This window comes from Stenella coeruleoalba (assembly GCF_951394435.1).
Source record: "Stenella coeruleoalba genome assembly, chromosome: 15".
NCBI classification, from domain to species: domain Eukaryota; kingdom Metazoa; phylum Chordata; class Mammalia; order Artiodactyla; family Delphinidae; genus Stenella; species Stenella coeruleoalba.
Genome location: NC_137161.1, coordinates 11,857,179 through 12,066,387, shown reverse-complemented (window position 1 = coordinate 12,066,387; position 209,209 = coordinate 11,857,179). Strand labels below are relative to the sequence as shown.

The following is a 209,209-nucleotide window of genomic DNA, read 5'->3' as shown; positions in this document are numbered from 1 at the left end:
CCGTTGAGGAGCACAGGCTCCAGACGCGCAGGCTCAGCGGCCATGGCTCACGGGCCCAGCCGCTCCGCGGTATGTGGGATCTTCCCGGGCCGGGGCACGAACCCGCGTCCCCTGCATCGGCAGGTGGACTCTCAACCACTGCGCCACCAGGGAAGCCCTAGTATTATACTCATTTTGCTGATGAGGAGACTGAGGCTCTGAAAGGACCAAGATCACTGAGATGTAAGAGGGGGAGCTGGAACCAGAATCTGGGCTTCTCTGGGGCTCTCCTCGCTGCTCTAGGCTACGCCAAAAGCAGCACTGGATGTTGGAAGAGAAGAGAAAAGGGAAGTTGTGTATTAAGTGTGTTACCTTCTCTCGATCACAAGCATTAATTAGTTCAACACCATATCTTTGATTCAGCCCCATCACTCAGAATGGGCAGGGGTAGGGACATCTTTGGGCTCTTTTTCCCCCTAAGGAATCACCAACCTCTCATGGACTGACCCTCAATTCTCCTGTGTTCTCCTCTGTCTGCTCCAGGAAGGAAGAGGCTTGGAAGTTGGCCCAACAAGATAATTTTATTAATTCATTTATCTGTCCATACCTCTGTCCCCCTTTTCTTCCATCCTTACATTTTCCCACCTATTCATTCATCTATGCATCTGGTTCTTTTATCCCTTCATCTATCCATCGACCTATCATGTCTTCATCCATCCTTCTTTCCATTCATCATCTCTGTCTCTCCTTTTTTCCATCCTCCCATCTTCCCATTTACTCATCACCCATCCATTCTTCCTTTCTTATATCATTTCAGCCACCCAATCATCCATTCAGTTATTAACTCATCTCTTTTTTTCTCACTCACTCACTTATTCATTCATCAAAATCATTCATTTGAAGAACTTTTTATTGAGACTCACTATACAACCCACTGTACTAGGCCCTGAATCTAAGAGATAAATATGATCCTGCCTCCATCATTGCATAAGGGGTACTTGTGGGGACTATCTACCCAGTCACAAGACCCCACAGTCTCCTTAGGGCTACCATAGACATGCCTCTGACACCAGGAGTACCTAATCGTGCTTCCTGTGGTGTCATAGCCTTGGGGGCGGTGGTGCTGGGCTACCTGACTCTGTTTTCTCCTTGGCCCACAGTCCCTGCTCTGATAACCACAGGCAGCTACGGGAAAGAACGAGAAAAGCGAGGTGTCCCCAAGAAGCAGGAGACAATAGGGTAAGTGGAAGCAAATGAACCCAAAGTCAAACTCAGATTTGTGAACATTTTTCCTTGGATTAGACTTTCATCATGTTTCTCTCTTCCTTTTTTTTTTTTTTTTTGCGGTACGCGGGCCTCTCACTGTTGTGGCCTCTCCCGTTGCGGAGCACAGCCTCTGGACGCACAGGCCCAGCGGCCATGGCTCACGGGCCCAGCCGCTCCGCGGCACATGGGATCTTCCCAGACCGGGGCACGAACCCGTGTCCCCTGCACTGGCAGGCAGACTCTCAGCCACTGCGCCACCAGGGAAGCCCTCTCTCTTCCTTTAACTTCTCCCCATTTCTTGTTCTGTTACATTTGTAAACCCATGAACATGAACTTTGAGTCCTTAATGCCTGGTCTCTATTCAGCTTCATTCACTTACTCATTCACTCAGTGTTTATTGTTTACACGACAGGTATGTTTATGTTGTTTATATGCGTTAGGCCTTGGGTCTACAGCAAGGAAGAGAAAAGGACAGAAATACTTGTCCTCATGGAGTCAGACAATAAACAAACACATAGCCTGTCAAATGGTGCTAAGTGCTATGGAGAAAAATGAAGCAGGGAAGAGGGTGGGTGCGCCAGGGACATCCTTGTTTAGAGGAACTAAGATATTGAAGAGGTTATCTGGGGGAAGAGCATGACTGGCAGAGGGACTAGCAAGTGCAAAAGTCCTGAGGCAGGACATGCCCGGTGTTCAGGGATCAGCAAGTAGTTCAGGCTGGAATTCAGGGAGAGTGAGAGAGAGTAGGAAATATGATATATTGGGGGGAGGGGGGTGGTCAGATCACACAGGGTCTACAGGCTATGGTGGGAAGTTGGGTACTTTCTCTGCATGAGTTGGAGTCATGGGAGGGTTTTGGGCAGAGGAATGACAGGATCTGACTTAGGTTTTCACAGGGTCCCTTTGGATACTATTTGGAGAATGGATCGTAGAGAGGCAAGGAGGGAACCAGGGAGACCAATGCGGGGCCTACAGCAATGGTCCACATGAGAAATGAAGGTGGTTTGGACCAGGGTGGTAGCCCTGTGCCTTTGAAGGGTGGATTTCAGGGACTGGAGTCAGACAGTGTGTTGCCAATGGTGGTGATGAGGTCAAGCATCTAGGACAGTGCCTGGCACATGACAGATACTCAACAAATATTAATTGAAAGAATAAGGTCTGAACTAAGGCAGTGCTAAGAGAGATGGAGAGGAGAGCTCTATTTGCTAGGATTCCTTTCACTGCAAGGCACAGAAACTCAGCTCAAACTGGCTCAGGTGAAAAGGAGAATTATTGGTTCCTATAACTGAGAGGGAAGTTTTGAAATAATATTACTTCAAGCATGAACTGGAGCCAAGAGGTCAAATATTATCAGGACTCCCTCTCCCCTTTCTGCCTTCATATACTGGCTTCATTCTCAAGCAGGCTCTCTCCCTGTAGTAGCCAAGATGCCCACGAGCAGCCCCACATCCTCCCAGCTTAGCAGCCCCAGCTGACGGGGTCCTTCCTCCCAGTCTCATTGTGTAATTTCTGGAGGAGGTTGATTGGTCCTGCTTGGATCCTAGGCCCATCCCTGAACCAATCACTGTGACCCAGATTATGGGACCTCTGATTGGTCAGCTTGAATCATCTGTCCACTCTAGGGGCAGGTATGGGGAGCCAGGACCAGGCATCCTGATTGATTGCCCCTCCAAGCCCACGTAGGGTGAGGACAAGAGTTCCCCAAATAAACCACCAAAAGGGCAAGAGAAAGAACGTTGGGAAGGCGAAAATTCCAATTATCACAGGCTTCTGGCAAGGACAGGTTCCTGAGGCGTTCTGGGGCAACTGAGAGGAAAGGGCTCTGGGCCGGCTTTGGGCTGTTCCTGGAAGAAAACTGTCCACTCCTTGGGCTTCCCAGAGGCTGCAGCCACCAGGGGGCAGCAGCCCCACACAATAACCTCCCGGGGTCCTTGACAAGCTGCATCTCTTGCAGCAGGGAGTGCCATTTACCACTACTTGTAGAAAAAGTTGGGTCGAAGTAAAATTTTAGCAAATTGGGTCTTAATTCAGATACTCCAGAATGGGACAGTTATTTAAATAATTCTTGCAGTGACTCTTTTTTGTAAAATAGGATCTTTTGCGAAATGTGGTGGAGTGCTTATTGAGGCTTTTGGGGTTAGGCGGTTCCATTTTAGGCACTACCACTTATTAGCTGTGTGACTCTGGGCAAGTTATCTTTCTGCTCCTCGGTTTCCTAATCTGTAAGCTGGGGCCAAGATCTACCTTGCAGGGTTTCCCTATTCTATTGAACCAAATGATTCGGCAAATTTTTGTCGAGCCAGGTCCTAGTCTAGGACTTGGACACAACAGTGAACAAAACAGATACAAATTCCTGCCTTTGTGGAGCTGACATTACTGCGGGGGAGAGAGATGAGAAGTAAACAATATAATCTTTTGGATAAGGTGCTTGAAGAACTGACCCATGGAAGCCCTCAATGATGTTAACTTGAAAAAGCAGGAGCCAAGTCTCATGGATGCAGATTGAGTTGCCCAAAACGTTTCTTCTGTAGCAGGGAGAAATTGTATCAACCTGAGCCTGCATAGGGCTAGGTACACAGTAGGTGCTCCACAAATGCTCACAGGTGTTTGGGGTGGTGTCTTCCTGTGTGGCTGCAGGTACTGTGTCCAGTTCCGGCTGGGGCCCGTTCCAGGGAGCTGCCAGCAGGTGAGGGCGCCCCATGCCCAGTGGACAAGGTATCTGACCCAGGGCCACACAGTTTGTGTGAGGTGTGAGTGGCCTGCCCAGGATGCCAGGAGCCGGCGCTGCTACGGGGATGGTGGAGGGGCCGGAGGGTAAGCCATGGGACTCGGGCATGGGGAAGTGCGACTGTAGAGCCTGGGGCCTCTCTGCAGCCTGAGAGATGAAGGTGCCCAGGGAGTGGGAGCCTGTTTCCTGGCCAGGGCAGGGCGCAGGAGGGTTCTGATCCCAGTGTCTGAGGAGAAGCAGCTCCTGCCATTTCCAGCTGTGTGACCTTGGGCGATCTCATAACCTCTCTGAACCTCAATTTCCTTATCTGAAAATGCAGATACTAAGAGGACCTCCTCATGGGGCAATGATGAAAGTGAAGTGAGATTGTGCAAGTTGAAGACTTAGCATAGCTCCTGACATCCAGAAAGTACTCAAGAAAAGGGAGCTGGTTTCATTGTTGAATCCTTACAATTCCCTTAAAAGCCAAGTTTGGTTACCCTCATTTTATAGATGGGGCAACAGAGGCTCAGAGAGGCATTGTGACTTAGTCAAGGTCACACAGGATTTGACCCAGATTTGGCTGTTATCATCCCCCTAGACTCCTCCCACAAGGGCAGATGTCTTGGAAAGCACTTAGCATTACAATAGTAGCTAAAGTTTATTGAGTGCCTACTATGTGCCAAGCATTATTCTAAGCTCTATATTCATTCATTCATTCAATACATATTTGTTGAGCACTTACCATGTGTCAGACAATGTTTTGGGTACTGGGGAGATGCAGTGAACAAAGGAGCTGTGGTCCTTCTCTTATGGAGACACATTCTGCTCTGAGGAGGCAGACATTAGGCAAGTAAATCTGTAATTTGTCAGATGGGAGATAAGTGTTAGGGAAAGAAAGCAGAATCAGGGAAGTTCTGGGGATTTTTTTTTTTTTTTTAAGGAAGGTGACACTAAGGAGGTAACATTTGAACAGAGTTCAGAAGGAAATGAGGGAGGTAGACATGTGGAGGTTTGGGGGAAGGGTATTCCAGGCAGAGGGAACAGCAAGTGCAAAAGCCTTGAGGCAGGAGCGTGCCACCATTGAGGCTGGCGTGGAATGAGCAAGGGGGAGCGTGGAAGGAGGTGAGGACACATTGACACACAGGATGCCCTTGAAACATTCCAAAAGCCCAAAGTGGATACTTTCGGGATCCTCTCCTTCTAGATGAGGAGACTGATTCACAAAGAGGTGCCCGAGGTCACACACCTAGCAAGTGGCAGAAACAGGCTTTGAACCTAAATTTCTCAGACTCCTTGGCCAAGCTCTAAAGACAAGTCTAGACTGTTTTCCACTGACTGTACTTTTCCATGCAGGGATTATTAGACTGTAGGAACAAGAGCTCTCTCTGGGGTCTCTCCAGGGAGTTCTCCCATTTCTAAGGATGTTAGTTTCCTGACTTTTAAAATTGAGCAGCCCTGCTCACTGTAAACCTAGAGCAGGGAATGCCAGTGCCTGTTGGGGTGTTAGGGACAGATGTATCTGAACGAGAGGCATTGGGACTGCACAGATCTGGGTTCAAACCCCACTTCTGGCCCTTACTAGGTATGTGACTCTGGGAAAACCCTTCTTACCCTGACAGTCCCCACCGCTCAGATGGTGGGAAGGATCCTGAGCCCTTTGCACAGCACCTGGCTCCTCATAGATGCTTAGTAGTGGAAGCTGCTCTTGTCATGTTTAACCTATAAAATGGGTATAATAATATATGTACTTTGTGAAAATGACATGTGATAAATGTGATGAACCTGGCACATAGTAGGTGCCCAATAAATAAATGGCAGACAATAGGGAGGCCCTCTCAACCAACCTTCCTCCAACCTCTCCCCTCCACCACTTACTCGTCCTAGACCTGAGATTCTACCATTAGAGATTCATTCTTTGGACTAGATGCTCACTTATTAGAGCCTCAGTTTACTTATCCATCTTTGAATAAGCCTTTCTAGCCCTAAAACTCTGATTAATCCCAAACTTCTCTTTTTGGATGCAAATACTCCAGGAACATGGCACTTTGGTGAGGCTGAGATGAGGGTCACAGGGACTGCTGCCTCTACCAGGCATGGGTAGAGATGGAAAGCAGAGCCAGGTCTGTGCCAGGCAGGGGCATCTTTCTCTGCTCCCACCCCAGCCAGGCCAGGCTCACAGAACAGGTGACGGAAGGTCTGATTGGGGGCATGAGCTCACCAGGCAGGACTGGGCAGAGGAGGAGGATCAAAGTGAGGATGGAGAATCGAGCTGCCAGCCAGATTCTTTCCGTGGGCAGCTGGTGAGGGCGGGCATGCAAAGGGCCCAGCCCCGGGGAGGGTGAGCCTGCCATTTGAGGATTTTAGGACGGTTTATTTAGCATGAGAAGTGTCTCTGAGTTTGGGACAAGCAGAAGGAACACCTGCTATAGTCATGCACCTACTGTGTGCTGGGCACCAAGTGGGTGCTTTAGATGTGAGCTCCCACTCAAGCCTCACAAGCCCTGTTGAGACAAGGGACATTCATTCCATTTCATACACTGAGGATGGCAATAACAATGGTAACTTTAAATGCTATCGTTTGTGAAGTGCCTATTAGGTGCGAGGCACTGTGCTTAGAAGCTTAGAACAGTGCCTGGCACATAAGACAATCTGTGTGTGTTATTATTGCCATTATTTGCATTTTTAAAAGATGTGAATTATACCTACAGAGATTGGCTCAAACACATATGAACAGGTTAATAAATGTTTGCAAAGAGGACACATCTGGGTAGTCACCACCCAGGCAAGGAACAGAACCTGGCTAGCCCCGCAGTCCCACCCCCAACCGCAGCCCCTCCCCTCCCCATAGAGGAGACCACCATCCCGACTTTTATGGTAATCCACTGTACAGTTTTCTTTATAGCTTTACTCAACTCGGTGCAGATCCCTAAACACTACAGTTTAAATTCCCCCCCCCCCAAACTTCACATATATAAAGTGGTACAGGATGTACCTTTTAGAATTCGACTTCCTTTGCTCGACATGCGGTTTGCAAGGTCCGTGCACGTGGCTGCCTTGTAGCACTGGATGGTTCATTCTTGTTGCTGAAATGGTTAGCTATTATTGTCATGATCATTTTTACTTTCTCTGCACACAGCATCTCATCAAACCCTCCCAACACTTCAGAGGGGTGGAGATTATAGTTATCTGTTATTCATTGAAGAGTCAGAGGCTCCTAGCAGCTGGGTCATGAACCTCCCCACCCCACCATTCCAAAACCTTTCTTAATCACTCCACTCTGTTGCCTCCCAACAGGAGGGAAAGGGGGGTGCAGGGAGGTTAAGGATGTCTTAGTGTCACCAGACCCTAAGAGCCAAGTCTGGATTGCCCCGGGTGGCCTCTAGGGTCAGCAGTTTTGCGGCCAGCCCAACTTCTTCATCAGACACAGTAGACACAGGGCCCAGTGCCCACACATGTTCAGGCTCCACAAAAATGCTTTAATTTTATCCTCTTAAAATCAGAAGAAATAAGATGTAATAGTAGTGAAGATCTGATACTGACTCCAGCCCGGATTATATTTATCTTTTTATAATGCAGTTGTAAACTTTGATTTAAAACATTTTTGCATGGAGAAGGGGCCCCCGAAAGCAAATAGCCCTGGCGCCCAGGGGAGTCATGACGCCGCTGAAGCAGCCCCATGTCTTGCAGGCACCAGCTGTCGCTGTGGCAAGCAGCCGGCCACCCCCGGTGCCGAGGGACCTGGGAGAGGCTTGGGCAGCTCCGTGACTGTTCCTGCCCCGAGGTCCACAGCCTCGTCTTCCTCTAGCAGCGATGACCCCCGTCTGTCCAGAGCCCTTCTTTCCAAAGCCTCCCTGGGTGGCAGGGAAACCCCCAGGGCTTGGGATCCTCCAGGACGAGGGAGTGGGGAGAAACCTGCACATTTGAGACTGAAGGAACAAGCCTTGTCCTTATGCTGACACTGAAAATAGCTTTATGTTTCCACTGGGTGCCAGCTGAGTCACAGCCTTACTGCCATCTCCCTCTAGTTCAGGGCTTCCCAAATTTCATCTCCTAAATACACCCTTCTCCATTTTGCCCTATTTTCCTTACCTGTACCTTTTTCTTTTTGACACCCCACCTCACTCATCCTTTTTTTTTTTTACTTAAATAGTTTTTTTAAAAGGAAGCTTATACTTACATATATGTGTATAAATAGGAAATGTTTTTTTAAAAAAATCACAACTAGAAATGAAAATAAATAACAGTAGCAAACATTTATTAAGGTACAAGTACTGTAGGTACAGTGTGCCAAGCCCTGTCCTGGCCCTTTACACGTACCGACTCACTGGATCCTGAGTTAGGTGCAGTTATTATCCCCATTTCACATGGGCCGAAACTGAGGCACAGAGAGGTTAAGTTACTCGCCCCAGGACACAAAGCTAGTGAGTGGCAGAGTGGGGATTTGAAACCCATGAGCTATACCTACTGCTAAGATTTTCTGCACTAGCAGTACATCAGCTCCAGGAGGGCAAGGTTTTTGGTCTGTCTTGTTCCCTGCTGTGTCCCCTGTGCCTAGAATAGTGTCTGGTACGCCATAATGCCCAATAAATATTTGCTGAATAAATGAAATGAATAGCTGAATGATCAGCTGCCATAATTAGAAGGCAATCAGAAAAACAAACACGATGGAAACCAGACAAGTCTGGTGAGGTATTGTTGCCCAAGGAGCCGAGCATGAAGCCTGCTCTCTCGTTATGCAAACAAGACATTAGCACGTGTGTGAGAGGGAGTGAGGGGACACTAGCATCTAATGGAGACTAGGTCCTTGACAACCTAGAGGAATTACAAGGGACTTGAAAGGGAGCAGATTTTCTCCCCTTGGGAGTCAACTGTAATTACTAAGCATTTTAACAGCTTTATTGAGATAGAATTCACAATACTTTACCATTCCCTCAAAGTGTACAATTCAGTCTTTTTTAGCATATTCGTAAGATCGTATAACTTGGTGTCATTTTAGAACTCTCTGTGCCCCCCTAGAAGAAGCCCTTGTACCCATTAGCCGTTCCTGCTCATTCATCAGACCCCTCCAGCCCTAAGCAACCACTAGTCTACTTTCCGTTTCTAGGGATTTGCCTGTTCCGGACATTTCATATAAATGGAATCATACAAATGGTCTTTTGTGTCTGGCTTCTTTCATGTAGCATAACGTTTTCAAGGTTCATTCATCCTGTAGTCAATTATTTAATGCCCTGTCCTGAATTCGTGTAAAACGATCTCATTTATTAGTCCCTCACTTTGGGAAGCACGGTGATAGTGAATAAAGAACTGTGGGGGAGTCCTGGCTCACTTCCTGTCCTCATGCGAGTGTGCTGGCCCAGCCTTCCCAGCCTTTGGACCCAGGAGCTCCGAGGATGGAGTTGGGGGAGGGGTGTATCTTTCCGCAGTCCTCGGGGCTGGGCAGGGACTGGCCCACATGTTCCTGCTACTCAATCCTCCTTCCTAAATCAGGACTCCGGGCACTCTTGGGAATCACTGTCTGTTCCCCGTCTCTGGGAGTGTGAATGAGTCACTGGGCAAGCATTTCAGCAGCACCTGTGTGTGTCTGTCTGTCTGTGAGGAGCTGGGGCAACGCAGGGGAAAGAGGTGCTGACTGGTCAGGAGGCCAGTGAGGGGGCTGCCCCGGTTCACATCCAGGCCAGGTTCCCTAGAAGCAGGCTTTCTCTGCCTCTGCCCCTACACTTGTTTTGGCCGCAGGAGGTCGTTTGACATGGAAATTATCTTATGTGTGTTTAACTGCTGTCTTCCCAAGCAGACTAAGTGTCTGAGATGCCCCGGCTCTGTAGTATAAACTTTCTGGAGTCCCTCATAGCTACCGTTGAAAAACCAGCCCCTAAGGAGTGATGCCTGTTTTAATCCCCTCAAGGATCCTGGAAGGCGGGTGATCTTTCTCCCATTTGCAGAAGGAAAGACTGAGGCTTAGGAAAGTCAAATGACCAGTACGAGTTCTCATTACCAGGAAATTCTGGAGCTGGGATTCGAACTGGGCTCCAAAGCCTGTGCTCTTGACCGAACAGGAAGGCAGGGGCTGTGGTGGGAAACACCGGGTTACGGGTACCATGAAACGGGACATTTACCTGGGGTACTCCTTCTGGAGCGTGTTGCTTTGTCACCGAACCAGCTTCATTTTGCCTGACTCACAGCAAGCCAAAACGCTGAGATACCGAGGTTTGCAAACCTCGTGGAAATAGGAGAACAAGTCTCAAATCTGCCTCCCAGAGGAGCTCAGGGTATTTATGGGAAAAACAATAAAGCAGCAGGGCGGTCTGAGGCATGGGGAGCGGAGGGAAAGGTGACTGGAAAAAGGTGCAGTCACTGTTGTTCTGCGCAGGTGCAACCAAGCTACAGGCCTCTGTATGTTAAAAACGAGGGCACTTAGCACCATCTGAGGGTGGAGTTTTCGACCCTCTGACGTCAAAAAGTCACCAAAGGAACACTCACTAATACCCAGTTGAAGGGTCAGTGGTCCTGTCCCATCTTAACAGGCTCAGCTAGAACTAGACACAGCCAACTCCAAATTCCTGGAAAACAACTGGGTCAAACGTCTTATTGTTTAGGCTAGGAGCTGCTTGGAGGACATGGAAGGCCTTGATTAGTGAAGCCAGGTGAAATGGATTTGACTCATTACGCCCAGTTTCAGCTGGAGTCTGTGCAGAGTCAGGGAATCTGCTAGGGGAAGGGGAGGTATTTCCATGCAGCCAATACCAAAAACCCCACAAAGTTCAGAAATGTGTTGGAGACAGAGGTGGGAAGCATGCAGTGTGATGTTCCTGGAGCCCTGCCCCACACCTAAGCACTTCAAGTCAAGGACCTTTGAGGGGTAAGGGACAGAACTCAACCAACTGTAGCAGAAATGGAAATTACATTACATGTAATTAATGTCAATAATTACATGTCAATAACACATGTAATTAACATATTCAGGATAGATCTCCTGGGTATGGCTAGATCCAGGGGTTTCAAGGTTGAAGCTGTCTTATCGCTATCTTTTGGCCCTGCTCTCCTCTGTTTGGCTTTTTTCTTAGCGGGCATCTTGTGGTGGCATAGATGGCCATCAGCATCTCTAGGTTTTCTTCCTCCCAGTTTAGTAACGCCAAGTGGAAGAGAGCTTCTCATTTCCAATGGCCGTAGCTCTGGCTAAAGTCCTGGGGTTGCTGCTTATTGACCCGGCTCATCGTACATGCTCATCCCTGAACCAGTAGGGCAGTGGGCTCTGATTGGCTGGGACTGGGTCAGTCCTGGGGGTAGGAGAGGGCTTAGTCCTACTTTAACCACATGGACCAAGGGGAAGGGATAGTTCCCCTAGGAAAACTCAGGGTGCTGCTATCAGAAGCAGCAGGAAGTGGGCTGGACAGGTCCCAGACGACATGGGGGGCGGAGGAATTACCATCCAGCTCTCTGGCTTTGCCACCAACTAGCTGTGTGAACTTGAGCAAGCCCCTTCCCCTCTCTGAGCCCCAGTTTCCCCATCTGCACAGTGATGATCTCCTTGGACTCATCCAGCTCTGAACTTCTGAGACCAAAAGATTTCATTTAGCCAGCGGCCCAGCATCCTAGCTTGACAGATCCAGGCTCTGTGGCTTAGGAATGCGTGGCCTTCACATACCCTGAGATTGAACTTGGGACCGGACATGCAGCCTCCTGTTCCTGCTCATCCCGGCAGGGTACAGCCTGTGTTGGTGGGAGGGAAGGGCTCCAAGGAGGTTTCTTTGCACATCCCCAGCGTTCTCCATCTATAATTGGCTCCAAATGAAATGATCTCATCCCTGAACACTGAGGAAGATGGATGGGGGTGGGGGTAGGGAAAATAGCTCACTGGCAGCATCTGACACTGTTGGTGACTAACCCGTTTCCCTCTGAGAGAGACAGTCCGCTCTCTCGAAGACGACATAAAAGTTTGGAAAAAAAAGTCTTGGTAATAGATTGAGGAAGGCTCCAGCTTTTGGGACTCTGAGAGGCCCAAGGCATCTCTTCACTCTGTCCACACCAGGTATCTTCTGACTGTTGCTCACAAGTCAACGTGACCACTTGTCATATCAACCCCCGGCCGGTGAGGAGGTGAAGCGTGGCCAGTCGTCGAGCGATTTGTCCTGTACGGATTCTCGATGGAGTTTTGTGGCTGACTGAAGCTCGTTTAAATGCCCATACATTAATTGTGAAAGATGAGCTCCTGATCAACTTTTAAAAAGCTTGTCACGGCACCATCTGTTTGGCGTTTGTCACTATTGCATTACATAAGAGGAAAGACATTTTTAAAGAATGCGGCTGCATTTAGTAATTGGATCGCTGGAGAGCAGCCAAGCTGGGGCGGATGGCACTGTGATCTGGGGTGCGGCGGCCTCCCCAAATTCCACTCGCTCTTGGCAGAGACCTGAGTGCAGCCCAGCTTGGGAGACAGGCCCGCCCGCGGTGGCTTCTTTTCCTCTTGCGTTTCTCTCTCTCTCTTACTTTTCCTTCCCCCCATGTGTTCTAACTCACCCTGCGACTGATCAAGCATTAACGATAACCAGAGGACTTCACCTCCCTAAGCCCCAATTTCCTCATCTGGAAAGCGGGAATAACAATATAGTGCTGCTGTGAGGTTTAAATGCATTAACACAGTGCCTGGCACGTAGTGACTGCTTGATAAGTGTGAGCTATTATATAAAGCTGCGTCTGATATATCAAGGGGCCAAATACATGTCTGTTTTCCTTCCTTTTCCCTTGTCTTCCATTTGATTCAACAAGTATTTAGGAAGTGCCTACCTTAGAGGCGGGGCTGGCTTCATAGATGTGCAACTTGGCCAGTTGTACAGGGCCCTGTACTTGGCTTATTGCTCTATCATTGCTGTCTTGAGATATTTATATATATTTATAATTTTAAAAAACATATATATATATATATATATTTTTTTTTTTTTTTGCGGTACACGGGCCTCTCACTGTTGTGGCCTCTCCCATTGTGGAGCACAGGCTCTGGACGCGCAGGCTCAGTGGCCATGGCTCACGGGCCCAGCCGCTCCGCGGCATGTGGGATCTTCCCGGACCGGGGCACGAACCCGTGTCCCCTACATCGGCAGGTGGACTCCAACCACTGTGCCACCAGGGAAGCTCCCCCAAAAATATATTTTTTAATTTATTTTTGTCTGTGTTGGGTCTTCGTTGCTGTGCATGGGCTTTCTCTAGTTGCAGTGAGCGTGGGCTACTCTTCGTTGCAGTGCACGGGCTTCTCATTGTGGTAGCTTCTCTTGTTGCGGAGCATGGGCTCTAGGCGTGCAGGCTTCAGTAGTTGTGGTGCGTGGGCTCAGTAGTTGTGGCTCACGGGCTCTAGAGTGCAGGCTCAGTAGTTGTGGCACACGGGCTTAGTTGCTCCGTGGCATGTGAGATCTTCCCAGACCAGGGCTTGAACCCATGTCCCCTGCACTGGCAGGTGGATTCTTAACCACTGCACCACCAGGGAAGTCCCTGTCTTGAGATTCTTAATCATTTTTGAACAAGGGGTCCTGCGTTATCATTTTGCACTGGTCCCTGCTGGTCCCACTTGGATATCTAGAGTGATGCTATGTTTTATTGGACTGCTTGATATTTAAAATAAACAATTCATGGGACTTCCCTGGTGGCACAGTGGTTAAGAATTCGCCTGCCAGTGCAGGGGACATGGGTTCGAGCCCTGGTCCGGGAAGATCCCATATGCCATGGAGCAACTAAGCCCGTGAGCCACAACTAATGAAGCCTGCGTGCCTAGAGCCCGTGCTCCGCAACAAGAGAAGCCACTGCAGTGAGAAACCCGCGCACCGCAACGAAGAGTAGCCCCCGCTTGCCGCAACTAGAGAAAGCCTGCGCATGCAGCAACAAAGACCCAACACGGCCATAAATAAATTAATTAGTTAATTAAAAAATAAAATAAATGGGTTCGTGCCCCGGTCCGGGAAGATCCCACATGCCGCGGAGTGGCTAGGCCCGTGAGCCGTGGCCGAAAAAAAAAAATAAATAAATAAAATAAACAATTCAGTCCACATTTTAAAATTTGGAAAGTTCACATAAAAATCTGATGTATTTTGGAAAATTAGAGCGTCTTGCCATAGTGAGTCTATATTCCCACATGCCTCCAAAGATGGGCTGGAGCTGGGTGGCAGTACCCTCTACAAAGGGCACATGCTTTAGTTCACCACTGTCCCCACCACTCCTGGAGGCTTTGAACTGAGTCCGTTTGCTCATTTACGGAGCATCTGGGATGGTGGTTGGGGTCATGGGCTTTGAAGCCAGGTATGTTTTCAGCTTTGCCAGTCAACAGCCATTGACCTTGGGCACGTAGCTCTTTGCCTTAGCTTTCCATCTATAAAATGGAGATGATGAGAACAGTAAACTCTCCCTTAGGGATGTGAAGAATAGACTAGTTAATACATGGAAAGCATCTAGAATATGTTGTATTGTTTCTGTTCTTTTACTCTTCTTACCTGGTGCAGAGGCTCAGACTCCAAGTCTGAGGGCTGCCCTCCAAGAGCTGGAAGCTGGACCTGCAGCACCTGGCTATGAGGTCATCTTCATCCTGCCACCGTGAGCAGCATGCCTTGTCAATGTTCACTTTCTCTCCCTCAACCTGCAGTGTTGGAGTTCATACCTCGGAGCTGCTTTCCTAGCGTTATAAGCATCATTCTGAGGGAAGGGCCTTCTGTTCCTTAAATAGTCCAGTTCATCCCTGCCTCAGGGCCTTTGTACATGCTGCACTCTCTTCCTGGAACACTCTTTCCCTATATATTTGCATGGCTATCTGCTTATTCTGGTCTAGCTCAAGTCTAGTCACCCGTGAGAGGGGCCTTTCCTGACCACCCTAAGTAGTCTCTGCCCTGATCCCTCCACTCATACACATTCAGCTATATTATCTCCTTCCCAGAACTTTTTTGTTGTCTGAATCCCAGAGGACCTGGTCTATCTTGGTCACTGCTGTACCCCCAATACCTACACCGTTGCCTGGCACATGGTAGGTGCTCAATAAGAATTGTTGCCTAAATGAATGAATGAGCTCATTAACTCTTCATGGCCACCCTGTAAAGCAGGCACAGGAGGGGAAGCGACAGCTTAAGGTCACGTAGCCAAGAAGGGGCAGGAAGGGAGGTGGGAACCAGGTGCCCTGCTTCTAAGCTTCCTGTGGCTCCCCGGTGGGAACAGGATAGACATGTGGACCTTCGGGCACACCCAGCCACCCAGAAGGGGTCAAGTATGAAGCAAGGCCCAGGGAACAGCTTCTAAGTATGGTAAGAGTAAGCCAGCCCAGCAGCCAGGCGGTAGGACTGTTTATAGGAGCTGGAGACCATCGCCATGACAACTGGACAGCCTACAGCTTCCAGCTGTCACCAGGGATGCAGATTTGCATTTGGCTGGGATGCAGTGAGGACAATGGGGATGGGACTGGCAGAGGGTGGGGACTCCACACAGCCAGTCTGGGGGAAGGAGGTTTCTTTTCTGAGAGTTGCCTAAAAACTGAAAGGACTTGGTGGCACAATATAATTGTGTGTGTGTGTGTGTGTGTGTGTGTGTGTGTGTAGGAGAGTCTGGGCTATGTGGAGCCAGGGTGCTGGGTTTGAATGCCAGCTTTGCCTACTTCTGCACTGTGACACCTTGTGCAAGTGATTTAACCTCTCAGTGCCTTGGTTCCTTCCAATGTAAACAGGGGATAGGCAATAGTATGGATACCTTATGGGGCTGCTGTGATAATTAAATGAAATAATACTCTTACATCACTTAGGATGTATCTTGCATTGTTACTAAGTTCTAGAAATCACCTTTTGATACATCTGACTTTTGATTGCCTTTCTGCTGGGGTAGTGGGAAATTTGGTCTCAGTCATTCTCAGGGATCCCCACTTCCCTGGCTTTATTCATTCATTTAACAAATATTTATTGAGCACCCAATCTGTGTGAGGCAATGTTTTAGAGGCTGGGAATACAACAGTGAACAAAGCAGACAAAAATCCCTGCCTGCGTAGAGCTGGCATTTTAGCAGGTAGACATTAAATAAGATAAAAAGGAAAAATATGTATTATGTCCGATGATTTTAAATGTTCAGGAGAAAAAATAAAGCAAGGTGATGGTGGGGGGGATATGGACTGTGGGTGAAGGTTTGCACTTTTAGACAGTGCTAGGGTGTCAGAGCCTCATTGAGAAAGTGACCTTTGAGCACAGGTTGAGGGAGGGAAGAGAGGGAGCTATGTGGTTATCTGGGGCAAGAACATCCCAGACAGAGCAAACAGCAAGTGCGAAGGCCCTGTTGCAGGAAAGTGAGCATGTATGAAACCATATTGTGCAGTTATATCTCTTGGCACGTGTGCACGTATGGTGTTAAGTGGCACACACTTAGTGGTAGATGGGTGGTTGTGCCGTGGATGCGGATGTGTACACATGGATGGAGATGTGCGTACATGTTTGTTCACACAAACGTGTGGCTGTGCTTGGCCACGGATGCTGTGCCCGCACAATGCAGGGGATGCCATCCATGCAGATTACAATGCGATGGGACCTCCTGGGGCTGTGCCGTGCAGTGGCCCTGTGCAGATTTATGAGTAAATATTGAAACATAAAAACATGTCTGTGAGAGTAAAGTCAGAAAGAGAAAAACAAATACCGTAGGCTAACACATATATATGGAATCTAAAAAAAGAAAAAGGTTCTGAAGAACCTAGGGGCAGGACAGGAATAAAGACGCAAACGTAGAGAATGGACTTGAGGACACAGGGAGGGGGAAGGGTAAGCTGGGACAAAGTGAGAGAGTGGCATGGACATATATACACTACCAAATGTAAAATAGATAGCTAGTGGGAAGCAGCTGCATAGCACAGGGAGATCAGCTCGGTGCTTTGTGACCACCTAGAGGGGTGGGATAGGGAGGGTGGGAGGGAGACGCAAGAGGGAGGAGATATGGGGATATGTGTATATGTATAGCTGATTCACTTTGTTACAAAGCAGAAACTAACACACCACTGTAAAGCAATTATACTCCAATAAAGATGTTAAAAAAAACAAAAAAGCAAAAAAACACGTCTGTGAAAATGTCCATATGTGCATGTGTCTGGACGCTTGCATATAAGTGATATGTAAATGTGTGCATATGGATATGTCTTTATTTAAAATGTTAATATTTTGAATATCATGGATTTTTACAATATTGACTTTTTAAAATATTATTTATCTTGATCATTGAGTTTTTTGGTCTCCCCTTACAATTTATGCCACACACTCCTTACCATAGTCCTGGCCCTGCTCTGCCCTGGGGATGTATATAAAATGAATGTGGGGGAGGCCTGGCTGAGGCAAGGGAAGCCTTTCCTTCTAGTTTCTTCCAGCATCTGTGCTCATCAGCACATGACCAGAATCCAAGCCCAATCTGAGCACCTCTTGTTCCTCTAAGACAAGATTTATTGAGTGCTTCTATGTGCCAGGGACTTGCATACATATTTTCATTTCATCATTACAACCATCCTCTGGGGGTAGATATTTGTTCATTCGATTGCACATGTATTTATTTATGGCCTACTATGTGCCAGGAGCACCATCTGGTATTCCTGCTGGCCCAGTATACAATGTTTCTGGTAACAGCACCCCAGTTTTTTTGGGGGAACCTAGCCTCTCCCCCTCACAGTCCAAATGTCTCAGACTTTGGAGCTAGGGGGAGGGCTTTCTGCACCCCTTCCCCTAGCTCCAGGGGCGGGCATGTGGCCCAATCAGCATAGTCCATTCCTCTGGCTATAAAGATTGGTTATAGAATGAGCATATGACCCAAGCTGGTCCAATCAGAGTGAATCCTAGGACTTTTGCTGCCCTGTTGGGAAAAAAGCTCTCTTTCAACCTAGATTTCTAGCTATAAGAAATCTGATATAATCCTGGAAGGAGGGTCCACTACATGGAAAAAGAGAAAGAAAATGAGCCCTTGGCATCTTTAGAGCCTCTGGATCCAACTGTACCTGAAGCTATTGCCTGAAGAATTTCCAGTTCTAAGAGTTTACAATTGGTTTTTAAAGTTAAATCGGTTTGAGAAGGCATCTGAAGTCCTGTGCTTGGCATCTTTATACATTATCTCCCTTAATTCAGAGATGAACTCGGTGAAGGGGCTAAGATTATAAAGGAACTGAGCCTCAGGGAAGGAAGCAGCTTGTCCAAGGTCACATAGCAGATCCGTAGTTGAAGCTTGGATTCGAACCCAGATCTCCCTGCCTCCTGAGCCTTTCTTCCATTTCACTTTGTCTGAGCTCTGGACAAGAGGGTCTGTGGGGATAATAGACAAAAGACCTGAGTCCCATTTTGGCCACTATTTTGCTGTGTGACCTTGATCGCATCATTTCTCCAACATGAGCCTCAGTTTTCCCATCTATAAAATGGGGAACATAGTAGTGCCTACACCATCTGGTTGTCATGAAGGTCAAATGAAATAACCCATGTAAGTAAAGCGCTTAGAACAGGGCTGGGAAGGTAGCAGTGAACATGAGCTATTATTATCATGGCTCTTTTTTGGAGGAAACGAAGGAGGTCTGGGGGCTTCGTCCTTGCCTGCAGCCAACATGCTCCCTGCCTCCCTGCTGGTCACAGGTTCCCTTGGATGGCGCCTTCATCCAACTCCTGCCAGATGAGCAAACCTGGCTCACTTACCCAGAAAGCAGGCACTTAAGGAGCTGCTTCCCCAGTTTCTCTTTTAATTTTCATTACATAAATTTCACATTTCCTGGAATAAAGATCTCGAGCGGCTGGACTCATTTGGAAATCAAGTCAGCAAAGACCTCATTTATTTTAATGGGGCTGCTAGGTGGCCGAGACAAGGATGGATGGTGGCGACTCCCGGCTGAGCTGCTCCTGGCTGAGCTCTCAGACGCTGCCTTGGAGGAGCAGATTCTTCTAGGTTCAGTGGGGACTGTTTTCATTATGTGAGAGGCTCCTGGATGCACAGACTGTGTTGTTCCCTGGCTTAAACCTCCTAATGGCTGCCCATTGTAGTCAGAGTTACCCTGCATAACAAGGTGTTGTGTGATGGACCCCTGCTGACCTCTCCCACCTCCTACCCACCACTCTTCTCCTCACTCATCCCTCTCCAGCCAAGCTGGCCTCCTGAGAGTGTTCCTACCTCAGTGCCTTTGCACTTGCTGTGCCTTCTACCTGAAAAGCTCTCCCAGCTCTTCTGGTGCCTAGCTCCTTCTGTCAATCAGATCTTGTCTCACAGTCACCACCTCTGGGCAGTCTTCCCTGACTGCCCAGTCATCCTATATCACCACCTGTTTCATTTTCTCCATAGCGCTGAGCAGTTTATATCTTTTTGTTTACTTATTTGCCTATTTGTTTATGGACTGTCTCCTCTATGAGAATACAAACCCCATGAGAGCACAGATGCCTACCTCGTTCACCTTTGTCTCCCTAGGACCTGGCACGGAGAAGGTGCTCAATAAATATTTGTGAAATGAATGCCTGAATTCATTTAGCAAACTTTTACTGAGTGCCTTCCCTGTGCCAGGCTCTGTGCTGCTGCTTGGAACAGAGATAAGACATGGCTGTTGCCTGCATGGGGCTTACAGTCTGGTGCAGAGAGGGACAAGCCACAGTAACTTTTATTGACTGTGACAAGGACTTTACAAGAGACAGCACACTTGATCCTCACTACAGCCCTGGGGACTAGCTGTTACAAGTTCATGAAGCACAGAGAGGTAAATTAACTTGCCCTAGATCACACAGCAAAGAAGCAGTGTAGGCAGAATTTGCACTCAGATGCTTCAGACCCCAACATTTCTTTTCTGAACCACTAGATTGAGCTGCAGCTTGAAATCCCACCCCCTCACCCCAAAGGCCCTCTTTCCCCTTCAGCAATTTCCTGTTTATTAGCACAGGGTTAATTGCCAACACATCTGACAGCCGATTCATTTGTTTCCTCATTTCCCATCTGCTGAGGGTCAAACCCCCTTCCCCTTGGGAAACCGAGAGTAGATTCCCTTAGAACTTTTGTTTTTCTGATTCCAATAACCTCTCCCTGACTCTCTTCTTTGATATCCAGGATGGGCAATAAGAAGAACACACACACATTTCAGAAAAGCACAAGAATATCTGCCCCGCCTTAGCTTTCTAGAGTGTTTCATCACAGGCTGTTTAATTAGCCCCAAACCTTTGCAGCCCGGCACCTCCAGACATGCTGCCAGCTGGCTCTTCACAAAGAGCTTGCCTAATATTTGCTGTGGGGACACGTGGCCATCAGGAGGGGCATGTCCCCAGGCAGACAATGAGCTCAGGACATGGGCATTGCCACACCTGCTCCTCTTTCTGAGGACGGGGGAAAGAGCTGTGCAGCCACTGACAACACAGTGTTTTTTGAGCTTGGGTCGTGTGTGTACACTTGTGTGGGGGCAGAAATGTAGACAGAGGCCAAACCCAGGTGGATGAGGGCCCAGAGGGAGGGACATGGAAGTGTGTACCTGCAGTGTGGCAGGGCCAGTGGCTGTGCTGGGCCTGCTTTCCCTTGTGCCATTGCTTCTCAGATATTTTTGACCATGAGTTGCAGGAAGAAGTATTTTTGCATCATGACCTGTATCACACACACACACACACACACACACACACACCAGTGAAATGAAAGTTTCATGAATCTGTACTCACTTTATTGTGAGCAATGCATGCTGATCTATTATGTTCTGTTCTAATCTGGTCTTGTCTATATCATTCTTTCATCAAAAAAGTGCTAGTTGTGACCCATGAGATAGATTTCAAAGTCCCCTAATGCAGGAATTTGTAATCTGGGTCTGTGAACTTGGATGGGACAAAACTCTATAGCTTAATTTTCACTGGCTTCTAGCTGAAATGTAGCACTTCCTTTAGTTAGAAATTTGGGCAAAAAAATCTTAGTCATAAGCAGTATTTGTGACATTGTCACTAACAAACACTATAGATGATTTTGCATCCCATTATAGCTGTTTCAGATGCCTTGAAACAGCCTATAAATGCTTCTCTACCTCAAAATTATGGTAGTTACTAGACCCACTGCTAGGTCCTGTTATTTGATTTGCTAAGAAGCACATGTATCATTGTATCATGTATTAAAAATATTTTGATAATTGCATTTCAACAGAATAGGTTTCTTTTGTAAACCTAGGTATTTTATTTTATGCAGTTAAAATGATTATTTGGGAAGGGGTCTGCGGGCTTCACTGGACTGCCTGGGGGTCCACAGCACACAAAGTTTAAGAACCCTGGCACCAAGGGGTCCCAGCTCACAGTTTATGAAACACTGCCCCAAGCTGTAAGCTCCGGGAGAGCAGAGCCCTGGAGTCTCTAACTGGTGTGCGGCCCCTGAGCCAGCCCTGAAATCACATTAACGGCCAGTGTTTGAGGAGCACTTACCATGTGCCTGCCTCTGTACTAGGCGCTCTATGTAGACCATTTGCTTTAATCTTTACACCAACCTTGTGAGATAGGTACTATTTTTTGCTGTGTCTCTTTCTGTCTCTTTACTCAAGTTCATTTTTCTTCTTAGCACCAGATGTGTCATACATTTTAACTCTGTTGATTGGCAGCCTTCCCCTCTAGAATATGGGTCTCTCTCTTTAAGGCAGGAATTTGCTTTGCAAATTCCGAGTGGGGGGCGGGGGTGGAAGGGCCGACATCAGGGTGAGGTGAGTGAGGAAGTCATCTCTCATGCGATATTTGAGGGTGTGCCCCAAACTCAGTAACCGAGATAAAGCGTATTTAAAAAATTAATACAAAAAATCCACAATGAACAAGATATCAACATTTCAAATAAAGACAGAATCCAACTCTGCACTGGTACAATTCTGCCTCTGTCATCTCATCCCATTCTTGGCCCTGAGGGACTTAATTAATATATAACCGTTGCTTAAGGGAATTAGCCTTATTCTGCAGATGGGAACACTGAGGCACAGAAGGTAGAGACCTCCCTGATGCCATGTAACTACTAAATGGAGGAGTCAGGATTTTGAACTCAGGCAGTCTGGCTCTGTACAAGCCCTCTCAAATCCTGCACTGCTCTGTCTGCTGAATTATTGTGCTTGATCCTTTTGGTAGAGGTAGTAACCTGCTAAAATTGACAGACCTGGGTTAAAATCTTGGCTTTGCCTCTTCCTAGCTAGGTTACCTTGGACAAGTCACCTTACTGACCTTTGCTTCAGTCCCCTTGGCTGCAAGATACAGGTAATAACAGTGTTTTCCTAGTAGTGCTTCGTGAGGTTTGGGGGAGATAACATATGGGAAGGGCTTAGCAAAGCATCTGGGACGATAGGAGATCTTGGGTCACATCCTGTTTCTTGCAGGCACCTGTGATCTGTGTGTATGCATGTGTGTGTGTGTGTGTGTGTGTGTGTGTGTGTGTTTTCGAAGCCCCCTTACCTGTTTCTAAGGTGAATGAGTGTGGGCTCCCTCTTTAGATTGTTACCTTCATGAGGGCAGGGACTCTGCCCAATCCAGCACCAAGCAGAGGGTCTACTACACAGTAAGTGCTCAATAAATGTTTATGGAAGGCAAGAAGGCCTGAAGGAGGGAGGAAAATAAAGAAGAGGAAGGAAGGAAGGGAGGAAGGAAGGAAGGAAGGAAGGAAGGAAGGAAGGAAGGAAAGGAGGGGGAGAGGGAGAGAAGAAGGAAAGAAGAAAGAAACAAAGGAGGGAAGGATGTCTTATTTTATCTCAGAATTGCAATGCTTATCCATAGCTGACATGTAGAAGATGCCAGTATATGTGTGTTGAGTGAATATTTATTATAGCTTTAAAATAAGTCTTGAAGTTGGGTCGTGTCAGTTCCCTAATATTTGTTCTTCTTCAATATTGTGTTTTCTACTCAGGATCTTTTACTTCTTCATATAAACTTTAGAATCTGTTTCTTGATATCCACAAAATAATTTGCTGGGATTTTGCTTGGCATTGCAGGGAATCTTTAGATGAAGTTGGGAAGAACTGGCATCTTGACAGTATTGAGTCTTCATATCTGTAAGATGGAATATCTCTCCATTTATTCAGTTCTTTGATTTCATTCATTATACTTTTATTGTTTTCCTTATATAGATTTTATACATATCTGTTGGATTTATAACCATTTCAGTTTTTTGGCTGCTAATGTAAACGGTATTGTGTTTTTAAAATTTCAAATTCTACTTGTATATTGGTGGTTTGTAGGAAAGTGATTGAATTTTGTATATTGAGCTTGTATTCTGCGACCTTGCTATAGTCACTTATTAGTTCAGGAATTTTTTTATGTCAGTTCTTTTGGATTTTCTACATAGATGATCATGTCATATGTGAACAAAGACAGTTTTATGTCTTCCTTCCCCATAGGTACACATTTTACTTAGTTATTTGAGTCTTATCTCTCTTTTTTCTTAGTCTAGCTGAAGGTTTGTCAGTTTTGTTTATCTTTTCAAAAAACCAGTTTAGTTTTGTTGATCTTTTCTGTTATTTTTCTGGTCTTCATTTCATTTATTTCTTTTCTGATCTTGGTCATTTCCTTCCTTTTGCTGACTTTGGCCTGACTTTGGTCTTCTTTTTCTGGTTTCTTGAGGTGTAAAGTTAGGTTGCTTTTTGAGATTTTTTGTTGTTGCGAATGTACGTGTTTATAGCTATAAAATTCCCTCTTAGAACTGCTTTTGATGCATTCCATAAGTTTTGGAATATTGTATTTCCATTATTGTTTATTTCAAGATACTTTTTGATTTCCTCTTTGACTCATTGGTTGTTTAGGAATGTGTTGTTTCATTTCCACATATTTGTGAATTTTCCAGTTATTAATTTCTAGTTTCATAGCATTGTGGTCAGAAAACATACTTGGTAAGGTAAAAATCTTCTTATATTTGTTAAAACTTGTTTTGTGAACTAACATGATCTATCCTGGAGAATGTTCCATGTGAATTTTGGGGTTGTCGGATGGAATGTTCTGTATATGTCTTTTAGGTCCATTTAGTCTAAAGTATAGTTCAAATCTAGGTTTCCACATTGATTTTCTGTCTGGGTGATCTATCCATAGTTGAAAGTGGTACTCTAATCCACTCAAATCCCTACTTAAATCTCCTACTATTATTGTATTGCTGTCTATTTGTCCCTTCAGATCTGTTAGTATTTGTTTAATATATTTAGGTTCTCTTATGTTAGGTGCCTATATATTTACAATTGCCATATCTACTTGATGAATTGACCCTTTTATCATTGTATGAAGTCTTTCTTTGTCTCTTACAGTTTTTGACTTAAAGTCTATTTTGTCTGATATAAGTATAGCTTACCTTTGCTCTCTTTTGGTTTCTATTTGCGTGGAATATCTTTTCCACCCTTTCATTTGCAGCCATTGTGTGTCTTTAAAGTTGAAATGAGTCTCTTGTAGGCATCATATACTTGGGTCTAGTTTTTTTTTTTTTCTTTATCCATTCAGCCACTCTGTCTTTTTTTTTTTTTTTTTTTTTTTTGCGGTATGTGGACCTCTCACTGTTGTGGCCTCTCCCATTGGGGAGCACAGGCTCCGGACGCGCAGGCTCAGCGGCCATGGCTCATGGGCCCAGCCGCTTCGCGGCATGTGGGATCTTCCCAGACCGGGGCACAAACCCATGTCCCCTGCATCGGCAGGCGGACTCTCAACCACTGCGCCACCAGGGAAGCCCTGGGACCAGATTCTTGATGGCAGACATTTCCATTTTTATTTGCCTGGACTATGATGACTCCATTATTGTCAGAACAATAGCAGATAAGGAAATATCTGGGTGAATAGGATAGACTATTATGTTTCTCTTGAGTTCTTTGAAGTATGTTTAATATTTGAGAGTGAAAGTTACAAACAAATAAAAAATAAAAACATTTCTTTCAAGGTAGGTATACTGGCCATAAATTTCTTCAGTTTTTGTTTGTCTGAGAAAAATCACTATTTCTCCTTCACTTTTTTTTTTTTTTTTGGACACGCTCTGCCGCTTGCAGGATTTTACTTCCCTGATCAGGGATTGAACCCATGCCCTGCGCAGTGAAAGCACTGAGTCCTAACCACTGGACTGTCAGGGAGTTCCCTCTCCTTCACTTTTTTTTTTTTTTTTTTTCCTCCTTCACTTTTGAAGAATAATTTTGGAGGGTCCAGAATTGTAGGCTTTTTTTTTTTTTCTTTCAACACTCTAAATATTTCATTCCACTCTCTTCTTGCTTTCATGGTTTCTGAGGAAAAGCTGGATGTAATTCTTATCTTTGTTCCTCTAAAGGAGAGGTGTTTTTTCCTTGGGCTTCTTTCAGGATTTTTTCTTTTTCCTTTCCTTTCCTCTTTCTCTCCCTCCCTCCCTCCCTCCCTTCCTTCCTTTCTTTTTCATTTTGGTCAGTTAGTTTAATAGACATTCCGAGGGAGGAGAGAGGGGAAGGAACACGTGGAATTTAAGGAATTTCAGTCTTCGGCATCCCAGTTCCCCCAGCCGGGCTCAGAAGGTCTTCCTATTAATGATCCCAGGACCGATAAGATAGGTCACAGTGGAGGTTTGGGGTACTTGGGTTCATCATGACAATAAGTGCCACCGTCTACTACCATGACGACGGGCCAAGCCTAATGCCATGCCCAGCACTTAGGTCTAAACTGACACCACGCTGCAAAATAGCTGCCACACTCGGCAGGCACAGGCGAGAATCAGAGACCTGAGGAGGGGACTCGCCCAAGGTCACACAGTAGTCGGGACTCACCCCTCTGCTCCTCTTTTCAGCAGCGCAAGGTCAGCGCTCAGTAGGACAACTGCTCTCGTGCATGCACTTCCCGGTGAAGACAGAAGCCTGGCAGGGGCTCAGCCTCTTCAGATTTTACCTCCCGCCTCGGTCAAATGAGCCAACATGCGCCTCCACGCATTCCACGACAACCCACCGCGCTCGCATCCCCGCCCCTTCCCCTCCCCCACCCCCTCCTGGGTGCTCACCTGCACCCAGCTGCAGCCCAGGACAGCCTTCTGAGCTTCCGGAGGGACGATGGTCGGGGGCGAGAGGCCCTGGTGCAAGAAGTGAACTGTGGTGACCCCCGCCTGCGAGGCGTCGAGGAGAGAGTGGCCATGGAGCAGGACCCAGATCCCTGGAGAGGTGGATTCGACCGCGCTGGAAAGCAGCTGAGCAGCAGCCGCTGGGTGGGCCAGCACTCAGCTCTCTCAGGACTTTTTCTTATCTTTGATTCTCTATAGTTTGGAAATCACATGCCTGGGTGTAGGGTGTTTTTTGTCTGTTTGTTTTTTGTGTTTTGTTTGCATGTATCCTACTTTGTGTTCTCCCAACTTCCTGGATCTGTGGTTTGGTGTCTGACATTACTTTGCAGAGATAGTCAATCATTATTTTTTCAAATATTTCGTTTGTTTGTCTTTTTCATCTCCTTCTGGTGTTCCCATTACATATATGTTAAACCTTTTGTAGTTACCTACAGTGCTTGTATATTCTCTTCTCTTTTTTTCAGTCTTTGTTCTCTTGGCTTTTCAGCTTTTGAGTTTCCCCTCTGCTGGAGGGAGGAATTTACATTCTATTGAAGGGAGTAAACAATAAGCAAAATGAACACATAAAATACAGTGTGTCAGAGGGTGTAATCGTTATGGAGAACAATAAAGCAGAAAAGGGGATGGATTGGGAGATGTGTGCATGTGAGGGGGGTCAGTGTGGGAGGCTGCTACTATAAATAGGGAGTGAGCCACTGTGACTAGCCTGGAGAAGATGTTCCAGGTAGAGGGGAGAGCCAGAGCAAAAGCCCTAGGGTGGAAGTGTGCTTGGTGTATTGGAAAATTGGCTGGTGGCTAATGTGCGTGATGGGGAGTGAAGGAAGTAAAGAGTAATAAGATAGGAGGTCAGAGAGGGTGGAAGGGTCTGAGAGGGGGTCCAGAAAGGAGCAGCATCACTAGATAAACCCATGGTGGGCATGTTTGAGGACAGCAATGAGGCCAGTGACAATGGAGTGAAGCATCCTTAGGGGAGAGCAGGGGGAGACGAAATCAGAGCGGCAGGCAGGGGCCAGGGGATGTATGGCCTTGTAGACAATGCCAAGGACTTTGGATTTTATTCAAAATGTGATGGGAAGCCTTTGGAAGGTTTTGACAGAGAAGTGACATGATCGAACTGACAGTTTGACAGGATCCCTCTGGCCACTGTGTTGAGAAGGGCCTGAAAGGGATCAAAGGCGGAAATAGGGAGCCTGGGCTGGAGGCTGCTGCAATCATTAGGCAACAGACGACGACAAGCTGGCCCAGAGCTATGGCAGCGGAGGGGTGAGAAGTGCAGATTCCAGATCTATTTTGAAGGCAGAGCCCACAGGAACCACTGAAAGGCCATTCATTTCAGAACTGTTTGTTACAGCAAAAGTTTGGAAGCAACTTGAATGTTCAGCTGTAGGAGTCTAGCAGTTACTGTGTACAATAGAATAGAACATAGGCTTGCAAAAGAATGAGGAAGCTCTTCGTGTGTCCATACAGCATGATTTTCAAGATATATTAAATGAAAAAAGCAAAGTGCAGAACAGTGTAAATGTTACTATTTGTGTGGGGTAAAACCAAACACACACACTTATACGTGTGTGTGTGTGTGTGTGTGTGTGTGTGTGTTTGCCAAGAATGTCTCTGGAAGTATATATGAGGAACTGGTAGCAGTAGTTGCTTCTGGAGACAGGGGGCCTGGGGTCTAGAGGTGTGAGGGAAATTTCACTTTTCAATATACTTTTTGGATTTTGAATTTTGTACCTCTTCCGGTGGTTCTCAACTGGAGGTGATTTTGTCCCTCAGGGGACATCTGGCCATGTCTAGAGACATTTTTGGTTGTCACAGCTGGGGAGAGGGTGTTCTTGGGATCTAGTGGGTGGAGGCCAGGGATGCTGCTAAACATACTATGGCGTGTAGGACAGCCCCCATCACAAAGAATGATCCAGCCCCAAATGTCAATAGTGCCGAGGCTGAGAAACCCTGATCTATGGAAAAAATAAAAGTTCCATTTTTTAAGGACAGTCTTTTATTCTGAGATAATATTTTTTGGGGGAGATTTGAAATATCTTTTGTTTTACTAGGAAATGGTGATAGTACATGGTCGTTACTTTGGCAAAAAAAACCCAAAACGCCAGCAAGGCTTATATACTTCCCCAAACTGAATTGGCAATTTAATTGGCCTATGAAATTCTAAAGTTGGAAACTACTCTTTCCAGGCTTTGAAATGTAGTGATTTTAAAATATGTCCACAAATTCTTCCATACTTTTGTCTTTATGAGGTGCAATTCCTCTTAACTTTTTTTTTTTTTTTTTTTTTTTGCCATGTAGCATGTGAGATCTTAGTTCCCCAGCTAGGGATCGAACCCATGCCCCCTGCATTGGAAGTGTGGAGTCTTAACCATTGGACTGCCAGGGAAGTCCCCAATTCCTCTTATCTTGAGTATGAGCTAATGAATAGAATTTGGTAGAAGTGATGCTGTCTGATTTCTGAGACTAGGTCACAAAAGGCATTGTGCTTCCTCCTCGCTTTCTCTGTCTTTGATCACTCACTCTGGAGGAAGCCATCTGTCATGCTGTAAGAACATTCAAGAAGTCCTGTGGAGCAGCTCACACGGTGAGGAACTGAGGCCTCCTGCCAACAGCCAGCAGGGACCTGAGGCCTCCTGAGCCATGTCAGAATCAGATCTTCCAGCCTCAGCCCAGCCTTCAGATGACTGCAGCTAATGTCTTGATTGCAGTGTCATGAGAAACTGCTCCCCACCCCACCAGCCAGAACTACTCAGCTAAAGACCCTCCTGAATACCTGACCCACAAAAACAACTATGAGATAATAAATGTTTCAAGCTACTAAGTTTGGGGGTAACTTGTTACACAGCAATGGATAACTAATATAGAAATCATCAAGCCCTGCCAATCAAGGTGATCACAAAAGGGCAACGTATGAGCAGAGTAGCCTGTCCACAGATTTTTTTTTTTTTTTTTTTTTTGCGGTATGCGGGTCCGTCACTGCTGTGGCCTCTCTCGTTGCGGAGCACAGGCTCCGGATGCGCAGGCTCAGCGGCCATGGCTCACGGGCCCAGCCGCTCCACGGCATGTGGGATCTTCCCGGACCGGGGCACGAACCCGTGTCCCCTGCATCGGCAGGCGGACTCTCAACCACTGCGCCACCAGGGAAGCCCCACAGATGTTTTTATTTGGCTACTACAGGACCAAAAGAAAAAAACAGAATTAGTTGTTAACACTAAAAAGTTGGGCTACTTCCCATAAAAATCAAGATTTCTGACTTGTCTGAAAGGGTCTGAGGACCAGGATCTGGCATTGCTGGGCCTGCATCTCTGTGTGGTGACTGAATAGAGTTCACCCCTTTAGACAGGGAATGTGATCTTCCGTTCGCCACACCCACCACTGCTCCCTATGTGTCTTAGCTGGGTTGCTTTACTCAGTTATGTTACCTGCTTAACTTCTGTAGGCATTTGAGCTTATAAGTTGTATTGGGAGACATTTTTATGAGGTATCAAGGCTAGGAATACCCAGGCATCGTTGACATGAGAGTCAAATGACCAGAATTGGGGTTCCATGGACACAGCATGGGTTAGGTGACCACTGCTTGCATATGGGGATGACAAGTCAGTCATGTTTCCATGCCTCCTCTCTTTCAGATGAAGAGAAACAGTCAGCGCTGCTTCTCCAGGTCCCCAGGCTCTCCAATTCAGCCTCCCTTACAGATCTTCACACCCTCACCTCCCTGTGCCCTCCAGAAAATAAACCACCAAGCTTGTTTTCTCCATACCTTTTTTTATTGAACTCTGCAGACTCATTAAGGGACCATTTGCTTAGCAACTCTTAAACATTTGGACGTATTTTACAAGACAGGACAGCAGCTGGAGGTCACAATGTCATCTCATCACATGCATAAAAAGACACTGGGTTTTGTGTGGTTTGGTTTCCTCGTGTGTGTGTGTGTGTGTGTGTGTGTGTGTGTGTGTGTGTGTGTGTATGATGCTCATCTTCACCTTTACAGGAAGGACTAGAGACATCAACTGACCAGAGATGAACAGAACCCATGAACGTGACCCCGAGAAAAGAGTGGCTAAGGACATTGGTCATTTATGGCTAATGTGATTGGCCCCCATTATGGGTGGGGCGATCAGAATGGCTTTGCTGGCAGAAAAGCCTCAACCTTACACCATGGTTCCTGGGAGAGACAGAGGGTCTTAGCTGATGGGACCAGGGAGCATGCTACCATGGGGGGGCGTTGGGCTCAGAAAAAAGGAAGACCATTGGCTCTCAAAGCTGGAGGACAGGGTGGCCCTGTTTTCCAGCTCAGCTCCCATGGCTCAGGGAATGCGATCCAGTTTCCAGATATCAGCTCCCACATCCCTGCCCCCAGCAAGTCCCAGACCAGGGGAAACTGTTACCTTGGACCCTTGGCCTAGCCTATTGGAAAACCACCTTGTAGTCCCCCGTGGGCTAGTGTGAGCTAAACTAGAGCGCGAGGCTGAAAATGCAGGATAGGAGGGTCAAAAAGAGGCTGGGGATGTCCCCGTAGCCCCCTGGAAGTGTAGCTCTGAGAAGACCCTTAGGGCAGAAAATTTGACCGTCATCTTGACCACCAATTGAGTCAAAGAACGGATGACACTGATGGGGCTTCCGGGCTTCAGTGGGAGGAGCCTCCCATTTCTCCTTCCTTCCCAGTTAGGAAAACCTCAAACCAGGTGAGAACGAATGAACGCCTCTCTCCACTCACACATTCACTCATTCATTCATTCACTCAGAAGTCACTCATTTACACAACCACTCAAAAAAAAAGCCAAACACGGGTTGGGTGACCACTATGTGCCAGAGTCATATGTTGGGAAATAACCCTGAGTTCCTTGACCTTGGACTGAAGCCAGGACAGGCCTGGAGGGCAAAGGGGCCACAGCTGCACAGCCCAGCAGCTCCTGATTGTCCTCTTCTCCACCCTGCAGGCATCCGGAGCTCAGATGTCAAGCTCATCAGAGAGAGACCCCAAAGCCCTGGTGAAGACCAGGGAGCCTGAGCCCCGCTGTGGAGAAGTCCAGATCTCAGGGGCATCTTCTTTTTTTTTAAATTTATTTTATTTATTTATTTTTTAGCTGCGTTGGGTCTTCATTGCTGCGCGTGGGCTTTCTCTAGTTGAGGCGAGCGGGGGCTACTCTTCACTGCAGTGCGCGGGCTTCTCATTGAGGTGGCTTCTCTTGTTGCGGAGCGTGGGCTCTAGGCACAGGGGCTTCAGTAGTCGTGGCATGCAGGCTCAGTAGTTGTGGCTCACAGGCTCTAGAGCGCAGGCTTAGTAGTTGTGGCACACGGCACACTTAGTTGCTCCGTGACATGTGGGATCTTCCTGGACCAGGGCTCGAACCCGTGTCCCCTGCATCGGCAGGTGGATTCTTAACCACTGCGCCACCAGGGAAGCCCCTCATGGGCATCTTCTTCTGCGCTTCCCTCCTTGTTTTCCAAACCTGGATTAGTTTAGGGAGGCAGGAAGTATGCAACAATCCACGCAGGGCTCTGGAGAGCATCCTAATGGGACAGAATTGGGAGTTTTCTTCATTTTCCAGAATCGTCATCTCATTGCAGCCAGCAACTTGAGCTATTTCTGTAGGGCAGAGCCTCAGAGGGGGATCTCGGAAACTGGGTTTTTGTTTAATTTTGGGAGGAAGGCAGCTGCTCAGACTATCCATCAAAACCTATGGCTTTGCCTCATCCTATAATGAAGCAACCTGAGACTTCCTGGACTTGGGGTCACCCTGAGGATGAAGCCTCACTTCCTCCAAGCCCACCATACACAGTTAGCTGGAACTTTAAAACCTCTTTCATCACATGCTGTCCTTGGAGCATGCGGTATCCAGACTCACTTGGGAAGGGGCTACAGAGGTGGGAAGAGCGAGCATTCAACCTGCAGGTAGCCGAAGCCTCGTTTAGTTGTCAAACTAGATTGCGGCTGTCTCTTTCTTTTGGCCCTTCTGGACTTACTTCATTGGGTGGGGACTCTCAAGGGTCTTGAATGGGATTTCCTGTTTAATTTGCCAAAAAAAAAAAAAAAAAAAAAAAAAAAAGCCCTTTAGGGATGGTACCATGTGCTATTGCCTGGCCAGTTTGTTCATTAGGCAGCCGGCGAGTGGGTAAAGGAAAATTGTATCTCATGTACAGAAAGCCTGAGGCCTACGAGGGCCCAGGGCCTGGGCAGAAGGGCTGAAGCACCGTGAGAAGGCCGCCCAAACAGGGGGGCTGCTCCTTGGCTGGCCTGGGGGAGGGGAGCTCGAGCCTCATCCCACACATGTGGTCCCTGTCGGGGAACTGGGGTGGATAAGCGACCAACAGAGTCACTAAAACTGTCCAAGATGGGGAGCACAGAGGATCAGGGTATCCTGCTGCCTCTTCCCTCCCTGACATTCCCCCAGAAAGCTCCACATTCTAGAATCTGAGTTTCTGCTAACTGTGCTCTCTGCCTGTGCCCCAGTTGCTTGAGCCTGTGCTCAGATGTTCAAACCACACACCCGCACACATGCATACATTGGAAGTGGGTGGGGCGGAGGTGCTGGAGAGAGAACTTCTCCAGACGTTCAGTTTGGTCAGCATGCAGTGCTAGCTTCCCTCAGCAACATCCGTTTTGTACATCAACTAGCCTGTCTTTAAACACCTGTGCTGTCAGAGAGCTCATTACCCAACATGGCATCGAGTTCCATGGTGAGGCAGGCCCACCTATTAGAAGTGCTTCCTTAATTTGAGCCGAAATTGACTGCCCTGTCCCTTTCATGCAGGAGAAACTTTCAGAGACTGGCATGCAGACATAATGTGGGCAGGTGGGCTCTCCCTCAGGTGAACTGCATCCCTTTCCCCGCCAACCTTTAGATCTTTCCAGGATCTTTGCAAGAAGGAATGGAGAGTGAGTTAGCAGTGAAGATGAGGGGTCACTCGATTAACAGAGTCCCTTCCAAATCCATGTCTTCAAGACGTCATTTTGGGGAGTTCAGGAGAAATTCCAGGTTAAGCCAATATCAAGGTCAGTGGATGGAAACCCAGACTACACAACTTCTAGATGAAAACGGCCATGGGCAAGGGTGTTTGCTTATCTGGGCATCAAACCTAGCAAATGACTGGGAGACAATTTTGTTGTTGTTGTTCTTCTTGTGCAGTAGTTTAAAAAAATCTTGTCTGTTTTAGTTGGCTCTGGTTCAAACCAGATTACCAGGAATTTGGGGGCGGTGGGAAAACGCTGATTAGAATCTCAGTCCAGAATTTGTACTTCGGATGGTTTCCTCTTGGGGTTGACCCAACAGGGATGGCTCACTGCCATCTGGGGGTCCTGATTTGGTTCAGATCTCTGACCTGGGCAGAGGCCAGAGCCCTGTAGCTGACAGTGAGGCAGGTGGGATATGAAAATCTATAGATGCAAATGGAGATGATCTGGGCTTACGTCATCTTCCTGCATGAGCTGATGGATCATTTCCTGCTGAAGATCCTGCTTCGTGAGATGTCCTCTGCCTACCCGAGGCCTGGAAACTGCCTGGTGGAATTAATTATCAAGATAGTCCAGACACTCCCCGAGGCCTGGATAGGAGGAAGCTGGAAAAATACCACTGCCCTTGCCATGAATGTCTGGCTCTATGGAGCCAGGCAACTGGAAAGGGAAGGGGAGATGAGATGGCAGATTCTGGGGACGCATCTTCTCAGGATTTGGCTGCAAGCTTGTCTGGCCACTGTTTTTTGGTAAGCCTGTTGGAAATGGATTGAAATGAAGAGCTGATAAAAAGTTGATGAGATCTGAGGCCCAGGATTTTCTCTAAGTTTCGCAAGAACCTGAAAGTGCCCTGACCTTCAGATCCAATTGATGTCACAGGAGAGCAGGGCGCTGGGCGTGGCAACAGGCCAGCCAAGAGGGGTTTAGGCGTCTTCTGAATCTCAGGAATGTCAGAGGGAGGTTTTCTCGCACGAGATTTTAGATTCCAAGATCTCTGGAAATGAACAAACTCAGTCCCTTTAGATCCCCGGAACGGCGTGGAGGATGAGCTAAACCATCCCACATCCCATCCTGATTTTAAGGGCCATCTGTAGCCCTGCTTCCCCTGGTTTCACTCCTGCATCTGTGTTCTGGAGTTTTAAGAACAATAAATAGAACAGACAGAATGAGGAAAGTAACAGGTCAACAGATTCTAGGCCTTGTGTCAGGAAATGCCTGCATGAGGAAGTCAGACCCCAAAGTCTTTCCCCACCTCCAGGAAATCAGAAACGAAAAGAAGAAGAAAAAAAACGATCCAAGGAGCAACAGGAGGAAATGAAGGAGACCAGAAGATATCAGCTGCGATTATGACCAACAATAAAACCCCTAAGATGTTATTCCGTATTACAAAAGAAGAAATTAGACTCAATGGCCCAATTATAAATTTGCTAAAAATACATATATATATATTTTATCCGAACAGAAAAATAGACTACTCTGAGATGCGTGGACATCCTATGATGTAGTCACGCATCAGATACTTCTAGAGCCAGAAAAATGGCGACAGAAAATGCAGAGGTAACTCTTATTTCTGGGTGTAGCCAGGGCTGGTTTGAGTCGCCCTGGGTTGAGTGAAAGCATTTGGATGCTGTCATATAAGCAGTGGGAGGCGAGGAAATTTTAGCTCAGGGCTGCAGGTTCTCCACTGTCCTGCTGGGGGAGGCAGGGGAAGCCCCCTTTTAACGCCTGCCAACTTCGCAGCAGTAGAAAAAGTCCTTTCTCAAAGGATCACATGCTAGAGGCTTCTCACCACATTGGATTCAAAGTTACTTGACTGGAGGCTGAAGCCCGGGGTCGTGTTACTTGAGACTAGTTGGCAGAGAAATGAGGAAAGGAGAGAGAGAGAGAGAGAGAGAGAGAGAGAGACACCTGGCATTAGTGACCCTTGTCCATGGTGAATTTTAAATTTCCCCCTGCCCATGGACTATACACTCCAGCCATAACTTGGAGCAAGACAGAAATATACAACAGTTACAAACATCAACAGTACATTACAGTTTTACAGAAGAGAATACGGTTCTGTTTTTTCTGCTCAGAAACGTGGATCTTATTCAGAGAAAGGGCAGGGGTGAGGCTTACAGTTACTAAGACACGGCGGAGGAGAGGTCAGGAATCAGTCTGAAAAAGTTTGTATCACCAGCAATTCAAAGGGGCAGAAGCCAGGTGGGTTGAAAGGGAATGGCCTCCTCAGGATTTTGCCGTTTCCCCATCGTCATCGTCTTCCTTTCTTGACCCCCAGTGCTTTTAGAGAAAGGGGCTTCACGGGAATGAATGTTCTTTCCTCTTTTTTCTTTCCCCATTAAGTGTGCTTAAGGTAAAATTCCTAAAGAAGGCACTGAGAAATCTACTGCACCGAAGTCCTATTGCTTCTTTACCCCAAGATAAAAAGGTGAATAAACGGAGGACTCCCCCAGAGCTCTCCCACCTCTCTCTGCGGGTCGTGGACAGTCCCCTGTGTGATCAGGACACAGAGCTACCTGGTCCCTAGCCCTTTTTGATAATGGTGTAAGTTTGGTGGGGTTCTTGATGAGTTTTACTGAATTTGCCAAAGGGACCAGGCATCCATTCACCTCCAGTCCCTAGATTCATTTCTTTGGGATGACTCGTTTTTTTTCCCCACTTTCGTTGGTTTAGGAATGGGTGGTACGTGGACCATCAAGTTAAAGCCAGTATTTGCCTCCAAACCATTGCTTTCCTCTCCTCCATCAACACCCGTCTATCAAGGTTAGCTTCTCACTGGAGACTCAGGTAGATATCCCAGTGCGCGTACACAGGTACAGGTAGGGTGTACACATATTAAAAATCTGGGTATGTTTCTTTTTGGCAGGTGGGGGCCTGGGAGAACTGACAATACTCTATTTTGAATCGGCACAGGGTAAAAGCTATATTCCTACAATACATCCACAAGTAAAAGGAAAACCCAAAACAAAACGCAGTACTTTCTAAGCATAGTATATGCTGAGTTTCAGTTATTCTGTTTCTATAAGAACTCTATAGGACTCTGGCTATTAAGCCTGAAAAGGTAGGTTCTTAATGATACTTCTGAATTCATCCTTCAAAAGTGACTCAATAAAATGCTACTTTAAGTTCAGACAAAATACATGAGGAAGGAAGGGGTAGGTCCTGCACGACCACACAAGGCAGAAAGGGCCTTTGGTTAGAGACAAGGAGAGTTGCACCAATTGGTTATTCGTTTAAAAAAAAAAGAAAGAAAGAAATCATTTCTAATCTGTACACTTCTCGTCTGCTTCAACCAGCAAATGAAATGCCTCGATTTGAAGAAGGGGTGGTAAGTTCCTTCTCGCTATATATGGCTATATTTAGACATGTTCACTTTCCTGATATGTAAAATAGACTATATTATTATTATTAATTTTTACAGATAGCATCAGCTCTAAAAAATCTGAATCGGAAATCACAACTATTTACTTTTATCAAAAAGCATTTGTTTGTTTTCCCTGAATTTTCACATTTGTGCTGATGGCGGATGTAAATGGTGATGGAAACAAAGAGACGTGAGATGGCCCAGGGAGGACTGTTCTGCGGCCTTTCCTCCACAGGCCCCCAGCTTGTACTGTATGCTCAGTAAAGCACCTTGGGAGCTTCCTCTCTCTGGTGTGCCGCCAGCACAGGCTGACCTCATACTCCCTGCCCCTTAAATCCCTTTGCATTTGCTGCGAGAGTACTCCGAAGAAACTTCCAGAGTCAAGATACTTTGTTAATGCAGCAAAAAACAGGACTGCACCCTCTTGGAGGGATCTACAATCCTTGGAGATGCTGAGAAGCAGTATGAACCGGGTGTATACGCAGCAGAGAACACGCATTTTTAAGGGCAGTGGAATGATGCCACGTCATCATACCTGTGACAGGTCGCCCAACCTCATGCCACTGTGCAGAGCGCAGGCAGAATGACGCCATGATGTCTGTGCACTGACAGGTGGATTGTGCCGTTGTACTAACAGGCAGACCAACAACATATTCTACGAAGGACAGGGAAACCATGTTTTGTTCCATCAGGAAGACACATGCCTGGCACTGTATGGAGGATTGGCAGATCTACACTATCGTACTTGGGACATCATCCTTCAAAATTGTATTAGGAGAACAACATCGGTTCATTGTACTAAAGACAAGCAGATCAATAATGTGTCATCTTTACTGACACATGGGCCAACAGCTTGGCATCCTGCTAACCAGCGGCTCCACTCAGTGTTACTGCCCTGAGGAACGGCCAACACCAACATGCTGTTGGACTAAAATCAGGCAGGCCAACGCCAGGTCATCAAACTAAGACAGGAAGACCAACACCAAGAGATAGACCAGAACCGCTCACAATGCACACAAATACTTATTGCTTTTGTCGGTACTGGCTGCATTGATGGCTGCAGAAAGGAGAGCTGAGCTGTTAGTACAGACAGTGACACTGAAAACACACCAACACCTGGTTGACAAGAAAGAGAACAGAGTAAAACACCCAATGCCCAACCGTCTACTTCATTCTTCTGAGATGTTCCTGTTTCCTGTACACATGACTTTACAAGAGGCCCCATGCAGGGGCCAAGAACCCTTCCTGATGCAAGAGGGTTAAGGGGAAGCTTCAGGGGGGCAGGGAAGGAGCCCACAGACTTTGACACAGCAGACAGCAATACCAGCACAGTATCACTCACCGTGGCCAGACACATGCCTGGAGCAAAAACCCAACTGTAGTCCCAACAAGTGGCCCACGGGAAATCATGCTTGTTTTAAAGTGCAAGATGTTGACACTGTCCCTGGTAGAACCTATTTTTGAAAAACATAAAGTGCTTTTTATTTTAACTTTTTTTTTTTCAAACTTGAATATCACAGGAAACAAAAAAGAATTTCTATTATAGTAAATGCTTTCCCTGCCCCAGCAGGAAGTATTCAAAAGTCTGAACTGGGCATTTCAAATGGGGTTTTTTTTTTTTTCCTTTCGTTTTTTTCAGGTAAAAAAAAAAATCGGATTTTATTCTGTTCTTCGGTAACATACAGTCTCTTTGAATAAGCTATTCTTCTGCATATTTGACACTTGCATATCTTTTGAGTCTACACTAGCGATGTACAGAAAGCATTTTCCTTCTATAACCCTAAAGCAATGCTCAGAGTTCATACTGTTGGCTGAGTGCCCGCCTTCTGAACTCTTCCCAGATTGCCAGGGGGCAATTAGAATTGAGTACAAGTGGTGCAACTCACCCTGATGATATCTCAAAATAAAATCTCAGGTACTACGGAATACTGAAGTCAATGAAGACATTTGAGGAAGGGTTTTGCGCTGGGATCGTGGCTTATGGTGCAGTTTTCCCCATGACACAAGCATTCCCTGTAGCCTTCTAACAATGGGATCCATCCAGCAGGTGATGGACAGAAGTTCCTAGAGGTGGCCAGGCAACACCCAAAACCAAATTGGTCAACCCACTCTTTTAACACCAGCCACTTGTTCCGGCATCCTTCTCCAGCTGAAGCCAGGAGGGATGGCGATCTTGCCCTCAGAGGCTGTGATGGAAAGCCACGAGAGACGAATGGGGAGTAGGTGGCCTTGGTTATGTCTAGAACGTGGTAGTGGTGGCTGTGAGTTCTGCTCTTGTCATCTTCCAAAGAGGGCCGTGGAGCTGTTACAAGGAGGCGCCATACCCTGTGGCTTGGCCAACTTCACTCTGATGGACCCGTTAACGGCTCTCAAGGTTTTAAGGGAGATTTCTCTGGTCTCTCTTCTTTCTGGGGGCTTTACAAAGCCTTTCTGTTTCAGAGGTCATGCAGAAAAGCTCCACGGCAGGTAAGCTGAACAGCACTCCTCTTTGGACCCTGCCACAAGTCTCTCCTCCGTGTGGAGGTGGTTCAGATGCTCTGATCCCGTGTGCTTCCATGGGCTCCTCCCCCCGGCAACACGCGGACGTCGGGGGAGATGTGGTTCTCAAGCTTGCACTTTTCCTGACCGCTGGGAGTTTTTCCAGTCAATGCTTCTGTAGAGTAAATACAGTTCTGCCTTAAGAACTTAGGGGAGGTGGGTAAGGGGGAGCTTTCAAAGTGGTTCTTCTCTGATCTTGTCCCGACGCTGAACTTGGGACTAGTGTTCCCGTGGAGGCTCTTGGGGGGGCTGGAGTCCACACTGTAGAGCACTTGCCCCTCATCATCTGTGTCCGCATCAATGTACTGGTGGATACCTGCTTCAAAGTTGAACGCTATTGCTGTGTGTTTCTCTGGCGACCGGGGGGGTGTCCTAGCACTTGCTGTGGTGTAGATGGAGGACTCTGGACTCAGCACAGGCCTGTCCAAGAGTGTGGCACACTCCAGCCCAGCAACAGCTGCCGCAGCACCCCCCCGGTTCCTAAGAGGGTCATGGTACATCCCTAGAACGGGGACTAATGGTCTGGGATCCCCCTCCATGAAGTTGACCTTAAGTGCTCGAAGCTTCAAGGGGTTGGTGGTCTTCATGGAACTCTTTGGGCTCTCAATGAAGAAAGCAGAGGGATGGCTGGCATCAGCGGGGGGGTTGGCCTCCACAAACCTACCACCAGTGGCACCCAGAGCTCCCTGCCAGCCAACCTCTGGGGCCATGCCACCTCCGGTTTTGCTGGGGAGTGATGCCAAAGGGCTGTGGGAGAATCTGGTGGCTTCAGGGAAGTCTGTGGCACAGCTAATGAAGCTATCAATGCTTGACATGCTTCGCATGTCAATGACCCCTTCTGTACGAGTGGGCAGAGGGGCTACGGGGCTGGGGATACTCTCCATTTCAAGTTCTTCCTTTGGTTTGCTCTGTGTTGCTGGCTCCTTAGTATTGAGGATGGGTTGGGACTGTGTCTTGGCCATCTTATTGTACATGTCTTCCAACTGCTGGACGTTCAGGTGCTGAGGACTAGAAGATGATCTGGCCTTCTCAGGGGATCCCTGCTCCTTGGTTTCAAAGGACTTACTTGAGCTGGTTTCGGACAGTGTCCTCTTTGTCCATTTCCATTTGTTGGGAGACAAGTGATTATCTTGCACTTTGTCTTTCTGACCCATGTTCTCTCCACTTTTCTCAACGACAATGTCCATCACCTCGATGCTCCGGGGGAATGCATCCTTCATGTTCATGGATACGATGCTGCCATTTCTCTTGGCTCTCTCCAGAGCCTCTCTCCGCTTGATTGCTTTCTCCTGCCTCTTCTGCTCCTTGTAGAACTCAGAGAAGTTATTGACAATGATGGGGATGGGAAGAGCAATCACCAGGACCCCTGCAATGCAGCAAAGACCCCCCACAATTTTCCCCAGGAGAGTCTTGGGGTAGATGTCTCCATACCCAACGGTCGTCATGGTGATGGTGGCCCACCAGAAAGAGGCTGGGATGCTTTTGAACTTGGTGTCATCCTCATCCTTCTCGGCAAAGAAGACAAGGCTGGAGAAGATCATGATGCCCATGGCAAGGAAGAGGATGAGCAAGCCCAGCTCATTGTAGCTCCTCCGCAGAGTGAAGCCCAAGGACTGGAGGCCAGTGGAGTGACGTGCGAGCTTAAGAATGCGGAGAATACGCATGATGCGGAAGATCTGGACCACGCGGCGGACATTCTGGAACTGCAGCACGCTCTTGTTGGATTCAGTGAGGAAGATGGTGACATAATATGGCAGGATGGCCAACAAGTCAATGGCGTTGAGCGGGCCCTTGAAGAACTTCCACTTTTTAGGGGAGGAGAGGAACCGCAGCAGGTACTCCATGGTGAACCATGCAATACACACGGCCTCCACGTGGGCCAGCTGGGGGTTGTCTGTGGTCTGGCCAAACTCATCAAGGCTCTGCAGCTCGGGCAGTGTGTTGAGAGACAGGGCAATGGTGGAGAGGACGATGAACATGATGGAAATTATGGCAAGGATCTGTGAGGAGAAGAGAGTGGAATTTAGTTATCAACCACCAATGGGATGGTCATCCTAATACTCTGGGTCTGCAGGACATTCCTCAACATTCAAGAGCATTTTCGTAGCTCACTAATTACCTAATGACTGGATGTTTGAGCTAAAAAGATTATTTATTCAAATCCATTTATCATACAGACGTGGAAACTGAGGCCCAGAGAACTGAAATGATTTAAAGCTAATCATCAAGCCCAGGGGTCAGTCAATTTTTTCTATAAAGGGCCAGATAGTAAATCTTTTAGACTTCGAAGCCCATGAATTCTTTGTTGCAACCATTTAACTCTGCAGTTATAGCATGAAAACAGCCTTGGATAATACATAAACGAATGAGCATAGCTGTTTCAATAAAACTTTATTTACAAAAACAGGAAGTGGGCTGCAAGCCATAGTTGGCCATCTCGTGATCTAGACCAGTGGTTCATAACTATTATGGGGTGGGTTACCGCTTTCCCGACATTATACTTATGATAATATCAATAGTTACCCTTTATCGAGCGTTCGTTGTATTCGAGGCACGATGCTTGTCACTTTCCATGCAATTCCTTATTTCATTCTTACAACAACCCCATTAAGTTGTACTTCCAATGAAAAGATGAGGAAACTTAGGCTTCCAAAGCTAGTAAGTTGCAGAGCCAGTATTTTAACCTGGGTCTGTCTGACCCCAATACGTGAGCTCTTAAGAATGTGTTAGAAATGAGATGAAAGCTACAGACCTTTTTGCTAAACACTCAAGGTTTTGCAGATGATTTTCAGGGAGGCCTAGACATCCCGGTCTCATGTTATTAACTCCTGAGTATGACTATGAATTTTTGAGGCTAAGGATCACAGCTTAACTACCTTTGAGTCCCCTGGATCAAGAAGAGGGTTTGGTCCAGACGTTTGGGCTCACTGGATGTTTGTTGAATTTAATGGAGCCTAGGCTAATCTACAGCTTATGCAGAAATGCAAGCAGATGTAATAAATTGCTCTAGGGTCTTTTTTTCAAAAATACAAATCCAGTCACATCACTCTCCTGCTCAATAAATCTCCAGGACTCTTCAGGAAAAAATCTAGACTCCTAAACTTATCTATCAGCCCTCCTCCCCACCCCCCAAAAGCTGTCCTCTTCTCATAGACTTGTGCCTCCCTTTCTGCTGCCCCTGCTAAAGGGCAGCGGGTGGGGGTGGGGTCTCCATGCTTGTATCATTTGATCCTGGCTGCCGCTGAGTGGCCAGAGATGGACAGAAAACCCAGGCTGGGCTGAACCAGTCCACCATGGAAGATGTGAGTTCAGGGATCCAGGGGTGAGTGGGTTATGGGGGTGATGAGCCTCTGAATTAAATGGTCAAGTACGGTCCAGGCCTGAACCAGCTTCACGATAAGCCCAAGCCTCAAGCAACTCTTCACTCACGTTGTAGGGGATCAGAAAAACCATAAAAAAATCCGAGAAAGCTGAACCTTTTAGAGAAGCCAGAGAGTAAAGGGAAGAGGCAGAGAGAAGAAGCAGAGAGGACATAGGAGGTCTGAAAAGGGTGTAGAGGGCCACAGTTAAATGCTTGGGCTCTGGTGTCAGGCTGTTTTGGATTCAAGTCTCAGTGCTTCCACTTCCTTACCTTTAGTCAGGCATTTAACTTCTCTAAGCCTCAGTTTCTTCATCTGCAAAATGGGATGATAATGACAATATCTATCTCAGAGAGCTGCTGTGAAGATTAAATGTGTTAACACATGCAAAGCACTCAGGACAGGTTCCAGCAGCACCTAGTGAATGTCTAATAAATGTTAGCTGTCATCACAGGGGAAATAGCTCAGCCCACACCCTGTCAGCCCAGAACACCCAGCCTCCGAGGGGCCAGCTAGTCTTTGCTTCTCGCCCTTGTTCTGAAACTGCCTGCCGTATCCTGAAAGTAAATGCCGCTGCTGCTTGGGTGAGCGTGAGAGGGTTCTGTCCCCTGCAATACATCCCCGATCAGGACACATGGTTGCCGAGTCTCTCTGAGTTTGACTCTGACCCCCTCTCTTTGGCCTCTCCTGCCACAGGTTCCCAAACTTCACGCTTCCCTAATCACACACTATCGTTGGTCAGTTCTGCAGGTCTGTGCCTCTTCCTCTCTGTCCAGTGAATTCCAATCCATCTTTTAAAACCCAGCCCACATGGCCCCTCCCTGCAGAGGTCATCCCTGGAGGGGCCAGCCACTCCATTCTCTGGGCTCCCTCGTCATTTTGCCAGCGTTGGGGTTCTTAGCACACTACAGCCTATTACAGGTGTGTGTGTGTGTGTGTATGTGTGTGTGTGTGTGTGTGTGTGTGTGTGTAAATGTGTCCATCACTGCCCAGAATCTGTAAGCTTTGGGGGGACAGGGATGGATTCTGAGATTCACCTCTGCACCCACAGCGCCTAGGGCAACAGGTTTTCATGGTGTTTCTTGGCTGTGGCTCAAGTTCACGGCCATTTATGGGTCCCGTGGCCTTGGGCATTGCAACTTTCCTTGCCTCAGTTTCCTTATTTGTAAAATGGGGATCCTCCAGTAGTTCTTAACTGGGGATGATTTTGACCCCTCCCCCTTCCCTTGGGGACCTTTGGCAAATCCTGCAGAAATTTTTTGTTGTCACGATTTGGAGGAGGGGTGATAATGGCAGCTGGTGGGTGGAGCCAGGGATGCTGTTAAATACAATGCACAGGACAGTCCCCACCAGGGAGAACGATCAGGCCCCAAATGTTAATAGTACCAACGTTGAGAAACTCTGGGATATACCAGCAGTCAGCCCCTCCGGAGCTGTACAATGAGGGAAAAGAGCTGTTAGCACAGAGTGGGTCTGACCTTACAGAGCAGCCAGCTGGGACCTCGGGGCTGAGCCCCTGCAGTGGAGCTGCTACAGTTTCTGACTCCTGGCCCTGAGGGCAGCTGCAGGAGAATGGAGCAGATTCCTGGGGAGTCTGTTCCTTTAAGAGCTGGGAGATCTCATTTCCCCCAGAGGCTGGCAGGGGAAGCCTGCTCCAGTTTCTAACCCCCAGACAACTCCAGGGAAGGCCCACATAATTGATGTCTGCTGACAGATGCATGAATTATGCACCCACCTATTGTACCGTCCTTAGCGCTGTTATTCTAAGGCGGGCACCCCCTCTTTGTACCCCAGAAAGTGCTCTCCCCTCCCGTCCTCTCAGCCTGAGGATGCTTAGGAAAGAAGAAAATGCAGGCAGAGGCCTCACTGCATCCTGGACGGGGGTGTCCGCTGCTCAGGGTTGCGTTGGGAGGGTCAGAGGGTGCCAGGCCTCCTGCCCTGGCACATGCACTCATCAAATAGCACTTGTGCTAATGCAGTGTGACCCACCCTTCCCAGCCCTGCCCACAAGACTGCTTTCTCTTCCAGACCCGCTGAAGCCCTTAGGGTCAGGGTTACACTTCCTGACTGGGGAGCTCCTGAACATGAGTTAAACCCTCTGTGCCTCAGTCTCCTCATCTGTAAGATGGGGGTGGGTCACTGAAAGGTGGCAAAGGGAATTCAGTGAATTCATAAGGCCCTTAGATCAACTTTTATTGCTTTTATTATTTCACAACACTGTATTTATTTATAAGCCGGTTGGACTTGGCTCTGAGCAGTAGTGTTATTATTCCCACCTGGCTGAGTGGCCTTGGACAAATCACTTCCTCTCTCTGAGACTCCATTTCTTTATCTCTAAAATGGAGATGAAAGTAATTGAGCACCTACCACATAACAGCCACTTAATATATATTTTATGTTATTAAATTATTATTTGGATAATTTATTGTCACCCTTACCTCCAGCCTCTGGACTGGTTGCTTCTGGAGGCCCAGGACTAGGTCTGTGGACCCCAGTGCCTGGCTAAGCCAGCAGACATCCTCTAAACAGTCTTGAACCCAAATGAACAGTATTGATTTGGTCTCTGGGATGGGCTGCAGGGATGGGGGACCAGCCAGGCCAGCAATGAGTCCTCCCGGCCCCAGCTCAAACCCCTGGCCAGGTCCCTGCATTTTCAGCCTTGCTTTCCTGGATCTGAGCCCAATCGGGTTTGGGCAGGACTCCAGGAACCCAGGGAGCAGAGGCAGGAAACAGGACCAGGACTCAGAGGCTGTCCCCAAATTCCCTCCCTGCAATGAGGTTCTGAAGCCTGCAGCCTACTTGTCTGCACCAAGTGTGGGAGGGGGTTTTGGTCCTCTGGGAGAAGAGATTAGCAGGTAGGGGTACCCAGGGGGGAATCAAGGGTTCTGGAGCCAGGCCTTTCTCATTCTAAAAAAAATTGTTGGCTCTGGTGGTTAATCACAGGATGCCTACCTTTGGCTCCAGCAATAAACAGGCTGTTTATCATTTGCTCTGACCACTTCCCTGCTCTTCCAGGAATATGGACAAGGCACAGAATGTCTGTGCAGAAAAGGGTCCAGGCTCCTTTCTGGAAGGATGGGAAGACTCAAACAGAGAAGGGAAGGGACTAGTCTATGGTCACACAGCCCATTGGGGTCAAGTCTGTGCAACAACACTAGCAGGTCTGGCCAGGAGAGAGCTGCACCTAGTGTTCAGGTCCTGCAAACTGTTTTCCATCTTCCCAGCAGCATTATTTGTAAGAGGCAAAAAGTGAAATCAACCTGAACATCCATCAACTGATGGATATACAAACTGTGGTCTATCTATACAATGGAATATTATTCAGCCGTAAAAAGGAATGAAATACTAATACATGATACGATATGGAAGAATCTTGAAAACATTATGCCGAGTGGAAGAAGCCAGACACAAAAAGCCACATAGTGTATGATTCCATTTATATGAAATGACCAGATAAGACACACCTATAGGGACAGAAGGCAGGTTAGTTGTTGCCAGGGTGGGGACAGGAATTAACAGTTAATGGGCATGAAGGATCTCATGGGGATGATGAAAATGTTATAAAATTGATTTAGGATGATGGTTGTACAACTTGGCAAATTTACTGAAAAATCATTGAATTGCTCACTGGAAATGGTGAATTATATGTTATATAAAATTAGCCTCAATATAAGTTATATAAAAAGTTGCTTTCCATAAAGAGTATCCCATTGCTTTTAATCCTCACAACCACATTGATGGGTCACAGGAGAGAAGCAGAAATCTGAGCAAGCCACAGCCCTGCTGTAAACCCTGAAATGGCTCCCCATGAAGTTCCAATCCTTTTGCATTTAGTTGGCATATGTTTACCGAGCACTTACTAAGTGCTATGCTCTTTGCTGGGGATGCAGCATGGATAAGAAAGACAATTTCCCTGGCCTTAAGGAACTGGTAGGGAAAGGCAGACAAAAAACCCCATAAACCAATAAAGGAGCAAGATGATGTCAGATAGTATTATGTGCTACATGTTACTGAGAAAAACAAACCAGGAGTATCAGTAGAGAAGCCCTGGGGGTGTCCACATGAGGTTGGGTGGTCAGGACAGGCCTTTCACAGGAGATGTGCTGGTTCTGAGACTTGAAGGTGAGGAGTATGTCATTCAAAGATCTGAGCATTCCAGGTACAAGCACAGTATGTGCAAAGGTCCTGGGGTGGGAATGAGCTTGGCATATCAAGCAACAGAAAGAAGCTCAGTGTGGGTGGCGCTGCGTGAGCAAGGCGGAGAGTGGGAGGAGATGAGGTCAGAGAGGCAGGAGGCATAAAAAGGAGATTTGGATTTTGTATTAAGTCCACCTTTCTTCTCTCTCCGGACCATTTCCTCCATTTCCCACTGCATATTCCATAATGAATCCTGGCAAAACTACTTATAATTCCCAAGCCATGCTGCCATGGTTGCTCACACCTCCAGATCCTTGTCCATGCTGTTCCTTCTGCCTGGAGTATCCTTCCTCCCCTACTTCTCCTGGCTGATTCCTACAGCCTATTCTGGCCTCAGCTCAGAAGCCACTTGCTCCAGTGAGCCCTCTCTGACTCCCGGTTGTGGGTTGAGAACACCCACCCTCTGGACTCTCACAGCCCTTGAGTTTGTCCCTTCACGGCACTGATCTTTCCAAGCTGGAATTTCCCCCTCTGTGTCCTGCAATAGAATGTCAGCTGCATGAGGGCCCAGGCTGGGTTTGTCTTGCGTTGCTGTAACCCCAGCTCCTGAAACGGTGCCCGGCACAGAGCAGGAGATCCCTAAATAGTTAATAAATGAATGATCAAGCAAATGAATGAAATGGAGGCTCAGAGAATGAAGTGACTTTTCCAGGGCCACACAACTTGCAAGGAGTGGATCTAGGACTCCAGTTCAGGTCTGTGCATCTCCCCAAGACGTTTTCAAGGACGTAGGAGGTGGCAGAGTTTCTGGAGCATCAAACCTTTCGCTCCTTTTATGGTGCTTCCGCTTCCTCAGCTTTAAGGGGGGATTACAGATGGGGAGTTTTAATCAGAAGGGTCACTGGTGCAGATCCGATTAAGGGGATTGGAAGCAGGCTGATGGTTTTGGCTCCCTCTTCTACAGGTAGGGGCCTCTGGTCGCGGGTGGGGGGGGGGGGGTTGGTGAGAAATTGGAGTCGGGAGCCTGCAGGGGGCGCTCATGGGCGCAAAGGGACAGGAATCCAGGGACAATAGAGGATAAAGGCCTTGGGGTGAGCCAGGCAACAGAGGCCTTCACCATGAGAAGCCAACCGAGACACACAGGTGGAAACAGGGTGCAGTGACATTGCTGGGGGTGTCCCAGGCGTTATAAACCAGAGGCCTTGGGGTCGAGAAATTTATTTTTACTTATTTGTCCAAGTTTCCAAATTAGGAGATTTCACATGAAAATCTAGATTTTCAGATTTCCCTTGGAACGTCACATGCTGTGTCTACACGTTCAACCTGCATTCCCCATGGCAACAACTGGCTGGCGTTAAGGAGTAGCTGTCCCTTTAGACAGGGCACGGGCTCCCCAGTGTCCACAGGCCCCTTCACTCCTTTCATTATCTGTCAGGTTTCTGTAGGTGTCGGGTTTGCCCCCGGGACCCGCTGATATGATATTGAAGACAGCAACACTTACCTGACCTGCTACCATATACGAAGAACTTTCCAGACAAGACCTGCATCTAATTACACATGCCAGGAGCCTAAGGGTCACACTTGCCACATCCAACCCCATCCTTTGCCTCCATATCCAAACTGTCACCAAGTGCTGTCCCTTCTGGCTCACAAACATCTTTGGATCTGTTCCATTCGCTCCACCTGCTAAGCCATGACCCAAGTCACCTTCACCTCCCACTGGACCACTGCAAACTGACCTCTTTCTGGTGTCCCCAAAGCCACTAGATGTCCCCAATATCTATTCTTCCCTTCTTTCATTGTAAGAGAGTTTTAGTGGGACAAAGGGTTACCCAGAATGAAGACTACATTTCCCAGCTTCCCTTGTAGTTAGATGTGGCCATGTGACTAAGCTTGGCCAATGGAATGTGAGCAAAAAGGATGCTTGCCCTCTCTCCTTTTCCTCTTTCTTGCTGGAGGGGAGGCAGATGTGATGCACAGAGCTGGAGCAGCTATCTCGGCTCTGAGATGGAAGCTAACCCCAGCCCTGGACTGGCCCTTTACTGAAGAAGTTTGCCAGCTCCTGGTCTACCTCATAACATCCATCTTGTTTAAGCCACTGTATTTTGGGGTCTCACAGTTCCAGTCACTTAGTCTATACCCTGCCTAACTCTCCACCCTCGTCTTGTTCCATGCTCCCCTTTGCTTTCTCATCTCAGGCACATTAGCTTTCCTTTGGTCCCTCATAGTCTCCATGATCCTTCTGCCTGGAATGCTTTTCCCTCCACTCTGCTTGGTTAACTCCTACTCATCCTTCGTAGCTCAGCTCAGGCCTCACCTCCTCAGGGAAGCCATCCCTGACCAGGTCAAATTCCTAACTGCAGGCTCTAGGAGTGCTATGCCCTTCTCCTCATAATGCTGTCCAAGTTGCAGTTTTCCAATAATGCCCACCTCTGTAGAATGTAAGCAACTGGAGGGCAGGGGTTGTGTCTAAATAAAGAATGTTATTTCATCCCCCAAACAATCTGCAGGGTGTGCTGTGTCCCCTCCCTCCATTTTATAATTGGGAGAACTGAGGCTGAGAAAAACTATATCCAAAGCGACAATTAAGGAAGTGGTAGAGGCAGGGTTTAAATCCATGTCTATTAGACTCTGAAGCACCCACCCCACCTTTTTTTAAAACGCTGAGGACCTTTCTTATCCCAGCATCCTGGGCTCTGGGTTATGGTTTTTAATGTATGCCCTCACTTGAACCATCTTCCCTAGGTGGCCTGACTCTTCCCAGAAAGCTCTGGGTTGGGTACCCTTTTCCTAACACGTCAACTAAGTTCTCATGAGCTTTGCCAAAGCAGGAATTCTAGAAGCTGGTGCTGTTACAACCTCCTGCGCATCTGAGGACAATGTCTCTGATGGGGGTGGGAACTTGACTCTGATCCCTATAGAGGGAGGAGGTGATGGGGAGAAACGCGGGGCAGTGTCCTTCCTGCCTGAGTGATCGCCAAGTCCTGCTATTTGCTGAGGGCATGCGGAGCTGAGGAAGGGACTGTCAGTCTTAACGGTGATGAACGGCATCAGTCCATCCCCGCTGCAGAGAGCAGTGTTTTGAATAAAAAACAAGGAGCATGGGCTTCCCTGGTGGTGCAGTGGTTGAGGGTCCGCCTGCCGATGCGGGGGACGCGGGTTCGTGCCCCGGTCCGGGAGGATCCCACATGCCGTGGAGCGGCTGGGCCCGTGAGCCGTGGCCACTGGGCCTGTGCATCCGGAGCCTGTGCTCCGCAGTGGGAGGGGCCGCGACAGTGAGAGGCCCGCGTACCGCAAGGAAAAGCAAACAAACAACAACAACAAAAAAAAAAAACAAGGAGCATAGGAGATGTTAGGCAAGGGCAGTGTCCACAGGCTCTGCTGAGCCACAAACCTGTCCTCTTGCCCCTGAGCCTGACAGGATGGGGAGAAGCATGTCTCTGAGAGCTTGGCTGAGGTGGCTGGGTGGCTGAGAGTAACTAAGTGTGTTACTCTGGATGCTGGGATTGGGTACCACTCTGGCTAACGTCAGAATGATGGCCCTGTGAGTGGTCATTTTGACAATAGCCAGTTTTGCTGGTTAATGCCCAATATACATTCAGAAAGAGTCATTTGGGTGACTTAACAATAGTTCTTTTTCATATAGCATTTTAGTCTCATTAGAGATTCATATTGAGGTAAAATGGATGTGTGGATAGTCTAGAGACCTACTTTCTAATTCTGGCTGGGCATCCTTAGGCCAAGTGTCTTCACATCTCTGATCTTTTTCATGCAATATCTACTGAGGGTCTGTAGCTGCAGGAATGGAGGTCTCATGCTCAGACCTACTGGATTCTTGAGTCACCACTTGGAAGAGAGCTGTGCGGGGTTGTTACTGGATCCTCAGTGGGAATCACATGAGTCAGAAATAAACTTTGACGTATAAAGTCATGAGACTGTGTGTTCGTACGTACTGCAGCATAATCTAGGGTATTCTAATTCATCCGGTTGAGTTGGAGTGCAGGTTCTATCTGGTTTTAGCTGAACTAGTCCTTGCACACAAAGATGAAAGGCTTACAAAGATCCTCGCAAAGAAACAACTGCTCAGGGATAGTATTAATAATTCAAGCCCAAGAGAGCATCAAGACAATAGCTAAACTGATACTTCTCCTCCTGGTATGAGTCCTTCAACAGTAACAATGTGAGGTTGAAAACAATGAGGATCTCGTCATGTCATCATTATCAGGGAGACTCTGTAATACGGATTTTCATCCACTCTCTTTTACGGTGAACCCTGGCTTCATTCACTCATTACATATAGGAAGAAGACAGGATAAGTGAATTAAAAAAATGAATGAATGGGCTAGGTCCAGTGGGGTGGAGGTACTAGAATATACTGGTTAAGAACTAGACCTGCATTTTAATCCCAGCTTCTTAATTTTCAAGCCATGAGACCTTGGACATGTTACTTAACCTCTCTGAGCTTCAATTTCCTCATCTCTGCAATGAGGATAACCAGTTCCTATTTCACTGAGGATTCATTGAGAAAATGGCTGGCACACAGTAGAGGTCCAGTGAATGTTAGCTGCTCATTTTTTTAAAAACTGGGAGGAAGACTTCAGCTCGATGTAAGACTATACTAAGGTGGGAGCCGTTACAATTAGTTATTATTATTTTTCTTTGGAGGGAGGCCAAAGGGTGGGTATCCCTTACACAGCTGTCTAAATTTACACAAGGAACTTCACCTCAGTTTCCTTGTCAGTAAAAAGGGAATAATAGGGCTTCCCTGGTGGTGCAGTGGTTGAGAGTCTGCCTGCCGATGCAGGGGATGTGGGTTTGTGCCCCAGTCCGGGAAGATCCCACATGCCGCGGAGCAGCTGGGCCCGTGAGCCACGGCCACTGAGCCTGCGAGTCCGGAGCCTGTGCTCCACAACGGGAGAGGCCACAACAGTGAGAGGCCCGCATACCGCAAAAAAAAAAAAAAAAAAAGGGGAATAATAATACCTACATGGTCAGGTTTTTAATAAGATTGACCTCATTCATTCACTCAGTGATGCGAGGTACCATTTTAGGCTCTAGGGATACAGCAGTGAACAAATCAGGCAAAAATCCCAGCTTGTGTAGAGCTGACCATCTTGTAGAGGGAAGGGATACACAGTGAACAGTAGCAAGTCAACAGGATAATTTCAGGTGGTGAAAGTTGCTAGGAAAAAATGAAGCAGGTCAGTGGGAAAGAGAATGACCATGAGGTGGGTTTACTTTAGCTGAGGTGGTCAGGGAGAGCTTCTCTGTGGAGGTGACATTGAAACTGAGACTTGAATGATAAGGAGGAGTTGCCATGTGACCATCGGTGGGAAAAGCATTCCAGGCAGAGGGAACAGCAAGTGCAAAGGCCCTGAGGTGGGAACGTGTTGGGCCAGTGTGAAGTAGGGCTACTGAAAGGGAGAGGAAGAGGAGGTGAGGTGAGAGAGGTAATGGGGGCAGGTGTTAAAGGGTCTCCAGGCCACACACACTAAATGTAGAACATGTCATGATTATTAGTGGTATTATTAGCAGCAGTATTCCTCTGACTCCCTTCTTCATGCCCAACTAAGGACCCGCTTTGGAAAAGACAATCATTCTGGAGGAGTCCCTCAGATATTCAGCCAAGAATCCTGTCAGGTCAATTTAGCCAGAATCCCCTTTTTCCCTGATGTTTCCTCTTAGTAATTTTCCATCCACTGACCCCTATCTGCTCCTTGGCTATAAACACCCACTTGAATGAAACTTACAAGCTTTTGCACAGCAAAGGAAACCATAAATAAGAAGAAAAGACAACCCTCAGAATGGGAGAAAATATTTGCAAACAAAGCAACTGACAAAGGATTAATCTCCAAAATATACAAGCAGCTCATGCAGCTCAACATCAAAAAAACAAACAACCCAATCCAAAAATGGGCAGAAGACCTAAATAGACATTTCTCCAAAGAAGATATACAGATTGCCAACAAACACATGAAAGGATGCTCAACATCACTAATCATTAGAGAAATGCAAATCAAAACTACAATGAGGTATCACCTCACGCTGGTCAGAATGGCCATCATCAAAAAATCTAGAAACAATAAATGCTGGAGAGGGTGTGGAGAAAAGGGAACCCTCCTGCACTGTTGGTGGAAATGTAAACTGTTACAGCCACTATGGAGAACAGTATGGAGGTTCCTTAAAAAACTAAAAATAGAACTACCATACGACACAGCAATCCCACTACTGGGCATATACCCTGAGAAAACCATAATTCAAAAAGAGTCATGTACCACAATGTTCATTGTAGCTCTATTTACAATAGCCAGGACATGGAAGCAACCTAAGTGTCCATCAACAGATGAATGGATAAAGAAGATGTGGCACATATATAAAATGGAATATTACTCAGCCATAAAAAATGAAATTGAGTTATTTGTAGTGAGGTGGATGGACCTAGAGACTGTCATACAGAGTGAGGTAAGTCAGAAAGAGAAAAACAAATACTGTATGCTAACACATATATATGGAATCTAAAACAAAAAATAGTTCTGAAGAACGTAGGCGTAGGACAGGAATAAAGACGCAAATGTAGAGAATGGACTTGAGGACAGTGGGAAGGGTAAGCTGGGACGGACGAATTGAGAGAGTGGCATGGACATTATACACTACCAGATGTAAAATAGATAGCTAGTGGGAAGCAGCTGCATGGCACAGGGAGATCAGCTCAGTGCTTTGTGACCACCTAGAGGGGTGGGATAGGGAGGGTGGGAGGGAGACACAAGAGGGAGGGGATATAGGGATATATGTATACGTATCACTGATTCATTTTGTTATACAGCAGAAACGAACACACCACTGTAAAGCAATTATACTCCAATAAAGATGTTAAAAAAAACAAACCCAAAAAACACCCACTTGCTCATGCTGTATTCAGAGCTGAGCCCAATCTCTCTCTTACTGTAAAATCTTACTGTAAAACTACCATTGCAGCGGTCCCCACACATGTCTCAATGGTCCTGAATAAAGTCTGCCTTCCCATCTTAACAAGTGTCATTGATTTTTTTTCTTTGACACCTTCCTTCTCTGGACCCCAGTAGCCTCTCATTTTCCTGTTATAAAAGGGAGTCAACAGAGCCTTTGGCACCTTCTCATTTGCTGCTCTGTGGGCCTGGAGAGCCCTTTCCCCACTCCCTCTCTCTTACACACAGTTTGCTTTCTGACTTCTTTCAGGACTCAGCAGAAATGTCACCTCCTCAAAAAAGCCTTTTCAACTTTCCCCAGACTGAATTAAACGCCCTTCTGGTGTGTTTCTCAACTCTTTTATTGCCCCTGTCATAGCAGGTTTGTTTTTTTTTTTTTTTTTTTTTTGCGGTACAGGGGCCTCTCACTGTTGTGGCCTCTCCCGTTGCAGAGCACAGGCTCCGGACGCGCAGGCTCAGCGGCCATGGCTTACACCCCAGCCGCTCCGCGGCATGTCGGATCCTCCCAGACCAGGGCACGAACCCGTGTCCCCTGCATCGGCAGGTGGACTCTCAACCACTGCGCCACCAGGGAAGCCCCATAGCAGCCTTCTTAAGGTAGAAACTAGGCCTTGTCCCTCCCCTTTTCAGCCCTCCATTGGCTTCCGACTGTGCTCAAAATAAGGTTCCATCTCTTATGGGCCTTATAAGACCCTGCCTGATCTCATCTGTGTTGGCCTCTCAGATCTCTTCTCCTCTGCTTTCTCCCACACAACCCCTCTCCCCTAGCCACACTGGCCATCTATCTGCTCCTCAACATGCCAGGATCATTCCTGCCTCAGGACCTTTGCACTTGCTGTTTTCTCTCCCTGGGATGCCATCCCTCCAGATTTCTCTATGGCTGGCTCCTTCTTATCCCTCACATTTCCTCCTTAGAGAGGCTGTCTCTGACAACCTGATCCAAAAGAAACTCCTCCCTACTCACTCAATCTTGCCATCCTGTTTTACCTCACTGGGGATTTGCCACAATCTGCAGTCATCTTGTTTCTTCACTTGCTCACTCATTTATTGTTTTCTTCCCCACTGACCTTGGTTAGCACTATGAGGGCAGGGACCATGTCTATCTTGCAAGGCTGGATCCCCCGTTGCCCGGCACAGAGCTTGGTATAGAGTTGACACTCAACAAATACTGGTGCAGTAAATGAACAAATGAATGGATGGATGAGTGCATGGTTGTTGGGTGGATGGATGGATGGGTTGTGGGTTTAGAAGCCATGGCCTCAACTAGACCACCCAAATGTAACAAGTTTATTGAGTACTCACCCTGCATGAGACACTATGGGGAAACACAAGCTGGAATTAGCAGCTGAACATCTAATAATAATGACATAATAAAAACAACTAGTATTTATTGATTACTCACCATGCCAGGCACTGTACCAACTGCTTTACCTGGGCAGTCTCATTAACTCCTTAAGTCAACCCTAAGATGTAGATACTCTCATAATCCCTGTTTTGTAGTTGGGAAAACCAAGGCACAGAGAGGTGAGGCTTCCTGGAGGAGGAATCCTTTGGGCTGGACCTTGAGGGCTAGAGATGGATTCCAGCAGGCAGAGATGAGAGGAGGAGGTGTTCTAGGTGGAGGTAACCATACGTGCAAAGGCTTGGAGGTGGGGAATGAGAGTCAACCCAGTTTGGCTGGGGCAGGTGTGCACAGAGACAGAGGCTGGCAAGAGTGGAAACCACCACCTACTAAACGCCTACTGCATGCCATTTACTCACTCAAGGCATTTTCTCACAACCACCCCAAGAGGTAAGTTTTATTACCTCCACTTTTCAGAGGACCAATCTGAGGCTTGGAGCAGCTAAATAACTTGCCCAAAGTCACACAGCAGAATGAGGGTTGAACTGAGGCCTGCCTAACTCTGGAGTGGGCATGCTGGGTCAGAGGGGTATTCAGGGGTTGAGAAGAGAGAAGACAAAGGCAAGCTGTTAAGTGAGCATGTACTAAGAGCCAGGCACAGCATATTATCTCATCTAATTCTCACAAGTACCCAGGCGGTTGGTATTTTTGTAGCGTTTTTTTGTTTTGTTTTTTTGGCCACACCGTGCAGCTTATGGGATCTTAGTTCACCTACCAGGGATCGAACTCTGGTCCCAGCAGTGGAAGCACGGAGTCCTAACCACTGGACCGCCAGAGAATTCTCATGTAGTTTTTGATTTTTGAGACTGTTTAGCATTTTGGGGGGAGAATCAACCCTCTTCCACTCTTATGTATTGAGTGAAGTTGACCCTATTCCCCAGTCCCAGGGAGGGTAAGAATGAGATCAAAGCTTACCGGTTAGGATAATCTATCCCCCTGGACACAGTGATTGGTTTAGCAGTGTGGGCATGACTCAAACTGGCTAATTTTAATCCTGGGATTGTTTCTGGAATTATTGGGAAAGAGGTACTCTCTTTCATCAGAGACTGCTGAGTTGACAGGATATCAACCTATGGGGGCCAGAAAGTAATCTTTGGCCCTCTGGAAAGAATCTGCCCAAGAATATAGCCAATGTAGAGGGACTCAGTGCTAAGAGACAAAGGCAAGTTTCTGAGGACACTATCTGAGCACCTGGATACAGCCATTCCTGAAGCCATTATCCTTGGACTGTCAAATAATATGAACCAATCAGTGCCCTTTTTTTGATTTGGGTTTATGACTATTGCAAATAAAAAGTGAACTGGCTAACAAAATTCTTAACTTCATTTAACAGGCAAGGTAATTAAGATTCATAGAGGTAAAGTGACTCACCCAGGATCACACAGCCAGGAAGTGACTGAATCACACTGAGATATAACATAGAAGGTGCCTGGCATCTAATAGGTCCTCAGTAAATGTCAGCTCCCGTCCCCCACAAACCAAAGAATGGCAGAGTAGAGGACTGGAAGAGATATGACATGTGGAGCTCCAAGTTTCTGGTCAGATTCCGGATTCTATCTATAAACTTCCAAACTGTGTTGGGGTCTGGCAGGAGTGGGAACCAAGGCTTAGGAGTTGGCAAATAAAGTGAATCAGCTGCCAGGATGTCAGGGTTTAAACAAAACTCCTGAGGATCTCCCTCCCTCCAAAACATGCCATCTGAGGGTCCTGGCTGCAACCCAAGGTTTCCAGGGAAGGGCCTGAAGTCCTAGCGCTTAGAAACTTATACTTAGTAGGAGCGTGCGCAGATAATGGTTTCAGTATTGCCAAGGATTCTGTGGTCATTGAACTTTTCAGAGCTCCTTTTCACTGGAGCTGGACAAAGAATAAAGGGTTTAACCTGCAAACTCTGACACTGAACAGAGTTGGGTTGTAATCCTGGCTCTTGCCAGCTGGGTGACCTCTGGTACATTACTTAACCTCTCTGAGCCTTGGTTTCCCATTGTGTGAAATGGACAGGAATGGAGGAAGAAATCAGGCAAAGCAGGTAAAAGCTTTTAGTTCAGAGTTTAGAATCTCTCTAGCTTTTGGGCCACAAAAGTGAGTTCTACATACAGGCTGAGTCTTGGCATAGATAATCATGTCATCTCTCTGAGCCTCAGTTTTCTCATCTGTAACATGGGATTCAGAATAATCTCCACCACACGGGTGTTTGTGAGGCAGGGAAGAAATCATGGGGGGAACATGCGTACCCCAAACTGCCACTTGGTGCCAGTGAAGGGTGAGTGTCTGTGACAAATATGAACTGAGGGCTGGAGGGCTCCACCTACCTACAAGCAGATGGTTTTGGCCCACACAGTGGATTATTTGCCAAAATTTATTTCCCCTACAAATCCAGATTTCCAGTTTCTCAAAAGGAAAAAAAAAAAAAAAGCAATCTGAAGCTCTGGCTCCTCTGGGCCCCTGTTCCTCTGTGAATGCTGGGCTAGGGCTGAGTGCCAGCTAGTCCAGGCCTGTGCTTTTCAAGTCTTATAAGCAGCCCCCGCAAGTTGTTTATGAGGCCTACTTGGCCTCTGCAGGGATCTCAGTTTGTGAGCCTAGGCATAAATCATTAGAAGTGTGGCCAGCGATGAGGGAAAGAATTAAACAGTGCCAGGGCAACAGTCATGGGCCCCTTAAAGAACGCTGGGTCTGCAGCTGGCTCCATGGGATGCTCTGAATCAGGGATGTGGGGCTGGAATCCCCACCTGTTCTAGCACCTCACCCCTTCCATACTGTGGCCTGCTCTTCCTGGTCTGTAGGAAAACTGTGTTGTTGCTTCCTTAGAGCCCCTGATGCATTTTTTCCCCTGCTTCCAGACCTCTCTGAAGCCCTCCCCACCCCCATTCTCCACTACCCACTCTGCCAATAAAACAAAGTGATGGGATTAAAAAAATAGGGAGGGGAGGAGTGACTAGTTCAGTTCAAGTGGCCAGGAAGGACCTCTCTGAGGAGCTGACATTTGAGTGGAGATCTGAGAGATGCAAAGGAGCCGGGCACGGGAAGACCTGGGACATGGTGTTCCAGGAAGAGGCAACAGCGAGTGCAAAGGCCCTGAGGCAGAGAAGAGATTGTAAGAGGAAGAGAAGGGAGAGCTGTGTACCTGGAGCTGGGAGAAAGGTAAGGCGTGTCAGAGATGAGGTCTAAGAGAGAAGTGAAGAAAGCCTTGAAGACCTGATAGGATGTTTCTATTCTGAGAACCACATAAGCCACAGAGGGCTTCTCAGCAGGCTAGTGACACGGCCTAATGTAGATTTTAAGATCCTCCAGCTGCATTTGGTAACGGCCTGTAGGGAGATAGGAATAGAAGCAGGAATCTAAGTGAGGGAGACTGGCAGGTGTCCAGGTGAGAGATGGTGGTGGCTGTTGAGACTACAGAAGAAAGGTTCAAGGCATATTTTGGATGTGAAACTAACCAAATTGCTGATGGCTCAGACGTGTGAAGTGAGGGAAAGAAGAATCAAGGAGGAATTCCAGGTTCCATCCTGAGCAACCAGGAGGCTCGTGGTGGCCTTTTCTGAGATGGGAACGACTGAGAGGAACATGCTGGAGAGGCCAGACGAGCACCTGAGGCCAGATCATGATGGGCTGTGAACACTGGCTGAGGGGTCTGGAGGAGACCCTGCAGGCAATGGGGAGCTACGGAGAGCTTTTGAGCAATAGCTGAATATTCATTCAGTCATTCAACAAACGTTTATGGGACGAGGTGATCCACATTCTGCTCTCTTCCAGACAGTGATGCTCCCCCCAGCCAGCAATGGGTTTAGGGGCACAAATCACACTCTTGAGACCAGAGCGTTGATAAGGAGATCTCACCTGCTGATCCATGGGTTCCCTTCCCCTCCTTCTCCATCCCCTGCTTTAGGAGCCAACGTGCATTTAAAAATCATTTACTCACTGATTGTCTGTCCTCCCCTCTAAAAGCTCCATGAATGTAGTGACGATCTTTGTCACTTCTGTGTCCCCCATGCTTAGACCTGTGCCGGGCACACAGTCGGTGTTCCGTGACTATTTATTGAGGAACTAAATTTTTAAAAAAGCCCCAGTCTGCCATCTGGAAGGACCAAGTGAGAGGCTATCAAGCGCTGGCCTCAGGCCTGGAACACAGCAGACGTTCAGCAAATGGTGTTGAAAATGCATGGAAAATACAGGCACACTGTGTGCAGCCCTGGCCCAGTGTCTGGTGGGTCTTGAGGCCTTTCCCAGTACAGGATGGGCCTGAGGGGTGGGGACAGAGAGGTGGCCTGTGACCCACCCTCCTGGGCCCCTGTCTCGGGGCCTAGACTGGACAGGTAGGCGTGGTGTCTGAACTAATCCCAGCTAAGCAGCCAGACATGTAAGGATGTGTAATCCGAGGCCTGAGCACATACTGTCCTTCCGGCTTTAGCCTGACCTTGGCTGGGATGACCCAAGTCAAGGTGGACACCACGGCCCCCCAAGGTCCCCCAGAGCTGAGACCCTCCACACAGCCAGGGACAAAGACGAAAGGGAGCCCGTCTCTGAAGGTAGAGAGTGACAAGCTCACCCAGGTCTCCCCCACCTTCCACCCCTGCCAATGTGGGGAGTGCCTCTCTGCACCCCTCCCCCACTCCTGCATCTCTGGATCAGAGTCCTCCCTGATGTGGGAAACATTGTGTCAGGGAAGAAAAGAGGGATCCATTCATTCAGCAAATATTTATGGAGTCTAAACTATGTGTGAAGCCCTGTTATAGATTCTCAGGACAGCAATGACCAAGACAGACCTTGTCTTCAACTCTCTGACATTTGGGTCGGGGGAGAAGATATTAAATGACGAAACATAAATGAACAAGGTTACTTCAGATACCACAAAGACAAGAAAATGGGCTAATGGGATAGAGTGTGACTGGATGTAGGGAGGGCATCGTTAGCTGTGGTGGTCAGGGAGGGCTTTTTGGGGAGGTGACATCTGACCTGAAGGAGAAGGATTCAGCTGTTTAAGATCTAGCAGAGGAGTGTCCAGTCAGAGGGAAGAGATTTTTTTTTTTTTTTTTTGCGGTACGCGAGCCTCTCACTGCTGTGGCCTCTCCCGTCACGGAGCACAGGCTCCGGACGCGCAGGCCCAGCGACCACGGCTCACGGGCCCAGCCTCTCCGTGGCATGTGGGATCTTCCCGGACCGGGGCACGAACCCGTGTCCCCTGCATTGGCAGGCGGACTCCCAACCACTGCGCCACCGGGGAACCCCGGGAAGAGATTTTAATCCTCCTAAGTTATATAAATTGGCACCATTACCTCCGTTTATTGAATACTTACTATATGCCAGGCCCTGCTCTAAGCAATAAGTTGTTTAACACTTAAAACAATCCATTATTGTTGTCCCATTTTATGGATGAAGAAACTGAGCCACAGAGAAGTTAAGTACTTTGCCTAAGGCCACACAGCTAGCAAATAGCAGAGCGGGGATTTGAACCCAGGTCTGCTCTATCCTCCAACTTGGAATGACTTTTTCCCCATCCTCAGAGCACAAGGAGGAGAAAAATTAATTGTTGAGCACCTACCAAGCACCAGGCCCTTTGACCTCTGTCATCTTTGCCTGGCCCTACCTCTTAAGTCCACCCACTGGTTTCCTGCCATCTCTTTTCTCCTCTCCTGTTATGACCTTGTCCACCTCCAGCTCCGGGAGTGGCCACGTGACCCAGGCTGGTCCAATCACCATATTTCAACCCTCTTAGACACAGTGATTGGCTGGAAGGATGGGCATGTTACACAAGATGGGCCAATGAGAGCAAGTCCTGGGACTTTGGATGTAATCCTGGGCTGGAGAGGAGCAGTTCTCTTTCAAAGGGGAATGTCTAGCTGGGAGATGAGGAACCAGGAAGCCCAGAGAGCTTGCCTGAGAGTGAAGCTCACCCAGGGGAAGGCAGAGACCAAAGATGGAGACAGCCTAAGTTGCAATGACAAGTCCTGACAATATGGTTCAAGGGCCTGTGTATCTGGGCCAGAAGCCAGAGCAACTTCTTGACTTTCCAGTTGTTTGAGCCAATAAATCACCTCTCCCTTTCTTTTCGAGCTTAAGCCAGTCTGAATTGGATTTCTGTCACTTGCAACTGAAATCAGAATATTTGTTTCCTCCTGGAACGTCCTCCCTTCTCTTCTCTCCTCCTACCAATAGTACTGTTCTTACAACCATCATGAATATAACCATCATTGTCACCACTAATGCAATTACTACTTTCATTAATACTTCTATTACCACTGCCAGTAATAACACCGTCATCACCACCACGAACATATGACTGCTGGGGCCATTATTGCTCCTATGATTGGTGCTGGTATGACTACTATTACCTCTATTAATGTCACAATCTCCATTGGAAACCTCCCTTGTTTACAAAGCCTTTTCACCATCCATTGCAAGGGCAAGGACATTAAGGTCTGCAAAGGTGATGGAGTCTGCCTACAGCCATAGGCAAGGCTACTCAGATTAACATTCATTCACTCCCTCACCTACTCATTCATTTATTGAAGAAATGCCATTGACCGCCTTCTGCGTGAGGATGGGCTCCTCGTGCAGCCCATGCTGGGAGGATGCTGGGATGCAGCAGCGAATGTAGACTTGGTTCCTGCCCTCGCTGGGCTGCCAGTCAGGGGGACATTCCAAGAAGTTTCCTCACAGTCCACACAAGAAGCCTGGCCATCTCTCCTATGCAGGGTTCTGAGACTATGGTGGAGGAGCCCTGTCTGTAGGTAGAATTGAAGGACTGCTGTTTTTTACCTCTTACCTGAGCTGCCTTGGCCAATGGTCTCAGCCTCTCAACATTTCTCCCCAACTAGACAGTGAATTCCTCGTGCGTGTATATGTGTGTGTGTGTGTGTGTGTGTGTGTGTGTGTGTGTGGTGGGAGGGATGCACGGGGCTTGGGGAGTATGGGGTGAGGTGGGGAGAGAGCCTGACTTTACTTCTGTCTCTGCACAGTGCCTAGTATAGGGCTAGGCACATAGTAGGGGCTCAATAAATGCTTATTAATGGATTGTTTTTCAGAGGCAGAACTAAGCCTCCTTTCTTCCATCCACACAAATTTCTATCCATTCATTTATCTAACATACATCTAATTCTTCCTTTCACCTATCCTCCATTCTTTTTTTTTTTTTTTTATTTTCAGTACGCGGGCCTCTCACTGTTGTGGCCTCTCCCATTGTGGAGCACAGGCTCCGGATGCGCAGGCTCAGCAGCCATGGCTTACGGGCCCAGCTGCTCCGCAGCATGTGGGATCTTCCCGGACCAGGTCACGAACCCGTGTCCCCTGCATCGGCAGGCAGACTCTCAACCACTGCGCCACCAGGGAAGCCCTATCCTCCATTCTTACATTCAGCCAGCCAGCCAGCCGGCCACCTACCAGTCTACCTTTATCTGTCTACTCATCTATGCATCCATTCACCCAACCATATACTGTCCATCTTCCTCTCTCTCACTCTCCTTCCATCCATTTATTCATTCATCCAGCCAGCTTTCTATCTGTCAATTATCTTTTTGTTTTTTTAGGATTTATTATTTATTTATTTATTTTTGTCTGTGTTGGGTCTTTAGTTGTGGCACGTGGGATTCGTTGAGGCATGCAGGATCTTTCATTGCAGTGCACATGGGCTGTTTGTTGCGGCACCTGGGCTTCTCTTTAGTTGTGGCGTGCGGGCTTTCTCTTCTCTAGCTGTGACGCGTGGGTTCCAGGGCACGTGGGCTCTGTAGTTTGTGGTACGCAGGCTCTCTAGTTGAGGCGCAAGAGCTCAGTAGCTGTGGCAGGCTAGTTTGTTGCCCCGTGGCATGTGGGATCTTAGTTCCCTGACCAGGGATCGAACCCGCATCCCGTGCACTGGAAAGTGGATTCTTTACCACTGGACCACCAGGGAAGTCCCTCCATCTGTCAATTCTTCCACTTTGCTTTTCTCTCTTCTTTCTCTTCCCTCCCTCCCTTCATTCTTTCCTCCTTTCACTCATTCTCCATTTTTAAATTCATCCATCTTCTCTCCACTTAACCAGCATCCACTATCCTTTAGTCTTCTATCATCCATCCATCCATCCATCTATCCTTTCCTCTCTCTCATTTCCTGTGTTTGTCTCCATCTTTCTCTTAATCAATTATTCATTCATCCCTCAAGCATGTCCGGCCCTGTGTCAGCTGCCACGCGTAAGGTAATCAGCACTAGATTCCTTCCTCAGAGAAATCACATTTAAACCAGACGGGTGGCTCCTCAGGACCAGGCTCCCTTTCGCCGTCCCTAGAGTCTGTCTCCTGAACCCTCCAAGGGACCCCAGCTCTCATCCAGGCATTTTTTTCTTGCCTGTGCTTGGAATCTTCCCTAGAGTTCCAGCCCACAGCCCCAGCAGAGATTATAAACACAGCCACTTTCTCCGGCTGTTCCTAGAGCTGTTCTTAACCCCTGCCTTCAGAGAACACAGCCCCGGACAGGGCCAAGTTGCCACACAGCTCTGTGCAGCTGTGTACAAAAATAATACAGTACTGCTTAAGCGCCTACTGAGTACTGGCATAATGAGGGGTGTAATGAAGAAGATGACCTAAAATTTCAGAGTCCGAAGGCTGCTGCCCGGTTCAACCCTTTCCTTACAGCCATTCTAGGGTAAGAGGCTGGGAACAGCCCAGAGAAGAGAGTGACTAACCAAAGTCGCCAGGCCACTCTGTGGCAAAACCAGGATTAGATTAGGGGTCTCCTGACCCGGTGCCCCATCCCCTTCCTGACTGGTCCCGGCCTCTACCCATTCCCCTTGGGTAATTTAGGTTGATTCCAGCCTCCAGGTTTTTGCTCTTGCTGTGCCTCATCCCAGCCTCCTTCCCTAGAATGTTAACATTTTCCTGGCTCTTAGCAATTTGCGATGAGTTTGCAAGATTGAACAAACAAACAAAACCTTGATTCTCTCAGCCATTTTTGAGGCACTCCGAATTCCTCCAGGGCTTCTTATCTTCCCTGACAACCCAGGCCCAATCCCTCACTTCCTTTTAAAACTCTTCCTTCCGGTTTCCTGAGGGGTGCTCTGTCCCTCCCGCTTAGAGCCAGCCAGGGGTGGAAAACGCAGTGGTCTACAGGCCCCAGGCAGGAAGTGTGAATAACTCCAGCTGGCTGGATGTAAAACTCCAGGAGCGGGGAGGGGTGCTCAGGCTACTTCTCACCAGCTCCAGAAGGGAACAGAGGTGACCCAAAGGTGGCCTAATTTTCCAACTTCTTAAGAGAAACAGAAAAAAAATCTAGTTTTTTTCCCTGAAATCTTCCGAATTGTTAATGCTGGCAGCTGATTCAAATATGTAAATGCAGTTCAATTCAGACAATACCCATGCGCAGGCTAGATCTGCTTCTCTCTTCACAATCTCATCTGGTAGATAGTTCCCTCCTCCCGCACGAATTGCCACAAGACAGCCTCGCTCCAAGAAGAGCTTATTGCTCTGAATACAAATGACATAATCGTAACAGTAGCAGCTACCTCAAATTCGATAACCAAACACTCCAATCACCACTATGAGATATCGTCATGGGACAAATGAAGAAAACGAGAGGCTCAGAGAGGTTAAGGAACTTGCCCAAGGTCACACAGCTAAACAACAACCTGGATTTGAGCCCAGGTCTGTGTGACTCCAAGACGGTGATCTAGCCCAGTGGTGGTGGCGGCGCTGTCCCCTCGGAGGCATTTTGGAAATGTGAGGGTGGGCAGGCATTTCTGATTGTCACGTGATGGGGTAGGTGTGCTACTGGTGTTCAGTGGGCGGGAGCCAGGGATGGGAGAAGTCCTGTGATGCACAGTCTTGCATCAAAGTCTCATCCTGCCTCCAGTACCAACAGCGCCCCCAGTTTCTCCCTTCCCCCACGTTGGTAGCTATTATTACATGCCAGCTGTATGCCAGGGACTTGAGATCCAGCAGCCCAGTGAGGTAGGTACTGTCAGTAACCCCACTTTACAGGTGAGAAAACTACAGCTTGGAGCGGGTGGGTGGTGACTTGACAAAGGTTACGTGAAGTGGCACCAGGGCCAAGGCTAAGGTGAAAAAATTTAAGGGTGCAAGATGGAAGGGAGTCCCTCAAAACTCAGTAATCAAAGTAAATAATATTTTAATGCAATATTTTAGAAAATCAAACTTAATGCAAAAAAATGCATGATGAACAAAGCATCTATATCTTATGTAAAGACAGAATCTGTCATGTTGAGCCATCCTGGCGTCTGAAGGAAAAGCAAAAATCAATAATACTGATTCTGGATTTTTGTGCCTCCCCTGCCACCCCCGAGCCCCGGCCCCAAGGCCATACTAATGGTAGGTACCCTGTCTCTCTAGCACTAGCCTCAGTAAGACGGGGAATGAGGAGGCCAGTCTTCCACCCGCAACTCGCCAGGCCTTAATTGCGACTGGTTAAATTATAGGCTCCAGAAAGCCATGATTTGTAAGCAGAAGACAGACAGGCCTTTAATTAGAGCCAGGCGGGTGGGTGGCTGGCTAATACTAAGTTCCGTAATAAGAGCTGTATTTTTGAATCCTCTGGCTTGATCACACCCATTCTGGAGGCCTCTTTGGAAACTTGTTCATAAAAAATAGGGTAAACAGCTATTTCTACCCCAGGAGAAGGAAAACGACTCTGCAGCAGGGCGACCATAACAAGGGTGGGCTCTGGGGGCAGTAGGTCAGGGACAAACTCCAGTCTTGCCACTGACCTGCTGTGTGGCCTTGGGCAAGTCACAGCCCTCTCTGAACTTCTGTTTCCTCATCTGCAACACAAGGATGAGAAAGACCTACCCTGCTGGTGGTGAGGATGATTAGAAATTATACACAGTAGGTTCATACCCCTCATGGGTTTGGTTCCAAGGATAACCACGTAAGATGAATCATGAACCACCATCCTTTACTCTTGACAATGCCTACCTTTAAATTGGAAGGGCCCAAATCCTGGAAGTTCAAAAGGCAAGAAGTAACATCCTTTACTTCAGATGTGGTCTCCCTCTTTGTGACCGGGAGGCACATGTCTAAAGCGGGGCCTTTGGGGGAAGGTGAAAGGATGAAGGAGGAGATAAAGAATTGTTCTTTTTCTGTCTCTCTTCCTTCTCAAGTGAGAAAAATCCAGTTCTCATGTATTAGATGCTTGGGTAAGAAAGTCTGTTCTAGCTAAAAGTCTGTGGCTCATAGAAGCACTCGCTATGGTTCTGGTTTGAAGAAACAACTGCTGGGGTTCCAGACTTCCTGAGCTGCCTATTTCTGGCTGTGAGAGCGCACGGGAGCTGGTTAATGTCTACAGAGCTAGTCTGGAGTGGCTGAGAATTCACAGTGGATTCAGCCTGGGGTGGCTGACTTCCTTGGTAGCTTTAGCAGGAATGAGTAGCAAGGCTCATTCAGACTGGTCAGGAGGGAATCTGTGCTGGTGTTGCCTCCTTTATTTCCGAGGCTAATTGCTGAGGATGTGCACAGACTGCAAAAAAACACAAGCTGCTCTCGGTGTGCAAGGCCCCTGATAATGTAAATAAAGTGTAAATAAACCATTAGGTTGAGGATAGAAGGACCAACAGATAACAGAGTGGCCTTCTGCTCAGAGACTGGCTGTTAGTCGGAGGTTGGGGCCAGTGATTCTGTGTGTGTGTGGGGGGGCGGACTGCCCACACGGGCAGGTGCTGGAAAAGTTCGAGGACGTCCCAAGGATGGGGGAGAACACTCAGGCACTCAGTGGGCAGAGGCTGGCATGCCAGGCGACCTGTAACGCACATACGAGGCAGGGCTGCTTATGATTTCCCGACTCCATCTAAACACATCAAATATTTTCTGCCAGTGCCAAGGTTTAACATACCCTGAATTTTCCAGAAATGCAACCGTTAAATAAAACAGCTGAAGAACTGTACTTTCATCTGTTCAGGTACTAAGTTACTCACCACATGGAAAAACCACGTGGCTGATGGCAACGCCACTTGTGGTGTCTGGGCTGCCGATATACCTGTAGCTCTCTGCTTTTGTCACTGTCACACAGCGCTTCTATGTATAAGGTAAGCGCCTGACACTTCATCGTGTTTTCTGGTGTCATTGTCGTGACCAGGCATTTGTATATTGAAATGCATGAGAGTTTAATATAAATTATTATCCTTATAATTCTCCTTTCTACTAAAGTTAGGGCATTACATATATTGATTTGGCGGGGGGAGTTACATATACAGGTAAAGTACATTATCTACTTTTTTTTTTCTTTTTGGCTGTGTGGCATGCGGGATCTTAGTGCCCCGATCAGGGATCGAACCCAAGCCCCCCGCAGTGGCAGCATGGAGTCTTAACCAGGGAAGTCAAGTATACTATCTATGAATTTCATTTTAGGGCAGTAAGTGGTGAGAGGAGTTAACAAAATATTTGTTATATGTAAAGGGGGCTTGGGGTTGAGCAGGTGGAGAAACATTACCCTGAATGATGCGTGTTTATACATCTTCCCTTCTCAGGGCTGCCTTCCCTGACCCTCTCCTCCCTCCCCAATGAGGGCATGTCTCTCCGCTCATGCTTTCAGGGCCAGGCTGAGGCATGCACTGTACAACCCTGAGAGTGAACATCTTAAATTTTTTGCCCTGGGCACCTCACTCGTCTCACTCTCTTCCTGGCCCTGCCAACAGTATTTTGAATATTTGTATGATTAGCTGCAACGCCTGTCTCCAGTGCTTCACTGGGAGCTCCGGTCCAGGGCCCAGTCTGCCGTGTTCATCCATGATCCTGCAGCGCCTAGCACCGTGGTGCTTGAGGCGCTGTGGTCACTGGCTGAAGGAATGAAGGGCTGGTATATTTCATATATATGTAAATAAAAATGAATTCATTTCAACTTTATGGCAGGACGAAAGATGATCAGCTCTGGACCAGGCGCCAGGTCTGTAAAAGCAAGTAAGACACAGTCCTCCTCCCTGTCTAGCAGCAGAGAGACAGACATACAAATTATCGCAAAGCAGAGTGGGGCGTCCCAGGGAGAAGGGGGAGCCCGCAGCCTGGGAGAAACCAAGTCCATCTGGGGGTGGGGAGAGGGAAGACTTTCTACAGGAGGCATGACTTGAGTTTTGGGGGAGAGCAGTTTGCCAGGCAGCCACCCACCATCCAGTCTAACCGGCTATTTTATAGACGAGGAAACTGAGCCTGGTTCTAGGCCCAGCTCTGCCACTGCCCTGCTGCGTGACCTCAGCAAGTCTTTCCCCTTCTTTGGGCCTCACTCTCCCCATCTGTACAATGAATGACCTCCAGGGTCAGCCTATCTTGTGGGACAGAGGTCTTAAACCGGCAGCTCTCAGGCTGAATCTCACCTGCTGATGGCTGTTACCTGCCTGATGCCAGGATGCATTTGAGCTGATGAACTATGTCTGAGGTCTTCACGAAGGCTAAAAACTTTATAAATTAGATGCCAACATTTTAGATGACACCTGAAAGCACTGGTTTTCAACCAGGTGTGATTTTACTCCCCAGGGGACATTTGGCAATGTACCCCCTACGGAAGGTTTTGGTTGTCACAGTGGGCGTGGAGTTGGGGCGGGGGTGGGGCCTGACTGGCATCTAGTGGGTGGAGGCCAGGGATGCCGCTAAACATCTGACAGCGCAGACCCCTGCCCCACCCCACCAGCAAAGACTTCTCCCACAGTGCTGACGTCGAGATGCCCTTGCTAAAAATCAAGGCCTTTTTCTGGGCCACACCAGCTCCTGGGAGGGTCCAACCGGATCCCATTGTCTTTCTACTTGGCAATTAATCACCAGCCTTTCTCGGAAGTCTGGAATTTTTCTCTGTTTTGTTACTATGCTTTCTCCCTTCAGGCCTAGCCTCCCTGCTAGCCTCCAGCTCCCTGGGAGCAGGGCGTGCCTCTCCTGCTCACTCTTGACTTCACCTCATTTCTTTGGTTCAAACCTCGAGGCACCTTGGACACCAGGCCTGCATGTTAAGACCCTTCTTTTCCACATGGGCACATGTGGAAGCACAGAGGGTGACACTGGCTTGACCAAAGTCACAAAGCGAAGGAAGTGCTGGGGCTGAGATTTGAACCCAGGCACCCTGACCCCCAGCTCGTTCTCTGAAGCTTTGTTTCTGAGATTTGACCTCCTCTGGGGTTCAGGTTTTCTATGTCCTCTCTGCTCACCACCCTCTATGCCTTTCTGGTTAGAACTGAGCCTTAAAGTTACGTTGGAAACAGAAACAAAAGCTGTCTTTGAATCCTCCCTCTTGGTGATGTGCTGAGGCTTTGAGTTAGATCTCAGAAGGACTTTCTGACAATGGTATGTTGGGGTGGGACGAAGGAATGGCATGAATGGTGGGGATAAGGTGGCACACAACATGGGGGCTGAGAAAACAGGCTCTGGAGACAGAACTGAGTTCTAGTGTTTGGGTTTCACCCTAGACTAGGACAAATTCCTTTACATCTCCGAGTCTCAGTTTCCCTGTCTGTGAAATGGGCGCAGTGATCCTTCCTCAATCATTGAGTTGTGAGGATTTGACGGGAACATGCATGTGGAGGGCTGGCCCAGGGCCTGTTCAATGAGGGGAGCTGGGGTGGCTGTGAGCTCCAAGGTCTGTGGGGGCAGGGGGGTGACTGGAGAATTCTAGAAGGTGACAGCGTGTCTTCCTCTCCAGAGGGTAGAGGAAGGAAAAGGCTCTTTCAACTGCCTTGCTTTCTCTTTTAGGAATTCTCCCCCACACACCTCTCTGCCCACTTTCATGCCACAAATTTCTCATCCCCCAACCTTAGCCAGCAGCCCCCAGGGCGTTGAGTACTTCACCAAGAGAGGAGCCTAGACGCTTCGCTCTGCTCTTCTCTGGCTGCGACACGTTTCACATTTTATGTCCGCTCAGTTGCCACGTACTGGACACTTTATGTGGGCCCGGCACTGTGCTGGGGCCACAAGAGCGAATGAGACAGGAAGTCATGGTCCTCAGGGGAGAGGAGGAGCCGACAAGCATATAAATAAAGGCAGGCAGGGAGGGGGTTAACGGGCAATGGGAGAGGTGCCTGTGGGAGGGAGGCAGCTGGTCAAGAAAGGCCCCTCGGGCTTCCCCGGTGGCGCAGTGGTTAAGAATCCACCTGCTAATGCAGGGGACGCAGGTTCGAGCCCTGGTCCCAGGAGATCCCAGATGCCGCGGAACAACAAAGCCCCTGCGCCACAACTACTGAGTCCACGTGCTGCAACTACTGAAGGCTGCCTGCCTGGAGCCCATGCTCCACAACAAGAGAAGCCACCGCAGTGAGAAGCCTGTGCAGTGCAACGAAGAGTAGCCCCCGCTCGCCACAACTAGAGAAAGCCGGCGTGCAACAACGAAGACTCAACGCAGCCAAATAAAAAATTTAAATAAATAAATAAATAAAATTAATAATAAAAAAAAGTTAAAAAATTTTTGTAAAAGAAAAAAAAAAGGCCTCTCTGAGGTGCCTACACAGCTGAGGTCTGAGGATGAGCACATCAAGACAGAGGAAACAGCAAGTGCAAAGGTCCTGAGGCAGGAATAAGGTATGTTTCACGGCCAGAAAGAGGCCAGCGTGGAAGAAGCAAGGGAAAGGAAGGTCAGAGATGATGATGGAGAGGCAGGCGGGAACCAGATCACCCGGGGTTTTGAAGGCCAGAGCGAGGAGCTTCCAATTTTTTCTGAAAACCCAGAGGAAGAGGAGGCTCTGGGTGCAGGGTGGAAGAGCTGCCTTTCTGCTGGGAGTGCCGGGGCTCATGGATACCAGCCTCAATCCTGCGTCCTCACTTTTGCTCAGGCAGATTTGCCTGCCTGGAATGCCCTTTCCTTTCCCCTCACCTGTCCAGCCTTTCTTCAGCCCACCCTTCCTCAGGAAGCCCTCCCTGACAGCTGAGCCCGTGGGGACCTCTTCCTCCCTGACCACCCCTCTGACACTGAAATCCTCTGGGAAATTTTGCTGACAATGTAGATTCCTGGTCCTCCACACAAAGAATGATTCAGGAGGTCTGCAGTAGCACCCAGGAATCTGCATTTTTAACAAACTCTTCCAGATGATTCCGTTACTGAGCCTTAGAGAGACAGTTGCTGGCATTTTCCCAGAGCCACCTCAGGCAGTAGGGTGGGTGGTGTGTATATGGAAGGGGAGGGAAGGGGGCAGTCAGTCGAACCAGAAGACCCTGGGTTCAAATCTCAGCTCTGCTGCTTACCCAGCTGGGTGTTCTTGGGCAAGTGCCATCACCTCTTTGAGCCTCAGTTTCCTCATCTATAAAATGGGCATAGTCACACCTAACTTGAAGTGCTGTGAAGGAGATCTGTCCACATAATGTGCTTAGCCCAGGGGGCGGCCCACAATTGGTGCTTAATAAACCCTGTCTGGTCCTCACCCCATAGCAGCTTCCCAAGGGCCTGAATGAGACCAGTTAACACACTGAGGTTTGCTGTGTACCAGGCAATGCTGTCTAGACCAGGGGTCGGCAAACTTTTTCTTTAAAGGGCCAGATAGCCAATATTTTAGACTTTGTGGGTCACATGGTCTGTCACAACCACTCCACTCTGCACTTGGCACAAAGGCAGCCAGAAACAGACAGAAACAAATGGGCCTGGCTGTGTTCCAATAAGACTTCACGGACAGCGGAATTTGAATTTCATATAATTTTCACGTATCATGAAATTTCTTCTTTGATATTTTTCAGTGACTTGAAAATATAAAAACCACTCTTAGCTTGCAAGCCATACAAAAAGGGGTGGTGGGCTGGACTTGGCCTGTGGGCCCTGGGTTGCTGACCCCTGCTCTGGACACTTCGTGTGTATTCACTCCTGGAACCCTTATGAAATAGGCATGTTATTACAACTGAATTTTCAGATGAGGAAATGGAGGCTCAGAGAAGCTAAGATCCTTGTGCCAGGTCCATCTGACCCCTGTTGCGAGAGATGGTGGTGAGATTTGGATGCAGGCAGAGCTGGGCTCAGAGCCCTCACTGCTAACACTGTGCTCTCCTGCCCCGTTGGGGCTCCACATGCCTCAGATGTATATACCACGTTTCAAGAACCAGTGACCTCTCCTTATTGAGAGAGAAAGAGAAGAAACAACTTTGATATTGTTTAAGCCACTGCCATTTGGGTCTCTATCACGGCAGCCAAATCTGTATCTTATGTAAGTAATTCTTAGAATAATTGTGGGGGGGAGGGTGGCTACTAGCAGGGTGGTTGGTGATGGCCTTTCTGAGAGGAGACGTTTGAGCTAAGATCTGACTGTGAGAAGGAGCTGATCATGGGAAGAGCCCTGGCAGACAGTCCCAGGCAGAGATCAGTAAGTGCCAAGGCCCTGGGGTCGGAGGAGCTTTCAGGGCTACCCTACATTTTAATTCACATCCCACTAACAGGCTGTGCTGTGATCATCCATGGGGTTCTCACTCCTGTGGCAAGTAGCTTGATTTCTCATCTGAGAAATGAGATAAGAATAGCACTCTTTTCATGGGGCTTTTGTGAGGATTGATGAATGCATAACTGGTTCTTACAATGGTGCCTGGTCCCTAATGGGCGCTCAATAAATGGTGGATCTGTTTCCTGTCTTCTCTGAAAAGAGGTGGCCCTGGAACTGCATGCTCCCCAAGTCAGAGGGGAGCGTCACCAATGACTTAATGTGCAAGAACAGCTTTCTCATGTGGAAATTTTCTATCTCTCACACCTTTCTTGTCTCTCTTTCTCTACTCCCTCCATCATCCATCTGTCCGCCCACCCACCCATCCTTCCTTCCTTCCTTCTACCATCTATATACTTACCCACCACCTATCTGTCCATCATCTACCCACTTGTTCATCTATTGTTTATCTATCCACACATCCACATGTCCACCCACCCATCCATCTGTGTATCTATCTATCTATCTATCTATCTATCTAGCCATCCATCCATCCATCCATTCATCCAGCCAGCCAGCCTGCCTGTGCCAGATTCTGGGGCTGCAGAAACTAAATAAACTCAATCTATGCCCTTGAGGAACTCAAAGTCACTTAGGCCAGTAAGTACCTAAGCTGCTTTGTAAAACATGACAGACAGTATAGAGTTTGAATTTCCACTCTGCCACCTCTGCCACTTCTCTTGCATGACCTCAAGATAGTGACTTTACCTCCTTCAACCTTAACTTTCTCATCAGTAAAACAGAGGCAGTCATCCCTATCTCCAAAGATTAGATGAGACCAGAAAGATAAAGTACTTCTTACAGAACTTGGCACGTAATAGGCATTTAAAATATGGTTCCTATTATTCTAAGCGGAAACACAGGAAGGTTTCTTGGAGGCTTCTAGGCTTGACATAAAAGGATGGAAAGAATTTGGCTCCGTGAGAGTTAACAGGGGAAAGTGAATTCTAGGCAGAGGGCATAACAAGAGCAAAGGCAGAGGCAGGGAAATCCAGGGTTCGCAGAAAGGCCAGTGGAAGAGGAATCTGGTTTCCCTCCCTCAGTGTTCTCGGGGCAGCAGGTCCAGAGAACCGAAAATACCAGAGAGGGGAGGGTGGGTGCAGGACAGGCCCTGAGGGGTGACGACCTGCAGTCCAGGTGACCCAGATAGCCACAGGCAGACAGAACTGGGTCATGGGAATTAATCTCGGCCACAAGGTGGGTTCCCCTCCACTCACCATCTGGGCTGGCGGGGCCTGGCTGGGTGGGAGGAGGTTTGCTTTGACACTTGGCTTCCCACGGGCGTCTCAGGCTTAACAAGGCCCAGCAGTGCTCTTGAGCCCCTACTTGCCCTTCACTGGATTTTGCCTGTTTTGGAAATAGCACCCTCATGCTCCCAAATCCCCGGGCCACCAACCTGAGAGCCCTGCTTGGCTGCTCGCTGCCCTGTGGACTCCACCTTCAAAACGGATCCGGAGTCTGACCACTTCTCCCCACCTCCACTGCCACCACTCTGGTCCAGGGATGCAAGGATGGCAGTGGCCTCCGCATGGTGTCCGCGTGTCCTCCCTTACCCCTGCAGTCCTTTCTCTACTCCGAATGATCTTTTTTTTTTTTTTTTTTTTGGCGATACGCGGGCCTCTCACTGCTGTGGCCTCTCCCGTTGCGGAGCACAGGCTCTGGGACGCGCAGGCTCAGTGGCCATGGCTCACGGGCCTAGCCGCTCCGCGGCATGTGGGATCTTCCCGGACCGGGGCACGAACCCGCGTCCCCTGCATAGGCAGGTGGACTCTCAACCACTGCGCCACCAGGGAAGCCCCGAATGATCTTTTAAAAACATACATTGATCCTGTCACTGCCCTGCCCTCACCACCTAGGGATGTCCCATGAACTTGGAATAAAAGCCAGCGGCCACACCATGGCCTCAAGGCCCTGCCTGATCTGGCTCCAGCTGCCTCTCCCATCTCACCCCCACCCCCTCGCTCACACTGGCCTCCCGGCTGCTCCTCCAATATCCCAGACTGGCTCCAGCCTCAGAGCCTTTGCACGTGCGGTTCTCACTACTCCTCCCTAGATCTCTGCAGGTCTCCTTCCTCCTCACCCTTCAGGTTTCAGCTCAGAGGTTACCTCCACAGAGAGGTCTTCCTGACCACCTTGGTGGAGCAGCCCACCAAACCCCCTCACTTGTTATCCCAGGATCCTCTTTCAGGGCTTTTAAAGCACTCAGTCATTTCTTTCTTGACTTGTTCATTGTCTCGTACACTAGAGTGAGGGGGCAGGGACTGTGTCTGCCTTCACCCCTGTGTATCCCAGCTCCCTGGTACAAAGGAGGTGCTCAATAAATGTTTGTTGGATGAATGAATACACAAGGCCTTCTCCAGTGGGGAAGTTGTAGAGACTTCTCAGAATCAGAATCACAGGCTCATGGGAGTATTTTTGAGACATCTGAGTGGTGAGCTTCCTAAAGATCATCAGAGCCACCATGCCCGATATACGGGTGTGGAATCTGAGGCCCAGAGAGGGGAAGGAACTGGCCCTCAGGCACACAGCCCTGCTGTGGCAGAATTAGGGCTGGGACCCAGGCTTCCCTCTTTTCAGCCTCTCATCTGGGGGCTTGTTCTCTGTCATGACCTCGATAGAATTCTCCTGATAACCCCCTTCCCTACCTGCCCCCCTCCACCTTTCCACAGCCTGCAGACCCTGCCACGCTGGCTGCCCCCTCCTCACAGCCCTGCACCAGCCACCCCACCTTCCTTTGCCCCAAGTCTTCTAGACTTGTTGGCTTCTGGAAAGCCCAGAAGGAAGTAGAGAAACCGCAGCCTTCTCCCCTCTGGGGTGGTGGTGGGGTGCTGGAGAGGAAAGATCACCGGGTGAGGGGTTTTTGCTACCTCTGGGGTCACAGCCAAGGGTAACCCAGCCCCAGAAGCCCCTGCCCAGAATCAGCCCTAGTCCTGCCAGGCCCTGGCTGCCCAGAGCCCTCATTGCCAGTCAGAGGATTATCCCTTGACCTCCTGCAGATCTAGATGGGAGGGCAGGCAGTACGCAGGCCCAGGCAGGCCAGGGTTTGCAGCTCTCCTTGGCCCAGTGGCTTTGGGACAGCCTCTTCTTTCTCTGAGCCTCAGTCTCCCCGTGTGTAAAATGGGGTGAAACTACTGACACTGCAGAGAAATCAATAGAAAATCTTTTCTTGCTTCCCACAAGAAAACATCAGCAACCACAGTTTGAGCGCCTACTGTACGAACTTTTCCAAGTGCTTTAATTGTAGCCTTTAAGCCTCTACAAGGGCCACCTGAGTAAGACCTACATTTACAAAACCACCCAGAGAACATACCCGCCCTGAAATAAACGCTCCCCACACAGCACGGATCCTGACGGTGACATGCTCTGGCCTTTTTTGTTCTTGTTTTTTCAATGATGGTTGTGACCCACTAAATTGATTCTATGACCCGCCGTTTGACCCGCTGTACTGTGTTAACTCACTTAAACCTCTCAAAACCCTGTGAGAGAAGAACTATTAATACCTCATTTTATACATCAGGAAAGAGCTTTGAGGCCAAGCCAGACCTCAAATCTTAACCACTGTGCTCAGCTGCCCCTTTAAGGGCTGGGCTGGGTAAGTAGGGCCCCTTCCTGGGATGGGGCGATGGAAACCTTTCCACAATCCCCTGGCAATTTCCCTTCCTTGGCCCCAGGCAGCTCCTCTTTTGGTTTTCCTAAGCAAGATGTCAGGTTAGTAAAACAGATCCCAGAGTTTAATTAAAATAATGAGCCCTGCCAAAGGAAGGGCGCCAGGGCCAGCCAGAGTGCGGAAGATGAATTACAGTTTTGCTCGGGGAAGAGGTAGGCAGGAAGGGAGGGGAGGAGAGGGATGGTGAGTGAGTACGAGAGGGAAGATGATAGGAGAGAAGAGAAAAGAAGAAGAAAGAGAAGGAAAGAGTGGGAGAGAGCAAGAGAAAGGAGGAGGAAGAGAAGGGGGGGAGAGGGTGATAGAGGAGAGAGACAGACAGACAGACAGACCTGAGAGGGCAGTCATGTTTTGAGTTGGTGCTGCTCGCATTATCGCCTCCCCTAAGCCCTCCTCCCAGAGAATCCCAAGATCAGAATCTTCTACAAGATCTGAACTTGTCACTCCTCTACTTTAGAGCTTTCAGAATAAACCCAGACTCCTAACTGTGGCTCTCAAGGCCCTGAAAGGTGTGGCCCCTACTGCCCCTCCCGCTGCCTCCGTCCCCACAGCCCTCCTCGCCTCCCCACAGCCCAGGTCCCCTCTCCCCGTCCCCACACTGGGCTGTTCCAAGGGGCCATACAAGGGCTCTGCTCTCTCCTCACTCCTCTTGCCTCAGGTAACACTGGCTCCTCCTTCAAGGTCTCTTTAAATATCATTTGGGGACACAGGGCTGAACCCGACTGGCAACACCCCCTTCCTGAGCTCACAGCTCAGAGCGGAAGCTGGAGCACACACCAGTAATGAATAAAAGGAGATAAGATTTAAGGCACTGAGTGGAAAAGCAATGACCAACCTTCCGAGCACTCTCTGTGCCGGGCCCTGCTCTGAATGCTTTATGTGCGTTCATTGCATCTTGCTCCAGCCCCAAAAGGTGGGTGTTAGTGTTGTCTTCACCCCTGTGAGCAGTGAAACAGGCTGCTCGCAGCTTGTCGGGGCAGAGCCGGGTTCCGCTCGGGAAGTCTGGCTTTGAAACCACCAGGCTTCCGGGTGGCTCCAAAGCGTGAGGAGACGGGCAAGGTGGGCAGGTGGGTGGGCACAAGGAGAGGCAGGCAATTGATATTTGGTGGCTCAGAAGGTGATCTGCTCAGAGAGAGAGAGGGGCTGGCCATGCAAAGATGGAGGAGCGTATTCCAGGGTAGCTGCACGGTGGGATGTTCTGAGCCCAGCCCACCTCAGCACCCCATGAGTTCCCATTCTTTTAAAAATGTGCTTGCCCCAGGCCAGTGTGGGCGCTGGGAGAGGCCACAGTCAAGTCCACTGAAGGCCTTGGTGAGTTCCAGACCTGAGGCAGGTCACTAGGCTCTTTCCTCTCTGTGGGTGACCTTGGGGAAAAGTCTAGGGGACCCAAGAGGGGAGGGGCCACCAGTCTTTCCAGTAACCAGAGGTCAGGGGAGGGCCATGCCTGTCTCTTGGAATATAATGTCTTTTCAGTTGTCACTGAATGAATATCAACGAATGGCTTCATTGGGAATTCCCTGGTGGTCCAGTGGTTAGGGCTCCACGCTTCCATCGCAGGGGGCACAGGTTCGCTCCCTGGTCGGGGAAATAAGATCCCATATCCCACATGCCACATGGTGTGGCCAAAAATAAAAAAATGTAAAAAAGAATGGCTTCATTTGTTCATTCGCCCACTCCAGCCTCACCATGGCCCCCTTGCCCTCTAAGTCCTCTCTAACCTCATCTCCTACTCCTCTCCCCCAACATGCTCCATTCCAGCCTCAAGGGCCTTCTGGCCATTTCCCAATATATTGAGCTCATTTTTGCCCCAGGGCCTTTGCATTGCAGTCCCCTCTGCCTGGAAGGTTCTTCGTCCATTTTGTGATGCTATCCCTAATCGAGCCTCAGCTTCCAGGAAGGGGTTGGAGGTGTGCAAAAGAGGGGCCATTCCACCCAGACCTTTAAGACCTAAGGGTCTTAAACAAGAGTTTTCATGATATAGACATAAGGTTCCTCACTACACCATTGTTTATTAGATCAGAAAGTTCAGAACCAACCTCAGTGTCCTTCAACAGGGTAAAAGTTAAACCAGCAGTGGGTCAGCCACACAACGGAATACTATGCAGCTGTAAAAAGGAGCAAGGTGGCTCAATACACATGAATAGCGAATAATCCCTGAGGAATGATGTTTGTAACCAGTCCCCATTTCAGTACACCAAAGAAAAAAGGATCTACACATCCATGGATTGGGATGAACTTGTATATAGATAGATTGCTTCTGGAAGGGATCAGAAGAAATTGGTAACAGTGGCTGCCTCTGGGGAGGAGGGCTGGGGGAAGGGGCAGGAGAAGGACTTTTCACTGTGTGCCTTTTTGGACACTTTGACTTTCATACCGAGAAAATATATCACCTATTCAAAAAACTGGCATCCCAAAATTTTTAGAATTTTGACCTTAACTCTAGATGGGTTACACACATAAACAGGGACACAGTGACAATGATGAAAAAAAGCCATGTTCGTCAAACCTCACCATCCTTGTATCCCATTACTGGCTCATGCCTCGAGAACAGCATGAATTTAAAATGTAAATATATAAGTACATAAAACAAATCCTGTGGTTATCTTGTGAACCTCACACATACATTGTGCTGTAATTTTGTGCAGGTGGGCCAAAAGCATGAATTTGTTCAATTTAATATCTAAAAATTTTATTCTATTTTATTTATTTGGTTCCACTGGGTTTTAGTTGTGGCCGGCAGGCTCCTTAGTTGCAGCTCGCTGGCTCCTTAGTTGCAGCTCGCCAGCTCTTTAGTTGTGGCATGCAAACTCTTAGTTGCGGCATGCGTGTGGGATCTAGTTCCCTGACCAGGGATCGAACCCGGGCCCCCTGGATTGGGAGCCTGGAGTCTTCACCACTGCGCCACCAGGGAAGCCCCTAATATTTTAAATGTACCATAACTTTTGGGATGTCTTCATTTGGGGGCTTTTAAAAAAATAAATTAATATTCCAGGAGTCTCAAAAAATAGAAGTCTTCCAGGCTTCTCTTGGCCTGAGGGACCCTGTCCCAGTTCTCCTCAGGGAGAGACCAGGAACAGTAAACCCATAATCCCACATTTAGCCACTCCCAGGGGACGATGACAAGTTCACCAGGATGCAGAGGCTGGGTCAGGTCCGCCCCTGGGAACGTGGCCCCTGGTGAACGGGGGCAGGAGGGAATACCAGCCTGGGAGGCTGGTCTGGCTACGAACTGGGGGGACCGTCTTGTTTTTTAGCTGCCTTTCTGGGAACTGAGCTAGAAGCTCCACCCAGTTCTGTCTGAACCCACAGCCCAGGCTTTTTAGCCACTAGATCAAAGTGAGAGATGTTGATACTGTATGTTTTCACTTATAAATCTAAAAAATGAAATAAACTTATCAATATAACAAAACTGAAACAGACTCACAGATACAGAGAATGGACTAGTGGTTACCAGAGGGAAGAAGGGCAAGATAGGGGTAGGGGATTAAGGGGTATAAATTACTAGGTATAAAATAAATAAGATACAAGCATGTAATGTACAGTACAGGGAATATAGGCAATATTTTATAATAACTTTAAATGGAGTATAATCTATAAGAACATAGAATCACTATGTTGTACACCCAAAACTAATATAATATTGCAAATAAACTATACTTCAATAAGAAAAAGTGAGGGCTTCCCTGGTGGCGCAGTGGTTGAGGGTCCGCCTGCCGATGCAGGGGATGCGGGTTCGCGCCCCAGTCCGGGAGGATCCCGCGTGCCGTGGAGCGGCTGGGCCTGTGGGCCATGGCCGCTGAGCCTGCGCGTCCGCGTCCAGAGCCTGTGCTCCGCAGCAGGAGAGGCCGCAGCGGTGAGGGGCCCCGCGTACCGCAAAAAAAAAAAAAAAAAAAGTGAGATATGTTGATCTAGCGTGGCTGTGACCTGGCTTGAACCAAGGTCCAGGTTTCCCACTAGCCTGCAGGACAGCAGAAATGACCAAATGTCGCTACTAATAATGTACACGCGTTTAACACCTTTGTGAGCATTGCCCTTCACTGTCTTCAAAGCTTGTGCCCAGCCTGCATCTTACTTCTCACGGCCACCCTAGGAGGTAGCAGGATTGGTTTCATAATTCTCACTTTACAGACAGGGAAGCTGAGACTCAGAGTGGGGAGGGGACTCGTCTAAGGTCACACAGCAGGGGAGTATCATACATGGTAAGCGTCTCCAGTCCAGAGATTTCTCTGAGACACCTCCTGGGGGAAGCCAGGGTGGGCCTCACCCAGTGCCTGGGTCCCCAGGGCACGGATAGACAAGGCCCCCACCTCCTCAGGTGGGCAGAGACCAGGTGACCTAGTCTAGGCTGTGTTGCTGAGCCTGGGTGGGGGGGGAGGCACGTGGAGGCACCAGCGACAGGGAATCTCAGAGTATCTAATGGATCAGTGAGACCTGTCACATCTGCCTTCAAGAGGTATCTGGAGTGTACCTACCTCTCACCACCCCGACAGATGCCCCCTGGCCAGGCCACCATCCTCTTCTGCCTGGATGGCTGCATTCACCTCCTCACTATCTTCCTGCTTCTGTCCTGATCCCTACAAGAAACCCACTCCACCTTCCACATTCATCTGGAGGGATCCCGTCAGAACCGAAGCCAGGTCATTTCACTCTTCTTTGCTCAAAACACTGCCGTGTGTCCCAGTGCGCTCAGAACAAAAGGTGAAGTCCTTACAAGGCCCACAAGGCCCTGCGTGGTTGGGCCCTCCTTCCCTCTCTGACCCATCTCCCCATTCCTCCCCTCGCTCACTTGGCTCCAGCCACGCTGGCTTTCTTTTTTTTTTGCAGTACGCGGGCCTCTCACTGTTGTGGCCTCTCCTGTTGCAGAGCACAGGCTCCAGACACGCAGGCTCAGCGGCCATGGCTCACGGGCCCAGCTACTCCGCGGCATGTGGGATCTTCCCAGACCGGGGCACGAACCCGTGTCCCCTGCATCGGCAGGTGGACTCTCAACCACTGAGCCACCAGGGAAGCCCCACGCTGGCTTTCTTGATGCTCCTGGAACACACCAGGCACTCTTCAGCTTCAGGGCCTTTGCGCTGGCTGTCCCCTCTGCCTGGAACACTCCACCCTGACATACATACTCATCTCCTTCACTTCTTTCAGGTCTCTGCTTAAACGTCACATCCCCAGAATGGCTTACCCTGACCTACTTCAAGCAGCACCAACCTCCCATGAACACCTGAATATCTGTGCCCTTACTCCTGACATATTACATCTATGCATAGATATTATATATTTGTGTCCTGTTGTTTTTGTTCTTCTCTCCTTTCTAGAATGCAAGCTTCATGAGCTGTGGAGGCTTGGTTCTTTTCCTTCATTACTGTATCCTCGGAGCCTAGCAAGGGGCTAGTGGACAGTAGACACTAAATAAAGATTTGTTGGAGAACAAACAAATGAATCCAGGTCTCCTCACAGACTCCTCAGGACTCCGACTGGGCCAAGGAGCTCTGAAATGCCCCATGGATCTTTCTCTCCGAGAAATGCAAACCCTGCTTCCCACTGGGGTTGGGTAGTTTGCTGGCCACATGCCCAAGTCACTGCAGTGACGATACCCATTCGGTGTGTTTCTGTGATTGAAGGCAAAGCACGCTCTGTTTCCTCAAGGTACTCACACAAACACAAGGAGAAATTTTGGGGGCTCAAGGTAAAATTTGTAGAGTGAAATGTTGCTCCAAATGCATGGTTTACAAGCAACCAGGAATTATTTCTTTGTAAACAGGAAATGAGATCTTATGCAAAACAGGCTTTCCTTGGGGTTGGCTCCCTTTTTCAAAAGACCATTATTAGGCAGAAAATAATCATTCATAATAATGATAGTTACCACTAACTGAGCAGCTATTATGGGCGAGGCACTGTATGAAGTACACTGTCTACTTCATCCTCATGATATCCCTGAATAGTATTCCTGCCTGCCAGAAAAGGAAACGGAGGATCGAGAAGTGAAGTGACTTGTCTGATGTCCCACAGTCACTAAGAGCAGAAGACAGTACCCAAACCCCAAATCCAAGAAAAGATCCTCTAAGGACACTGGCACTAGCAATTTGCTAAGACAACCATGCAGATAAGGACAGGCCTGCTGGCCAGGGTCTGAAAAAAAAAAAAAAAAAGGATTCTGGATCATCCGGATGACAAGGGTAGTCAGTCAGGCAGCACCCAGAGTTCGGGCTGGGGTTACACTTCACTGCTGGTGCGTTCCTGGAAGACAACCAGAGAGCTGTGGCCATTTCCCCTTAAAAGCGCTGGTGAAAGGCGAGGAGAGATGTGTTTGGAGAAGCTTCTTTGGATTCCATTAAAGCAGGTGCTTAGGGGCCTGGAGCAGCCACGTGCACGTTGCCCCACATGCCGTGTCATGTGGTTTTAAAAGTCTCTAAAACTCTGTCTGCCAAACTGTCCCTCTCTTATTTTAAGCTAGCTCGAACTCCCCAAAGGGCCAAGATGACAGGACAGGCCCAAGGAGGGCCGATAGAGGGATCCTAGCCATGACAGTCAAGGCCCGCTCTGAAGCTGACAGCATCCAAAAAGCTCTCGTCAGCATTACCTTGGAAAACTCTCTCAGGAACCTGGTGAAGATGACTAGATACGAACTGTGGTCTATCCAAAGAATAAAATACTACTCAGCAATAAAAAGGAGTGAAGCACTGATGCACCACGGGTGAGCCTCCAAAACATTGTGCCAAGTGAAAGAAGCCAGACACGAAAGGTCATATACATGATCCCATGTCTACGAAATGTCCAGAAGAGGCAGAGCCATAGAAATAAAACGTAAATTAGTGGTTTTCTGGGCCTGTGGGTGGGAATGGGGAGTGAATGCAAGTAGGCGGGAGGGTTTTGGGGAAATGTTCTGAAATTGGATTATAGCGATGGCTGTACAACTCTGTAAGTTTACGAAAAATTATTGAATTGTACATTTAAAATGGAATGTTATGGTATATAAATGATTCCCCAATATTATTAAAATGGAATGTTATGGTATATAAATGATTCCCCAATATTATTAAAATGGAATGTTATGGTATATAAATGATTCCCCGGAGGAGCCAGGGGTGGGGACTGGGGGTAGTTAAGGCCTCGTGGAACACAGGAGATAAATGGGTATGTACTGGTTAGAAGGGATGGAAGCTGTGATTTTCTTAGTCACCTAACTGGGGAAACCAAGGAGCAGGAGGCCTCTGACTTCCTACTAGTTAAAAAGAGATTATATTGTGACGGGGATAAAAGCTGAGAATCATAATGATAACGGCTGACATTATTCAGTGCTTATTCTTCACCAGGTGCTGTGCGAGGCAGTTTACACATATGAACTCCCTTGCTCCTCCCAGCAGCCCTATGAACTGATGCTGGGAGAAAATTCTCCACGGGTCGCTCGATGTCTGCGTGTCTTCTGAGCAAGAGACACTGAGAGCTTTGTACTGGACTCTCTTCTCAAGGATGTCTGCATAGCAAGCAGCCTTGGAAGATAGAAAGAGTATCTCCCTCTGGGGCAGAGAGAGTTGTTTCCCAATCACTATAATAAAGACAAGGTCTCCCTCCAGAGCAAAGGCTGGGTGGGTTTGCCAGCAGCCCTCTTATTAAGACTGGGGGTTTCCTAAGCCTGGGAATCCTCAGTTGTGACAAGTCCAGGTGGTGCAGCATCCACCTGGGTCAACTTGCTGTGCTCCCACGGAACCTGGGGGCAAAAAGAGCTGATGCGAATGTGAAGTTCATGCCACCTGCTGTGCTGTGAGTGATCAAGTCCTTTGTCTTCTGACCCAGGGGTCTCGTGTCTCCTGCTGGTATCTAGTAAACTGGGGCAGGCTCACTTGTTTGCTTGCAAGCAAAGTAAAATCTCAGAACCCTCCACAGTTCTTGACAGTTGGCGCTCACATCACCCCCATTTTACAGATGAGGACTCTGAGACCCAGAGCATTAAAGCTTCTTGTTCAAGGTCACACAGCTAGCAAAGTGACAGAGTTGGGACTGAAACCCAGACAGATTGGGAAAGGCAGGAGATCTGAGCAGGGGACTGGCGAAGGTAACACCTGGGAGTGACAGGAGCTGAAAGCTCCGAAGATACACAGAAGGTCGTGCCTCTCAGCCTCCCAACCCCATACACCCCCAGATGCTGCCTGTCTCCACATCCGGCTGCTGGGGCTGAGCAGCCATTTGGGACGGCCGCGATATATTTAACGGTGAGTCACGCTCTCCCCCAGCAATCAGCAGTGGCAGGCTCGGGAGGATGCAGGGAGCATCTCTGGGAATCCAAGCCTGAGGGTCGCCATGGCAACCCCACCCAACTCGCTTGCCAACAGCTGGGATGCCAGGGCCTGAATCAAGGTAGAAAATAGTCTCATAGGCCGAGTGCGGCCAAGGACAGGAGCAGGCCTGCCACACGCCATCACTGGTGGGTTCACCAGGGGTTGCTGCAGGAGTCCTGAGGACTTGGTCATCAGTAAGTCTCATAGGCACGCTGGTGAGCTCAGAGTCCCCCCATGGAGGCCTGATGTCCCTGGCCTGCTGGGATGAGGGTACTTGACTTGATGGGTACTCTGGTGAGCACCATCTCTTTCTGCCTTTGTTCCTCTCGGTTTGTCTGTCTCTCTCATACATACCCACCCTCATGAAGACCCCTCTCCATCTGAGGTTTCTAACAAAGCATGATTACAACAGCTACAGACTGCTGGCATCCTGGGGATGTTAACCACAGACCAGCATCTTCCAGGGTAATTCTGAAGACTTCAGAACCTAAGACAAAGCAGCTACACCCACACTCCCACACCAAATATCAATATTCCAGTGAAAGCAGTTTGGAACCCATTCATTCATTCATTCATAAATTCATTCATTCATCAACTTGTTGTCTTAATTGTTCATTCTGAATTAAATTCAGCCTCCTACAGGCCCTGTATAGATGTGGACCTGGTTATCTCTCTATCCTCATCCCCTTCCACTCTCCTCCTTTCTTACTCCACTCCAGCCCACTAGCCTTGTTGCTGTGCCTCAAAGATAGCAGGCTCTTTCCTGCCTCAGGGCCTTTGCACTTGTAGTTCTAACTTCCTGGAAAGTTCTTCCTCCAGATAACCACAGCCTGACTCCCTCACTCCCTTTTCGTCTCTGCACAGATCTCATCTCCTCAGAGAGACACTGTCAAGACCACCCTAGGAGAAAGCTCCCAGTCCAGCCTCAAGGATAAGGCCAAATATATCTACATCACGTATAACACAGATTGTGACTTAGATTCTGCTATTTGTGACAAGGAAAGGGAAATTGAAAATTCGTGGCCTGTAAATTGAATCTGGCCCACAGATACGTTTTGTTTGGTCTAAATAGTGTTTCCAAAACATTGAATTAGTTGCTAACATTCATAAAATTGGGGAGATTTCATTTTAAAATACCAATTTTCAACTTCTCTTGCAAAACTGGAGGATCAAGCTACACGTTCCTGCATCTCAGCCACTGGCGGGGGCTGAGCAGCGGCCACCCCGTTAGACAGAGCGTGAGAATTCCTGTCTGCCAGGTGCACCACTTGGCCCCCTTCATTTATTTACACAGCCACCGGCAGCCTCTGGGGGTCTTTATTCTCGCAATCCAGGTCTCCAAGCTGAGGTCACTAAGCTTGGTTTTGGATGGAGGGAGTGGGACATCACAGGTTTTTTTACCTTAATCAGTTAGCATTGAGTTTCTGGACTAATGCAGGCATTCTAGGGGAAGGCACTGAGTAAGCAAAGGCGTGAAAATGTAGGGCAAGTTCTAGGACTGCCAAGAAGAAGTATGGAGTGGGAAGAGGCCAGCAGAGTCATTTGGGACCAGAATCTGCAGGGCCTTGAATGCCTTGTTAAGTCCTTCAACTTCTCCTGAGGGTAGTGGGGAGCCACAGAAGATTGCGGAGCAAAGCAAGGGACACGGTCAGAGTCAGCAGGGGTGTGGGGAAGTAGGAGTGAGAATCCCCCATGATATCAAGTCCGGCTCAGGGTTCTCCTGAAGCCAAACCCCAGCCTAGAGAGCATTCAGGAGTGAGAAGGGTGGTGTCTTCCCTCAGCCCCTCAGCTCCCAGCTCCTTCCTCTGGCTGTCTGATAATAACTGTTTTCAATACAGATGTTCTGGGTCCCCTGCCGTGGATCACTCAGCCACCCTTCCAGAGAGAAAACAAAGAGCAGTGTTTTCCATGTCTGTTTTAGATGCTGTCTACATCTTTGTTCTCCATGAGGAACACCTGCCCCCCCCAGGGTGCCTCTTTTTCAGGTGTGGCCCAGCAGCCAGGTCTGGACCACCAGGCTGGGTTCCATTATAGGAAAGAACCAGCAGATGTAGCAGAATCATACCAGTTAGTCTGGGAGCTGCCTGGGGATGGTGGTGTCATTAAGTCTCAGGGATGTGGAGGTGGGGGGGAAGGAAGCTCGTCTCAGTCCACATGCCCATCCTAGACGGACCTTCTTTCACTATTCTGAGTAGCTAGGAAGAGCCCGCTCTCCTTGTCTCCTGAAGATGCTCCCTGGAGTTTGGGAGTTTGCATCGTGTGGTACATTTGTGCCCATTTTACTGATGGGCTGAGAGAAGTAGGAACTCTACTGCACCTGGGTGGACCCAGCTCACCCATTTTACAGGTGGTAAAACCGAGGCCTGAAAAGGAAGCATGGTTTGCTCAACATCATAGCGCAGTTGGCCACAATCTGAAAAGACCAGAATGTAAGATCTCAGAGGGCACGCACTTTGTCTGCCTTGGTCACAATTCCATCCCCACCACACAACATAGTACCTGGCAAATAAAAGGCTCTTGATAAATATATGTTGAATGAATAAATAACATCGCTTCAGCTGTTTTAAGCTTTTCCAAATAAGTCTCACACACATTCCCTCATTTCGACTGTCATCATTATCTTTCAAGCCAGGAATGGTACTTTTCCTCATTTTGTAGGTGAGGAAATGGAGCTTCAGAAAGGTTTAGTCACCTATCTGAGATCACACAGCCTGGAAAGAGCAGACCTAAATCCATCACATCTTACTGTGGGCTGAGGATCCCTTAGAATATCCGAGTGGAGGAAGAGACCTTGGGAACGCCCAGCTATGAGGTAAAAGCCTTGATCCACAGAAGCAGCTCTGACCTAAATTACACTCCACAATCTGGGGGGAGAGACCAAGAGAACAGTTCCTCAAACTGTTAAACAGAGTTGCCATACACGCCTGCAATTTCACTCCTAGGTAGATATCCAAGAGAACTGAAAACCTCTAGCCACACAAAAACTTGTACATGAATGTTCGTGGCAGTCATATTCCTAATAGCCAAAAAGCAGAAAAAACCCGAATGCCCATAAACTGACAAAAGAGAAACAAAATGTGGCATATCCGTACAATGCAATATTATCTGTCTATAAGAAGGAATGAAGCACGGATACATGCTGCAACATGGATGAACCTTGAAAACGTCACGCTAAGTGAAAGAAGCCAGACACAAAAGGCCACATGGTGTATGGCTCCGTTTATATGAAATGTCCAGAAGAGGCAAATCTATACAAACGGAAAGCAGATTGGTGGTTGTCAGGGGCCGAGGGAAAGCAGGGATGGAGAGTGACTGTAATGGGTATGGGTTTCTTTCTGGGATGATGTAAACGTTCTAGAATCAGACTGTGGTGATAGCTGTACAACTCTGTGAATATACTAAAAACGACTGAGTTATACCTTTTAAATGGGTGAATTTTTATGCCACATGAATTATATCCCAACCAAACCATTGTTAAAAGAGTATCAAGAGAAGCATTTCCATGACAACAGAGTTTTAGAAGGAGGAACACACAAATGAGAAGACGTCCCCAGCATGGGCAGCCCCATGCTGTCTTCCGGGATGTCTGAAGAAGGATTTCAAGACAGAATTCCAACACCAAGCCCCAACAATTCACCTTAGGGCTTGTTCCTAGAGAATTGGGAATCTGCAGGATGCTTCCTTCAGGAAGCCCTTCCAGATATCCTAACCACAGATGAGGAAAGGAACCCAGTGTGATGACTGGGCAACATCTGGTGTCCAGGTGCTCTGCCTCTGATATCTTACTGAAGCCACCCAACAGCCTTGCTGAGTGAGAGAGAACATCCTCACCCCCATTATCTGGGCAAAGAAATGGAGGCTCAGAGGAAAGGAAATGACTTGCCCAAGGTCACATAGTGTGTGATGCTCTCAGCTACATCATAGCACAAGGGACTTGCCTAGGCAGACTTGGGGCCACTTGCAGGGGAACCCCAGTCAAGTTCTTCACACTCTGTGGGCCTTGGTTTCCCCATTTGTACCATGAAATTCCAGCTCACTGTCCCCTTCCCTGTCTTGGTGGGGGCTTCAGCCGGACCACCCGTAACTGCCTCTGATATAATGATTCTCCATATTTCATCAGGTTTCATTTGAACAAAGCCAAACATCTTTTCTCAGGGCCCCACCCACCCAGGGATTCTAGGCTAAATCTGTGCTGTTTTTCTCAACTCTGTCCTTCTAACGCTTGGCATGCCGCTCTGCACTCTGGCCTCTATAATCACTTCTCAAATAACCCTGATGCTGGAGTTCAAGGAAGAAGACAAGGTTGCAGCTTTATGAAGCATTTGCATGATGCGATTTCACAGGCTTGCTTTCTTCAGAGCTAAATGAGATGCTTTTCAGGGGCCCTCCCTTTTCTTTCGAAGTTCAGCTTTGGGGTTTGCAGACCTGAGAAGAATTTCCTACCAAAGTGTACAGATAAAGCTGCAAACACACACTCTTTCACATCTCCATCCATCCAACCATCCATCCATCCATTTCCCCGTTCATTCATTAATTCAACAAAAATTTATTGAGGGCCTTCTATGTGCCAGGCACTGTGTTAGTCACTGGCTACCATGGAAGGAAAGATAAAATAAGCTCCTTGTCCTCATGGAGCTCACAGACTAGTGGAGGAAGATGGGTCTTAGTAGACCCACAAAAATAGCAACACAAATTGGGATGAATGCCACCAGACAAAAGTTCAGAATAATAAGGGGGACCTAATTTCTACTGGGGGCAGAGGAGATCTCTCTGAGGAAGTTGATATGTGACATAAGTATGATTTACAATTTATCAGTGAGAAATGCTCTTGGTTGAAGAAGTAGAAAACGCTGACTCGTAAGAGACTCAAACCAGCAGGGCATTTATAATCCCACATAACAAAATGTCCTGAGATAGGTACCCCATCATTGAGGTTCACAACAATATCATAAAAGATCCAAGTTCTCTACCATCCGTTCTACCATCCTCAGAGGATTGGCTCCATTCTCAGGCTCACTCACCTCATGGACCCAAGATGGCTGCCACTGCTCTGGCCATCACATGAAGACATGGCCACACAAGAAAAGGAAAAAAAGTCCTTCTCGTCCTCCTATCATTTTCTGAAGTAGAGAAAAACCTTTCCAGAAACTCCCCAGCAGATTTGATGTTGGCATCATATATCCTCACTTAAGCCATCACTGGTAAAAGTAATGGGGCCACCATGATTGTCTCAAACCAGCAGTTTTTACCCAAAGGTGATTTTTTTCCTCCTTGGGACATTTGGAGACACTTTTGGTGCAATAATTGTGTGTGCTGGGGGTGCTACTGGCATCTGGCAGGTAGAGGCCAGGGATGCTACTGAACATCCTACAGCACACAGGACAGCCCCACAGCACAATTAGCCAGGTGTCAACAGTGCTAAGGTTGAAAAACCATGTCTTAGCCCAATCAGAAGCAAATCCTGACTGACGGGGGCAGCAGGTGGAAGGCGGTGGGAAATTGGTTAGGGAAACTTCCTGGAGGCTGTAACAGCTCAACTCAGTCTAAAAAGATGGACATTGGCCAGACCAATCCAGGAAATGAGTCAAGCCTAGCATCTGGCCAGTGTACCAGCAGAAACGCAGATGACCCCCTCCATCTTTCCTGCCTCTACCAGCAGGATGTAAGCCCATGTGGGTACAGGTCTTGCCTGTCCTACTCAGGGCTTTATCCCCATTCCCAGTTCAGTGACTGTCACAGAGGTTGTTCAGCAGGTCTTTGGTAAAGAAGATGTGAATGGAATGGAGGTAGCAGACTCTTGACTGTGAAATCTCTGGGAATTTCTGGGCATCACACAGAGTGGACATCACATCACACAGAATGAATAAGCATAGGGGGTGCAGTCAGTCAGCAGTAGCAAGACCCCCCAAAACGGTTCAATCCCATCATTGTACAGATGGGGAGACACTGGGAAGGGGAGAGTCCAAACTCCCTCAAGAAGCGGCAGATGCAGGCCACGTGCCCCTTTCCGAGCCCAGGATCAATACCAACTGGTAGAACCGGAATGATTGTTTAGAGACACATGATGCAGCCGATCACAGTTTCCAGTTCCTAAATCCAGGTCTACTGGGGGGATTTGGGCATGCCTCACCTCCTCACAAAGCGGTCTTCCCGGATTTGCTTACCTCGCGACCCCAAAAGGACGCTGAGCAGGGCCGCCATTTTGTCACCCACATTCCCTGCTCAGATGGCAAAATGGCCGGCCCACGTATTGATGCATGTTTTGTTTGGACCACGCAGTTCTCAAAGAATTTATGATTAGCCTTCTTTGCCAACAATAAAAGTAATTGCGGGGCTTCCCTGGTGGCGCAGTGGTTGAGAGTCCGCCTGCCGATGCAGGGGACACGGGTTCGTGCCCAGTCTGGGAAGATCCCACATGCCGCAGAGCGGCTGGGCCCGTGAGCCATGGCCGCTGAGCCTGCGCGTCTGGAGCCTGTGCTCCGCAACGGGAGAGGCCACAACAGTGAGAGGCCCGCGTACCGCAAAAAAAAAAAAAAAAAAGTAATTGGGACAGTGAGCCTATAATCCAAATTTCTCTCTTTTTTTAGATAATTGGAAGGTTTGGCAGCACCGTGTCCATTCTTCTGCCCGGCAGCCGTTTCCCAGAGCTGGAGTGTGGCCGCCCCTTTAGTTGGGATACAAGCGCTCCATCCCAGCTCAGGGCCCTCCTGGCATGCCACTCACGTACAGGCTGGGAGAGGCATTCTGAGGTTACAATCTAGCCTCAGTGGACGGGGCACAAGCGTGAGTGGGCGAGGTTGCACTGGACCCCGGGCCGGACACTCTTCCCCTCTCTTGGAAGGAAGCGCCTGGGTGACCATGGCAACATGCTGCCATTTGTAATACATCTTCCTTTCGAAATGGAGAGACGACAAGTACATCTCTCTTCCCGGCTCAGGCGACATCAACTCCTGGTCCCCCCAAACCTAAGAGCCAGAAGGAGGAAGAGTGTGATCTGTCTTCTCCAATCTGGGCCCCAAAGGCAGATGCCCCCCAAACACCCCCATTTGTTCAACCAACCCAGAGATGGGGGGTAGGGAGGGGTTGATTTAGATTCCATCTTATATAAAAAGACCAGAAAATGTTTGATTAGAGATAGAGGAAGGCGTGGGTGTCTGAGACGGGGCTCTATTTCTGGGCAAACGTACACATTCCCTGCTGCCTCCCCTCCCCTCTCCCCCCTCCTCCCCTCCCTCCTCCCCTCCCCTCCCCTCCCTCTTCCCCTCCCCTCCCCTCCCTCTTCCCCTCCCCTCCCTCCTCTCCTCCCCTCCCTCCTGCTGCCTCCCCTCCCCTCCCCTCCCTCCTCCCCTTCCTCTGGGGAGCAGCGCAGACTCTCCTGACCGCTCAATGCCGCCATCTTCCCCTCAGCCATGACCCCAGCCCTCTGCCAATATCCTGGAGTCCCCAGTGCATCCAGCATGTTTCTACACTGCTTACAGGATCAGAAGGGAATGAAATGAGAGAATCATCCAGAAATAAAGAAATGCCCCACGCAATATTTCCCTTTGAAACTAAGAAGCTGAAACCCAGAACGGCAGCGGAAATCGGAAGCCTCATTGAGAAACGAAGCAGAGAAGAGTGCCAATTAGCACCCAAGTCCCCTCCCGGGAGTGAAAACCATAAATATTAATGGCCATAATCATCTAGTATTAGTCATATGCCTTGTAAATTAAGGTCTTTTTATCGGGAGTAAATAGCCGTGTTAAAGGCAGTGGCTGGCTGCACGCCAGGTGTGGCCCACCAAGGTGATGGCAGAAATCAAAACAGGTCCAACCTGTGAAGTGGGGCAGCGGCTTCTAGAACAGGTGGGGTGAGGGGCAGGGGGTGTGGCCAACCCTCTCAAAGTCTGCAGTTTCCATGCAGGGTCGTGGGGCAAAGCTGATCTGACAGATGCAGCTTCAGACAGTGAAGTCTGGGAAGGTGAAGCTTCCAGGGAGAGGTGAGGCCAGGTGCGCAGGGAGCGGGGGGTCTCGGGGAGGCGCCTCCAAGGGTGCAAACGCTTGGGCTGAGGGCGGAGGGCGCAAGATCTGGCTGCTGCCCGTCCTGCTGCACTGCAGCCTTGATCTCTTCCATACGTGACGCAGCCCCATCTCTTCCTCCTCGGCCTTCTCTCCCCTCTTCTCTTCATCTTCCTTCTCTGCCTCTACACCTGCCAGGGCTGACTTCTCCATGAAACACCAGAGACACAGAGCGTGGGGCGCACACGGCTTCTAAGGTCCCCTCCCCAGTGTTCTCATTTCTTTATAATTAGAAGGAAAACAATGAATTTTTTTTTTTTTTTGGCCGTGCCGTGTGGCTTGTGGGGACTTATAGTTTGCCCACCAGGCATCGAACCTGGGTCACTGCAGTGAAAGCTCCGATTCCTAACCACTGGACCACCAGGAATTCCCCGGAAAACAATGAACTTTTAGATTGCAGAAGATGTTTCAATAGGTAATCTTAATCTAGTCATTTTTATATCAATGCAGCCATCAAATGTAACATTGAATAATTTTCATGGAGAAAGGCGAAAGGACCCAGGGCCCCTGGAATGCATAACACGGTCCTGCTTTCTGTCACCCCCTCTTTTTATTTTTTGCGGTACACGGGCCTCTCACTGTTGTGGCCTCTCCCGTTGCGGAGCACAGGCTCCGGACGCGCAGGCTCAGCCGCCATGGCTCACGGGCCCAGCCGCTCCGCGGCATGTGGGATCCTCCCGGACCGGGGCACGAACCCGTGTCCCCTGCATCGGCAGGCGGACTCTCAACCACTGCGCCACCAGGGAAGCCCTGACCACCCCCCCCCCCGCTCTTCTCCACCTCCTCTTCCTTATCCTCCTCCCACTCCTCCTTTTTCCTTCTCCTCAACCTCCTTCTTCCCTTTCTCCAACTCCTCCCCTTCCTCCCACTAACCATGGGGTCTTGAGCAATCGGCATTGCCTTATGGAGTCTCAGTTTCATCCTGTGCAAAATGGGCTAATAACAATAATTAATAGTAATGACGAGTCAGTGAAAGCTTTTGACACAAAGCAGTGCTCAGCAGTGGTACTTCCCTTCCTTTCCAGGAGGTTCTGGAGTCCTGGGAGTCAGAGGTGTGATTTATTTGAAAATCTCAGGGGACAAAGTCCCTGGTCATATGCGCCCCATCTCCCCCCTGCTAAATGCATCATCAGGCCCTCTCTCTCCCTGTTTCCTGGGCTCCCCTGTTCCCCTTAAGGATAAAGGCTTCTCTTGACCCTCCGAGAAAACTCACAGGGCACTTGATTAGATAGATCGACTAATGCCTCCAAATCCCAACAGAAAGCAAGCATCCATCTGGCCGGCTCTGGCAAGGGAGGGGAGCCTCCCAGCTCCTTGTCAGCCAGGACTGGATGCACAATTTACAGAACCCCGTGCCAAGTGAAAATGCAGGGCCTCTTGTTCAGAAATTATTATGATTTTCCAGACAGTGACAGCAGAGCATAAACAAAGTATGGGGCCCTTCTGAGCGCGGAGCCCAGTGCTACTGCAGGAGCTGGGGGCTGGTGCCTGTGGTCAGCTTGGGGCTGCCGGCCTGAGGGTGGGTGTGGCGGTGGGAAGGGGAGGTGACAGCAGTGATGCTGACTCTCTTTGACTCCCCACACCCCCACTCCACATAGCAGGTGCCCTGCAAGTTCTTACTCATTTATCCTCTTAGCATCGGGCCTACAGTGGCAGGTGAGACCCCTCCCAGGGGGCTGTGCCCTGGACCCTCTCCCTCCTCCCTCTTCCAGCTTCCCTCAGATCCCTGGCTCCAAGTTACGCTGGCCATAAGCACCCTCACCCCTGCCAATCGCGCAAAGCGTAGGCCAGGAATAAAAATGAAATGAAATAATAATGGCTGAAATAGGAAAAGCCAGAACTTATAAAGCATTTACAAGGTGCTGGTCCAAGCTCTGGGTCAATCTCAACCTATTTTAATTCTCACAAGGACCTTCTGAGGTGCGTCCTATGATGATCTCCATTTGGCAGAGGCAGAAACTGAGGCACAGAGAGGTCAGGTCCCTTGTCCAAGGCCACACAATGGGGATGTGGCAGACCTGGGCTCCAGTGAAGGCTGTTGTTGGTTCAGAGCAGGGACAGGAAGGGGGGTCATGTTGCCTGTTCCCAGCCTCTGGGCAGGAGACCTACAGACCCCTACGAGATGCTTTCTCCTGGGAGTGGGGTACAGAGTATGGGTGACCGAAGAGTAGTGTGTGGCCCCTGGGAGCGCGCTGGGCTGCGAGTCCTGAGACCTGGGTTAGAGTCTGGGTTCTACCGATATGTCAACCTGCAAGGTCACTCACCCTGATGTGCGCCTCCTGCCAGCTTTGCTGACCTCACCTCCTGCACCCTCCCTTCACTCCTACAGCAAGCAACACACTAGCCTCTCCACCATTCCTAGACTCTACCAAATGCATTCCCATCCCAGTACCTCTGCACTTGCTGCGTTCATTTCCGGAGCGCCCTCATGCAGTGATTCACATGGCTCCTTATTTTTCTGGTTTAAAGTCAAAGCCCACGAAGCATGTGTGTGGGGGGGTGTGGAGAGCGTGATCTGTCTTCTCTGTGACAGAGAGGCTTCTCTGACTGCCTCACCTGGAAATATATGTAAACTGCTTTGAACAGCACCCAACACTTGGTAAACACCACAGACTTGTCTAGTACTATTATTGTCATCTAAATTTGCAGCCCCTCAACTTGTCCCTCAATTCCCTCTATTCTTCACCACTCTTATCCCTTCCTGAAATTATCTTACACATTTGTCTGCTTGTGTACCATCTGTCTCTCCCACTACAGGGCGAGCTCCACTGGGCTGGGACTCAGTCACTTTGCACCCCGCGAGTTAGCACAGGGCTCAGCTGGTATCCCAGGGCCGGGAAGTCACCTCTCTGAGCCTCACTTTTTTCAAGAGGTAACAGCAGCTCCCAAAAAGGCTGAGGAGCAGATGGAAGGAGGGGAGACCCAGCCATGTTTCTGTGATACTGGGGAGGGGACTGCAGTGACGGTCCCTAGAGCTTAGTCCCAAAAGCTGGCCATGGCTGCCGGTTGGCATAGAGGGCTGCCCTGGCTGTCTGGCCTGACCCAGGAGACTGCCCAGCCACAGATAGCATCCTGGGATGGCGGGGGGGGGGGGGGGGGCGTCCCCTGAGCTTTAGACTTCAGCCCGGCCCTGATCTGGAAGGCAGCTGAGAGGGCTGGGCCATGTAGACCCTTGTCATTCAATTCACTCCCTCAAGAAATATTCATGATTAGCCATCAGGGAAAGGTAAATCAAAACCACTGGGAAATCCCACTTCACACCCACGAAGATGGCTAGAATAAAAAACAGACAGTAATAAGTGCTGAAGATGTAGAGGAACTGGAACCCTGGTATATTGCTGGTGGGAATGCAAGACAGCACAGCCACTGTGGAAAACAGTCTGGCAGCTCCTCAAAAGGTTAAACATAGAGTTACCATATGACCCAGCAATTCCACTCCTAAGTATACACCCAAGAGAAATGAAAACCTATGTCCACACAAAAACTTGTATACAGATGTTCACCGCAGCGTTATTTATCATAGCCCAAAGTGGGAACAACCTGAATATCCATCAGCTGACAAAAGGTAAACAAAACGCAGTATTCTCCATACAGTGGAATATTACTCAGCCATAGACATGAATGAAGTACTGATACATGCTACACAGAAGAACTTTGAAAACATTATGCTAACTGAAAGAAGCCAGACACAAAAGGCTGCATATTATATGACCACACTTATGTGAAATGTCCGGAAGAGGCAAATCCATAGAGACAGAAAGTAGATTAGTGGTTGCCTAGGACTGGAAAGGGGTGGGGGAAATAGGGAGTGACTGCTAGTGGGTATGAGGTTTCCTTTTGGGGTGATAAAGATGCTTTAAAATTGATTATGGTGATGGTTGCACCGCTCTGTATATACTAAAAATGATTGAATTACGCACTTTAAGTGGGTGAATGATACATCCCAGTATCTCAACAGAGCTGTTGTATGTATGTGGATACGTATGTAGATAGATAGATAGATTTATGAAATATCTACTCTGAGCCAAGTGAGCAAAGCAAAACCCCTGCCCTCTCAGGAAGCTAACAAGGAAGAGACAAGGGAACAAAGAAAAGTGTAATTTGACTCTTGGTGATAAGAAAAATAAAGCAGGAAAGGAAGACAGGGATAGATGGCAGGGGAGAGGCATTGTGGTTCAGGAAGGTCACTCTGAGGAGGTGACATTTGAACAGGGACCTGAATGAAGAGATTGAGGGAGTCACAGATATCTGGTGGGAGAGCACCTGGAGAAACAGCAAGTGCAAAGGCCCTGAGGCGGGAGCAATAATCCAGTGGGGCTGGAATGTAAGGAGCCAGAGGGAGCGTGGCAGGAGGTGAGGTCAGAGAATTGATGGGGGCTGGATCATGGAGGGCCTGGTGGGCTGTGGTAAGAACTGTAGCTTTTTTCGGAGGGAGGTGGGAGCCATGGGGGAGTTTAGAGCAGAGGAGGGATGGGTTCTGACTAAAGTTTTCATGGGCTCCCTCTGGCTGGGAATGGAGAATGAACTCGGGGGTGGAAGTGGGCAGCGTGGAAGCTGGGAAACCAGGGAGGAGGCTACCATAATGGGCCATGTGAGAGATGATGGGGGCTTGGCTCTGGGGATGGAGGTTCAGGAAGTGGTCAGGGGCTGGGTGTGGAGTGTACCATCCCATCCCTGGTCTTGTCTGCACCTCCCCACAGCCCTGACATTTGCAGGCACTTTTATTGCCATTTAACTTGCCCAGTGGTCAGCTGGGAGAGGGGGCTTCCTACCTAATGAACAGTCTGAACTCCTTGCACTGTCCAAGGTCAACACCCAATCCACAGCCCTTACCCAGAACCCTGAAAACCACTATGGATTTGTAGACTCGGGATCCCTGCTGCTTCTCTCTCCTGTGACCAAGTGTCCTGACCCCGTCTGGGCCCTGGCTCAGCCTCCACTACCAATTTCATGAGAAACCCAACCCCACCCAACACTTTATCATTCTGGCAGACTTAACTGCAGACTCAGTTTCTTCATCTATAAAATGGGAATAGTAATAGATAACTTGAATGACCGTTGTCAGGGTTAAGTGAGTTAATGTACGTAAAAGCACTTAGAACAGTGCCTGGCACAGGGTTGGCATTCAATAAATGTTGGCTGTTATTATTATTGTATATTATGTATTATTATTGCTGTATTATGATTAGTGGTAAGGGGTATTTGGCAGATCATGGGGTCGGGGGTTCATGTATTAAAGGGTGCTAACCCAGAGCAAATTCTCTTCCCTTGCCCCATTCCCACCAGCAAATTCCTGTCTTCTTCTCACGAAGCATCATTTCACTCCCTTTCTGGGAAGCATTGGCTCTACCCCCAACCACCGAGAGGCTCACTCCTTTCAAGGGGTCTTAAGAAGCCATCTCCCCAATAGCACTGGGCTCCTGGGAGGAAGTCTCCTGCCAGCCGCTCAAAGAATGTGTTTTTCTGTATCTTGTTGAAGGAGATGGAAGCACAGAAAGATGGAGAAATGTGCCCAAGGTCACAAAACTTAGATGTGGCAGACCTGGGAATTTAATCCGCATCTGGTGCTAAAGCAACTGTTTAAAGATAGCAAGCTGGTGTTACTGAGTGCCTATTATGTTCCAGGCATTTTGTAGGCATTGCCTTTTTTTTAAATTGTATTTTTACAAAAATTATATTTTTTTGAGAAGGTCATACATGCATACGGTTTGAAAATCAAAAAGGTACAAGAGGGTATACATACAGGTAAGGGGGGGATCTCCCTTCTGTCCCCATGCCTGTCGTTCAGCTCCCCTCCCTGGAGCCAGCCACGGTCCCAGTTTGTTATGGATCCTTCCAATGATGAGCTATGAATGGCAGACCCCACTTGCCTACCCAATATCCACCTTACTAAGAGAATCCCAGTTTTGTTCAGGCAGCCATGTGCCCAGGTAAATATACTCATGTTCCCAGACTCCCTTGCAACTAGGAGCAGCCATGTGACCCAGTTCTGTGCAAAAGTCCCTGGCAAGTCATTTCTTTCTACTTCCCCCCCAAAGACAAAGCACATTTTGCCCTTTGCCCTTCCTTTTCCTTTCTGCCTGGAATGTGGACTTGATGCCTGGAGGCAGTGCAGGCATTTTGAAACCATGAGGATCAAAGCCACATGCTCTGGAACAGGAAGAAGGAAGACGCCTGAGTCCTTGAGCATCTGGGTCGGCACTGGTCCACCCAACTCTGGACTTTTGTTGTGTTTGTTCAAACCATTGTTTGTTGAATTTTCCGTTCCTTGCAGCTGCATGCCTTCCTAGCTGATGTACTATACATACATAAGCACTTATATTTATCTGTATTCTTTCTTCCCCACAAAAATGTAGCATTTTTTACTACAGTCTTCAGAATCTTACTTCTTCACTTAATGATGTACCTTGGAAGTTGTTACAAATCAGTACACACAAAGCCCCAAACGTAATTAAATTATTGTGTCAAAGACTTTGTACACGTGCCCCGTAAGTCCTTCAACCAGTCCTCTCTTTGGCCTCATTTGGATCGTTCTCAACCTTACGAAGATTATCCAGGTATATATATTTCCCACGTGTGAGGGCATATCCACAGGAGTAGAAAGTGTAGATGCCTTTTAAATGTTCCCAAATGTCAAATTGCCCTGCAAAGAGGTTTGGCCAATTTGCATTCCACCAGCAATGTGCTAGAGACCCCATGCATTGTCTCTAATCCTTGCAACGACAAAAATTGCTAATGCCCATTTTGCCAAGACTTAGGGAATTGTATGTGGCCTATCCAAGGTCATGGCAGGTAACTGGTAGAACTGGGATCTGAACCAAGGTCTGTCTGATGTCAAAGCTGTGCTTTTAAACACTTACATGACATTGCTTCCCAGGCAGGCTGGATTCCAGAGACGCTCATCAAAGAGGGAAGAGTGAATATAACCTGGGTGCTGGTCTGTGCCCGAGAAGGGCCTGTGGGTGGAGCTGCGCAGAATACATCCCAGGTTGGCTTTCATCTCAGATCTGCCACTGCCTTGCCGTGTGAGCAAGTCCTGCCCCCTCTCTGGGCCTCAGTTTCCCCCTCTGTAAAATGGGTAGCTTGGAGTTGTGGGTCTCTAAGATCTTCTAATACTCAGCTTCTGGAAAATCCCCAATGTCTGAGGGTCTCCAGGGAACCACTTTTTCAGCCCCCCAAATGGAAAGTCTTCTGAGCAATTTTTCCTCCGTTCCTGACCAATCAGAGGTCAGTAGCATCCAGGGGCTTCTATTTCTATCTGTGGACCGTAGTCACACTCCCTGGGGGAGTCTGGGCTGCGGAGCAGAGAATGGCTTGGCTGCCCTGTTTTCTGTTCAGAGCACATCTTCTTCCAGCTCTCTCTGACACCTGGATTCTGAGGGCAATGATTCTAATTATGGCTTCATATACCGAGAGCTTACCATAGGTCAGGCACTTGCCAAAGTGTTTTACAAATATAACATATACACATTTGGAAGAGAGAGCCTGTTCTTATCCTATTTTCCTTATCCAACTTTACAGATAAGGAAACAGAGGCACAGAGGGGTTAAACAACTTGCCTAAGATCACTCAGCCAGTAAGTGGCAGAGGCCAGGGTTTGGCTCCAGGAAGCCTGGGCCAGAGTCCATGCCCTTAACACAGGGTTTCTCCACCAAGGCACTGCTGGGCTGGAGCATCTTGTCTAGGGGGCTGTGCATTGTAGGACGTTTAGCAGCGTCCCTAGCCTCTACCCACTAGATGCCAATAGCACCCATCCTCCTGGGTGTGGCAACCCAGAATATCCCATACATTGCCAAGTGTCCCCTGGGGGCCAAAACACCCCTGGCTGAGAACTGTTGCCTTAACTACAGCTCTGGAGGAATGGATTCTGGGTCCATCTGGGGGCTCTTACCCTCCTGAGCCCAGATTAGGCTCCTGGGAGGCACTGCGAAATCTGAGAGACCCTTGCTGGAGGTCCATGCCCTGTACAGGTGATGGAAGTGTTGCAGGGCAGCCTTCTCTGAGACTGGTGATGGGAAAACTCAGTGAGGGTCACTGGTGGACAGCAGCGTGGTGGTGGAGTGGGTTTGGAGGTCAGCTGGGTGACCTTGGGCAAGTGCCTTAACTTCTCTGGGATGCCGTCTTCTCAGTCAAAATCAGTGATAACCGCTTGCCGAATTGAGGTGTGAAACAGGTGTCACATTATGGGGGAAGAAAAATGAAAACCAGAAACTACCTCAATGTAAGATCTACTTAAATAAATTATGGTTCATCCATGGCCTAGAAGATTATGTAGCCATTAAAAATGAATGAGATCAATGTATTTTTGCTGATGTAGAAAGAGCTCTAAGGTTTATTAATTTATTAATAGTTAAAAGGCAAGGTATAGAGCAGGATGTATGAAATAATCCCATTGGTATTAGAAAAAAAATTGAATGTTCAGCATATCCTTATTGAAAACCTACTACTTGCCAGGCACTGTTCTAAGCAGTAGGAATACAGCAGTGGACAGAACAGACAAATCCCTATTTCCTCAGAGCTTGTGGAATGTGAGTATGAAGATTCAAACACATGAAGATTTTATAAGAAGTACAAGAAAATGGTTTTTTCTGAGCCTGGAGACGTGGGAGTGAGATTGCTATCCTTCCACTGTATACCCTTCGGTATTGTCTGAACTTGTCTTCACTGGGTGTGTGCATTCATTTTAATTATCAGTTTTTAAAAGACTGGATCAAAAAATTAGAGGCAAAGCACAGTGCCTGGTTGCCTTTATTATGATCATGTATTCAGTAACTGTTTCTTGAGCACCTACTATGTGCAGCTACTATGCTTGGTGCTGAGGACACAGCGGTGAGCAGGAAAGATGAGAAACCAGCCCTCAAGGGGTAGGCACTCTAGTTGTGGGGCACAGACCCATTGGAGAAGTAACTACAAGTGTCATTCGTGTTAGTGATGACGTCCAGGGGATTACAGAGGCATCAGCACTTAACAGAGGGGAGGCCTAAAGATCTGGGGAGTTGGCCAGGGGTCAGGAGCCTGGGCTCTAGCCCTCTCTCCCCTGACACAACTTCCCTGCCCCTCACTGTTCACAGGGTGTGGTCCCGTGTGGCTCTGGAGCTAAAACAACTAAAATTGACTGAGAATGTACAACCTACGAGGCACTCTGTAAGCACTTTACACATATTAATTTACTTAATCCTTACTACAACCCTATGAAGTAAATAGGATTTTTACCCCTATGCTACAGAAAAGAAAGCTAAGGCACAGAGAGGATGAGTAACTTGCCCAAGGTCACTCATGCGGCTGGTACGTGGCAGAATCAGAACTGAAACACAGGTTGTCTGCTCCAGACCCCAAACTTGTAAACACTTCCTTTTATGACTTCTCCTTTTCCTCCTCTTCCCTGCTCATCAGCGGCTGTCCTCTGCCTCCACGCCCTCCCCCAGACTGAGGATGGCCCTCTGGTCCCACCTCCAGCAGAACGTTCAAGGATGAGGGAACATCCCTCCGCACCCTCACCTGCCTCCATGGCTCACGTGGCATCTTGGCTTTGCCCTCAGTGCCCAGGGGGAAGAGGGATCAGAATGGGCAGGAACAACCAGCAGCACACAGTGCCTCTGCCTGACTGTCCTTTAGGGGTAAGGACCTACGTTGACTCTTAGAGCCCAAGGATCCAGACTGAATCTAATTCCAGACCCTGAGAGAGCCCTGCCCTGGGTCACAGACTGGGTCCTAATGCTGGTCCGCTGAATCCCGACTCTGGCCACAGATTCCTTCACGACCCTGGTCTTAGTCTAAGCCCTGACCCTGGTTACGACAGAGCTCTCACTTTGGTCACTATCTGAGCCCTGGTCCTGGTCACAGACCCAGTCTTAGGCTGAGCCATGATCCAGGTCACACACTGACCTCAGACTCAGATTTAGCTCTGGTCCTTGTCAAGAATAAGTCCCGACCCTCATCACTCCCTGAGTCCTGACCTGGTCACACAGTGAGCTTTCCCTTGGCCTCAGGCAGAGAGCACCCTCTCCACCTGCCGCTTTCTACCGTCCAAGGGTCTGGAAAACTTCTAGAATGTACTCTTTCCACCTAACCCTGAGCTTGGACCAGACATTCCCTCCACCTGCGTGAGGATCGTCCAGACTGCCATCTCCAAGGGCCAGTCTGGGGGACCTGGGGAGCCCTAAGAAAGACCAGGAAGGCATGATTTAGATAGAGCTGAATTCTTGGGAGCCCCTTTCCACCCAGAGGATCTCAAACCCCTCCTGTTTCTCCCTGCCCATCTCCTTCTTTCATGTTCATGCACACATTTATCTTGAAATAAAATTCATCAGCAGAATTCTGTCTTTAAGGAAGGGAGGTCAGACAGTCACCCAGCAGCTGAGCAAAATTCTATTATCAGGAGGAAGTGCTGCCAGCAGGAAAGGACAGTGCCCTTATTTTCCCTGCCAAGCATTACCCACTCCCCTCTGAGCCTGGCTTGATTCTGAGGGGCTGTGGAGTCCCCAGTGGGTGGAGAAGGCCTGCTGGCAGAAGGAACCTGTCTCCCCAGCAGCAGCAGCTGTCTGCCCCTCAGATGGCCAGGATCTGCCTCCGGGCCTGGGAATCAGCCCGTGTCTGAACAACAACAGTGTAAAGATTTGAAAAGGGTCCCCCCTTCCAAGGGTGGCAGGGCCTGGGCAGGACGTGACACATTGGGAGCACGTCCCTGTGGTCTCCTTGAAGAATGATGTTTCCTCCATCAGGCCCCTGGGGGGGGGTCCCTGAAAATGGGGGTGGGGGACAGTGTGAGGAGCACACATTCATCATCTTCCTCATTCCCCCAGAGTGCAACCATGTGAAATCATGGAGATGGAGCAGGTGCTGAGTTGTCCACCCTCCTCCCCTCCCTCCTCTGGAGGGGTACATGGGGGTACATGGAGGGGTACATGGAGGGTACATGGGGGTACATGGAGGGGTACACGGGGTACATGGAGGGTACATGGGGGTACATGGAGGGGTACATGGAGGGGTACATGGGGGTGCATGGGGTACATGGAGGGTACATGGGGTACATGGGGGTGCATGGGGTACATGGAGGGGTACATGGGGGTACATGGAGGGGTACATGGAGGTACATGGAGGGGTACATGGAGGTACATGGAGGGGTACATGGGGGTACATGGAGGGGTACATGGTGGTACATGGGGAGGTACATCGGGGGTATATGGAGGGGTACATGGGGTACATGGGGAGGTACACGGGGGTACATGGAGGGTACATGGAGGAGTACATTGGGGTGCATGGGGGTACATGGGGAGGTACATGGGGGTACATGGGGGTACATGGGGAGGTACATGGGGGTACATGGGGAGGTATATGGGGGTACATGGGGGGTACATGGGGTACATGGGGGTACATGGGGAGGTACATGGGGGTACATGGAGGGTACATGGAGGAGTACATTGGGGTACATGGGGGGTACATGGGGGTACATGGGGAGGTATATGGGGAGGTACATGGGGGTACATGGGGAGGTACATGGGGGTACATGGGGAGGTATATGGGGGGTACATGGGGGTACATGGGGTACATGGGGGTACATGGGGGAAGGAGGGAAGCATGGTTGCTGAGGCCAGCTGGGCGTCCTTCAAACCCCACCACTACCTAGGACAGCCTGTGAGTTGTGTCCTAGTTGGGGAGTCAAGACTCAAATATCCAGTGAGCCAGTAGGTGGGACATGGAGGTGGAGAAACACTCAGTCAGCCTGTCGGCCATCTTGTCAGTCAGACACAGAGACAGGCAGATATGAGTCAGTCACTCAGCTATTTGATCAGGGACACGGTCAGACAACCAGGCCGAGAGACGGTCAGTCAGTGAGACAAGGAGATGGACAGAGAGGCGTCCTGTCATCATCTGTTATATACAACAGCCAGCCAGCAGTCAGATTGACAAGCAGGCTGTCCGCCCCCTTGCCACTCAGACATGGAGACAGACAGCCGGGCGGGCAGTCAGACCAGGAGCTGAAGAGATAGTCTCGGCCATTCATCTAATCACAGCCGAACACCCTGGAAAACAGGCAGCCCGACAGGCTGTCAGCCGGTCAGACAGACGTGAAGGCAGGCAGACCACCAGGTGGTCACTCAGCCACTGGGACAGACAACCAGGCGGAACAGGCAGACAGACAGACAGTCAGTCAGACACTCATAAAGGCATTTAAACAAGGAGATGGACAATTTGTTACGCATCCAGTTAGATACAACAGTCAGTCAGACAGGCAGACAGACAGATGGTCACTCAGTCATCCATTCAGTCAGAGGTCTCACAGTGTCATCACACAGGGAGCCATTCAGTTTCACAACCACTCAGTCAGTCTGGAGACAAAGAGGTAATCACCCACTCAGTCAGCACAGGTGAGTCAGGCAGACACCTAGGTGGACAGAAAGACACAGCCAGACAACCATTCATCCAGTCAGTTGGACACCCAGGCAGGAAGCCAGACAGACCAACAGTGACTTAGGCTTGTAACCAGTTTGTTAGATGGACAGATCATCAGGAAGACAGGCAACTGCCAAGCCAATCATTCAGACATTCCTCCTCCAGCCAGTGGTGTGGTGGGTGAATCAGACAGTCAGACCCAAGCTCCCCGGCCAGTGACCCAGCTGGTCATTATGATCCAGGCCAGGCAGTGTAGTAACTGGACCCTGTGAGGGACGCTGGGAAATGGGACAGGTGGTCACAGAATAACCAACTGGGGATCTGAACACCCTTCGCAAGACCCTGACACAGACACCTGAACAGTCAGGGAAGGCTTCCCAGAAGAGGAGGAAGGAGGACCAGGCTCAGCGGTCAAGAGCAAAGCATTCTGGGTGGGCTAGCTGCCCATCCCCCGGCCAGGATTGGAGGCAATTTTCCAGTTTGTGTCTCCTCTTTCCTTAACCCCAGTCCTCTTCTAGCTCTGGGCATGGGGTCCACACATTCCCCAACCTTTTTATCCTCACCATGCCCTGCCCCATCCCAGGAGCCCTTTCTCCCTCTGAAGCATGTCAGACACATTGTCAGGACCTGGGAACACCCCAAAGCTTCCTACTTTTTACAGGTTGCAGGGCTACAAAAGGGCTGTCGTGTGTGTGTGTGTGTGTGTGTGTGTGTGTGTGTGTGTGTGTGTGTGTGTTTGGGGATGGTGTGTGGAGTCCTTGTTGGGCCCCCCTTTCTCACAGCTCTGCCAAGTTTTCCCTTCTTCCCTCCTCCTCTGGAGCTGGGGTGGGGAGGGCCTCCCACCTCCCAGGCCACTTCCCATTTTGGGAATTAGACTGAGAACTATGCAAGGAGACAGAAATAATTCCTTTTTCGAGCCTGGCCTGGGCCATAGCAGCACAAACATTGGCCCAAAACCAGTGCTGGGGAGGGGCCCAGGAGGGGGCAGCTGGGGGCGGGGCTGAGCCCTGGGGCCCAGGGAGACAGAGGCCTGGGTGTCCAGAAAATCTTCCTCAGCCAGCCCCAGGGCTAGGTCCCAGAAACTTGGAAGACACAGAAGCTCCCAGACGGGAGCTGCCAGGCCAGAAAAGGTTGGGGGAGGGGTATGGGGAGCAGGATAAAGAAAGAGGAAGAAAGAAGTCACAGATTCCCCGCTGGCAGAGACAACTTGAAAAATAGATCATGTCTGGAAGGCAAGAGGGGATCTCTGATATCTCCTGAGAACATGCCCCGCCCACAGGCAGACAGGGTTTCAGCAAAATGGGGGTAGACCCACTGACCCCTCAAATAAGAGATGGTGGCCAGGGAAGCACCTAGCACACAGGTGGTACACACAAAATGCAAGTGTCCTTCTGGTGGGAATTCAAATACCCAAATTCAGTGCAGCTTTGTACCCCGGCTGCACTGCCTCCTAGCATGTGACCCTGGGCAAGTCACCTCAACTTGCTCAATGTCCATTTCACGTCTGTAAAATGGGAGCAATTGTAACAGGGAAGAGGTAAATCAGACTCCACGTTGGATCTGTTTCTTTGGCTTTAACCTTTGCTTTTCGTTGCTTTTGTTATTATAATCATACATAAGGGCCTGCCTCGGGGAACCCTGCCCACCTCTGAATGGCTGCTAGAAAGTAGAAACTAACACATCCCCTCACTGAGGCTGGTCATTCCACGAGATGTGTCTCCCAAGACCGATGGCCCTTTTACTTTACTTCCTCACCGCCTCTCCCTCTCTCATTCTATAAAAGAAACTGGCACCCAGACCCAGATAAGATGTTTTTTCAGAGACACTAGTCTGCCTGCTTTCCGAATAAAGTCGTATTCCTTGTCTCTGATTCACTGGCCTGTGGTGCGGTGAGCGGAGCAAGCTTGGACTCGGTAACAAATTTGGCTTAGACAGCCAGGAGCCTTGCTGCTCATGGCTAGCCGGCCCCGGTCAGGGAACACTGGGGCAAGGCCCTAGCAGCTGCCAGGACCATTTGCCCTGAGGATCGTCCCTTCAAAGTTCCCTGAAGCGGCACCAGCTGGCCCAGCACTTGGCAGTTGAAGCAAGGAACTGACCAACTTCAATTTGGGGCCACGAGTCGACAGGCTCGATTCGATTCTGGAACTTCGGTTCCATCTGGGGACCTTCGGTTCCAATTTCGGGAACTTCGGTTCCATCTGGGGAACTTCGGTTCCATTTGGGGCTACAAGTTGACGGACTCAGATTATGGAGGGTAAGTCGCTCCGGTGTGCACGCCGGGAACATATTCCACCCTCAATCTGGGCTTTTCGCTTACGGGACAAGCCAGTCTGGTTGGGGTACCCTGTTGGAGGGGAGAATTGTTGCTGGACTCTACCTGATTCCGGGAACCGGTTCGCTGAGAGCTAGTTCGTTGGTTTTGCAGGGTAAGTCTACCCGATCTGGGAACTAGTTCATTGGTTTTGTCTTGGTTTTTTTGTGCATCGATGCTAGAATTTGTGCCTTTTGTGTTTTGGTGTTATCAAACTTATAAAAATGGGAAATACTCCATTTATCCTGAAGGAGAGCCCTTTTGGGCGTATTATTAGTTAAATGAGCAAAACAGCTGTGAGCCTATGACTAAGAAAGACATGTGATGTACTATTGTAATAGGGTGTGGACCCAGTATATGTTAGGATCAGAAGAACGATGGCCCCTGAATGACTCACTCAATTATTATACAATCTTGCAGTTAGAAATGTTCTGCAAAAGAGCAGGGAAAAGAGATGAGATTCCAAATGTAGCAGCATCTATGCTGTTGCATGAGGGGGAAAAGGAGTCAGAGGGCTGCCCCCTAATGGTGCTGTGGTCTAAAAGGAAACACGGAGGAAAACCTGTTCTACAAGGGAAGAGGGAGAAAATGAGAGTGGGGATACGTTATTTCAAAACTCACCCCCCCCTCCAGCCTATCCAGCTCCTCCAGTGGCCGAGCAGGCTGCACCGGCAGTTGTTCCAACTCCCCCCGCCACCCCATGCCGCCAACATATTCTCACTGCCTCCTGTTTCCCCTACCTGTGGGGATCAAATAGAAGTTTCTATGGTAACCCCCCGGGGCACAGGGACCTGGTTTAGTATCACCATCTGAGACCCAACAGGGCGCCCAATTTGGACCGGGAGCCACTTCTGCAGCAGGACAATTTCTCTTGCCCCGATATCCGGTAAGAGGCCAGGGGACTCCCTTGGACTTGAGGCGTACAATTCTGATTTCCCTACAGGAGCCCCGGGTAACATTGACAGTGGGGAACAAGTTGATTGATTTTCTAATAAATACGGGTGATCTTAAAAGGCTTGTAAATATTAAACAAAGGGGAAACAGAGTCATCCTAGGAAAAACTTGCCTGTATCTTTGAGATACAAATGTCCTATCTGGTCTTCTCAGAAACCTTTATCTCTGCCATCTTATTAAAATGCAAATTTTGAAAAAGAGGGTACGGTAATTTAGAACTTGACTTGTTTTCCATAAATATTAGTAGAAAGGGTTTAGCCATCTAGATAAGGGAGTTGATTTGTTCCATCTGCCAGAAACCCAACTTTAATCCAACCTCTTTTGTAAACTGATGGATTTCACACTGCCGTGCCTGACTCAGGGCTGAATTTTTTTTTTTTTTCAGTACGCGGGCCTCTCACTGTTGTGGCCTCTCCAGTTGAGGAGCAACAGGCTCCGGACGCGCAGGCTCAGCGGCCATGGCTCACGGGCCCAGCCGCTCCGCGGCATGTGGGATCTTCCCGGACCGGGGCATGAACCCGTGTCCCCTGCATCGGCAGGCGGACTCTCAACCACTGCGTCACCAGGGAAGCCCAGGGCTGAAATTTTGAAATGAGAACTATGATGTCTCTCTGTTTGTGTGTTTGTGTGTGTTTTTGTCTTTGGATAACATTGCTGAGGTTAGTCTGTCAATGAGCTCTATTTAATTGTCTTAAAGAAAAGTAAGCATTTTCAAACCAAATAATTCTAAATACAAGAGAAATTAAGCTAAATGAGTTTCATGTTCACTTGAACTGGAAAATACTTAAATTAATATCTGGTATTAATGTTTAAGTTTGTTGATCTAATTAATATAGACATGTCTTTAGAGCCATCAGCATTAAGTATAGTACTTTCACTGCACCTAGGTCTAATAGAAGTTAAATGAAATCTTGTTATATCTGTTGCAAATTTGTCAGCAAGAAAAGTAACTTAATATGATGAAACTTTAAAGTAATTATAAATGAGATAAGAGCTTTTAGGTAAACTATAAAAATATTTTTATGTTCTAAAACTCATCTAAAATAGTTTCTCCAGGTTTTGGTAACTATTACTTGCCTCTTTGTTGTCACTAGAAATTAAGGTTTTTAAGAGTCAGGGATTCTAATTTAAATATATAATTAAAGCTACTGAAAATAATAAAACATTTCCGTACGGTGGAATGTGTGTTTTCAGTTAAGAAGGTATGAGAAATGGAATTACATTTTACTGAGAAAGTTTTGTACATGGTCAGGATTAACAAAATTTAGATTGAAGTTAACTAAGTAAATGGATTTTTTTAAGTAAGCTAATACAAGACTGGAATTTGATCTCTCTCTGTCAGACGTGCTTCTTTTGATAACAGATTATATAAGTTTCTGTGCCCTTAGGTGATCCGTATTTGTTTTCTTTTAATCATTTTGTGACTTTGGTTAAATGGATAAGTACTGTTTCACAGTGACCTACAATCCTGTTGTGTTTTAAAACCTTTTTGATACTTTTGACAAACTTCCCAAATGTCAAAATCTGACTCAAGCTTTTTAGCCTCCAGCTGACTCTGGGATACTTTGAAAGAACATCTCTGAGACATCTCAGAGACAGATGTCAAACTAAGTTTATTTGATATGTTAAATTGCTTCAAAAACATTGTCAAGTGATTGGAGATGAACCTTAGATTATAGTGTGTGGAGATATGTCATTTATATAGATATTCCAAAATTTATATGGAATCCCTAACATCTGATATGTCCTGATATGTTATCAATCATTATACTAGCTATTCTAAAATGGTATATCCAAGTTTCCTGCTAATTACGTTGTACTCAAATCTTTAACCATGCTATTTTAAGTTTTGTCCCGATGCTTTTACAAAATGAAGATTTTCAAGAAGACTGATAAAAAGGAACTTTTTAAGAAATACAAGTTTCTGATAGCCTTTAGATAATATCACTGGACTGGGTAACAAATGACAAAACTAATGGGAAACCCGACTACTTCATCCAGATCAACGGGAATTAATTACATGAGACTGAATAAACTGGTAAATATGTTTTATAACTTTACGACTTTGGGAAATATATTGGCTTTAATCTTTGTTTTTCGGAAAAACTTTTTCTCTTGTGCTATGACCTACAACAAGTTGATAAAGTATGCCTTTGTAAACGAAGACGAAACATTTATCTTTTTCTCTCTACCTGACCCTGCCAGAATTCGTTGTCTCCAGCTGGCTCTCCTGTGGACTTGATATTATGCTAATCATTGTTTTAATTTGTTCTTTATTTCCGAATTGTTTGGGCTTTGTGTCTCCCCGCTGTACTGTCTTTGTCAATATTACTAGCCGCATTGCTTATATCCTATTTTATAAGATCGTTGTCTCTTGTAGTACCCAGTGTGTAACCAGGCCTCCAACAAAACTTCTATGGCTAAACATCTTAAGGAAATAGATCACTTTTATAACATAAAATAATTGTAATAATGTGATTCTAAGTATGAGAAGAAGCAACAAGGGAAAATGTCTCCTGGATCATAATTAGGGGATCCAGAGAACCTTTAATTATCAATAGGGTCTAATCTGAAAACTGGCACCTAGATTGGCATATCAAGAATTTTCCCCTGACCTGGGATGAGCCTCCCAGCGCTGTGGGACAAAATCTTATCATGAAATATCTCCCAAATATTGGTCAAATTCCTGACCAAGAGGAGAGGATCAGTCATTGGCGACTGCAGCCCTCCAATGTGAGCCGGTGAACCCTGAGGAAACTCAGGAAGGAGAAGAATACCTGCCACCTAGCAGCCGTCAGACTGCAGCCACTCCCTATGGTGAGCCCTGAGGAAACTCAGGATGTGAAAATACAGGATACAGGCCCCAGATAGCTGTGGTGCATATCAAAGAGATGATTTCAGTGAGCCCAGACTCTTGTATCTTCCCATACAAAGAAAAATGCTAAATTCCTTAACTTGAGATGTGGCCTCCTGGGCTTGAAGCCCTCAAAATTCCCGATAAGTCTCAACTTTTAGGTTGTGAATATTTTTAAGTATGCAGGTGTAAAGTAGACACTTCCAAAGCAGAACAAAAGACAAATCTCAACGTTTGGAACACTGACACCGGTGGTGGACACTCCCAGAAAGATCCATCTGATGGAGCAGTTAGAACGTTGTCACCCCTTTTTCCACAAGACTGTGGAATGGATATTGACAGTGGGGAATTGTAACAGGAAGAGCTAAATCGGACTCCATGTTCGATCTGTTTCTTTGACTTTAACCTTTGCCTTTCGTTGATTTTGTTATTATAATCATACATAACGGCCTGCCTCAGGGAACCCTGCCCACCTGTGAAAGGCTGCAAGAAAGAAGAAATGAACACATCCCCTCACTGAGGCTGGACATTCCAGGAGATGTTTTGCAAGACTGATGGCCCTTTTACTTTACTTCCTCACCACCTCTCCCTCTCTGATTCTATAAAAGAAATCGGCCTCCAGACCCAGATAAGATGGTTTTTCAGAGACACTAGTCTGCTGCCTTTCTGAATAAAGTTGTATTCCTTGTCTCAACACCTCATCTCTGATTCATTGGCCTGTTGTGCAGTGAGCAGAGCGAGCTCGGACTCGTTAACACAATGACAGAGACTACTTTCCAGGGTGGCTACAAGGATTAAATGACATGATGGGGGTAGAAAATCTAGCACGGAGTAGGCGTACAATGCATTTTAGTCTTTCTTTTCCTTCTTAAAGCATTATTCTTATCTCAGTGCGGTCTTATAGAAACCCAGACAAAGGTAGATCTCAGTGCACATTTTCTAGGTGACACCCACCCGGAACCTCGTCTCTCTGAGCCTCAGTTTCCCCTTGTGTAAATGCTAGTTTAGGACAAGAGGAGATATCCCTGAGAGCCAGCCCTTTCATTGCTGTCATCATTAGAGTCTCGGGTGATCTTCAATATCTGATTGCATCATTCCCAGCATGCATTTTCCCTTTGCCAACCTCTTCCTGGTCAGCTGGGATCCATCTGGTCCTCAGGAAGCTGACTCCGCCCCTGCCCCAGGGATAAGCCAATCAGCACATTGCATCCCCCAGGATAGGCACATTGCATCCTCTAGCCACTGAGATTGCTCAGAGTGTGACGTGTGACTTAAACTAGTTCAGTGAGATTGACTTCTGAGACTTTTGCTGGAATGCTGGGAGTTCTCTTTTCTTCTGGACGACATGGTGTGCAACTGTGAAGCCTAGAATTACTTTTAGGGCTCCCATGAGGGGGGCCAGCCCAAGAGCAAAGCTGACTCACAGAGCAAGGCAAAGCAGAATGAATCATAGACATTGAAAAGACATTGTGACCCCTCTTTTACCCCTGGATCAAAACTCCCTGAGACTTTTCAGCTACACCATCCAATAAATGCCCTTCATTTTTTATGCCAGTTTGATTTGGTTTTCTTTTTCTTGCCCCCAAATGCATCCTTACAGACATATCTCTTTTACCAAAGACTTTCCACCAGTTTTAATCCTCATTGTGACCTTTCTAAATAGATACTATCATTCTTCCATTTTAGAGATGAGGAAACTGAGGCTCGGAAAAATGAATTAACTTGCTCAAAATTACAGAGGCAGAAAGTGTCAGTGCTGGGATTTGAATCTGGAAATGCCTTATGTTCCTTTCTTCATGCTGTATGACCTCCCCATTTCTCATCTATCTCTGAGCAATTGAAAGGGAGAAAAACAGTAACAACCCCTAAACAACAATAATAATTGTTCCAGGGAAGACAAATCTCAAAATGTCAAAGTCTGGAAGATTCTTAGAGATCATTCAAGTTAACCTCCCTCAACCCTCCATTTTGTAGATGGGGAGACCGAGGCCCAGAGGGAGGAAGGATCACAGGGAGAAAGAAGCAGATTGGGAACCAGGGCCTGGGAGAGCAAGAGGAGATTGTTCCTGCAAGAATGGATGGGTCATCTGCTGTTTCATGTCTGCCCGGAGGGCTTCCTCTTGGTAACAAATACCCTCACTCTTTAGAGGAACTGTCTGTCCCTCTGCTCTGGAGCCAGGTGGCTTGGTTGAGGCTGAGCCCACCTCTAGCTCTAGGCCTGGCCAATCAGAACGGTGCATTCCCCTGGCAGCAACCATTGGCTCCGCTTGAGCACATGACCAAATCAAGCCAATCAGAGTGAACCCTGGAACTTGTTGGGGGACTACAGAAAAGAGGGGCTCCAAGTCTGAAACTCCAGGCTCAGAGCCTGTGGCAGGTTACAGTTTAATAATCTAGCTCGTTTTCACAGCATGCATTTTTAAACTTGCTTTCCATTTAGGGTAAGCAACGCAACCCAGTTTGCTGGGCCCATCCCAATTTTAAAACTGAAAAGTTCCATGTCCAGGGAACTGCCTCAGTGCCAGGCAAATGGGGACAGGGAAGGTTGGTCAGTCTACTTCAATTTAGGGGTATCTGATATTGGTTTTCCATTAATAGCAGATTCCTTTTAAAATAAACTTACTTAAATTTAATAAGTGTGTCGTTTACAGGAAAAATACTAAGAAAATAATAGTACCTTTAGTGAAAGGAAATGGCAAGAAGAAATCATGAAAGCTGCATGTCAGTGCCTGACAGTCGTGGGAGACACACATGCCTGCAAGTTCCTGGGTTGCTGGCCTGCTAGCTGTTTGACCCTGGACAAGTTGCTCACCCTCTCTGAGCCTCCATGCCCTCCCCAGCTCACAAGGCGGTGGAAAGGACAGAGGCGGGGCTGGCTCGGGCAGGCAGGCTCTGTTTATACTCTTAAAGTGTGGGCTCCTCCCAGGGCAAAACCTGCCGCCAAGAGTGGCTCATAAGTTGTTGGAGGAGGCCCTTCATCCACCTGCTGCGTTTGGCTAATGGGACCATGTCCGCAAATTAGCCACCAGTCAGCCAAGACGCCCTTTAGAGATGCTAACTGCCTGGAGTCCAGGAGTCCACACTCCTCCCTGGCACAGGCGGCTGGCTGTCAATCTCTTGCCATTGTTGTCTGAAACAGCGCTTGATGTCTACACAGACCAGGGGCCTGGAATGCTGTTAGCATCTAACTATGGCACAGCGCGCGGAGCGTGGTCCAGCGATGCTCCTGCACGTAGCACACAGGTGCTAGCAGACATCTATTCCTGTGGACATCTCTGTGGACGCACGTGCACCCTCCTGCTCTCTGTGGACATATGTGCACCCTCGTGCCTGCCCTCTGGGACCCTCAAGCTTGGGGATGCAGGAGTGTATATGTGTGCTCTGTGAACCACGCATAAACCTGCACAGAAAGAGACCCAGACAAGGTACATACAGGCATGCTACGTGGGGCTGCTGTGAGGATTAAATGACAGACGCCTGTAAGGCACCCAGAACGGTGCCTGGCACGTGGTTAGTTAGCCCTCAGTAAATGAGATCACATAAGTGATCATTTTCCCCCATATGCTCTTATTTATTGAGGTATAATTTACACATATAAAATGCACAGTTTTAAGTGTTTCAGCGCAATGCCTTTTGATAAATGGAAACATCTGTGTAACCACCATCCCAGTTAAGGTACACATATTTCCATCACCCGAGAAAGTTCCCTCGGGGCCCTCTTCCAGTCAATATCCCCAGAGGCAACCACTGTTCTGATTTCTCTCACCAAAGTTTAGTTTTGCCTATTCTTGAAGCTCATATGGAGATGATGACTATTAACATACTCAGACACATGCAAGTAAGCACGCAGAGCCACACACACTCGCACATACGTGCATGGAAGCTCACGGAGGCACCCAGATACACACTGAGAAAGGGGTATTTCTAAGCTGTAAATCCCTGGGTTTCAGTCTGCAGCTCAGATTAGCCTCTCAAGGTCCCGGTAGCTAAGGGAGTTGGGGAAGCTACTGGCACTGGGACCAGACCACGGGGAGGCTCCTTCCGCATCTCCTTTAGCTGCCGCTTGCTGGATGACCTCAGGAAAGTACGTAAAATCTCAGTTTTCTCCTCCATAAACATGGGATGACTAACATCCTCCTCCCTTGGATTGACCACTTACTATGTGCCAGGCACTGTTCTAAGGCCTGTACAAGTCCTAACGCACTCCATTCTTCCCGCCAGCTTAGTAGTTAGACCCCTCTCTTATGGGTAAGGGAACTGAGGCACAGAGAGGTGCAGCAGCTTGTCCAAGGTCACACAGCTGGGAAGTGGCAGAGTTGGATTTAACCCAGTATGGCTCCAGAGCCTTCACTCACCACCCTTACAGTATACCCCTCCCCATGGAGAGACTATGAGGGTTATTATCTATGTCCACGCCCTGGAAAACAGTAGGTGCTTAATAAATATTACATGCAGCTACTACCAAGAACATTCATGTCCACTATCTCAGTGATGCCATAGCAGAACCCAATTTTAAAGACGAGGAGACTGAGGCTCAGAGAAGTCAGTAGCAAAAAAATCCAGGTCTTCTGATTCTAAATCTCACATTCTTTTTATTCTCCCCAGTAGGGCTATCCTATCCCACGAGGAAGGGAATTTGTTTTGTTTACTACCATGTTCCCAGAACCTAGAAGAGTGCCTGGCATATACTCAGCACTCAATAAATGTTTTTCGGGCTTCCCTGGTGGCGCAGTGGTTGAGAGTCCGCCTGCTGATGCAGGGGACACGGGTTTGTGCCCCGGTCCAGGAGGATCCCACATGCCGCGGAGCCATGGCCGTTGAGCCTGCGCGTCCGGAGCCTGTGCTCCGCAACGGGAGAGGCCACAACAATGAGAGGCCCGCGTACCACAAAAAAAAAAAAAAAAAGTTTTTCCAATGAATGGGTACAGCAGGGAGCTGGGAGGAATCACCCAGTCCAATGTCCTCCTTTATAGTTGGGGGATCCAGGACCTAGCGAGGGGGTGTGACTTGTCCAAGGTCACACTGCACCTTAGGACCATTGAATCTATCGTTTTCTCTCTGCCTGGTCCACTCTCTCTACTTCCTGACCTGAGCAGGCCAAAAGCTTTTGGGAGCCCATGAGACACCCTCAAAGGCCATGTTAATGGGGAGCTGGCACAGAGCCTCTCCCCAATTCATTATGCTGTGCAAGGTCGGCGTGGAAGGCTGCCAAGTTAAACCTCAGAAAATGCCCGAACAGAAATAAAACAAGGCCCAGCTTGCCAGGGCTTTCGCGCTGGGGATGGCGAGCATTCCTGGCGGAGAGGCGGGAGGGAAGGCCAGGCCAGCCTTTAAAAGCCCTTGGTGCACAAATGCTTGAACTGCAGCCCACTCTGGCCATCGTCCCCACCAAGTCAGCAGAAGAAGCTAAAGCTTGCAGCCCAGCAGGACAGTGGGGAGTGGCCTGAGGTCTGTGCTTGTGGGGACAGAGGGTCAATGAGAGCCCATCCTGAAGATGAAGGAGAAATGAGAGGCGGTTGGGAATGCTGGGGAGGGCGTAGACTGCCCGAGACCGAGGGTCACTTTGAGTTATGAATCCCTAGCATTTGTACACGGATGTACATTTTTAACACACAATGACTCCCCCTCATGACCGTTAAGTGCGTGTCCCTGGAAGCAGAGATTGAGAGCCTTATGCGCAAGATTTATTGAGGAGACAGCAAGCGAGGGAAGCAGGACCCGGCAGGGCAGGAGCTACGGTAAGATGGAGTCTTACAGGAAGCTAGCTTCAGCCTGATCCCACCACGGGGAGCTTGGGAGCGTGAACTGCACCTGAAGTTGATCTCACCTTAAAGTAAGAAGGCAGAGCTTTTTTTTTTTGTGGTACGCGGGTCTCTCACCGTTGTGGCCTCTCCTGTTGCGGAGCACAGGCTCCGGACGCGCAGGCTCAGCGGCCATGGCTCCCGGGCCCAGCCGCTCCGCGGCATGTGGGATCCTCCCGGACCGGGGCACGAACCCGCGTCCCCTGCATCGGCAGGCGGACTCCCAACCACTGCGCCACCGGGGAAGCCCAAGGCAGAGCTTTTGTACCCCCGACTCAGTGAGTCATTGGCTACAGGCTGCCAGTGATGCGGGGAGGGGGCCGGAGGACAGAGCTGTTGTAGGGCGTAGTCCCCCAAGCAGGTGACTCCCCTTGGCCAAGGGCAATTGTGAGAGGGGGGCAGTTATGAGAAGGAGGCAGTTGTAACTTATCAGCAGCTGGTACTCATAGCAGTTGCAAGGGGTGGGGGGTATGGAGGGAGGGGAAGAGAGGTACAGGTGCACCAGCCTGGAAAGGGGATGTAGGGGGGCACCTACAGCATCCATCCTGACTTAGTGCAGTAACTCATCACTACCTAAACCTCCCCAACTTAGGGCCAACCCTTGGAAGAAAATGAGGAAAAGACTGAATAGTGCTAAGGTTAAGTTTCTACCACCCTCCCTCCATTGCAGGCCATGGAATCTAGTATTTGGAAAATAAGAAATTAAAAAAGAAACGGCACTTCATACATCTGGGCTCACAGAGTACAAGTTAGAAGTATTCTGTCTGTAGGATTCTAGAATCTGCGAGACCCTCAGGGTGGCGTGTCAGAATCATTGCTTTCAGGCGCTCTGAGCCGATCTGCCTGCTGGGGAGGCCTCACCAAGGGAAGATGGGATGGGGCCCAGCTGGAGGACCAGGCTGTGCAGATGAAGTTGCAAGGTGAAGAAAGACAAAGCGGCCTAGGCAGGCCTCAGGGGAGGCCCCGGAACCAATGGCGAGATCTGATCCTGTGAGAAGGGGAGTGGTGGAGCAGGGATGTGGGGCAGAGGATCCTTGGGCAGGTGAGGGCCTGGCCTGCAGCCCCCATCCCAGCCGCGAAAGGCACCAGACCCTTCGGCCCTGAGCAGGCCCAAGGGCAGGGCCACATCTCACCCTCACCCATGCCAAGCTCCAGCCCCCTCACCTGGGCACAGCGCTCTCTACAGTGAGCAAAACACTGCCGAGCAAAACACGCAGCCTTCTGAAGTGGGTGAGTCAAAATTCTACACGTGGGGCAACGGAAGCTTAGAGAGATGCAGTGACGTCGTTCACGAACAAGTGTTGATTGAGCACCTACTCTGTGCCTGGCACTGATTCAGGGGCTGGGGATACTTTAATAAACAAAACAGAAAGCCCTGCTCACATGAAACTTATATTCAAGTAGGCCAGGAGTTGGGTGGGCCAGAAGGGAATAACTGCTGTGGAAAAATAAATAATAAATAAATAAAGCAGGGAAGGGAGAAAGTGTGGCGGCGGGGGCAGAAGCCACCATTTTAAAGATGGAGGGTGAGAGACAGGAGAAGAACTCCAGCTTTGGGGTTAGGCGGGTTCGGTGTTTGAATCCCAGCTGGGCCAGGTACTCAGGGCGGAGCCTTGGTCAAACACTTGGCCTCTCTGAGCCTCAGTATCCTCACCTATAAAAAGGAGGCTGCTGTGAGAAGGGCATGGCTCAAGAAGGAGTTTTCATGGTGAGCCCCAAGGCAGAGGCACTATGCTTTTAAAGTGTACTTCAAGGACCATCGGCATCAGAATCCACTGAGATCCCTGTTAGAATGCAGATCCCAGGCTGTGTCTAGAGACTTTGATTCTGTGGTCTGAGTGATGGACCTGGGAATCTGAATTCTGCTGGGGTTTGAGAATCCCTGACCTGGGCTTGGGTGTGGGGTTAAGGAGCCTGTGGCTGCCTCCCTGATGAAGATTCACGGGTCCCCAGAGTGGAAATGCCTTTAAAGATCACACAACCCAGCAATGTGCTCCCAGTATGCAGACAAGGAACCTGAAGACCAGAGAAGCTAAGTGACTTGCCCAAGGCCACACAGCAGGAAAGCTGGGTCTGGGATCGTTGACAGCTGGATGGAGAGGTAACAGCTGGTTCAGATAACAAGCAGTCAGACTCCAGATATAGGGGGTAGGGGCAGAGTGAGAGCTGAATTTCATCCCGGGAATCTTATCCTGCTAGACTGGAAGATGGATGAGTCTTTCCTTCCCATTTGAGACTGTTAAGTGATCCTCCCCAGACTCCTGCTCAGTTAATTCCTTAGAGAAAAGGGAGCCTGCCCTTGGACCACTCTGACCAGCCCAGGGCACCCTAGCCTCCCAGTGAGCCCCTTCCTACAGCCCAGTGGACTTGCTGAACCCCTATGGGTGCCAATGTGGGACACATACCACCAGTACCAGCTGCATTGAAATCTGATTTCTCAACCTCAGTGCACCCTGGAATCACTTTGGGAGCTTTGCAGAATCCCAGTCCCTGGGTCCCACCCGCAGAGATTCTAATTTAATTGGTCTGGAGGGTGGCCTGGCGTTGGGATTTTTCAAAGATTCTCAGATGATTCTCACGTGCAGCCAAGACTGGGTTAGCTGTACAGGGAAAGACATCAAATCCCATTGATTCAAAGTGAGAAGGTGTTAGCCTTTCCGATTCTCCTTCAAACCTTCAGACTCCCTTAAGGGGAAAGTCCCTGTTGGAAGCTAATGGGACTATCACACCTCTCTAACACACATACGTCTCCCCTTTGAACCCAGAGAGAGCAGGTGTCGGACTCCAGCATCTGGCTGGAATTTCATAACATGATTAATGGCAAATGGTACCAATTCTTCGTGATATCAAATTTCCTCTTACAGATAACTTGATTGAAGTAAAATAAATTAATCAAAGAATATTAAGCAAATCCTATTTCGGGTATTTCCCCTGCACTCAGTGGTGGTTTCTGACCCAAGTGAGTCCCCTCACGTATGTCCTCCTCTAGCCACAGGGATTGGTTCAAAGATGAGCACATGACCCAAGTGTGTCCAATCAGAGCCAACCCTGGAACTTTTGCTGGAACAGCCAGGGAAGAGGGCCTGTCTTTCTGCTGGCTTTGGTGTTCAGAAGATGAAGTTCAGAGAAAATGTCAGCTCAGAGAGAGGATGCGACCTGTCTGAGGCTCCAGGCACTAGTGGTGGAGCTGGGATTTGAACCAAGTCCATCTGCCCCCAAAGGTAGTGCAACTTCCAACTAAACCATATTTCTGGTGAATTTTTCATTTAGAAACCTCCCTCAGAACTTCTGTTTCCTGAGTTTACAGTCTTCGTATGTGGCATTTGCTTTAGAAAAACTCAGCAACACCCTATAAAAGATAACCCAAATAGGTACCTTTAAAAAGCTGATAGAAAACATGAATTATCATTCAATACATTCCGAGCACCAGAGAAGATATTTGGCTGTTTGCAAAAGAATTTGGTGCCCTTCCTCCTTTCAGTTTGGGATGATAAGAGCCTTCTGGTTGGAGTTCTGGCCAGACCTTTAAAACTATTTCACCCACTCCTAACCCAAAGGAGTTCGATATTTGCTTCCTGGCAACTGTGACTAACCTCTGAATTCTTTCATCCATCAGTTCATTCAACACAATCCTACAGAGTGCTTACAGGGAGGCAGGCACAGTGCTAGGTGCAGGAGACACAGATGAACACAGCAGACAAGTCCTGCCATCAGGGAGCTCACAGTCCACATGGGGCAAGGGAAGGCAGAATAATCAGACCATCATCAAAATGGATGTGAAATTACAGTGGGAACAAGGGCCATCCAACAGAGGTACATAGAACTTTGAAAACCATAACTGGGAGGTTTGACCTGTTCAGAGATCATGGACGGCTTCCTGGAGGAGGTGACATTCGATCTGGGAGCTTCAGGATGAGCAGGCAATACTGGGTGAAGAAGAAAGGAAAACAAATTCCAGGCTGAGGGAAAGCATGTGCGAAGGCCCGAAGCAAGAAGGAATTTAGTATGAGATCAATGTGGCTGGACACAAGGAACCAGGAGACTGTGGTGGGAGATGAAATCAGAGAGGTGGGGGGCCTGGCCGCATGGAAACTTGCAGGCCACTCGGAGGGGATTTAACCTCTCCTTCCACCCATTCTCCAGCAAATCAAATGGAAATTACCCACCTTTGCCCTCCTCCCTCCTTTACCTCATAAAACTGTGAAAAACCCCACTGCCCTTATGATTTATGGAATTTGAAAAATACAACAAAATATCCACACAATTGAGATTCTTTAAAAACTTGGGGTGTTTGAGCTACTTAAGGAGAAAAGGGAGAAGAGCAAAAAGAGAAAGGCAAGAAGCCCAAGAATAAAAGGGAGAAGCAAGTGAGGGAGAGCTACGGAGAGAAGGAGAGCAGTGTGGGGGTGGGGGTGGGGGTGGGGTGCTGGCTCAGTGCCTGGGCTCTGCAGGTAACAGCCTGGGGTCAGATGCTGCCCTGCCCTCTCTTAGCTGCATCCTTGCATGTATTACTCTGCCTCTCCGGGGCTCAGTTTCCACATCTGTAAAATGGGGATAATAACAGTACATTCCTCATAGGGCGTTGAGGGGACTATCTGAGTTAACGTCTGTATGAGTGGTACAGGAATGTTAGCTATGTGGGTGTTGGCAGAGAAATAGGCTGGATGGTGCCTCTGAAGCCCTCAGAGTCCCCAGGGAAACCTGGGCTCAGCCTGGACAGCTGGAGGGTGAGAAGTACTGAGGAGACACAGGGCCCACAGCGATGGGCTCCTTTGAGACAGGCTTTGGAGGGCAGCTAAGAAATCTTCCTGGGAGACTGAAACTCCTCCTCCCTTGAGTGAGAATGTCTCATATCTGGGAGGAGGAACCAGGTTCTGCATTTTTCTGAGTGAAAGGGAAGGGCTTCTGGGCACCTCCTCTAAGGAACCTCCAGTTCAGGGAAGATTAACCCCAGAGCAATGAACTTTGGAATCCAAAAGCAGTGACCAAAGGGGTCTGATGATAAATTCTTTTTTTTTTTTTGCGGTGCGCGGGCCTCTCCCTGCTGTGGCCTCTCCCGTTGCGGAGCAACAGGCTCCGGACGCGCAGGCTCAGCAGCCATGGCTCACGGGGCCAGCCGCTCCGCGGCATGTGGGATCTTCCCGGACCGGGGCACGAACCCGTGTCCCCTGCATCGGCAGGCGGACTCCCAACCACTGCGCCACCAGGGAAGCCCCTGATGATAAATTCTTGAAAGAAATACCAGGGCCCATTGTGGGGCTTAGAATGTCATCAAGTTTGGGAAGTCAAGGGAATTCCCTAGCGGTCCAGTCATTTAGGACTCCTCGCTTTCACTGCCGAGGGCACCGGTTCAATCCCTGGTCGAGGAACTAAGATCCCGCAAGCCACGCAGCGTGGCAAAAAAAAAAAAAAAAAAAAAAAAAAAATCGGAAGTCAAGGGAAGGGTGTTCAAATAGAGTTTTAAAGGATGAATTAAGAAGGCCAAGGGGGACAGCGTAGGGGCTGCAAGCTTGTGCTAGTCAGCACAGCATGTGCAAAGGTCCTGAGATGAGACCCGGAACAGTGTCCTGAAGATCTGAGAAAGGAGATAGGGAGCCACATGATGCCTCTGTAATGTGAAGGTGGCGTAGAACTCCTTATAGGTCCTTAGGGGCCAGGTAAGGGTTTTGGAAATTATCCTGAGAACAATGAGAAGCCATGGAGGGGTTGATACCTCTTCCTACCGCTGCTTCCCCTCACCCCCATTCAAAAACGGTCTAGGTAGAGTGGATGTGATTTGACATGGGCTCTGCATAGAATGATTTGAGAGCTTGGAAAACTCTCTGAGACTATAACAGCAAGAGCAGTAGTCATTCATTCATTCATTTATTTATTCAACAAATATTCATTTAGTAACTACTATATGCTAAGCACGATTTTAGCACTAGGAAGATAGAAGTAAACCCTGAACAAGTTCCTCTCTAATGGAGCTTATAATGCAACACAATGAGACAGACAAAAGCGAGATAAATATATAGCATTCTAGGTGGTGGAAAAGACTATGAGAAAAATAAAAGAATGTAAAGAATGGAGCATGTGAAGATCAGGGGAGGGGGTGCTGTAACCATTTACTGGGGGATGTGACCCAGCAAATTGTCCCTGCAGACCCCCTTCCCACCCAGTGTCCCCTGAGTGTCCATTATTTGCACCATTGTAAGCAGAGTTTAAAGATGATTTTTTAGCACCTCTCCATCCCACAGTCAATTAAGCTCCCCCTCTGCCTGGCACCAAGAGTGCATTTGTGGTGACCACAGTGACCAGCAAACTGTTCCCCTTCCCTACGCGTTGCTGCCAGCCGCATGTAAGGAAGCCACAAGCACGAGGCACTCTGTTCTCGCCTCTGCCTGACACCATTTGCCTTTCTCTGGATAATAGGGTGGTGAGATCATCCGGGTGCCCCCCAGGGGGTTGGCAGGGCTGCATCCCTGGGCCTGTTCCAGGCCAGCCAGCAAGAAAAAGAAGTGGATGTAAGCGGAGTTGACAACAGGTTCGAGGGTTTCCGGCAGGAGTGGGGCAGGGGAGCCATTCTTCAGCCGCCTTCCTGAGGATCACGTCACCTCTGCCAGCACCACCCGAATGGATGGGCGTCAGAAACAGAAGGAGGTGTAACAGAACCCCCCTGGCTAAATGGAGATTTGGGAACCTTCTGTGGTTTGCATTTCTTCGGGAACTCTGCCAGAGGGGGATGATGAACAGTAATGACACACACAAGAGATGAGACCCACAAATAACGAGTTGGAAACAGGAGTTCTGACTCTAAACACCAGCGTTCCGAATGTGCCTGACAGAATTCTGATCACAAACGCCACTTCGGCGGCGTTTGCGATCAGACCTTGAAACCTCAGAATTCCAACTCCGACCATGAGTTCCAACCTGAAACATCAGCATTCCAACCTTGTCTGCTGGAGTTCTCAATCACAAATATCAACACTCTGGCCGTGTACTCCTTGGGTCCAGTTACAAATCTGAGGATTCTGACCTTGGATGGCAGCCTTCTGACCTTGAACCCCAGAGTTGTGACCTCGAATGGCGATGCTCCAAGAATGAACATCAACCACAGCCGTGATCTTGAGTGACAGACCTGCAACCCCGAACCCCAGAATTCCAATCCCAGGCACCCTAACCTCCACCAAGAATTTCTGAAATCCCAAGCTTTCCAGCCTGAATTTGTAGAGCTAACATCACTCCATAAGGATATAAAGTCGAATTCTACACAATAAACTCTCCCACAGGCCCACAGCCCCCAGAAATAAGCCCGAAGCTTGGATGATGATGAAGAAGATGAAAATAACAGTTCGAATAACACTGGCTCACATTTATTTGCTGCACTTTGCTGAGCACGTCACATGCTCTATCTCAGTGCATCCTCTGGACCACCCCAGGGAATTTATTATTCCCATTTTACAGATGAGGAACCTGAGGCTCAGAGTCGGTCTGGTTTGCTGACTCAATATTCAGTGCTTTTCCCAACCACTTCAGCAGATTTTTCCTCCTGCTCTCTTTGGAGTTTGGGTAGGGGGACCTAGGATCCTATTACCTAATACATTTAGGACTTACCTGTGAATTTCCCTGACCTGTGTTGTCATTCACCGGGGATGGGCTGCCTTGAGTTTTGGAGCCCCACCTGTGTGGAACAGTCATTCATTCAACAGACACTTGCCACCCTGTGCTGTGCTGCAGTAAGGAGAGGGGAGAGGGGACCTGTTACTTCTGACACCCAGGCTCTATACCCTTCCTCCCCACTCCCTTCACGATGGGAGGGTCTCAGAGGCAAGAAGTGATCACCCCCTGCTATTTCTAGCCATCGAAGTTTCTATGCTGCAGGGGTCAAGAAGTGGAGCCCCAAAGGCTGAATGTGGTCCACAGACGTGTTCTGTTTGGCTCACTCAAATGTTTTTAATTTTTTTTTTAATTATTTGGCAACATTGAAAAACGTGGATATCTCAGTGAAAGCTAAAATTTCTAGCTGGGCCCAGAACCCAGCCTGGACGCAGAATCCAGCCTTGAGCTGAATAGCAGCTGCGTCCTTGGATGGGCACATGTGCTCCAGTTCACCACAGTCCCCGCCACTCTCTCCTGCCTCCTTAACTGAGTGTTGAAAACCACCTCTTTGGATTGGCTTATCCTCCCAGTCGTGAGGCCAGCAAGGGTCTAAACTTTTTATGCAGGGGGTGGGTACTGGTGGGTAGAAACCTGAAGGAAGGGGGAGGAGAACTAGGGGACTTGCCTTGGGTGGCATTTGCATGGGGCTTTTTGTAAGATGGAGAAGGCTCCATGTGCCCACATCAGTGGATGCGGGGTGTGATGGAGACTGGGGAGAAGGTTGGGGGAGGGTCTAAGCCCCCTGCTGTCCAGTCACTCCTTAGCACAGCCATTGCATGAAGGGTTCAAGCAGGCAAAGGTGTCATAAGAGGCCTGATTAAGGCAAGGTTTGGGGTAGCCTCTCTTTCCTCTCTCCCTCTTGACAAAAGGAAGAGAGAAGGAAAACCAACAATATGAACGGAGCATCCATGCCTGGCCAGCTCAGTGCTGGCTGCTCTGGCACAGATGAGTGCACCTGTCTTTCCAGTAGTCCTGCTTGGCAAGTTACCACGCCCATTTTCCAGGTAGGGAAACTGAGGCCCAGAGAAATGAGGGGGCTGTTTGCCCCGGGTCTTGTAGCTCATATGTGGTGGTGTTAGGATTATGAACCCAGGCCTCCAGAGTTCCAAGCCAGAGCTCTTTCCACTCATCCTACCAGGGAGATGGCATATGAGAGGAGGAAAAACACTGGTGAAGAGGAGGGGAAGGGCACCTGCCCCAAGTGGGCCTAATCTGAAAATAAACCAGAGAGACATTTTTATCATTGAAAGAGTGGAAATGCCACCACATCCAAACTGCTTGTTCAAGGTCAGGGAGGGCCTTTCTGAAGAGGTGACATATGAGCCAAGATCTGAAGGCTGAGAAGGGGCAGCTGGCACTGCAAGATACAGAGCCAGAGGCCCACAAAGGTTAAGTGACTTGTTCAAGGTCACAGGGCTAACTTGCGCCTTCCCTCCCTCCCTCCAGTCCTCCAACAAACCCCCTCTGACAAAGCCAGCCCCGCCCCTGCATCAGGCCCTGGGGTGACTTTAGAACACAGGTCAGAAAACTTTCCCTGTAAATGCTGCTGTTACCAAAAAGCAACCATAGATAATAGGTAAATGAACATGTTGATGTTCCAATAAAGCTTTATTCACAAAACTGGCAGCCTACCCTGCTTTAGAACACAGAAATGAGTACGACACAGTCTTAGATTTTGAGAATATCCTGCCTTGGTTGGGGCGGTAATACAAGTTTAGAAGAAAACAGAATACACGAGGGAGCATGCTAAATGGTGCAGGAGAGGTAGAAACAGAATATGTAGAAGATCACTTCTGCGGCTCAGGAAGGAGAGAAATCAAGTTCAGGTTCTCAGAAAGGGCCACCCGCACTCCTCTTTGACCTTGGCCTGTTATTCTCTATCTAAACACCTTCTTTCCTTTCCAGCATACATATTACACTTTGTGATTATTCTTTCATTTAACTTTTTATTTGTTTAATGCCTAGCTCCCTCCAGCAGGCTATAAACTCCATAATGGCTACGGATTATTTTTGCCAGCTTACATTTATTCTCTCCTTTTTTGCTAACAGTATTTCAATTTTTCTTTGAAAAACCACCTCTTTCCCATTCTCAGTCCCAACTCAGAAGCAGCCATTGTCATGTGACCCAGACCTGGCTAAGTGATTGGCTTAGGGATGGACCAGTGAAAATCAGCCCTGGGATTTTGCTGGAATTATTGGGGAAGAGACTTGCTTTTTCCCCAGGATGGAAGCCTACAGTTGCTGGGTGCTGTCTTTCCAGCCATGTTTGCACAGCCTGCTGAGAAGCCAACATGGATAAGAAGAGACTTAGATGGAATGGAGACCAATTCTTGATGACATATTTAAGCCCCAGATCCAGCCCTGCCTCAAGCCCTACCTAACCCGACTTTTCAATTACATTTTTTTTTGATTAAGTCCATTTGAACTGCAGTTTTCTCACCCACAACCAAAGGAATCCTAAACCAATAGATACACAAGTGCTTCTCACGCATCCTGCACAATGTCTGGCATATAGTAACATGCAGTAAATGTTTGTCACACAGACAACAGGTGGCATTGAAGGAGGACCTCAAAACATGCACATATACCCACATGAAGTTAGAAGGACCAGAGAAGCCTAGAAAGGAAACTAACTTTGAATCCAATAGGATTGTCCCAGGAATAGGAGGGAATGACTGAATCCAATTTCGGTCAGTATTTCAAGGAACAATAAGGGATGTGTAAACATACCCACAGCATAAGAGATAAAAGAAAATTGATCTATTCAGTGGGAATTCTAGACATGTTGAAGGCTGGTTCAACATTATCTTTTTTTTTTTTTTTTTTTTTTGAGGCCACACTTTGTGGCATGCAGGATCTTAGTTCCCCATCCAGGGATCGAACCTATGCCCCCTGCATTGGGAGCGCAGAGCCTTAACCACTGGACCGCCAGGGAAGTCCCCCAACATTATCTTATCCCCACCTTTCCTTCTGTTCTCACATGCCCCTGGCAGGGCGATCATGCACTGCGTCTTCGGTATGAACAGTTGGGTCTACAGACTCTGAGAAGAAATGCTGGCCAAGGTAAGGGGCCCCACGGATCACACAGGCCTTGGAAAGACTCAGGCATGGGCCTTAGGTAGCAATTAGTGAAATACAATGCTCTATGTTTAGAAGCTGTTTGATTCCAGGTGCATTACCTGGTGGATGTGAAAGATGATGTGGAATTGGCCAATATAACATAATTCTCTCAAAGACAGTGTCTGTCTGCCAGGCCATGGTGGGCAGTTATGGTGGAGACCAGCCCTGCTGCAGAGCAAAAATGGAGCAGACAGGGTGTGAAGGAACACCTCAAGTGCCTAATCCAATTGCACCTCCTCGCTGTGACCGGAAGGCCAGAAGTCACTTCTTCCTGGCCCAGGAAGTAAGGGGATGGTAGTGGGCAGGTAGAGATAAGGAAGGTGGGAGGAGATTGGAGGGGGTACACCTGGGAGACGCTTGCCTTGTATGGGAGAACCCTCTGATCGATCACCATAAGATCATGCAAGTTTGCTCATTCGTTCACTCAACAATTGTTTACTAACACTAAACCGCAATAAAAATTAATAATAACAGCCATGGTTAACTCGTACTGAACACGTGCTGAGTACCAGGGATTGCTGAGTGCTTCATATAGAATTGTCACAGGAATTCCCTGGAGGTCCAGTGGTTAGGACTCTGAGCTCTCGCTGCCGAGGGCCCAAGTTCAATCCCTGGTTGGGGAACTAAGATCCCACAAGCTGCGCAGTGCGGCCAAAAAAGAAAGAAAGAGATAGAATTGTTACTCTGGTTGTTATGAGGCTCCCCAAATTATGGATCAGGAAATTGAAGCCCAGAGAAATTCATTCCCCCAAGGGCACACAGCTTGAATCAACATCGAGCTAGGATTTGAATGTAGGCAGTCGGGCTGCAGAGCCTGCTCTCTTAAGCATTCCTGTCTCTCTGTGGGCCAGGCCTGGCATCCACAGAAAAACTCATAAGCTAGTCTTCAGAGTGTTTTGTGCAAGGAAGTTATGAACATCAGGTTTCTGGAGCACAGAGGAGGGAGCAGGCAGTGCTGCCTGATGGGGGTGTGGGTGGTGGAGGGAGGGAGAAGCTGGGCCTTGAAGGGTGATGAGAGAGAGGCTGCAGGCAGACAAGAGGGAGAAGGGAGTGCAAAGCAGAGGAATCAGCTTGGGCAGAAGTGTGGAGCAGGACCCAGGAAGGATGGTGTATTTGGGGAATGCAAGAATGTGGGTGTGGTGTGAGCAGAGGGTACCATGGACAGAGAACAGGGAGAGCCGAAGGTGGAGAGGTTGGCTGACGTCTTGAAGGTCAGGCTGAGGAGTTTGGACTTTATTCTGGGCGCAGTGAGAACCATGCAAGGGTTTTTGGAAGGGGATGATTAGCATGAGCAGATTACGCTTGAGAAAGATGGCTTAGGTTCCCTGCAGAGAAGGGACTGGAAGGGGACAGCTGGAGGCAGGGAGGCCAGTGCAGAGGCTCAGACTCTGAGGAAAGACCAAAGCAACAGCAACAAAGTCATCCCTCTGATCTTACCTCCCCAGCTCCCCTGCTTTCACTTTGCTCTGGCCACACTGGCCACCTGGCTGTTTCTTGACTGCCCCAAACATGTTCTTGCCCCAGGGCCTTAGCACGTGCTGTTTTCTCCACCAGAAACACTCTCCCCTGCCAAAGTCCACATGCCTCCCTCTCTCCCTTCCTGCAGGTTTCTGCTTAATTGGCACCTTCTTGGTGAGGCCTTTTCTGACCATCCTGGTTAAACACCCCACACCGGAACACTCCCGCTCCCTTCCCTGCTAACCTTTCTCCGTGTCACCTGCTACAACCAAAATATTGCATATTTATTTCGTCTTGTCATTTCATCCATGAATACTTCACTATGTATCTCTAAAATATAAATATTTCCAAACATAATCACAATAGCAATTATTACACCTAAAAAATAGCATTCATTCCGCCACAACATCAAATATCCAGTTAGCATTCATCTTCCTCTGACTGTCTCATGATTTGTTTTTCACAGTTTCTCAGCTCCAGGAAGTATCTGTATTTGTTTCTTTTTTGAATGGTCTTAATCTCTCTATTCACTGGCATCCCAGTGCCATGAGGGCTGGAGTCTTTGTTTTGTTCTCTGTGCTGTGTCCCCAACACCTAGGACAGTGCTCGGCACACAGTAGGTGCTCAATAAATCTTCTTGAATAAATGAATACAACCGATCCTAATAATAACAGCTGCTATTGAGCTTGTGGGTGTTATCTGTTTATTGTTATTTACTATATTACATCATCTAATCCTCACAACCTCTTTATAAGGTAAGGGCTGTGATTGGGCCCATTTTCCAGATGGGGAAACTGAGCCACTTGGCTCAAGGACTCACAGCTAGAAAGTGGCCAGGGCCTAAGACCCATCACATGGACTGGGCATCTGTGGCTGCTGGTGGAGGCTGAGGTTTTGTGGTTGCCCAGGAACCGCCCCACATCCCACATGTATCCCCAATCCAGCCACCTTTCACTGACTTACTTCCCTCTTCCAAGCTGCCATCTTTTCTCTCTCTCTTCCTTTTTTTTTGGCCGCACCGTGTGGCTTGGGGGATCTTAGTTCCCCAACCAGGGATCAAACCCGGGACCTGGCAGTGAGAGTGCTGAGTCCTAACCACTGGACCACCAGGGAGTCCCCCGCCATCTTCTGTTGACTGCAGTGCTGCAACATCTTCCTGGCAGCTGCTCATCTTTTATTTCTCTAATGCCCACTCCTCATGCAACGCCTAGGGGGTGGAGGCCAGGGATGCTGCTAAACATCTTATAATGCACAGGACAGCCCCCTACAACAGAGAATTATCCCTCTTCAAACGTCAACAGCGCTGAGGTTGAAAAGCCAGAGATGTCCTGCACCCAGAGCATGGCAGAAGCAGATGAGAGTCAGACTTCTGGAAATGTGTTAGTGATCATAATGAGAGTCCCAAAGTTTGTAAGCAAAGCTCAAAGCCCTAAATGCAAGGCCTGAAAGTATAAAACTCTTAGAAGAAATCATGGGGAAAACACTTCATGACGTTGGACTTGGCAATGACTTCTTGGATCTGACACCGAAAGCACAGGCAGCAAAAGAAAACATAGACCAGTTGGACTTCATCAAAATTTAAAACTTCTGTGCCTCAAAGGACACAGTCAACAGAGTACAAAGGCAACCTACCGAATGGGAAAACATATCTGTAGATCATATGTCTGATAAGGGGTTGATATCCAGAATATATAAAGAAACTGCTACAACTCGAGAATAAAAAACAAACAACCCGATTAGAAGATGGGCAACTTACTTACATAGATATTTCTCCAAAGAAGATATGCACATGGCCAACAAGCATACGAAAAGGTACTCAACATCACTAATCATTAGGGAAATGCAAGTCAAAATCACAATGAGATACCACCTCATATCCGTTAAGATGGCTACGATAAACAAAACAAAACCAAAAACACGCAGGAAATAACAAGTGTTGGTGAGGGTGTGGAGAAACTAGAACCCTTGTGCACTGTTGGTAGGAATGTGAAATGGTGTAGCTGCCATGAAAGACAGTATGGAGATTCCTCAAAAAATTAAAAATAGAATTACCACGTAATCCAGCAATTCCACTGCCGGATATACACCCAAAAGAACTGAAAGCAGGGTCTCGAAGAGATATTTGTACAGCCACATTCCTAGCAGTATTATTCACAAAATAGCCGAAAGGTGGAAGCAACCCAAGTGTCCATTGATAGGTGAACAGATAAATAAAATGTGGTATATACACAAAATGTATTATTATTCAGCCTTAAAAAGGAAGGAAATTCTGACACATGCAACAACATGGGGGACCCTTGAGGATATTACACTAAGTGAAATAAGTCAGTCATGAAAAGACAAATACTGGACTGAGAGTAGTCAAATTCATAAAGACAGAAAGTAGAAGAGTGGATGACAGGGGCCGAGGGGTGGGAATGGAGTTATTGCTTCACAGGTACAGAGTTTCAATTTTGCAAAATAAAAAGTTCTGGAGGTTGGTTGCACAACAATGTGAATATACTTAACCCTACTGAACTATCCACTTAAAAATGGTTATGATGGTAAATTTCATGTTATGTATACTTTACCACAAATAAAAAAGAAATCACCCAGAGATTGTTTCAATTGTGGGGTCCAGGTATGGGTGTTTGTCGAAGCTCAGGTGACCCAAATGTTCAGACAGTGGTGAGCACCCTGCTCTGTGAAGTGTGCCCTATTTATTATTCCCATTCCCAGCACGGGGGAGGTGACTTGTGTGGCTTATACCGCCAGGAAGCAGTGGGGGTGGAATTGGAACCCAGGCCATACCCGTACCCGCAGGAATATGTCTCACGTGGTAACATTACGTCTTATTTGCTATTTATGTCATCAGGGAAATTTTAAAGGAGAATTGGTGCTCTGGATACGAACATGTGAATTCCGGCTCCCGCCCCACCCGCCTCCAATTTGGGGGCAGGGGTGTGCCTCTGTCCCTGCCCCCATCCGGTCAAGCCCACCTCTACCAGAGACACCAAAATCAAGAATATCCCACGTCAGGGAGAAGGTAAGGCCTTATCTTAATATTTAAATTATCTATTAAAATAATGCTTAATGCTAACCCTGTGTCTCCAATAGTCCCATCCCATAGTCTTTGGGGCCAGGAACACTCCCAAGTTAGGAGGGAGACGCTGAAGGCCTCTCACCTCCGCTGCACTTCAGTTCCCCAAGGGGAAGAGGCATCCTGGAGCTCTTTTCTCACTTCCTGAAGGTCATTCACTTGGCACAGAGGCCAGATTGTGGGCTCGCAGTCCTCCCGTTCGCTGTGTGACCCTGAGCCAGCCACTTCACCTCTCGGGGCCTCAGTTTCCACAGCTGTAAGATGAGGATAATTATCCCTCCCTCGTGAGGTGACTGTGGGAATCAGATACCACAGTGCATTTAAACGCTCCTTGCGCCGCGTCAGGCACAGTGGTAGCTGCGGCTGCTCTTGTTTTCATTTTCTCCAGGAGCTGGAAATGAGGCTGACCGAGCCCAACCAGCCCTGGAATTTTTTCTTGCAAGATGATCCCCGATAGGAGTTTGAGGTTTCCCACAGGTCTTTTGTTGCATCCCTAGAAGCAGATCCTAAGATAAAGATCTGAGTAGAGTGGCTTATGTAGGAAGTGATCCTAGAAAACACTGGTAGGGGAGAGGAGACATGAGACAGGGAAGGGAAAGAGGCCACACAGAGTGTACTAGCAAGCAAGGAACCACTGTGGGCACCTGGGGCTGAATTCTGCTGAGGAACTCTGGGGCCAGTGTGGACCATGAACCTCTGAGTTATATCCCCATCCAGGGGGAGGGAGCTGAAGTATTATACACCCTCCCCATCAGTCATCAGTTGAGGGCTGCTCCCTCCAGGTAGGGCCTTAACTCCCTCTCTTTACTGGACTCCACAGGCCAGAGGAAGCTTCTAGGCAAAGAACTGCAGGTGCTGGCAGCTGGGAGTTGGGCTAGTGGCACTGAAAAGGTAAGAGCTAAAAGGATATGGGTGGGACACTGACCATATCTTCCCCATCAGGACTGGGTCCCCGTTCTGCTCCAATTGCCTATGTGACGTTGAGCAAAGTTATGTAACCTCACCTTGTAATGAGCACGTATCTTTGTATAAGAATAATGAATTTTTGAAAAGGATCTTATTTATCTGGCAGGAGAGTCCGGAGGGTTAAATGAAATGACAATTAAAAACGAAACAAAAAAAACCCCGCTAACAGTTACTGAGGGGTTTCTACGTGTCAAACCCTATTTGAAATGCTTTGCATGCATTAATTCATTTAATTCTGGTGGCGATTCAATGAGGCAGCCCCTGCTATTGCCCCCATTTTATGATTGAAGGAACCGGGGCACAAGGAGGTGCAGTAGTTTGTCACATGTCACATGGTGAGTAACAGGGGAGTCAAATTTTGAACTTAGTCCCATCCATGACAGGTTGAACTTGGGCAACCCTAAAATCAGGGCTCCCATCCAGGACACTATCAAGTATAGGAAGTACACATAGTGCTGGGTATGGAGTTGGTGCTTAATGTGTGCTTGTTCTCTTTCAGTTAATTAAGCTTTGGCCAAACTGCTCATTTGGCCAGCACTTGTCCTTCCTAAACATTTTCACAATCTCTAGCTTTTTGTTGCCTTTCAAAAACCCTTGGGAGACCAGCTGCCTAGGTATGATACTGGTCAAGCATCCTGGAGGAATGGAAATACCCCTGAACCTCAGTGAGGGTAACGGGGCGTGGGGGGCGAGGGAGGGGCAGAAAGGCCTGAAAATGGCTCCTGATCTTTCCCCAACTTGTTGTGTGACCCAGGCAAGTCCTTGAAGTATCCTCCGTGTTTCCCCTTATCAAATCAGGATACTGGATTTATGAAGTGTGGCTTCCGTGCTTTCCATGCACGATCATACTTAATCCTCCAGGCAACCCTGGGAGGTAGCTTTTATTATCATCCTCATTTACAGATTAGGAAATGGAAGCTACGAGAAATGAAATGATTTGTCCAAAGTCCAGAGCTAGGAAATGTCAGGGCTGGGAATCAAACCCAGGTCTGTGTGACCCCACAGCCGGGATTCTGAATCTCTGGCATATTGGGTTGGCCAAAAAGTTCGTTCGGGGTTTCCATAACAGAAACCTGAGTGAACTTTTGGCTAACCCAATACAAACATCCAGGATGACTGACCCGGGCCAGCAGGAGCCTCAGCCAGACGATTCATAGCACTGGAGGGGCCCCATGGATTCTGAGTTGGTTTCCCTCATTTTTCTTGATGATAAAACATGAATCCGTCCTGGCTCAAATCAAGGAAGTAGCAGCATCATCACAGCAAAGGCATGAAATCCCAGGGGGGCAGGCGGGGATCCTACAAGCAACAACACGGTAACAGGGGATGTTGCCAACCAGGGGAGTAGCTAGAAGAGAGGAATTCGGTGCTAATACCAACCATCACTGTGGTCACATATAGAACATTTATTACCTGCCGGGCACTGGGTTAAGCTCTTTATGCAGATTATCTCCTAAGGGCCCTACGAGGCGGGCTCCATTTTTTAGAGGAGGAAACTAACACTCAGAGGAGGAAAGGAACTTACCCAAGGTCATATTCCTGGCAAGCAATGTAGAAATGAACCACATCTGTTGGACAGAGCTGAATCTTTTTTTTGGGGGGGAGCGGGGGGGAAGGCTTTTTAAAAATATATATATTTATTTATTTATTTATTTTGCCTGCACCGGGTATTAGTTGTGGCACGTGAACTCTTAGTTGAGGCATGCATGCAAGATCTAGTTCCCCGACCGGGGACTGAAACCAGGCCCCCTGCATTGCCAGCACAGAGTCTTATCCACTTGGACCATCAGGGAAGTCCCCAGAGCTGATTTAAAAATCTGATTTAAAATTCTGTGGTGGGCAAAGTACTGGCCGAAGTCTCTAAATAAAGAATACTCTCACACTGGAATATAATAATAATAATTCATATGTATAAAGTACTTTCCATTTGCAAATTACATGCACCATCTGAAATCTCACTGAATCATCAAAATAGTCCCAAGAGGTGGGCACTTATACCATCACCATTTGGCAGATGAGCTCACTGAAGCTCAGAGAGCTTGAATGAGCTGTCCAAGATTCCAGATTGAAGAAGCACAGGTTTGGGAACCAGACCAACCTGGGTTCAAACCCTTGCTCTGCCATTTTCATTCCTTCAACAACTATTGACTGAGCACTTAGCTGCGTGAGCTCTGGCAAGTGACTGCCCCTCTCAGAACTTCCATTTCCTCTTTATAAAAGAATATTAATACCACTCATCAAATCCATTCCCTCCCTCATCTGAAAATGCCAGACACGCTTTTCCAGGCTTCCCTGCAGATAGAGCATGAGCATGTGACCTGATGCCGGTCAATGGGATTTAAAAAGAAGTCTGCCAGGGGGCTGCTGGGAAAGGTTTGCCTTGCAGAAAAAAGAAAGTGGCACGTAAGAGGGCACGCTCTCCTTCACTGGTCAGATATCATGTGTCTGCACTTGAAGGCTGGAACTAGGTAGCCATTTTGTGAGATGAGGCATCCAGCCTGAGGACCAAGCCCCCTGCAGGAGTTGGAGGAGCAGAAGGACAGAAAGAATCTAGAGTCCTAATGGCATCATGGAACCATTAACACAAAACCAGCTACGTGGAACTTTCCGTTAAGTGAGAAGATGCATCTTCCTCCTTACAGAAGCCACTTCCAGGTTTCTAGCTGTGACTTGTAGCCCAAACTGGCAGATTACCTTGATTGAATTGCTGAAGGGATTTCAATGAGATAGTGCATATAAAGTATCACTAATCAGTGCCTGGCACAATAAACAGCAGCTACTCTGGACATTATCTCAGGCTTTAACCCTGAGACTTTTCCAGGGACCACAGACACTCCTGGCCTGGCAAATGAGTTCCCTGTTTCTCCTACTGAGAAAAGCCTGTAGTCTTCCCAGAAAGCAGAAACTCAGTGGTGGCCCAGCACTGCAATCATGTCACTCTGATGAAGCTGACCCCAGCTTCCAAACAAGAATCAACCACACTGCCTGTTGCCTAATGGATTTTGATTTTCACTCCCCTGACGGGGAAGACGAGGGCCTGTACTTTGGTTTGTCTCTGTGTTGCCGGAACATCCATCAATTATTAACAGTGGCAGCTTGGTCTTCCAATACTGCCATCAGAAGGAAAGGGCTTGCTGCACACTCAGCCCACCCAGCCATAGAGAAAGGACTCTGCTCCCTATTATTTATAACAATAAGCCCTATGTACTGTGGGTTAGGCACTGTGCTAAATTTTGACAAACGTGATTTCATGATGACCCTGCAAGGTGGGCCTTTTATCTATATTTTAGCAGGCTAGCTGGTGGGAGGCTAGAGCTTGGAGAGGTGAAGAACTTGCCTAAGGCCAGAAACTGGGGAGGGGGTGAACATGGGCTTGGAACCCAGGTCTGTCCTTGCTCTTAAATATATGAGGTATGGTCATTTCTGTATCTCACAATCACCCAGCAATGATCCTCCACTTGACTTCTTATTCTGTGACCTCTGAGAAATTTCTACAGGCCTTGCTGTTCTGACAAGCAAAGCATCCAAGTTGGGGGGCTGGATGGGGGTGGGGAGGGCAAAGGACAGATGATTGAAGGAGGCCAGAGGCACAGAGAACTGGGCTGCAGGTGGGCTGGGAGGAAGGAATGACAGATTCCCAGACCCTGAGACACAGTGACTGACTGACTGCCTGCTCCATTCGTTCATTCCACGTGTAGTTATCTGGAGATCCTCTGTGTCAGGCACCACGCTGGGTGCTGGAAACAGGGCAGTGGATACCACTCTTGACGTGCATACTCTTGTGGGGGAGAAACGGAGAAACACAAGGAAGCAAGTATAATTTCAGATGGTGCTTAAACCCTATGCAGGAAAGACACTGCAAGATGTGACAGAGTGTAAGCGGAGGGAGGCTGTTTTAAACAGAGGTCAGGAAAGGTCTCTCAGAGGAGGGGACACCTGAACAGGGACCAGCTCCTATGAGGAATGAGAAGGAGTGGCCAGCCATGGGACAATATAGGGAAGAGAATTCTAGGCGGCAGGAACAGCAAGTGCAAAGGTCCTGAGTTAGGATAAAGCCTGATCTGTTTAGGGAACAGCAAGGAGGCCAGTGGGGCTGAAACTGAGTGAACAGAGGAGAGAAGAGATGAGCTCAGAGAGGTCATGAAGCTGGATTCATGGTGAAGCGTTTGGACTTTATTCTGAGTGCGATGGTAAACCTCTCTGGAGCATTTCGAGCAGATGAATAATGTGATCCAATATACATTTAGAAAAGCTCGTTCTGGCTGCCGAATGGGGAATGGATTGCAGGGGGCAAAGGTGGAAGCAGGGAGACTGCAGAGGAGACTATGGTACTTAATCACTATGGAAAGAACAGTGCCTTCAAAATCACACTTGAGTTTGAATTTCTGGCTACTCCTGTTTGCCTGTCACACGACCTTAGGTGAGTTACTTAACCTCTCTGATCTTCCCTCTTTGTGAAAGGTGGGATAATACTAGAGAATTGGTATACGGCTAAGCGTGTTGTTATACTTCAGACACAGTAGATGTGTGAACAGTGGCAGGATTTCTATACTGAGGGCCAACGAGCCTGCCTGCCTCACCATTTCAGCCTTGGCTGCAGAATACCCTAGGCCATCGTCCATCTGCTCGGACTAGCCGGCAGCCCCAGCCTAGGATCACAGAGAGGTCATGAACCTCGTCCCTGTGAGCGGATTAACCCGAGGGAGAGAGGAAGCTGTTGATTCCCAAACAGCGCCTTTTGCGAGCCTGAGCTACTTGCCTAGCTGTCAGGCACAAACCCAAACACAGCCTCTTGCCTGCTTCTTCTGGGGAAGTGAACCTCCCCTCCTCTGCCCCTCACTCTCTTGTCTTGGGGACAGGGCAGGAAGGAGGGAGAGTCGTATCTGGGTCTAAACCAGGTGTGGAGGGGAAGAACCCGTGTCAGGCCTGGAAATAGCAAAATAAGTCTGTTGATCCTAAGCCGGTTAAGGGTGAATGACTATGTCTTAAGAGAGAGGCTTTTTGGACATGAAACCTGGGGCAGGATTACGGCCAGGGGCAGCCCACAGAAGAGGAAACAGGCCTAGGAATCTCTCTGTCCTCTTTAGGGTCGACGCGGAAGAGAGAAAACCTTTGGGCCTCTCTCCACCCTCCAACCAGCCACTCAGTCCTACACTCACTCGCAAAGGCCTCTCCTTGGGCAGACAGATCTGGAGAAAGGACCCCCCAAAACCGGCTCCAGACTCAGCCCTGTAGGTGGGCCTTTAGTGGGGGGTAGTTGAGCCAGGGAGCACCCACAATGAGAGGCCAGGCTGGACAGGAGGCAGCCTAGCTAATACATCATGGCTCGTACGCAGACTTCCTCTTCTCTTTTTCCTTTCGCCATGAATACACTTACCTGCCCCCCCTTCTTTGGCCCTGCACTCAGAGAATGAGTTATGTTCAACACGTCTTTCCCAACTTGGTTTTCCTGGATTTTGACATCAACACCTCTCCATTCTGGGCTCCCCCTGGGTCCCGCATGGCCTCTTTTACAGCACTGCACACACTGTGTTGTCATTTACTCCCAAATCCCAGCCCACTGGCCTCGTGAAGACAGGCCCCCACCTCTCTGAGGCAACCCCGAGTCCCAACCTGACACAGAGAAGTTGCTCATCAACAAATGACCTCCTGGCCTGACCTGGCCCCCACCCCCATCCTTTCTTAGTCCCTTACAGCCTCTGCTTTTTTTTTACCTGAGAGCACGCAGGACTCCCTGGCCTACCCAGTGTGATTGAACCCATTCCTGCCTCTTTCTCCTGCTTTATTTTTCACATTGCCTCATTTTTTTTCCTCCTATTTCGAAATTTACATCCTCTTCCGACAGCCAAAGCATCTTTAGAAGCTGCATCAAACCATTCTTGGAATCAACTCACCAAATTAAGAAAGACCAAACCAGGGGTGACCCCTCGCCCACAAGCAACCACAGCCAGCTGCATGCGTCATGCACGCGCACACCCACCCCCCAGAGTCCCTTTGCCTCGTTTCTCTCACGTATGCTAAAACCGCCTGACAGTATTTCAGTGTTCTCCACGTATGTCTGTAAGCCGCCTTCATTCCCTTCTTGGGGCAAAATGAGGTTATAAATATAGGGATAAGTATTAAAATTGCAGGGTGACCCCCCTCCAGCCCGGGTCTGGGCCTCCACAAGGGAGCATTATGTAGAATAGACCAAACTCAACTCTACTCCATCCCAAAGCTTTGTCTCTCCGTGCCCTTTTTATTTGCAGTGTCCATTCTCTTGCTGTGGGTTTTCATAAGTCTCTGTAAATCCTTTTCTCCAACAAAGTTGGGGTCTAAATTATTGAATGATAAAAGGATGAGGTGGCCAGTGCCACCTAGGAACAGTCTGAAGGGGTTGTTCGTCCTCACCTCTGAGATCTCAGCCATAGCCCTTCCTCTTTTCTGGTCTTCACATTTGGGAACTAAGCCAGAGTCCCCCAGCCGTGGTCCTCGATCTGGGGACACAGGCAGAATGCCCCAGCCCAGCAGCCCCTAGATTTCACACTCACCTTGGCGGCCACAGAGGAATTGGGCTTCTCCAGTAAGTCCCAGAGCTTTTTCCTCTTCTCGGCGCAGCACGTGTTATCGAACTCCTCGCCCTCCCGCTCCCGTAGGGTTTCTGCCTCGCGCTTGAGCTCCTCGTTCATCTGCTCCTTCTTCTGGTGGTAGCGGGCCTGGCAGCAGGACTCCAGGTAGATTTCGTCGATGCCCCAGTAGTCGAGCTCTTGGCTGAAGCTGAGCGCGCACATCTCCTCCATCATGTGCAGCCGTCCGGTGCGGTAGAAGTTGAGGATGGAGGTGAAGGCGCCCGGGTGGCGGTCGAAGAAGTACTCATTGTCGTCGAGGCTGTAGTCATCGCACACCTCCAGCAGCGAGTCGTGCGTGTTGCAGTCACGCAGCTTGCCCAGCCGCGTGCGGGGCAGGCGGTCCAGGGTGCGCCAGAGCACCTCGTGCGCCAGCCCACCAACGTTGAGGCGGACGCGCCTCGAGCACGCCTTGCTGCGCACGATCTCCATGGGCTCGGGTGGCAGCGAGCTGGTGGAGCGTGAGCCATGCTTCGTCATGCCCGCCGGCATCGCTGGTCCGGCCGCCCCCGCCCCCCCTGCCCCCCCAGGCCGCTGTCACTGGAGGGCAAGGCCAGCCGCCGCGGGGGAGGGGGGCAGGGAGCGCTGTGGGCTGCTGGGGGTGCAGGGGGCCGCGCGGGCGCGCGTCACGGCCGTCTTCTCACCTCCATCCCGACGGCTGCGAGGCAGAAAGCAGACGCAGGTCAGCAAACAGGGAGCCGTGCGCGGCCCCTCCCCACCTCTCCACCCGGGCCCCAGCCGGCCTTGACCTTCCCGGTGCTTAAGCCGCTCAGGCCCGCAGAAAGGCTGGGCGCTGTCCTTCGCGCCGGTGCTGAAGCCCGCCCCACCCCGTGGCTGGAGGGAGGGGCCGCCCTTCGGGGCGGGGAGAGGGTCCCCAAGAGGCGCCCCGGGGGCCCAGGAGGCCCTACCCCGGGCTTCTGCTGCCGGGACCCGACCCGGCCGCCTGGGGCGCTGTCCGCCCCTTCGAGTGCTGAAACTCGCTTCTCCCTAGGTCTCCCCGTCCAGTCCCCGACCTGGCCCCGCAATGGGGAGAAGAGGGGAGCTGCATGAGAAAACTTTTTTTTTTTTAACTGCTCATCTTTTCCTTCCCCCGCTCCGAGATAATTAGGATTTGAGGGCTTGGGGGTGGCAGCGGGATTGCTTTTTCTAAACCTTTAAAGATCGGGAGGAATTCCGGAGGGTTTCAGGTGCCCACCTGTCGGTCACAACAGACGGGGTGGTCATGAAGCCCCGCTGTCCTGAAGCAACCCCTCTCCCCAAGCCACGGGAGCATCTCGTGAGGTCTCTCCGGCAACGAGGTGAACCCTGAAGACGCAAAGCCAAGCTCTGCGCGGGGTCCCGCCCCCCCTCTGCGCCCCCTGCCCCACGGCAGGAAGGGGGAGCAGCGTCCTGGGGATGCACCTGGTTCGTCCTCCCCTCGCTCCTTCCCCGCCTCCCCCTCCTCTTCCTCCTCCTCCGCCGCCTCCTCCTCGCTCCTCTCCTGCGGTGGCTTTTTATAACTCCGGGTTCTGCGCCTTTCCCGGGGCTTGGAAGGGAAGGGGTGGGGGAGGTGGGAGGCGGGGAAGTGAGCTGAATTTTCTGGCCTTTTCAAAACGAGCCCTCCTCCCTCCGCGCACTGGGGATTTCAGGGGTTCCTCTGAGCCCCCAGGCATGTGAAGCTCACGCCCTAACCCCTCACCCCAGAATGCGGATCGCGCACCTCCCCGGGCCCAGGCCCTTCACCCACCCCACCCCCCAGCCTGAAACCGCGGAGCCTGCGTGGACCAACAGGCCGAACCGCGGCAGGCGAGCCCCCCTCCTGTGTCCCCCTGTGCCCCCGCCGCGCGCCCCAACACTCACCCCCAGGGTGGCCGCCTCCCGGGGCCAGGGACCGCGCATCGCCGCGGTCGCCCGGGCGCCCCCGCCCGCGGGCAGCGGCGGACCCGGGGCCGGGCTGGGCCCGGCCTACGCCGGACGGGCAGGCGACGCGTCGGAGCAGCAGGCGCTGCGGGGCCGGAGCGCGCTCTCTGAGGCTGGGGGCGCGGACGGGCGCTGGAGGCGCGGGTGGCAAGACCGGGATCGGGCGGCGGCGCCTCCTCCTCCTTCTCCTGCTCCCGCGGCAGCGGTGGCGGCTGCTTGGGCGAGATCAACAAGTCGGGGCTGAGCTTCGGCTCCGCGCTCGCTGCGATTCTGTCCCGCACTTCTGAGCGCCCGGAGTCGGGCACCGAGGCGGGACGGCGCCACCTGCGGGTCGGAAGCGTGCGCGCCGCTTAACTCCTGCCTGCCCGGGCCAGCCAGTTGGTGAGGCTCGGGGCGGGCTGGGGTCTTGGGCGGTTTGGCCCTTCCCACCTGGGCTACCTCCACTGCCTGCCTCTCAACCCCGGCTTCCTTCATCCGGTCAACAACGTGGCTTGAGCGCCTACTGTGTGCAAGGCACAAAGATAAGCATCCGAGATACAGCTGTGAACCAAACGCAAACGTCCAGCCCTTGTGGAGCTGGTTGGAAACAGACCAAAACCAAGAAAGTCAAAGAAAATGTCAGACGGTGATAAGCGCAGTGGGTATAATGAAGCAGAGGAGAGGGATAGAGACAGGGGTAGGGGGAGAAGATTGCAATTTTAAATAGCCCTTGCTTTCATGAGCTTCCATTCTAGATTCTAAAATCTAATTCTAGAATGGAATTCTAGATTCTAGTAGGGGAAGGTGAGCAATGGATACATCAACAAATAAATATCCAGTGTGGCAGTTGGTGATAACTGCTAAGAAGAAAAATAAAGCAAGGTGACAGGAAGAGAGAGTGAAGGGTGAGCTAGCTTATAAAGCCTGGTGATTCAATCATTCATTCATGTCACTTTGGACAGCTGGTTATTGAGAGCTTCCTGTGTGCCAGACCCTGTGCCAGGGTCAACAAAGAATACGTCCTCCCCTGGAGCTCCCTGTCCAGTGGGGGAGACAGAATCGATCAAATAAACTCCAGAAATGAATAAAAAACGGAAGGATTTACCTAGAGGAGGGAGCAAGGCCTCCCTAAGGATGCTATAGTTGGGCCCCATGTTTACTCATTTATGCTTTCACATACATATTTACTGCATGGTAAGTAAATAGGTGCTGTGGACACAGCAGTGAGCCCCTGTTCTGGAGGAGAAAAACTGAGCAAGCCACAGTGCCCTAAGGTAAGATCCTTCCCCATCTGGCCCTTTCCTTCATTTCTAAAATTAAGGAATTCATTTCCATGGAGTTGCACATAATATTATTATATATTTTAATCTGTTCATTTCTCGTCACCTCCATCATCACGATCCGTGTCCAAGATGCCATCATCTTGTAGGTAGAGGCAGGGATGCTGCTAAACCTCCTCCAGTGCACAGGCTGGAGCCCCACAATAGAGAATTCTCCAGCCCTGAATGCCAACGGCGCCAAGGCTGAGAAACCTTAGATTAATTTAATAGAAGGCAAAGGTATTTCCCAGTCTGGAAATGCTATTCTCTCAACCAGTAATTAGTGAGCACCTACTATGTGCCAGGTACTACTCTGAACACTGGAAATACAGTGAGAATAAAACAGGCCGTCTCTACACTCATGGACTTATATTCTGGTGGGGGATACAGTTAATAAACAAGTAAAAAAATAAACCAGATCATTTGAATTGTGTTAAATGCCATGAAGAAAAGTAAGTGAGAGGAAGTGATACAGCATGACTGGGAGAGGTATCAGCAACTTTAGATAGGGTGGTCAGGCAGGAAAGGCTTTCTGGAGGAGGTGATATATCTAAGGCAAGAATCTGAAGGCAGGGAGAAGACAACCATGTGAAGTCCTGAGGATGCAGGTACAGGCAGGGGAAACAAAACAAGCAAAAGCCCTAAGATAGAAATGAGCTTGGGAAAGGAAGTTAGAGAAGTGGATGGAACCAGGCCAGGCAGAGCCCTTTGGGGATTTTATTCTCAAGGTTAAGGAATGTTTTTGAGGTTTTTTTCTTAATTGTGATGGGAAGCCATGATAGAGTTTTAAGCAGAGAAGTTCCATGTGCTGGTATATGTTTCAAAGTGATTCTTCCAGCTGCTGTGTGCATTATGGGATTTGGGGGACAAAAGGGATCAGGCGGCGGCAAAGGAAGCAGCAGGAAGACCCATCATGAGACTTCTGCAACTGTCCAGGCCAGAGATAATGGGATTTTGACTGGGATGATAGTGGTGGGAATAGCTGGGCAATTGCATAGCTACAGGGCTCTGACAGGGGAGAGTCCTCCCCAAGTCCGAGGCCAGTGCTAGATATTCCATGTCATTCAGATTTGTCACTCCAGGTGGCCCAATTCCTGCAAAGTTCTGGCTCTGGCTCCAGATTCAGATAAAGAACATCTGTGTACAATTGGATGTTAGAAGTGCAGATAGTGCAAACAGTTCTGTAACTTTTAAGCAAAAGCCCTGTTGCTACTACTTGTTCATACATTTACTCAGTGCAAAGGATTCAGTGCAAACTTAAGAAGGAAGTGTTGCCAGCGGCTCAAAGAGTGAGTTCTGGAGTAAGAATGATTGGTGCCATTTTTTGCAAAATGACCTTGGGCAAGTGGTTAAACCTCTCTGAGGCTCAATTTTTTTCTTCTGTGTAAAAGGAGGATGGAAATTATTATAAGGAATTTATAGAAAGCATTTACTCGTTGCTAGCTCTCATTATCTGATAGATCGTAGGTTACCCAAGGGCAGGAGGTGGTCTGTCTTGCTCCTCTCAAGTAACAGAATACTTTACTAACAGGAGCTTAAAGAATGAGGATATTTAATTATCTCACATAAAAATTTAGGAGGAGGGTGGTAGGAGAGTTGATTAAGCAGCTCAACTATGTTATTAAGGACCCAGGCTTCTTCCATTTTTTTTTCTCTGTCTTCTTCAATATATTGGCTTTTTGTCCCAAGCTTGTTGCCTCATATTCACAAAATAGTTGCCACCACTCCAGGCATAAGTCTCCGTAAAACCATATTCAAAGGCAGAAAGAAGGAGATGGCCAAGGTGGCCAAAAATAATTCCCCTTTTATGCTTTTACCCGCCCCCGCCCCCCCCCCCCAAATCTCTGCCAAGTTCCATATCATGGGTCACATGGCCACTCCTATACCAATCACTGTCAAAGAAAACAGGATTCACCCCTTAGGGCTAGGCTAATTACTGCTCTTACAAAATTGAAGTTTATTTAACAAGGAAGAAGTGAAGATTAAAGTTGGGTAGGCAACCAACAGTGTCTGCCACACTGTTCCCATAGTGCCCAGCACAATGCCAGGTACAGAGTAAATGCTCAATAAATATTTATTGAATGAATAAATAAATCCTCTTACATGAAGGTATATAAGAAACTTATAAATAAGACACACCTCTGACCCCAAGAGTATCCAGTCCTATTGGTGAGGGTGGGGGCAAGGTATATAAGAAATAAAACTGGCAAAGAGTTCTCTTATGGGCCCCCTCTCTGACTCCAAGCCTTTCATGAGGAGACCCTCTGAGATGCTTCACAGTCTCAAGTCAGCTAAACTGATATTTGTATACATCTTTTTAAAAGAAATCGTTAGTATGTAAGCAGTGTTCAAGTCCTCTAGGCAATCCCCTGTGCTAAATAGCAGAGGTCATGTGCTGGTTATCTGCAGACTTTTGTTGTGTGGCCATCACAGATTTTTTTTTTTAGTTAATATTTAAATATCAGAGGGATTTCCATGAAAATCTGGATTTCTGTTTTCTCTTGAAAAATTAGAGGAACTGATTAACACTGGCCCACATTCCTGTGTAACATGGCAATTACAGCTGGCTCAAGCGGAGTGGCTGGCCTTGAACCACAGCCACCCCCTTTAGGCAGGATGTGCTCTCTATCATGCTACAGTCTCCACCCCTGCCTAATATTCCTCACTCAAGACACTTTGCTTATTTATGTTACTTTCCTGGCCTTGGTATAAATTTAAGTTCATGCTTGTTGCACACAAAGGCCAAGGAAGTCCAAAGAAGTTGTCTTGCCGCTCTCTGTTTCCCCAGGCTCTGCATAGTGCCCAACTTAGAAATTTTATGTTCTAAATGAAAAGACGATAAATTATTTGAAAGCACCTGGTCTTCATTTCTTAGAATTTTCCACCATCATAAGCAGAGAGACTAGAAATAAAGCCAATAGAAGGGATTGTAGAGCCCAGAGATTGAGATACTGAGTCCTGTCAATGTCATTAGAGCTCCTGGATCCAGCCATGCCTGAAGGTAGTGCCTCTGGGTTTCCCACTTATGGGAACTAGTAAATACCCCTTCTTACCTAGGCCAGATTGTGTTGTGATTTTGTCATTTAAGTCCCAAAGAGTCCAACTGATTCAATTCTCTCTCCACTAACCAGAAGTTTACCATCTCCTTATAATGTACTTATAGGAAACAGGGCAAAAAGAGTAATAAAACTTAGAATGTTTTACGGAGAAGGAGCCCTGCATTGAGTTCAAGTATAACCATCTCATTCTACAGATGGGAAAACTAAAAAGCTCATCAGGAGGTGCAGTAAGTACCCTGATGGTCAACCAGTAAGTAGGCAGCCAAGTACCAGCACTAGGTCACAAACCATCTTCTGCTCAGGCCCTCTCGGCAGACTTCCCACTGAGAGGCGTTGAGAGTTTTCTCCGAGGCTGAATGAGGTCAAGTCAGCCCAATTCATCCATGTAAATACAAGTGAATCCCCGTCTAAGCTGGGTTGGCAAGAGACATGTCCACTTCTGGGCACTGAGCAAAACTAATTAATCTCCTCTCCCCTCTACCCACAGACCCTTGGGAAGGAATAATTGTTTTCGGTTATGAGGGTACTCAAAGGCTCAAGGGATATAATTGACATCTCTGAGTGGCTGTCACTCAGGACAATTGCTCTATGTGGTGGCCTTGCCCAGATACAGTTCCAGTAGCCCCAGGGATTTTTCTAGCAGCTTGGAGTCCAGTCTTTTTGCCCGTTTCTCTTTTGCCCCAATAATAATAATCATAATCGTAATCATGAGTAAAATGGGGTTAATGATAGAATCTACCTCCCAGGGTTGCTGGTGGGACTAATGAGATAAGGCATGTGAAGTGCTTAGCACCACACCTAACACTAGCAAGTACACATTAATGTAACTTTAGTAACTATACTGACAACCACAGTAACAACAGCTAACGTGGATTACGCAGTTACTATATGCCAGGCACTGTACCTATTAGCTGTTGGATGGTCTTTGAGTGACCAGATGTCTGATTCTAGTACTTTTTCAATCTAGCCTGATTACCTTTATCAAGCCCTGGGGTTCCTGGTCCAGGTTCCCGGAAAGTGGGTGAGCTTGATTTTCTGACCAACCCAAACATTTTTCCATTTTATCTTTTGCTCACCACCTACCCATCAACCCAACCACCCATTCATCCATCCATATACTCAGCCACCAAACTATCCAACTATACACCCGCCCACTTATCTACCCACTCACCCATCAATCCATGCACTCATTCACTCACTCATCCTTCTTTCCATTCATTCACATATTCTATCCACTATCCATCTTTCTACCCACTCATTCACCCATCTATCATTATCCAGCCATCTACCCATCCATATACCATCTGTCTTTCCATCCACCTGTCTATCTACCCATTCACTCGTCCATCTATCTATCCATCGATCAGTCTATCCATCCATCTATCCATATGCCCAATCACTTACCCACCTAGTCACTCATCCACCTACTATCTACCCACCCATGCATCTACATACTCATTCATCCCACCACCCAATCACTCATCCAGCCCAAATATTCATGCATCTACCCACCACTCACCCATCCACCCAGCCACCCTACCCACTTTCTCAGCCATTCCCACCCATCTACCACCTAACATTTTGGGGTGTTTCCTACACACAATGCTCTGTGCTAAGCTGTGGCATGGTCTCTTGAGCTCCCTCCCTGGGAGGAAGTGTGGACACGACCAGAGGGTCCCCACAGAGGGAGATAGGTAAACCTGCACGTAGTCCATTGAGCCCCTTCATGGCCTGGACTTTGCCAAAGCCACTGGCTTCCAGGGTCTGTGGTCAAACAATGATGAAATACAGGGTAAGGATGGACTGAGGCATGGGCTTCCAACAGAGCAATTAGAGGTAAACTAATACCTCTTCCCCACAGAAAAGCCTGGGAACTCCAAGATGCAGTAGAAAAGGAGTGAGTCAGCAAAAGGAGGAAATAAAAGCCACAGAGATCAAGGGCTAATTAACCGATTCTCCTAAGATATCATTAAGTCCAGCCCTCCTGCCCTTTGGAGACTGATCACTCTCCTACTTCCTTTCCATCGCCCTTGTCCACTCTGTCCTGACCTCATCTGCCTCCTCTCTCATCTCCCTTCCCTCATTTTATACTTCCTTGAATCCAACGTCCCTGCTGCAACCAGGGTTGACCTTTAAAGGCACCAGTCTGACCACATCGCTCCCCTACTTATAATGCTTTATGACTCCTCATTGTCCAAGATAAATGACAATCTCTCCCAAGATGAGAAAAAGGCCATTCTTTCACTTATTAGCACATATTTCCCAAGCACCTATTAGGTGCCAAGCTTAGGTTGCATGTTGGGAATCCAACAGTGGTGAAACCAACCTGCTGTCCTGGAGCTCCCATTTAAATGGGAGACATAACCAGAGACATTTAAAAATAATCTAATATTGATACTCGATGTGAAGGAAATAAGTAAAAGTGTGAGAATAAGAATAATGGGGAGGAGAGGCAGCGATTTCAGCTCAAGAACTTCCTGAGAGAGTGATGGTGCTGGTGAGTCTTAAGTCAGAGTGATCACCAAACCATAAATATAGAAGGGAGAGCAGGTGCAAAGGCCCTGGGGCAGGTGGGAGGGTTGAAGGAGATGGAAGACGGCAGGTGTGGCCAGGGCAGAGTGTATGAGGGCAAGAATGGGCTGAAAAGGAGTAGGAAAGAAAAATAGAGGAGGAGAGAAAAACCGTGTAGGTGAGGGTTGTCTGGAGGTTTCTGGATTTCATAGCAAGAGCATTGACGGGTTTTAAGCAAAGAAGTAGTTGACCTGATTTTTAACTTCAGGATATAAAAGGCTGTTTTAGAACCTCTGAGGTCTCCGTTTCTGCTGTGTTCAGAGCCTCCAAACTGGGCACAATACATGACAAGCCCCTCATACCTTTTAGTAGTCACTCTTTATTTCTCCCCATACCTCCCGCCCCTTAACCCCTCGAAACTGCTAACCTACTTTCTGTCATTATTGATCTACCGATTCTGACATTTCACATAGATGGAACCATACAATACGTAGCTTTTTGTGACTGGCTTCTTTCGCTCAGAATATGTTTTCAAGATTCATCTATATTGTACCAGGTACCAGTACCTCATTCCTTTTTGTTGACAAACAGTATTCCATTGTATGAATATACCACATTGTGTTTATCCACTCATCAGTTGATGGACATTTGGGTTGTTTCCACTTTCGAGCTATTTAATACTAACTCTTGAGTGGTTGTATTAATTCTGATATGGAACCTACCTTTCTGTGTTAGGGGTATTCAAATGTCCTTTCATAGACTGACAGTGGAAGCAAATGACAAATGTATTTCTTAATGTCCTTACCTGGCAAAATAAAACTCTGGAGTCTTTCTCTTGACTTTTATAGTACAGGGGTCTGAAAGGTCAAAGTCCTGGAGCTGCAGACCTCTGATAGAAACTCAATGGCTCAGAAAAGCCAAATGTTGTCCCTTTGGCCCTGCATGCGGCTCAGACCATGACTGGTAAACAGAAGAGCATAATGCAGCACTTGTCAAGCTGGGGTGCAGTGCCCTTCTGCAGGCACATATTGGTCTCCTGGAGAGAAAGACTACATTTCCCAGCCTCCTATGCAGTAAGGAGTATCATGTGACTAAATTGTGACCAATCAGATAGAAACAGGTTTTTCCCCTCTTTCCGTCTCTCCCCTTCCTGCTGGCTGGAATGTGGACAAAATGGCTGGAGCTCAAGCAGCCACACTGGTCCCTGAGGTGGAAAGCACTGGTTACAGATGCTGGAGGGACCAAAGGAAGAGGCCTGGTGACTGTGGAGATGCCACACCACCTCTGATCTCCTGCATCTGCATGAGAGAGAAAGAAATGTCTGCTGTGTTGAATGTAAACATTTTAACGTATAAAATGTTGCTGTGTTACTTTGTGCCTCCATGGCCCCCCACAGATGAAGGACATTTGCCTCCGGACACTATTTTTTTTTTTTTTTTGGCCAAGCTGAGCGGCAGGTGGGATCTTAGTTCCCAGACCAGGGATGGAACCTGTGCCCGCTACAGTGGAAGCACAGAGTCTTAACCGCTGGACCACCAGGGAAGTACCAGGACATTATTTCTACTCAAAGATTTGAGAGAAAAAAATGATTTTCCCTTTTCAATTTTTCCCAAAGCTAATATAATTCATTTCTTCCTGGGAATTCCCTGGTGGTCCAGTGGTTAGGACTCTGAGCTTCCACTGCCGGGGGCTTGGGTTCTATCCCTAGTCAGGGAACTAAGATCCTGCATGCTGTGCGGTGTGGCACAAAAAAAAAAAAAAATCTTCTCTTCTTTTTAATATTAAAATAAATGCATATATCTGCATGAAGGATAGGTAACATTTAGTGAACTTGTAAGACACTTTTTTGCTTGCCTTACTTTGGGCTGTGAGCCTCCTCCCCAAAATCCGCTAAGGGTACCCGGTCCCTCCTCTGCCATCAGGAGGATTGTTGATAGAAAGATCCTGAACATGGTCTCAGGAAGCAGGGAGGCCTGCATTTGAATCCCGTGTCTACTACTTATTAACCACAAGATCCTGGGCCAGCCACTTCACTTTCTGACCCTCAGTTTCCTCCTTTGTAAAAATGGAGATAATAATATATGGTCTGGAGGGTGGCTGGAGGTGCGACTTGATTCTGTCCATGAAAGGCCCTGTCCCAGAGCCAGGCACATACGGACTCTGTGCTCCCTTCCCAGGCACTAACCTCGCTATTCTGGACACAGCCAACTCTCAATCTGAATCACACTCAGAGGCAGTTCCACAAACAAGGGTGATTTAATGTATTTCAGCACATTTCGACTCGATAATATTATATAAAAATAGAATTCTTTGTTAAAACAGCAAGGTGGAAAAATCACTGCTACTCACGAAACACCGTCTTTAAGAAACAACAAACACACAAATCAGTGACGCTGAGCCAGACGATTCATCTCTCCAAGCTTGTTTTTCCATCTGGAGAATGGGCAGGTGGGATGTCCCCAGCTCACTGTGGGCGGGACCCACTGGTGGCAGGAGATGACCCTGGGCAGCCCTCGCACCAGGCGTAATGCACGCCCATGTGGTGGGCAGCCTACTCCTCTTTCTCTCCCTTCCCCCCACCCTGTGACTGTCATGGACAGAGTCTCAGGGTGGTGCTGGCGTGGCCTTAACGCCACTCAAACATGTGTTTGTTTCATTTTGTAACAGAGAAGAGACAGAGCTCAGGCTCCGAGCCTTGGTGACACCAGCACAGAGGACCCCTCCTCAGCAGATTTCTTTTTCAGTCACTTTCTATTTCTGGCAGCAAGCGATACATGTTGTTACCGGCAGAGGAAAAAAAGTCCCCTTTTTAAACAAATTTAAGTTTAAAAAATGAGACTGTTTAAAGGAAAATACATGGTAAATAACAATACAAAATATAGCAAAAAATAATAATCACGATGATGGTAAAGAAACACTCCCTTAGGTCAACCTAAGAATATTTCTGACATAGGTCCTGCAATTTTGTGATTCTAAAACAAAGTATGAAGAAATACAACGACATCTGGGTACCTTCCTAAATAACCTGTAGCAAGGAGCTAACCCACTCCTCTCTCCCTCTTTTCTCTATAGCTTATATTTTTTAAAAGAAGAAAGAAAAAATAATAAAGATTGAAACAAAGGTGGGTTTAAAGCATTGTCTCCCAAGCTGTATTTCAATATCTCTGATACCAGCTGGAGCTGCCTGGTGGGAGAATCGTCTCTTCCTAATGATTGTGGCTCCAAGGTGTCACCTTTAAAGGGAAAAGGCCCTTTTTTGAACACAGGTGAGAATCTAGTCTCAGTGACAAAGCAGCCCTGATTTGGAAGGGGGAAATCAGAAGGGCTTTTCCCCAGCACACCAGGGTAGCAGCCACGTACAAGAGATCTTCCTGGAGCTATTTCTGCGGCCTCCTCCCTTCCCTTCCAAGCCAGGAAGGAAGAGGCAGCTGAGGGTTGCCATGGAAACTGGCTCCGTCCTCCCACAGGAGGTTGCCAGCCCTGATTTCCTGCAGAGTTAAGAAGCAGGAGGCAGTGGGGGTCACCCAGGCGTGAAGATGGGTTTCCCTGGGGATATCCCGCCTCCTGCCAATCACAGTGCCTGTCTGGGAATCCTAGGGCCGCCTGGAGGCTGAGGGCCAGGGAAGCCCCCAAGCCCCGGTGCCGCCCTGAGAAGAGACTAGCCCCTGGAACATTCAGAGATCTCAGGTCCTCCCTTCTCGCTCCAGCTAAAGCTACAGGGACCTAGCTATATGTGTGTATGCGTGTCCACATCTCATGAGATGCATCCACCCATGGGTGTCTCTGGCTCTGTCAGCTCTCTGATGCCAAACAGAACTGCCGGTCCACCAACCCATTGAGCCCAAAGAGCACAGAGCCACCCATCTAGCATTTGCTACTGGGACAGTAAGTCTGTTTGCAAAATTCTATCAGCTTACAAGCTGTGCGACTCTGGGCAAGTCACTTCACCTCTCTGAGCCCATTTCCTCAACTATAAAGAGGGCATAACCATCCTCTCTTTGCAGAGATGCCGTGAAAAGTAGAAATACTATATCTACTGTTCCTGTCACAGGCATTTAGAGGGTCCTCAATAAACAGGACCTAATATTAATACTTGTCATCATAATAAAAGTTTCCAGGCAATTTTTCTTTTTGATCTTTTTTTTTTTCCTAAAGCTGATGCAAAGGCAAGTTTTCATCACTGATCTGTTCGATCAAAGGGTGGTGCACCCAGGATAGGATGGACCATTGGTCTGAGAACCAATCAGCGGGTTCCCACCACCTCCTACAATATCACCTCTAAGAGTAGGAACAGGGTTCTCAAACTTGGGTGTCTTCGGGGGACAGGAGGTGCTGTGACTAGAAAAGCAGACCAAGTAGAAATCCTGGTGAACCAGAGCCCACAGGCCCCCGGTAGGGAGACGGCTGCTACTGAGCTCTGGCCAGTGGTTGCCCTTGGGAATATGGGCCCAGTGTGGACAGATCTTTCAAGTTTTCAAGAGAAGCTGGACATTTTGAATCAACTTTCCCAAAGATGACAAGATAACACTAATGTATTTTTTTTTAAATGTAGGACAAACAAAACAGGCCTGCAATCTGGACGGGGCCCACAGCTGGAGCTTCTAAGCTAGAATGTAGGAAACCAACACCTCCTCTTCTTTGGCTTGACCAGTCCCAGGAGCCCTGGCCGCTTCCTTTCACTGGGGCCATCCAGTCGGGGCTGTGTCTTGCTAACTCCCTGCCTGAGTCCCAGCGCTGGGAACACCCACCCCGTCTGGAGCCCATAACTGTAACGCACAGAAGCCTGGTCCTCAGAGCCCATCATCTGGAGGCTGCCCCCACTCCACACTGGGGATGCACCAGCATCGGGAAACCCTCCAGCATTTTCTCAAGGATCGGTGTGAACGGAGAGATGGGGGAAGTGTCTAGCAAGTGGGGCGCCTAGGAAAGCAGATAGTGTAAGAGACTCTTTGGCTTTAGGTAGTTTAATAAAAATTTGGGGACAGAGTTTATTTCAACAGACGCACTGCCAGGCCCAAATGGCCTTTTAGTGGCCAGCATCTGCTCGGACTGGTTAGGGTCTGGATGGCACCACTGTCAGGGCCTTGGACGGCAGCCCGTGGGGGCTGGGGGCAGAGCAGTGGGGTCTCCTAGTTGTGCCCCGTCTGCCCGAGCTTTAGTGGGTATCCTAAAGGTGAGAGGGGCAAGAGGGGCTGGGAGCGGAAAGAGCCTCATTTTGGAACTTAACCTTTGCAGCAGATAATCCGCAGAGCTTTTGGTGTCTTGTCTTCACTCCCCTACTTTCCCCTCCCCCAGACACAGCCTTCTAGGAAAAACAGTAGGGAAGGGATAACGCTTGGCACCGTTGGGTGTTCAAAGCTCTGTACCCAGGCCGAACGCAGGCACAGAACGTTGGGCGACTAGGGTCAGGCTGGGTGCGTGGAGTCCCATCTGCCCCGGAGCTCAAGGCCGGATGCGGTAACGGACAGGCACGTCGTGTTCCGGCTGCATCAGCCCCAAGCCGTACCTGCTGAGGTCAAACAAGGGCATCTCCACGTCCGGGCTGATCAGCTCCAGGTCAAAGCGCGCCAGCACGAGGAACACGAATCTGCAGAGAGACAGTGTTGAAGGCATGAAGGGGGAGAGTGGGAGGCCTGTTTGGAGTCAGGCAGGAAAGCAATGGCGTCCTCCTGGGTCTCACCCCAGCTCTCACTTTGGTTAAAGTGGGAAAGGAGGGCGCGAGAGCAGAGCACAGGCATTTCCTGCTCACCAGCCCAGGAGCTCCCGAGTCCTGGCTGACGGCCTGTGGGCAGGAGTGACGTGGGTCAATTCCACATCAAAGCATTTCCGAGCTAGTGCCTGACTCTCCAGCTTTCCCTACTGCCTGGCAGCTGTGTGGGTTCCATGCGGAGACGATGGAGTGGGAAGATGGGAAGATCCTGGCCCCTGAGTCCCTGCACGGAGGGGAAGAGCCCCCCCAAACCCACAGCCAACGTTGTGTGAGTGGGAACTAAACCTTTGTTATACGAGCCACTGAGACTTGGAGGTCGTTTGACACAGCAGAGCACAGCCTAGCTTGTGATTAACACGGACAGTGACCCTTGTTGATTCTTCCCACCATACGCAGCCCAGACCCCCACCAAACTCCTGGAACCGTCTGCCTCGTCTGGGCTGCTGCTGAGCCACAGCTGCCTTTGTGAGATCAGAAGCAGGCACCCCTCCCTCCAGATATCTTACTGCTGTCTGGGGAAAACTGTTAGAATATACCAGCTTTGCAAGAGCAGGCAGGCACTCTTTACTGCCACCTTCTGGAAAGCTGTCCTAGTAAGTACACAAACCACGTGATGATGTCATCAGTGGGCCCCGAAATGTGGTGGCAGCCCCACCTGACGTGAACGGGTTCCACCTGCCTTATCTTACCACCACCTGTGTTAATAAAGGTCAGGCTGGATCCTCTACTACTCTGGACCTTACCACCTGCTCCCAGGGCGAACCAGATGCCCAATGCCGGACAGAATGCATGGCAGGGATTCTCTAATCTTATTGAACGACTGAAAAAGAGGGAAGATGAGGACAGAGCAATGTCAACGTTCTGGGCAGGAGAGCTGGGCGCACACCTGGGCTCTGCCTTTTGTTTTTTGGCCATGGGATCTTAGTTCCCCTACCAGGGATCGAACCCATGCCCCCTGCAGTGGAAGCACAGAGTCTTAACCACTGGACCACCAGGGAAGTCCCTGGGCTCTGCCTCTTAAGGGCGTGTGATTCTTCCCACTCGGGGCCTCGGTTTCTCCATCTGGTCAAAGAAGGTCAACAAGGTGGGATGTATCCATTCCAGCTCTGAAGCTGCAGGATGGTAGAGGGTGAGTTTATATGGGTGGGGGGGGGGGTGGAAGGTATCTGTACCCACACCTGGATTTGGATCCTGGCACCTCCACTCCATCAGGTGCCTGACCGTGAGGAATGATTTGACCTCTGGAGTCAGTGATAGACTGACCAGCTGGCAGGTATCATGACAATTAACTGAGATTAAAATAATAACAAATTAGCTCAATTATTGAACACTATGTTCCAGACACAGTGCTAAGCATTTCATATCCATTATCTCTTTTTATCTGTCCAAAAACTTTATGGAGTGGGAACTTCAGTCGGTTCTGCTGCAACACTTGTTTTGAACATGTGCATTTGTTCCAGTGGGATTGATCTATTAGGGCAAGAATGAAGCGTAACACAAATTTCACATTTGCTTGTGGTCATTTCATCTGCAAGAAACACTGGGAGAATGAAAAACTGCACCCAGCTGAACCAAGCTGAGCAGGAATTCACAAAACGCACACACCAGTGGGTGGTGACCCACACCATTCCCTTCAGGCGTCTGACCTCAGATAACCCTCCTCCCAGGCGTCATCGTAACTCACAGCTCCATCCAATGCCCACTTGCATGGCAAACGTCAGGTCGTTTTCAAAGTAAAGCACCATATTTATTGGAGCACTTAGGTATTTCTGTTTATTCCATTTAACATGTGTAAACCTATACTACTGTATTTTCCTAGGTGCATATCTTTTTGTGTGTGTGTCACTGGTGAAGTTTTTGAGGGTTGGGCCCCAGCCCTATTTCCCCCACAATCCTGTGGTTTTTACTTTGTGATTTCCCATGGTGTGGGGATTTTTAGCAATGCACATGAAGCGTTAGAGCAGAACCAACTGTATTATTATCTCCATTTTACTGTTGAGAAAGCTGAGGCCAAAAGCTTAATGTAATGTGCCCATTCACTAGCATAATGCCTAAACATTAATAATAGTAATATTAGTAATCACAAATAATAACTTTTATCAAATACCTACAATAAGCCAGGCAGTGGCTAAAGTACCTAGAAAGTCCACTTCATTTGTCCCGACACCCCTGGGATGTAGTATGATCAGTACTCCTATTTTACAGTTGAGGAGACAGAGGCACAGAAGGTTACCCAGCTGGACAGAAGGACAGGCGGATGTCATAACCCCTGGTCCAATCTGTTTGTGATCCGAAGGCCAAGGCTCTTGGGGCCCAGGGAGGAGAATTTATGAGGCACTCGGCTCCCCGTGCCCGGTACTCACTGTTTGATGCTGCTGATGGCATAACCCCTCCCCAGGCACTGGTTGTGCCCTGCTCCCCATGGCATGCTGTAATTCTTCAGTCGCTTCCCATCCTTGTAAAAGTCTTTCTTCTCTGATCCATCAGGGTTCAGGAATCGGTTGTATTTAAATACCTGAAATAGGAAGAAGGTCCCTTTCTGATGCCACCCCCAAAATAGGCATGGACAAAGAAAAATGTATGAGGATGTTCATCACAGTCTTGTTTATAAGAGAGAAAAACTGGAAATAATGTAAAGCCCAACTGATAGGGGACTGGTTAAAAATTATGGCAGGTCTTTATAATGTTGAGCTTGGTCTGTGTGTGCTGACATGGAAAGAACTTTTAAGACTGGTTGTTGAGGGCTTCCCTAGTGGCGCAGTGGTTAAGAATCTGCCTGCCAATGCAGGGAACACGGGTTCAAGCCCTGCTCCAGGAAGATCCCACATGCCGTGGACCAACTAAGCCCGTGCGCCACAGCTACTGAGCCTGCGTGCCACAACTACTGAAGCCCTCACGCCTAGAGCCTGTGCTCCACAACAAGAGAAGCCACAACAATGAGAAGCCCACGCACTGCAATGAAGACGCAATACAGCCAAAAATAAAAACAAATAAATTAATTAATTAAGAAAAATAATAAAAGGACTGGTTGTTGAATGAAAAAAGAAAGTGTTGGAATAACATGTATTGTGTGATCCTGTACTACACACCTGCCTATTCATATGTGTGTGTGTTGTGTGTATGTCTGTAAAGGCATAAATATTATCTAAAGGACACGCTCCCAACCACTGTTAGAGAACCCTGTGGAACTGGAGAGGAAGTGGAATGAAGATAAGTTTTTACTTTTAAATATATATGTCTATATTTCTATCTTATAAGTATATATTACTTTTGCAATTTAAAATAAAAGAAATTAAAATTATTTTTAAAAAAGAGAAGGCCAATTTCCTTTGGTTACATTGTAGAGTGGTAATGTGAAGATTGTGCCTGAGCATAGGGCTTTGTTGTACAGAGTAGGTGCTAAATGAAGGATGGGTGGAAGGATAGGTGAATGGACTGGTGGATAGACAGGTGGAAGGGTGAGGTGATGGATGGATGGTTGCATGGATGGATAGATGGATGGATGGATGTTGGGTGGATGGATGGATGCATGGATGGATGGATGGATGGATGGATGTTGGGTGGATGGATGGATGTTGGGTGGATGGATGGATGGATGGATGGTTGGATGGAGGCATGGATGCACAGCACAGAACCTGGCACACAGAAAACATCCAAACCTGTTAAAAATTGTAAAAGTTTGCCCCATCTCAAATTCCAGGGAGAGGTAAAAGTGCTGGGAAGCTGACATTATAACATTCTGAAAACAGGAAAAATTGCTCAGCTGTCCCCTGCAAAGCGCTTAGTGTGTGCCAGGTGCTATGAAGATCTTGGTTACATGATCACATTTAATCTTCCTGACAACCCTGTGAGGCAGGTGCTATTCTGAGGTCCATTTCACAGGTGAGGAAACAGAGATACAGAGAGATGAAGTGATCGGGGCAAGGTTCCCCAGCAAACAAAGAGCAGAACTGGCTGCCACTCAGATAGGACAGATCCTGAAGCCACTCATCCTCCCCCACAGCCCCTGGTCTGCCTTTTACCTCTGGGTCTGTGTAGATCTCCGGGTCCTTCTGGGGACTCAGGAAGGGGAAGAGGAGGAGGCGGTCGCCACATCGCAGGGTGAATTCCCGCCCATCTGCCATGGGCAAGGCCATGTCCACCACGACCTCGCGGGTGATGAAGGGTGCAGCGGTGAGCCTGAGGCTCTCACTCAGCACGCTGTCTGCACAGGGCAGGTAAAAGGGGGGTTCAGCACTGTCCTCTTCCCCACTCGAATGCCACCCCCAGCTCTCATTTTACAGAGGCAGGTGGAAAGGCTCAGAGAGGGTGCATGACTTGCCCACCATCACAAAGCAAGACCCAAAATGGCCAAGTGATGAGATGTGATTGCTGCAGTCTTCAGAGACTTTGGACATGAAGGTTTGGGTCTGACCCTAAAAGAAGCTGTGAGGGAAGGTATCTTCCAGGGAGATACCAGAGCAGGCTAGGGAAAGAGCAGGGCCAGCCATATTGGTTGTGTCTGCCTGCCCAGCATACATTCCGTTTCTGGAAACAGTTCCCTGCTTTCTTCTGGGGACCATCCCCTCCCCCACTCTCAGGGGTTGGGCTGTTGATTTCACTAATCAGAGCACCCATGATTGGCTCCAGATGGGCACATGACCCAAAGAGAGCCAAAGAGACACATTCCTGGGGCTCTGGGTAGGAACGTTGCAGAGAAGCACACCCTCCCAGAGCCGGGAACACATCAGCCCGGAGCCACTGGCAGCCATCTTGCCAGCCTGAGACTGGAGTCAACCCAGTGGAAAATGAGGCTGAGGATGGACAAAGACCTGATGGCATTGCTAAAGCACCTGGATCTACCTGTGCCTGAAGCCAGTCCCTCTAGACTTTTTAGTTACCTGCCCCACGTGAAGTCCCTTTTCTGCTTCAGCCCATTTAAGTTAGGTGTTTTGCCACTTGCAACAAAAAATCTCCCACTGAGACCATGGAACATGGGTAGTGGAGACCAGGGCATGGAGATGCCAGGTCTATGAAGACAGGAGGCCCAGGGGGACCCTAGGTCAGAGGACACCGATGGACCCTGGACGCTGGGAACCCATGACGGGGAGGGCGGGCTTGGGGGCCCATGATGCCCTGGCCTTTGGGGCTGTCTTGGAGGGTCTGACTGTCTCACCAAGCACAGGCATGCTGTCCAAAACCTTCTGTGGGAGGGCGGTCATCTGCGAAATGGGCTGCTCTGCTTGCAAGAGCATAGGCTCAAGCTCTCCGCGGACAGCAGCCAGGGCCTCGGGGGTCCTGAGAAGGAAGAGCAGGACCCAGAAGGCGGCAGGACCCATGTTCCCCTGAAACGAGAAGGCGCCCCCGTTACAGCATCAAGAGCGCAAAGCTGGGCTGGGAGCTCACCAGTCTGTGCCACAGACACAGCCTGGGCCAAGGCACTGGGGCCGGGAGGCCTGGCTTCCCACTCCTGAGGACCCATGTCTATCTTCGGCCTCAGGACACGGCCCAAATATGCTCTGGTGGCTTTGGCCTAGCCCAATGCCTGCTTCAAGGCCACTCTTGGCATCCCTGACCTTGAGTAAAATCATTGATCTGAGGTCACACAGGAAACCTCCATAGCTAATCAGCGAAAATGTCAGTACAAAGTATATCAGTTAAGATTACTGTTAACATCTGAGGATGGATGCATCCTTAGCCCCAATTCCCCAACCTTCCCTGCATGCATGCTTCTTACCGTGTGACTCTGCACTTCCTCACATTAAAGGGGCAGAGCGTATTTCCTCAGCCCCTTGGAGTTGGGCTGAGCCATGTGACCTGCTTAGGCCAATAGAACGAGGCAGAATGGACAGAACAGCAGTGCTAAGTCTAGGCCTTAAGAGACCTTGTGGGTTTCTACTTGCCCGGCTAGCTGGCTGGTCCCAAGAGGAAGATGAGAAACACCCGGGGCAGAGCTGAGCTGTCCAGCCGAGCCTGGTCTAGACCAGCTGACTCCCAGCAGACCCACAGACAGGTGAGTTAAATAAACGCTCATCAAGGTATGCCACCGAGTTTTTGTGGTTGGTTGTTATGCAATAATAAGAAACTGGTACAAAATCTGAATGTTTGCTTTCAAATATTTGAGTATTGTGTGCATATATAGCAAAGCAGCAATAATCAATGATGACTGTGAAAGCTATTAGTTTCTTGAACAAAAATTATGTAAAACTTCCCAATAGGTAAATAATTAGGAAAACGGATAAAATTTCTTGCCCCAAGACTTCAGCCTTGGCTCAATATTTTAATACTCCGGTATTTAGCATGTGGCTAAGATATGATGGGGTATCCTTAAATGAACTCTAGATATGGTTGGAATACCGATTAACCTTGATTTGGAGGAAGATTTCTGTCTACCATAAATGACTATCTTATCCAATCTTAATAATGGAATATTAAGGAGTCATCAAATATCATGTTTACCAGAAATTCAATTACAGACACTATTGCACATGGACGAAAGGACATTTGCACAAGGATACTTCTCACGGTGCTGATGTAACAGGGAAAGACTGGAAGCAACCTCAATAGGAGATCAGTGTGATAAATGATGACCCAGCCATAGGATGATGACACCGGAAGTTGCTAAAAAGGAGCTGACTTTGTGCGTGCTGATATGGGACAGTAGCCAAGACGCACTGAAGCAAGATGCGGGACAGGGCCTCATCGTGCTACCATTTGTGTGTACATTTAAAGAGGGACATATATGAGGAAGCACAGACCATCTCTAGAAGGAGATTCAAGAACCTGGCAACTGAGGTTTCCTCTGGGACAGAAGCTGGGAGGGGAGAGAGGCAGAAAATAAATGCACAAAGCATCAATGATGGTGAAACAGATTTTCTTTCTCTTTAGCTGCCATGAATTTAGTGGTGCCAGGTGCCCTCATTCAATCTTCCTATCAAGCAGGCACCGTTATCACACCTTCTTACTGAAAAGGAAAACTAAGCATGCCCTAGTCCCTCCCCACTGCCCAGCAGATTGTGGGGGGCTCAATGGTATCTGTCAAATAAACATCTATGTTCCTTTGGGCTGGGGACCTCCAAGGCAGGCTTGGAGGTGGGCTGGCACAGCCCAGGACCAGGACCAGGCAGAGTTGGGTTCAAATCCCAGCTGCCCACTTCCTGTGACCCTGGACAAGCCACTCCCCTCTCTGGGTTTCAGAACCTCCCTCTTGGTAAAATGGGAATAAATACATGCCCACTCCTGGGGCGGCCACAAGGAATACGAGTGACTCCCACAGGCTGAGCACACGGTAGGTGTTCAGAAGTGGTCCCCCTCTCTCACCAGCCCCTCCCTCGGGTTCGAGAACCGATGGAGGCCTTGGACTCTCTCTGAGATTTCCTCCAGAGCCTCAGGTCCGGCTGAAACAAGCAAGGTCACTTGCTGTCCATCACTTAAACAGCCAGGGGAATGCAGGCGATAAATAATTCAGCTTTGGGTTAACTCAGTGCCAAGGCCATTTTACCTGCCCAGATGGTCAGATGGGGGCCACCACTCATTAATTACAAAGCAGGAGTGGGAAACAAGGCTGCTCGGTTAACTTTGCTTTCAGGAAGAAGCTGTGGCAAGTTAGGGAGGTGACGAAGACTGCTTTCCGCCCAGCTGCACCGATGTGTGAGCGTGCATGTGTGTATGATCACACAGCCACGAGATCTTTAGTCCACTACCCTGGAAGCTGAGTGTTCTCCCACAGGACCTTGCCTCAGTTTACGAGGACACTTCTGTCTAATCTCCCTCCCTCCCACTGCAGCAAAAGTCCACCACCCAGCAGCGCCTGTGCTCTCTTCTACCTTTTCTGTGAACGACGGTATCTGACCTCCAGGGGGCGCGCACTGTGAGCCAGACCCGGTGCTCAGCGGCTCACGTGCGCCACCTTGTGGCCTCCTCTCCGCACTGTCAGTCAACTGGAGTGGGGACACCTGCAGCCCTGCCTGCCCCGCACCACTCCCCTGCCTTTGGGTAACAGCAGCCCATTTTCCTTCGGAGAACTACCTCCACTTCATGTGAAGTCCAGTGGATTGTCTGGGGCGAAACTACCCCCTCCAGACCTCAGGTGTGACCATGTGACCCCAGCCTGGGCCACTCAGTCAGTGACGGACTCAGAGGGGACAGGTGACCTGGGCTGGGCCAGTGGGTATCAGACTTGGGGTTTGTGCTGGAATTCACGGGAGAAAGAATCCCTCCTCCATGGGGACTGCCAAGTTGCCAAGAGCTGCTGGTGGCCTTTGCTGCCACCACCTGGGAAAGCCCATCTGAGGCGTGAGAGAACACAGAGGTGAGGGGTGGGAGATCACAGATTCCATTTATTTTCATTTTTTTGTGATTAAAATTTTTTTCTAAGGGAATAAAAAAATACTCTAAGTGCAAAGTAGATCCTGGATTGGATCCTGGAAGAGAAAAGGGACAGTAGTGGAAAAACTGGGGAAGTCTGGATAAAGTATGGACTTTCAATTAATAGTAATGTACCAATGCTGATTTCTAGTTTTCCCACATGCACGGTGGTTCTGTAAGAGGTTAACACTGGGAGGAGCTGGGCGAAGAGTATTTGGGAACTCTCTGTACTATCTTTGCAACTCTTCTATAACCTATAATTATCTCAAAATGAAACTACTGAAGGGGAAAAACCCAATTCTGTGCACAGCTATTATTCTTATTACCTCCTCCTTTTGGATGGTGAAATTGAAGCCCAGAAAAGTGAAGTGATCTATTCAAGGTCACACAACTAGTCAGTGGCAGAGCTGGGATTCCACCCAAGTCTGTCTCACTCGAAACACTGCTTTTGCTTTTCATCCTCACGTTGCAGTGCCTCCACGATCACGATCGCGATCATCTCCACTGAGCAGCTGAGCATCTGTAAACCCCGTGCCCATGCAGCTCCCACAGTCCGCCTCCCCCCACTCAGGACCACCCAGGAGTTCCTGCAGCCATGGCTGCTGAGGCCAAGGCAGACGTGGAGAAGGAAGAGAAGAATGAAACTTGACTGATGGGGCCGCGACAGTTAGCGGTGTCAGTCCCAGCACTACTGTGGTCAGCAGAGCCACCCATTGCCTGACAGCTCAGAGCTGGGAGAGCAGCCCGGACCATGATGGGCCCGCAGGGGCAGGCCTTTGGGAGCTCTCCTCCCTCCGCCCACTCAGCCCACCCCAACCCAGCCCACGTCCCCTAGGAGCCAGCCTCTTCCCCTGCCTGGACCTTGGATCTCAGCCCACCAGGCCCTCCTCTAGCCCCTGGATGCTGGAGACCCCCTGACCCCTCCATCAGCCTAGACCCCCAGGTCTGGGGCTCTGGACTCACGGAGCCTTTTCGAGGATCCTGTGAGATGATGTTTGTAAAGTGCTCAGTCGGGTGACTGGCACAGGGTTAAGCGCTCAACAGTATCTTTTGAAATGATTACTCCTCACTCAGATCTGACGACAGCAATCCCAGCTACCATTTCTCAACCCCTTGGAACACTTCCTGCAGCCAGCCTCTGGGTGGCGCTCCCTCCGAGCTCCCCTCCCTGGCGGCTCCTTGTCTCCCTTGCTGGCTCTCCTCATCTTTCCGACCCCCACGCTGGAGAGGCCCAGGGCTTGGCCCGCTTCTCCATCCACCCTTGAACAACCATCTCTGCGCTGTCAACCCCCCAACATGTCCAGCCTGGACCTTAACCCTGGACCCCAGACTCTTCTTTTCTCCAGGCGCTCCTACCTGCCCGCTCTCCAGCTAGAACTCAACATGCCCCAAACAAACCCCCGACTTTCTCCCCCAGAAGTCACTCCTTCCACCATCTTCCTCAACTTCAGCCTTCCTGCTACTCACGCCCAAGCCTGGAGTCATCCTGGTTGACATCTTCTCCTAATGTCCCATCCAAGAGCAAAGCCTGTTGACTCTACCTGGAAATATGTCCAGAAGCCAATCCCTCTCCCTTCTGCCCTCTGGTCCACACCATCCTCTCTTGCCTGGATATTGCTGCGGCCTCCTCCCTGGTCTCCTTGCCTCCACTCCCCCCACTACAGTCTATTCTCAGCAATGCAGCCAGAATGACCCCTCTAAAGCAGAAGGCAGGCCATGTCACTCCTCTGCTCACAGCCTTTAAAGGGTTTCCATTTCAGAGGAAGAGCCAAAAGTGTTCCCCATGGCCTACAGGGTCCTGCATGGTCTGGCTCCTGCTACCTCCCTGCCGCATCACCCTCATCCCCACCTCAGGGCCTTTGCACTTGCTGCCCACCCCCTCCCCCATCCTACACAGCTACATGGCTCACTCTCTCACTTGCTTTGAGGTTCTGCTCAGATGTCACCCTCTCGGTGAGGCCTTCCTTGACCACTCAAAAAAGCAGGCCCTCCTCGCTCCTGCCGCCATCCCTTTTCCCTGCTTTATCTGTTCTCCACAGAACTTACGATCTGTAATACATTTTACATATTTCCGTGTTTAGTAATTGTCTGTCTTCTCCCACCACGATGTCAGCTCCTTAAGGGCAGGGGTCTTTGTTCTGCTCACTGCTCTCTTCCCAGCTTCTAGAATGGTGCCTGGCACACAGTGGGCCCTCACTAAGTATTTCTTGAATATGTTTATTGAGCACTAGTTACCTGCCAAGCACAGTTACAGGATTTTACATGGATTGCTTCCTTTCATCCTCCCCACAACGCCTTGAGGAAGGTCCTGCCGTCTCTATTTTACGGAGGAGTAAAGCAAGGCACTAAGAAGGGACTGACTTGCCAAGTGGTGGTAAAGTCAGGATCCAAGTTCAGGCAGGTTGTCCACAGAGCCTGTGCCCCAAACCACTGGGATACCCAGCCTCTTGGCCCTACTCTCAAAAGACTCGAGATCTTGAAGGGTCTTCCACCTGCCTGAATTCTGGACGCTGCCAACAACTCAATCTCAGAGGACACCCTGACCCCAACTCTTGCCCAGTTCTCCTGGCCCCGCCAAAGGCTGTTTGCCGGGCTTGCTGCCACTCAAGCCACTAGGCCAGCATCCGGTTCTGCTGACAGAGGTCATTTCCATAGGGGATTATGGGGACAGTTTGGAGTCCCAAGTCACTGCCCATAAATATGTTATCAGACACTAATGGGGCCCCAACTGCTGATTAAACCCAGCCCCCAACCCTTCCCAGCCTCTGCCTGCAAGGACAGTTAATGGCTCTGGGAAAAAACTAAAAATAAGTCGTAAGTCAATGGGAGAGGAATTACCCAGAAATGTCAGCCTGTGTAACTGTCACTGCCGAGGTGGGGCCCAAAGAAGGAGGGGCTCACGGTTGGGGCGAGGGCAGCAGCCAGGCCTGGAGATGAGGCAACCTCAGCCCTGCTTTCTCTCACTCCAGTATCTAGTCCTTCACCAGCTTCACTGGCCCTGTCTTCCCTTGGTTTCCAGAATCTATGCACTTCTTCCTCATCTCCATGGCCACCACCTCCCCTTCCTGGAATACTCTATCCCCACATCTTCCCCCAAGTCCCCAAATCTAGATCTTTCTTATCATCCAGGGTTCAGCTCAGTCATCTCCTCCTCAGAGAGGCCACCCTGGCCAGAGTAGACCTCCAGGACCTATCTAGTCATGACCCTGTTTTATATCCTGCCTATCAGCATCTAAAATCACCCTATATCTCTTTCCCTGATGTCTGCCCCACCCCGGCCCCTGACTGAAACAGAAGCAACACAGAGCAGGGTCTTTGAGGTCCATGGTAAGTACTCAGTGGAACTTTTAAATGAGTCTTCAAGATAACTGGTCTGCATACTTCAATAATCTCAAGGTCGCAAAAAACAACTAAAGGCGCCAAAACTGTTCCATATCAAAGAAAACTAAAAAGGCAGAATGACTAAATGCAGTGTGTGATCCTGAGTTGGATGCTGGACCAAGATGAGCCATAAAGAGTATTATTAAGACAACTGGCAAAATTGGAATGTGGACTGTATATTAGATAATGATCCTGTATCTGGGTTAACTGTCCTGAATTTGATCACTGTGCTGATCAAATGATGACGTAAGGGAATATTCTTGCTCCTGGGAGATGCACGCTGAAGTAATTAGGGGCAAAGAATCATGATGTCTGCAACTAATTTGCAAATGGTTCAATAAGATACGCACAGTAGGAGACAGAGAGAAAGCAAATGTGGTCAAATGTTTAAAACTGGGGAATCAAGGTGAAGTATATATGAGTTCATTAAACTATTCATACAGCTTCTCTGTAAGTTTGATGTTTTTCCAAATTAAAAACATATATATCGAATGAATGATCCTGTTCGACAGTTAAGAGAGTCAGGGAACTGGGGCAGACAGCTGGGTGTGTGCGCACCTCCCCACAGCCATACTCGCAGCGGCACACCTCACTCATGTTCACCTACATGCACCAGGATGTGAGCGCCCATGCAGGCACATGCATACGTGCTCGCAGGCATGTGCCTAAGTGTGCCTGATGGCACACACGCACATGAGGGCACACACGCCACACAAGCACTCATATGCACAGCCTCACGTCCACACCTGCACACACCCACCTGTGTGGCCCAGAGCTGCAGCACCAGAGCCCGCGCCTGCATCTCCTCCGACACGCCCATCTCCTCCAGGTGCAGCAGGTAACTCTCCAGCCATTTGCTCCGGTGGGCCCGAGTGGCCAGCCTGGCTGGGGACAACAGCTTCCACAGGCGACCTTTGACCCTGCACACCTGGTCCTTATCCCCTGCAGGGACGGAGCACAGAGGATGAGGGTTACAGATCCACCTCCAGCCCAGGGTCACCCAACCCTGACCTCCCATTAGGCCAAGGGTCTTCCAGGTGTCACCCCAGGGGATGGGGAGTTCCTGTGGGAAAGAGGCGACAGGGACCCAGCCCTTAAATGCTGGCCTGGCCCAGAGGAAGTACTCAGTCAACATTTGCTAAATGAATGGGCTTCTCAGCACAGCAGGGGGAGGGGCAGGAAACAGGGAGCCACATTCTCCCTTCCTGGGGTCTGATCCCAGAGGAACACCAGCCCATGTGGGTGGGGAGACCCTGAGAGCACACTCAGCACAGCGTCACTCAGGGGTAACAACCAAACTGACCACCAAGAGGGGACAGGTTGGTCTGGGGTCTCAAACTCAACTACTACCTGCAGGAAAGGCAGGTAAAGTGAATGAGGGAGGAGGGACAGGAAGGGGCCCAACGGGAGGGTCGGGTGGCTCCACTCAGCTCCACCGACCAGCCCAGCCCAGCCAGGGAGCCTGGGTTTCTAGAAGAAACTGAAATCCAGATGTTCAGGGGAAATCTTCTCATGTGTTTTAAAGTTAGCATCTCAGTAAGAAATTTTTAATCACCACACAGGCCACAAAAGCATCTCAAGTTAAACTGGCTCACGGATCACCAGTAAACACCATTAAATAAACGATGGCGTGTTTACATTCTGGAAAACCGTGAAGCAGTGAAAACCAATGAGGAAGCTCTTTACGTCCAGCCCTCACCGGGCCCACACGGGCAGACCATTGAAGGAATAAAGTCAGATGCTTATTTATTTATTGTATTAACGCTACAAGATGATGCTGTATTGACATATATATATGTGCAAATATAAGACTTGGCTGTTCCAAAATCACTCCTTGGAAAAGGGGGAGTCGCTTGGATTGCTACAAAATTCCAGAGTACTAGAAACTCTCTCATTGACTTTTTTGAGCCACAAAGCAGTGTTTCAGGAAGGTCCATCCACCCAGTGGCTCTAAACCAGGCTGCACGTTACAGGATGTAAAACGTAGGCGACACTTATTCAAGTGCATTAGTTACGTTTTCAAATAATATGCTCCCTATGCTTTTCTTCAACCTCTAGACACTTTCAGGTGACATACTTCTCAATTTAAACCAGTGAGGCCAATTGTTATCTGAAATACATGATTTTCCTCTTTCCCAAATTTTCAGGTACTGGAGCATCACCAGGCACGTTTAAATCTCTGGCTGCTCAGGTCCCCACCCCACCCCCACCAATCTCATCAGAATCTCTGGGGGTGCGGCCCAGGCACACGGAGATTTTAAACAGGTGGGTGCAGGGTGCAGGAGGTGCTGAAGCCACCTCAGTTGATGCTGGTTCTAGATGCTTACTTACAGGACCGATCTGATGAGATTGATAACAAAAGGAGGTAAAGGGCTTCCCTGGTGGCGCAGTGGTTAAGAATCCGCCTGCCAATGCAAGGGACACGGGTTCGAGTGCTGGTCTGGGAAGATCCCACATGCCGCGGAGCAACTAAGCCCGTGAGCCATGGCCACTGAGCCTGCGCTCTAGAGCCCGTGAACCACAACTACTGAGCCCACGTGCCTAGAGCCTGTGCTCCGCAACAAGGGGAGCCACTGCAATGAGAAGCCCGCATACCGCAATGAAGAGTAGCCCCTGCTCACCGCAACTAGAGAAAGCCCACGCGCAGCAACGAAGACTCAATGCAGCCAAAAACAAATAAATTAATTAATTAATTAAAAAAGGGAGAAAAGAATCAAAATAAAATTAAATTAAAATTTTTAAAAAAGGAGGGGAAATTTAACGCAGATTTAGAAATGACTGGCATTTTTTAAGGTCTGACAGCACAAGTGCAGGTCTTGAATGTCACTGTAAATACGGCTTTTAAGGATGACTTTCAAAAGCAATGCAGTATGCAAAGACAACCGACAGAATGGGAGAAAATATTTGCACATCATACAGATACTTGTATACACCCATGTTCATAGCAGCATTATTCACAATAGTCAAAAGGTCGAAATAACCCGTGTCCATCAACAGATGAATAGGTAGATGAGAGGTGGCATAACCATACAATGGAATATTATCCGGTCTTAAAAAGAAGGGCATTCTGATGCACGCTACAGCAGGGATGAATCCTGAGAACGTTATCCTAAGTGAAATAAGGCAGACACAAAAAGAGAAATATTGCATGATTCCACTTATACGAGGTACTCAGAACAGGCAGATTCATAGAGACAGAGAGTAGGACACAGGTTAATAGGGGTGGAGGGAGGGAGAGATGGGGCGTTATTATTTAATGGATACAGATCTTCTGGTATGATGAAAAACTTCTGGAAATACATAATGGTACGGCTACACAACATTGTGAAGGTTATTTATTGAATTTTATACTTAAAATGGTTTAAATGGTAAATTTTATGTTATATATATTTTACCACCACTAAGAAAACAGGAAGATATGTGAACGTCATTTGGCAAATGAGCCAAAGATGGTGGTGTATAATAAAAAATTGGATTGGCAAAAACACAAGTAAAAAAAAATATAGCAGTAATTTGATCAAATCTGCTTAACATTTGGAGAGCTCTTAGAACAGTGCAGGATACACGAAATCTTACACAAGAGTTAGCTATTGCTACTCTACCTTGTTAGAAAAAGGCAAAGTGTCTACATCAGTGTGTTTACTACGCACTTGTGGGCAAAAGAGGAAAACAAGAATATAGCACATTTGCTTGTATCTGCGTAAAGGAACTCTGGAAGGATCCACGAGAAACTAATAAAAGCAGCCAATTGTGGAGAGTGGGAATTGGGTGGAAGAAGGGATGACAAGAAGGGAGGGGAGACTTTTCACTGTTACTATTTTATATTTTCAATGTTTGAACCACGTGAAACATATTCAAAATCTGGCACCACCCCCATCCCTGCAAAACATTTCCAGCGAAAGATCACAGATTCATAGACTTACAGATGCAAAAAGCTCATTCTGTATTTCAAACAGATGATCGGGAGTGAAGAAGAGGGGTTCTGAAAAACTGAGTTTGGTGACTCCACCTGGGGTCCCGCTGATGGGGAAGACGCAGGTGTCAAAGGTGGAGTCTGAAAAAGCCAATTCCTGAAATGTGAGCATGGGAAGAAAGCAACATTTCTAAACGGTTAGTTTCTATAACATGTGAGCTTAACGAGGGAGGCTCAACAAAATCAATAAGGAGACATCGGGGCTCCCCTGGTGGCGCAGTGGTTGGGAGTCCGCCTGCCGATGCAGGGGACACGGGTTCGTGCCCTGGTCCGGGAAGATCCCACATGCCGCGGAGCGGCTGGGCCCCTGAGCCATGGCCGCTGGGCCTGCGCATCCGGAGCCTGTGCTCCGCAATGGGAGAGGCCACAACAGTGAGAGGCCCGCGTACCGAAATAAATAAATAAATAAGGAGACGTTATTTCATTTCCAGTCCTAATTATTTCCATGTTTAGGTTGACCAAAAAAACAAAGCACGACAAAACAAAAAAACTTTCCCACTGGGAAAACCAGGGTTTGCTGTGTATTTAGATCAGAGTATAATTGGGGCTCGTACTGTATTTTACCACGTGGAGGAGGGTCTAGAACTGCTCTGTCCAGGAAGGAAGCCACAAGCCACATGTGCTTACTGAGTACATGAAATGTGGCCGCCTGGAACTGAGACATGCTATGAGTAAAAAGTACACCCCAGATTTCAAGTCTTGCATGAGAAACAAAATGTAAAATATCACAAGAATTTTTATACTAATTACATGCTGAAATGCTAATATCTTAGATATACTGGGTTAAAGAAAAAACATAATATTTTTTATATTTTAAAAAATTGATTTATATTTTATAAAATTGATTTCACCTCTTCCTTTTTTTTTAATGCGTCTACTAGAAAATTTAAAATTACATATATGACTGGCATTCTGTTTCTACAGGATAGCACTGTTCTAGCAGGATAACACCAAACTGATAACAATGGTTACCTTGGTGATAGATGTAGAGGGAGTGTGGTCAAAAGAGAATTTGCCTTTTCTGTAATATTTGATTGTTTTTTCCACAAGAGGCCGGGGAGCCAAGTTAACAGCCCAAACTCTGGAGCAGAGTGCCTGACCTTGAACAAGGCACCTCACCTCTGAACACCTCAGTTTTCTTACCTATAAATTGAGGTCAGAGTACTCATCACATAGGGTTATGCAGGGATTGAACGCATTAACATATAAAGTCCAAAGAGGGATGCCTAGCACAGGCTTAATAAACATTAGCTATATTATTAAACAAAGCTTAATGAATGTTAGTAAATTATTAGTCCAAGGAGAATATATTCATGTATTATTTCTGTAAGTAAGAAATAATAATAAATTGTGAGGTAACGAACACCCAGTTTGCAGCCATAGAGACCCAGGTTGAAATCCCAGCTCAGCCCCTTCCTAGAAGGATGATCTTGGGCAAATCACTTTGTATCTCTGAGTCTCAGTTCCCCATCTGTAAAATGGAGGCAACCTGGCTCACAGGATCATTAGGAGGACTCAAAAAGATCACACACAGAACGCACTCTGTACTGGCAGGGGTTTGGTAAGTTGTACTTGCTACATTCCTGCCATTTTTTTTTTTTTTTTTTGCAGTACGCAGGCCTCTCACTGTTGTGGCCTCTCCCACTGTGGAGCATGGGCTCCGGATGCGCAGGCTCAGCGGCCATGGCTCACGGGCCCAGCCGCTCCGCGGCATGTGGGATCTTCCCGGACCGGGGCACGAACCCGTGTCCCCTGCATCAGCAGGTGGACTCTCAACCACCGTGCCACCAGGGAAGCCCATCCTGCCATTTTTATAAGGTATTATTCATCAGCCCCAGTGTAATGACTCAACGCTGTGAATCAGAACTGGCCGGCTCATGTGACAGGTAACTTGGTCAGAGGCAGGAGAAACAGGTTTGATGTCAGACTTCCCATGCTGTGTGGGCTTGGCTGAGGCCCTGTCCATCTCTGGGCCTCAGTCTCTCCATTTGTAAAGCAAGAGGACTAGGCATGGAAACACCTCTGACCACTGGAGACCTGAGGGTACAGTTCAGAGAGGCCCCCAGCAGAGACATGTTTTTTTTTTTAAAAGCCTTGTGTTTTACCTTTAAAATGCATTTGATTTTTGCATTAGACCCTGTGATTCTTTAATATAAGAATGCTTTTTTTCCCCCAAACAATATTTAAATAAATAATAATAATCCAGTGAAATGATTATTCCAGAAAGAAGCAGTATGCTTAGCTTGGGGCTCTAACTCCCTACTGCCCCCCAACTCCCTCCTGTATGAGAAGCACCAGACTCAGTGGTCTAAGGGTCTCCAAAAGGGTCAATTTTCTTTTAAAATGTTTACATTTCTAAAAGCAGAGGAGGAATAATGCATGTAAATGGTAAACAACAACAACAATAATAATAAAAGAGAAAGAAGGAAAGAAACTCTAAGAGTTCAAATGGGTGTGAGATTCTCTCCATCCCATCTCAGCTTTCCCAGAGGCAAAAATCTATAAATGTTCCCACATTTAAACACAAACACACACACACCCCCATACCCTCTGTTCTGCACCTTTTTCGTAACAGTAGATTTCAGCCTATAGCAGTATATCCCATTACTTTCTACAGTTGCATATCTTTCCTTTGTGTGAAAGCATAATTTATTTCATCAGCTACTACGGGGGACATTTAGGTTGTTTTTAGGATTTGCTAAAACAAGTGACATGCTAATGAATATCTGTGGATCCGTAGACACATGCAAGCATTTCTGTGGGGTAATTCCAAGAAGTGGAAGTACAGGATCAAAGGAATGTGTACTTTATATGTTGATAGTTTCTACCAAATCACTCTTCGAAAGAAGCTGCATAGCCTCACATGCCCACAACCAGGTCTAAGGGCCGTTCTGCACCTCAGCCTCCAGTCCCTAGCTGAGAAACCTTCCCCAACATCGCCACCTGCTGCCCATACTGGGAAGTGCAGCCTTCCCATACCCAGCCCAGAGCTGCTCCCAGAAAAACAAGGAGAGTTCCCCTCTGCATCTACACAGACTCCCCTGCAGCATCTGTATGGAGGAAACGGCAGCAGAGAAACTACTCTTTCCTGGAGAAGCAATCCATGCCGGCACGTGTCAGTGCTTTATGCACTAGCTTTTGCAAGCAGACAGACCAAGTTTCCATTTTGCTGGCTCTGCCATCTACCAGCTGTGTGTCTATGACAAGTGACTTCACCTTTCTGAGCCTCAGTTTCTTTACCTGCAAAATGAATTTAATAATACCAACTTTCCAGCACTGATGGCAGGATTCAATAAGATAAGGAGTTGTCTCTAAAAAGATATTAAGAGTCATGAACAGGCAACTCACAAAGAGGAAAAGCAAATGGCTGGTAACACTAAAAGATGTCTCATACAGTAGTCAGGGAAATGCCCATAAAGCCAGATGCCCTTTTTTGCCCATCAGATTGGCAAGGATTTAAACACCTATAATTGCACGTTGACAAGGTGGTGGGGAAATGCAAATTAAAACAAGTTACCCACCTCTGTCCATTAGATTGGCAAACAAATGGAAAGACTGAAAAAATCTGGTGGGGAATGAGCAGACTCCTTTCCTTTGGGTAGGCATATGAATTGCTCTATGGTTTTGGAAATGATGTGGCAACAGCTAATAAAAATTTTAGGGCTTCCCTGGTGGCGCAGTGGTTGAGAGTCTGCCTGCCGATGCAGGGGACAGGGGTTCGTGCCCCGGTCCGGGAGGATCCCACATGCCACGGAGTGGCTGGGCCCGTGAGCCATGGCCACTGAGCCTGCGCGTCTGGAGCCTGTGCTCCGCAACGGGAGAGGCCACAACAGTGAGAGGCCCGCGTACCGCAAAAAAAATAAATAAATAAAATAAATTTTAATGTGCATGCCCTTTGACCCAGCAAACCCACTTCCAGGAAACTGTTAGAGAGAAATAAAATCACCAGATGGTAGAAGAGATACAAGTACAAGGAAATACTATAACAGTAACACACATGAAAAAGGAAACAATTATAAATATCCATTGGAGGGGGACGGCGGCCTAAATATTGACCTCTACTTCGCTATATTCATTTTTGCTTGAGTTAGTTTTATCATAGATTTTCTGGGGTTTTCTGGGTATAGCATCAGATTATCTGCAAATAGGGATACTTTTATTTCTTCTTTACTCATTCTTATATTGGTAATTGATTTCTCTTATCTAAGTGCATTGGTTAATGCCTCTAGATGTTTGTATTGACAAGGGAGACTGTATATCGTTAGGTTAAAAAAATAAATTGCAGTTAATAGATATAATCCCTTTCTATAAATACACAGTGACACTTTAGATACATATATTTGTCTCCATTTTCAAAATAGAGTATCCCTACAAAACACTGTGAAGGGATACATCAGCATGTTAACGTTGGTTTCCATAGGAAGCTGAGCTTGGAAGACTGAGTATTATTACTTTTTACTGTCTACATCTACCACAAGAATATGTTTCTTTTTTTTTTTTTTTTTGCGGTACGCGGGCCTCTCACTGTTGTGGCCTCTCCCGTTGTGGAGCACAGGCTCCAGACGCGCAGGCTCAGCGTCCATGGCTCACAGGCCCAGCCGCTCCGCGGCATGTGGGATCTTCCCAGACCGGGGCATGAACCTGTGTCTCCTGCATCGGCAGGCGGACTCTTAACCACCAGGGAAGCCCTCTTTTTTAATTTAAACAATCTAATGTGTTAAAGTTTCATTCTTAAAAATATATAAATAAATGAAATGGGGTCATGAGCTGTTGTGAGCACTGAATGAGACAATGTTTAACCTGGTATCTGGCACCAAAGAAAATGCTCAACAAGTAGTGTTTTTTCTTTATTACCTCAGCCAATCCTAACAGCCACCTTCTAGGAAGATCCTACTGTTCTTCCCATTTTACAGATGGGATCACTGAGGCACACAGAGATTACATAAGAGCCAGTAAACCACCTCAAGCCACCTGAGCCCAGAGTCTGTCTCGACCACTGCCTTCAACTGCTCCTCCGGAGAAAAGACCTAGGGCAAAAAGAAGTTAAGTAGGGACTTCCCTACTCTTAATTTCCCTATTCTTAACAACTGTGGCACAGTAGTTAAGAATCCGCCTGCCAATGCAGGGGACACGGGTTCAAGCCCTGGTCCGGGAAGATCCCACATGCCACGGAGCAACTAAGCCCATGTGCCACAACTACTGAGCCTGCGCTCTGCAGCCCACAAGCCACAACTACTAAGCCCACGTGCCACAATTACTGAAGCCCATACACCTAGAGCCTGTGCTCTGCAACAAGAGAAGCCACCACAGTGAGAAGCCCGTGCACTCCAGCGAAGAGTAGCCCCCAGTTGCTGCAACTAGAGAAAGCCTGTGCGCAGTAACAAAGACCCAATGCAGCCAAAAAATTTTAAATTAATTAATTAAAAAAAAAAAAGAAGTTAAGTAACTTGCCCCAAATCACCAGCAAGGAAGCAGCACAGTAGGGATTTGAATTCAGGTCTTGTTGCAAGTACCTGAGACCAGGACACACAGTTATTTCTCAGCCTTCCTACAGCACCTGTCATATATGCAGTGTCCCAGCCTCACTGGAGATTCAGATTCAAATGGACCATGATGGGGCTGGGTGACTTGTCTTATTAACGAGGACCCCAGAGGATTCTTCTCACTGGGGAAGTCTGAGACACAGTGGCCAGGGAAGAATGCAGTCCAGTGGTTCCTATGGCCCTGGCACTCTGAATCCAGCAGGAAGCTCTTTACCAATATTGAGTCCACAGAAATGAATGACGTGGGTTTTTACAAACCGATGTGGAAAGTTCTAGATGTGGAGTTCAGTGAAAATGCTAAGTAGCAGAACAATGCCTCTCCAGTGTGCTAGGTCGATGTTATAAAAGCACAGGGCTGACAACTAAGAAAAAAGAAGGCATGTGTGCTCAGAAAGACACGCTCAAGAATGTTCGTAACAAGCTAACCCAACCAGAAACCAGAACCCACCAAGATGTCCACCAACCAGGAATGGATGACAAATTGTGGTTATTACACTAATGAAATACTTCACAGCAATGAAAAAGAACTATAGGTACATTCAACCTGCATGAATCTTACACACATGAAGCTGAGTGAAAGAAATCAGACATGAAAGGGCACATGTTGTATGATTCGTTTTAAAGGAAGTGTAAGAACAGGTAAAACTAAGCTGAGGTGAAAGAAATCCATACAGTGGCTAGCTCTGGGGGGTGGATACTGACTGCGAAAGGGCATAAAAAGTTTAGATTTACCTCTAAGCTGTGCATTTAGGACCTGTGTGCTTTCCTGTGCATAAATTATACCTCAGTAAAAAAGAGAAATTAAAAACCTTAAAAATAGAAAAAAAATGACACACAACTCTGTGTGTGTGTGTGTGTGTGTGTGTGTGTGTTTAGAGAGAATTCTGCAGGATATACTCCAAGCTAGTAATAATGGTCACCTCTGTGGATGGGAGTGGGAGTGGTGGGCTGGGATGGGGAGAAGTTGGAGAATTCTTTTATTGTTCCCTTTAAGTTATTCTATATGGCTTGAATTTCTTATAATCAGCAAAAACTACTTGTAAAAAATTCTAGAGCAAATTAAATCATAAAACTAGAAAAGGAGCATACACAAACACACACACACACACACACACTCAAGGTCCCCAGGCCCCACTCTAGATGTGCTGTATCAGAATTTCCACCAGGAACCCCAGCTCTAGTCCAAGCCCTGCCTCCCCACCACTCTGCTCTTGCATACCCCAGTGACGGGGATCTCACTACCTTTAAGGGCATTAGAACATCTTTCCTCCTATGTTGTCTATGATCCTCCCTCTCTGGGTCCCTCCATTAGCCCCACCACCCACCAGGGCCCCCATGGCGCTTACCCACTGACAGGGAGCCACGTGCCAGTTTGGGGAGCAGCAGGTCAAGCTGGCGAAAGGTGTGGAAGACGTCGGCTGAGTGGACGCGGTCCTGGGCCTGGCTCTCCTGGGTGTGTGGCGGTGCCTCGACACCGTACAGAGTCAGGTAGCCGGCTCTGGGGGCGGCAAACAGCTGGTCAGGGGGTTGTCTTTGGATACTCCCGGCCGAACCCTCCCAGGGCTGCCTACACGTTTTCTTCATTTGTACACCTGAGGAGCACCTGATTTTCCTACCATGTGTCAGGGACCTCTCTGGGCCACAGCGTCAGCAGAGAAGAAAACAGACAAAACCCTCACACACCCATGGAGCCAACACTCTAATGAGGGAGACAGACATACAGAGAAATGAGTGGATGAGTCATAGGTCAGCTGGGGCTCAGAGGGAGGGACAAAGAGGGAGGGGGTGGGGAGGGGCTCTCGGTGAAGGATGAGAAGGAGCCAGCGTGGGAGGAGCAGAGGGAGGGGCCTGAGGCGCAGGGAAGAGCCAACCTCTTGCGGCGGGAAGGAGGCAGAGTGTGGAGGCGCTACCCGGAGGCTGGCGAGCAGAGCAGAGTGAGGGGTGGCCAGTGGGGCAAGATGGGGGCACCGATCAGGAAAGGAGGCTCCTGCCCCTGGAGATGGAGTCAGGGTGGGCTCCCTGGAGGAGGCAGGTCTGAGCTGAGACCTGCAGGATAAGCAGGGGAAAGGGGTTCGGGCAGAGGGCACGGTCCCCGCAAAGGCCCAGGGCCAAGGGAGCAACCACAGCCAGGTCAGGGCGCTGCCAGGTACTGCCGGCCCAGGTGCTGGACTGGAGAGTGAGGGGCCGGCGCGGAGCACCCTGGGAGTCTGCACACACACACTCAAAACACACACACACACACACACACACACACACACACACACACACACAGCCCGCAGGAATGCTCTCACAGGAAATGTTTTCACCACCAGCCAATTTTTTTTTTTTTTTTTTTTTTTGCGGTACGCGGGCCTCTCACTGCTGTGGCCTCTCCCGTTGCGGAGCACAGGCTCTGGACGCGCAGGCTCAGCGGCCATGGCTCACGGGCCCAGCCGCTCTGCGGCATGTGGGATCTTCCCGGACCGGGGCACGAACCCGCGTCCCCTGCATCGGCAGGCGGACTCTCAACCACTGCGCCACCAGGGAAGCCCCACCAGCCACTTTTTAATGCTCCAGGAGTCCAGCCCCACTGGCCTCAGTCCTGGGAGGAAAACCACAGGTTTTCACTTTTTCCACGTGGTGAGAGGGGCCAGGACTTCTGAGAGAGACACCGTGAAGCCCTGATGCAGCCCCCTCAGGCCCTCCTGGGTCTCCCAGGACAGGGATTTTCCGGAGAAGGAGAGGAAAGAAGCAGGAATGAGGGAGGATGGGGCTGAGAAAGGCCTGTCTGGTCCCCACTTTGTCCCTCATTCACACAGTGTAGACACGTAGTAGGTCTTCAATTAATTTTCTATCAATGGATGAATGGAAGGATGGGAGGGAGGATGGGTGGATGGATGCATGGATAGTGAGAACTTAATCCTGAGAACACTGATATTGGAAGAAAATATGGGGTCACCATGATTCTGAGCTCAGTTATCCAAGCTACTGTCCCACCTTTTCCCTGCATCCCACTCACCTTCCCCTCATCCAGTTTTGGCCTCCATGCCCCCCAGAGATGGCAAGTTCAAGACCTGCCCATCCCACTGGACTAAAAGGAGGAATCCTTCCTTCAGAACAGCTGAAACGAGCTACCTATAGAGTCTAACCCGTCGGCCCTACTGATGCCTCTGCATCAGCCCGGAAGGAATTCCCTCCTCCTTTTCCTCCCTGGATCCCTCTTCTTCAGAAGAATGTCCTCAGTCTCCTTATGGCAGAAGTTGTAAAGGCGCAGTCCACAATCTGGATTCAGTCCAGAAACGTGTTTTGTTTGGTTAATAGAGTTTTCCTAAAAACAACCGAATGCATATTTAAACAATTGGGGAAATTCATACAAACTCTGCATTTCCCCCTCCATCTCATTTTGAAAAAGGAGAAAGCCTGACCACTGGCAGCCTACAGTCCCGCCTGGCAGCCCTGGGCAGAAGTGGAGTCACGGCCACCCCTCTTAGACGGAAACAAGCTGGCAGGGTCAGACGGTCCTCCCCAGGCCCTGCGGTCTCTGTGACACTGCAGTTAAACACCTGTCACCATTTGTCATCCTACTTGCACTGGTTTTTTCCTTAAAGCAGAAAACTAGTTCCTTAGATAAAATATCTACCAAAAATAGGCAATGAAAAATAACCCCTCCCCAAAAGACAAGAAAACCAGGAAGACCACGAGGTTTCACGCTGTGGACACGAAGGCCCTTCCTGTGGCGCCTCCACATCAAAATAACACCTGGCACAGCTGAAGACCGGCAATAAATAATTACACGGCCTATAAATACACACATGACCTACAGGTGGCGCTAGGAGCCATAAAGAAAAAGCTGGAATGGGCCGGGTAATGAGGGGGCCATCATATTAAATGGGGTGGCAGGAAAGACCTCCCTGAGCAGGTGACCCTTGAGATGAGACTTGAATGAAGTGAGGCGGGAGCCATGCTGACATATAGGGAAGAGCATTCTTGAGCAAGGGAACAGAAACTGCAAGGGCCGTGAGTTGGGAGCATGCCTGGCCTGTTCCAGGGGCAGCAAGGAGGCTGGTGAGATGACACCAGTGGAATCAGAGTTAGAACTCTGGATGTGACTGAGTGAGGCAGGGGCCCACACAGGACAGGTTGGAATCTCACGGTCTCGGGCTACGTGAACACACACCTCTGTACCCGTGTGACTGTCATCCAACTTGCCCACTGCCTTTCTATTTCAGGGGCTGCAGATGGCGATGAAAAGGCCCAAGGAGGCAGGAGCTGCAGCCCGGGGCTCAGGCCCTGAAGACACAGGGATCCATTTACGTCTGCCCTCCTGCACTGTGCCTGCTGTTACCATGAACCTAAACGGACCCAGCTGCCACCGCGTGGCCCCCACCTCCCCCAGTGCCTCAGCTTCTTCTCTGACTTCTTTGCCCGCACAAGGATACGGGATGGCAGGAGCTAGGAGACCTGGGAGTGCCCTGCTGTGAACTTGCTGGGTGGTTTTAGCGGCCCCTCTCTGGACCTCAGTCTCCACACCATATGACAGGGTAGACCAGACCTGCATCACCCAGACCAATCACAGCCCTTGATGGTATCTGCACCACTCCAGGGTGAAATGAGAAAAAGGCGACACACCAAGGGTCGTGCTTGAGAGTGTAGGCTCTGCAGCCAGCCCTGCCAGGACCCCAACCATGGGACTCTGGGCAAATGACTTAGAATCTCCAGGCCTTAGTTATCTCATCTGTCAAATGGGGTTTGTAAAGTACCCGCTTCACAGAGTTGTTGTGAGGATTAAATGTATTAGCGCACACTGAGCCTACAAGAACACACACACGTCATAAATATTCCTGTGTGCCCATATGTGTCAGCAAATGCCTGTCCTTTATCTTCAAACTGTGTTGCTGTAATTTTTTGGAGCGGTTGAAATGTCTCGCTTGTATGAGATGCTGGTCATTAGGGATGCCACCAAAAACTACTGGCTCTCCTTCCCTCACTGCCTGTGGCCATGCTCCTCCATCCCTGCCACCACGCAGTCAAATCCACCAGCAGGTCCCACCGACCCCATCCCCCAAAGCTACCCAAATTCTTGCCATCGCCTGGTCCAGGCCACCATTCTGTCTCACCTGGGCAACTAAAACAGCCTCCTAACAGGTCCCCCTGCCTCCCTTTCATTGCCACCCACCCGAACTATGGTCTAGTCTCTGTCTGGCAGCCAAAGAGAGCTTTTAAAACTCTAAGTCTGGGCTTCCCTGGTGGCGCAGTGGTTGAGAATCTCCCTGCCAATGCAGGGGACACGGGTTCGAGCCCTGGTCTGGGAAGATCCCACATGCCGCGGAGCAACTAGGCCCGTGGGCCACAACTACTGAGCCTGCACGTCTGGAGCCTGTGCTCCGCAACAAGAGAGGCCGCGATAGTGAGAGGCCCGCGCACTGCGATGAAGAGTGGCCCCCGCTTGCCGCAACTAGAGAAAGCCCGTGCACAGAAATGAAGACCCAACACAGCCATAAATAAATAAATAAATAAAAAGGAATTCCTTTTAAAAAAAAAAAAACCAACTCTAAGTCCAATGGTGTCATACCCCTGCTTAAACCCCCAATGTCACTCATCTCACTTAGAATAAATTCCAAAGCCTTCCATGGCCTTGAGGCTCTGTGAGACCCGGTTTCTGCCAGTTTCTCTGACCTCATCCCCCCGCCCAACCTCCTTGGCTCATTAGGCTCCAGCCACACTGGCCCTCTCACCAAGCATCTGGGTGACCAGCAAGGCCCCTTTTCTGGCCTGTGTCTCCTTTACAGCTCACAGGCTGAGTCAGGCGACCACTCAAGAGTCCCAGATACAAAATGTCGCCTTGCAGCCTTTGCTTTGGAGCATCCCGAACTGCTTCCCCAACCACAAAGTCCTCCTGGTTCCCTTGGCCACTATTAATGGCTGGTCCAGAGTGCTGGGCTCACCTGAGCAGGAAGCTGTAGGAGAATTCGAGGAGTCCCATCTCATGCCAGCCACTGCCTGCTTCCATGGTGTCACCCAGCAGGACAGTGTGGAGGTTGGTATACATGGCTTCCGTGAGCGCCTGGAGCTCTTTGTGGAGGAGAGTCCTGGGGCAAGGAACCAAGGTGTGAGAGGGTAGCTTCCAAAAATATATATATATGCACACAGGCACCTCCTTGGCCAAACCTCAGAGTCCCAGGGCTCCAGTGCCTCAGTGGCAATGAGGGCTTTTGGAAGATTGGCTTAAACAAAATATTATTTCTATCATCATCCACAATGACGATAGTTATTATTAATTTTGCCAAGCACAATGATCTCATTTCATCTTTTGACAGCCCCAGGGATAACAGTTACTATTATGATACCCGTTTTACAGATGGAGAGACTCAGGGACAGAGAGGAAAGTGATTTGCCAAGGTCACACAGCCAGTAAGTGATACAGCTGGGACTGAAACCCTGATCTGCCCAACTCCAGAGTCTGAACTTTTAAACATAATAGCCATCCCCTCTCGGGGCACATGAGCTTGGATAAGGAACCCACAGACTTGCAGAAGAGAGAGAACTAAGAAACCAGCCCTTTCTCCTTGAGATCCAAAGTTAGGGAGACCTGTTTGGATAAAGTGTCCTGGACCAAGGATTGCTAATAAACATGACTCCAAGTGAATGCTCCATGAGGAATAAGGCAATCTGGCTGGCGATCTGGTCTTGTCGTTGAGTACCTAGGAGTCTGAGGAGAGGACCAGTTCTGGGAGAGCATGTGGCTGAAGCCAGAAGCCCCTCTGTACTGAGCCCCCACAGTACAGTCAATATTGAGCCATGACTGAATGTATGATTAGAAGCCAGGAAAGATGGGATCTTCTATCTAAGTTTAAGGCCCCTCTACACTGCACAAGGATCTAAACCATAAAGGACCCCACTGCATCGAGCGAAGCGTCCATGGGGTGGTGCAGAGCCGGTGTTCAACAGCGACACCTTGTGGCAGCAACAAGACCAGTGCTAGTGTGCCCATCAGGTGCTCTGGCTCTCTGTCGCCATCTGCTGTTTGGACATAGGATGGACTCCTTTAGACTGAATAAGCCCCTGGGTTCTTGGATAATTCAAGACGGGAAAGCCTCCAGAGGGGTTCCGTGAACTTCCAGGTAATAAAAGCTTTGGGATGTTTCACTGTTGGAAAAACAATAGATACGACCCATGTGAGATACTGTGTGTGAAGGGCTTAACATAGCGCTTGGCACATTGTAAGTGCTTAATACATGGGAGCTGACACAGTGATCAACCCTGCTCCAGCTGTTCCCTTGACTCCACTCCAAGCACTAGTCCTTGACAGAGACAGGAGCCCCCAATAGATGTGGCAGCCATGCCCAGAAGACCTCATGCCAGCTTTTGAGAAATGCCCAGAAACTCTCGAGGGTAGACACTGGAGGAAACTGGGATCCTCCCTGGGTAGGGGGGTAGGATGCAGTGAACTGTGGACTCTTGTTGCTAATGGAATCCCTAGAATAGCAGGACCCAGGACACTCAGGCTCAGGAATACTCCTAGCAGTTGTCCCACAAAGCCAAGGTCAGACTGAGCATTGTCTCTCATCCATGTTCACCTCATGAGGCTGGCCTTTCCTCAGCTTTAGCAGTCCTGCAAAACCCGGCTTTCTAGATGCTTTTCCTGACTCCAGGAGGTGAGTCTTCCTGGAGAGAGATCGCTAAAGATGCCCATCAGACCGTGTGCACTCTTTAGGGGAGGATGCAGAGTCTTACTTCCTCAGTATCTCGGTGGGAGGAGAATGGGCTGTGGAGTCTGCAGACCTGGGTTCAAATCCCAGCTCTGACGCTTACTAGCAGTAGACCTTGGGTAAGTCACTTCACTTCTCTGAACCTCTGTTTCCTCATCTGTAAAATATGGATAAAAATACCTACCTCTGAAGCTGTTGCACAGATATGAACACGTGCCTATCAAACACCTGGCATTTGGCAGGTGTCTTCAGAGGGAGGTTGGCGTCATTCTGTGCTCCTGCATCTAGGATGGCGACCAGTGTATGAACGAATACAGGGTAAATGCCCTCACAGGTCCTTTTGTAAGTATTACTTATGTTTCAGGACCTGCACCACTTCCTAGCTGTGTGACCTCGGGCAAGTCACTTCTCTTCTCTGAGCCCCGTGTCCTCATCTATAAAATGGGGCTGTAAGTTACCCTCCAGCATTGCTGTGAAGACTCATGAGATCATGCATGATGCCTGGCACAGAGTATGGACTCAAAAACATTAATCACCCCACCACCTCCCTTTATTTGACAGATGTGGAAACAGAGGCTCGGTGCGGGGGTGTGGTTTGCCCAAAGTCACAAAGCTAGGCAGTGGGAAAGCTGGGATTTGAATCTAGGTCTAGCTGACCCCAACCCTGGTCTCCTTCTACTAAAAATCAGAGCTGCCTCTTGGGAAGTAAAGAGTTCTTCTTCAGCCCAATTCTCTAGGGTTGTTTCTTGTTTTGTTTTTGTTTGTTTTCACAAAACGAAATGTCTTTACTGGACACCTGTTGTGGAAACAAGCTCAGCTCACACAGGACTTGAACTACGAGGGTAGAAGCCGATCGCCCACCCTGGCCCACCCATGGGTACCATCTGCAGCCACTCACGGTTTCATCTTGGACTTTTCATCACTGGGGCTGTAATGCGGAAGCTGCACGTCGAAAATCCTCTCCATGAGGAAGACGGCGTAGGCGTGGAAGTCCAGCCTGGTGCGAGGCTCCCACACCACCATGTCATAGGAGTGTGGGTCCAGGAGGACAGTGACATACCTGCCCCCCACCAGCACCTGGGAAGTTGGCAGGGATGGAGTGAGGAGTACGACTATGAACAACAGCAGTTCTCTGAGGTCGACTTACCCCGTGACAGGCAGTGGCCCCACCAGCTACTTAACAGACAATGTCCCCTCATCTACCTCTCACAACCACCCTGTGAGGCAGGGACCATCATTCACCCATTTATAGCTGAAATGTGATAAGGCGTATAACGTGCCCAAGACCACACACCTGAGAAGTGGCAGAGCTGGGAAAGGAATTCGGCACTTTTTCTGAACCAAAGGTTATGCTCTTAACCACCTCACTTTTAAGCATCTTCCACGGCTATCTTGGTTAATGTCATATCTCCAGCAGCCAGGAGAGAGTCTGCCCACAGAAGCAGCAGATGGATGTGTGTGCATCGTAGGTGGATGGACGGATGGATGGGATGGATGGATGAATGTACAGACGGATGGATGGGAGGATGTCGGTGGATAAATGGATATATTATAGGTATGGGTGGGTGGATGGATGGATGAGTGGATAAATGGATGGAAGAAAGGAAGGAAGGATGGATGGATGTTGTTGGATAAATGCTAGTGGATGTGAAAGCAAAACCTTCTTTGGGAGGCTGAGCTCTGTATGTAACATGCTGCTCACGACAGGAAGGAGACAGCACTGGAGAGCTATAATCCTGCAGTCAACAAGGGTGAGGGCATTTTCCCTCAAATGTGTGTGGAGGGGGTCACACAACTCCAACTACCCACTGCCTTAGCCTTGTTTTCAAAATGTGGTCTGTGAGTCATGGTAATCAAACTCTCTTATAAAATACAAGCCAATATCCAAGAAAAATGCTGTTGGATGGATGGTTAGATGGGTGGATAAATGGAAGGATAGATCATTGAATGTATGTTGGATGGAAAGATGGATGGATGGGCAGCTAGAGGGTGCTTGCAAACTAAATGTATGAATGAATGTTGGGTACATGGATGGCAGGATGCTAAGTGGATACTGGGTAAACAGATTGAAGGGTGAATGTTGGATTCACTTCTAACCTCCAAGTTAGAAGGAGACGTGGAAGGTGGGTGGATGAGTGACGGTTGTTTGGATGTTGAAGTGGTGGATGGAGAGAGATATAAACAGATGTATATAGAGTGGACAGACATTGGATATTGAAAGGATAGATAATCAAATGCTGGGTGGTGGTGGCAGATGGATGGAAACATGGGCAGATAAGCAGAAGAATGGAAGTTGGTGGAAACTGAATACATGGTTGAAAGTTGGATGGATGCTACGTCCATGAGTGGAAGAATGCTGGATAAATTGGGTAGACAGGTAGAGGAACAGATGATGGACAAGTGGATGGAGAGACAGATTTTGGATAGATATTTAGAAAGATGGACGAATGAGTGGATAGATGGAGGTTGATGGAAATGGAATATATGAATGAATATTGGATGGATATTAAGACGGAAGAAGGCTGCTTAGATATTGGGCAGATAGGCAGAAGGACAGATGTTAGATGGATGGGTAGATGTGGGACAGATGGAAGTTGAATGAATGGATAGAGGTCGGTTAGATGAACACACCAAGTATTGGATAATATTAAATGACTGCATAGCTGCATGTTGGGAAGATGCTAGAGGGATAATGAAGGGATGAATGTTAGATAAACGTTGGATGTACAGTTGGATAGGCATATAGAAAGTTGGCTGGACCACTGGATGGTTAGTGTATGGATGGGTATTGAAGAAATCAGTAAACACCAGGTTTAATAGGCCCAGCTGCTCATCCCCTTCCCTCCCAAGAGGCAAAAGAGGCACTTACAGTAAAGATATCACCATGCTTCTCCTTCATCCTAGTGAGGAAGCTGGCGGCATCTTTTCCAAACTCCAAAGCATAGCCCAACCAGGGGATACTGCCCAGGTCCAGTGGGGGCTCGCCAGGTCGCCTGCAGAAGCCACAGCACTTATCACCATTTGATAAAGCAGGGAAGAGGATAGAGTGTGGGGCGTGGCGTGAGATTTTCAGTGGAGAGGAAGGCTTCCCTGAGGAGACATTTGACCAAAGACCTGAAGGCCGTGAGGGAGGGAGCCACATGGGTATCTAAAAGAAGAGCTTCCAAGCGGAGGGAACAAGTGCAGAGGCCCCTAAGCTGGATCATGCCTGGTGTGTGCAAAGAACAGTGAGGAGGCCAGGGTGGCTGGATGTGGGAACAAGGCGCGTACAGTAGAAGGTGAGGCCGGAGCAGTAACAGGGCCAGACCATGCAGGGCCTTGCAGGCAGCTCTGAGGACTTCAGCTTTTGCTCTGAGTGAGGGGGGAGCCATCGGAGTTCGAAGCAGAGGAGGCACAGGATTTGGCTTTGGTTTTTACAAGTGGCTTTTGGCTGCTGAGTAGGGAATAGACCACAGGGGGCTGAGAGCAGAAGCTGGGGTACCAGTTGATGTTCGTACATACTGGGGGGTCCAGTTAAGGTGGTCACCTCTCTGCAGGTAGGAGAACCTTCCAGAACCCAGTGGTATTAGGATACAGAGTTCTCTGTATGAGCCAGCATGGACCAGGGTCCTGGTCATCTCACACTTCCTCTCATGCCCACCGGGAAAGGGTAAGGCTGGAGAGCATGGCTGGATAGCAGGAAGTGGTAGAAGAACTGCCCTGTCGCTGACCCCTGACTGCCCCTCTCCAGCTCAGAATCTGAGGTCTCTCAGGAGGCCAGACGCCATGCCCGTGGCCTGTGGGGATGCCCCAGGGGTACAGGTAGCTCAGCCAGGGGGTAGGAAGGTTGTGTGTGATATTCAAGGTCAAAATCTCATCTGTGAGAGCAGAGGGACTCCTCTGAGGATCTAATAACATATCTACACCTCACTACGGTGGATGGAATTCTAATATGACTACAATGACCTACAACTGAGTGAGGGAGCTGGTACAGTTGACTTTGAGAAAGGATGATTCTTCTTAGTGGACCTGACCTAATCAGGGGAGGACAGGGCTTACAAGGGGCAGGGATCTTCCTGGCAAAAGAGACTGAGATTTGGCGTAAGGGAGATTCTTTGCTTCTGGCTTTGAAGATGGAAGGGGCCACATGGCAAGGAATGCATGGGGCCTCTAGGGGCTATGAGTGGACCTTGGCTGACAGCAAGCAAGGAAATGGGGACCTCAGTCCCACAACCGCAAGGAGCTGAATTCAGCCAGATTCTTCCCTGGAGGTTCCTGATAGGAAGGCAGCCTGGCCAACACCTTAATTTCTGCCTTGTAAGACTCTGGACAGAGAACACAGACACACTGTACTGGACTTCTGATCTACTGAAGTGTGAGCTAATAAATGGGTGTTGTTTTAAGCTCCCAACTATATGGTAATTTGTTACACAGCAAGAGATAACTAATATACTCAAACTGACATTGCACTTGCACTGGGCCCTGCCCTTGGCCAAGCATTCGATATATGAATGTCTCATCTCATCCTCCCCAACCACCCTCTGAGGGAGGGGCTCCATTCACACCTTCACCAAATATTAACTATGAAGCAGGCATCGTCCTGGGTGCTGGAGATACAGGAGTGAACAGGGAAGATGAGGTGGAGAGCCCTGACCTCACAGGGCTTACATACTAATAAGCGGAGACAGACGAAAACAAAGAAGCAATATCATTTCAGAGAGCGAGAAGTGTGATGAAGAAAATAAAGGAGATAAAACGTGACAATGAAAAGACAAATAACCCAATTTAACAATGCACAAAAGAATCTGAATGGACAGCTCTCCAAGGAAGATATACAAATGGCCAGTAAGCACATGAAAAGATTCTCAACATCATTAGTCATTGGGGAAATGAAAATCAAAATGACAAGCAGTACCATTTCAAATCCACTAAGATGGCCATAATGTTTAAAAAAAAAAAAAAAAAAGGAAATAAGTGCTGGGAAGACTGTGGAGAAATGGGAATCCTCATGTATTTCTGGTGGGAACGTATAATGGTGCAGCTGCTCTGCAAACTAGTCTCACAGTTTCTTGAAAGATTAAAAGAGTGACTATATGACCCAGCAATATATCCCAAAGAATTGAAAACATAAGTTCATACATAAACTTATACACTATTGTTCGTGGTATCATTAATCATAATAGCCCCAAAGTGGTACCAACCCAAATGTCCACCGACAGATGAATGTATAAACACAATGTGGTGTATTCATATGGTGGAACATTATTCAGTCATGAAAAGGAGTGAAGTACTGATTCACGCTACAAATTGGAAGCACCTCAAGACCATCATGCTGAGTAAAAGAAGCCAGACACAAAAGGCCATATAGAGTATGATTCTATTTCTATGAATGTCCAGAGAAGGCAAATCAATGGGGACAGGAAGTAGATTCGTGGTTTCCAGAGTCTGAGGGGAGGGTGGAATGGAGAGTGACCGCTCACGGGTACCAGGTTTCTTTTTGGAGTGATGAACATATTCCAGATTTAGACAGTGGTGATGGGTGCACAGCCCTGTGGCTATACTAAAAACCACTGAATTGTATATTTTAAAAGGGTGAGTTTTATAGTATGGGAAATACATCTCATTAAAGAAAAAAGAAAGAAGGGTGATACGAGATAGTGGGGAGGTGCTAGTTTAGAGAAGGTGGTCAGGGAGGGCCTTTCCAAGGAGATGCCATGTGAGCAGAGACTGGAAGGAAGAGCAGGGAGAAGAACCTTACAGGCAGAGGGAACAGCAAGTGCAAAGGCCCTGGGGCAAGAGTGCACTTGGTGATGTTCTCAAGACAGCAGGAGCCGCTGTGGCGGGAGTGGAGGATGTGGGGGTGAAAGACTGGAAATGACCTGGGGACCAAGAAGGCCAGTGGCCGAGGACAGAGTCTGGCTTTTATTACAAGTGTGGTGGGAACCCTCTGGAGGGTAGGATTTAGGAAGTGATGTGATTTAGGAAGTGACGTGATTTAGGAAGTAGGATTTAGGAAGTGATGTGATTGTGCTTTTAAAAGGTTGCAAGAGGGAATTCCTTGGCGGTCCAGTGGTTAGGACTCCACGCTTCCACTGCAGGAGGCACAGGTTCAATCCTTGGTCGGGGAACTAAGATGCCGCAGGCTGCGCAGTGCGGCCAAAAAAATAAATAAAGGTTGCAAGAGCGAGAGGCGGGAGGGAGATGTGTCAGGAGACTAAAGCAATTACGGTGGGAGTGGAGGCTGTGATCCTCCAGGAGCCAGGCCCAGCATCCGACTCGTCCACTTCCAGGTTGGGGGTTTTTGTGCCATCCCCAGAAGTCCAGGGGGGACCACCTTCCCTTCATCCTTCTTCCCCTCCCTGTCTACGTTCTTCCACCATGGCCTCCTGCCTCCTCAGTCTGACTGTCCCCCAACATAACCCAAAGCGGGGAACAGGTGGTGGACAGAGAGACTGGCTAGATTTGAGGGCCAGAGTTTGGGAAATATGGAAGCAGAACCAGAGGCGAGGGTTGAGGGCATTAGGAAATGCCTCCCCCCGCCCACCTCCTCCTCTCGCCCCACGCCCACCCTGCCTCTGAGCCCATCATTGAGGAGACTCGCAAAGGGGCAGCTCGGGGATTCCAAGGGGGTGCTGGGGACGTGCCAGGACCCTTCCTTTCCCCTCGCCTCTCTGTGAGCCAGCTTCTCCTGAAGGCTCCGTTTAAAGGCTGGCACAGCACAGGGCTGGAGGAGCCCAGCGTGCACCTGCCCTCTTCCAGTCCACGTCTGAGCCCAGAGACAGGACACGGCAGCGGCGATTTCTGCACAAGAGGCAGGAGGGCAGGATGGTTGTCATGAGCCTGACTTTAGCACCACACTTCCTGGCTTCAAATCCCAGCAGTGCTCCTTGCCGGCCGTGTGACTTTGCTTCCCCACGCCTGTTTCCTCACCTGTAAAAGAGGAGTGACGACACTACAGACTACACTGGGCTGTGATGAAGATGAAGGGGGCTATAGAACAGTGCTTGGCACCTGGCAACCAGGGAGCAGCTGGGGTGGGTCTGAGAAGCAGGACCAATACGACTCCCGGGTGCCATTTCTTGAGCAACGGCTATATGCCAGGTGCAAAGGTTTCCTTGCTTGGGAATAATGGCTGATACTTGATGAGCCCTGATTGTGTTATCCTTTGAGGAAGGAAGCATTGTATTTCTATCAAGCCCATCTTACAGCAGATGAAACTGAGGCGCAGAAGGGGCTGAGCCACTTGCCCGAGGGCCCACCGTGGAGGGTCTGGGTTTCTAACCCAGGCAGGCCTGGCTGCAGAGCCCACACTCTTGATGCTACCCTGGCCCCAAGTCACCCCAAGTGGACATCTGCACAGCCACTTTGCAGGTGAGGAAACTGAGACACAGAGAGGTTCCAGCGACCTTCCCAAGCGCAGGGCCTGAGACCTTCCCCTAAGACATCTTTGGGGTGCGGGTGGGGCTTCCTTCCCTGCCTTTCACTCTGCCTGCCACCGGAGCTCCCCAGCGAGCCTGGCGTTATTTCTGGCAGCACTCATCTTTCCCCTGAAAAGTTCCAAGGAGCTGTGGACAAAGGCAGGAAGCTGGGAGCCCAGGCGTCTGATTCCTGATGTGCCAGAGGTTCCTTCAGCCCCCGGGCCCTGAATCCAACCGAGGCCCAGGTCACGTTCCAGGGTGACTCAGCCAGAGGCCAGCGGGGGCGAAGGAGGCTCTATTTTGGGGTCTGCGGTCTCTAGCCTTCCTCACGGACACTCTCACTGTTCTGAGGCAGGGATGCAGGGCGTGACCCTCTCATCCCCAGCTGCTGCCCACACGGCTGATCGCTGCCTTCCCTTCCTCCTCTGTAAAATGGGGGTAACAAGAGTGCCCCCATCTCCAAGTTAGGAGAAAATGAGATCGGGGGCCTAAATTCCGGCCCCTGTGGGGTCTCCCAAGGGTCCACGCAACTCTGCCTCCCCAGGGTCCACACTACCACCCGCACAACTGTCAGTGACTCCCATACCCACACTTCTCCCCAGTACCCCACCTGGTGAAACTGCTAAGCTGTCCACAGGTATACAAATCAACAACTCACCCTCAAAGACAAATTAGCTCTCTGGATTGATAGCAAGAATTAGCTAAAATAATGTTTGGCATTCCTTCTAATCCAGCAATTCCACTCTCACCTACTATTATCGTCATCATTCCCTGTTTTGTTTTGTTTTGTTGGGTTTTTTTTGGCAGTGCCGTGCGGCCTGTGGGATCTTAGTTCCCTGACCAGGGATCGAACCTGTGCCCCCTGCAGTGGAAGCACGGAATCCTAAACACTAGACTGCCAGGCAATTCCATCATCATTCCCATTTTAAAGACTGGGAAACTGGACTTCTCTGGCGGTCCAGTGGTTAAGACTGCGCTTCCACCGCAGGGGGCGCAGGTTTGATCCCTGGTTGGGGAACTAAGATCCTGCATGCCGTATGGTGTGGCCAAAAAGAAAAACAGCATAAAGATTGGGAAACTGAGGCAGAGAGCAGTTACTCAACTTGTTCTTATTCCTGGAGGCTGGGAGTTTCCATATGCTAAGCACCCAGGTACCCAGCCTCCCAGAATCCATGTATTCTGTGGCTGCCCTCATCTGCCCCAGAGAAAAGCACAGACTAGGAGGCCCCACAGGATGAGCCCAGCACATTGCCTGAAATAGCAAAAACACTGGAAACAACTTGAGTCCCTCAACAGGGACAGGAATAGAAGGGAAAAAAGAAACCTGCACCTATTCATACTATGGAATACTACACAAAAAATCGAAAGAATGAATTAGATCTCCACATAGCAACATGGACGGATGTCAAAACGAAAATCTGGAGTGAAAACAGCAAAGGTACAGTCTGAAAACAACTCTGTACAGAGTTTCCAAAAAGCCTGACAACTTAGGAAAAATAATTTATTTCTCTATAAGGAAACTTATCTGTAGCCTTTTTCGTTTTCATTTTTCCAGGCAAATGATTGAATGTATGGTGTTAAGTTTCACCTGGAAAGGTGTCCAGAGGTTGAAGAAAAATATCGTGAACTCACTGTGTGGAAATTCAACTAACACACTGTTTAAAAATAAAAGGTTTCCAGAAAACTTCTGGAATTTGCAGACACTCTGATTTAAACACACACACACCACACTTCCACCGCCCTGTGTTATCTACGAGCTAATGTCTATGCGTATAAGGATAATTTTTAAAACAGCTGGGAGGCTGAGGAGATATGACAACCAAAGGCAGTACCCCGGATGAGATCCTAGCTCAGAAAGAAGACGTTAACGGAAAAACTGAGGAAATTCAAATAAAGTCTGGAGTCTGGTTAATCGTAACAGACCAGTGTTGGTTTTTTTAGTTTTATGACTGTACCATGATAATGTAAGAGGTTAACAATAGCAGAAACTGTGAGGGGTATTTGGGAACTCTTTGTACAACTTTTCTGTAAATATAAAACCAGTCTAAAATAAAAAATCTTTTTAAAAGATCTGGGAGGTTCCTCTCAAATTAATCAACAGTAGAGGTCCTGAATTGTCGGAAGAGTGGTTAGTAGGGCTTCAGTCTTATTTACAATGGGATAAGTGCTTAAGTCGAATGTATTCCTTGTGCAATTCAAATTAGTTTTTAAAATATTTTATAAAAAGAACAAGATCTGTACTGCCATCTCCTTGATTTGAGATAGGTGAGTTTTACTTTTCTCCTAAATCGCAGATTCTCAAGGGAGCAGGAGAACCTTGGGGACTAGGAAGCTGAGGCGTTTGGTTCTGGTTCTACTCTGCCCGAGTAGACCTCCGCAGAAGGGAGACCCCTTTGTGGGCCTGAGTTTCTCTGGCAGAGGGAAATACCGAGCCTACTCAGCCCCTGCATCCGGATCGGGGAATCCCGTGGAAGGTGGTTCCAGGGCCGGTAAGAGGGCATCGCTCAGGGCCTCTGCCTTCCCCAGCCTCAACTCTGCCGTCTGTGTAATGGGGGTGAGAGCAAGCCTGGGGGGTGACACCGAGTTGGTGCACGATCCAGACAGAGGCTGAAGAGCGGGAGGGGGCTTCTTCCACCGGGGGTCACACCGAGCATGTCCACGCACCCACTCTGCACCCGTGACTCTCGGTTCTCACCTGCAACCCCCTTGCAGGTCCCAGGCACCGCTCTCTGGGCCAGGCCCGGGCTTCTCGCGCCCCGGCCGAGCGAGTGTGTGCGGTGGGTGAGCAGCCCTCTGGGACTCCCGTCCCTGCACCTTCCCGCGCGCGTCTCCCCAACTCTGAGCCCTCTTTAAGCCCTCTGGGCCTGGCCCCCTCGCCGGGGCGGGGGAGGGGCGCGGAAGCCCCTTCGGCCGGACACTTGGACTCCCACCTCCAGGCTCGCCCGGGGGGTGTAGGGGACGGTGGGAAGAGGATCCCCTCCTGCCCGGGGGACTGGAGCGGGGGCTCCGACGTGGGCCTGCCGCTGGCTCGGCGACCCCCTCGTTGCAGCCGGGGCGCGGGCCTGAGCGGAGACGACCCTTTGTCTGGCCGGGGGCGACGCTGGCGGGCCGGGGTGGGGGAAGCCGGGGGTAGGCCGGGCGGGGGGCACTCACCGCGTGCGCCGGCGGGTCAGCAGCAGCAGCAGTAGCAGCGCGGCCAGAAGCCCGAAGACCACGGCCCAGGACATGGCAGGCCCGGCGACCAGGCTGCGGCTGCGGAACGCCGGAGGCGGCCGGCCTGGCTTGGGGGCCACGGGGGCCACGGGGACCCAGTCCCAGAGCCGACCCCGCCCCCACGCCCCTCCCTCTCCCCCCGCCCACCCGCCTACGGGCGGGGGCAGGGCCTGCGATCCCTCCCAGGTCCAGAAGGGTGGGTGGGGTGGCTCTTGGAGACTCCGTTCGGCTCAGCTTCTACGGGACAGGCTCCGACCCCTGGCCCAGGAAAGGGTGGGAGGGATGTGCGTGGAAAATGTGGGTGCAGGGGACGGGAGGGATGGTGTAGGGGAAAGGGAAGGGATGTGCAGGGAGGGAGGGGTTACGCGGGGGTGTTGGGGAGGAATGGGGGATTTGGGGAAGAGGAAGGAAGGGAATATGGGGGGACGGAGGGGTGATGGGGATAGAGAAAGTGTGAGGATGAGAGGTCAAGCGGTGGCAGAGGAGGGATTGGGGGTGGGAGGGGACTGGAAGGGCCTTTCCTCCACATTCCACCTAAACAGTCTCCACCACTCTAGCCGCCCCCCCGCCCCTCACCCATCCCATCGCCACCCCACCCCGATGGGCTAGAGTCCATTAGTTTTCTATTCTGTTGGTCTGGGCGGAGTGGGGTTGTACCGCCCCCTATTTTACCTTCAATAACTACAGTGGAGGGGGCACAAGAGCTCAGAGCACCCCGCTGAGTCCCTCATCTGCAACTGCTGTAAGGGACAATAAGTGTACGTCACCCACGTGTACCTGCAGCACAGCAGGGGCTCAGAATATGGTGGACATTGTCACATTACCTGGAGCTTAGGGTGTTGGCCTCTGGTGCCAGTGGCTCTGCAAGAGACCACCCCTGGGCACTGGCGAGAACCTGGGCTCCCAGCTGGAAGCGTCTGGACCTCACTCCACCCTCTCCACTCCCTACACACACCCCACCCCACTTACACCTGGGAAACCTTGGCCAGGGAACTTACCCTCTCTTAACCCGCTTCCTTATCTGGGGACAGAGGTCAGAGTTGTACTTTACCTTAGGGGGTTGCTGTGAAGAATTGATGAGAGCTTGTCAGTAGAGGGAAGTGCAAACTAGGAGTGCAGGGCACATGTGAGTTTTGTGAGGCAGTGAGCAGAGTGTGGAGCTGGGACCCAGAATGTCTGATTCTAATCCTTGGGCTGTTGCTCACTGCTGGGTGAATTGAGACAGGTTTCATTTCATCTTACCAATAGCCCCCAAGCTGAGCTGTTACTCCTCCCTGGTCTCCTGGCTTCTGCCCTCATCTCTCTGCAGTCCATTCTCCCCGCAGTTGTCAGAAGAATCCTGCTAGAACCTAAGTCAGATCCTCTACTGAATCCTGCTCAGAACCCTCCATGGCTCCACCTCACTCAGAGCACAGCCCAAGTCCTTACAAGGTCCTGTAAGGACTTGATCTGCCCCCTCCCACCTCTACCTCCCTGCCCTCATGTCCTCCCACTCTCTGCCTCACCCACTCTGCTCCAGCCACATTCATCTCTCACCCTGCCCCAAGTGTTCCAAACTCACTCCCACCTCAGGGCCTTTGCACTTGCTATTCCCTCTGATTGGAACACTCTTCTCTCATATACTTGCACAGCTGGCTTTTATCATCACATCCCTCATCCCTCTGTCTCTGCTCAGTTGTCAACTGCTCCAAGAAGCCCTCCCTGACTGCCTGGTCTAAGGCAGTCACATTAGCCCTGTCTATTGCCTTGAACTGTTTTGGGGTTTGTTTTTTTTTTCCCTTGACAGTACTTAACATTTCCTGCTATCGTATTAGAGCTTCATTTATTTGTCTATTTAATGTCGGCTGTCAAGGCAGTTGGATGACCCTCATGTGGCCTCAGCAGACTGAGAAGCGCAAGAAGCAAAAGGAGTTTCTTGAATCTCTTGTTTATTTATCCAGCTTACTCACCAGCAAAGCTGACAATCCCAAAAAGGCCACAGAACAGGCCTGGAGGATTTTCTCCAAATTTGGGGAGCCCCACGGGGCAGCCTTCTGGCAGTGGGGTTCACAGTCCGGCTTGGCCAATACTAAACCATGTGACCTCAGACAGTCTGCTCCACCTCCCTGAGCCTAGGTGCCTCATCGGTGAAATGGGGATGAAGTGAAGAGTAAATGACCTAATCCAAGTGACACACTTGTCAGAGTGCCGGACGCACAGTGAACTTTAGTGGGGGTCAACTGCCATTAGCACTTAATTCCAATCCAGCCTCTCACCATATGTGTGATCAAGGCTTGGTCTCAGTTTTCTTATCTGAGAAATGGGGAGAACAGTTCCTTCCTCACAGGACAGTTGCACCCAGCATGGGGCCTGGCACACAGTAGGTGCTCAATAAATGTTAGCTCTCCAATCCCACACCCCTGGCTTGAGTGCAAACTAGCATCACCTCAGTCCAAATCCCCCCCAAATAAAATGTCCCTCTTCCCCCCTCAGCCCACAGGCAAAATCCCACCCCCCCCAGGGAAGGAGGCCAGCTGCTCACACACCAAAGAGGGAAGAAGGTTTTGAGGCCCCTGGCTTCTCCCTTGCTATCAGAATCTGATTTTGTTCACAAATCAAGCAGGTGTTTAGGAAGATGGCCCCACCCCCTTCCCACAGAATGAACCAGTGTTGGTCTGAGCCAGCCAGGGACATCCCTCTTTGCTAGGGATTGGTCCAGTGGTGGCCACGTGAGCACCATCTGGACATTTGTTGGGGGCTTCTGGGAATTTTTCCCCTCCCTATTCTCCTCCTTTTCTTTGGGGGCCATTGTGTAAGGATGTGATGGTGGGGATATTATGAGGGAAGGCCAGGAAAATGGCAGAACCCCAAACCAGAGCTGCAGGAGAACCATTCCTGGAACCACTTACCCCCAGACTTATTGTTTAATGAGATAATCAAATGCCTTTGTGCTGAAGACACTGTGAGTCAGATTTTCTCATACTTGCTGCCAAAAACTTTCCTAACTAAGATGACTTCCAGTTATGGCTGTGCCAAGGACAACGTGACGTAATCATGCATCCAAAGCGCCTTGCCCATGAGGAGCATTCAAAAATGTCACTTCATCTCCTTAGTTTTGCTTTTGGTTTTTTCTTTTACAGCTCAGTCTTTCTATGCTTATTGGGTTAATAGGGCATTAGGGCATTCAACTTCCTGGTTATGGCATCTTGCAGGAACAGGCGGGCTCTGAAAAGTAGCAGATATTCCAAATTCCCCTGACCTGTGAGGACTAACAGGGCCCTGCAGAGGACAGGGCTGGTATGTCCTCAAGAATGAAGAGGAGGGAAGACACCCCAAGAGTGACCCTCAGCCCCTGGTGAAGGGCTTGAGAGCCAGGTTCAAATCCCAACATTGCCCACTCGCTTGCTGTATGAAACCTAAGCAAGTCACTTCACCTCTCTGAGCCTCAACTACCTTATCTGTGCAGTGGACGTGTTGCTGGTGGTGGTGATGGCAGGGAGGCACCCAGCGGGATTTCAAACCCAGCATTTAAGCCTTCATCTGAGAAGTGAAGCCCACATGTCAGGTGGACCTCAGGAAACCCCTCCTTCCATCCAGCTCTACCAGGGGCTGCCACCCAGTGACAAGCATCGGACTTTCCCCTGTAGGAGTCTCGGTATGTCCAGATGTCCGCTGTCCACTAGAGCCAAGACATCTGCGCAAGTCTCTGGGCCCGCCTGACCTCCACTCTCTTATCTGGCTGCTGTAAGGTCATAAGGATAATGTCAAGCCCCAACTCCTTCAGGAAATGGGGGGCTTCGCCTGGGAAAGGACAGCCCTTCCAACCCCATGCCCCTGCTTCCTCTCTTCCAGGAACCAGGTCTGGTTCATGTCTGCATCCTAAAGGCCACAAACCAAATGTGTCAGGAAAGGAAAACATGTGTGTTGCCTTCTTCAAAGCTGAAAACCAGCCCCATCAGAGATTGGCAGCTGTAGATGCTTCTGTAATTGTAGCTCTAACTTCAGTTGGTAATTTGGGCCATTCAAAACACTTTCTCATATTTACTCACTGAATCTCTACAAAGGCCTTATAAAATGGGTACTATTATTATCCCCAATGTGCAGATGGTGAAACCAAGGCCCAGAGAGGCTCAGTAACTTACCCAAGTCACACAACACTTCCTTTCATAGACTGGAGCCTGGCAGTTTGATGCCCTCTGAGGACAGGCTATTTTCCCTGTGGTGTGAACACACCGGGGGCTTTCCCACCCCCATAGCTTTACTCATGCTGTTTACCTGCCTGGAAGCCTTCTCTTTCTCTTCCTTTTGGTTTATCCAAATCTGTTATGGGAAGGTGTGTTAGTTCAGGTCCTCTGAGACAGCCAAGATGAGACGAGACATACAAGAAATTTACTGGGGAAAAGGCCAGGGAGGAAAGTGAGGGGGAAGCCAGAGGAGGCTGGAAGAAAGGGAAGGAAGGAAGGAAGGAGGGAGGGAAAGAAGGGAGGAAGATTGATTGGCTGTAGACCACAGGGCAGTTCTAAAAATGTTCAGAAAGGCTGACAGGAAGTCCTTGAGCCTCTAGAGGAGCCCTGTGTCTCCAGGAAATGGGCCTGCCTTGGGATCCCTTCCTCCGTCTGTGATTAACTGGGAGAAGTCCCTGGGAAGCATGGCCTCCACTCAACTATGAGGATGAATCCATGATCCATCTGTCAACTAGGCTCCACACAGAAGACTTGAGAGGTACCTTTTCACAGCTGCTGAAGTGAAGAAGTACATCTGCCACCTAAAACAACAACCAAGAAAACAGCAACAAAAAAGCTGACTATATATGCTTCTATAGGCATGAACCATATCAGTGCAAGAAGAAATTCTTCCACTTTCAGAAGCTGGGCCAGGTTGAGAGTGGAGGGGAAGGAGAGACCAAAGGTGCAAAGCTGCTATTGCTTTTGTGCTGCCAAAGAGAGGGTGGCAAACTCAAGTCTCCAAGCAAGTAAGGTAAGCGAATGAAGCGAGCCTGTCATATCAGGGAGGCAATAGGGAGGAGTGGGGACAGTGGAAAACTGGAGAGCACCACCCCATCCAAAAGGAAGCTGCCTCTACTCAGTTCAGCCAACTGTGGCCATGCAGAAATATAGCCCAGTGTGGCCAGGTCTTCTGATTCAAGAGAAGCCAGAAATAATGGCTCACATTATTTTAAAACACTGAATGGGCCAATAACACACATCTGCCACCTGACTTTGGCCCTGGAGTTTAGTTGTGCCAGAGGCCAGTGGCTTAGCCATTTTGGGGTGTGCAAAACAGATCTGGAGTTGGGAGGTTGAACTAAATCACTCTGTAGAATTAAGGAAGTATAGTGGAGTTTCAGGGGGAAGCCAGAGGCAGTGAAGGCCAGGCTGACATGAGGGCAGGTTGGGGGCCTGTGTAGAAAATCAGCCAAGTGAAATTCCCTGTGGAATTAGGAGTGGCCAAATGACAATTACAGTGGAAGCCGGGTTTATTTGTTTCCTATGTTGGGCTATGGAATAGCAACACACATACACATGCTCACACGTCACCTCCAGTTGCGCCCACATATTCAGAAACAGTCTGCTACACACACAGGGTGAACACCTCATTCTAACTTGCCCAGACTTTCCTGGTTTTAGTCCTGAAAGTCCCATGTCGCAGGAAATCCCTCAGTCCTGGACCACCACGAAGGCTGGTCACACTACCAACACACTTCTGTAGTGTGTGAGTGGGCTGGAGATAGGTTCAGTGCTGTGGCAGCCATCTTGGGCCCTGAGGAGAGTCATCACCAAGTCACACGTTTAATTAACTACTCCAGGACCATGCTGTGGTAGATGAGAACATGGTCTCTACACATGGAGATCAGCTCGGTGCTTTGTGACCACTAGAGGGGTGGGATAGGGAGGGTGGGAAGGAGACACAAGAGGGAGGGGATATGGGAATATATGTATATGTATAGTTGATTCACTTTGTTATACAGCAGAAACTAACACAGCATTGTAAAACAATTATACTCCAATAAAGATGTTAAAAAAAAAAAAGAACATGGTTTATAATTCTGACACTTGCCCTGTGTTGGAATTAGACAATCATACCCTTTGCTGTACATCTGCAGAGCCTCCCACTATGGCCAGAGAATACCCATTCTGAGTAAGGATACGAGAGGAATCCTGTATCTCCATGTGACATTCCTGGGTTCTGCCATTGGCCACTACTCGTGGAGCAAGGCTGAGCTCGGCCCGCAGCCTGAAGCAAGACTCCCCAGCGGACCTGCAGACCCGTGAGTGAGAAAAATGAGAATTTGCTATTAAAAGTCATGGAGGTTTTGAGGCTTTTGTTAGGCAGCAAAAGCTGACTGATCTAGGCTTTATCTCTCAACATTTGGAGTCAATTTGGTTAGATGTTCTTTGTACCAGTTAGATACAGAATAGGCTACTTTCCATGCTTTGGGACTTGGTTTTCACATCTGTACAAGGGGAAAATGACAGGGCCTCCCTCCCATGGTGGTTGGAAGGACTCGAGAAGATCATGGGTCTAGTGCGTACTGTAGGCACTTAATAAAAGGGATTTTATTAAAGAAGTGAAATTCTTGGGCTTCCCTGGTGGCGGAGTGGTTGAGAGTCTGCCTGCTGACGCAGGGGACGCGGGTTCGTGCCCCGGTCAGGGAGGATCCCACATGCCGCGGAGAGGCTGGGCCCGTGAGCCATGGCCGCTGAGCCTGCGCTCCGCAATGGGAGAGGCCACAACAGTGAGAGGCCCGCGTACCACAAAAAAAAAAAAAAAGAAGTGAAATTCTTTCAGCACACACTTGCTGAACACTTATTTCCCAGCATTGTGCTAGCTTCTCTGTCAAGAATTTTAGAGGAGGAAGCAAAGAAGGCAAACCTCCCCCATTTTGGTCATTTTCAAACAGGAGTAGAAAAACCACGTCTGGATTAGAGGCAGAGGGATAGAGGAAATGACCTCTTTTCTGACATCCAGGACTTGGGGCTGAATTGTCTAAATGATGGGGGCATATCTGTGGGTTAGGAGACTTGAGGGTCTCTAAGAAACAAGGATTTCAGCTGTAATAAAGCCATCCTCCAGCGTCCTTCCCCAGGGAGAGCCAGGATTATGTAAGGAATGTGGTCGGCAAAAAGCCCAGAGGCGGGGTGGGGGTGGGGCAGCTGCCCAGACGCAAGCAGGGCTGAGCTGGGCAGGCTTCTGTTCCACTCTCCCAGGCTAACTCCATGTGGGCCTCATCTCAGGCTGGAGGTAATGTTCCGGAGGGGTCCTGCCTGTGTTCCAGGCTATCTGTCTGAGCGGACGGTGCTGGAACAGAGCAGCTGTGGCAAGCCCCCCCTCCTTTGATATCCCCAGGACAGGGGTGTAGGTGGCCCCATGGCTTCCAACCAGCTGACTTGGCCCTTTGGATTGGAACAAATGAGGCAGCCAGACCTCAATCTCCTCAACTCCCTGCTGTCCTGCCTGAGCGCCAGCCTGACCCAGACGATAAGGAGAAAAAAGACCCACGTTGATCCGATACACAGACCTCAAGTGCTGGCCCTCCTGCTACCTACAGCACTGCGAGAGCCTCAGAACCTCTGTTGTCTCGTGCAGAAATGGGGACAATACTCAAAACTGCTCTGCTTATGTGTCAGAGGAACTGAAAGGACCCAATAAGAGAATGGGGGTAGGAAAATGGCTGCAGAAGTTAATATTTTCCCCTCCTCCTTCTAGAAATTATACCAAGGCATCAAAGAGAATGAAAAAAAAAACCCAAAAAGCCCACAAACTCCATTTCTAGCAAAACCAGGAGAGAGTTATAATCCATAGACTTCAGAGTATGTGTGAAATTTTCCAAAAGCAGCTTTGAAATAGGGCAGAAGTCATACAGGAGGTGGTGAGTGGGTTCAGTGGCGGCAAATCTCAGAAAACATCAGCAGAAATGTACTTTCTGGGGATGAGTCTTGCCCTGAGGTGAAAAGCTGCATTCCTTATTTATAAAAGTGAACGTAGGAACTGGGGTGAGTAGCAGAAGCCCTCTGGGATCTGGTCTGATTCTGAGAAACAGAGATGGTGTAACAAAGAATGAGAGAGAAGACATATTTGCAGGGAACAGTCTGTCTTTTTGGCAGAGAGGAGAGAACCTTTTAGTTACGAAGTCTAAGAAAATACCCTTTTTCTTCCCAGCACCCACAAGAACAATCAGCAAATAGCTGACACAGGAAAATCAAGCCCTTCCAATGACAAGTTTTTTAAAATAAGTGTAGGGACTTCCCTGGTGGCGCAGTGGATAAGGCACCGTGCTCCCAATGCAGGGGGCCCGGGTTTGATCCCCGGGGTGATCCCACACGCCGTGGAGCAACTAAGCCCGTGCGCCACAACTAGTGAGCCTGCGCACTAGAGCCCGCAAGCCACAACTACTGAGCTCACGTGCCACAACTACTGAAGCCTGCACGCCTAGAGCCCGTGCTCCACAACAAAGAGAAACCACCGCAATGAGAAGCCCGAGCACTGCAACTAAGAGTAGCCCCCACCCGCCGCAACTAGAGAAAGCCCGCACAGCAACAAAGACCCAACGCAGACAAAAATAAATAAATTAATTTTTTTAAAAAAACCTATCTTACCTAGTTTTGTAGGCAAATCCTATGAAACTTTTAAAGACTAGATCATTCTAAGGTAGTTAAGTTGTTTGAGAGCAAGGCAAAGAAAGAAAACGTTACAATTATTTTTATGAAGCAAGTATTATGTTGATACTGAAGCCTGACAAGAATTGTACAAAGAAAGTAACAAACTTCGCTTGTAAGTATCAATGCAAAAAGTCTAAATAAAATGTTAGTAAACACAACCGTAAGCACAATAGAAAGAATAATACATCATGACCAAGTGGGTTTTATTCCAGGAAAGCAAAGCTATTTCAATGTTAGAAAATCTATTAATGTAATTTATGAGGAGAAAGGTCATATGATTCTGCTTAGGGCTAAAAAGACATTTGAGAAAGTCCAACATGCATTCTTGATAAAAACTCACGCACATGTATTCAATAAGAATCATGAATACTCAGTAAAATAGAAATAGATATTTACCTCTTTAACGTGGTAAAATATATTGTGGAGTACATCATGCTTATTGAAAAAACCCTAGGGGCATTTCCACTAAAGGATGGAGACCAAAGTTTCCAGTTTAACACAGAGCTGGACATTTAAGATAGTACTGGGGGACTTCCCTGGTGGCTCACTGGTTAAGAATCCGCCTGCCAATGCAGGGGACACAGGTTCAATCCCTGGTCCAGGAAGATCCCACATGCCATGGAGCAAGTAAGCCTGTGCACCGCAACTACTGAGCCCACACACTGCAACTACTGAAGCCCACGCGCCTAGAGCCTGTGCTCCGCAACGAAGAGCAGCCCCCGCTCACCACTAGAGACAGCCCTCACACAGCAATGAACACCCAACACAGCCAAAAAATACATAAAATTTTTAAAAAATGTATTTAAAAAAAGATAGTATTGGAAGTACTAGTCAGTACAATTGGAGGGCAAAAGAGAAAAAGAGATACAAAAACTGAATAAGTGAAAGTAAAATTGCCAGTGTTACACATATGAAATTATTCTGTGCGTAGGAAACCCAAGATAATTCAGTAAGGTATCAAGATACAAATTTAGCATGCATAAATCAGTAGCTTTCCTATATTCAAGCAATCATCAGTTGGAAGATATATTGAAAGAAGTTTCCACTTAAAATAACAAAATTAAGATTACATATCTGGTAATAAAATTAAACAAAAGATGTGTAAGACCTACATGAAGAAAACCTGAATTCACTATGGAAGGATACAAAAAACTACTTGAAGTGAAAAGGTACACGGTAATTTTGTAAAGTTTTTTATTTATTTATTTATTTTTAATTTAGTTATTTTTGGCAGCGTTGGGTCTTTGTTGCTGTGCGCGGGCTTTCTCTAGTTGCGGCTAGTGGGGGCTACTCTTCGTTGCGGTGTGTGGACTTATCGTTGTGGCTTCTCTTGTTGCCGAGCATGGGCTCTAGGCACGCGGGCTTCAGTAGTTGTGGCTCGCGGGCTCTAGAGCACAGGCTCAGTAGTTGTGGCGCACGGGCTTAGTTGCTCCACGGCATGCGGGATCTTCCCAGACCAGGGCTCGAACCCACGTCCCCTGCATTGGCAGGTAGATTTTTAACCACTGCGCCACCAGGGAAGCCCTACACTGTGATTTTGGATGGCAAGTTTCATCATGAAAACAATGTCTGTTATTCCTAAATTGATTTATACGTTCCTTGTTACTATAATAAAAGTACCATCAGCCTTTTAACAAGAGAAAATAATTTTAAAATTAATCCTGTGAAAAATTAAACAAGCAAAAATATCCAAGAAATCTCTGGAAGAGAGGGAAACATTATCAAATGTTAAACCATGTCATAAAATCTCAATAATTCAAACATTGTAGTACTCGGCTATATCAATAGACAGATCGATGAACAAAACTGAAAGCCCAGTCATAGATCCAAATCCATTCAGGAATTCAGGATGTGATAAAGTTAATGTGGAAGGTTGTATTTTCTAAAAATATTTGGAGGGCTTCCCTGGTGGCGCAGTGGTTGAGAGTCCGCCTGCTGATGCAGGGGACGCGGGTTCCTGCCCCAGTCCAGGAAGATCCCACATGCCGCGGAGCGGCTAGGCCTATGAGCCATGGCCGCTGAGCCTGCGCGTCCGGAGACTGTGCCCCGCAACAGGAGAGGCCACAACAGTGAAAGGCCCGCGTAACGCAAAAAAATAATAATAATAAATAAAATAAAAATAAAAATATTTGGAAAGGATAGTAACAGATCAGCTCCAGGGACTTGAGAAGCAGAGAGAATAGGAGCCACAGGATGGGGTCTTCGGGGTACCAACTATTTCTCTTCTTAGCGTTAGTTCCCCTTGAGTTTCTGGTTCTCCCAAGAGAGAGTCGGATTCACTGAATTTGGGTCATATGCCCACCCACTGATCTGGATGGACAGTCAAACAAGATGGTAGTCCCCAAAGGAGGACCAGAAAGTGGGGTGGGAAGGTTAAAAGTTGGACAGGGATGGCCATATGCCCATTTTACAGATGAGGAAAGGGAAGCCGAGAGAGGGACAGGGATCGGCAAGGCCACAGAGCCCAGGGACAGTGGATTCTGGGATCCAACCAGAGGCCCCAGCTGCCTTTCCCCTCCTGGGCTCCACGCTGTCAGGGGAACAAGAGGACACTGTGCTGCTGGCAGGGATGAATGGCTGGCTCCTGGGGACGCACCCTGACCCAGATGAGGCCTCCGTGGTTCAGGAAACCACCTCAGACTGAGCTGCATTCAGGAGTCGAGGTCTCCTCTTCTGGCTCCTCCTACGGTGAACAGACCCCCCCCTTCAAATGTGGCCCTGCCCCTCAACTCCAGCCCTAGGGTCTTTAGGAGAAGCCAGCGAAAAAAGCCTATTTTTCCAATATGTAAAGCACTGCATGGACCAAATAAAACATGTCCAGGTTGGAGGCAGCCCAAGGATGGCTAGTTTGTAAGTCCTGGAATGCTCCTTTCTGCCCACAAAAATTAAAGCTCTGTTTAAATAGATACTACTAGGGTTGCACTAGGGTTGCAAACTTTCTCACTTTGAATTCGGATATGCGAAGAAAAATCTAGTGCCATGATTAGGAGTGAGGGATTTTCTGGAGCCAGAGGACCTGGGTTCAAGTTCCAGCTCTGCCACTTACTGTGTGGCATCAGGCAAGTCATTTAACCTCTCTGGGCCACAGTTTCCCTTGGGGGGACACATGTAATCAGTGTCTGGCATATAGTGAATACCACAAAAAAACTCTGCTACTGTCCTCGGTCCTCGGTCTGATCTTTTCATGAGCTTCACGTGGTAAAAGATACAAAACCTTAAACCAGGCTAATCATTTAAACTGTTCAGGGCAGATCAGCTTCACTCGGGTGTTTCAGGGACAAGTGTGGCTGTTCAGTTCCCCTCCCTCCTTGCTCCTCTCCAAGATGGCATCTGCCCGCACCTTATCCGAGGAGAAAGGTCAGGTTCGGAAGTGACATTTAATGAGTGGCCCCTCTGCACTAGCAGATGCAGATGCCCGAGCTCTGGGAATCCTCATAACCACTCCTGAGCAGGAGGAATTGAGACTCCCTGAACCAGTGCTGGGGAGCTTGCAAGCAATGGAAGCACATGAGACTCCACGATGGCCGACTCCGAAGCCCGGCTTTTCTCTGCTCCTATCAACTCTGTTCCCATTCCCAGGCATGGGACAAGATTCAGAAGCTTGTATGCGCCAAGTGACCCACATCACTTAATCTCTAAAGGAAAAACTTTCTCTACCTTACCCACAAAGTGTGTTCATTTGTCTACATTTCTCTTTGCAAATGATAGGAACTCAACTCAAATTGGCTTGAGGCAAAAAAAAAAAAAAAAAAAGGTAATTTATTGGCTCAAACAGGGAAAGTCCAGGGTTGGAATCCTGGCTTCAGGGAGTTGGGGATCGGGGTGGGGTGGGCAGAGACAGCTTCAGGTAAAGCAGGATCCAGGAACTCCAAGGATGTTAGGACTTGTTTCGCTCCATCTTTCAGTTCTCTTTCCTCTGTGTTGGCTTCACCCATAGACAGCCTGTCCCTGTGTTGTATCATGATGGCTCTTAGCAGCCCTTATATCCTGCCAGCTCAGCAATCCCGGTGGGAGGAGGGTCTCTTTGTCAAGTAGTTTTAGTGAAAGTCTGAGACTGATTCAGTTGGTCTTATTTAAGTCAGATGCAAATCCCTTTAGTAATCCCTGAAGCCGTATGGGATGCTCACATGGGCCAGGCCCCGATCTCCTGCCAACTTCTGGAGGTGGAGCTGGAGACTGGAGTAGTTTCACTACAATGTTGAGTAATTAACGGCCTCCCTGGACTCAAGTGTGCAACAGGAGCTTATTCCACATGTTCTGGCTTTGAGACTTGCTCTGACCGATGGAATGCAGGGAAGCGATGCTGTACCTGTTCCCAGCCTTGGCCTCGAGAGTACTTGCAGTTTCTACTCTCTCTTGGAACCACCGTGAGAACAAGCCAGCCTATGCTGGAGGATGAGAAGCCACATGAAGGAGAGCCCAGTCCCCCGCAGAGGCTGTCCTAGAACAGCAGACAGCCAGCTGACCTCCCAGAATGTGAGCAGGCCCAGCCAAAGTCAGCAGAGCTGCCTACCCAATCCGAAGCTGACCCCAGACGCATGAGACCAGCTGAGACCCAAACTGCCCTGTGGATCTATTCACTTGTGGGCAACAATAAATACTTATTATTTTAAGACACTGAGTTTTAGGACAATTTATGTACCCAAAACTGACAGATACAGGAGTTGGTCCAGCAGAACCATGTGGATTGAGTGGAGGAGGACTGCTTTTTAAAAGGAGACATGGGTTCTAGTATCAGAAAGGCAGGATGAATCTTGGGGAATCTATTATTTATTGCTCTACAACTATCATCCCCATTTTGCAAGTAAGGAAACTGAAGCTCAGAGAGTCTCCTCAACTGGTAAGTGAGAGAGAGATGAATTTGAGCCTTGGCCTAATCTACCAAGTCTCCCAGAATAAGTACAAACATTAAGTGATGAACCCAGATTCAGTGGAGCATGGACACAAATGTGACCATGCACCTGAGATGAATCCGTCGTGGCAGTTGAATACTGATTTTAGTTGAGTTTCCTGGCAGCCAAGGTGAAAAGGGAAATGTATTGAGTTGCTTCAGTCTGTTCACCTGATATTTAATGAAGGAGGAAGTGGGGAGGAGAAGGAAAGAAAGAAAAAAAGAGACTATATACAAGGTTGTCTAAAGACAAATGTTTTTCTAGCCTTGACTCCAAGATGGCAGTGAGGGCTCCTTACATAAGGAATCTAACAGAAAAAAAAAGGTTCTTAAGGTAGAAGCTGCTCATTTTATTCCCCATAAAAGTTAAAGGCAGTCTGTGAATTCACAGGCATTTCTGGGAGGAACTCAGGTAATGAGGTCCTTTCCCTTTCTCTTTTTCTTGCTTTCCTCTCTCCCCCCTCCTTTCTTTCTTCCTTTCTTTATTTCTTTCTCTCTTTCTTTATTTCTGACAACATAGAAGTTTATTTCCGTCTCTAGTGTGATAATTTAGAGATCACTGATCCAGGGCTGGTGAGTTGGCTCAGCCGTTCGTCCCATGCGGCTTCAATCTCTGCGTTCAAGGTGGCTGCTCTAGTTCCTGCCTTTAAGCCGCTTTCCAACAAGCAGAAAATGGGAAAAGCAAGAGTTTGCTTCTGAGTAATCTTATCTACATTCTGGCAGGACTGGGACTGACAGAAGCCAAGGGAAAAGAGGTCAAGTGCATTTGTAAAGATGAAAATGGAAAGGTTGCCAAGGTTCAAATGCTGCCTTGGCCATCTACTAGCTGTATTAGTTTCCTGTGGCTTGGTGACTTACAACAACAGAAACTCATTCTCTCACAGTTCTGGATACTAGAAGGTCAACATCAGTTTCACGGGGTCAAAACCCCATTGCCAGGAGTTGGCTGGGCAGAGCTCCCTCTGGGGCTGCTGGCATTCCTTTGCTTGTTGCCACATCACTGCAACCTCTTCCTGTCTTCACGTCACCCTCTCCTCTGCATGTTCATCTACTCTTCCTCTGCCTTGCTCTTATATTGACACATGTAGTGGCACTTACAGCCCTCCTGGATAATCCAGAATAATCTCCTCATCTCAAAATCCTTAATTTAATCACAAATGCAAAGACTTTACCACAACATTCATAGGTTCCGGGGATTATGACCTGATAACTTGGAGGCCCACCGTTTAGCCCACTGCACCAGCTGTGTGAGCTCGGGCAAGTGTCTTAACCTTCCTGTGCTTCAGTTTCCTTACTGTAAAATGACAGTAGCCACCTCTGTAGGTTATTATGAGGATTAAATAAACTAATCACGTAAAGCACTCCAAAGGGCGACCAGCACATGACAAGAGCTTTGTGTCAGCTTTTAATATGATCAAGACGCTTCTGCCGTGACTAAAATCCCCGTAAGGACAGTTCCCATCTTTGTCCTGTTCACCACTGTCTTCGCAGCACCTGCCACAGGGACTTACACACTGTAGGCGCTCAGTAAATACTTAATGCACACGTGCAACTGGCTGGCTGAGTGGCTTTAAGGAAGTTGTTTTTCCTCTCTGGACCTTGGTTTCCTCATGCCTCCATGAGCGCTGCTGTTGGGGAAAGTACATTTCTCTGTCTGGAAGGGTGTGTCCCTGTCGGGGGTAGAGGGTTTGGTGGTCAGGGGACGGCTGCAGCTGCTTTCTCTCTGAGTCACCGGATTTCTCAACTTGAAACCGACTGTCTAAATATTATGAGCAAGCCGGTTGTAGATAAGGTGGGGAAACACTGATTTGGCCAAAGCTGTAGCCAAGGTGCTCGGTCTGGACTTCCCTGAAACTTTTCAGCAGCGTGGCTTGGAGCTTAGCACCTGCCAGGAAAACAGGCCGCTGACCCACAACCAAGAGGGACGGCCCAGATGCCTGGCTTTAGAGTCTGCTCTGGCCGTCTCTGTTCACAGAGCCAGCATCTACTCAAATCCTTGTGGCTCAAGTGGAGAGACTGAGACCAAAAAGAGCGAAGACCTTGTCCAAAGTTATGCTGCCCAATGAGGCTAAGATGCAGGATCCAGCCAGCACCTGCAGGAACCAACCAGGCAAAGGGAGGGGGAAAGCTGCAGGCATGTGCAAATGACCAGGGGTGAGAGACAGGACTTAGAGTCAGAAGCTAGGGTAGAGGAGAGAGAGGGGGCTACAGTACATGCCCAGGACTTTGGACTCAATTCTGAGGAGAAAGGGGAACCATTGATGGTTTTAGGAAGAGGAGCAACTAGATCTGAGAGTCTTTTTTTTTTTTTTTAAATAAATTTATTTATTTATTTATTTTTGGCTGCATTGGGTCTTCGTTGCTGCACGCGGGCTTTCTCTAGTTGCGGCGAGCGGGGGCTACTCTTCGTTGCAGTGCACGGGCTTCTCACTGCGGTGGCTTCTCTTGTTGCGGAGCACGGGCTCTAGGTGCGCAGGCTTCAGTAGTTGCAGCACGTGGACTCAGTAGTTG

General features: G+C 48.7%; 3 protein-coding genes across 5 annotated transcripts in view; 1 reads left to right on the top strand and 2 right to left on the bottom strand.

Moving 5' to 3' along the window:
• Window positions 1-7,866, top strand: part of LOC307198585 (somatomedin-B and thrombospondin type-1 domain-containing protein-like) — an 18,397-nt gene extending 10,531 nt beyond the window's left edge. Inside the window, exons 3-5 of the mRNA XM_079945584.1 lie at window positions 1,140-1,218; window positions 3,883-4,059; window positions 7,643-7,866. Of these exons, the coding sequence (XP_079801710.1) occupies window positions 1,140-1,218; window positions 3,883-4,059; window positions 7,643-7,760 (374 nt within the window). The 3' untranslated portion in view covers window positions 7,761-7,866. The remainder of the gene's footprint in view (window positions 1-1,139; window positions 1,219-3,882; window positions 4,060-7,642) is intronic.
• Window positions 7,867-31,144: 23,278 nt separating this feature from the next.
• On the bottom strand, window positions 31,145-139,758 carry KCNB1 (potassium voltage-gated channel subfamily B member 1). Its single transcript, XM_079944454.1, has 3 exons — window positions 139,076-139,758; window positions 31,220-40,772; window positions 31,145-31,183 (listed from the first exon to the last, which is right to left on the bottom strand). The coding sequence occupies exons 1-2, from the start codon at window positions 139,640-139,642 to the stop codon at window positions 38,763-38,765; spliced, it is 2,577 nt and encodes an 858-aa protein (XP_079800580.1). The 5' UTR covers window positions 139,643-139,758; the 3' UTR covers window positions 31,145-31,183; window positions 31,220-38,762.
• PTGIS (prostaglandin I2 synthase) lies at window positions 139,640-193,348 on the bottom strand. 3 transcript variants are annotated; one of them, XM_079944455.1, is made up of 12 exons: window positions 193,109-193,348; window positions 185,428-185,551; window positions 183,457-183,635; window positions 180,795-180,938; window positions 176,217-176,368; window positions 166,115-166,296; window positions 158,783-158,951; window positions 157,650-157,831; window positions 155,991-156,142; window positions 153,424-153,504; window positions 140,990-141,261; window positions 139,640-139,808 (listed from the first exon to the last, which is right to left on the bottom strand). In XM_079944455.1, the coding sequence occupies exons 1-12, from the start codon at window positions 193,180-193,182 to the stop codon at window positions 139,777-139,779; spliced, it is 1,743 nt and encodes a 580-aa protein (XP_079800581.1). In that variant the 5' UTR covers window positions 193,183-193,348; the 3' UTR covers window positions 139,640-139,776. The 3 variants fall into 3 exon arrangements, with proteins under 3 accessions (XP_079800581.1, XP_079800583.1, XP_079800582.1); XM_079944457.1 differs by lacking the exons at window positions 183,457-183,635; window positions 185,428-185,551; window positions 193,109-193,348 and adding an exon at window positions 182,427-182,519; XM_079944456.1 differs by lacking the exons at window positions 139,640-139,808; window positions 140,990-141,261 and having other exon boundaries at window positions 150,172-153,504.
• Window positions 193,349-209,209: the final 15,861 nt, after the last annotated feature.

What these genes read in the sequence shown, in the direction of transcription:
- KCNB1 (XM_079944454.1), bottom strand. Translation starts at nt 139,642, where the DNA reads ATGCCGGCGGGCATGACGAAGCATGGCTCACGCTCCACCAGCTCGCTG. An exon ending in ATTCCTCTGTGGCCGCCAAG is followed by an intron (nt 40,773 to 139,075) that starts GTGAGTGTGAAA and finishes TTCTCCTCACAG; the next exon opens with ATCCTTGCCATAATTTCCAT.
- PTGIS (XM_079944455.1), bottom strand. Translation starts at nt 193,182, where the DNA reads ATGTCCTGGGCCGTGGTCTTCGGGCTTCTGGCCGCGCTGCTACTGCTG. An exon ending in ACGTGGCTCCCTGTCAGTGG is followed by an intron (nt 166,297 to 176,216) that starts GTAAGCGCCATG and finishes CCGTCCCTGCAG; the next exon opens with GGGATAAGGACCAGGTGTGC. An exon ending in GCCATCAGCAGCATCAAACA is followed by an intron (nt 153,505 to 155,990) that starts GTGAGTACCGGG and finishes GTCTCTCTGCAG; the next exon opens with ATTCGTGTTCCTCGTGCTGG.